The sequence below is a fragment of the Phalacrocorax carbo genome, chromosome 10 (assembly GCF_963921805.1).
Source record: "Phalacrocorax carbo chromosome 10, bPhaCar2.1, whole genome shotgun sequence".
Classification (NCBI taxonomy): Eukaryota; Metazoa; Chordata; class Aves; order Suliformes; family Phalacrocoracidae; genus Phalacrocorax; species Phalacrocorax carbo.
Genome location: NC_087522.1, coordinates 12762476 through 13038893, shown reverse-complemented (window position 1 = coordinate 13038893; position 276418 = coordinate 12762476). Strand labels below are relative to the sequence as shown.

Genomic DNA, 276418 nt, shown 5'->3' with positions numbered 1-276418 from the left:
CCCAGTGTAGAACATCATTTCATTCGTCACCTTAAAAATCACTGAGGCACATCAAGGTTCTCACAGCTTTGTCCCACTTTATCTTCCCCTCTTCAGGTGTCAGAGGGTTCTTTGCTCCCTGAGAGCCCTGGTATACTTATAAAAAGTGTCTCAGATCTTTACAAACCTTAGTGTGTCCTTGGTAAACAACTTTACTCCCATACCCACTCCCACTCCAGCCTTGGGAACATTTCCTCCTCCCTCTCAAAGGAACATGAGGAGATTAAGTAAAAGCAGCCGCTTCCCAATAATCCTTAACTCCTTGAGAACTGAATTTCTCATTTAGGCTTGCTGAGCCTAGAGCAAGGAGATTGGAAGGGGTTCTGACAATCTTATGAAACCTTGAGAGATCTGAAAATATTTCCTTTTTCTCATTCCCCACTTCCATCTTGGTTGGCGTTCTTCTCCACTGCCTCTTATCCCACTGTCATCCTCCAAGCCAAAAGATGCACAAGTCCAAAAAATATTCCTGAAAATGAACGCCTTTAGTTAGCTGCAGTAAGGCTTTGCTGAAACAAGTGAGAGACTTGGGCATAAACAGCACAACATGTCAGGGTGCTATGTTCCACAGTTTAAACAGCAAGCATGTATGGAATATAACACTTGAAATTTTTGTTTAGCATGCTGATCTGCAGGACCTGCAAATGTGTGGAGATGACATTCAATGAAAAGGAAGAGCTTACCCTTCCTTTCTTCCCCACTCTTGTGTCTTCCCCACTCTTGTGTGTTCTCTTGGAAAATGCTCTTTTTTGTATTTATGTTGTAATTACTTTAAGAACACCAATAAAAATTTCTGGAAAAAACTAGCCAAGACAAACTGTAGTGCTGCCCCTGGAAATGTTATTACTGGATCAGACAAAGCTGTTTGCCAATACAATGATCTCATTATGAGAACTTCTTTAAAACAGTATTTCAGAAAAAGGTTGCGGATGATGGTAGTAAAAGCATGGAGTCCAGGGGCTTTTAAGTCAGGAAGGTATTTTGATGCTGTTGGTTATTGGGTCATGTCTCTTTCACACATTTGCAGAGTTCTTCCATTTAGTCAAAAGTTGCATGGACAATGGTAAATGAAAAATTAGCTCTGTAACTGGATCTAGCTATTAAAATTCTTTAACGTTAGGATTTGACAACCCTAGCTTTGTTTGGAAAATGAAAGGAAGTAAATTGGCAAGGACTAAAGGCAAGCTGCAACAAAAAAAAAATTGTGGAGCCTCTGAAGTACAGTACAGTATGTCAAGGACTTAATACATTACAAATAAACCTGTACAATGCTTACCATCCTGCCAAAACAATTGCAATAGCAAACCAACCCTCTAAACATATAGCTTTACAAATCAAATACATAAGAAAACAACTTACAACCAGTCACTCTGCTAGAGATATGAATACAGGAGACTAAATCTTGTTATTAAAGAGGGGAAATAAGGACTTGGCCACAGAATACTTACCATTGTTTGAAATCTGCAGGAGTGTGTGGTTAAAATGGCAGGACTAGGATTTCATTGTACAAACAAAATCCAAAACAAGGTCAAAGTGCCCTACAAGAAGACGCTATTTTGAAAAATAGCCACTTGTACTGCTTAGAGGAAGAATGTATTTTGTCACTTTTGGTTGCTGACCTTGTCATCCAAAAAACTACAAATCTTTAATCACTCACAAATCATTAAGAGTTCATTAGAAAATATGCCTGTTTGCTCCCCGAAAAGAACTGCTCACTCTCAGCACATTCCAAAGAACATCAAATATTTAGAATGTAAGGAATGAATAAATCACATTTTCATCTGATCTGTAAAGTAAAATAAGCTAATTAGCATTTTAATTTCTTATTAGTGTCCAAACATACAAGAAGACTTACCCATTTGCAGCAAAAGGTGACTGACAAACAGCTCCACCAGTGAGGACGCTATCTTTCTGTATGAATCTGTTTTGCAAAACACACGTGTAAATAAACAGCTCCAGATTCTGACCCATCTATAAGATGGTTCCGCTGCCCTCCCCATGGAGCAAACCACAGCATTCCTGCAGCTTTCTCACTTAAACAGCAAGCCTGCTGTGCAGATACACTTCTTTCCTTATAAATTTGAGCACACGTACACATGTACACTTCCAAATATGTACACATAAAATTTCAAATCCAGGAACGGGGTCATCTGAAAATAATTTTTGGATTAGTGTGTTTTCTGAGGACTAGCACACACTACAAAGGCTCTTATTCTGTACACCGTTTGGAAATTCATAATCTTTGTTTATTATGATGACATGTCTCCATACAAGTAAATATTAGCTCCTTCTAAGACCATCTGTTTGAACACAGTATTGTTATTCCTACTGAATTCTTATGTAAGTTTAGGTATTTTAATGATCACTTGACTAAATCACACAGGAGAAGCAGTACAGAAAAGGGAGAGAACTCAGCCTCTACAGATTTTAACACTTGCTGAAGTCACTGGAATACATATTTAACTCTTCATGGGAGCATCAGGGCACTGCATGAGACATGGACATGGCAATGAACCAGGTTCTGCTTGCAGATATGCATTTTTTAATCTCATTGACTTAAGTGGATGTTGCCACAGGCAGATTTTGGATGTGTGTACTCTTAAAGTGGAAATTGTTTTCATAGTGATTCCAAGTATTAATACTAAATGGGCACAGCATAAGCCCTATCATTAATAAAAGCTAAGTTTTTAGTGAATTACATGCACTTTTAATAAAAAAAACCCATAAATTAGAAGTATTAACATTTTACAAATTTTACTTTTTTAACTCCTACTATGTAAACAGTGCATAGGGGTATCAGGAAACAGCAGTGTGTTGTAACTCTTGCAACATTATTAGGGGTCTCAAGGCATTTAGTGTTTTCTCAAAGACAGACACAGGAATACGAGAAAACTTTTACCCTGATATTAAAAAAAAAAAAGGAAGAAAACATATTTGTCATCTAAAGGAAACCTAAAATTCATTTTTTCAAACCTATCATTTTTTAAGCCAATCATAAAATGTATTGTGACCAGACTCATGGTTTTTGAATGTAGGTACTTGCCAATAGTAAGATGTTGTCATACAGGTCATCATCCAAATAAAAAAAATGTTAATAATTCCACAAAGCAGGTGGAGCGATATTGTAATAGCTGGGACCTGTATACGTACTCTAATTTTAAATAAACTTTGGGAGGGAAATAAATGTTGCAGCATTGCAGCAGACCGTAACAATCAGGTTGATATAAAGTGAATGAACAAGACATGCTGATTAGGTCAAACAAAAAGACTGTTAATGACTGGAAGATTTGAAGCTGAGAAGGAAAGTACTAATGAGAGAGTTCAGTCTGTCTGTACTAGGCTTGCAAACCTGGGTGTGTACAGCCCTCCTCCCTTTTCTCTCTGACCCACTCCCTGTTTCCACAGGAAGGAAATACATACATGTAAGTAAAAAAGAAATCTGTGCTCCACCAGGCTGGTCAGTTGTCCAGGACTGACATCTGCCCTTCACTATAGGTAATGAATTAGTTGGGCAGTTTGAACAGCATCATTGGGAGTAAACTGAACAGTGGTAGGATTTAGGTCAAGGAGCAGAACTTTGTTGAAGGCAGGAGTAGCATTATAAATTTTAGGTAGAAATTATTAAACCTGTATTTTTATATTTAGGTTATAAGAGAGGGTATTATTAGGATGTCCAGGAAGTGACATGAGGCAGATTATGGGAACTGTGCAAATAAGTTTTAGATAACTGAAAGGGTATCAGGTACATGCCTACAAAAGAAGGGGAGAGCAACAGTTAAGGGCATAATCTGCTATTTTGAGTAGAAGCAGAAAGATTTGAGTGAGATTGATTTGCATGACTTGCGCAGTAGCTGTGTTCAGGACTTGGCTTTTCAATCTGATCTGCACACACTTGTGTTAAGAAAGAGGAAGATGTATTTGTCTAACAAAGAGGAAAGCAAACTCAGCTAAGCTGAATTTCACCACTGATGGGAGATGAAGTCTCCTCTGGAACCAAGTGCACTTCTGGGAATATTGTTTCTTTCTCCCTCACGCCTTGTTCCAGGATTTGAACACTTGTAACTGTTCCCTTGCCAGGCAAATGTTGTCCACCACACAGTTGGATCCATTTCTTTGCTTCTTCCATTTATCCTGCAATCAGTCTAGACTTGTCTAGCATTGCTTTGCATTCCTGGCAACGTTAAGGAAACGCATGTCTTCCTGGCTGCATGTGGGCTGCTTGGATTGAGCACGAGCTGTGGCTGGAGTGCCCAGGCTGGCCTGTTTTTGGAAAACCACAGCAGCTTCATCTCTTTTCATTTTAAGAATTCCATCTAAACTGTGTTGTGTTCTTTTCTCCATGGTTAAAATGTCATGTAGGACACTGTTTACAGTACTATGTGTGGAAAAGCATATTGTCATGTAACACCTAGGTTTGCAGTTCTTCCTCTTTCATTTAAACTGAGTGGCTAGTAGGTACTAAGATTCAAGGAGAGGCACTAAGTATTGAAAGAATCTGTATCCTATTTTTGTTTCCTTACAAAACTGTTTTGTAGGAGTATATTAATAAAATTTAATGGCAGATAAAATCCAAAATATTTCAGAAGGAAAGGATAAGAGGAGTTCACGTGAGGTTTTGCAATTTATTTCCACATGAATCCCTTGCTCTGTTTAGCCTATAGAGTAACTAAAGGGGCCAAGTGCATATCTTGAACCTGTCTTGAAGGTAAAAAGCTTGGTAAAAGGGCACTTGCAGCAATGATTAGAAGCCTCAAAATCAGATGACGACGATGATGATGATAATAATTATATTTTGAGATTGGGCAGGTAACCAAACCCCCTTCCTGGAGAGCTCATTGAACTCTGCAGAGGGTTTTGGAGATTGCTTCTTTTTCTGTGGAATATTTTTCTGTTGGCTAGAACACAGGTTCAAGACTGCAGAGCCTTTGCTTGCTTTACTCTTCTCATAATGCTTAGCTGGTGACTTCACTTCTTACCTATGAAATGGACTTTATACATATGTGCCATCCAGACTTGTTAAGAAGCTTAGTCAGCCCATGCATGAAGAATTCTATGAACATTTCAAGACAGTAGCTATGATTATTTCCATAGATCTGATACAGTTCTTATTGTAGTACTTTTGCATTATTTTTTCGTGGTGGTCTGACATTCACTTGTGTCTGAAGAATGATAGAGTCAGAAAAATGTTGGTAGGAAGACTGAGGGAAGCTTGCCTAGCTAAGATTAAAATCCTCCAAGGACAGAAGTCCCACCATCTGTCTGTCAGCCTGTCTCAGTGCTGCACTGCCCTCCTGGTAAAAAAGGTTTTCCTAATATCCAATCTGCACCCTCAGAACTGCAATTTCTGGTCATTGCCCTTGCTATATTGTTTAGCACTATGTAGGCGAGTTTGGCTCTTGTGTCTGCACAAATCCCTTTCAAATAGTTGTAGGCATTTATTAGAATTCCTGTTAGCCTCTTTTTCAGCAGCCTAAACAAATACTCTCTTTGTAGGATATGTGCAAAATTTCCTGCACAGTACAGAATGAAACCAGCAGGGAGAGAATAAGCAGGAAAGCCAGATGAGAATGTGGTGCCACAGCAGCTGTGTCTGGTGAGTAGCACTGTACCACCTACAAGGGAGAGGTGCATGATGCTTTCCTATGCACAGCTCACCAGAGGGAATCAGATATTGAGCATGCCAAGAAGTTTCTTAGCAATGGCTTTTTAAAATGATCTAAGAATATATTTATGTCATTAATTGCCTATTTAGACACAGATAAGTGAATTGCTATATACATATCAGGAAGCCAAAAGTTCGAAAAATGACAGGTATTCATAAAATGTGAATAGTATGTGTCTAACCATTCCCTACTGTTTCTACCTAAATGTGTTCACATGTGCACAGATTACTCTAGGAATAGGGATCTGCCAGCCTGCAGGACCCATGTTCTGGAGACCTCTATGTGAAGAGAAGAATATCCAATATAAAATCTATCTGTCAGGACATATGATAAATTACATTTTTGTATAACCTACAGTTTACCTTAGGAAAGAAGAAACTATGGCCCTCAGTAGCACAAGAGCAATAAGATTATCTGGCTCCCAGTTATGAATCAATTCATCATTTAAAGCTCTTTGTTTCTTTATGTGTGTAATAGTATGCATTTGGAAATTGTTCCCTGTGGCCACAGGGCTGTATGCTCTCATGAACACACTAGAAGAAAGTCACAGATGGTCTGTTTGGCTTGGTGTTTTATTAGCTGAAGCTGTCACTGCATATGGGTGAGAGAATATTTCAGTTTTAGTAAAGTTTACAGGTTTTAATTTATCTTATTTTGTCCCTATGCCAGTATGGTTGGCAATATTATAATTCAGTAAATGGAAGTGTCTACCCTAATCTAACAGGGTTTTGAGAGTAGAGCAAAATGATTTATTTAAACACAGCACAAAGTAAGGAGAATAGAAGTGAGATAGAATACTGGAATTGACCTGAAGACCAGGTGTATATAAATAATATAAACTAATATAAACTGAATAATAATATAAACTAAACTAATATAAACTGTATGTTCTTTTTACAGTATGTTCTAATGATAAATTTACAGAAACAGGTTACCTTTAATGATGATATGGTGTGGAACTGTCTTTACTCTTTGAATCTTACAACATTGAATGTGAAAAAGTGCAATGGGATAAGCAGGGTTCATAAGTACCAGCTGTTTTCATTGGTAAACACTGACAAATCTTTTCCTCTATGCCCTAATAAACTGTCAATCACCAAGAGCATAGTCCTAAATATCATTCAGTAGTTTTGCTCCCTATACCTCCATCATTTTTGACTGAGAACTATCTGTCTGCCATTTTGTTTAAAGAGAAAACAGTGGAGCAGTCTGCAGTGTAGTATGTGTTTAGTTTAAATTCACAGGAAGGGTGTTGAACTTCTTTAGGGTGTCTCATATTCAACCTTTGGTTGATAACTAATCCCTTTTTGAGGAGATTTACTGCTTAGCAAACACCTTTCAGTACATTAATGATCTATAAAGTATGAAGTTACTAAATGCATAGGCAAGATCTCTAGCCACTCACAGTAAGGCTAGTAAGAACTGGACTTTTAGATTAGTATAAAAGTAAGAATGCCTTTGTAAAGAAAAATGTACATGTACATGTTAAGTTTTTAATTGCTTGCAGCGCACGTCCGTGGTAACCTCTGTCGGCCAACAGGTCTGTTCAAGAAGCTCATTATTTATCTGGTGCACCTACTATATTAATGGATTTTTCCTCTCTTCATGCTGGAGGGGTGCATGGAAAAAAGAGCACTGAGATCACACCACAGAGCAGAATTTCTCTCTAGATAGCAAGAGTGCATAATGCCTAGTCTGCTGTTGTGCCTGCCAACTGCTGTCAGACAGACTGCATTGTTGAGCAGAAGTTGGAAAAGATTAGACAATACAGGGAATAAATAATAAAGTGGGACATGGAATAGCTTCTTTTTTTCCCCCCAGTAATTTCCACTTTCTGCCCTTGTACTAAAGAAGTGAACACAGAGAGTGTTTTAGACATCTTACATTGTCCATCTCCTTTATTCCACTCAAGGAGATAAGGCTGGTCTGCATACACAGACTGAAGGGAAGAGTACTGCTGGAAAATCAGACTGTATTGGCATTCATTCTGGTCATTAATAGTAAAATAAATATAAAAAAATAAAATATTTATGTATCGTATAGTAAAATGCCTGATTTTAGCAATGCTATTAATGTACTACCAGCTACACTACAGTTACTACTACATCATTTCATTTAACCTTCAAAAGGCCAAAGTTCTTCCTATTCCAAAGCTGAAGAGGTTATATCACTTTCAAAGCTCTGGCTATTTTGTAATACTTGTTTTAGAAGTATGGATATTGCTATTAATAGAATCATCTCACCCATTTTTCAGTCCAGTGAAGCAATAAACATCAGTGACCTTTTGTGACAGTGAGTCAGCTATGAACTGCTGAAAGGTGTTACTTTTTCCAGCTCTGAATATGTCACCTCTTCTAAAGCAAATATTCAGTATTCATAAAGCAAGAAATGTTTCTGAGGTACATTAACTATGTAATTCGCTAGTTTGCTTACCTCTATTCTGTACCGGCTTATTCATCTTTCAATGAGCTAAAGAGACCCATTCTTTTCAAGCGTCCTTATTCAAGATGTTCCCTGTGCTTTGATTTTTGTTACCTATCTCTACACTTCTTCTTTTAAGAGCTTTCACTAGGTAACAAAATCTGGAGTCAAATGATTGTGTGGAGTCCTTCAGTTTAAAAAAAGGTAATAACTGTAAAAAGATTAGTTGGGTTTTCTTCCTCTCTCCTGAACTAGCAGCAGGTTTTCATGCAGATAAATGTATATCTGATTGAGGCAGGCACTTAATTCAAATAGTTTTTTTTCTTTTTAAATCTTCTAGGTGTTACTTAACAATTCTCTTCTACTTTCCTCCTTAAAACAAACAGAAATGTTTTGCTTGGAAAGTGCATAGTAATAACCACTTTATACATACCTCTGCCAGTTACTGTTGTCTGTGAACCTGCACCTTCTCAATGAACCTACAAGTTACTAACCTTTGTCAAAGATCTTTGGGCACTTTGAGCAGGCACACTGTAGGTAATCAGCATTGGGTCATGCTTTGAGTCTGGATTTCCTGTCACTTGTAGACCATCTCCATGTCCACAGCAGAACCATAGTTCATCAAAGCCATGATCAAAATCATAGATAAGATCAAATCTTATTCTCCATTTTTTCCTAATGCCTTCTCTTTCTAGTTTATAAGCTTACTTTTCAGTAGTGTTGATGTACAAACTGTGGGTGAACGTAACCTGAAATTCACACATTTGCCAGTCTCCACTCTCTATTCAGGAGTATCATAATGTATTTCCCTTTTTATGTGCATTTCAATTTAATCTTATCATTAAGATCTGGATAAGTTTGTTTTTATCATCTCCTTGGAAATGGGTGAAGGCTATTCAAATGGTGTTTTGCAAAAGAGCTGGATATGTTAACTGTAACAGTTTCAAAAGATTAGGGCTGCAATGAAACACCTTTATCCAATCTAGAGTACTAATAGCTACTAATAGAGTACTAATAGCTACTTCGGGTTTTTTGTAATGTTAGTTTTGTTGGGCTGGTGCAATATCTATCTTTCTGATTCTTTTTTCCTCAGTAAGTAATATTAATGCCAACAAGTGGTACTGCAACAAAGGTAGGAACTTCTAGATCTTTTATGAGTGGTGCCTGAAACAGTAAATCTTCTGTAAGCTAGAGGTGGAACTGTAACTTGTATAGCCATGTCTAGGTTAATAACCAGTTAATTGGGGTACAGAAAAGGAAAATCATGATAGCATACAAGATGGGCTATTTAGGTAGCTCTGGACCTGTCTGAGCAGGTGCTGTTCATATGCTATCAGGGTACCCCAGCTGCATAGTATAAATCTATCTGGGCACATTTAGGTGAGCTGCAGGCTGGGGTAGGGGCATGGTGGGAGGAAAAGAATCTCAGTATCTGTAGCCTGAGTTGATCAGAGGAATTTTGGTTAAGTAAATGAGTGGGTAGGTTTGGGGTTTTTTTTATTTGGGTTTTTTTTTTCCTCTCTCTGTTTGCCTTGTATGGTGAATGCTGGGAAAGCAGGGAGGTGATAGTAATGTTCTATTAGATATGAAGCTTGTGTGAAGTGTACTTGCTTATGGGTTCAGAGGTAGAGGTCTCTTTTTCTCTGATTAGGAAAAAGATCACCTTAAGCAAGATGGATGCTTTCCAAACAAGTGATGAAAGAGCCCCATTCAGAAGCTTTTTCATCCATGAAGCCAGTCATCTTCACTTTAGTGATAGCATAGCTGCTTGTTGTATTAATGTTCTACTCATCAGGTAATTCACCTAAGTGGGAAGTTTGACATTTGCCGTAATATCTCAATGTTGGTGATTGACTATGGTATGAAAAAACAGTGGTTTTTTAACAGTTGGGTGAAGTCCCCCAACCCTCCCCTGAAAGAACCCACTTTATAACACAACTAAGATATTAAAAATATAATCTTAGTTTTCCTAGAACATTTATAGGCATATATAATGTTATACTTGCACAGGAATGAAAGGGTGGAGAAAGCTACACTTTGGACAAATGCATGTCATATACTACTAATCTCTGGAGACCTTTGTTGTTGGGCTTGAGGCAGTACAGAACAGTGTCTAAACATGTCCAGAATCCCTGGTATCATTTAGTAGTGTTGGGTATTAGGAAGAATGGTGGCAGGTAATCACCAAAAATATGGTTCTTGGGAAAAATCCCCTTAAAGGAAGAGGCTAGAATATTTTCTGTAAGGTTGTCCCTGAAATTCTGCTTTTTCCAGGATTGGGCTGTTGGTTGGTTGATTCTCTAGCTGAAAGGGAGGGAGGGAATAGTCTTTGCTTTGTTATCCTTCTATTTATTTGAAAGGTAGAAGCTCTCTCCATATTTCTCAGTCCATCTCATTTTTGTCCTCCACACAAGCAGGACAGATTAGCTTGTTTCCTTACTCTTCTGCAACCTTGTACGTCTGCTCTAGTCTCTGCTTTGCAGAAGGTGTTGGAACGTAAAGGTCTTATCCTTAGCAGCTTTTTATGTATGTGGAAGCCATTGTAGCTAGCAGATCAAAACAGACTAGTTGTAGTGAAAATCTGGACCTAATAATGCTTTGTAGGTGCAAATGGTTGTGGGTTTGGTGGGATGTAGCAATGTTCTGTCATCAGCATTAAAATTGCTTGAGTTCAAAAGCTGTATGGGATTTCTTCACATATCCTTTCAGGAACAATTCAGTCTGTTGGGATCAGTCATTTATCCAGTGTGTCTCATCTGAGTTTCCCCATTAGTCTCATCCATTGGTGTTATTTGTCTTGGGTTTCTTCATTCAGTTCAGGATAGTATTGCAGAAGCTCCTAGGGAGTTTTTTACCACATCTCAAGAAAATGTTGCATTGGCTCTCAGTTTGTGAACTTCTGTTTCTAGGTGCATTTCGCTGTTATGCTTTAACAATTTCTGTCTTGTTTGAACACAGTATGAATTGAATGGAGACTGGGTTTTTGTGTGTCAATTCCTTCCAGTGGGCTCCTGGTCAGAGTTGCTTACATCTGTTCTTGGGCATATGGCTCTGATGCTGCCGTACCTGTTCTGCCTGAGAGGCTGCTGTCACAGAGACATCTCTGATCATCATCCCAAAGGGGATCAGTTCCTCTCCCTCTTCACCCACATGTCCTGTTTTGTTAGCCGCATGACCAACTTCTGTTCAAGCTCTGTGGTTTAGGAGGAAGCGAATGCTACTCATTCAGTAAAGAAGCTCTGCTGATTTATTTTTTTTAAGGATCTAATTAGAATTAAATGTAACTGGTAATCTGCTTTCACTATGAACATGTTTGACTCAACCCAGTAAGAGCAGCTTTCTGTTTAAGAGCAGCATTTAAGTTTCTTCATATATTCTCTTTCCTTACATGTTCTAGCTCTCTTTTGAAACAGGCCGTTTCCCTTATGTGATTAAAAGCAGAGTTTATTCTAGTCAATGTGTTAGGAAGAGAGTACTGAAGTTCAAAAAGATCTGGAGTCTTTGAGAACTTTGAGCCTGTTATGTAACTGAAGTTGTCTGAGTGAACCATATCAAGCAGTTTATTTACCTTTCATTGGTTTCTATGAAATATCATAACCTCTTGAATTATAATTGAAAAAATATTCCTGTATTTTTCCTCATTATTCCCATATTAAGCATAAATTTGCTGCCACCACAGTGACTTATTCCATCAATTTATCAGTATGTTTCCAATAATAATACATAGCCATCCTCATTTAATAGCAAGAATACACATTCAGTTCCTCTTCTGTTTAAACTATAACATTTATCTAACTCCCCTTCCTCTCAGGTTTGCATAAGTTAGTTGCTGCCTGCTTGTCCCACTAGTTACAGCCCAGGAGCAAAGTGCTTGATCACAGCTGTTGAAACAGCCTGGATGAATGCCCTGAGACTGGCTCTGTGGAAAGCCCAAGCATCTCCCTGCCTTGTTTGCTCAACTAAGTGCTGAGCTGGCCTTGGCGGCAGCCTCAGGGTAAACAAGGAGTGAAAAGGAACCTGCAGCCCTGAGGTGGATATGAAAGCGCAGGAGACACTGAGTCCGCTGAGGTACACAACACTACTCATTATCTCCAGTGAGGCTTTACTATAAACAAGGAGCTCTACTTGCTAGGACTCTTATTGGAATTTTAAAAATCAGCTTCCTCTTTGGAGTAGCTGCACTTGCTGCTTGCTTGAGGCACTAACTTAATCAAAACGTGTGCAGCAAGAGCTGTTATCTCTTTTTTTGCAAACCATAAGATACTGTACAGTGTCAGTTTAACTTCTTCAGCCCAAAGCATGCTGCTGTGTGTTAGCAAGGTGCACTTGCAAATCATTACTTACACCTGAGAACAAAAATTACTTCAGGTGCCCCAGTAAGACAAAGTACAATACTTAAAAAAAGGGGGGGGGGGGGGAAGAATGCTTTAAAGAAAACATTTTTTTTTTTTTTCCCCCCATAAATAAGAGCCCAGCTATGAGTGCGGGCTGTTGTAGAGTTCTGAATGCAGATTCATGTGCATTCTAAATGCCATAAACTCATCACATTCTGTACAAGATGATTCACTTTTTCCAACCGCTTCAATGTTGCACATATGGAATCTGTTGTATGTTGTCAGCCAGTGCTGCACTACATTTCATCCCCTTGTGTATATAAGCCACGATGAGTCTTTCAGCCTTCTTTTTGCAGTGTTCCTCTCGGGAGAGAGAAGGGAAGGCTTTTTGATACTTTATTTTGTAATCCCAATGTGGGATCTAATAACATATTAAATGTTATTGTAATGGCTACTACAAGGACACAGAATATTACTTGATGCTGTGTTAACTTGGTCAGTCTGGCTTCAGAGTGCTTAGCTTGTGATCCTAAAATTCTGTTTGCTTTTGAGATTGTAAGTTCTGGGTTTTCTTTTTTTTGTCTTAAAAAGATTATGTTTGAGCTTTTTAATCCCCTGCAAGTTTTGACAGTCACATTTGTAGAAGATAAAAGCTGCTTCCTGTGGTGTAAGGCCTTCTCATCTGCCTTAATCTTTCAGTGTTTGGCAAATGGGATTAAAGGTTTTGCTTGCATCAAAACAAAACCTTAAAGAAATCAACTGTCAGTAAACCTGTTGGCAGTTGTTCCAAAATATCCATAATAGTTTATAGATTGCTATGGCTGATGGGCAGTGCTTGCTGAATTCTTCAGGAGGGTGGAATTGGAATCAGACCTAGTGGGTGTGTCATGAGGAATGAGGGGGCCGCATGGATGCACATCTTCTAATTTCTTCTGACATCTAACCCGGAACTACAGCAACTTCTCATTTTTATTCAAACCTTTGGACGTTACAGTCTTCAGGCTGCCGCAGCTTTCAGATTAAGCCTGGTTTTCAAATTTTCCCTGTGACTACCTGTTGCAATCTCCTTCCTTTGGCTTATGTTTCTGACAAATTAAGCACTCCAAACTTCTTGTAGCCTTGTCCAAACAGGGAATTCACAGATATATGCCTTAAATTAAGGCATAGCATAATGAAGCAACTCCTCAAATGTTGAATCACTTGTGCTGAAAACATGGGGGACTGATTGAACTCGTTGAAGAGCCAGTGCTGGAGAGTCGTTCCCTCACCCTCCTCCCTCACATGCACCTAAAACCAGCTTGACAGGTGAGAAACAGGCTTTCTGGTGTGGGGTTTTTTTGCCTGCTTTGATAGTGCCTGCAGCTCTGCCAGGTGCAAGGTGTGGCTGCATGGGAGCTGAACTGCCTTGTGCAGAGTTGTTTATCTTTGCTGGGAAACCTGCGTTTACCAACCTGTGGTAGGGAACTTTGAGCTTAGACATTGTGCTCAAAGAAGACCACCTGTGGTGAACTAAGCCCTGTCTGCTGCAGTGGAGTTGTTTCAGTTAACACTGAAAAATTAATAATGAAAAAATAAGAATTTGTCCTTTGGAATTTCACTTCTTTTTCATTTTCTCCTAATGGCTAAGTGTAAAGATTATAGGCTCCATCGAATCTGAGGGAACAGCACTCTCCACCCCTCCAAAAGCAGAGTTGTTACTTTACGAACTTCCTCTTATCTCACTGTTTTCTGCATATTCAGAATAAGTAGTGTTGTGCTGCTGTTGTGGTTTGGTTTGTTGTTGTTTTTTTTTTTTAAATAATAATCCCACAGTGATAGTCTGCCTCGAAGGCCTCATTTCACAGTCCCATGACCAATAGCACAGCCAGCTGAAAAGCAATTCCACTGTATTAGTACAGGGTTTAAAGTACTGTGGTAGCTTTACTATTGAATGGGATATTTGCATGTGCAGGTAGATATTGGAATGCAAACTCTTATTTCATAAACAAATTCAGTTTTGATATCAACAGGTTTCTGTGTTTTGTTGTGTTAATGGGCTTAAGCACAGCAAACAATTTGTTTTTCTCTTTTGTCATCTGGGGTTATTTGTGTCCCATCCCCCCTGCAGTTCCTCCTTTTCTTATGGAAAGGTAGGATTCCATGAGAATCAAAATTTTCATTTAAGAAAAGGGAAAGAAAAGCAATCTGTTCTGGCTTCTAAGAACCATTAGAAAACTAGTTTTATAGCTTCATCCAGTAGGTAAAGACCTATAAAACACTTTTATAAATTACTTCATGTAATGTAAAGAACTGCAGGGGCCTGTTTCTCTTGAAATCTTGCAGAATGCAATATTGCCTTTCAGATCTTGAATTTGCAGTGGAATACTAATATGAGCTCTTCTGGGGAATTTTCCTAACGGCTCTACCCAAAATGACTGCTTTACATAAAATACATAAGGGAAAATACTGACTTGTCCAAATTCAAATCATTTTGTGGGAACAAATAATTTTCTTAGGGTTTTTGACAGGGAAGGCTTCTCAGTTGAACAAGAGATCTTCTATAGCATGTCCCCCTTTCCACTGAATTTGGCTGTCCTTTAGTCTTTGCTAGCAGTTCTGCTGGCAACCTTGCCTGGTAAATTGTGTCAGGTTTTTATTCTCTCCTATTGAAGTTGTTTCATTTCTTGTCTGTGTAAAATATACTTCAGGACAAAACTGAGACTAAGTATATGTCATCTGCTAGAATCCACTGGTTCAAATTCCTGTGCTGCCATTCCTAGCATATACCAGGTATCTGCCCTGGGAAGTGTTTGACAATCATCTGCTGGTTGAATAGAGACAGGCTGAAGTTAAAGCTCCTGCTCTGAACTGAACAGTCCAATTCATGTTCCATCCTTACCTTTGAGCACCCTGTTTCTGAGGCTGTTCACCCTTCTAGGCTGGATTGGCATATACATGTTTGCTTTTCTGTCCTGTCCTCTGTTTTTAATTAAAAAAAAAAAAGCTTAGTGACACCTGTTTCATCAGCATAGCAAACAGGGTACTCAAATCATGTGGCATCATGGGATGTAAAACCATTTACCTCTCTGAAATGAGCATGATTCCCACCACCACCCCAGTCTTACAGAATTCAGTAGGATGATATCAGAGTTTAATTCTGTACTTTTGGACTCCATCACAGGATCAGAGGCCTGAATATGCAAAATTTTTCTTACAGTGCTAGTTTTCAAGTTCATAAAGGTAATAACAACTCCTGTTTTTCTCTTAATTGAAGTCATGTGGTAGAATATGTTCAATAATTTAAGACTGCCTGATACTTTTTGGCCTTCCAAGAAAGATGCAATCTGTTGGAATAGTTTGACTTGCTGTCAGGAGCACCTGCCAATGAGCTGTTTTATACATTACAACTTTTCCATAAGATGCTGAATTTTTTCCCCCTTTCTTGGATAAATGTAAGTCACACACTTGAAATGAAACCAAAGCTAAAGAATATTAAAAGCTGACTGGATCAGGAATGTCTGCCTTCAGTTTGTTGCTTCCTATTCTGATAATGAAATTTGAATCAAACTTGGTTTAAAGATAACAGCAATCACAAAAATCAGTGTTTGGTGTAGCTAACATTTCTTTGAAGAAGGGACTACTCTAAACTCTGTCTTTTAGGGCTCTTTAGTACAGTGAAGATATCTTGCTTGCCAAGATCATAGTTCTTGTTCTACTTTTTCATTCTTTGATTGATTCAAAACATGAAAAAGTTCTACATAGTTCTCCCTAAAATTCTCAGACTGTTTTCTTTTTTCTGGGGAAAACATGATGAAGATATTAATCTGAAAGAAAAAATTGTGTTCTCCCATACTGAGACTGACTTTTTGATTATACTGAAAAAACAACTTTAAATAAAAAGACCTATTTGTTTAAAACTCTATTGATTTGCTTAGCAAGATTCCTGCACTGTAAAATGTTTGTATTCATAGAAGACTTGGGAGGAGATTCTAAAGAAACGTTGATATTTTTCAGAGAAGAGTAAGAATCCTACAAAACGGTGTTGTTCCCTGCCTTCCTTGCCCTCCAAGTCATAGGAATCTTTCTTGCAGGATCATTTAAAAAAAAAGGTGATTTTGAATTCTGTGATGCTCGGCAAGATAGGAGTATAGCTTTCTAAAGGTATGAGAATAAGATTAAACTTAACATACAGCTCTCTCTAGGTGTATGAGAAGACACTTGACTCAGTAATTCTTCTGTTTCAGGACTTTCTTTGACAATGGATTTAAAAATTCTGAAACTTGGAATGAAAGATTAATTTGGCCATAACAAATTCTACTTTCAGAAACTTAGTACTTCTGCAGGGTAACCTTATGCTTCTATCTAAAAATTAATCTGCTTGCATTTTGGACAACTCTCTGTACTTCTGCTCCTCTCCAATTAAAATGACTAGGAGGAGTTTAACTTGCACTCTTCAACTGTTGCATTTGAACACCTACTGGCTGCAAATCAGAAGTTTTGTAGTGATAACCAAAACCGACTTTATCAAGCCTTTTTTAAGATAACATCTAAATTCATTATTTAGTATCATATAAAGACAACTTTTTTATTGCCTGTCTCTTTAGCCCAGTTGGCTTCTAAAGTACTGTCATCCTTCTGCCATTTGTAGTATTTGATAATATCCAGCTCTTCCAGGTCAAGTTCTCCGTTTTGCCAGACCCAGTGACTGGGGTCTGGTCTGTGTTGCAAAGGCAACGTTTGGTTTAGATTGTGTGTGTGACTGTCAAAGGACTGGCTTAAACAGCAGGTATGCAATTCCTGAAGGAGGTAACAGCGTTATCGTCAGGACTCCTACTGGCTGGTTTCTAGTAGTAACTTCATAGCAACAATTGTCTGTAGTTATAGGAGAGCAAAGAAGGCGCTTCCTTGCTGCTTGCCAAAGTTCCCTCAAAACACTTCCCTTAAACTTAATACAGATATTTGTTCAAAAATTAAGCTTAATTTTAACCCACAGTAAAGCCATGTGTAGCAGTGCCACCTAGTGTAGTCTGTCAGTCCTTGGTTTCCAGGGTTAACAGAATTTTAGTTCTGTTGTGTCTTGAGTCTATAATGGTTTGGGAAAACAAACATTACCTCTTTGTTGTAGAAAGTGTTAAAGGTAATTCTCTTGAAATCTGGGCCAGAATATCTTCTTACATGAAACAAGCTCTTATCTGATGGCTTGTTTCACTCTTTGCAGAATTAATGACAAAATATTTTTAAGTAATCCATGCACAACAGATTATTTCCTTTTTGTCATCTTTAGCTTTTAAAATTAAACAGACAGGTAGAATGGAGCAGTGATTGGATATTACTCTTGCTCAAGAAGTATCAGCTTGATATTGTGGATAGTTATTGAGGATCGATAATATTTTGTAAAATTATTCATGGAATAAAGTAGCATTTATTATGATCAAGACTGGTAGAATTTTACCTGCCAATCTACATAAAAGTTGATTTGCGAATTCTAAGAGTAGAAAAAAGGATTAGATTGCAAACTTCAGACAGTAAATGGTCTATCCTGTGTGAGAATTCTGAAAAGAAATGGGTTTAAACTTGCTGTGGCTCTTAGCAAATTGTTGTAATTTATAACTCTTAGTCTAACAGCTGTTACTGCTGTTAACTTTTGACTTTTAACTGGCTAAGAAAAACCCCCACAAGTCTGAATTATGATGAACACAGCCATGGCATAAGTTTTTATTTTCATTATAATACCTCTAAGGATTGACTAATGAAATCTAGAGAAGTTTATCTGGATTTTCACCAGTTTTAAGAAAACAGATTTAGTTCTGTGTACATCTAACCAAGAGGAAGTTAATCACTGCAGCTGGAGCTGCTGGGAATTGCCTGGGTTTTTATAGATTCCCAAAGGAAACACTGTCAGCCAAAGTTAGAAATGGCAGGAGGACAGAATGTAAAAAGCACAACTGCTGGATTTATACTTACATAGGATTTTTGCTGCTTGGTCTTCTGACTTAGCTGCCAAAACTCTTTTCTGGTTAGAATTCTTTATCTAGCACTGTCTCATGAAGTATTACAGAGAGACACTTCTGAGGCCACCTGTGGAACATGAAAGTCCTGTCTTGAGTTCAGGTGTGCAGGTATGCCTGCTTTGTCTGCTGATTCCAGACATGAGAAGGGGAGAACTCTGCCAACAAGATCTTTGAAGGAAAGATTTATATGAAACTATACTCCTGAGTGGAGAATTTACAGCACATTGTCTCCCAGTATCCTCAGATGTTGTGCTGGATGGACAGCAAACTGATCAAAGATATCCCCAGATAATACTGCCTTTGAGTCCTTTCTTTGAAAGGAAAATGAGATCATGACTACTTCAGTGCCAAGGCCCAACATCACTGATACAGACATGGTGAAAACTAAGTGAGCAAGTATAACCCACACCATCTCAATAAGTGGAGGTTTTGCATGTTTCTCAAGAAAATCCGACTGTGGACTTGGAAAATTTGGGCACCTCCTAGACTACTTTTATTCTTAATAGATACTGAGACAAATATGCTTACAGTACTTCTGTACCCACAAAGATCTTCCCATATTACGAGACCCCATAGTAATTAATCAAGTGAATTAAAACTTAGTCATCTAAAAGATAAGCTAGTATTTCTCTTATCTGTTCTGATAATCAACAGATTTTTTGAGTCCGGTCCCTTACATTTGAGATACAAAGAATTTGCCATCAACAGTGGGAGTAGTACATATAGTTCTTTGCTTCACAACAAAAGGATCAAAAGGTAGTTTAGCAGTTGCTTCAGCTCAGAAGGTAACTAGTCAAAGCATATATTACTACATGAGCATGCTTTGTCAGCAGAAACTGCTGGGATTATTTCACTGCTGGTGAAGAACCCATTGTGTGCTGGAGACTGCAGAACCACCTGTCTGAGAACCATCTTGAAATGTTGCCTCAATAATGCACAAGACTGCGCTGTGTCTCTTTGTCTTGTTTTTTGTGGTTTGGTTTTTTTATGGAAACTTTCCTTAAATACTTGTATGCCATTTCACATTTCTTAAATACTGTAGTCACTGAGCCTTGCAGAGAGTATTAAATGCTGATTATGTAAATTAGATTTCTGCGGGACCCCCCAAATGTTCTCTGTTCCCACAGCATCTTATCTTCCCTTTCCCTGTTACCTAAGACAATGTTTGAAATGTGTGTTACTCCCCATCCTCCACTCTCCGTTCTTCTGAAAAGTCTTTGTGCTGTAACTTGGTCTTGCATGTGCCCCAGTATGATTTTTGTTACTTTGATCTAATTTGGAGCTTTGTTTCTACAGCACTTTGATCAAGAGAGTCCTATCTCCAGAACTGCATCCCTCACCAAAGAGGATCATTGCTTTGGCCATTACCAGTGAAGAGAATGAACAGGGTTCCTGACTGAGCTGGGTTTGGTATTTCACTGACATCTATATAAGGGTTTTTATTATTAGTTCTAATCCAGAATTAATGTAGCATTTTTCGAAGCCCTGGAGTGGAAGCGCATCAAGGTACCTTCATGTTTGTGTAACTTAGGTCACTTTTTAAAAAAAGATATATAACACATATTAAGATATCGGTGGCCCTGTAGCTGGTCGTTCTGAGCAAATGTTATCAATGGCAGGAGTATTTCAGAATGCTTCTTAGCACTGATAAACAACTGATAGCGTTGAAGACCAAGGTCTTCAGGTGGAATCTGAAGCATACAGGAAGAAGGGAGACCTTTGCTGTTGATAAACGTGAATTATCTTCCTCTGATTTTACTCACTAATCTAGTGGGGAGTAATGGTTTATACAGGAAAGCAGGTGATCTAGTTTCTTCCATTTTTCTCTGTTAATACACTCTTATGATGTTTTATCATCATCTAATAGAGGAACATTTCAGGGGACTCCTTGTTAAAATGTTGGTGTTGCATCACAGGCTTTGCCCCCACCCTGACTTATGCAATAAAACTTTTTTTTTGAAAGTGCAGCAGGGGTGGAGAGCCCAATGGCAATGTCTTCCCAACACTATAGTAGCCAACCTGGTTTGTCTGGGTGCTGCAGTCTGCATTAGGTCCTTTTGCAGACCCCTTCAGGGTAGTCTGCTGCAGTCAGCAAAGCCAGCTAGCTTTGGAAGGTGATTGCTTGTAACACCATCTCATAGCTTTGCTTTTATTCTCAAGAGGCAACCACATCAAATGGTAAATGCACTTACATGGCTTTTTCACATCCAGGGTAGATTTGTGGATGCCAGACTGACATATACAGTAAGAAGTATTGGCCCAGGGAGAATCAAAACAAAATTAGCAGCAAGCACAAGATAGGCAGCCTTCCAAGAGAGTCCAAAATCATGACTGGTGCTTTCTATATCTCACTGGCCTTGCATGACCAACAGCAGGACATTGTACAAGTCACTGCAAGGTGGCATTGCACTGAGGGCTACGGTGAATATTTCACCATGCAACTGTGCTGTGGAGGACAACTAAAGGTGGAGTACAACTAAAATACTTATTTTAGTATTTTATAGTATTAAAAAGCCTCCATGGGAGCCAAGGAGGAATCTTGTGATTTTAAAAGTTACCAGGTTGTCAGGTATTCCTGCAAGCTGGAAAAGTTTTTCATTTGCTTCCTTTTGGATGAGCATTCTCTGTCCATTTAATCCCTGCTGGTGGGTTGGGCTTTGTGGTCTTTTTCCTGTTTTTCTGCTGATTTAAGTGAATGCAAAATACGTAATCGTATCAACAGTTGTAGGGCTTGATTACTTTTAAGGTTTTTAAAGGGAAGGTTCAGATAATGTGTAGACACGAAGATGGAGTATGACAGTGCTAGAGCGGAACTGGAATGGCACTGAATCTTTGAGGCAGTGGCAGACTTTAAATAGGGAACCTCGTGGAGCTGGAACTTTGCCACATGCAGTATGCATGGCAGTGTTTTTAAAACAGGCCATCCTTACCAAAGGATTAAGCACTTAAATTCTGACTACAAATAAATGTGTAGGAAAATGAATTGCCTATGCTACTTAACTTGAGTATTTCACAAGCAGATAAGAAATCTGGTCACTTGTAAGAAACTTCCCCTCATGGTCCTCTGTATGAAGTTCAACACTTAGTGTCCAAAAAGCAAAATGAATGGTCCTTTGAGGTTACTCAGTTATTGATTTTATATTTTTATAAACATACATAAAAGTGTTATACATGTTTGTATGTTTCTGGGAAAGAAAAACAACTTTGTTATGCTTTTTCTGAACCAGTTTTTTGCCTTTTGAAAACACTCATTCATGAACTCAGATATGTGGATTAAGGAAGTAAAGGTTTTGATGGACTACTCTTTGTTCTAGTTCAAATATTAAAGAAAACAGTGAGGAAAAAGAGTAGATCACACTGAATAGGAAAGCAACTGTCATACATAGTCTCAAATTAAGTCCCTGTTTGAAATATTTTATTTCCTTTATGAAACTGGGAAGGTGGATTTTCTGGAAGAAAAATGCTTCCCGTTCAAAAAAAAAAAACCCAAAACCAAATCATTCTGCAAACAGCTGTTTTCTTCGTTGTAAAGATGCTGTGAGCTCTACTGTATTTTAAGTAGGTGGCAATTAATGTTGTTCCGTCCATTCTATATTTTATTCTATCATAGTATAATATCTCAAAGCTTCTCTAGGTGGTTAATAAAAAGCATAGACACAACATCCCTTGCACTTTATAAAGCACGTACGGTTTCATACCAAATAAGGCTGGAAAATGTTTTAAGGTGCAGACCAGTTTTTGTTTTTTCACTTGTAAGCAAGACAAATGCAGTGAGAAAACTTGACTAACATGTACAGCAAAAGACAAATATTGTCTGCCTGTCTGCAGCCGAAATGGGCATAAACAAAAGGAGACAGTGCCAGTACCTAGAATGCACCTCTTTCCTTTGGCACATTTGGTTTTTTCCTCTGGCTGATGCTTTGATAAGAAATGGTTATAATAAGACCTCATGCTGACTTCAGAGGGATCTGCCACAGCCTATGTCCTTGGCTGATCTCCTGTTGCTCCAGCTGAGCTGTGAGCTGAACAATTTGATTGTTTAAATTTTTCAGCATGAGCCTAGCTGTGGCATTGATACTAGGACTGTGGATAGACTTAGCTGTGTATTGGCTTGAACATAAGTATTGCCTAGACATAAAAATAAGAGAGCAGAATGAGGTGAAGCTGGATAATTCCTCCTTCTGAGTTGGCACTATTTGCTTTCTATGATACCAGAGTCAGCTTTAAACCACCTAACCTGGGCATGGCTGTGCTTTGATTTTTTTATTTTTTCTTTTTGGCATTACCATATCCTTAGTCACAGCATCTTACTTCGAGATGCTGCTATGCATTCCAATTGGGTGTAATTTAACATTTAGATTTTTAGCTAAACTTAACATCCCTAGAGGCTTTAGAGTTTGAAGACTTTCTTTTAATTAAAGAATTATGATGCCAGGCAAGCAGTACTTTCCCAGGCTGTCTGCTGCTGATGCAAAGTGGCATGCTCGATTTACACATAGCATAGGGTAATGCCCTACTGAAGGAATTGCACAATTCAGTGGTAGAGGCCGAGGAGCACCCTGATTATTAGTCATCTATGTAATGGGAACTATTTGAAATCCTGGCTGCTTGTCCAAGGTATTACTTTTTTAAAAAAAATAATCAAATCATTCCCCCCTGCCAAACACCACCCCCACACAGAGAAACCCGGTTACAATATCGATAGAGCAGACAGGGTGAAAGCATTTTGCCTGCTCTGCCATGAATGGGTAACAGAACTGTGTGTCCACTTTTTTCTAGTTATACAAGCACAGTTGTTTTTATTCTCAAGTATGGAAGGCAACACACTTCAGACTTCTGGAAAACAGTCAAGGTTTTGCATTCTGTGCAAAAGGGTTTAAAACGAAATCTGCTTGTTAAAAGCAGCCTATCCCAGTTCCCTCTAAAGCCAACAGTCCAGAGCAGTGGAAGCCAAGCCAGTATTACTATGAGGGGGAAATCTAAGTAACAGAAATGCATGTGAAGGATTATGTCACATGATACCAATGAGAAAAGTCTGTGAATAAAAGAGAGTTCAATGCAGAGCCTTAATTATTAAGAAATGTTGATGCACAATCCGGCTGTGAAGGAGGTGTTACCTTACATACTGGAAAACAGATGCAGAGTCCAGTCACTGAATAGTATACCAGGTATGGAAAGTAACTCCCACTGTTTATTCTGATATTTTAACCGTAAGCACAGCCTCCTGTCGGTAGAAATTTTTCTGAAAAAGTGCAACTTTGTCAAAATGTGCATAAGATTTGGAATAAAAGGAGAAAAGAAATGGAAAATAATGGGGAAAGTACACAATCACCCCCAAGTATTTGGCTTGTTTTACATGTCTTGACAGTGTACTTGTGCTACCAGAGGGGGATAAATGTAGTTGAGTCTTATGAGACCAGCCATGGTCAGTCCAAAGTTATGACAGCTCTCCTTATATCTTCAGTGGGTCACTTATTTGCCTCTCCTCTTACAGGAGATAGGGAGCATTTCTGTGGGAAGTTAATTTTAATTTTCATGGAAAAAATAGTAGTGTCTGGACTCAAGCTTTCTGCCACAGTGCCAGGGAGCCAGGAAATCAATAGGGTTAGCATTTACAGGAAACGTGAGCAAGGGCAGTGATAGATGTGTGCTCAAGCATGGATGATGTCAGAGATTTTCATATGTTTTGTTTTCTTATCTTACATCATTAAGAACATTGGCAAGATATATCAGAGAATAGGAAGGGGAGTCCTCTTTATGTGTATAACATTTCAGAAATCTTCCCTCAGGTGAAGATATCTGCATTTAAAAAAAGCAAACAAACCTATATAGAAATGTATGTTATAAATGAGATTTTCCTAAATCACAAATAGGATGCATATGTATGTTAATGATGAAAATTAATCCAGTAAAGGTGACTAATTTAGTAGAGTGCTTTCCTAAGGTAGTGAATGCCCTTATTTACCTTTTTGAGTAACTTGTGGAGAAGCAGCAGGAAGATCTTCCACATGTTAGAAAAACGTACAACAGACTAGAGCAGAAAAATTACTCAAGGGGGTTTTACCCTTTTGCCTTGCAATACTTCTGGACGGTGTGACTAGGTAAGTTTGGAGTTTTCACGATTCTTCTGTTCTAAATTATTCAGTTACTGCAGTTCCCCTAACATGATGCTCTTCAAGCTCTGCAGTTTAAAATGCAAGTAGTTCATGGCTTTTAAGAACATACATATGTAAAGCAATAATAAATGCTTCTGTCTTCATGTGTACTTGAGGAAGTAATAGCAAAGTAACTCTGAGGTTTTGAACTTGGACTTTTGTTTCTGTTTATTGTTGTAAGTTGAACAGCCATTGAATAGTTTAAGTTCATTATGCCGATGTATGGCATGGATGAGAAACTCTTGATGTTTTTGAAACTAGGGCCGACTTCTCAAATTTCATCATCACTTTCTAGCAGAGTGGCAAAGAGTTATACAGAAAATTACTGCTATCCTGTTCAACCTGAATGCCTTGGAGTTCGAACACCCCTGATACTCTGGATCTCAATCCATGTTTCTGTTTTATGGCAATGCTGTGACCTGTGCTAGTTATTCTGAGAGTGCTCAGTCTGGGCCAACTGAGATCATTTACAGATCTTAATAGGTAACATGAAACCAATGTTCAGTGTTCAAATGATCTAGGAGGTGGAGGGAAATGAAAGACAAATTAGCAGTAACTAGTCTCCATAGCACAGCAGCCTTGAAAATCAAGGTAGGTTTCGACTGAGGGGATTGATTTTTTTTATTTTTTTCCCCTCTCTCCTCTGGGAGGGGAAGCAGGGGGGACTTACTTTACTTACATCTTAGAAGAATAAAATCTACAGCCAATCAAAAGAAGCAGGTGGCTGGTGTTACAATATTAAGTCTTTTTTTTTTTTCAGTTCATTATTAAGGACTGTACTTGAAACGAGATTTGCATGTTCTGGGAAAGAAAATGTAGGAACTGCAGTACAGCTGCATCTTTACAGTCATAGTTCCAATCTTGCATCTTCATAATTCTGTGTGGTGGGGCTGAGTACTAAAGCCTCAAGCTAAAAGGTTATGTTCCACTTCTGTGTGGGTGTGGAAGGACCTTGACTGGCAAGAAAAATATCTAGGACTTAGTAATGGTGGCTTACAGGGGATCACTAGTAGAACAAAGATGGTACAAATCAGATTCATGCACTCAGGACTGTTTTGCAATCAAGTCATTGCCTGAGCCTTCTCAATTAGGCTAGGAGAGTTTGGCTGGCCTTCATGAAAAATCAGAAACTGTCCCTATTGCCTTGCAAACCCTCGGGAAGACTTTCCTCAAAGACACGCACAATTGGAAGTATGCCAACTAATGAAATGGCAGACTACCTGAAATGGAAACAGGGAGCCTACTGTATATGTGCTCCTATCCAGCAGACTTGTTACCAGAAATACCTACTACAAGAGAGCTTCTGACAAGTCGTCCCTGCTCTTCTTCCCTGGAAGAAGTTTGTCTTTTAACAACTATTTCATGTATAATGTTTGGACGTCCCCCATTTTCCTGCATAAGTAGGAAGATGGAAGCTTATAATACTCCCCATAGGAAATGTCACCAGAAGTGCCACAATTGCTACCAAAGCATGTTTTATCTGATTTAAAGAGGAAATTTAAATACAAATAATGCTATATTTTTTAGCAGAAATAATCTGTGATGGAACTAATAATTTAAAATAAATCCAGTTGCTCACAGTAACTATCCAATAGTATGTATTCTGTGCAAATGCAAAGTCCAGGGCCTGTGGCAACATCTTAGAATATATTGCTTCTGTCACCTAAAATTATCAAACTCTCCCCCCATGCCCTCTTCTCCTAGAAGACTTTGAGAAACTGCTCCTGTTTCTTATTTTTAGCTTTAAACACTCAGTTAAATTAAAAATTAATTTTTAACACAACAGTTACATTCAGGAGCTGAAAAGAGTGGGTGGTTTTGCTTTCATCAGTATAGTAAATTACTTTTTCATTTCTGTATTTCTTTACTTGTCTTTCAGACCTTATAGTTCAAGTAGAATTATTCAATTAATGGAATCAAGGCAGCATATTTAGTATACACTAACTTCTTCCAGAAGATATGTGCTTTAATGAGCTAGTTCATGGTGACCAGTTCCTCTGCCAGATTCCTTTGCCACTGGCTTTCTCTTGCTGTTGTTGAGCAAGAAAAAAAAGGCAGTGGTTTGCATACCAGTCTTCAGAGAATAACAAACGGAGGATGTGTAAGAGTATCCAAGTAAGAACTGAGAGTAGAGGCTAGAGAAAAAGCTCCAAAAGCAACTGAACTAGTAATAGAGAACACAATAAAGCCTTAAATAAACCACTGGTGGCTTGGTACCTAAATGGGACTCTAAACTGCAATTTTTAATAACATAATGCTTTAAACATAGATGTATCAATCTTTGATTGTATTGTCAAAATGAGACATTCATAACTTGCATAATGTAAAGGAAAATTCAACCAATTGCCAGTGAAAACAAATTGCAGTGGTGAGATAAAACCCCTAAACTCAGCACTTCTTCTCATTAAGATTTTTTGGTGGCAACTAATTAACATCAGAGAACAATGTGCCTAGGCTCACTTAGGTCTCAAGGGCACATGGGAAGATTAGTGGCATATATTAAGTGAAATAATTTTCATTGAGAAAGAACTTTCTGTATCAGAACAGTGATCCATCCCTTTCTTTACGTTATCTCTCTAGGTGGACTCTTAAGCAGTTTCCTCCACTAGTCCTGTTCCACCTCCACAAAGGAAATCGTGAGCCTTGTTCCTGCCTCTCCAAGCATGTAGTTTTAGCAGATAGTTCTCATGTTACAGCCAGTAGCTAGATTACGTTTTTCCAATATAAATTTAAAATCCATCCACTAGTGTGCATCCAGTGCTTTTGGACCATCAAAGGTGGAAGCTGCTATGTATCAACAAGAATCCAGTTAATTTCTTAGTATGTAACAAAAGACTTTTTAAAAAATGGTTATAAAATCAATAGATCAAAGTATTGCTTATTCTTCCTGTCTCTTGCCAGGTTCATTCAGTATAAAACTACTGTATTGAACCTGTTCATCCAGATACTTAAGGGAATAAAATGATAAATACTGAAAAACTTCATATTTATGCTTGCCTTCATTAATAAGTAGCTTTAGATATACTCTTCTACCAAGTTGTATGACTACATACCAAAGATATGTGTTTTTCTGCCATCTACATCTGTACACACACAAAAACAAATTTTCATTAGCAGATGGAAGGACTAAGAAACCTCAGTCAAAGTTTGTCTTCTATGAACAGATGACTCCAAGGAACACTTGGCTTCTGTGTACTAGTCTCTGTATTGGCTCCCCTTGAATACAAATCCATACAAGGCCAAAGACCTGCATGATAACCTTCCACAAGGTTAGTCGAAGTGCCCAGTGATGGCTGTGCTCTGCTGAAACTAAGGAACTGCCAGCCATCACAGGGAAATGCTAAGATAAGGAGGGAAGTGACTTTTCCAAGAACAGACTTAACCTGTAAGTAAGGGAAAAGCAACTGGTTGTGTAGTTTTCAATGACAGATCAAAATTTATTTCTTTCACTTTCAAATAGAAGCTTTTTTTGTAGATGCTAATTAAACACAGCAGAACTGCCCCTGCATTTAATAAAAGTTGATAGTGCTACTTTACGTGACAAACATACTTGTTTAACTTCTGTTCCTTTAATACAAGATGTACTGCGAAGAATAGTATTTAGGTTAGTAGGCAACAATACATTTAAATATTGTGGCTGTGTATATTCTATTGTTGTATTCTAAGTGGATTTATTTCCTTTTTTAATTTTAATTTGTTCATGTTGTTCTTGACCTAGCTACTGTTATCTTTGTTCACTAAAACAATCTCTTATTATGTTAATGTTAGTAATGGCTTTTAGATGAATGGAAAAATAAAACAGCTGTACAAAATATTACCAAAAAGCTGTAAATATTTCATGAAAGGAAGATAAGGTTCAACCAGAATTGTTAAGGAGCCACACCATCATAGCTTAAAACATATGCATATGTTCTGGTTAGACAGCACCTGAAGTGTTCAGTTTGTAGGGAGGTGTCCGCTTGCCAGTAGCAGATGTAGAACTGCAATGTGTGCAGTTGGATGGAGTAAGTCATGCTGACTGAAGTGAACTTTGACTTGCTAGATGGGCCTAATTTTTGACCAAGAAAAGAAGAAAAATCTTTCATCTGAATGAAGAACATGCATATTTAGGGGATTAGAGATAGAGGTGGAAAGTACCTGTGCAGGTTATCTGGTCCAATGTCGTATGTGAAGCAGGGCTATTGCTGTCATTAGATCAGCTGTAGCACTCTTGAAAACTCCAAAGATGGAGGTGTTTTTCCTTTCCTTCCAGAGGAGAAAAAATGGCCCTGCCTGAACAGGGCAATTGGACCCTGTGACCTCTAGATGTCCTTTCTAACTTCAGCCGTTCTGTCATAGGGGAAAGTGGAACACACCTTAACTGAAAGCTCCTTCCCTTAAATGTTAGGAAGGGAACGCACAATCACAACCAAGTGTATAATCCGTATGATTAATGTTGTATAGTGAGTGACCTCTCTGAAGATAATGATATACTAAAATGTGTTCAGTTAAAGAGTAGTTATAGTAGTGTTGCTTATGAGATGTGACTTAGTGCTGTATGAGCCGTGAAGAATGTTATTTGTCTTGAAGACCACTGAAGCTAAAAGAATGTCCAAAGACAGACTGTAAAGTCAGAAAATCACCCAGGCAGAGAAAACGCTAGTGTCTTCCAAGCTGGGAACAAAAATAAGGAGGAAGAAATGGATGTTGCATCATTTGGAGCATGGTAGCTTCAGCTCTGAGAGACCTCAGCAGAGCTAACTCTCTCATTCCACAACAACTTGAGGTTATTTCTGAAAGTCAAAACTCAGGATTTGGTACAACTACTTTGCATCTTCTCCCATCCCTGCTCCTGGGACATGACTCAGAGAAGTCTTGAGACAGCTGGGAGAATTGAATTGTTTCAAGTATGTTCTGTGTCTTGTTTTGTTTTTGATAACTTTTTATTTCTTATTTTGTAATCAAGAATGTAACCCTCTGCTCTGCTAGACTAAACTTATTTGCCTTTTTGGATTTGTCTAATGATAGCCTCACACAATTGTGCCAAGTATAAAGCATCTCATCTTTTTCCCAAAATAGCTGTGATTATTATAGTGTAATAGAGATCTCAAAATCCAGAAAAGGCTCAGGAAGCTATTTCAGGTGACTTTCCCACCAAGCTGCAGAGGCTGATTTGATAGCTAACATAACCAAGGGTTGAATATGAGAGAGAAATACCAGCCAGTAAACATTCTTTGACAAGGGCCAGGCAGTTCCTCTGGCTACCATTTCATATATTTCATACAGTGTAATTTCTGCTACATTGTGTAAGCCCCAGGACTGGCAAGGGAGTGCAGAAGTGGGGCAGTTGTTTCTATCTCTTATTTCCAAAGACTTTCCAGGAGATGATGCAGTACCTTCATCTGACCTGAAACAATGTAGACAGGTGAATGTCACACATTTAAGAATAATTAAAGGAGAATTGTCAGGAAAAGCCTTGTTGGAAGGTCTGGAGAAGTAAGAGGTACTGGGTGATCCCATCACTGAGTGAATCAGCCCAGGAAATAATCCTGTTCTATCAGAACTGCATGTCTGTGGGCAAGTGTTTATAACCCTATATAGTGTATTTCCAGTGATGCTTATCATATTAGTCTAGGCAACCAGTTTCATTTTTCCCTCATTAGATTGAAGGTATACTTTCAAAATTAAACATTGGCAGGAATGCAAATCTCTGCTATGTACTGGGGCTCTGGGAGGGATATCATCATGAAGGAAGCCAATGTAGCTAACGCTGCACTGAGTTTCAAAGCATAGAGGAAGCACATGAGAGTCCGAGATGTGGTTGGATGCAATGAATCTTAATTTTTCTGAGGCCAAACCCTTCTATAAGCAGAGATGATTGAGCAAAATATATCAATGGATATAGGAATCTATTCCTAGCTTTCTGGATAAGAATTTTATTCTTCCTTGCAAGCACACCTGATGGTAAAAGTGACAAACTTCTCAGTGTAAAAGAAAAGCCCATGGGCCACAGATTGAAATCCTGAAAGACAGCCTGTCAAAATGGCAATGTAAAAAAAAATAAACCTAGTCATTTTCTTCCCCCCCACCCCTTGTGTTGCACTTCTGTGGGCATATTTACAACAGGAAAAGGACTCACACTCGTGGTATCCTGTAGTATCACTAGATATGTTGTAACATCATTAGCTGTAGCATTTCATGTCTATTACTGTTGATAATGCAAGTTAAGGTTCCTGCTCTTTCCTTCGGAGAAGAAATTTAACCCATTGTATTGAAAGGGAGCACCCGGATCAGGTTAGCCTTGCAGTTACAAGTAACAGTGCAGAATTAGCCTCTACAAAAGGGTATAAAGGAGTTAACACATAACAAATTCTATATCAACAAAGAAGATTCTAAAGCCACAGACAGTATAAGAGGATAAAGTTTACCACAAGTTTTTGGGCCATTGCAATAATTATCAAATTTGCTAAATAAAAATTCAGAATCTTCCCAAGAAGGGATATTTCTTGTGCTGGAGAGCACATCTGTATGTCTCTCTCACATCCCAGCCCAAAGGTCCAGGTCTGTAACCTCAGTGGAACTTGAGGATTTTGTAAGTCCTGTGACTTTCTTTTTTAATCATTAAACAGGGGAATTCTTGACTTGCATTGACCTCTGTATGTTGGGGACCTGTATCTGTTTTGACTGCTTTTTCTTTTTTCAGCTGCAAAAGAAAGAACTGCAGTCTGTAATACTTGCAGCACCTCAGTTTGAGTCCTGGAAACAGCATATTATTCCTGCCAGGTCATGCAACTATAACATCATGGCAATCAGGAACAATACTTCTGTTGTCTCAAGTATGAGGCTTTCAGACTCTTAGGAATGCTGCTGCTGCTTCTTTTAGTTATTTAACACTTTCCTAAGTCTAGAAAAAGCTTACATTTGCTGTATACTAAAATCTAGTTAGAGTAGAGGATATTTATATAGAAAAGTGTCTGGACCTGACATGGTTTTGTAATAAATTTCCAGAGCTGAGTACTATAATGCATGAAAGTGACTGAAATATGAGCTTAGGCACAAACCCAACCAAGCTCACGAACCAGTATTGCTTCCAGACTCTGGAGTTCTAATATGTTCCTAAGCTCATCCCTTACCTGAGAAAGACCTTAATATGCATTAATTCCCTATGTGTATAAATAGATATGCTTTATTTCAGACCACTTTGATTAGTTCAATTGTGAGCCAATTCCCCCCACCCCCCACCCCCACCCCTTGATTTGCTTGAGCTTCTGTAGCTTTTAGAGAAGAGGGTGCTTGTCTTTGGGGAGAGGGGTCATGTGAGGAAAGGGTTTATATGTTTGGGTTAACAAGTTATGGTTCTGTTTGAAATGCCCTTAGGTGCCTGAGACCTGTGCACGGGGTGGATGGATGTTGTGATGGAGGACTTTGGAGATCAGCACCTTTCCGGGATGCACAGTGGGACACCGCACAGAGTAAATGATACTAGGAATATCATGCATAGGCAGCTGAATCCTGATCTTAGTGTTCAGCTTGAATACTGTAAACTCAAAGAAGCATCAAGACAAAGACAGTAGTGTCACTCTGGACATAAAAACAAATGTATTTTAAAATTGCTCTTTACCACTGTCTGCATCGGGCAATGTGTCTGTCATTTTGTAGGTTTCCCTGTAAGTCTTGCATTTGTGATCTCTTAAGTGCTCTTGTTTTATGTGCATAGAGCTTCTTTAAGATTAGAAAGGTACAGTAGACAGCCTGGAGTTGACCCCTGCTCTGCTAGGTTCCTCTTTAGATGTCTGTGGAGATCCTGACTCAATGCTTGTGTTTATCCTTTTCTATTAAAACCAGTTGTCCCTGCACTTTCTCTGCCAACACAAATCCTGATGTACAGGGCGCAGCAGTCAGTAATTTCAAGTATCCAAAGGGAGAAGTTAATATTGCAGAAGGATTAGGTTACAGGATTTGTCAATAAAAGAAGTAGGCCAGTCATCATATCTTGACAGTATAGACTACAGAAGAGGCTTTATTTGGTTATCCAGTGTGTGTATGCCTAATTCTATCATTGATGGTACTATCAGGAGGCTGATTTTGATTCAAGGTTCTTAGAGCAGAAAAGATCTAGGAGGTTGGTTTGCTTGACAGGCTACAGTTAAGTGATGTGCTGTTAGAATTTGCATAGGGGTATATAGGTAACATGTTGATGGAGATTGCTTTGCCTGAAATCTTCTAGTGGTATGTGCTGACTCACTATCTCATCATGCTGTTAGTAAGTGTGCAGGAATTTTAAGGGTATGTCATGTTTCTCACCTAACAATTGCATATCTAGCAAGGGTCAGCTTGCAAGCAGCTTTTATTGAAAGGCATATAGGTAAGAGTAAGTATACTTACAATGGGTGGGTAAACAGGAAGAAGACAACCCTGAGCCAGCCAAGCTGACCCTGAGCCAGCAATATGCCCTTGTGGCCAAGAAGGCCAACAGTATCCTGGGCTGCATTAAAAGCATTGTGGCCAGCAGGTCGAGGGCAGTTACCTTCTACTCTACCCTAGTGAGGCCACATTTGGAGTACTGTGTCCAGCTTTGGGCCCCCCAGGTTAAGAAGGACAGCGAACTGCTTGAGCAAATCCAGTGGAGAGCTACGAGGATGATCAGGGGACTGGGGCATCTCCCTTATGAGGAAAGGCTGAGAGACTTGGGTTTGTTCAGCCTGGAGAAGAGAAGACTGAGGGGGGATCTTATCAATGCTTATAAATATCTAAAGGGTGGGTGTCAGGACGACAGGACTGGACTCTCTTCAGTGGTGCCCAATGACAGGACAAGGGGCAATGGGCACAAGTTGGAACACAGGAAGTTCCACCTCAACATGAGAAAAAACTCCTTTCCTGTGAGGCTGCCAGAGCAGTGGCACAGCCTGCCCAGGGACGTTGTGGAGACTCCTTCCCTGGAGACATCCAAACCCCACCTGGATGCGTTCCTGTGCCCCCTGCTCTGGGTGTGCCTGCTCAAGCAGCGGGGTTGGACGAGATGATCTCCAGAGGTCCCTTCCAACCCCTACCATTCTGTGATTCTGTGACCATTGCTTAAGAAAGGGTAACTTCAGGTATGCCAAGATCTGTGGGGCTTTACACCTGGAAGACACAAGTAGACCCCAAATAGTGCAAGGGGATGAATTTGTGATATCGTTGGTGTGTAAAAATTGTTTTTTAAGCACAATCTAGGGACCATCTGTAATAGTGCTTTGACAAACTGGACGTCTCATTTTAGGGGTATGTGTGTTAGCAAAAAGCAATTCATCTTAAAATATATCTAGATTCAGTCTCACTGCTTCTTCTCCAGGGGGATGTCATCAAACGGGCACAGATATCTACTGCCACTTGGCAAAGAGTCAACATTGACATTTGGGAGAGGGGATGATGCTACAAGCAAATGCAGACCGTGGTCTTGCTTGACCTGGCTGCTGCTGCAGGAGTGCCAACCTGACAGGTTCCTAACCAGGCTCCCTACTGAAGCACAAACCTGTTATCACCCAGGACTCTGCATTTCACCTGTAAGCAGGACACAGTAGCAGTCCTGTGGGCCAGAGCTAGAGGGGAGGCAGGGGACATCACAAGCCCAGGCCTTGGGAGATGTGGAAAGCTGCCAGGTTCTCACTGCTGTTTGCTCACTGGTGATTCATGTCTGGATGTTGTCCTCAGGCTGACAAGGCTGCATGCTGTTCCAGTTTGGTCTGAGGGCAGCCCCAAGTAGAAAACTACTTTAAGGCAGTGACTACTGATTTATTTTTTCCTCTTTATAAGCTTTTAATGCTCCGTGTGTTTGGTGTTTCCTTTTTGTTTTCAGTTCTAGCGTGCTTGGTGTAAGTAAAATACTTATACTCTTCCTGCTTTCCATCTCATAAATTAACCATCAACTTTTGTAACAAAACTAATATCTAGTTATAAATTAAGAGGATACTTGGATAACAGTTAGCAGGAAGAGCACTCTCCTTTCTGAAATTAGTAAAACTTTAGGAGGGATTTTTTGGGGTGTAGAACAAGATCCTAGTTAGTGGAAGGTGTGAAAAGGACAACACTTGTTTTAATCCATTTTGGTTGTGATTGTCTTTCCTAAAAATAACCAGATGTTAATAGGAAATAATATTGGCCAAAACAATAACAGTATACGTGGTGCAACAGTCATAAATTTGAGTCTAACCTCAACACCTTGTCTGAGATTGTGAGTTTTTTGTTGTGGTTTTTTTTTTTTTTTTGTAACCTTAACCATTAATACTTTCAGATTTGTGGGTTAATAGCACCAGAGTCAAAGGAGCCTTAGGACCTAAAAACATATTCTGAAATAAACAGAATTTGGACAGTGTGAACCAGGAAGGGGGAGGAGAGGCTTCAGTTCTTTATGAAATGCTGAGCTGTATTAACTGCTGCAAGGTATAAGGCTCCATGATCTCTAATAAAACTAACAGAAGTAGTAATTAGTTAGATATGTAGCTCCTGCAGAGGAATGCACATATAGCAAACTTAAATAGAATGGATGCTTTTTATTTCTTCAGAGGAATGCTAACTTAAAAATGAGGGGCGGGAAAAAAAGGTGTTAAATAGCAAAATCTAGGTTTAATTTTTTGCTTTTGCTGAAAGCCTTTACCAGAATGCTGGAAAACTTTTGTCTCATGAGGCTGTGATCCACGCTCTAGACTGACTAATGCTGCTAGTGCCTGCTTGTTGTCTTCTAAATTAATAATATGAAGTATCTTTTTTCAGAAGATTTGCATATGTTTTGTAGATGGAACCTTAGCCGGTGCTGCAAAGGGAAAGGCAGAGCAGAAGCCTCCTGGGGTGTCAGGCATGTACATAGGTGCTAAACGGTTAGCATGCAATCTAAGCATGTCATTTCAGGACATTCCAGATCTTAAAACTGAGGCTTAGCTCTCTTTTTATGTTGTTGAAGACAGGATATCATTAACCTGAATGCAACTGCTGCTTTGTTAGCAGAGCTAGCCTTATGGCTGTGCTACCTGAGCAGGTTAGTTTCTTTTCTCCTGTGCTCATGGTAGTGTGAAACAACTTTAAGCACATAGTCACCTCCTTTCACTTTCTAACCCTGTGACATTCATTGTTTTGCATTAAATGAAGCTTGCATTAAGCCTGTGCTCATTCTTTGTGCCTGTCTGCATTAACTCATGATACTGTCACTGAGTTTGGGAAGAGAGCCCGATCACAGAAATAAGGAAGAGATTAGGTATGTGCACACATATAGCTGAAGGCATAGCATAGGATGAGTGTGTATTCTTTCTAAAGAGTACATTCATATTTTCTTTATACTCTTCCTTTGAATGAAGACTAAAGCATACAGTCAGATCACCTTTGTGGCTTAAAATTAGAAATTCTGGAAGAGCGCTATAAAAATCAAATGGAGTGACATGACTTTACTGGTGTATATATGGTGGAATATCTTGTGTCCCCCCAGTCTGAAGCAGAATTAAGTGGCTGAAGTAATAAAAACTTTAAAATCCTCACTGAAACACACATTATACAATGTTTCATTAGAGAAGTGGGATGCTATAACAATTATTAAAAAGTAGATAATACTAATAAAGAATGAGTGAGGGTTGGCAGATGTAATATTCCACTGTATGTTAGCTCGGTCTAAATCCTATAAATATTGATTTTATTCTACTGAAAGAGAATTCTTTGAAAATATGTGTGGGGGTTTTCTCTTTCCCCTAGCCAACAGATGACTAGCAGCTCTTGGAATTTCTCTGTGCAGTGCTAGAAATTTTTCTGTCACTGAATTTTTGCCTAGTTTGCTTAACCTGAAAAAGAACCCAAATCTCACTGTGTAAAAGTAATCTAGGAGCATAGCTGTTGCCGTTTGAAGTTAGGCTCTAATAATAATAGAATGGGGAGATAAAATATGTAGTAAGTAGAAGGAAATCAAATAAAGCAAGCAAAAAAAACAGGTCAGAGAACCTGTTGCACCCCTCTGCATGTAAACCAAATTATTGGGGAGGCAGTGAGACTTTTCCCTGGTATGTGACAGTCAGTCAGAAGTTCATAAGTAATAACGTGGTGTTAGAATGGTAATTCTAATTGCTTTAACTGCTGTCTGTAGGAAGAGAATAGTAGCCATTCATTCAGGAAAAGTAACTTGGTTTTTATTTGTAATTGCTTTTGTTTTTAACTGCTGGTTGCTGTTAATGTCAGTGTCCTCAGGCTCTGAGAGTCCATTAGAGAGAGCTCAGTGGAATGGCTAAAATGGAATTGCAGCTGAGATGAGCATGTGGCAGGACAGTGAGAACTGCCAAACATCATTTAATATCATTAGCACAGGAGCTTCCACAGATCTGGACTGCATGTTAAAATAGACCATTCAAAAAAATTTTAGCCTTCATTATAGATCAGAAGTAGAAATGTGGACAAATGAGAGCTTTTATTTTACTTTCCAGCTGAAAGTATCATCCCAGAAATTCAGTGGCTCATAATATTTAGGGGCTTCTTCATACTTTTTAGTAACGTGACACTCTTTCCTCTTAATAACGTATACTGCATGCTGTACAGCTGAGCTGCATAAGTTTCCAAGTCATGTGAAGTATTAAAGACAGCAATGATGGCCTGTGAAATCCAGTTTGACAGTGCTAAAAACATGAAACTACCTGCAAAAATATACTGATCCTTCCTCACCCATCTCTTCTCAGTTCTGGATTGCAAGACAGCCAAGAAAATATTCCCAAGAGCTCTCCTCAAAGTCCAAATAATTTGCAAACCTGTTTTAATTTTTTTAACAGACTTAAAATAACTCTTGAGACTATGCATCTGCCAAACAATATATTTCAATGATTCATATAATCTGTTTTTTAAAACAAACCAGAGATCAACCTTTTTTTTTTTTAAATCTTGCATGTACATCTTACATATTTGAGGAAGGAGTGAGAAAGCAATACTGTGACCACTTTATATGGGAAGCGGCATTGGAGTACTTGATTTATCATTGCAGGAAAACAAATAATAAGAAAACTAAAAACAGAAAATCAGGATTTTGTTATATACAGGATAGTAGTTAAGCATTTTATGCTGGTTTAGGGTTAAGTTTTCACTCTGAGGGGAATTTGATTCCTGAGGGTACCTGTAAGCACAGAAGGAATTAGGTCCCCAACGGTCTGCTGAATGCTTGAATTCTAATAAACAGTCAACTTCCAACTTTACAATGATTAGCTACTTGAAAAATAATCTTTTCCTAGCAAAGAACCATCCTAAATGTTTCCCACTTAACCTATTATATAAATATTTGGATTTCTTTGATGACGCATGTTCAAATTTACATAGGGCTGTTTTGATTACTTAATGTAATCATGGAATTTACATAAATGTGCATGAAAGGCAGTGCAGCTCATAATTTCCTCCTCTCACTGTGTCTTAGATGCTTTAAATTTATGTACCAGGAGAGGGATGTATAATTTGTAATGCCAGTTAAGGAGGGTATGTTGCCTGGACTTACATGACTTACAGTGTGGAGGCAGGATTTATAGGCTGCTCTTCATCTGTGTTTATATAGATTACTTATTGTTAACCAGCTCCCTGTGTAGAGTGCAATGTACTGATTGATGACTTTGGTGTGCCAGTATTATAATCTCATCATCAAAATGAAATAGCATGAAAACACTTACTTTAAAAAAGCCAAAAACTGAAATGGAAAGTGGTCATCTGAAAGAATGGAACTTGTTATACTATATTTTAGGGAAGAATTGTACTTTCTGGTATTACTATGGCAATTAGGTTATAAAGGATTGGATAAACTGATATTAATATAATTACCCAAAGAAAATTTTTCCCATAGGATGTAATGATTGAAACTTTATTGAAAACTTGAAGTATCTAGGTTGCAACTCAGAAGATATTTCAGGAATATGTTGAACTAGGGAGTGTGATCTGTGTTGATAACTATGCCAGTGGTACAATAAGGGGTAAAATTGTAAATGTTGAATTTCAACAGCTAAGGTTTTGGGTTAATCTCTGAACTTGCACCTCTTTCTCATTGACAGCAAAAGCAGAAAACTCTTCTTTGACTATAGTATATTTAAGCCAAGAACTGTAACTAACCTCTTGAGGCAACTGAGACAGTTTGTACAGTGGTCTAATGGACTAAGGGGCCATTACAAGTGCTACCATACCATAAATAGTTTTTCAGCTACATAAACTTCAGTTTTGACTGAATACAATGGAAAGTGGGAGAATAAGGGTGTAGTTTAATATCGTATGGGATGAATCGGGTCTGGGAGGACTTGCATGTACTTGCATGTGCCTCCTAACCTGCCAGTTTAATGTCTAGCTACAGTGTGTGTATTTATATAGTTTTAATAGAAAAATACTACATTTCATGTTTCTGAAGAGATATCATGCCTCTGACCTCCTTGCTTTAGCCTATGTGAAGATGGAGGTGTGGACTTGTTCCTTTCTATGCAGCTTCCTTGAGAAAACGTGCATGCATGCACACACACATGTATGCTGGCCTTGCTGAGGGGAGGAAGGCAGGACAGTCTGTCTCTCAGAAACCTGGCTCCTGTCTGGTTGGTGTGTGGCATCCACCCCACCCCCACAAAGGCTTTGTAGATAAGTAAGCAACTACATAGTTCCTACTGTTCCTACCTTTACTCCTGATGATTCTAGAAGAGAAAAAAGACTAATTGTACATTGACTACTTTCTATAGTTTGGTTTTTCCTTAGGAAGACTATAGAATGGTCTCAGCTGGTACTTAATCACTGTCCAAGTGACAGTATGTAAGTAATATGCCTACCAGCTTTGTCCGGGCAATGATCATACTGTATAGTGAAGATTCAAAATTATCTAAGGGAGTTAAACTTTGTCACAAAGCCCTGCTTTACATTTGAACGTGGCAACTGTTTTAAAGGGAACTGCAGTCTACTACTGTTCATTAGTTGGGTCACTAGAAACAAGTATGTGGGAGCTGGGGAGTGTGGATCAAGGGAGAGCCCAGCAAATACATACAGAGACAGTTTGGACCCATTTCTGCTCCTTTTCCGTAGGTTCGGTAGCAGTCCAGTGGCCACTTAATGTATCTCAAAGACCTAGGAAGTGTGGTGTAAAGTGAAGAATAAGGTAGTAAATGAGGTTGAGGCAATGGATGTAGTTGATTCTGCATAACCATGTAATGAGCAATAAGCCCAACTGGACTCAAGTAGGCTCCATATATTGGTGTCTACTTGCTGTGCTGCTATTGGGAGGATGATATTGAATCAACATAGCTGGCTCTCTATCCTGCAAGTTTTATTAACCTGGGTTTCATGCAGCCTTACCAGGGAATTTTTGGGGGGGGGTTATTTTGGTTTGGGTTATGGTTTGTTTTTTGTTTTTTGAGAGCGTGGTAGATGATATGCTGTACTCTAATGTTTGCAAAATGGCAATAATATAAAGGGAACATACAATTAGTCCATGGAATGTGTATGCTATACACCTTCCTTCTTAAGCCTGCAAGGACAGATAAAAGGCCTTTCTAAACTATCAGTGGATTTGTTTGCCAGATGCTTTCCAGATGAGTACAGTGAGGGTGGAGAAAGAAGGACTTTTGGCTCAACATAAGTCCTTTGATTCCTTTCATATTTCTTTCAAAACAAGTTTTATTTGTTTTTTAAGGAACAGGAAAAAAAAATCTTGGCAAGTAGAAGGCTTTTTAGAAGGAAGATTAGTTTAAGGAATATTGTATAGAAACATTAGTCTTCTTTAGTCCTAGAGAGGTGGAGGAAGTTCCTCAAGATTTTCAGGAGGATTTTATTTTTAAAATGAATGAGTGTTAGCTTTGCTAATGTTGAGGAATGTTCTGTATGTAAGAAGTCTGAAAATAATAAAATTGGCATTTTAATCACTTGCATCATTTTTTTCCCCTGTGTCTAGTATGTAAGAGGCCACTTGTTCAGTGTACTCTGGAAAGCAAAAATGGAAACAAGCTGCTACTTTGTTTTCTGTTTACACCCTGACATTTCTAAACAAGAGAAGAATGCAGAACACTTGTAGAAGAGATTATTTGCTCCTGGCTTTGCAAGAAATAACAGATGAGAAGTTTGGCTATGATGGTTTTGATTTGGTAATGATATGGTTTATGAGCAATATTGAGAGCAATTAGAAATGCCTAGAGAGTCAGACACTGTAAACCTCTCTACTCAATATAAATTTCTTTCTGAAGAAGTGTCACTCACACTTCTTGTGTGTGACAAACTACTTGAACATTTGGTCTACAGATGAACTATATCATATAAATCATGAAGATTGAAGGGTCCAATGGGTAAAGGAGCAATTAAAGAAGCAATTGACAGTTTATTACTGTCATTACTGAAAGTGGAGCTCCCTTCAACCAACCAACTAACCAAAAACCCCACCCTGTTGCTATATAAGTTTGTTCACAGGCTTGGTGCTGAAGGTCTTTAACAATAATAGAATAGGACTTCCCACCACAAAAATATGCACCTGTAGCTATGGTATTAAAGCCTGTTGCATCCTGAATCAATATTCAGTAGTCAGGAAGACAGACTTCTATAAGCAATGGCTGGTTGGTTGATAACTAACGTCAACAAAACTTGTTTGTTATTCTCACTGATGAGCTATCAGTGTAAATTCCTTCTGCTCACAAGGGAAGGATACATATTTCTTTTTACAAATTGCTCTTTGTACGATTGACAGAATATATTATCCAGATCTTCAGCTTCAATGTGCCTATGGAAGTGCTTTAAAATTAGCATTCAGATGGAATCATGGAACTTATAAGTTTGGTGCAGCCTGATTGTTTTGCTGTGAGGAAGCAGGCAAAAATAATTAAGATGTTGGTTCCCCTTCAACACACTTTCTGTAAGTCTTTCCAAAGGACAGACTAGTTCTTTCTATAGTGGCCTGGGAAAGAACTGTAAAACATCTCAACACAAAGAATCATGGCCTAAGACCACAATCTGCTGCCATTGTACAGAAGCAGGCAAGAGAGGGAACAGGGAGGACATAATAAAGCACATATGGTTTTGCAGTGAGAATGCTTAGCATAACAATATACCACAGACTGAATTGCAAGTCACTCATTGTGAGTGCCTAAGACTGAAAAATCAGTATATTTACACTGTAGCTAATGGTGTTCATTGCAATTCTTTCACTTCATTACTGAGACAAGCTGAAAAGCAAAGGTCACAGTTTGCTTCAGCTGCCATTGCTGACTTCATCAGGCAGGAAGGAAATGCCTTCTGCAAGAAAGAATTTGGATAGTAACTATTACATTCTCTGCTTCACTTCTGTATTAGATAAAATTATGCTGATTCCTGTAAATCCTTCTCTGAACTTCTTCCCCAGTCCCTGTATTGCTGGTGTGCTCCCCTTCCCCATCCCCTTCCTTTATAACTTGTTCCAAATTACTCTTGCCACTTGGTGAGATCTGTTCCTTTCCCACCACTTGTCCTTCAAAGGTAGCAATGTACTGTCATGGTTTTAGCTGGGATAGAGTAAATTTTCTTCACTGTAGCTGGTATAGTGCTGTTTTGGACTTAGTATGAGAAAAATATTGATAACACACTGATGTTTTAGTTGTTGCTGGGTAGTGCTTGTACTAGTCAAGGACTTTTCCAGCCTCTCATGCTCTGCCAGGTACACAAGAAGCCAGGAGGGGAGGGGGCACAGCTAAGAGAGTGGATTCAAACTGGCCAAAGGGATATTCTATATCATGTAACATCATGCCCAGGATATTGACCGGGGGAGTTGGCCAGGGGAAGCAGTGATCGTGGCTCAGGGACCAGCAGCATCCGTCGGCAGGTAGTGAGTGGTTGCAGCACTTGTTTGGATTTTTTCCCTCCTCCTCAGGTTTCACCTCTCTCCCTCTCCCATTATTTTCTTTTTCATTATATTATTATTACTGTTTTACTTTAATTACCAAACTGCTCTTATCTCAAACCACTAGTTTTCTTACTTTGGCCCTTCCAATTCTCTCCCTCATCCCACAGGGATGGGGGGAGTGAGCGAGTGGCTGCGTGGTGCTTAGCTGCTGACTGGGACTAAACCACGACATGCATCCATTTCCTTATATCTTAAAAGCCTTCTCAACACTTCCTATGCTCTGGGTAGCAGTCACTGCTTGTTTTGCCAGGACCACATGCTGAGGAGCAGCAAAGTCAACACATGGCTGCAAGTTAGTGATGGAGAAAAGGTGTGTTTTCCTTGGGTAGGGAAAAAATCTGATCTGTGACTCCAAATATATTATCCCACTGTTAAATAAGTAGGTCTCAGTCTTAGCACCTGAGATAAAATTTGCTTGCAGAAAGAAGCTTGTGAAAAGCTGTGGATGGGCAGTTCAGGTTTTGAGTCCACTTCAATGTCAGTAAGAAAATTGCAACTACTGTTCTTTGGAATAGTAAAATGTTTGGAGTCTAGGAAAAAATAACAAAACCAACACAGCCCATGGCACTTCTTATATGTAACTTTAACAGCATTCTCCTCTACGTTATAAAGACATGTGTTGAGCCAAATAATGTCACCTTTGATAATTTTTCCCAGTCGAGTCAATCTTTCTTCAGGAAAAGGCCAGGCAATGTGATAACAAACACATTTCAGACATCTAAGGTCAATAGCTGTGCCAGTACTGAATTCAGTGGTCATTCAGTGAATCCTGTGCTCTGTAAAAGAAGACAGTAAGTTAGTACTATTCTTGTAGTCTGTATTTGTCTTTTTGTACTACTTTTGAGCTGGAAAGAGATACATATTCCAGTGAAAGGCATCTTAGAGAATGAAGGCTGTGTAACTAAAGTAGAAACTTCCTTTGGCCAGCATTAGTAGTGTGTCTGTGTTGGTGTTTTAGACTTGCACATATCTGCTCCTATTGAATCTTAATGAGAAAGCTTGACAGTTTTAGAGGTATCTAAAGTGTGAAAACTTCATCAGCAAACAAGGGAGACTGATTTCCTGAAATAGTTCAGAATCCAGGCTATAGTGCCCTAACTCAACAAGAGGTTGAATAATCAGTTTCACCTATTTTGGGATGGTCTTCAGTCCTGCTATAAGCAGTTCTTCTAGTATTGGGCAGAAGTCAGTCGGTGTCTGGTCTGTTAAAAATGATTTGTGGCTTAGTGCTTCTCGTTTCAGTACTTAACACAGCTATCTCGTCTAGCTCTATGTGAACGTGTTCCTTATAGAGTTTGATTTCAGAAACTCTAGCGTCTTCATGTTTTTCAAATGAAATAATAAGATTTCCATTCTAAGATTAGTGTTGAAAAATTAAAGTCATCTGAATTTGGAAGGCAAAGGGAAAAAAACCCCACTCATTGCAGAGCTCTAGTTTCTGGCTTATTCTTGGAAAACAATTTTGTATAAACATAGTCTACTGATGCACGATTTTGTTTGTTTCAGTTGACTGCATATTTTATTTGTTGGGTTGGATTTCTTCATTATAAATTATTTTGCAGGGTCTTTTTGTGGTTACTTACAAAGCTAAGAGTGTTATAAAGTAGTTTTCTGACACCCCAAGACGAATGGTGAGAATAGGTGCTCTTCCTGATGCCTGATAGGATCATGGCATGCTTGTTAGGTTATGCTAGAATTACAGTCTTTTCTTGGCTTCTCTAGAGTATCTGCAGCTGGGTCAGGAGTCACTTCGCGGGATAAAGCCTTCTCCCTCACAGTAACCACTAGCAGAGTCTTCCTCTGAGCAGAAGTACAAAACCAAGAACTACCTTCTCTCAGGAGAAACTGAGAAACACCACAAGCTCCATTTCAGGGTTTCTAATGCTTACAATACAGAGCAGGAATGCAGAAAAGCAAAGAGAGCCTAACCCATCAAAACTGATAAAAGCAGATACAAAGGCAGGGCTGGAGCTCTCTTCGGCTACTCAAGCTTTCCTGCTACTTAGTTGATGGAAAATTACCAGGAAATGACTGTTCACTGAAGTTCTTGAAGATTTTTTTTTTCCTGAAGGAGTTCTAAATCAAACAATCTTAGCTCAGAAACAAAGAAACTGTAAGAGTAAAATGCATAGCAGTTCTAAGACAGTTCCAGCATGCACTGGGGAGGGTGCTGGTGGTATGGAGAAGAGGATATATAGCATGATTCTGATAAGTGACTTCTAGGCAGGTACCCAAGCCTGAAAGAATTAATTCCAGAGGATGCATTTGGGCAACTCAGCATTGAGTTATTTGACCAGTTGTTACCACTGCACCATGGTTGGTTGATCGTGTGCCTTTCTTCTGGGCGGGAGAGAAGCCAGATCAATCTTTGCCCAGCAGCTCAACCAAGGAACTAGTGTGAACAGGAAATCAGCAGACACGAGGGAGGAAGAGTACGGCATTTGACTGTAAAACTCTTCATGTTAGCCAGCTCCTTACCTAACCATTCTTGTATTGTTTAATATTGCCTTCAACAGTTAATTCCCCATGAGTTATGAAGTGTTATACCAAAAACCCAGATAGGCTAGATCTACTATATTTCCCTAATATTTTTTTTTTTAAAAAAGTTGCCCTCTCAGGGGAAGAGATAAGGTAAGGTTACTGGATGCCTTCTGCCTGCGGTAAATCTGTACCATTTTGAACTCTTTTCAGTTGCACTCATATCTGTAGCTGGGTTTTTTGTTTGATGTTTTTTTCTTGTTGTTGTTGTTGTTTTTTGGGGTTTTTTTTTTGGAACCTTGTTCTAAAGTTCTGCATATTGCTCAGCTCACAAAAACAAGTCTGTCACTGTCTAATCAGTTGTTCCCCCTTCCCCTCATCTGTGTCTTGAATGTTCCCCACTTAGAGAGCCCTGCCTCTGCTTTGCTCAGGGTATTAAACATCCTTGCCACCAGGTTCAGCACCATTTGCTAGGGGACTCTGCAAGAGTAGGACAGGTCTAAATATGAAGTGATGGCCTTAAGTAGGGAAATCTGGCTCTTTAAACTCTGTTGTAAATGTCATACCAATAATAGTTCTTCTGCTGTTCTTGGAATATGAAAGATAAATGAACATGCTGGAGGTATCTACTGGCAATAAATCACAATGCTTAAATGTTTATGTATAGAGATTCACAGAATCACAGAATCCCAGGTTGGAAGGGACCTCAGGGATCATCTAGTCCAACCTTTCTAGGAAGAGCACAGTCTAAACACGATGGCCCAGCACCCTGTCCAGACGACTCTTGAAGGTGTCCAACATGGCCGAGTCAACCACTTCCCTGGGGAGATTATTCCGATGGTGACTGTCCTCACTGTGAAAAATTTCCCTCTGAAAAAAAAAAGCTCCCTTGTGCAGCTCTCGATTGCAGAGCTATAACTTAACTGCACCCAGGGGGAACCAGGTAGCAGTTCTTTTGCTTAAGTGCTTTCAGCCAAGGTAAAAAAAATAACGTATCACTTAAGGCTGTCTGCTTGGCAAGTCTGTCAACTTTCCTGCACAAATTGCAGATAAGGGAAAAACTAGTATTTTCCCACCCACCCTTGGATGACCTGTTTAGCAGCAAGCCTTGTACATCATTCGCAGGTTAACAAACAGGCCAAACCTGCTCAGCAGTCTCCCCCTGACGCTTAATTTCTCTGCTACACCATATTATTCCTGAGTTTTTCCTTGTATAGATTTGAATTCAGTAAAGTGCCATTGTTTGCTTAGGCACTTATTGTCTGTTCAATGTTCAGGACACAGGAAACCTCAGCTATGCCAAAAATCTTTAATGCAGTATCCAGAGTACATTTTTCAAAGGCATCCTCCATCTAGCTGTAAACCTGTACTCTCTCTGCTCAGCCTAGCAAACATGAGGAGAAATATATGAACTGATATTTTTATTGGGCAAATTGATCCATTCATGCTCAATCCAATGCACAAAACTAATTCTGCATTAAGTAACCTGTACAGATGATCTTTTCCTTTTTTCTAGTAGACTTCAGGAATAAGCTCAGCTGTAAGGTTCTGGAAGAGGGACAAATATTTTTTGATGGGTGGTACTGGGCGTCCATTAGTAGTTAGTCATAAAACTTTCTCAGTTGGGAACATGGGTTATACGTCACTTAATTTCCATAGCACCCCTTAGCCCACATAGCTTGGGGTAGCACGTTCTAGTTACAAAATTCAGCTGGAAAGCTAATTATTTTTTGTGACTTTTTGCAACTTTTTGCAATTTCCCCTCTTCATGGGAGTATGCAGACACTTAGGAGGCTGCATTATGTAAACATTTGTAATACTGGCATCTAACAGCTTTTTTTCTGAGTCTATTTGATATGTATTTTCCTCCATGAAATGGAGACGTGGTGGTGCATATCGGATGGCAAAAGGGAGGGGCCTGGCAATGGTTGTGCTCTCCTGTATATGAGAAAGGTGAAGTGGGGACAGGGAGCCTGGGCAAGCAGGAAGGAGTAACAGCAGGAAGAGAAGTGCTGGTGTGTTGTAGCTCCCAAGGAGAGGAGGGCAGGGTAGGGTACATGGGTAGGAAGCAGCAGTGGCAGACTAAAGCTTGCTAGAGGCAGGTTAGAACAAGCAACTGCAATTTCGGCAGTCAGTTCAACCAAACCAGACTGAACCAGCAAGAGCACAACCCCAGTTCTGTAATGGCTACATGCATAACTGAGCCTTCTCAGTGGCTCCTCATTGTTCAGGTATGACTCTGTGAAACTCAAACATGACAATGTGCACAGCAAGAGTGTGCCCCTCCAAACCCTGCAGAGAAAGCAGTTTCTTGTTTGAAAGAGTCAGAGGTAGGGTGTGTAGCAGTCATCACTAACTCCATTCTCATTTGAAAACCTGTTCCATGAGAGATGCATGTTTGTTTCAGGTACATCGCTGGTGCTGACAATTCAGAGGTGAACAACATTCAAAACAAGTCTCCAACATGGCTGGAACTGTTGACCTGCCAATACTAAAGTGCTTGTCATCGTATCTGAAGTAGCTAACCAAGACAACTGATAACAAAAGTTGTCCCTTTCAGTACTGTCACAGTTCACTCAAATATGTACGCTGCTACGGGAAGATGAAGAGAGGTTTCTTGTTGAAATCCATGCAGATCTGATGCATTATGCAAAAGTTCATGAGCGTGTCTCCAGACTCCAGTAATACCACTGTTCCTGCTTGGAGCCATCAGCAGTAGTGAAGCAAAAATTGCTGTGTTCTTCTAGATGAGATTTTACTGGTGTCTCTTCACCAGCCACTTCTTGTATCTTTGCAAATTCTGCAACAGTGATTAAAGTAGACCTTGTCATAGCTGAATTGTAAAAATTTGGAATAATCAGTGGGGGAACTGGCAGCCACTGCTGTGTGATGCTATGCAATATTAATATTGACAGGCTACTGAAAACTAGGGATCTATAGCTCAGCTTAACGCAAGCTCCAACAGCAGCAAAAAGCACATGCCAAGAAAATTATTTGAGTGTAAAGATATGGGTTTTTAGCCAGTTTGCCAATGCATCCTGCAATCCAGTAAAATGTGTGTAACGCATAAAGGATGCTTGTGGGTAGTTCAGTTTGAATTCCACCTGCTGGGTTTGGCCAACCAGCTATTGTTCAGCCATTGGTAGACCAGCCTGGAGGTCGCTTCCTCTTGTGCTTCCTTAACAAAGGATGTCTTCCTGAGCACTGCAGCTGGTCCTTTCTGTTCCTCAAAGGAGTGGGATTAGGAATGGACCCTGAAACAAGGAATCTGGGGCCAGTGGAAAACAGCAGGACTGCTAGTGCCAGTTACGGGTTAGGATGTTTGACGTCTAGAAAATGCTGATGCTGGAGGAGAGAGTAGACAACAGGACAGGCAGACTGCAACAAAAGCATCCAGGAATACTGCAACTGATGCAGTAGTTAGTAGCATGGAGCTCAGTTTTGGCTGCAAAACACGTACAAAACCCTTAGTTAACATTTAATCACCTCTGCCCATGTGCTGAAGTCACAGCAGCATCTGCAATGCAGAATTATCACAAGCTGCCTGGACACAGGGCTGGATTAGAACTCCCTCAGGACTGAGCAGCAGCACAGTCCTTCCCTGAGAGATTCAGGAATGTCAGCAAGTTTAGATCACTGTGCTTCTCTGCAGTGTACGCAAACGAAGACAATAGATGCAAATAAAACTCCTGAGTCCATTATCATGTTTACCTTGTTTTCCTTTATGGCATGTTTGTAAAAGCTTATTAGTTAAACACAGCTAGTGCTGCATAGGAATATTAGGGGATCACGTACACATTTCTGGCATCATGTCAGGCAGTGGGAGAGCCAGAGCGAGACAGTTATAGGTGGAGCTGTCTGAGATAGCTGCAAGTACAAGTTTCACAGACTTCTGTCAGAACATTGCCTGCAGGGCACAGATGTGATATGAGGGGGTGAATGCACTCTTCTCTTTGTTCCATGTTTGTAATAACATGGCTGTTTTTGTTTCTGAAGCTGAGCTTTTAAAACAATGTTGCTCTTCCTCCTACAGTGCCTTAAGCATGCCGTAGCATACAAAGTGCCTAGATGTTTAGCCTGAGCCCTGCTATACCAGGTGTCTGTTCACTGAACGCTTTTTCTTCTTGCATGCTAAAGCAAAGGACCAAACCTGAATACACAGGCCACAAGGAGCATTTTGCAGGGGTTGTTGCAGGATGCCTGTGACCTAGGCAATTGGTAGTGTGCAGGATGGCTCTCATGTCCGTAACTGTGAAGTGCGGTTCAGTGTGTCAGGCTGCTACTCAGTATCCCGCATTATCACTGTAACTCCCTGGTCTTGCTGTGCCAGCTCTGCTTGGTTGTGAAATAACTGTGATGAGAGGAGGGACCCACTGACGCTCACTGTCCTACCACCTTCCTGACCATCTTTTGCTTGTTGCCCTCTGACCTGGAGATTATTTTCACCACTGTCTTTTGTTTGTTTACAGCCTCATTCTCTGAATGTTTGTTTCACAACATTAAGAAATTTCCCACCAGAAGACAACCTCTGCCTTGTTTAATTAGACATATTTCCCTTCGATTTTTTTCTACTATAAAAATTCCATTCAGTATTGGAAGCTTTGGTAATAGTCATACAATAGTAAATGCCTTAAAAAACAACAACAACAACAACAAAAAAAAAACCACAAAGAAGACAAAACAAACAAAAAAACCCATGGACAACTGATCCGGAGTATCATTTGTATAGCATAGGTCTGCCTTATATCAAATACACCAGATCAGCATAGGTATTTGATATAAACTTGATTTTTTTTGCATTGACAACCAAGGAAGGACCGCTTTTGTGTTTATAAATACTGAGAGAAAATGCAAACAAAAGTTCAAACCACTGTGTTGTCTCCTCTACTTATTTGTCTAATATGGTTACAGGAATGTTATCTGTGTTTTTAAAAATAAAAATGTAAGAGATCAAAAGACATCATAGAAAGACTGGATAAACATTTATGGATTTCAGTTGAAAAAATAACTAAAGCTATAAAGTCCAAATAGTTAGGAGGGTCTTTCCTCCACTAAATAATATTTAGACCAGTCTGACCTGTATCTTATTTTCCTGACTAAGTTTTAATAGAAGGTTTGTTTTATAGCATGGTTTTCAGCAGGCCTGAGGCCAGAGAACAGATCAGAACTGGTAATGCATGTAATAAGGAACCAGTGGTTATTTTACAATTTGAGGAGAGCAAGCAAGTTCTAACATGATGTGGGATCATAGTTCAGTGATACTGAAATGTCTACCATTCTGTATCACTTCAAAGCAATTTGCTTTGGAAGACAGATTTGTTGTTTTACATCCTCTATAAATTTAAATTCTTTATTGAACGGTAAAGCATTATTTATTTACTTGTTATTGGTTATTTTACATTGTTGGAATTGGATGTGCCTTTACTGTAAGAATTCAATCCCTTGGCTTAAAATAAGAAGCCTGTAATCTACTGGGGATGCATTTCCTCCTTTATAAAATAATGTGGGGTGAAGAAATGCAGAAATAAGATAAAAATTTCATGGTAGTTTGTAAACTACTGCTTTGGTGTTAGCATCTAGGTCCAGAGCCATCTGCTTTTGCTTTTGTTTGTCACTAATGTATCTACATCTACACTGCAATTCTCCTGCTCTCATGTAAGTCTTCTATAGAATGTGTTGCCCTGCATGCTTTCCTCACAATGATGAAAGAAAACGAACCAAAACCATTGTGTGTAGTGTCAATCATGTACTATAGCTACTCGTGGGTTAAAAACAATCATCTAACAGAAAATTCTCTATTGGTATTCAGGGAGAGAAAAATCTGAAATTGCGTCTCTGCTGAACATAGTTGAGATGCATGCACTTTGCCATTATTTCCAAAAGCTGTCAGGAGCTGTGTTGTATTAGGGAAACGCATGATCATAATGCTTTAAATTGATGTCTGTAATTTCAGGGATGGGGGTGGGAATCCCAGAAAATCTGTTTTGGTCTGTAGATCTGTTGTATTGACCAAAACAGGCTTGGAGGTCTGTTATGCTGAATTGCTGGATCTGTCTTGAAGATACAGCATATACTCTGAAGAAAAGCATGGAGAATCATGCATAAGAACAAGCTCATGCCACTGCTCCACCAATAAAAAAAGAAAAACTGATCTGAAAAGGAGAGCATGACAGTGGAGAGTTCCCCAAGTTGTTCAACCTTAATGACACCCACCTCTGTTCTTGTGGGGAAAAGGTGAGAATTAGTATCTAAGGAACAGACTTAAATAATGTGTAGGGTTTTTTTTCTGTAGCACTGCCATCAGGAGAGGGTCCTATTTAATTTCAGAGGTTTTACATGAGATATCCAGGTTGTGGATTTTTAAAATTTCCTTCTTTCAAGGAATGTAATTCTGAAGATCAGGCTTGGAAAGGAAACAAGACAAACAGTCAGTCCAGATCTCCTGAACCCTGGGCTTCAGGAGAACAGACTTTGGCCTGCTCAGGGATCCCATGGGATATGGTCCTGGAGAGAAGAGGGGTCACTGAGGTTTTATTGGTTTTTCAAGGATAACCTCCTCTGAGCTTGAGAATGGTCCATTAAAATGGGCAGGAAACAAACATTTGCTTATCTTATTAAGCACAGATAAACAAATTGATGCTGACAAAGCTCATTAAAAAGATGCATATAACAGGTGGAAGCAATGTCAGGTCACCCAGGAGGTGTACCGAGACACTCTCCAAGCACGAGGGCATAGTCAGGAAAGCCAAAATCTCGCAACAGACATGTAGATGCCCTTCTTGTAGCTCTTCAAGTGTATTGGCAAGAAAAGGAAGACTGGGGAAAATGTGCGCCCACTAGGTGGATGGAGCAAGGGACTCGGCAACAGCAATATGGAAAAGACCAAGATACTCAATGCCTTCTTCACCCTTGATCTTTACTGGTAAGATATGTCCTCAGAAATCCCAGGTCCCTGAGACCAGTGGGAAAGTCTGGAGCAAGGAATACTTATGCTTGGTAGAGGAGGATCAGCTGAAAATGCAGGAAACTCTATATTTGAGAAAAAACTTTTTTACTGTTATCAAATACTGGAACAGGCTGCTCAGAGAGGGGTTGTGGAGTCTCCATCCTTAGTAATATTCCATACCTAACTGGGCATGGCACTGAGCAATGTGCTCTGGTTGACTCTGCTCTGAGCAGGAGGATGGCTGGACTAGATGATCTCCAGAGGTCCCTTCTAATGTCAGCTGTTCTATGAAATCAGTGTTGCTGAAGCAGCTACAGAGTGAAGACCTTAAGGTTTGACTCCAACTTCATATCTTCAGATTGAATATTGCAGAGGTCTAAGTCAGTGCATAACCTTACTTAAGACAGTAGTTACTTACCAAACTGTTGGCAGAGATTTTTCATTTGATTTGGGATTTCTTATTAGTGGGCCTGCATGTGTTGTAAGTAAATACAGAACTGGATATTCCTTGACTTTTGGTAAAAGGAAATGCCAAAATGCACTACTAGAAAGAGGAAAAAATTAAAAAAAGAACAGGTGTTGAGAGGCATCTCCCATGCTGTCCCCCTCAATAAAATTAAAATACAGTAATGTTATCAAAAAGTGCAATTGTGCAACTGTATTACTAAATTGTAACAGAATTTAAATGCAAATTCCCAAACTCAGCACTCTCTTGTCTCCACAGTTAATATTCCTTGTCTCTTCTTATTTATACCTTAATATCCTGTGCTTGAAAGCACGTGCTTTCAACCAGGTGAGTAGCTATACTGAAAAGACTTGTCCTACGAGCACCATCATGTATATTGACTGGGGGAATCATCTGTAAATTCTGTGCGGCAACATATTTAATCTGTACATGACAGATTCTGCCTCCCTGCTGTGATTTAAAAAATTAAAATTTTAAAAAAAAAAATTAAAAAATAAAAAAGAGGTCTAAACTGCTAGTAGATTTGAGTAGAACAAGCTACCTCACTACAGTCAGTAACCATGTGGTACTGAACTGGGATTACGGTTAGTGAAGATACTTAGATCTATTGTTTTCTTACTCTGTTTGGAGGTTGAGTCCATAAACTTTTATGAGCTATAGTTTAGATAATGTTAGGAAATATCTTATCTGGAACTAAAATTATCTCATTGTTTGAAACAGGCAGGGATAGGTTTTGGTCTTTTCTGCATTAATCTATCTGCTGTAAAACAGATCTTATCTCTCAAGTATTATGGAACTGCTCATTAAATTTCTGGTTTTATACCTGGAAATAGAGTAGATCTGGTTTCTTGATGTCTGTGGCTGCATGTGAGTACAATAATTAATGACCTAGTTCATAAGAAGAGAGATCTATGGAAAAAAGCTGAAGGAATGTTCTGTTGGAGGTTTTTTAAAGAGATTCTCATGTTTATCTGGGTGAGTATCTTCATGATTGTTAGAAATGTGTTTCCTTTTACATATTCCCATCACAACTGGGATTAACTGCGTTCTGGAGGCTGAAATCATTGGCAGTAAATCATTGGCAGAACAAGACTACAATCCAGGTTTTCACATTATCTATCTACCTTGACCTCAAAGAAGCAAATAGTGACTTATTTCTAGCCTTTTTGGATTTATATAGTTTTATAGCCTAAATCCATGGAAGTGCCCTCCTTTCTGATAGCCTAAAGAAAACTGTTTACTTTTAAAAAGAGGATGTAAGCTATCAGCAAACTGAAATGTGCTGCATGCATGGATGCCACTAATGAAAGACAAGCACCTTCTTTACTGCGGTTTTTTTCCACTAGGATAATATACTTAGTATCTTCTGGTCAGTTATAGTTAGGGAAGATAATTATTTTTGTACAATGTTGTTGTTTTTGCAGTACTTGGTAAAAATTTACTCTTGCTGATGGTAGCTGAATCTCACAGAATTACTGTTATCATGCAAAATGATGCTCTCAAACAGTACTAACTATCATAGATCCATGGGTTTAGGCAGGCGCTCTTAGTAGGAGTTCACACAGTGTTCGAACAAGTTCAGTGTTGTTTGCACTGACAATGTACCAAGTGAGTACTCCACCCAAAAGCAGAGCCGAGGTCTTAGAGAGAATATTGCTGAACAAAGGCACAGTCAGGAAGGAGCTGGAATTTGCAATGTTCAGAACGATTGTTCAGCCCCACTATCTCCATCCCAAAGCCCCCAGATTTTCAAATTCAGGGCTTTGATTCAGTCTGACTTTTCATTGATGTTGATTTTTTTCAGACAAAGATTTTTTCCTCTTTTTTCTCTTCTATCAAGAACTGTTACAAGAATTCAGTTCTGCTATATATTTCTTAATTGAGTTCTTGGCATAAGGAGGGGAGAAACTATTTCTAGCTGTTAGAGTAGCTGTGTGAACTGGGAAAGCCTCCAACTTCTAGAAATGTGTTTAAAGCTTGAAGAAGATCCAAATTTCCAAATAATTTTTACTCCTTTGCTTGGTCAGCTGTCTGTATTTGATAAATAAGGTGGAACTATTGTCAATATTTAACAGCTCAGCACAAATATTATGCTTCATATGTTGTAAAAATAGTATATGAAATGCATATCAAGTGCTTTATTCTATGGTTTGGTAGTAACAGAAGCAAGTGGTAAAATGTCCCTTGCCTCCATAAAAAGGCATAGAGAGGGAGGAAAATGTTACCAGTGGTAACAGTCTTCCCTGCTGGGAAACAAAACAGTGAGATTCCTCACTCCTCCCGTCTAAAGTCATTTCGCAAGGGGGGTTCTGTGATAGAAGTTAGTTGTGAAGTATTCCTGGGTAAGAAACGGCAAGGTATGCCTATTAATTCAAACCTGATTACCAGTGAAGTCTTCAGTAACAGACCTCCTCCCATCTCCAGCGGCACATCACCAGGACCCCCTGAACTGCTCTGCAGGCATATATTGCAATATAAACACAAATTATTTCTGGGACTTTCCCTATATTCATAAAAATTCCTCCCAAAAAGACACCTTTTGTCATCAGCTTGCTGGATGGAGCAGCCTGCCCTATCCATCGTCATGTGCAACATGTCTGTGGCATTATCCTCATGCAGAAAATCAAGATGCAGTATAGTCAACGTGAGGTGGGTTTGATGAGTATCAGAAATAGGTCTGGATGTCATTTCCCAATTGTGTGTTCCAAAATGATTTCCCGTTATTTTAAATCTTTAGAAACATGTAACTATGTAAATGGTCTGACCCAATAGCCAGGAGATACTATTTTTTTAACTGAAGGAGAAAAACTGAGTGTCAAATGGCTCAGCCACAACCACGCTCAGTGAAAACTGAGGTTAACTCGCAAGGAAGTATCGGCACCGCTCAGCTTGGCGCGCCTCAGCAATGTTACTTTTATTGGTAGCTAGATTAAGCCACCGCCCACACAAAACAAAGGATAAGGAACAGCGCCAGTTTATTCAGGAGACTTTCAAATCTAGCATTGTTTTGGATTTGGCTTTGGTCCCGCATAAAATGTTTTTTGGGTGTTCCTAGAGCTGCCCTGTAGAGAGGACCCTGAGGTAGCAGGAGACAGCTCAGTTATTAGAATTCTAGTTTGTGGGTTACTCTGTAAATGAGTGTGAGTAAATCCAGGAAAGAAACACAAATAACAATAAAACATCATTACCCAATTTTGTCCAAAACAGTCAGACTGCTTTATCATTATTTAAAACTAGTTCTTCCTCAAATCCTTTTACCAGGGTTACTGCACTGTTTATGTGTTTCAGCTGTCATCCAGAAAAGTCAGATCTCAAAGCCCATTCCATCCTTCTCCTCTCCACCACCAGAGTAGTGCTCCATTGAGAACTAAAAGCTGAGCAATCTTGACTTACAAACTGAATGACAATTTCAGCGCACTTTAAGCACATCACGTTCATGTACGCTGGTTCCATTCCCACTTTGTCTTAACTTTCTCATTAGTCACGATAGAGCAACAGTACTCTTTGCACATGAAGTCCTTTGAGATCTAATGATAGATAGTACATATTTCTAAATAATTAAGACCTTTCAGACTTGGGCAAATATCACATCAGTCACAAATAGCTCATATAAATAGATAATTTTTCTTCATACTTAATTATATGAAAAATCAAATTAAAAAGAAAAACAAAAAGAGGTACAGATGGCAAGATTCCCTCTCCATGACGGAATGAGCCTCTCAGGCTACATGTGCACTGTAAGTGGTTGCACTGAAATTGCCCTTCAGCTTCTGTAGCTAGTAACTCACATATGTCTTGCAATATTTGTCTGGTTGTTTTCGTATGGTCTGATTTTGTTAAATATATCTATTCTCTTTGAATTAGTAGCAGCTACAGCTGAGAATACAAGGTTGTTCAAGGAAAGAGGCATGATATTCATTTTCATTAGTCTATTTATTTTGGACTTTATTATTTGAGAAAACAGAATAATGATTATTTCCTTCAGGAAATATTTTCAACTTCTCCAGCTTTTATATCATGCACTGTTCAAGTGTAGCCAATGAGCCGTGGGGTGCTGGGGAAGACTTTGCGCATGTCCATACACTTCTTGTCAATGACGAATGAGTTTGCCTTCACAGAAATTTCATGTTCCAGCTTTGATTTGTTGAGGATCAGCATCTGCAGAGTGTCATGGGCTTCTTGCAGACGTTGCTTTAAGGTCTGTAAGGTGTTTTCTATAGTGTAAACTTCAGTGACAAGCCTGAAAAAAGAGAACGGGACAGGTTGCTCACATAACTTTAGCAGCCCCTCACTACATTCCCTTTTTGACAGTGGACAGGTCACACTTTCAGGTAGGATTTGAACAGCTGTCTTGGACTGAATCAATATGAAATCTATTTGCCAAACTAGCTTGCATAGCACCTGTAAGAAGGGATAATTTCTTGCATATGTTGACCTTCAATGGCAGATTCAGCCACTCTGCTTTGATATATCTTTCTAATTGCTATCTTCCTCACTTGCAGCCGCTCATTTGTGTAGCCTCTCTAGGGCTAGCATGGCTTTGTTGAGCACTTACATGTGATCCTGTAGAAAACATTTGGAATGGATGTTACTGGAGAGTGTTGGTGTAGTTCACAATAGCTTAAACTTGTGCAGCAGGATGCACTAAATGGTCTAGATTTGGCACAGAAGCCTGTTAATTGGTACAAGAATCACTTGCCAGAATAACCATTGAATGTGTAGCTCTGAAATCAAGATTTTCTGTGAGTTGATATTAGCCATGTTTCTTCCAAAGGCTTATCAATGGAGATGTGGCAAATCTTCTTGTATAGTTACTGAGCTGGTGAACACTTTACCATCAACTTTGTGTTTTGTCTAATGTTCTACTTATTCCTCAGTGCACTATAGGCTGTAAGAAAGACTGAATTTTTCCAGAACACACTTTAACTTGTTTTGGGTTAGTCCCAGTTGTTTCAGCACAGAAAAACTAGACTTTATTAATTTGTTTTCTGTCTAATTCCTTCAACTACGAAGTTGGCAGCACACACAGAGAGCAACTGCCAACATCAGCACTTCCTTTTAAATAAACAGCAAACTTAGATAACATTACATGTTACAAAGAAGTGGTTCATTTGATATTTTCTTTCCCTGTTACAGTTGAGCTATTGGGCTGAATTCCTTCTTGCTTTAAACCACATGAGAGAAATAACAAATTAGTTAAAAGCAAAAAATCCTTAAAAAGTGAATTAGCAAGTGGTTTTACTTTCTCAGATAGGATTTTGTCTCTACAAAAATACTTTTTATTTGAGATGTGAGCTCAGAAAAAAACGTGATAGAAAAAAGTGCCCAAGTTTCAAATGCCCTGTCAGACTTTCTATTTCTAATTGCAGTTATGATGAACATAACATTCAATATTCTGGGTCAGGTAAAGCATCCAAAATAAACTGGTCTGGATTAGGGAGCTGCAGTAGAGCAAAATTCCTCCATGCATTGGAGGAAGGAGAAGAGTAGATGCTAGTTATCTGTCAATACAACTACATCTAGTAAACAGTGTACTTGTGTAAACATTTTGCTTAAAATATCAGAAATCATATTAGACTGACAGAAAACTTGCATGTATGTTAAGCCTAAAATACTTCCGAATAGCTGTGCAACAGCTTGTGAAGCTCTTATATAACCTACAAGGTAGTAGGAGTTAAATTGACTCAGAACCCCTAAGTACTTTTGTTTTTAAGTATGTCACATAAATGTCCTTTCACTCTAATTGAACAAAATATTCAAAGGCAGTCTGAATTTCCAGTAACTTCAAATCAAGCTTCCAAACTTTTTTAGACAGGACCCTTTGGAACAATATAGCATCACTAGCAATTGTGGGAAGAAGAGGTAGTGTGGCATTCTACTTCAGCACATTTTTGATCCTAAATCAACCAAGTTTTATACCTTGGGTACATGCAATCCTGCTGACTGGACTGATCAATCATAATGCTGCAGACATTTTTGTGGAAGAGGTCTTCAGGGAGGAAGTAGGGAGAGAACAAGGGTCAGAGGGAGTATAAGACTGCAGTTGTGTAAGGAGGTATGAGGCTGAAAAAAGATATATTGCATTGTACGATTTATGGTTTAAGGAGTTAGAAAAAGTGAAAAGATGCCAGTACAATAAACTATGATCTATTGCCCCTTCCTTGTTTGAATAGAAGCTTTTTGAGCTGATAAAACACTGTTTAGGAAAAATAATATAAATACTCATTTTAGGCATTATGTACTTCATAAATCTTATTGTATGTAAAGCTGTTGTATACAGTGGGGGTTTGCTAGAGACAGAAAAAAAGGGAATAGTTTTCTACTTTTCATAAAAATATGCGAAATTCCCTTATTGGACTGTGAAATTCACTTCGCCTATGGGAGGAACCCTGGTGCAGTACTTCTTGAGAACCACCATCCACCCCCTACCCCAAGAATATTTCTAAGACAGTATTTTAAATAGGATATACTCAACAGGGTTCTTTTGGAACACTGATGTGTTCCAACTGGATTGGAGGGAGATAAACGGGGTTAAATTCAGAAGACCCTTCTTCAGTCATTAGGGAAGGAAGGCTAGTATCTCGGACATCTTGTACATCCAGGAAGACACAATAAACACTATACAATGGATCATAGCACAGGGATTGCCAAGCTGATGCCAACATGTGCTGGGAAGCCCCCGCTGCTATGTAATTGAAACGTATGCCAAATGAGCTAACCTGTAGAAAGATAATACTGGAGGCACTATATAGTTGAAAGTAAGTTCAGGCAGTAAGAGATGCTGCCTCATTCTTATTTGCAATTAATTTTTAAGGAGCTTAACTATTAGATAGTTTTTTGCATCAAAAGACAGAATTTTGTCTGGGATAACATGTTTCTAATATTAGGTATGTCCTAAAGTGAAATCTTGTGTTTCACACAGAATGGAATTAAAACCAATTCCTATGTCCCAGCTCAGACATTAGACTGAATCCCAAAAGATATCAGCCACCAACAAGCAATTCAGCTCTTAACTGTCCTGAGAGAGGGACTCTAAAGGCAACTGCATACATTGAACATTAGATGTTTTGGCTCCGTTATTCAATAGCTACTTGGATTTTACTACTTTCTTCCAGAATTTGTACCGCAATGTAATAAATGCAGTTCTAATCTCACCAAACTGATTGACGCTTTCATTAAATTTTGTGTGCCTGAGTGGCTGATGAAGGAAGGGACAGAGTAGCCTGGCCTTTACTTACTGAAACTGAGGTGCATCACGGCAAAGTTCTATATTGGGTCGTTTAGTTCTTCCCTCCAGGCGGGTCTGAGCCACTTTCAGTGGGTACTCCTTTGCCTTTATGGATCTTTCCAGTAACATGATTGTATCTTCTGTCTGGAAGATTTCTTGAAGTACCTGAACAAAGCAGAATGTTTCTGTAAGCCTCACATATGTAAAAATCAGAACTCACCCCTGCTTTTAAACACTCCTATTGGAACTGCTTCCATTCTGGCATGTCATTTTGCTTAATTTAGGGAGGAGATTACTATAAACTCACATCAGTCGGATGTATTTGCATAATATGTTGGCTTGATCTTGCCATTTCTTTAAAAGGACATATAGTAATTAAAGCTCATAGAAGAGCTAGAAGGAGGGGGCCTGTACAATCATACATCAAATGAAGGCATTTAATGAAGATGTTCCTGGAAAAGAGGCGAGCAACTTACACTAAGAAAAGCACATCTCTTTACTATTACAAAATTAAGAAATTTGTAGGCAAATTGGAATATAAGTTTATTACAAGCAGAAGAGAAGCACTGAACTATTGTGATGGGGAAAATTCCAACCTTTTTTTTGGCGATAAAGCCATTTTCATAGAGGCAGTGTTTATAGCTCTGCAGGGACTTGTTTCCATTTTGCTTAATTATCTAAACTTTCTCCTAAAAAATAAAATCAGCTGCTTGATCTATGAACATTTTGCAGAGGTAAAATTCCAATAAATTGCCATTTTCACTTAAACCTTCATTCAATTCTTATTTCTTTTTGCCTCATAAAAACTCAAAAGTAATGAAATATGTCCCCTCTGAAATTGTTTTGTACTCCAAGTGTTTTGGAGACATCTGCTGCAAGAACATGTGAACACAAGTCATATTTTCACACGGAATCTAAATTCTCAAAGTTCTGAAAACTCCACCGGGAGCTGCAGAGGGAAGACCAACTTCCTTTAAAAGCTTAGTTTCTGTAAATGGAGAGGTGAAAAATGGAGTGAAAAATCACCAAAATGGAGAGGCCCATGGTATTAGTGTAACACAGTTTTTAGTTGTACTGCATGTTTCATATAATCATATTATCCCTGAAAATCCTGTAAGTGCTTCCTAAATGTTTTAATCTGTATGAAAAAAATTGAGAGAAATTGCAAGGGAAAAGCTTTGCTCACTCTTAAAAATGAAAGAAGAGAGAAAATGTTTATATTCAGGTAACATTTCCCAGCCAACTGATTATTATGTTACTTTCATTTATCAGGATTCATTACAGCCAACATAGTGAACCCATTCACACTTTTCCTATAGACAGCTTTAAAGTGGAAGAGAACAAACTGACCTAATGTAGTTTCTCAGCCAGTCTACTAAATCAATGCCAGTTAAATTACAACAGCCACTAAAAGTCACATAATGTGACTTCAAATTATGCTGCTATTTAGATCTTGCATACATACTAAGCTGCACCAGCTTTGCTAATGATGTGTGTGGTTTGAAAATTCAATTAGTTCCTGCTGCTGAAAGGTTATTTATAGACAAACCCAAAGAGTTAAGGATGCCAGGAACCTGCACCCCAGTCCAAATCCTTAAGGGCTTGTTGACCTTGTATAGTAGAGCAGTGTGAAAGATCTCCTGGCTAGCACTGTCTGAAACAGTTCAACCCTTAAAGCAATGCAATACTCCAACAGATGAATCATCTTGGACTCTGAAGCAGCAGCGTATGAACATGGCTGTACTGATTTGAAGCCAGGTCTACACACTCTACGGAGCCCTTTGGGTCCAAGGCTGGTTCTCACAGAGCTAGCTTGAGAGCATCTTCACCCAAACAGAAGCTTAAATTGCATAGACTGCAGGGAGAAAAATCTGCGTTGTTAGGAAGGGAACACAGTATGAAAGAAAGCGAAACTAACAGTACTAAATTCTCCCTATAATTTTATTCTGCAGTGGTTCCTTGTTAATTAGGTAATCACTGCAAACTAGCAGTGTTTTACAGGAAATATTTAATAATGCAGTGTGCTTTGGTTGCGATTTGTTTTGCGGAGGAGCTACTTATGATAAGACTGCATTGTTAAATACATCATTTTACATCTTGCATACAATTTTACCAGTTACACATACTTATTTCTATAGATAAAAACCAAGGGCAAGAGACATAATGAAATTAAATATCTTCATTATTCATTGAGCCTACATCCTTCCTTTTCCCTGAAAACACCACGGACTTGGGTCATCTGCTGCTCAGAAGCAGAATTTGGGTAGTTTGTGCTGTTGTCTGAACTTTGCAATTTATAACTTCCCTAAGAGAATCCAGCATGTTTTCATCAGTACATGACAAAGGTGAGGTCCAGCTCTTAGGTAGGCTGCAGGAGATTCAGCAGATGTATATCAGGGAGAGTTTTACAAGCCTGTCAGTCCTATCCTTTGCTCCCACTCTTCACTTTCATTGCTAACCAAAAGCTTCAACCTGTGGGGGACGTACCAAGGTTGTGAGGCAAAGAATACGCAGTGCTTTTAGAGGTCACCCACTGCTTAGCAGGGTCCTCCTTTCCTGTGTTTATGTTATAGTTTCTGTCACTACAGCAGTGTTTCCCATGCTACGCCTTAACTGCATGCAGGCGAGCCAAGTTCACTGTGGCATAGTCCTGTCACCTGCAGTGAGGTATTGTGGGGATGTTGGACTCTTACATTAATTCTGCTTACAGTTTGGAGCAAGCTGTAAGCAGATCTATTTCATCTTAATAAAAAGTGCAATTGAAAGTAAAAGTGATGAAACAAAGCAGCACATAGCCCAGTAAGAATTGTGCAAAGTGAATGTCTCAATTTTAGAAATAATTGAGGCATTTGTTTTCTACTTATGGTGGAACAGAGGACTTGCGCTCTCAGTTCAGATTCTGGGTAGGACCTTTGTGGTTCAGACTTCGAGCTTTATTGGTAATAACACTTTCTCTCTTGGGCAGCAGGTGGAAATGGTGATTCACCTTTGTGGAGCAAATCTATCGATGAAAAGGCGCAATTAAGGCAGTCCAGGGCATGTGGTTAGAAATGAACCACAAGCATGAAACCAGCTCCCGAAAGCAATGCTGCAGTTCACAAATGCACTCATGTTATGCTAAGCATGTCATGTAGTCACTGTGATGATACTTTCCATCCTGTGATAATATGAATCAAAACAATTTAATGTATTCAGTGAGCAGAGTTATGTTACAAGCTCCCTTACACTTAGTTAGTGCTAAATGATCTAGTCAAGTTAGAGACGAGGATGACATTAATATTTTCTGCGATAAATTTTTTTCCTGCCCTCTTTCTATCTCGTGTTTATTGCATACGTGGAAGGAAGGCAGGAGGCCACCAAAGGGGACACATCATGTGCACAGAAACATACTGCAGCAGGCTCTGGAAGCATTACACAAATTTATAAGAGGACCAGGGAAGAAATCTATTAGTGTTCAGTATTTCAGATAACAGTGCCACTCCTCTGCCAAAACCCTTATTACACAAGGATTGCATATAGCAAACCATGGCCACTGCAGTACTATGTGACAATACTTCTGTAATGGTTGAGTGCCCTTTACTCTTTCCCTCTGCTTGTGTGAAAAAATAAATTACACACTGGATGGGTTTTTAAGATGCAGAAGGAACAAGCTGATTCTAGTACAGACAACACGGAATAGATTGTCCATGTATAAACTGTCCTCAGCCTCTTGGAAAGGCCATTTTCATTAAGCTCAGCTAGCAGACAGAACTTTAGAAGAGTGGTTTTCTGAACTCACACTTTTCTCAAATCGTCTTCTGATGCATTCATATGTAGCCACAGGCAAGTACAACCGCCAGACCACAAACCCATGTATTTCAAATTCAGTAGTAACATTTCAAATGCATGAATATTGGTAATCTTCAAACCTGAGGTTTGTTTCTGTTCCTTTGCAGCACTTATTGCCCCCTGTACACATAGCAAATGCATAGGTGTTCCCCTAATGACACAGAAGCAGGAGACTGTATTGTCTTCTCTTTTTACAATACTAAGTCATGTATGCACTTCCCCCATAAATAATGGCATGTAACTGACATAGGACAATAGTAGTCTTGTATCTAGAAGTGACTCAAAGTATTTAAAGCTTGCACAACCCACAAATTCACATAATGTTAATGCTCAGAAAGGGCAAGCTCCGAAGTCTAAATAGAAAATGTTTCTCTTTATTGAGAATCCAGTAGTTCATTAGTCATGAAAAGAGACCTTTCATCTAAAAGTCACTGAAAAATCAGTTTTGTTTCCAACCCTTATAACACTTTGTGTCAGCACAATGTGCATTAACCACACTCTTGTGCCACATGACTTCACTAGGTGCTCTGGTGTCCTGCTTGTAAAGGTAGGAGTAGTCTGCAAGTATATAATGTACAACTAAGGCAATTGATTAGTGCTACTGAGCAAACCCTTTATCATTCACTAAAGAAAAATGTTGTTTAGACCTGCCTGTGAATTCAAAATTCAAACGTGAAATTATGCATCCACCTTTAAGTCCTGCTTGGTTGGACTTGCATTGGACTTGCTTGTAAGTGGATGTGGTTTAGGTTCATTGTATGTTCTCAAATATTTCCTCTTTTTTTTTTTTGTAAAGCACTGTTATTTAAGACATACAAAGGAAAATGGCCTCAGGGGAACCATCTTCAATGCATCGCGGAAGATTTGTACAAACAGTTTTCGATTACTCATTCTAGCCACACATTGGATAAAATGATTTAGATAATTTACTATACATAAAGGGATTGGTGGGGAGGATCACCAGATTGTGTTGCACCAGGCTACGTCATTTCTGGATGACCTCCAAAGGCAGGAAGCAAAAACAACAAATGCTCAGCAGCGTGTTGCTAAGAGAGCATGGTGAGGCATTGGCTTAGGCAGCTGCCCATCCTGAAACTTTCCCTTCCAGGACATGAGTAAAGTTTTGTGCTGCAGCATTCTTAAGGGCTTGTAGAAAACTGTGCTCCCACTGTTCTCTCACTTCACCGAGGCCGAAATTTTTATAGGCTGGATACAGTAAGACCAAGAGAAAGAGCCACTGAAGTCACATATATTTCATCGTGAAATCAGGGTAGTCTTATGTACAACATAAGCATTTTTAAAGTGCTACATTCTGACAGTCATCCTTGTTTCTTTATTTTTTCCACGGTTTGCTCAATGTTTAATATCTGAATGCAAAAAGCAGCAGCCCAGTAATATGCTGGTGGGAATATTCTTGTGCCTCCTCTTTTTGTAAATTTCTTTAATATTTTGCCTCTTAGTTTTTTAAACTTTTTGTCATCCATGTTTCCATATTTCATCCAAATTACTTTGTAAAAGTTATATTTGTTGAGGTTATCATACTTAATTGAATAAATAATGTAATTGTGACTAATTTCACAATTAATTTTAAAGTAAAACTATGATATCTTGCAATCTTTGGTTTACAAGTATAACCCAGATCTCAACTCTTAAGTTAATTTGGACCTGACAGTTTTTACTGTCATGTCACAGACAAATTCTTGATAGAGATTACCATGTCCCTTCCTCTTGTTGTTTCTAGGGTTTGTTCTTTTGAAGCTTAATTGCAGGTCACTGTTTTATGATTTATCAAGCTTTGTTTTGCTTTTAATCAGATAGTGAGGAATAGTCTAGGAATCTTTTTAGAAAAAAAGAAAAACACATTTAAAAGAAAAAAATCACACTCAACAAAATGTGACATCAGCAGATAATGCATTCAGAGAGTTTAACTGTGTTGAAGCAGAGTTAGAATCATTCTGAGCAGTAACTTTCGTATATTTGTTGGGTATACTTATATGGAGTGACTGAGTTTCATAGTTAAGAGAAGGAGCGGTTTAGTTTGCACCCAGGGAAAATATCTTCAAACTGATGCATTGCTCAATTCATCAAGTGTATCAGGAGTGGAGACGTTGGCTCGGATTTGGGAATGTTGCTAGCTTTTATGTATAAAGCTTTTTAACAATATATATACAGTCAACAGATCTGAAAGCTAAAGCTTACTGTAAGTTCTAGGCATGCCAAAGGATACCTACAAAATCCCCAAAATTTTCGTTATAAAACTGTCTTAAACATGACATTTTGACAGAAAAGAAGAAACTATCAGATTGTAAATACTGTATTTTTAAAACAACAAACACTTTAAATATACATCTGGACATTTAATCTGTGTACTTACAGAGATTGCTCAATTCAGCATAGATTGAAACAGGGGACCCTGGGCCTTTCATTAGGTTGGTATAAGAGTTTAGAATCTTACAAAAATCTTCCTTCCACTGAATTTCAGCATGCATTTTTTACTGCAATCTCTGAAAATAATCTAATAAATCTCACATTTATATGCAGTCAGTTTCTAGTTAATTTTTCCACTGGTCCTAAAAATATACAAGATGTTTATTTTAAAACAGCTTTACTAAAATTAAAAGGAGAGAAAAACATGGGATCATTTAACTTTGCCTGGATTTTCTAAAATATTTTCAAAATAACAGAGGAAACAATAACTATACACAAGGGAATGCTTAAGTCTTTGCATATCTCCTCGCTATGCTTTTAACTATCAAAGAACAAGAATAAGCCTCTGATTTCTATTGTATTTGTCCTCCATTTTATACTGTAACATGTTTTCAGATGCTGCAGGACCAGCGATTTTAGAAAGCATCACCATTTAGGAGAACAAAATCAAGTGCTATGTTATTAACATATTTTTGCTAAACCTGCTCGAAAGAACAATAGAACAGGCGATTTGGGCCTTGTGCATGCTCTGTTTTGTCTCAGGTTACCTCATGTTAGAGAAAGGTATACAACCCTTTAATAGAAAGATGTCTCTAGAAAGAGATGGTGCCAGAGAGAAACCACTATGGCTCACACAGCTGTTCTATCGTATTGTTACTTCTCAGAAGTGAGATTCTTTCTAGTCATTAATAAAATTTCAACGTAGTCATGGGAAGCTAAATTTGCCCTGATGATACAGTCAATGCAATGCATTTGTCTCATGACTCTTTGGAGCCTGAAAACGTTTCTTTTCTAGACAAGCTACCACATATGTCCGTCTCTGTTTCCTGCAAGACAGCCCTTTCTGACAATAAGGAACAGTTTTATAAATATGTATGAGCACTGCTGCCTTGAACTAAATCCTGTTTCCTTTGCCAAGTGTATATGAATTGCCTGGGTGCAGATGGGTTGCAGGGGAGGGAGCAGTAATAGTAGCAACCACCTCAGTTTCTCACACGTAAATGTTGTGGCAGAAGGAAGTTATCTTCTATATCAATGCCAGCAAAGTCTGACATCTGTTCAATCCAGGCTGCCTTTACTTAGCAGATGTGTGTCCCTCAGCGTGAGAAGAGATTTCTGGTATTTTGCAAATAAAGACACTTGGATTCATGACAACCTGAACACATCCTGATGTGCAATGCCTGTCACTTGATTATGATAACTCTAGCCTTCCTCATTTCGTGTTCCCCCTAGGCTAATCCATGAAGTGGAGCATTGCTGCATGGCATGCTGAGGAGTCAGGCTTCTCCACGGTTTCTCCGTTTGCCTGTAGTTTGTACTCTGATGTAGTCTATGCAAGTCTTTATGATTTCTTGAGAATCTCTCTTAGGAGAGAGAAATCTGGTTTTGCCTTCAAGTGTAATTTTGCTTGGTTTGTAGGTAAAAGTCTATTCCTAGCTTAAATAACTATTTCCTCTTTCAAACAGGTTTTCCAGGCAAGTTCGTGTTGCCCACACCAACCAGCCCACACCTTCCCAACTGCTTCTGAGTCACTGTTCATTAATAATCTGAAGACTTTATTCTCAAACAGGTTCCAGTATTAAATGATAAGATTAACTGTATACCCAGCCACCATGAACAGGCTTGAGAAACTGTAAATAACTGAGATTTTAAGGCATAAAAAGAGGAAGGGGAAAAAGTGATCAACAAAAATACATTAAAACAGTTATGTGAGGATACATTGGGATCTGACATGAAAGCCTTTGTGGGGCAAATGCCACAGGTAAGGACTCCCTCTGCTATGCACATACACCTTCCCGCAGCTCACAACACTGCTGCACCTCTCCTTCATGCTTCTTGCATGGGCACCGCCCATCATATTTTAGTATTTCTTTATGTTCCTGTTCAGAGGAGCAGGCTGTGCCCTGCTCAAGAGGTGTAGGAGGGCTCCTTTCAGAATTTCTCCGATAAGAAGTTTGAAAACTATTTCAGAGGCTGGCAGGCTGTTTCTGGTTTTATTGCCACTGAGGTTTTCCTGGCTTTAGTTCTATGTTTTATACTTGTTATTAAATTAAGTAGGTTCATCCCTTGAATTAGAAGAAAGTAAATATAAAATGTATTCAATATTTCCTTCTAGCTGCTGTATAAATACACCCAATAGTTACTAAGACAGGAAAGGTTTTTTATTAAATTTATAAATAAATGTAATAAACTTTATTATAAATTAATTTATATGTGTTGATTAATATAATTACCAATTTATAAATAAATTTAATAAAAAAAATAAAAATAAATAAATATAAAATAAAAATAATGTGTGAAGGATGGAAACTCTAAGGCGGCAACTTATTTAAGAGCGTAACTTACTAAAACAAACTTCTGTAGGCTCTTCAGGAATTGAGTAAAAATATGCTAGGCAAAAAGGAAAGTGACATTTAATTTCCATCACATATTGATGTAATATACTGCCTCTTTGCACCCCAGGGATGGGGGAAATAAAACCAAAACCAGAGCTGTTTCTAAAAGTACACGTTCTCAGTGAACTGAGTGGAAATGCTCAGAATCATGGCTACTCGCTTATTGGAGCCGGTGGTTATTTTTTCATGGTTTTACTAAACATGTACCTTTTTTTTCTAGCATCTTTTTGATCCCTGTGCTCCCAGGCAGTGGGACAGCAAGGCTTGCAAGAGGGGTGGTGCTGGGCACTGTGCCTCTGGGCATAGAAATACTTCTGAGCACAATACAGGTGTTGGACCTGGCAGAGATAATCTGCTACTTAGGTGTGGTATAAAGACTGGACTATGTAAATAGGTCACTTGCTGTCTGGTCTGACCGATTCCCAGAGCTAATGTACGTAAACATCCTGCCCTATTGGCTGTTTCCAGGAGAGTGAAGCCAAGGTAACTATTTATGTTAATATTAACTTTTTGGAAAAGAGATGCAAACATATTAATGAGGGCCTGGCACCAAGATTAAAGGTTTCCCTTCTTTTCCTAAAGATTTGTGTACTTTTACACCAGATGTAAAATATATTTACCATAATGTCTCTTGGCGTGAATTTAGTGTTTCTTGAAACATGCTGAAGACAACATACCACCCTCTTCTACATGGAACTGTGTACGCTGTATTTTCTGTTCGCCAGCCTAAAAGATCCAGTCCTAGGGCAGCTCTGAGCCTGACCGGAGTCGTACACTGTGCTTAGACTCACAGAGTATTTGAATCCCCAAATGACCACATGCTCTGTGAGCCCAGTGATGAGGAAACACAGTGGAGCTGTAATACCATCTTTGCTTTGTGATCTAACCCTTGCCGAATATCTAGCTAGGGCTTCTGGGCTTCTTACTCCAGTACCTCATATTTCCAGGGTTCTGATATCCAAATTCTGGATGGACCTTGCATTTTTACAACCAAGATTAATCCCATAATTAAGAAAGATAAATTAATTATAGACTTGTGCAGTTGGGACAGAAATGGAAATGGGACATTTTCAGTCTTAGGGTCGGAAAGAAGTCTTAGTCATGCACTAAGTCCGCTCTGCCTGCAGGTCACTAGTTTATCCTATAGAAACTCCTCTTTGTAAGCCAGCACCTGTAGAGAGAGCAGAGCTTTCACAGAGAACAGTGATCTTGATTTTGAGTTCCTGGTGCTAACGAAGTAATCTATCTGTGGTAAGCTGCTGCAGTGATGAATTCCTTTGCTATGAAAATAAGTGCTTATGTTTTCCATCTAGATTTGTCTGGCTTTTTTCTGGCCACTGATTTTTCTTTTGGTTTTGTCTTTTGAAGAAAAGTGTCCTCTATTATAATTCTTTTTCCTTCTGTATACTTGTGTATTTAGCAAGGTCTCTGCCCCTACTCCAACTGTTATTTGGATAAGCTAAATAAAGCAGTGTCATCTAGTGCTACTATCATCCTTTTCAGCCTGCTACAGAGAAAGTTGAGGAATGTATTCTATCAACTGCTCGCTTTCCAGTCCTTCAATCATCCTTGCATCTGTGATGACTTCAGGCTTTGGAGTTGCAGTAGGAAATGCTTTATACCACACCCTTGCTCACACATACTCAGTTTGATAGCCACTGTAAAGATGGCAAATTCTCTTAGTCCTCTAAAAGAAAATCAAGCAGAAGTGAGTAGGGAATAACTTTACACAGAAGCTCTACAGTGAACTGGACAGGGACACACATAAGACAGGCTTTTATGGACAGCATTTCCCTTCTGCATTCGATAGTTTCCTGTTCAAAACTATACAAAAGCAATTTAATCCTTTTTTACTGTTCCCCTATGCAAATCACTTCCCAGATTTCTGATAGACTTGAGGTTTGCCCGCCTCACCAGCCAGCTTCCCCAAAAGAAGTGGCAGGCAGGAATAGCCAAATAGCAGACAATGAAAATCTGAAGTGAACTCAGACAATTTCCTGAATACATCAATGAAGTAACAGTGAGAGCAGACAGCAGCTGGACTGAGAATGCAGAAAAGCACATGGGAATCCCTGACAACCAAAGCTCTTTGGAAATTTCCCTTGTGTTGACTTGCTTACTCGATCTGAATTTGGAGGCTATTCAGTATTGGGATTCAGACCAAACTCCAAGTAGAATAAAGGGTAAAAACACATCTGATCTGCCCCAAGACAAGACATCTGTAAGTTGCTAAACCATCCTGCTAATGAAATGCAAGTTGTTGTAGGCTTATAGTAAGAAATGTGATGTGACAGGTAAATATATATTATAAAATGATAGCGTGTGAATGTTTTCATTATGTGTGGTGTTTGATGACTAGAAATTGAAGGCATTTTGTCTTGTTTGGACTGTTTTAGACATGAAAAAGAAGTAAGGGCTATGTGCCAAGCAGCTTGAATGTTGGAGTTTGGGAAATTATGTAAGGAGCAAAAATCTGTTTTTTCAAATGTCTACCAGGATATTTGAAAGAGTCTTAGGCACTTATCTTGATTTACCTAGATTGGAAAGTGTGTATAGTTAAACCAAACTAGCTGAAGTCTTTTTCTGAAGACTGTATTTTGTTCATGTGCTTCTAAATATGAAGTGTGAACACTCTATACTGTGAACCTAAGTTAAATTCTATGACAGAACCTCAATCATTTACAACAGGAAAGTTCTTGGAGTCTATTATTCAATTGTATTTCAGTAACTCAAGGTAAATAGTGCAGGAACATGTTAGAAACTGAGGTACAAGTCCAGCAGCAACACTAGAAGCAGACAAAATGCTTATAAAAACAGATGGACTGCTGTACAGTTATTACTCTGAGACTTGTACAGTTTGTAACCTGAAATGGAGACATTATGTCATTGATGGAAAAGGTCATGGCAAAACTCCTGGCATAATGCTTGATAGAAGTAAAACCAGGATAATTTCATCACATAAATACATTCTGTGTATCTTTCGGTATATAGGACATGCTTGTCTAGACATCAAGGAAGAAAATATCCTGGAAGAAAACTAAACAGAATAATAATGGATCACTGTTTTTCTTTATATTTTGTTTATATGAAAAATACAGATTTGGTGGTACTTAGGAGAAGGAAGCGCTGGAAGGACTGCTGTAGATAGTTCATACAGAGACTTCGATAATGTAACTGTTATCAACTAGTATATCAACCCAGCAACCTTCTCCTGAACAGCAGTCCTGTGAAGGGCTGCTGCTGGCAACAGCACCCAGGAAAGGGGGTATGTGATGCAATATGCACAAATGCCTACTAAGGGGCAAATCCTAGCTCTTTAGAAGTAACTGGTATAGTAAACTGCACACGGAATTCCTTAGCTTGCCTGGGTGAATTCAGAACTAACTAAACAAACCTTGTTCATTCCTGTATTTTTATTCCTGTTTATTGTTTTCTAAGCAATAAATTAATAGCACTATGCTCACATAATCCCACATGTGATATAAGGCTGTCGTCAAGAAAGGGAAAGAAAGGCAGGAAGAAAAAGGCCCTGTACCATTTGATTACAGCAATACAAGAACGTTCCAATAGATCGTTAGCAGAGCAATGCCCGTGTTCCTTTTGGAGGTGGATTTCCCTAAACAAGTCTGAAGCAATGACTTTCTTGCACAGAAAGTCAGGACTGTAAATGTGTGGCCATAAAGCCATTACACATATAGGCAGTACAAACTGAATATGAAAACAGTTCAGGCCAGGAGAAACATTTTAAGTACAAATATGACAAACGCTAACCATAACATTCAGCATAATTACCACCACAATATCAATGACAGAAACTAGCAGAGCACACTGGTTCCAGAGTTTAAGTCTAATTAGATGAGTTTTTACAAAAAGCTTAGTTCCAAAGGAAAATTAAATTTTTCCAGGGCCAATAGAGTAAATCTACAATGCAAGACACACTGTTCCACCTGGTGCTCTATGTTTCTAAAGAACATACAGTGGACCACAAGCTGAGGTATTAGGTGTTTGGCTTGTAAATTTAACCAGCCAATCTTTTATGTGCAAGTGACATAAACAGAAGAAAATGTGCTATTTCAACATAGGATTATTTTTAGCTCATCACGATATTCACACTATTTACTCTTTTATGTATTTTTGATTCTTTTTCAGGGTACTGATCTTAGAAACGAATGGCTGCAGGAGGTTCCCTGTAGGGGTTTTTTTTTTTTTGTCTGGAAGAGATTTTGCTGTTTCACAAATCAGAAAAGTATTTTTCATTCCGAAATGGGCTCCAGACCTCATTAAACTAATAGTTTTTCCTGGTTCCAAGATAGCAAATCTTTTCCATGCTCATTTTCCTCTTGTTTTATGGTGCTGGCCTGCATAGCTGAAAAATAATTTGGTAGAGAGGAAGATGTCTCTGGGAGTGGCATTCACTGCTTGAGAAGTCAGTGCAAAAATAGCCCTTGAAAGATTTACTCATTTTTTTAAACACAGAAAATGAAACTGTTGCATTCATTGTCTAATTGTTATTAGATGTGAAGGGAAGAGGAGCTGTAGTAGCTGCATTTGACTATAATCACATCCCAGTGGGAGAACAGAAGTGTGGTAGAATTTAAGAGACAGCCATTGGTGTCTTATTAAAGCATATCCTAGCAATATTTTTTTCTCCAATTATTGCAGACTATACTGCAAGCCTGGAGAAAGAAGAAAGGGTACTCTGTTATCCTTACCTATAGATAACTGTTAAGCGGGTACTCACTCCTTACTCATTTCTGCCCTCACTTGCCTTCTCCTTCCTCCTGTCCTTCTAAGGTATGGTTGTCAGCACGAGAATTAACAGGACTTCTACCATATAACTTCACCCACATCTTAATCAGTAACGGTTCTGCTCGATAAACCCATTGTGTTTTCCTTTCCTTTGACAACACTGACTAGCCTGAATGACTCCTCACCAGCATATGTGGTTTTCTTTTCCTCTAGCATTTTGTTATTCTGATGAAACTACATTACTATGGAGTTTGTGATGAGTAAAGTATCTCTGCTATGTATGTGGTAACTAGTTACTCTGCAGTAACAGCAACATTAGTTCAGAGAGTGCAATCTTATTTGATACTCTTTTATCTGTGTGTACCATACTAATTATGGTACTAATTATTCTTTATATGAATATGATTAGTCAAGTTTCTCCAGATAGCTTATTATTGTTATTTAATGGTATAAGAGTATAGGGACATAAATTGTTTTTCCATTATATACCAGTTGTTAGCAGTTATGTCATAGTATCAGCTGCACTCCATGACAAAATCCGTGCTCATATGTTGATATCTCATTATGCACTTTGTAATTCCATACGTGCACTCTGTGCTACCTTATGCTATTACGTTCTTTCATAAAAGGGGTGCTCAAAAGCGTTAGAAAAGGTCAATGGAAAATGTGAAACAAATGTTCATAGATTTATATCTGTGAGAAACTTAGGTGGATGGCCAATTCAGGGATGAAGTGCTGTAGTTGGCTAGATCATATACAATCTAAACCACACAAAAGCCCACATTCAACATCTTTCATGCTTTATAAGCAGGGGAAAAGAAGACAACATTGATTTATGTGCCGTGACTTCATACATATTTAGCTGGTTAGTTTGCATTTTCCTAAGAGTCCCTAAAAATAAACTATTTTAAACTACTTATGGCAAATAGAATGGCAGGAAAACTCTATTGTTTCCAAATGTGCATTGAAACAAATGAGTGAACATGAGGCTCCTCTATAAGACGAAGTGTCTTAAAGGAAGAACTTACTGAGCTCTGACTGAAGTATGAAAGTAACACAGTGAGTCTTGCTAGCTTAACAAGATTCTATCTGTCAGTACAAAGGCAGTACCTCTTGTTAACTAACTTCAGAATATATGTTTCAAAATTCAACTAATGCGCTTCCAACACATCACTTATTTCAGTGAAAACTTACTGAAAAGGCAATACAGATAGAGATTAATACAGGTCTGTCTCCTTCTGTGCCATTTCTGCTTTGTATAATATGAAGACAAAGGCAGATCAAATATCTGAAAAGTTCACTGTCTGACCCACTCAGAAATATCAGGCTGTCTCCAACCACAACCAGGCCAAAATTCAGGTTAAAGATGCAGATATGTATTTATCAAAAGGGAGAAGAAAACTTGGAACTTAGGTGTCAAAGGAGGACTAATGACTTCCTGTATGTAAACACTTCGACATTTTAGTTAATTCAGGGCTCTTCCCTTGCTGCTGCAAAATGAAAGTGCAAAAACTTAGTCTTCTCCCTCCTCTAAAACAGACAAACGTGCTGCTGTTTATGGGCCTTTTCATTTGCACACATGCTAAGGTTAGTTCACTGTTTAAAAAAAAAAGGAGGGAAAAAAAAAAGAAAAAAGTAATTAATGAAATATTTCTGTATCAGGAAATGGCCAGAGAATATAATCTATAAATATAAAACATAAAAAAATATCTTTCCCCACTTTAAACATCTAAGTTGCAAGGGAAAATAATCAGTGTGTGATTATGGACAGATGTTGCACGGTTCATTGCAAAACCTTGTCATCTTGTCAATCTGAGTGTCTTTGAGCGAGGTCTTCCCAAGCTGTATGTCATTCAAATGCACCATCTGAGGACAGGTAACACAGGTATATTTTCTGAGGAGGTGCTTATTCAGGAAGTACATAAACACTGGAGAAGATTTCTATGCCTTTCAGGTACAACTAAGATAACATGCAGCTGCCAACTCCTAGTGAATTTTACCTTGGCCAGTTGTGCTTGGAGTTTGTTCTTTGCATTAGCTACTTCAGCAACACGGTTGTTGAAAGCCAAGTTGGTACTGATGAAATGATTCCACATCTCCTCAGATGTGCTCTCCAGTCCAACCTCTGCATCCTCTCGGAGCTTGACAGAGTTGGCCCTTGCATGTTGAGAGCACCTGATATTGTCTTCACTGAATTTAGCCCATGTTGCAGGAACTGACACACTTGTAAGAAATTTAAAATAAGAAAATTAAAAAACAAAAGCTTAGGCGAGCTATTTTCCATTCAGTGATAATTACACTAAATTACACTAAGCGTTTATCCATTGAACCATGAAAACTGTGTAATCACATTCATCAGGTGATTGTATGGGTTTCATACCCACTTTTTTTTTTTTCTTTTTTCCTCTACAAACCAAAGATTTGGCAACAACGAGTGAAGATTTTGGAGAGCTGTAGCTTCGATGGAGTTTCTATGGCTTGCTTGAATATTGTAGCTGCTAACTAAAGGCCTTAGTGGCCCTGGCATCAACTTCAAAGTAATTAGGTTTATGTTTTGCTGTATAAAGAATGACCTTTTGCATAGTTTTCTTTAATGATGCTTAAAAATAGTTTTTCAGGATCAGGTATGAATGTCAACAACGCAGCTTCTTCCTGTGACTAATAGATTAGGTGATGGTCTGAGTTCATACCTGCTGTATCTCAGCTGAAATTTGACACATTTCTGTGTCAAGGTTCAGAGTGCACGTGGCCTTAGTGGATTATTAGATTTTTTAGCATGATCTCCTGTATGTTGCACACCATCAAAATAGATTCAAATATTATTTACTTTTGTGAATCCAAACATTTATTCTGGGGAAACCAAGTTGTGTGTCACCAACCAATAGGGAACATGAGAACCCAACCTAGTTTAGGGAAAATGAGCATGAAACAAAAGGAGAAAGGATTGTTACACAGCTCTTCACAGCTGTTACACAGCTGCCATCAGAGCAGCCCTACCTTGTGAGGTATGTATGACCTATATAATAAAGCACGTGGCTCTGACATCATAGTACCCTTCATCATCAGAAAGAATCATAGCAGGAAAATGGGTAAAACACTGACCTAGGTGTAAGGAGAACTGGAATTTTCTCCCAGCCCCAACACTATCCTTCTGTGTCATTTGGATAAATATCTCCATCGTCTTACTTCTATACATTAATACATCCACCTATTAACATGAACTTCTCTGCTTTAATTGTTACAGTTAAATTTAGTAATATCTATGAGACAAGCAGAAATGGCTCTGCTACAGAAAAGCCTATGAATATACAGAGAAAGACAGCGTATAGGGTTCTTGCACTGAAAAATGCCACCCATGAATGTTCCTGCTGCAATGTCCTGTATGTAAACAAACTTTGGGATGCTTGGTTTTGTGTCCAAGCTTCACAGGTAGCCTTCATTATCACAATTAACATAATTATGAACATAAATCCCAGGCTCAGGTCTTTCCAAACTGGAGTCCGTGCGGCTCTAAACTTGCAGCCTGAGCCCCTGGCTTGAAAACTGACACAGCTTAAGCTACTCTCTTTGGAGTTAAATTCACTGCTTTCTTTAATGCATTGCCTAGCCTACTGGGTGAAGGGAGGAGTGACCTGGAAATATTTAGTGTATTTTATAAAAAGGTAGAGATATTTTACTTGCCGAACTGGAACACCGAGACAAACTTCTGTCTTTATTTAGACTTCTTTCTCCACATAAAACTTCCTTTTAAGGATTATGCCTGTACGTTAACTCTGCAGGGACAGATCACTATTTATTTTCACATTTACTTCAGATTTTAATTAAACACTGAGAATAAATATTAAGGGATGCAAAAAGAAGTAGTTAATTTTGTCAGTGCTTGTTTTCGCAGGGCCCTTTTATCATATTTTATGAGGTATTCCTCTCTCTCCAACTGAAGAACTGATCTTCCTAAACAATTTGGAATCCCTCAGTGGCACACATTTATTTAGGTAGTTTCAGGTAACCAACATGATACCATAGTAAAGTGCATAAATCAGTGTACTAAACCTGAGTAGACATTACTTACAGATACTGATCCAGGCAATCTCAGTGTACTTTCTGCAGGGTATTTGGCTTTGGGGTTTTCTCCCCTCTATGGTCTGATGGTTATATTCATATTCTCATCAGAAAATTAATTTTCCAAGTAGGCTTCCAACTCGACTATCTGAAATACTTAGTACTTAATCTGTTCTTTAACATTGTTTTTTTCAGACTGTAATTTATCTGGCTGGCTCTATTGAGATGGAAAACACCTGCTCTCTTCCCCAGTGCTGCAGGTATGTTTCAATCTGCCAAATGGTTTCAGGAAAATGTTAATGAAAAATGGCATTTCTTTGGATAATTGTTGGTGAGAAAGGAAAAGGGCTGTAAAACTTATCCACATGAATCTGCTTTCTACCAGAGCTGACAAAAATAATTTTATCCATTGCTAATCCTAAAAGTAGGTAGTGTTACTAGAGTCAGCAGAATGCCTGCCAAGTTTCCTTCAGATATGCCCTCATTTCAGTAGTGAATGAAGTGATCTTTTAATGAAAAGCAGAACATAAGTAAACAAATAATACTGATTTTTTTTCTCCTTCCAACAAGACATAGTCGTTATCATTTGAAATTGCGGAGTACATTTACCATTCAAATATCACTATGTTAAAGAGTGATAATGGAACTAACAAGTCATTAGCACAAAAACACTGCCCTCTATTGCAAGCTGATTTTCTTCTGCTATTGCTTTTGGATTGCACGCAGGTCTCGATGAGGCCACTACTAATAAACAGTTTTAAAACTGTGTACAATTGGGAAATTTTAGTTCAGTAATTTTAGTTCAGTCTGTAATGCTAAAGCTGAGCCAAATCTTTTTGATCATCCTGTTTAATACATATCGTTGCATAGCTTGATGGCCTAATTTCCAAATAACCCAAGGTATTTTTACAGAAAATATATATAATCCTTGGTGTACATTTGCATGCTCTTTACCAGATAGCACTTAAGTACACACCTTAGCTGAATTTTAATTTGACTGGATGTGGGTTTGAACCCTAAGGCCACAGAACAGTGTAATTCAAAACCAAAGGGAGATGTCTGCAGAAAGGAGTTTGAGGGCAAGGAGTCACCTGCAACACAGCTATAAATGATCATCCTTGCTGAAAAACACAGCTCACTGCACATCAGTGCTGTAGGTGCTGGAGACTGCCAGCTTCTGCCTGACCTCCAACAATGGCAGCTGTTAGGTAGCAGGGAGTAATTCGGGATGATGGAGGGTTCCACACCAAGGAAAGACTGGGCCATTTCTTTCTATATCACTTCTCAAAGATAAAGCTAGGACTTGTGCTGTAATCGGGCTCTTATTTACAGCAGGGAGCAGGGAAAGAGAAGGCTACAACAGCAACTCATACTCACGTCCCATCTGCTTTCTCCACTCCATGGTAAAAGCTGATGCTGTCCGATGTGTTCCTCAGGTTAAAGCACATCTCATCAATAAAATGGGCTGAGTTTTTGTCAGAAAGATCCTTCTCCAGGGCATGCTGTACATCTCTGTTGATGCTGTAAAGAGGAAAGAATTACCTTAACCTGAACCGCCTTTAATGCTGTTGTGCTAAACAGCTAATTGCTTTCATTAGCTTCCTACTGTGCTTCATTTTACAGTTTGTTGGCATTTACAGTGGCTTGAAAATGCTTGGTGCTGTAATTTAGCTAGAGGGAGCTGCTGTAACATTCATCCCTTTTAGGCGCTAGCAAATAGTCCTCACTGCATTTCACTCACTGCATTTAAAAATGTTTGTCATTCTAACAACAGACAACCACAAGGGTGAAAAACAACAGGTAGTTCTGTGGCATGAAGGAAAGACTCAGAGCAAAAGGGAGGACGTTTTCAGTGATAACCTTCATGCTAGCAAAGCTGTGGGACAGAAAAGTGCAGACCAGAGTTGTGGTTTCCCATCTCTCCTGATCTGGGGGATGAGTTCAATTAGCATAATTCAAAATGCACATCACTGGAAGATCCGTTTAAATATTTCTGCATATCTTGATCATGCAGAGTGAATAATTTTGCTCCATCTCTCCTTTCTTAGCCACAAGGAATTCTGAAGTAACTTAATCTTCTTTGGCTTTTCCGAAAGTGGGGGAGGCCTGGCAGACCTTGGGCAGGAATGGGAGTAATATGGATGAAGAAAGAGTCAAAGTCTTGCTTTCCAGTGCATCAGGGAGACAGCAAACATATTGACATTTTTTGCAAATATTGCTGTTTCCATGATGTAATTGTCAACTGGCATTACTATCAGTCTGCCTGATGCGGTGACGGAACTGAGTCAAAGGTAGCCAGAAATGCAGCCTAAAGAGCTAGGCAGAGTTCATGACACAAAATATGAACTCAGCTTTTATCTGATCATATACCCAATATATTACAGTGGTGGGATGAACTGCAGAAATTCATCTAACCTGAGTGATGTGAGTCCTGAGTGCCATTAATAAAAGCAATTATTTCTAAAACCTACCTATGTCTTTTTCCCCTACAATGTATTAATCAAGAACTGTACAATTTTATCTTCCTTGTGAGTACCTGAACTGTTTCTTTTGAGAATCATGTCATGTCATACAAACATGACTTTTAAAATATGTCAGTTCTGTGTAGCTAACAGCACACTGTATTCAGAGTAGTTTTACCTAATTAAATGATAAGACTTAAATATCATTTGCATTTACTAGGATATCTGTGTACTCTCAAAAAAATAAAATAAATTCCAAAGCCTCCCATAATAAAAGCATATATAAATATACATTAAAATAATTTAAGTCCATTCCATCATTCCATAACTCATCTCATACCTTATGGTGTGCTTAGATTCCTGCTTCTTTTGTCAATAATAATTTTCCTTTTATTTCAGTTTTGCAATTAAAAAAACCAACCCTTTGAACTTCACTCCAATGTGCCACATAGCAACAGTGGCACAACTAAGCTATAATTTTGGTGCCGCTAATTTTAATGAAGGGTTTCAGATTAAATATTACTTTGAAAAAATGAGTCACAGTCATCTTTAATTGTAAGTATTGCTCTTCTGCAGTCTAACACACAAATTCTACCATTGGTAAGAATTACAAGTGGAGGGCAATAAGCATCTAACAGGCTAAGTCTCTGATTTTGCTTTTGCTATTTTCAGTCTGTCAGTAGATACTAGCCAACACTGACTTCAGCTTTGCTATCTTTAAAACAGGAATTAAATAGAAAGTCTTACCCCAACTGTTGACTGATTTTCTGTGCAAGTTTGGTCAATATTTCTTGGCAGTCCTTGAATAAATCAACCTCCTACAGTGGAAAATATACAGTGTCAGTGCTTTCATCAAACTTCCTTTGTTTTAGTGAATTTACCTTTTTTATTCAGCATTCTAGATATTGCAACTATCCCACGTCTCAAATGCAGTGTAGGTCAAGAAAGGATGTGTTTTGTACCATCTCTTTTGCAGCGCTACAAACTTGTGTCTTTTGACTCAGTTTTGTATGGCTTTTTATATTATTCAAGCATGTTAGCACATTTTATTGGATGGACTCATTCTAATAAACATAAATTAAAATTTTGCTTGGCATAATGAAAATAATTGAAACATGAACCTTAATCCATTAAACTACCCTCTCTAACTACTGCATTTTTCTAGAATGAGGCAAACACTTTGCCAAGAGTGGGGTAGGTTGAAAATATATCTCATTTCAGAAACAGGCTCCCTAAGGAAGTATATTGTAATACTCTTCACAACTATAAATATTAGTCAAAGAAATTCAAAGCCAGGTTCCACTCAGCTTAAAATAATAAAAAATACTCAAACCAACCACACTGAAAACTCTGCAAACACAGTAATTATGGGCCCTCAGTGTTATGGTGTTCCAGCCTCTCTCCTTTTTAAAAAACTCTGGTTTAGCCCACTCTATGATTCTATGATTTCATCCTACCCTGAATTCTCAGGCTAAATTAAGTGCTGAAATACTTAAGCTAATACATATTAGCTCCTCGATTTGCCATTAAAACTCTCAAACTCCAGGTTGCAGGCTGCAGGCTCTGAACAAGCATCTTGGTTATCCAAGTGGTCTGTACATCCTTCTGTAATCTATTAATCCAGAAAAGTGCTTGAAGCAATGCCATTGTCCTATAATGTTCTTTCCTAGTATTTTTGTTCTCATACACATCCAGTGTAACTTCTTTCAAATATGTTAGCAAAACGTTATTTAATTTTTTTTATTTAAAAGATTTAGCAATCACTGCTATCCATCTCATTTTCTTCGCTCAGAAACACTATATGTACAGCAAGGCAGAAAACCAGCATTTTATACTGTAAGCCCTAAGAACATCTGAGATTTTACAAACCATGGCCCAGAAAACACTCTTGATAAATATTTCTACCTTGTTTCATAGGATCAGGAAATACAGAACTGGACAAGACCTCACAAGGCTTCTAGGCTTCTTCCTTTTGCTTCAGAATGGATGAATGGAACATTAACCATCCCCAATATGTATAGTTTTACCAAATTTCTTCCTCTTTCCTCCCTGCCCCCCCAGGTCTTCCAAATGAATGAAAGGAAGACATTATTGCAATGTTTTTACCCTGATAAATATTTAGTTGGATTTTAGTTTTTTCCACCATCTGAAAAATAAACTAGTAATCCTGATCTTACCTTCATGAGGTTCTTTTCCACATCATCATGAACTAAGTCTATACCCTTCCGCTTCTCACGGTGGTACAAGCATTCTAGAGCAATCTGCAAGCAAACCAAGGAACATTTGCAACAGGCTCAGTACTGCATTGTGGAGTGAAACCTCGAACCTCACTTGAGGGGCCGCTGTGCTGACATGGCAAGTAATGACCATCTGTTGAGGTCTATTATCTGTCTTAAGTGGCTCATTCCTTCTTACCTGTTAATACATACTTTTAAGGATTAGCTGCCACCTTAGCTGCCATTTGATTAGCTGCTTACTAATGTGCAGCAAGACCTACAACTCAACATGCCCAAGCCTGGTTGTAAACTGTGTGGATTAAAACACTGTTGTTCTACATTCACCCATAGCAAAGTCCTTTCATCTCACCTCCCCTCATCCTCCCTTACCCAAAGTCTGGAAGATTCATACCTCTACAAGCGCATGACCGCATAATTACAGTCATTGAACAGGGAATTCTGTTAACCTGCCCCAGCAGGGCAACTTCACTCTTAACATCTCATCCACTTGTTCAGAAATTTACTACTAAATGAAACAGCATTAGCTGGCACAAAGACTCTCATCAGAAAATCTTCCCTGAATAGAAAGCATCCTCAGCCTGCCACTCTGAATCAGTAGAGATACAGATGACTAAAAAAGTCATTATTGAAAATACTGAATTTTGGTTTTCTGTTTAGACTTGCCTAGAAACAGTTCTGATAGACACGGCTTCCATCAGCCGTACTGCAGATGTTTGTGAGAGAACTTTGACTCTGGTTTTTGCATGTTTTAAGTTTTTGCTAACATTGTTCATTGACTCTTACATGACTGTGGCGTTTTCTGTTGCAATTAATTTGCCTTTAAGATTCTGGAGAACTTCAAAAGGTGACACAAACAATATTCCATCTTAAGTGAAAATTTTATTTTCACCAAGTAATAGCAGAAAATTCAAGGCTAGATAAGAATACTGGGATGTTTCAGCTTAGAGGGCCATCTTCGGCTCTCCTGTAATGTACTGAGCTGACCAGCGAGTACCTGAGGGAGACTCAGCCTCCTGGAGGGTCAAGCAGAAAGGAAGAAAAAGAGGGCACAGGAGTGTCTTGATAGGTTCCTTTGCTGACTTTTATATATAAAGCCCATGGTGGCCAGGTTTCCTTCTTACTGAAGGTAATGTTTCACCAAGATGTCTTGATGGTAACAGTAAAATTCATACTAGTATTCAACAGAGATAAAGCAATTTTCTTTATCCATTCCACAGCAGAGTCGTGAAACAAATAGCTATGTCAAACCTACCTTCAGTGGTCCTTGCATTTCATCTGCAGCACATTCGAGACGCTTTTTTGCTGTTTCCAAGGCTTGGGTCTCTTTCAGCAGACACTCCAACTCATAGATGAGCTCAGATCTCCAGAAATCAATGGTAGAGATCCTCTCTCCCAGATTCTTTCTACTGTCTTGTTGCATCTGATAAGTCAGTTGATCCTTATCTTGCATCAGCCTCATTGAATCAGCGTTCAGTCTACCAGCACAGTACCTGGAGGCTTCAGAGCCTTTTAATTGAACCACGTTTGCATGGTGCCAGTCACGAGTGCTGTAGCGAGCATGCAGGGCAGAGCGTGATGGAGGCAGAATAGTGGGCGGCCGCCCAGTGGGAATAAATGGCTTGTCAGAGGTGGAAGGCACAGAAACCACTTTGTGAAGCAGACTGGGCCTCCAGGAGCTGAGGTGGCGGTAGCCTGGTAGGCAGTAGGACTGATAGGTGTCCTTGGTGGTGCTGGTGGGAGCCAGATCCGGGAACACGCAGCTCCTCTTCGTGCCACAGTAACTGGCTACCTGCGTGGTCCCCAGAAACTCCATCCTGCACTGGACTCAGGCAGCCGCCCTCGGGCTGTCCAGCATCTGCAGCTGCTCTGAGCAGCCCCCAGGGCTTCTGCCACCCTTCTCGGGGCTGCGCAGTGCCTTGTGACACGGTGGAGGCGTCACAGAGCTCTGAGGGCTGTTCCACCTCACCACTGGGCTGAAACCCACCTGGGTTCCGGCACCCCAAGGGGCCCTCTGTTCCTACCTCCTGTCCTAGGGCACACTGTTTTTCCCACAAAGCAGCAGTCCTTTCCCCCACAGAGCAGCGCTATGCCTGTTGGGACCCAGAGATCTAGACACCATATGAGACTATTTGGTTATAGGGCAGAGGGATTTGCCGAAGGGTCATTCTAGGTGGGTCTGTAGGTTTGCCTTCAGTGAGCTTACTTTGAGTGAAACGAAATAAAAGTTTTACTTCAGGGAGGTTCATGTATATCAGTCAGTGGCTGGAGGGAAAGGCAGCAATGGAGACAAGCCTTCTGAACTGAAACACAGACTCTGGGAGGCATCTCTAACGATGGCCTAGTGACCTCTGCAGATGGTTTGGTCCAAATGGACAAAAACAGTATAACTATCTTGGGCTTTGCTCTTCCCCTCAACTGTATTCATTCCATAAAAAGTAAAAAAGATGGGAGAGACCTTCCTCTGACAATGATTTTTCTCCTGTTTAAAATGTTGAGTAACTTCTCAGATAACTAACTTTTCTAATTTTTCCTCTCAGCCTTCTGGCCTCTCTGGCAAAAAAAAAAAAAGTTTCTGAAATCCAGTGCTCTAAAATTGCAGTGACACATCTTCTGTGCCAAGAATTTTTAACATAAATAATTCTTTGTAATTAGGCATTGTATTTCACTATCCTAAGAGTCCTTAAATCAGCACAGATTTCTTCTAGGTTGAATGCAAGACAACCGCCATTGTTTCTTCTTCTCCAGATATGCAACTATGAAACAGCTTGTTAACCTTTTTTTCAACCTGGAGAAATAAAATATATATGTATATATATGCATTACATTATAGCATATCTTGTCTCAGAAAGCTAGCATGACATTATACGCCAGCTAAAAAAAGTAGAGGTAATTTTAATTAAATGGTCATTGTAAGTTAAATTTGTCTTCTCATGGTGTTTAAAATATATACAAGCGTAAGTGCTAACTGTCGGGAGGTGAGGTACGGGCAGTGCAGCCACACACAGTGGACAGGCACCAGACTGGGGTGTATAAACAGGATAAGGTTGGTACTGCAAATGCTCACGCACACAAAAAACTTTCCTCTTGCAGTAACTGATGGAACTAATTCTCAGCCGCTGCCCAGGAGGGTAAAGTTACTCCTGAGCATGAGATTGCAAGAGCACCAGCAGAGTCCACCGCTGAGTTCAGCCTGACTCAAACACTATATAAAGCCTATTTTTTGCCCAAATACCCCTGCACAAAGAGCCCTTGCTGGCTCAGAGGAAGGGGGCCACTGAGGAAGAGATCTACTTTTCCTTTTTGGTGCTTTTTGTGGGGAATGTTCTATATAACCTTGGGAACAGGAAATGATCTGTTGGCCCCAAAAGAAAAACATTTGAACACATACCTCAATGTGTCTAAAATGTGGAAAGCCCTGCTGACATCAGTGAATCTAATCCATGTGTTTGAAAGGAAGCACAGACCTGAAGTGCTGTACTGAGCTGTGGTCTAAAACAGAGCCAAACTTTTCTTAGGGAAGGTACGGTATAAATTTCTCAGATACGTCTCACGGACCAGTTCCTCAGATATTCGAATTTGCTTAAACATTTGGATCTATTTCCACATAACATTTTTTTCATTAGTTTCCCATAGAACATAATTCCAGAGCAATAAGCACAGGAGATGTACCGGTATCAAGTGGTGATGAGCATTTACCTGAGGTAAATATACTTGAAATGGAAAATGGGCAATAGCCTATTTATTAATGACCCAAAAAGAGGGACAGAACTCCTCAAATACCTTAACCAAATGCAGTTTAAGATTTTATATTTTTTTTTGTAGGTGGACAGTCAGTTTCTCAAAAGTTTTTGTGGTTCTCTTTTTTTCCCCAGTGTTCTTTCTAAAAAGCTTGCTGTTGTTGAAGTGGAGAGTGGTGGAGAGCGTTCATAAAAAGATAACTTAGCGGTATTTTTCTCTCAAAAAGACAGGTTTAACACTGGGGTGTGCTGGCACCTTTCCAAATACTACCAGATACTCTTTTCTGTATGTTGTGTTAGGAGTACATCTCCTTCAAGTGGCTGGCCGGGTGAGCGGCACAAACCCTGCACGGGTTAGCTCCGGGGAAACGCAGGTGTCACTAACATCCAGGTGTTGGTACTGAAATGGCTTTGTGGCACTACGGACAGTTGCTTCTATCTCATGCAGTTCTAGTGGAGAAATGTCAATGTAGCTGGGCAGTCACCAACCATATGAAGTTTCACAAGGACAAGTGCTGGATTTTGCACCTGGGGCACAACAGCCCTGGATGCACGTACAGACTGGGGAATGAGAGGCTGGAGAGCAGCTCTGCAGAGAGAGACCTGGGGGTTCTGGTCAACGGCAAGCTGAACATGGGCCAGCAGCGTGCCCTGGCAGCCAAGAGGGCCAGCCGTGTCCTGGGGCGCACCAAGCACTGCATTGCAGCCGGTCGAGGGAGGTGATTGTCCCGCTCTGCTCTGGTGCAGCCTCACCTCGAGTGCTGTGCGCAGTTTTGGGCACCACGGTACATTAAGGATATAAAGCTACTAGAGGGGGTCCAGAGGAGGGCCATGAAGTTGGTGAAGGGTTTAGAGGGGAAGCCATATAAGGAGCAGCTAAAGTCACTTGGTTTATTCAGCCTGGAGAAGAGGAGGCTGAGGGTAGACCTCATCATGGTCTGCAGCTTCCTCACAAGGGGAGGAGGAGGGGCAGGTGCTGATCCCTTCTCTCTGGTGACCAATGCCAAGGGAATGGCAGGAAGATGTGCCGGGGAGGTTTAGGTTGGGTATTAGGGAAAGGTTCTTCACCCAGAGGGTGGTGGAGCACTGGAACAGGGACCCCAGGGAGGCAGTCACGGCACCAAGCCTGCTGATATTCAAGAAGCACTTGGACAAGGCCCTCAGAGACATGGTGTGAATTGTGGGGTTGTCCTGTGCAGGGACAGGAGTTGGACGCGATGACCCTTGTGGGTCCCTTCCAGCTCAGGGCATTCTCTGACTCTGTGACTCTTCCCGGACGTGCTGCTGCCAACAACGAATCCCGGCAGCTCGCCGCCCAGAGATCCGTGCGGGTCCCTCCGGTGGGTGGGCGCCGGCTGGGGCGAGGGCCGGTGCTCCCAGCCCGCGGGAGGGCTGTCGGGCGAGCAGGAGCCCCGCGCGGCGGGGTGCCAGCAGGGCCCCGCTCCCCTCCCAGGGCCGGGAGGCGCCTGGCGGGTGCCTGTACCGCAGCGCCCTCAGCGGCCGCCGCCCCCCCCCCCCCCCCCCCCCCTCGGGGCGTCCCCTGGCGGCGGCGGCTGCCGCCGGCCCATGCGCATGAGCGCGCGGCTCCCTCGCCCAGCCCCGCCTCTTCCCCACCCGGCGGAGGTGACGCAGCAGCGGGGCAATGGCGGAGGCGGCGGAGGGGCCGCGGCCGGAGGGTGAGGGGCGCGGAGCGGCCGGGCGGGGCGGCCGGGCGGGCCGCGGCAGCCGCTGGCCCCCGCGCTCCAGCTCTCGTCGTTTGTTGCAGACTGCCCCGGGACCGGCAGCGCCCAGGCGGGCAGGGCCGCCGCCTGCCAGGGGTGCCCCAACCAGAGGCTCTGCGCCGCCGGCGCCGCCGGCCCGGACGCGGGTGAGGGAGGCCCCGAGGGGGCGGGGCGCGCGGAGGCGCGGGGGGCGGGGCCTGCCGGGGCGGGGGCGGGGCCTGCCCGGGGCGGGGGCGGGGCCGGGCGGCGGTTGACGGCAGCCGTATCGCCCCGCAGCGGAGGCGGCGGAGGTGCGGGAGCGGCTGCGCGGGGTGAAGCACACGGTCCTTGTGCTCTCCGGGAAGGGCGGCGTGGGGAAGAGCACCTTCAGCGCCCTCCTGGCTCACGGGCTGGCGGCGGACGAGGCCAAGCAGGTGGGCGGGGCGGGGCGGGGCGGGGCGGGGCGGGGCGGGGCTTCGAAGGCGGGAGGCGGCGGGTCGTGGGGCGGCGGTGCCCGCGGGCACGCCGCGGGTGGGCGCCTGCCCTCTTCCCTCGAGGGTCTGAACTCGCTTCCCGTGCGCGACGTTGGTTTCCTCTCGCTTGGACTTCGGAAACGGCCCTGTGCGAGCCTGACTCCAGCGGGGTGCGTTGCTGCTTTGTTTTCCAGGTTGCTCTGCTGGACATAGATATCTGCGGGCCATCGATCCCAAAAATGATGGGTTTAGAAGGAGAACAGGTAAGTGGATGCTGGAACATGTCGTCTAAAGGATTTCTCCTCAATTTTTCATTAACATATTAGGGTTTTGTAGACTTAAAAGCTTCTAAATGGACAGCTTATTGGGAAACTTGTGTGGCAACAGAAATAAAGGAGGTGAGCTGGAGAAGCGCAGCATAATTTAGTTCATAGAACAGTTCTCTGCTTTTAGGGTGACCAGTTTTGCAAACCAATGTTTGCTGCATATCGGCAACGTATCTGTGACTACTGAAGTAGCGTTAGTGTGATGCCCTGTACCAGCCTTAAAATATTTTATATAACTATAAAGCCATGGGTAAATTTCTTGCAAAAGGGGTTGAACAGTTATCATTCACTTATTAATGGTGATCTGGCCCTCCTGCAGTTTTTAACTCAGCTGCTCTAATAAAGCAGAATTGTACCTATAGGCAGGGTATCACCAGGGTTCACCCACTTTTGACTTATGTTCATATTTTATGTAACATCTGTATTTATTTCTAAGGTACTTCTGAGGTATTTCTAAGGTACTTTTATGTATTGCTTCAATTTTCAGGTTCATCAGAGTGGGTCTGGGTGGTCTCCGGTGGTGAGTTGCCGCAGCTGTTTCAGAAAGTTTGTTGGGTTTGTTTGGGTTGGGTGCTGCCTTCTAAAGCGAAAAATGAGTGAGGCAGGAGCAGGGGGTACTGCTGTGAATTCTTCTAATGATGTGAATATCCATATTCTATAGAATTTATAGATTTTTTTATACTTTATTAATAATTATTATATTGAGTAATGAATATTAGATGATTCTATATAATCTGGATATAGGCTATATAGATCAGAGTGTTAAATATCTTTTGTTAATCATAATAACACTACATTTCTAAAATAGTTTCATTATTTTAAGTATCTCTATTACCAACTTTCCTACTATAGTGTGGGCAAGAAATATGTTACTTGATTTCATTATTCATGGTTATCGTGCAGCTGTACAGTATGTCACCTTTCCTGTGAGAGATAAAAAGTATCTTACACCCAAAAAAAAGCCTCATTAATCTTTAGAAAATGCTGGGAAAATTTTGCAGGAGTGTTGGTTGTATAAAGATCACATTTAGTGTGTACACTGTTAAAAAGACAGCCTGATGCTGAGAGGGAGAGCTGCTTTTATCCTTATGCTGTCTCCAGCAATTCCATAAACCGCTGTAAACCGTACTTTAGCTGGATTTTTTTCAGTCTGAATGTAGTTGGTGAGTGTTGCACAAAAATTGTGGTTTTCAATGCCCTCTGATAGAAGAGAAGCATAAGGTTCTCTGCCTTTATTTTCTTAATATCTTCCCCCTGCCCCAAACTGCTTTTTCTGTAAAACCTGCATTTAGAGTTGGTTTCTCTACACCTTCTTTACCATTCTGTAGCTCTACTGAGTTTCTCTACTTCTCTCTTAGTATGTTGAAGAAAACTTAGGTGTCATGTCTGTGGGCTTCTTGCTTAGTAGTCCTGATGATGCTGTCATCTGGAGAGGACCAAAAAAAAATGGTAGGTATCAAGTGTTTTCAACAACAATTTCTGTACTTGAAAGATCTAGTATTGTGAGCTTGTTTGATTAATAACATCAATATTTTGTAGTAAGCTACAGGAAAAAATGAGTGAACGGTTACTTATTTTCCGTAGCTGACCATATTCATTTGATGAAGCTAGAAGGTCAAATGCTGTATCGGGTTGGTTTGGGTTTTTTGTTTTTGTTTTTAAAGCCCTGGCAAAATCAGCATTTCTGTACCTAGGCTGACAAGTCAGAAGAATCTGCATACCTAGATTACAAAATTTGAAGTAGACCGTAAAATTTGAAATACAGGGAGGTGTTTTTTCTCTTCCACATTCTTATCCTGTCTTCTAGGGTTGATCAAACAATTTCTTCGTGACGTGGACTGGGGCGAAATCGACTACCTGATTGTAGATACACCTCCAGGAACATCAGATGAACACTTGTCTATTGTGCAGTATCTCAGTGCGGCGCACATAGATGGTGCTGTTATAATCACTACCCCTCAGGTATGAGGACTTAGTTTCCATTGATAGAAGCATCGTGGCAATTAAAGCCAATCCTTGGTTTAGAGCCTCCATTTAACTGCAGAGAAATGATGGTACAGAATCTAACTGTGGAGTTCCTTGGTTTGTGCCTACAACTGGCTGGTTTATGAGTTGGGTGCCTCAGTGGAGTAGGGGATCTGAGCAGGTCACTAAACCGCTGAGCAGCTCACAACCAACAGCTGTGCGGTGAAGGGAAATGCAGTATTGCACTTCATTCTTTGAGATTAGTGTTCACATCATTGCAAATTTGTAATTTACTCACCAATGGTGTAATGTTCAGAAGTCAGCAAGAAGTACAGTTTTTAAGCAATAAGATTTGCACTGCCTGACACCACATGAAGTAGCCGGTTGCCTCCAGCAGGCAACTTTGGGCTGTACGTTTTTTTAAAAGAAAAATCAGCCCCTGGAGAGCTGAAACTCCAAATGCATGAAATTCAAACATAGGGTTTAAAGCTTGGTTTGGAAAGGAACAGAAGATCAAACTGCAGAAGACACCTGGTATTTCCACAACAGTGGAAAGTATAAAATGTAAAGTGAAATGTTGAGGGAGGTATCAGACAGGTGGTGAGGGATGGAGAAGGGAACAGGAGAACTGAATGAGGTCAGGCATAGATGGGAAACACCTGAGAGGATGATAAGCTATTTGAAATTTCATGTGAAAAGAGGTAACAAGCCTAAGACCGATGGTTCTTGACCTTGCCAGCTCTACTGAGAATGCCAAGGGTCTTTCTGTAAACTGAAGATGTGAAAAAGTTACATTTAAAGAACTAAAGAGGTCAGATTAGTATAGGAGATAAGACAAATATGGCCGAATCTTTACTAGAGTCAAGTCAGATTTCAAAACAGAACCACACTCAGTAGGCCAGAACTGTCATACCTGTTCTGTTCCTACTCACAGAATTGTCGTTGGAGCACGTAACGCAGGTTTATGTTCTTCCAAATACAAAGAGCGGTAATAATTCATTATGAACTTTCTTTAAAATAGCTGTAAGGGTGTAACTTAATGGGTTCAGCATCAAAGCATTATAGTCAAAATAGCAATGTTTCCTAATATTTGTAGGAAGTATCGCTTCAGGATGTTCGGAAGGAGATCAACTTCTGCCGTAAAGTGAAACTGCCAATCATCGGTGTTGTGGAAAATATGAGTGGCTTTATATGTCCAAAGTGCAAGGTAACACTATATGTATTTTACAGCATTTTTTTTATCTTGACATTGTTTGTATATAAAACACTGCTCCAAAATTCGTTGTTCTCAGAATTGCAGTATTTTAACTCTAATTTTTACGTTGTCCTAGAATGAATCTCAGATCTTTCCCCCAACTACTGGAGGGGCAGAGAAGATGTGCCAGAACTTAGATGTCTCCCTCCTGGGTAAAGTGCCTCTAGATCCTCAAATAGGTAAAGTTAATGCATCGCACTATGTTTAAAAGAAGTTTTTCCTCCAATACTGATGCTATTACTGGAAAACCTGGGTTTGGACACAGGTAAATTAGAACATTAAACATTTTGTTTCTTAGGTAAATATCTACTTTTAGATACAACATTTTTTTGCATCAAAGGTTACTGGAACTGCAGTATAAGTGCAAGGATAATTTCCTTAGTTTGAAACTTAATCTTGATTAAGATTAGATTATGCATCTCTCCAGTTGTACTTTGAATATGATTATACGACGTGTCTTTCTCTTTGGTGTAATCCCCTGGGAGGGCAGACTGAATAAAATCATAACCACTATGCTATGAAGAATAACATCTTGTAAATGTCAAGCATTAAAACTAGTGGTTTAACTTCACTGTTACTGGCACCACCCAAATTCTGTTGTGGATAGTGAGCTGGCTTGGTTCCTTGCACACTAGTTATTAGCAATTAATGCTTGATCTGATTACATCAAGGAACAGGTCAGTTCTTCCAAAATAATGACTGAATGATTCTGCTAATAGTATTCATTTGTAAAACTATAGGCTGTAGTTCTAGCTGTATTTCTGACATAAGGACTTCCTGAAAGGAATAGATGCAAGTGGCTCTTTGGAAGGGTATAACTGGTAGCGGGTTAAGGGTAAAATAAAGAAAAGTTCATCTTTTCCCGTTGCTTTGCTTTCATGTTTTTCCCTGTCATTCAAGGAAAAAGTTGTGACAAAGGCCAGTCTTTCTTGTCTGAAGCACCTGAGTCTCCAGCTACTTCGTCTTATAGGAATATCATTCAAAGTAAGTCTGAAAATGGCTGTGCAAATGAATCTTCTCAGTTCTGAGCACTCTTGCAATATATAAAGGTGCTAAGCAGAATTACATTACTCTGCCACAAATAACAGAAACAGCAGATGTGTATAGCAATTGTGAAAGTAACAGATGCAAATACTAGGTTCGCTTCTTCAGGGCAGTTATGGCAGGCTTTTAAAGTGATAACAAAATTGTATTTAGTAACTGGTTTCAATGTTTGGCTTCAGTCATTAATTTTCAGGAAAGGGGTGTCTGTGTACTTGTTCTCACAGGAGAGGAGTTCTGAGGTTCTCAGGCTGGCCTGGCGAGGGGTGTCCACTGCAGTCGAGTGCAGTACAGGTGGCTAATTATTGCTTCCACTTCTAATTGTAATTGCACGAAAAAACCCATACAAAAAGTACCTAAAGAGCCGGTGGTGTGCAGTTTAAAAATAAACAGCTGCGAAATTCCTAAAGCCATTTTCACTGTGATAAAGGCCCAACTTGTGATGTTTGTGCCAACAGGGTACAGAGTGATGCAGCAATAACTAACTCCCGATGTGCATTGGAAATATTATTTATATTACTTTTTTCCTGTCTTTACAGGGATTCAGGAATACTGTGATCAACGCCATTATCAAGAAGAAAAGATTATTTAATCTATTAATGGAATAAAAATGTAGTTCATGTTTAATTATAGAAAAGTAACTTATGCCTTGATTTAATAGAAGGAATGTATTCTTGTATATTGCAAATAAATTCTTAATATAACTGTTCTTGCCTTAGTTCTCCATAGTTCAGGATTCTTGTAGTTCACAGGTGGTCTCAAAGCTTGCTAGAAAGCTGTAAAACTGAGTCATCTGTGTTACGTAGATGCAGTCTGCATCCCGTGTCATAGTAACCTGATAACCTGAATACGAAATCTCTGAAGGTGCATATACAAAATTTTATTTAGAAAGCTGCATATAAAATATGCTTCACTGACACTGGGGCGTTGTGTCAAATGTACCTACTGTGCACATGTAGTAGCCTTTCTCCTGCCCAATGTGCTAGGATGAATTGTAACGCCTGCTCTCTCTCTCTCTTACTGAATAACTTCATTCAAGAATCCTTCCTTTCAGTGCAAAACATCTATATTTAGAGCAAGTTCATTGTGGTACTGTCTGCTTTTTTTTTGTAATTACCAATTTCAAAAAAAACCTACTAGAGTTTAGGCAAGTTCATTACAGTACAAGTAGAATATTTCATTTATTACAGGTATCTGAATAAGATTAATGTATTTTTACTTACACATAGCTGGCTGCTTCACACAAGTACTGTGTGAATGTGCTACATGACTTTTGTTCTTTCTTCTACCCAGCCCTACGCCTGAACACTAAAAAATAAGGATTCAGTATCTTTAATAAGTAAGAGGCCCTTTGTGATTGTAATTCCTCATTTCAATGAGGAATCAAAGCTTTGAGTAATTAGTGTTGTGTACAAGAGGGAAAGGCAGCTTGATTTTGGTTATTGTAGGTCCAAAATTAAATAAGCATCATCTTTTGATTACATTCTAATGCTTTGTTAAAATAATCCAACAGTTTCAGGTTAGCTGACAGATTTATTTTTTTTCTTAAAGTGTGCTCTGTATAAACCACAAGCATTGGTTTTGTGCCTATACAATCTGCTTTTTGATGAAACTTTTAACTAAGTAACAAAGACACTGAACCTTTCAGAATCTACAGACTCAAACACAAATAAAATCCTTATTATTTCATGCAGGTGTAATTCTAGAAGAGCTTTACTTCACTACTTTCATATGAAGAACAGCTTTCATAAATGAGTATTTTTACTGCTCATCCTTGTACTTCTTCCTTATTTGATTATCTAGCACCTGTCTTCCCATGTTCTTCAGTGCAGTCTTCTGAGATTCTCCTTTTCTGTCCTGTAGAGTGACCAGAGGAAGCGTGGGTGCTAGCATAACCTGCTGTGTAGGAATCTTTTCTAAAATGCAGGGAAGAGCCTGGTGGAAGCCTGAGGGTTGAAGACAGCTCTCACAGCTGTGCCTCAAAAGGCATCCCTCCCAGGGTTTAACTTAAAGGACGTTTTTCATGGGACGTGGAAGCAGCTCAGTTGTGAACCTTCAGCGGGCTTCTGAACTGAGCAAAGTGCCATGGGGCACAGCCCCTCTGAGCGAGTTCCACAAAAGAGGCTTATCGGAGAATCAAGATAGCTCTGCCAGGAGCTGTTTTAGGATCTGAGACCTGGGAAGAGCCAATACCGACAGCGTGAAGCAGGTCAGTATGTGATACTTCATGGGATGTAACTGACAGACCAACTCAGTACTTACTCTTAGGAACATCTGCTGTGACAAAAATCCTCGAAGTAGCTCTGCTGACGCTTCTTTGTCCCCCTAATTTGCAGTGTATGTAGCCATATAAATTAGCAGTCTGAAGGGAGATCCCAGCTATCACAAGAGCCTGTGGACAAACAGAAGTTCAGCTGGGACAAATATGATGCGATATATAGACTGTATGTGTAGAATAAATACACACACATGTGTATATAGGCATGCATGGTACTGAGATATACATACATGCTATAAGAGGGGGATGTTCCCTCCAATAACAAATGACCTTCACAGAGCTTCAGTCATGTCAAACACAATAGTTCCTTTCTACAAAATGCCTCTCCATCAAAACACTAATACAAATGTTGTCTTTCTGTATCTTGAAAGACCCGCTTTCCTAAAACCATTTATTCAAATAAGCACCTCTTCAACAGATTCCATAGTCATTTCACTTTTAAGCGTGAGTTGTATCTCAAAATTTCACATCCAGATACATAGCAAACCTGCAGGCTTGTTTACCTGACAAATACCTTATTATATACAATAAGATCATGTAACTTACAGATTTGCAAAAAGCATTGATAGATACAAATCAATATCTAGCATTAACAAGCAGTGAAAATATCTAGATCCTTTTGTGGCACTCTAGGCTTAGCAGAAGACAGAACCCATCTAAATGACTAATGAAATAACTTACAACAAAATGTTTCTCTCAGCCTCAGAAACAGTTTCCTGGAAGCTACTGCATTTTCATTTGTGTCACTTGCCTTTTACAAGCACCTGAGCAACCTCCCTCCCGTGCTAGGTAGGGTTCCTGCTCCAACCAACTCTTAGTTTAGCAAACAATCTCCAGTTTTCAAAAAGAAAGGTGAGGCTGTGGAGAGATACTGCTGGTTTAATTTTAACTATTTCTTCCTTAGCTATGCCATTTGCAGCACTAGGAAACAGTTAATGATTTGCAATTGATTCGTACCCATACTTGAATTTCCTGTTTTGTTTAATAACAAAATGTAATCTTGGCTGTTAGTGGCTATGTAGCTGTACATGTCCAAGACACTTCCTTTTCAAACCGAATTAAGAAATTTCACTTAGTATGGCTAGGAACTTGACAAAATGAATTCTATGGTGATTATCCAAGCACTTAATGTTTACAGGGGAAAATATGAAGATTTCATAGACAAAAAGATCTTCATGCAATATAATGGGGTAAATTTCCTATTCAGAAAAGTGTGTAATATTTTTCTTCTTTTGTAAAGTGGATGGCTTATAAATACAGTAATTATAAAATACATACTTACAGCTCAATTTACCAAGTTTTTAAGTACTATGATACTGGTTCTTTCAAAAAGGAACGGTACCAGAGATCTAAAATCCTTACTTTTAAGAGCAAGTAACGTTCAAGTCCCAAGGAGATGTGAAAACCAGCATCACTGGTTCATTTTTTGTCCTTTCTTGTTAGTTTTCTTTGACTGAAATAAGTTGGGGTAACATAATTTCCTACAGTTAAAAAGAAGTCCATAATTCTGCCAACCACCTAAAGTTCTCAAGTTAGATGAAGGAATTGATGTCCAATAACCTAGTAGAAGTAGGGCTAAAAATGACTAATCCATTCTAGAGTGCAGGGCTCGAGTGCAGAAAGCTCCTCTGATTTGTTGAAGCTGTTTAGTGGAATTTTTGTACTGTTGGAAAATTTGGTTCAGAGACTGTTGCAAACCTAACAGATCTGGGGTTTCCCTCTACTACTGTTGTCTGTCAGTTGTACCCTGAGACTTACCAGCCATTTCAGCTTCAAGGAGAACAAGGTGCTAAAGAAAAACACTGTCCAAATAACCGGACAGATAATGAGACCAAGCCAAAAGATTCGAGCTTCAGCTTCAGTTGAGGCAGCTATTGTAGGCACCTAGAAGGAAAATTATTGAAACTACTAGTCACAAAGACAAAATCCACAATAAATAACAAATCAGCAGAGGAAGAGGAATGGACAAAATTACTTCTTTACCTAAATTTCACTTCTTATATATATATGGAAGGGAGGCTGAATAAGAAGAGAAGTAGTTTTCTGCCTGCTGCCCTACAGTACATGACAGCCTTTTCTTCTCAAAATGTTCTGGTCTCTGTTCACATGGAAATGAGATAAATATTCCTTTTGTCAATGATAGCTCCCACTAGCACTACAGATGAGTAGTATTTTAAAGTCAAAGTTCTGTTACACTGACAATGCCTTTAAACTTCAGAAACGCTAAGATAACCTTGAAATTAGATGCAGACTTTACCAAGGCCTTAGAGAAGTATGAAACAGAAGACAGTGTTACAAGCAGAACTTCAGTGTGAGTACTTCACTGCCTGTAGTGTAGATTCATCATATGGGCCCTGTTCAGAAATCAAGAGTACAGGGGGAAAAAATCAGTCCAGTGCCTGAAAAGCTATAGTATCTAATGTGGAAACTGCAACGAGCAAACTTTAAAGATCCCCCATAGGGTTTATCAGTTGCTTCCAGCTCAGACAATAATAAAACAGCACCTGTTTTCACACATTTTCCTAAAAGCATGCAGTATCTTAGCTTAACCTAAACCTTGCATGAAGCTTAGTTTTCTATTATGTAAACTTCAATATTGCTTACAAAGTCCACTGATATTCCATAAATTAAGAACTGTGGCTTTGAAAATGCCTCTTCTGTAATACTAGTGTTAGGCTCCCCAGCAACTGCTGGCATCTCTCTGAAAGAGGCATCGTTATTCACGGTCCTCCATTTGTGTTCTTCACAGAGAGCAAAAAACCTCAAAGCAGGCTGCGAAAAGCCCTGGCTGAAGATTGCTTCAGGTCAGCACAACTCACATGTCTCTATCTACACTGAAAAGCTCATTGGTAACTCCCAACACTTAAGAGAAACTAAAGAAAGAGAATTGTTCGGAAGGTTCTGATCTTTTCTAGGAGACCAAGACTCAAAATCTCAGACCATTCAACCACCACTAGTGCTAGCTTCTGAAATACAAGCTTCGCAAGTGGAAAAGAAAACCCTATGGACTCTTCCTCTCTGAAAACTGAAAAGCCTTTTAGTTCATTTTCAGAATCTTGATTTCTCCATGTAAAAATAAGACTCACTCCATCCATCTATTCATCCTGAAGCAGACAATGGCACCCAACTTGTAAATATGGTTCAGTTATTCTAACTTACCTAAGAAAACCCTGCAAGATACAATAACTACAAGGTATCTTTAATTTTTTCATGTACCCCCTAAACTAGTGATGTTGCAGAGGTCCAGATAATAATGTTCAATATCTTCATAATTTAAAAAAAAGCCTGATGTTTTGAGTCAATAAAAGGGTTTAATCACCTGTATCCCAAATTACTGACAAATTACTCAACAATGACATTGTATTAGCACTATTTAGGAGGAAAAAAGTCAATACACCTGAGAACACTGCACCTAAAAGAGGTAGTTAACTTGATGAGCAAGATTACAAAAGGCTGCAGTCATTCCAGAGAAAGGAGGGGGGGGGGGTGTTGTGGTGTTTGGAATGCAAGTGTAAGATTTACTTTTCTTCCAGCAAACCTCAGCAGAAGATAGGATTTCAAGGGTGATCTTCTGTTGCACCAGCAGCACACCAGGAATTAGCTGCTTACTGTTGGTGAGTAACTTAGTATATTTCTAACATACTTGCATAAAGGAAGATATCTTAAAAAACTGCTAGAGGACCGGCAAAGGAAGCAGGGAATACTTGACTCTGGAAAGTCAGGGAATTGTATTTATTCTAGGACCTTGCTATGATAAAGTATTTATCATGGATAAGGCATGACAAAATATGATCTACTCTAATTGCATGTTGCTTCTTGTGGTACTATGATTTTTACATTACTCAAGCTACCCTTTGCCAGAATTTTTGGAAGACTTTGTACTTCTAGGCTAGATTTAATGAACTGCAGTGGGTGAACTAGGCTTGTTTATTTTACAGTAATGTTGAGTCAGGAGGTCATTTTATGGATGACATTTCTTTGAAGTCCTAAAAAAGCTCTTGCTTACTGTCTTAATGAAACTAAGAAACTCTTTGCTTTCATGTAGGCTTGCCTATGTTTTCTCTTTAGGTTTCACTTAGATTACAGGAAGACCGTTAATGTCTGTTGTCTTCTTAATGGTGTGCAACCCCACTCTGCCAGCTGCGCTTCTGCTTGGCTGCGTTCTCATTGCAAACGGCCACGGGGCTGCTAGAGGGCACTCCAGGCCCGCCCAGTCAGAGTATTTTACACGTGGCTCGGTACCCAGGCTGTGTACATGCCTAGATTTGCCTGCAAGTAACGACCTAGTGAGTAGCACTTCAAGTATTGTTCTGCCAGGCTTTTGCCTGAATGGGGCTGTAGGTAGAACGTTAGCAAGTGAAGGCAAAAACTTGCAGTCTTGACTCTGGCAGCGATCCCAAGTGCCATTTTATTGCTTTTTTTGCTCAGAGTGTTTGGGGGAGCACTAACAGTACCAGAATGCTTTGTCATCTGGGTTCTATTCCCCACTATATTCACGAGCATGGTTCCAGGGGAGGGCTATAAAGATGATCTGAAGGGCTGGAGCACCTCTCCTATGAGGAAAGGCTGAGAGAGTTGGGGTTGTTCAGCCTGGAGAAGAGAAGGCTCTGAGGAGACCTTATTGCAACCCCTCAGTACCTGAAGGGGGTCTACACGAAAGAATTTTTTTCTACAAGGGCATGTACTGATAGGACAAGGGGTGATGGCTTTAACCTGCAAGAGGGTAGATTTAGGTTAGCTATAAGGATGAAATTCTTCACTGTGAGGGTGGTGAGGCACTGGAACAGGCTGCCCAGAGAAGCTGTGGATGCCCCATCCCTGGAAGTGTTCAAGGCCAGATTGGATGGGGCTTTGAGTGACCTGGTCTAGTGGAAGGTGTCCAGGCCCATGCCCATGGAACTGGATGATCTTTAAGGTCCCTTCCAACCCAAACCATTCTATGATTCTAAAAGATTCTTTTTTCAAATACTGAATTTGAACTATTCAGCATTGCTTTCAACATAAATCCTTCCTGAAGAGGATTCAGCATTGTGATTAATTATGGGTAGATGTGTTTATTACAGGATATTCTCACCAGAAACATTTCATACCAATAGTACCGTGCTATGAATACTTATTCTGCTGATGCATATGGTGACAATGTTGCGAGACCAGTTTTGTTCTGAATGCTTCCAGGATGTGACAATCTGGTACACTTGCAACTGAATACTTAATTTTCTGTAAATGCTGGATAAAAAGTAACTGTTACAAAGGTGCTCTGTTTGTAACTTTATTTGACTTAGTATCAGCTTTATAGTCTTTTCTATGGATTCAGTTTGTCGTGTGGCTACTTTCATCAGCATATTTACCCTTCTTGCTTCAAATATCCAGTGGCTTTTTCCATCTTCATCAATCTGGTTCCACCAATGCAAACCAACCAAGAGTCTTCCTGTCACGTTCTAGTGACAGAAACAATTGTTTGCGTTAATGAGTTACATAATTCACTGTGAGACTAACATTAAAAAAAGACAAGCGTGTCTGAAAATAATTCTTTTACCAAATATTAAAATTAGTTCTAAAAGCTGTGCCAGATTGAGCCAACAACCATAAGAATTGGATGAGTTACCACAAATTTAGAGGCCTGTTCTCTTCTTCTAATATGATAATTAGCACAATAACATTGATTTAGGTAAAAAATTATAAGATGTATCTTTTCTAAGTCAGTTGGAGAAACCCCTGATAAACAAATTTCCTCAGTAAGAGAGAACTGTGAACAAAAACACACTGAAGAAATGGAAGATTAATTATAGGCAAGTAAGCTGCATGGAATCAAGCAGACAAATTAAGAAAATATTTCTGCATCTGGATGAACACTAGAAGTTCTCAGTATACTGGAGATGCATCAGTGCTTCACTTCTACAAACCAAAAGCCTTGTTCCACATGTGGAGCCCTGGGATTCTGGGCTGGCCAGACCCACCTGCCTGCATGTGATTAGAGCAGCGGTGCTGTAGCTGGGCTCCCAGGAGCCTTCTGCAGCATCTGCATGCTGGGTCTGGGCACAGTACTGCAGCTTTGGGCATCCTTTGGCAGCCATTACTGAAAGCCATTATTAGTTGATTTCTTTTTCTTTTTAAGAGGAAAAGCACACAAACAAATCTACCTATGGCAAGGCAATTTTCTCACCATATTAGTAGCTCCCATCGGCCATAGAGGACATGGTGATAAACAGTAACAGTTACTAAGATATGTAAATGTCTTAATTAAAATGGGCTAGACATTTAATAAGTCAACAGATCACAATGTTTTTGTCACTTTTGCCAGTATACATATTTCTCTTTTTTTGTTTATTCAATGGCAGACAAAATACTTTCAAAAGTAACTACTGTTCAGGGTCATCTTACCTTAACTGACCAAAAGTCAAAGGATAGAAGGAGGAGAATAGTGACAAAACAGGCAACAAAGCTGTTGCTGAACCAGTCACAGAACAAGTAGGTAATAATAGCACTCACTCGGAAAAACAGGTGGAAAAAGGTGGCCAGTGGGTGCCTAGGAAAAAAAAAAGAGCACTTAAGAAGTTATGGGATAAGAAGGAATGTTACAGTATTTGTTAACAATGTATTATAACACAACTGTATCTAGTCTGTCATGGTATTTTGGTTTGTAGCTGCTATTTGATAATGCAGATATACATCAACATATTAGATAGTCAATGGTATTTCCAATAGCCAACCTTCAATCTAAAGCTAAAAGTTGGATTGTACTGTTTGTGTTAAAACTTTCTGAAAAAAAGAACAATATCTATAGTCTTTCACCAGTTTGGTAGTGCGTGAAGGAATTTAGTGGTTGTGTTCAACGTTGTACCCTAAAATCCTCACTGTTTAATGAAATAATCAGCATTGCAAGGCACAAGAGAATTGAGACAGACCTTATGCCTTTCAGAACTGTTCTGAAAACAAGAACAGGAACTCTGAAACTAAAAAAAAAAAAAATAGCTGTTGGGTACGAGACAAAATGAACTTTCATGTGTAATGTCTGAAACCAAACGCTTCCTTTTACAGAGGGAGTACAACTTGGGAATCTAGCGGTTCTCATGAATGTTCATTAACTTTACTAGATATTTGTGCTTTGCTCATCAAACAAAATTTTAACTGTAACAAAACAAGGGGAAATTTCAGTGGAAGAAGTACCTATATGGCACAGAACATTGGTCTGTACAGTAAGACAGGGTTTGGAGAATGCTATAACGAGCACAGTACAATTTTCAGGGTAGTATGCTAAGTACAAAGACTTATTCTGTACAGTTGTGTTTGTGTTAGTTAAAGCAACAATTAACTAGAGGCTATTGCATTTAAATAACTTCTTTCCTTAAAGCTGAGTGACTAAAACTGGTTTTCTGAATAAGATTAAGTCAGTGATTGTCTCATTAAGCTCCTCTGCATCTGTAAACAATTAACAGTAGTATGGCCTAGGTTGTAATTAACTATTCAACTATAAATTTATTATTCTATGATTGTGTAAAATAAAATATATATAATATACACAATTAAAACTGTTAATTATAAACTTAAATTATAATTGGATTTAAATTATAGGTATATTTATATTTTTATTGTAATATTCTATAGCTGTTTAACTGTTCTAGTAATAATCTATTCTATAATGGCAATATTGTGCTTGTGGTACTACACACACAGCTGCAGAAGCAAGAATGATGCACAGCTGTAATTTATATTTACTACTGGTCATGCCCATGCTAACCTCAAACTTTCCAAAAACTACTTCTGACCTAAAACTAAACATGTGACATTTTAAGTGAAAGGAGCTTTTTCTGTCACAAGCAGATAAGTGGGTGGTGTGGAGGGAATATTGTGAAGTGCCAAAAACAGATAGTGTCTTGCTACAAGACTTGATCTTGTTGAAGATGATGTAAGAGTTCATTACATAAGTGGTATTTTGTGTCAAAACAAGCTATTCATAGATCACAACCCTAAAGCACATCAGGGTAGGCCGAGCTTTTATAACTAGTTATAAGTGTGTTTCAAATGTGAAAGTAAACACTACTTTTCCAAAGTTAATATTGGAAGTCACGTGATGGCTTAATATTTCTTTGCTGGATCTGTTCCAATATCAAACCTTGGAGGGCGTTTACTAAAAAAGCACATAAGCGAGAGGCTCATTTATTACAGTGCTAAACACTTTATTGAGACTATGGATCATCAGTCTTCTCACAAGGATATGGCTAGCCAAGCCAAAGATACAGACTACCAGGTTCTTGTCCTCAGGGACAAATATGGAGATATATAAAAACTTGTACCTCATTCTTAGGACAACTCTCTCAATCACAGAAAATGTCCACATATTTATGCTTAAAAATAAAATCCTGAAACTAATGGAATCTAGTAAATAAACTGTTCACTTCCTCACTTAACAGAAGAAATGTGTTTTCTTAACTCACAGCCATCAGATGAAACTTTTAGCTCCTATCATACACAGAATTTTTAATATGGAGATAATCCCAAATTTTCTTTTAAAACCTGAAGTTAAACAATCTGCATCCTTTTCGAAACAAACAAAAAAGCTTAAGTGAATCTTTTTACATTGAATTCAATTGTACTTTATAAATTTAAAACCTAATTTCCAGAATTATGATGTCATTAAGAAATCATTGAATAAACTAACATGATTTCTTGTACTAACAGAAGATAGTCCAGGCTTTACTTACCTTCATTGGATTTGAAAGCAAGAAAAAGTATTTCATATTTTAAAGTTCTGCCGTGGCTCTGCTTGGCATACATTTGCTCCTGAAAGCATAGTAACCCACTTGCTTGGGCTTTTATTTATCCTGTTGCACCTAAACATCCATATAGTATAGAACTGGAGCCTTGAGGCTAAATGATCACTATTTATCTTGTTACAATAACCTCCATTCAGTTTGCAGGCATGATGCCTATTAGGATAGGCCTTGAGCTGTTATGAATTACAGAATGTCCTGAGCTGGAAGGGACCCGCGAGGGTCATCGCGTCCAACTCCTGTCCCTGCACAGGACAACCCCAAAATTCACACCATGTCTCTGAGGGCCTTGTCCAAGTGCTTCTTGAATATCAGCAGGCTTGGTGCCGTGACTGCCGCCCTGGGGTCCCTGTTCCAGTGCTCCACCACCCTCTGGGTGAAGAACCTTTCCCTAATACCCAACCTAAACCTCCCCTGGCACATCTTCCTGCCATTCCCTTGGCATTGGTCACCAGAGAGAAGGGATCAGCACCTGCCCCTCCTCCTCCCCTTGTGAGGAAGCTGCAGACCATGATGAGGTCTACCCTCAGCCTCCTCTTCTCCAGGCTGAATAAACCAAGTGACTTTAGCTGCTCCTTATATGGCTTCCCCTCTAAACCCTTCACCAACTTCATGGCCCTCCTCTGGACCCCCTCTAGTAGCTTTATATCCTTAATGTACCGTGGTGCCCAAAACTGCACACAGCACTCGAGGTGAGGCTGCACCAGAGCAGAGCGGGACAATCACCTCCCTCGACCGGCTGCAATGCAGTGCTTGGTGCGCCCCAGGACACGGCTGGCCCTCTTGGCTGCCAGGGCACGCTGTTGGCTCATGTTCAGCTTGCCGTTGACCAGAACCCCCAGGTCTCTCTCTGCAGAGCTGCTCTCCAGCCTCTCATTCCCCAGTCTGTACGTGCATCCAGGGCTGTTGTGCCCCAGGTGCAAAATCCAGCACTTGTCCTTGTGAAACTTCATATGGTTGGTGACTGCCCAGCTCTCTACATTGTCTAGAGCTCTCTGCTGGGATTTAGCATGATTTTAGTTGCGTCCCATATTAAGGAATCAAATTGGGTTGACCCTAAGGTATACCACTGAACCACAGGAGATTCATTCCCAGCACCTGCTTAGAAGTGCCACGGCAGCACTGCAATTTATACCTCGGTCTGGTACTTCAAATATATCTAGGCAAATTTTGCACAAACAGGCTCTCTGGCTCGATCATCTTGGGTTACTTGACTAATGTGAAAAAAGCTATCATGTGCTCCTAACTGTTTCAGAACAAATGTGATACTGCAAAGAACTGTAAAGATGGTGCAAGTCATCTTTTTCCTAACCTTCTTATGAAAGTAGCCACTAACTAAATCACTATCCACACACCTTTTGCTTTTAAGGAGCACTTGCATATACCTTGGAGTACTACAAAAGCACAACTTGTCATAGGTTATTCAAATTCTAATCAAGTTCAAGATATATGAAATTGGGATAAAGCTAAAGACAAATATTGGAACATGTTGGTATACACCCTCTAATAAGACAACAAAATTTTGTGGTACATGGGTGTGTTCTGGGCTTGTTTGGACAAGATTCTTCAGAAATATAAAAACAAACTTCTGTGTGAACAATGTAAGGAGTTTCATTTCTGTATTCTATAGCAGAAGATTTTTCAGTATAGATTATCTTTTAGTATTGTCACAACGAGGGCAAGATAGACGAGCAGTCTCTAATGAAGTAAGTTCACAAAGTGGATCAATTAATAGTACAGTTTAGTGATATTTTGCCTGTCTGTACTATAGGATAGCGTGAACCAGTAGCAACAGATCTCTACAGTAAAATAACTGGTGCTGTGGACCTCCTACAAACATTTCAGGGTGGTTTCACTTCATTCTACTGGTGTCTAGTCCAGTCATGTAGACTGAATCTGCGGCTCATGCATTCAAGTCACACTCCTAAGCTGTATTTCCCAATTTAGTTTAATTCTTTAGGCTGTGTTCTCCAAGACTGGACGAAAATATAAACCTTCATTTAAAATTTGTGCTCCTGCACAGAAACAAAGTAACTCTGGGAATGTTAATCTTGTGTCATGGCTGACTTCGGTTGCAAAGTCCAATGCACTGGTAGAGCAGATATGCTTCATCAGACACTAGTAAAACAGAGTAATTGTATTGTAAAGCTATGTGATTGCTTATTCATCTGTCTGAGAGAACATCTGTGTTAGGTTTAACATCTCTTATTTTCTTTTGTTTGTGCGTACAAGAAATGTTAACATTGTAACGGACCAGAGTCAATTTGGGCAGGGTGGAAGGGAAGAAAGCAATACAAATCCAAGCTGATTATACACATTATTGATGAATGCATGCATATGTATAATTCCTTTTGACAGTCTTTGACTGCAGAGTCTTCGAAAGCCACTGATGGAACAACAGCTCTGTCACCTGGGACCTCAGTGTGGACAGAGCTGCAGAGTGACACATCTGGTAACATAAAGGTAGACTGCTTAACCTGGCAGATGAGATGGATCAATGGGTTGGGTTTTCTCAGGTAACAGCTACAAGGATAAGATATAGTATACTCCACATAACATCACATCCTGTGGTAAGAAAACATGGCAGTTTTATGGCATATAACTTGCTGTTTCCCTTCAGCCAGGTGTGCAACGCAATGCCAGAGGGCTCTGCTGCACGACTTGTTTTGCTGAAGATCAGAGCTCTCCCTGCTTCAGCTCTTAAAAAAAAAAAAAAAAATACTGTTTGGTTGGGGGTTTGGCGTTGGTGGGGTTTGTTTTGTGGTTTGGTTTGGTTTTTTTTTTGGGGTGTGTGTGTGATATGTTTGCTTTGGGTACGTAAAATCCCAGTTTCCAAGGGCAGGGCGATGCCGAGCCTGCCGAGCAGCCGGGCCCGCAGCGGCCAGAGCTGGCGGCCCAGCACGGAGCACCTCCCGGACGGGGCTCCCGAGCCGCCCCGGGCAGCCTCCTCCAGCGCCTAGCCACCCTCCCTGTAAAAAATGGGAATTAAGTGTTTAAATGGAGCTCCTGGTGTTTCAGTGCGTCGGTGCCGCTGGAGCAGCCCGGGCCGCCCGGGCCCGGTTACCTCAGGCGGGCGCCGAGGCCTCCGCGCAGGGCCGGCCCGCTCCGCCCCGCGCCGGTACCTGATCTTTGCTCCCCGCAGCGCCAGCTCCTCCTCGCTCCCGAAGTCGAGGGACACATCCTCGGTGTCGTCCACCAGCGCCTGCGGCGGGGAGCCCGTCAGCGGGGGGGGACGACCAGGGGAGCCGCGCCGCCGCCCCCCCCCTCCGCCTCTACCTGCTTCATCCTCCGCCGCGGCCTGCCCGGCCGCCCGCCCGCTGCCGCGGCTGGCAGGGCCCGGAGGTGCCTCAGGGAAACGGGTCCGGGCTGCCGCCGGCCCGCGGGCGGCCCACGGCGGGCCCTGCTCTGCCGGGGGCGCTGGAGCGCGGGGCTCCTCCTCGGCCTGAGGCTGCGGCCGGCGGCGCCTCACCCGGGCCGGGCTCGGCGCTGCGCGGCCCCGCTTACACCGGTGCTAGTGCTGGGGCCGGCGGGGAGACCTGCCTCCTCCCTCGCGCCCGCTTCCTTTAGCTGCCGCCCTCCTCCCCATCACGTTTAGGCCCTCGGCGGTTGCCTTTGCCGCGGCCAGGGCGGCCGGACGGGCATTGTCCGTGGGTCGAGCTGCGGGCGTGAGGAGCCACAGACCTCGGTGGAGCCAGAGCCCTTTGTTGAGGATGTCCGCTCAGCTGGCGACGGCTGCTTGCTCGCCGAACACGCCAGCCTGGGCAGGGCTTCTGAGGTCTTGTGCCGAAGATAAACCCCAGTAGGACAAAGTAGTGGAGAGGAAGGCGAAGGTACATGCACGAATGTGATATGCACCTGCATGCCTCGTTTGAGGACTTGAGCCTGTACCAACAGTCTTGTCGTGTCAGGGCTGGGCCGAACCCCGGGTGCTGTCCTGGGCTTCACAGTGGCCCCACTGCAGTGCCGCTCTTGGGGGGCAGTCCAGTGTGACTGCAATACCGTGCATGCACTACTAGTGTAACATAGGTAACTCAGCCCTTTAGTAAAAGATTTCTTTTGATTTTATTTAAATTGAGATGGATTATGCACTGGAGATAAGGAAGTAAGAAAGTGAAATGAGACAACTGTCACAATAATGGGGGGAAGTAGTCCAGTCAACTAATTGTGAAGTGGAGGATCAAGGAAGACCTGATAAATGAGAGTCATTTGTAGATCTCACTAGGTACTAGCATTAAACAAGCCTGCAAAATAACAACTTCCTAGTCTTCTCAAAAATATCAAACTAAACCAGAATGTACCTGCTAAGTACAGAAATTGCTACGGTAAGCATTTCAAAATCACTAATTGGAAAGTAGCTTTGTGTAAGACCTGTTACTAGAGCAAGACAATATGTAATGCATCAGTAGATGAGGGAAATGCTGTGGATGTTGTCTGCCTAGACTTTAGTACTTTGATACTGTCTCTCACAGTATCCTTCTAGAGAAGCTCCTGGCTCATGACTTGGATGGGTGTACTCTTCACTGGGTAAAAAACTGGATGGATGGCCAAGCCCATAGAGTTGTGGAGAACAGAGCCAAATCCAGTTGGTAGCCGGTCACAAGCGGGGTTCCCCAGGGCTCAGTGTTGGGGCCAGTCTTGTTTAATATCTTTATCAGTGATTTGGATGAGGAGATTGAGCACATCCTCAGTAAGTTTGCAGATGACACCAATCTGGGTGGAAGTGTCAATCTGCTGGAGGGTAGGAAGGCCCTACAGAGGGACCTGGACAGGCTGGATCGTTGGGCTGGAGCCAACGGTATGAGATTCAACAAGGCCAAGTGCTGGGTCCTGCACTTCGGTCACAACAGTCCCATGCAACGCTACAGGCTGGGGGAAGAGTGGCTGGAGAGCTGCCTGGTGGAGAAGGACCTGGGGGCATTGGCTGACAGCCGGCTGAACATGAGCCAGCAGTGTGCTCAGGTGGCCGAGAAGGCCAATGGCATCCTGGCTTGTATCAGGAATAGTGCGGCCAGCAGGAGCAGGGAGGTGATCGTGCCCCTGTACTCGGTGCTGGTGAGGCCGCACCTTGAGTACTGTGTTCAGTTTTGGGCCCCTCACTACAAGAAGGACATTGAGGTGCTGGAGCGTGTCCAGAGAAGGGCAACAAAGCTGGTGAAGGGTCTGGAGAGCAGGTCTTATGAGGAGCAGCTGAGGGAGCTGGGCTTGTTTAGTCTGGAGAAGAGGCTGAGGGGAGACCTATATCGCTCTCTACAACTACCTAAAAGGAGGTTGCAGCAAGGTGGGGGTCGGTCTCTTCTCCCTAGTAACAAGCGATAGAACGAGAGGAAACGGCCTCAAGCTGCGCCAGGGGAAGTTTAGGTTGGACATTAGGAAAAACTTCTTCACCAAAAGGGTTGTCAAACATTGGAACAGGCTGCCCAGGGAGGTGGTGGAGTCTCCATCCCTGGAAGTATTTAAAAGATGTGTAGATGTGGCACTAAAGACGTGGCATTGTTTAGGAGACATGGTAATGTTGGGTTGATGGTTAGACTTGATGATCTTAGAGGTCTTTTCCAACCTCTATGATTCTATTCTATGATTCTAGAAAAACCGGTAGTGCTGTTCCTATTAGGATTTGTAATTGTAGGGGGAAAAGGTGTATTTATGACCAATTATGTTAATATCGTCGCTGTCATGTTTTGGCCCTGGTAGTGTTAAAACAGTTTATAGCGTGACAGTAAGTACAGCAGACTTGCACTAAAAAACTGAATATGCAGTCTGTAATTTGATGGGATGGCTCATGATAGCCTACTATACTAAAATATTTAAGTAGGCTTTCACTCCCAAAGAAGATATAAACTCTTTGAGGCCTATCATGAAATACAGTTCTGTGCATACCTGAAGCTGACCTTTTCTTCATTTACTGTATCAATGTGCACTTCTGCTTATGAGCAACATATTGACTGTAAGTCAAGCCGAACCGGCTTCTGACTCAGAAGCAGCTCCTGGAACTGCACTGACAGAAGCATTAAACAATGAAGGGAGGTCTCTCATCTTCTTGACTGCCAGATTATTCATCTCAGCAACTGATTCAGCTCTTATTTCATATCTCAGCACAGTTCTGCCAGCAAATCTGATGGCTTTAATTTAGTAATTCTGTAATGTTGCTTGATTGTCTGAGCTGTTGCGTTTTTGTTCTAAGGCACAAGAAAACAACTGTGCTACATTCCTTATCAGATAAAACATCACTTGCTTCTGTGGGAGAGGTGACAATTAGCCTGCCACAACACTAGGTATCTGTTTTACTGCTCTGGTGCTGCTAACTGATTTCATTAGAGATGAAATGATAAAACGAAAAAAGAAGCAGAACCTGTGTTTTGTTTTGCAGTCTTAGAACAGATGAATGTTTCTTTAATTTTCCCCCCTTCCAGTGGTTGTCTCCATTGATTCACTGTAGGGGTTATCTGTTTTCCTAACAAACTCTGTTAGATAATCCCACAGAAAGCTATCGCTATACCATGCAAATGGTTTTAGTAACATTCTGTAAAAAGCTATGTCAAAATATGTTGTGTGATTATTAAGGTATTGTATGGGTTATTACTTTCTTTTAGAGCAAATTAAGAGCTAGAAAGAATCCTTGGTCTTCATTATGGGATTATTAGAAAAGCATTCTTCCTTGTTTTAAAATAAATACTGTAGGGGATGAATTTGCAAGTAACTTAGCACTGTTTGACACGTTCTTGAGCTGAAGCAACGCGGCAGTAAAAAAAGACAGGAGTGTGGGAATGCCAAGAAAGAATTAAGCAAGCCAAAACAAATGAGGTAGCGCAAATAGAACAGCCTATTAGAATGTAGTATAAGGCGCGTGCTTAGAGCTAGCTGTCGAATAACAGAAACTGTTTGTGCTTGTGATCATGTGGAGAATGTGTCGAAAAGATATATAAGCAGTGAAAAGCTGACAATAAAGGTCTTCTGCAGAACATCTGTCAGGAGTCCGTGACATTCATCCCTGAAAAATACATCCAAGCAAAACCTCATTAGAAGTTTCCAGTGTTTTCTAGGATTTCACAGAACAAACTGTCCTATTTTCAACATTTTTACAGTGTTCTGATTTAACTACGAGTTATTTGAACATTGGAAAGATTAGCAACACCCTAAAGGTAAATCCTCAAATACTGCTTCAACAGCACAAAATGTAAAGATAGTTACACTGAATTTATGAATTGTGGTTTGGTTTTCAGGTTTGTACACAAGAGAACACTGAGCATTCATTAAATGCATTTAGATTTCATTTGGTTGCTGACTGAAACACAGAGCATAAATAGTTCAAAACTGTATCATTTGCTGCTGTGTGCTTGCCGTTGCCTTGCAGGCAATCCCCTCCCCAGAACAAATAGTGGCCTTTCTATCGTACGGCACTATCAATGCCAAAGGCTTGGTATGAATAGCTGAGAAATCTCTCTCAGCCTCTGTTTCAACAATAAATAGAACCTCCTCTAAGACGAATATGGTATTCTATTCACAAGATTAACATGAAGTCAGCTGATTTCTCTTTCTGCTTGGAGAGATGCCCAGAATCTTCTCCTGGCATGGTATCAGAGACCTGCCCTGTAAACTGCACAAGGATATTTTTAAAAACTCAACAGTAGTTCCTCTGATTAAAGTATCTCAGTGGTGTTTACGGTTAAGTATTCTGTTCCTCTGCATATTGAGAAATATTGTTAATCCAAGAATAATTGTTACCTCACTTGCATTAGATACACTTACAGGGTTTGTTGGAGGTTCAATAAAATGTTTACATTTTGAGGAGATGGGCCAAAATAGAGAAGGTACTAAATAGAAATTGTTCTAATAGGTCTCCTCCTAATTACTTTGTGAAAGATGATTTCCTGCTTTGGCCCAGAACCAGTTTCTATGGAATTTTTTGGCTGTACATACCTGAATTGTTGTAATCGGCAGCTCTGTATTAACAGGGGAGAAGCTGCAGCATTTACCTGATAGATCATGGTACTGTCTTTTAGTTGGGTGATACACAGCAATACACTCAGTAGAGATCAAGTTCTGCCATCAAGAAGAAATGGGTAACCAAAAGATATGTCAAAGCTGAAGAGGTTTGGGCCCTAAATATAAATGGAGATTAAAAAAAAAAAAAAGGCTGTATGGTCCTTCATTCAGTTATATCTAAAGAGATGAAAAATAATTTTTGAGTATCTCAAGAGAGAAGTATAAATACCCATTATTGCACAGTAACTGGTTTTGATCCTAAAAAGTGCAGTAGTATCTGTATTCCTTTCAGTTAGGAAAAAAATCAAGAAAACATTACATATTTTTATTAACTATCCATTTTATCCTCTGTATTCACTGTGTGGCTTTAGGCCACTCATGCTGTAGGAATCTCTAGTACAGTTACCCAGGAGACAAAATGCTTTGCAATTATTGAGTTTACTTCAGTATCTTTTTATGTTGAGATTGTGCAGTGGTGACTGAGAAACAGTCAAGACAAAGGCAAACCAAAACAGTCATCAGCTCTGTTCCATCTTTGGGTGCATTTCTCCCCAACATTTGGATGCAGTTGTCTTAGTGTGATTAGCTTTATATATCTCTTGATATGTTCAAAGCTTCATTCATTCTAGGCTGCAGTTCTTGGTACTTGTTACTTCTGCAAATCATCTCTTATTTCTCAACTCCAAAAATAGGAACTTGGGCTGTTTGGACTCCTGTCAACAGTTTGGTTTAAGTGACTTCATAGATCCACTCTGGTAAGAAGGGATAGGATCCATTTCCCAGAGCAACAGTCTTCTGATTTCGCCAAAAGAGGTGCTTGGGGTCCCTTCCCTTCTTTGCTATATGAATTTCAAAGGCCTGTACACACACACACAAGTATTCAATACCTTGCCTGACTTAAGCCAGTCCTCTATAGGCTTGCTGAGGGGAAAAAAAAATTAATGTGAAAGTAATCTAAACCTACTAAATGAAAGACCCTAAGGGTTATCAAACAGTTGAGAAACGTAATACAACAGGAAGTTAATACAAAGTATTGAGTACTGGTGCTCCTACTATTTTGTCTGCAAAAGTAAAAGTTGAAGTTGCTGTAAGGTGCCTATTCCTTAACTTTTTTTTTCCTTGCTGCTAGTAATATCTACATAGTCTTGTTCAGATCCCTGAGGTTCTTGCTGGGCAATTCTTCAACCACTGCTTTTACTGGCCATGTCTACTTCATCTTTTGTTGTGGAGGCTGTGGTTAAGCAGCTTTTGCTACATTTGCTTGCATTAGTTGTTCTTATTTATTCTAAATTGGTTTTAGGGGGGTGGTAAAGGCAATAACTTTCTCAGAAAAAAGTAGGATATAGACAAAACACAAAAAAGAGAAGTAAGAAAGTGTTCCTAATCTGGTGATGCAATGAAGTGAGAAACCGGTACCTACAGTTCTTAATTCTTTTGACCTGCAGATTTTTGTGAACCAGACTGTGGTCCCTACTTCTACAGCATTATTGTTTAACAGTATCTTTCCTTGATTTATTAATATTTATTTTCTAGTTCACTGAATAGCTTCAGCTCCCTAAAATTCCTTGTACTTAGTCACAGAGAACTTGAGGGGTGTCTGAGGAATTAAAATTCACAAAATCCATACTGTTTCTGTAGGCCTGAATGATACAAAGATGTACAGGTGCTCAGGACCGGTCTTTAGGTAGCTGGATCCTCCATAAAAGCCACAGGAACATTAAGTACCTTGGAACGGGGTCCAGCATATTGACTACACGTTCTTTACAAGATATACCAGGTGCTACTGGAGATATCTTGCTCCATATGCAGTATACAGCTCTGAACCTCTCCTGGAGGTAGGGATCCAACCTCTTTTAGCAAAACCAAAAGCAAAGTTCATGTCTGTGGCCTATGAGCCCCTTTTATAATGGAGTCTGTTCTCAGGAAGACACCACAATTCCCTCTGCTGTCTGAAAGGTGACAAGACTCAACCTCCCAGTTTAGAAGAGGAGGGAGCTCTGGCCTTTACTGGAGGCCTCCACAGCTGTTCCCATGAAGGCTGTTCTGCCTGACTCCCCAGCTGGAGGGTGAGGCATTTGTTTCTCCTGTGAATTGGCCTGAATTCATGATCCATACATCTTTAAAATCACCAGTTGAAAATACTGAAATAAACCTTGGAAGAAGGGCAAGGACTCAAACCTGTTTGTTTCTCAGAGAATGCACTGACTGTCTGGCTATCATCCTTTATTGCAGGATAGAGCAGCTTCAGGAAAAGGGTTTGAGGGTTCCCCTTCCCCGTGGCAGGGCAGCCCAGAGACCACACTGCAAGACTCTGGAAACATGGACCTGGGGCTCCTGAAAAAGAAGGCGGTGTGACTGTGTCTATGATACCATGTTCACTGTCTGCAGTTACAAGAGTAACAGCACAGCTACTGGAAAGAAAGTTGTGGTAAGTGCTGGTTTATTCAAGTGACTAAAGGTAAAGCTACTGCGTCTGATGTGGATTTTAGTATCTTTTGTGTCTGGTGTGTGTTTTAGTTGACAAAAATCAGAAATGCTATAGGGAAGCCCCTAAAATATGTGGTTTCTTCAACTGTCAGTGTAGTATTTTTGCCCAGTTTTCTTGCATCCATCATTCTGAAACTCTTGACATAGGCTGTGGTTTTGCATACGTCCTTTTCCTTGTTGCTTTGGGTTTGCATTTGTATTCTGTTTCCCATTCTTGCTCTATTTTATTTCAGTGTAAGGGGAATTACAGAGTTTTTTGTCACATGCTCCAATGCACCAGTATGCACAGGGTTTGTTGGTTTTTTTTTTTGTCACATGCTCTGATGTAGCAGTATCCTGGACTAGTTATATGAAGTCCAGTGGTGGTGACAGAAAGAATACGAATTTCTTTTCTTTCTTTCTTTTTATTTTTAATTGCTCTCAGCTATAGATAAGTAACAAGTCCTTCTGTTAACAAGATGAATACTGTTGTACACTGTCTGTCCCAAAACTACTGCTAAGAGATCTGTGCATTTGTACACTGATCTTCTTGAAAACCAAGGGAAGGGATAAGTGCTTTTCTCAGTGTCTTTTCCTCCATCTGTAGGCCAGGCAGCAGCTGGATGTTGCTGCAGGTCCTGGTGCTCCTGGCGTGCTTGCAGAGCATGCAGCTGCAGCCAGCTGCTAGTGAAAATGCTTCACACTCCATCCTTGGCTTCCTGGCAAAATACCTTCTGCTAGTAAAAATAGTGTAATAAGAGAACAGTGTTCTTATAAATCAGCAGTGTTCTAGCAAAATATTGCTAAACCAGCAGCATTTTGTTAATTTTCAGTTGTTTAAGGCTTTTTTTCCACTGGGAAGTTCCACCATGTACCATAGCACAATCATTCTACTGCCAGTGAAAGTAGTGAATCACTGGTATTCAGGTGAGGAAGAAAGTGGTGGAATTCATAGTTTAAACGTGAGCCTATCAACGCAAAGCTAGTTTAGAAAATATTTGATTCCTTGCTGCTGAAAACAGCTTCATGTCTTTGTCTTCATATATCTGCCTAATTCTCCACAGAGGCTGTGTTGGCTGTGTCCTCTTGGCACAGCAACGAATCTGGACTGCACAAGCTATGCTGGCAAATTGATGTTATGTTGCTTACTATGATTTATGTTACTAAGCTAATAATGCGAGGGCTGTGGGTTTTTTAAACTCTAATATTTTACAGAAACAGAAGAATTCCGTTGACTGTTTATGACAGACTGGCAGCAAACGTGGATATCCCAGCCTAATAAAAGTAGAAACCAAGGTCATTTTGCAGGAATGCCCTTTGAAGTTATTCTAGCAGGACTTTGCAAAGCAGTCATCTAAACAGGTCTTCTGTTGAGCCTGCCTCGCTCCATCAGCCTTCTGAGAATGCTTGTCCAAAGTTCTGTGAGATTCTGAATGACCACAAATATTTGAGGCTCTAATCTTTCTTTGCATCTACTATATTGGAAACTCCCAATCTTTTGAGTTCCTAAAGTCTCTTGAGGAAATGATGTTCTGGGTAAGCTGCCAGTACGACCAGCAGTATTGTAGTGCATTATGTTGGACTCTATGCCATGTCTCACCTGCAGTGTTCATGCTGCGCTACTGAGGCTCATCATAGTGTTTGGGAAGCAATATGGTAGGTGATACTAGAAGTGTAGGCATGGAAGAATGATGAATGACTTCTACGCATCAATGGAAGCACAGCTAGTTTCTGAGGTAAGGAAGCAGGGAAGATTTGATCAGACGGTTTTAAAAACAAACTCTGGGGAAGAAAAAAACAACTCGCAATATAAGACTTTTACGTTCAAAACATCTTCCATAATATCATGCCTTTGCTTTCCTACATAGCTCATAATAGACATAAAAGATTTTACATTCAAGAGCTGTAAACCTTGGCAGAATTACTTAGGAAATCCTGTGTGAGTATGTATGCGCGTCAGAAGACCCAACACTGGTAACCAAAGTCTCCATCCTAAGATTTATCCAAAGTAAGTTCCTGCAGTCCAGCTTTGCAAAATGTAACAAAGTTAGGGGATAGGCTGGTAATTAGATATTCACTAAGGGCAGCATTCTCTAATGCTCAGGGACATTGCTGCAAAGTCCCTATTGATTTCAGCAGGTACTGTATTATGAATGAACTGTACTTCCTTGAAAATTCCTTTCATGTTGTCTGAGCTGTTGGCTGTATCTTCAAGCTCTGGTTTTCCAATCAGCTAGTGTTTTTGGCCTCTCTGGGCATAAATTAGATTCAATACCAGAATTTTTGTCTGGGATTCCTTCTGTCCAGGCTGAAGAGCTTTGATTGTGCTGCTGGTTGAGCAATTTTTCTTGGACTGGAAGGGCTATTTAACAAGTTTCCCTACTTTCCGATTGTAATGACTCAAGCCTGTATAATATATAGGCATCAGCATTTCACTACTTTGCTTCTCAGAAGAATGTATGTATTCAACTGCACAACTCCCCTTCCTGTTCTAAGGATTCTCTTTAACTGACACACAGCTTATGTAGGTAAGAGTGATGTTTCATAGCAGCTGTATCTCTTTTTAAGGATCATCATTGTAGTCTTCCTCTCAAAGTCCAAAGGAAAAGACATGCCTTAGCTGTAGAAAGTGCTAAACAATAGCAACATAAGAAGGAAAAAATAGTAAAAATGTACAGGCTGACTTAGTTCTCTTTTTCACACACATTGTTTGTGCTATGATACATTTTAAAGAGGAAAGTTAGTTAAAAAGGAGAACTCATGCTTTTCATTTCTCTGCACTGAGGGGAAGTATCACTTCTAAGTAAATATGATGCTGCCCAGAGTTTACAGCTAATTTTGAAATCCAGATAGTCTTAGCAAAATCTTAGCAATTAATAAGTTTTTCCTAGGGACAGTGAAGCAGCTGAGAGTGTTCCAACGTAGGCCAGGTTATGTCCTTCAGTACCTGGCACCTGGGTGTGTCATGAGTCTGTAGATTTTATCTAGTGTCAATATAGTAAGATTTTTTTTTTTATTTATACAAATGCAAAAACAAAAGCGGAAATAGAAATCACATTTAATTATTTTTCTCAAAATTGCACATTAGGACTGTAGCAGCATTAGAACTTGAATCAAGTTTTCAAAGCTTAAGCCACTGTAGTCCCTTTTCCCTTATTTTGGCCTTAGCTACAAGTTAATCAGTTCTGAGGTCAAAGGCAGAGTACTTCTAGCAGATTATTGCTTGTTTTGTTTGCCTATAGCCCAGATAAAAAGCTGGGGACAGGTGTATAGGAACCACATTTTCTCCCAGATTATGATCTTGCAGATCTTTTTGGAAAACTCCTCAAGAATCCTCAAAATATGTGGGAATAGTAAAACAGAAATCAGCTTGAAATCTTTATATCTTAACACCTATGCAAAGACAATCCCATTTTTGATCTGTCTCAAATCTAGACATAGTAAAACAAACAATATTGTATTTGGGTTGAAAAGCCTATAATCTCCTATTCATGGTGAACTTTGCCTGGGCACATTTGCAGGTGGAAATTGCTTAAGGTGTGAAACACTTGCAGAAAATCTGCCTTTCTCATGCTTAAGTGGCAATCGTGATTTATCACAAAGTATTTGCTCACTTGCCTGTCTGCTTCTGGAATGAACTATCCTATGGAAGGGAGGTTTTTGCCCACAAAAAGAAATCTACCATTCCCACATCATTATATCCCCTCACAGTCAAACACAGTTATGCCCTGGAGCACGCTTGTTCAGGCTTTCTGTATCTGGCTTTTGCAGAGCTATAGTGCAGCAGGTCAATGAGTTGCAGAAACTGGCTGAGGATTACAGCTTAAATTGAGTTTCTTCTTTTAATACAGAGCTTCTCATGTGGCTTGAACTCTCCACCTTCCGTCAAGGAGACTTCTTAGTCAGGAGGGGCCTTGAATGTCACTAATGATGGTTTCTGAAAACCTCCCTGGCCAAATAATGGAGACAATACTTTTGGTCTTGGTTTTTTTTGCCTTTTTTTTTTTTAAATCTCTTGAACCCATTCAAGAGCACACTGAATGCAGGAGAAGCTGAGATTCAGACCATCTATCTTCCCCAAGCTGTGGTAAACTCATTCAGATATGCTGTGATAGCAGTTCCCAGCCCTAGCTGCCTTCAGCATGTGTTCTGCTCCACAAGATGGTAATGTACAAGTGGAGGCATCTTATTCAGTGCAGTTTTATGTTGATAAAACTAAGGGAAACAGTCCTTTTCATGCAATACCCTGGGAGCAATGCCACTCTGAATGCGTTGGAGCTTATTCCTACTCATATTTCAATAAAACTAGTGTTGTCTCTTCTGTTTTGAATCAATGTAGGCAGCAACTTTAAAGGAAAATATGTTTAAAAGACAAATTCTGAGTGAGATAAGAATATGCATGAAAGATCCAAGTGATTTACTTTTCCATAAGGAAAATAAATTAATCTGCTTTTCTCAGTTGCCATTTTTAAAGTTACAGTAAAACTTGTTACCTACCTGCACCGCAAGTCAAAATCATACTCTTAGATAATGCGATAGCTTATTTTTCCAGCGCTTCAGATGCACTTTCTGATCTTGAACACAAACATGAATGTTTGGAAAAAGCAGCAAACTCTTTTTATTCTACAAAGATATTTTGGATCTTAAGAATTTGCAGTATTATACATAAAAGTTTTTTTAAAGATTTAGTAAGTTTTTCTCAGTGCATTGCTTCTTATCAGGTGGAATTATTGCTTCACTTTCAAATGTGTCGAACGGTGGTAAGAAATCATGGCAATAATCAAGGTAGAAAAACCTAGTAACAAATAAAGAGAAAAATATTTACATTTTATTTGAATACTTATTCCATACTAAGCCTACAGTCTTGTTTAGGCAGCTGTGGCCGGTCACGAGCGGGGTTCCCCAGGGCTCAGTGTTGGGGCCAGTCTTGTTTAATATCTTTATCAATGATCTGGATGAGGAGATTGAGCACATCCTCAGTAAGTTTGCAGATGACGCCAAGTTGGGTGGAAGTGTCAATCTGCTGGAGGGTAGGAAGGCCCTACAGAGGGACCTGGACAGGCTGGATCGTTGGGCTGGAGCCAACGGTATGAGATTCGACAAGGCCAAGTGCTGGGTCCTGCACTTCGGTCACAACAGTCCCATGCAACGCTACAGGCTGGGGGAAGAGTGGCTGGAGAGCTGCCTGGTGGAGAAGGGCCTGGGGGCGTTGGTTGACAGCCGGCTGAACATGAGCCAGCAGTGTGCTCAGGTGGCCGAGAAGGCCAATGGCATCTTGGCTTGTATCAGCAATAGTGTGGCCAGCAGGAGTAGGGAGGTGATTGTGCCCCTGTACTCAGCGCTGGTGAGGCCGCACCTCGAGTACTGTGTTCAGTTTTGGGCCCCTCACTGCAGGAAGGACATTGAGGTGCTGGAGCGTGTCCAGAGAAGGGCAACAAAGCTGGTGAAGGGTCTGGAGAGCAGGTCTTATGAGGAACAGCTGAGGGAGCTGGGCTTGTTTAGTCTGGAGAAGAGGCTGAGGGGAGACCTATATCGCTCTCTACAACTACCTAAAAGGAGGTTGCAGCAAGGTGGGGGTCGGTCTCTTCTCCCTAGTAACAAGCGATAGAACGAGAGGAAACGGCCTCAAGCTGCGCCAGGGGAAGTTTAGGTTGGACATTAGGAAAAACTTCTTCACCAAAAGGGTTGTCAGGCACTGGAACAGGCTGCCCAGGGAGGTGGTGGAGTCTCCATCCCTGGAGGTACTTAAAAGAAGAGTAGATGTGGTGCTTGAGGATATGGTTTAGTGGTGGACTCGGCAGTGATAGGTTAGCGGTTGGACTTGATGATCTTAAGGGTCTTTTCCAACCTTAACGATGCTATGATTCTATGAGTTTAAAGATCCCATCTGTAAGCCCCTAGACAGCCCTAGAAATTTTGCCCCAGTATTTATTTCAAGGCTGTAGGTCCTGCTATAACAATTAGATATGTAAAACAAAGTAGAAAAAAACTATAGTGTAAACTAAATTATTAGTAGTTGGTAACTGTTTATTTAGCCACTACCATCTTTATAATGCTGTTGCTTCTATTCTAAAAAACTTAACTACTCGTCCCCAAACAGTTACAATGCCTAAACACAAGCCACTGCAAAACATTGTACAGATCATTAAGTAGAAAGTTTTAAATAGGCATAAAGAAAATAAATCAGCATTAGAAAGCACCGTATAGAATCTCTTTAATTTTAGATATTCATTTTTATATATTTGAGCCTCATAAAACACATTTTCATGATCAAAGATCTGGAAATGTAAAACATTGCCTTTAAAATGTTGTATAAATGAGAAAATTAGTTTAATTTACAGTATTTACAGCAAATGTAGCTACTATGAATAAGAACCGTGTTAATAGAATCTAATTAACCCAGCTCATAAGTTGTATACCTTGTTTTTGCTTACAACAAGACTGATGTTCACGTTTGGCTCAGAGGGGCTTATGTTAAACACATTAATGTTCTGGTAACTAATGACATTCTCCCTTTTGATGTTGGCTCTGTAGATTTATTCTGTGTTGTGCAGGCAGTCACCATATACAATGGTTAATAATCTTTGCACTTTTACCAAGAAAAAAATACTCGTACTTTTTACTGTACTCTTTACTGTATACTTGTAGTATACATTTTACTCATCTGATCACGATAATTTTCTGTGTTCCTTTTACTCTGTTCTTGCTGAACACTTCGGGGTTTTCATTTTTACATTATCCAGCCTGAAGACACCCATTCTTTGATATACTCCCTATTAGAAATGTTCTTATGACAAAGGTAAGACACTATTGATTGCATTTAGAAGTATTTGAAGTGCCGTAATTAGACATTGCCTATTCTTGAGCTCTGGAACAGAAGAGCAAGAAATGACTCAAGAAGGCAATATTTAAAAAAGACTTCTTAATAATTTTGAGCTGAATTGAGGGCCCAGTTTATAGTATGTTTGGAGCTGTATTTTTTGGTGGTATGGAAGATTTGCTACTTATTTAAATTGGAGACTTGGAAACTCCTGGGTTTAAGGAATTTAACTTAAAGAGTCTGCCCCTTGGAATACAAGTATGTTAACTTTGAATAAGAATATACGGAAGTTGTGTCCAACTTGTTTCCTAGTCATGTTTCTTCCTAATAACTTCAGATTCAGCAGAAACCAGAGCAAGATTTGAGATAATTTTTTTACCCCAGAATTTTTGCTGTGGTTCTAACCCATTTGACTTTCATGAAAGCAGAATTTATTTACAATCTTATCCCTAATCTTACATTGGAGTCTCTAAGTTTTAAACCAATCCCTCTTGCAGAGGATGTGTTTTGTGCTGAAGCTTTTGGTACTGTTCTGATTCAGCAATGACCTTGCTGGGCCCACTAATTGGCCCACACTCCACCTTGGCCAGGATACAAAGACCACCTATAGCAATCCTTCTTTAATGGGATAAATATTTTTTTTTAATTTTTTTGGGGGGTGACCATGTTGCTGATTGGAAAATTGTGTTTTATGAATGCTTGGAAGAATTGTGCTGTTGTATCATTTCATCAGGAATTTATTTGTTGTTGGAAATGTTATTTAAAGGCTTAATCAAATGAGGAAATATCTCTGCTATTGCAGGCCAAAGTGTCTTAACTTTTTTTTTTCACTTCATCTTTTTGATACTGAGTGGATTTTTTTTATTTTTTTGTTTTTATTGAAACAGTTCAGATTTTGCTCAGACCTCCTTCAAACGTCTTCAGATGCAGGTATGAATCTCTTTAAGGAGATCCTGCCTAGAGTAAGGAAGATTCTTTCAACTGCTACAACTTCTGATGACCATGCATTGCTTAACCTCATGCTGAAAGAAGATGTGATATCCAAGGAGTACCATCAAGCCTTGCTCCACGAAAAAGACAGGGAGGACCTTGCAAGGAAGATATCTCTGACATTTGTGGAAAAATGGGACCTGTACTTGAACACCTTGGTTCCCCTCTGTTGTCTAAACCTCTATGGCAGTAAGCCTCAAAACATGGCAGATAAGGAGCCAACAGGAAGCAAGTACATTTCTGGTAAATCAGCTTCTTTTTCTTTTTTGTTTAGTTAAAGATTTACTTTTGTTTATTGAATTTTGAGATTGCATTGTGGCATAGTGCAAAGTGCATCAGTGGAGAGCAGGTGGGGAAGAGAAGAAAGCAGAATGTAATGCAAGAGCAGCTAAAAAGACATCCACCCATTCAGGGTAGCTACCGGATACTCATTTTCATAGCAAGGCCATAATAAAACTTGTTCTTTACCACCTTTTGCAGACCAGAAGTGCAGAGTGGATAAAGAGACCATGCAAAGATCAGGTTTTTCTCAACTGACATACCAACCATTTATAGTCTGAGTAGCATTTGTTCATGGCACATGCTGGCAATTCGGGTAGGGAAATCTCTTATGTTTTTCAATCACATATGGGAGGAATGCCCTCCGCTTTAAATTCCAGATGTCTATAAGCAACAAAATTGCACTGTTTACAAGAGACTGATGCAAATTTGAGGGGAAGTACTTAATGACTTATGAGGCTGGATTCAAGAGTTCTGAGTTTTTTAGTGGGCAGCAGGAGAGATAAAAATGCAGACAACTTATAATTCTGAGGCAGTAAACTCATGTTTTAGTCTGACTCACCTGAAGATTAATGTATATGTTGGAGAACAGGGATATTTCTGGGACAATCCTAACATTGTCTCTCCTATGTAAAATGAGAAAACCCTAGCCTAAATTATAGCATTCAGAATTATTTTTACAAAAACAAGCAGCTGTAAAGGAGAATAAAGCATACTTAATATTGGGGTAGTCCTGTAAAACTGATGGAAGGACGTTGGGCTGCAACATAGAGAGAGGTATATGGTTTTTCTGCTCCTAAAATACGGTATTGGACATCAACTCTCAAGGCATGGATGAAAGTACAAGGGGAAATGTTGGGGGAAAAGAATTAAGATAGTTCATGAAAGGGCAAAATACTGGCCTGGAAGATTTTAGCTCTATTATTACCAGTTTCAAATTAATGCCAAGAATTCATATTTTAAACGTAGAATATCATAGCAAGTGGCCTAGTGTCACTTAGGCTGGGAGTATTTATAGTCTGGTTTCTAATTTTAATTAAATCCCTGAAGTGCTTGGAATAATACCTGCTCCTTCTCATGTTTGTAATGGTAGCACCTAAAATCTCCATTCAAACATTTTGATCCTGTCATGCCTGGCTCTGTATCTCTGTCACAAAGCCTGCGTTTATTTGAGACATGACCGAGGGAAGCTGAGGTGCATCAGAAGAAGCATTAGTCTTCATTCATCACATGTTCAACCATTGTCACTGTCCTCTATATTTTGTAGTAGAGATAGGCTTTAAAAAAGTGGTTTCAAAGACATTAGTTCACCAGGATATGAGTCAAATTGTTCTAGAGACCTCAGCTTCTTTTGCAGCAAATTCTTTTTTTACTTTCTTTTTGAAATTCGTTAATTTTTCAGCCTTATGTTCAATATGTTTCACTCTGAAGAGGCCTTGCACAGAAAACTTGGGTCAGGAACAGATTGGTATCAGCAGGTTTCTCACTAACTATTTAATGGTTTTGCAACTATTTCTTCTACCACAAAACATATCTTTAAAATTTCTGGACAAAAAAGTCCCAGCTTTCCCCGTCTTGCGAAGTGCACTCTTGACATCCATTTTGCAGTGCTTCCAATACTAATCAATATGTTCTGTTCCCTCCTTTTGCAGTAGGGCAGTGTATCAGCAAACATTGAAGCAAAGAAGCTGATGGTCACCTGAGAAGCTTAGGCAGTTCTCAGCTGTCACAGCCTCTTGTTTTGCAGTTTGCTTTTCCCTCTGTAGCTAAGACCATCTTTATAGATTAGTCCTCTAGATGAACCAGTACCCTGATTTGCTCCAGCAATTCCTTTCTGCTGTTTCTAAGCAGCTATGAGTGTTGTGCAGAAACACTTGAAGAACAAGAACCAGCCTTTGCTGCAGTTATGAACTAGAATCACAGTAAACAACTGAACTCTCTTGTTCTTGAAGTATATAGATTGCTTCATGGGATTACAGCCTCAGAAGCTGGTAAGGAAATCTGCCTGCAGGGCTAGTGAAGGAGCTTGTAGCTTGTGGGGTTGTGCTGCACATTAGAATAGGGCTAAAAAATTTTCTAGGGATTTCTCATGTAGTGATTGAATTATTGTCCCCCATCAAAACAGAGCACTAAAATCTGTATTTGTGCAGCTTTTCATTATTTTTTGCTCTGAATCCTGTTATACTGAGATGTTGCTTTTTTCCTAATGTGCATAGAGAATTCCAAGAACACAGCTGCCTGGTGGGTTAGAGAGCCCGAAGAGGCTAGTGCTCTGCCTAGTGCAGGCTGAGCCCTGTATCTCTGTAAATACTGGGAACAGATCGGCTGCTCCCAGGAAGGAAGCAGCTTTTTCTCTTCTCAGTGAGCATGTTCCATGGAACCTGGTGGAAATGGATCTCCTCTGCAAAGGGAAAAGGCATACACAAGTCATCAGCTGCTTTGCTTATAGGACCTGCTGCCTTATGCAGAAGCCGTTTGTTACCGAGCAGCTGATTAAAAACTTGCCTTACTGAAGGAAGAAGTCCTGCATGTCGTTGGCTTCATCAAATCCCACTTTCTTCCTTTCCCCTTCAGACTCTGGTGGAACTTTTGTTGTAAGCTACAGCCAATGCAATAATACTACAAAAAGTAATTGCTCACTTGAGAATACATTCTCTTTCATAATTAACTTCTAATCTGTGTAGGTCTATGCATGATAAAAGATAGAAAAATAGATAAATAAGCTTGCAGAGCTACACAGAAGCTGCTATAGGCATTGTGATAGGAACGCTCATGAATGAAGCTGGTCTTGAAAAGGTTGTCTTATTATGCCAGGTAGACGCTGGTAGCGTAAGCAATGATTAGATGAATAAACATTCTGTCAGCTGCTGCTACAAGCAAACCCTGAACACCATCCGTAAGCCAGACAAGATTTATGAGCTCCTGTTTTGTAGAACATACCACTTGTCATTTTGGGCCAGTGGCAAGAGACACTTGCGCAAGATACCAAGCTGATTTTCTATTAGTAGAGTCTGTGAACATGTGAAAGGAATACTTTCACTTTTGTTATACCAAATGGAGCTACAAGGTAAGACTGTCCACATGCTGCTTGCTTGATTCTTAATGATGGACTGTTTAACAGCTTGACTTTGGGACAGATTTGAACTGGAATAAAAAAGGAGAAAAAGGATTCTGGGGAACACTGGAAATCGTTACCAATTCATTACCAATCTGGGTTTGCTAGAAGGGAGGTTCCTCTTAAATTTCCTCTCTGGAATTTCCCCTGAGCCTTTAACTTTCCCGCAGTGACAGCTCTGGCTCATTTCCTCCTTTCTGATGTTACTTTCTATAAGCCTTGGGCAGTGATAGCAGCTCTCCTTGTTTTTTGGTGCTGAATCCAGAGTGAAAGAACAGGAACTGTCCAGTTTCCTAAGGTAAGTTTTTCCTCAACTCTTGAATGCGGTGCTCTTGTCATGGTAAAATAATCTCGTCTTACCTTTTGTAGATATTGGTAGCTACAGTGTGTCAGTATCTGGACTTGTATTGCTTGAAATATTAGTAGGATGAAGTCTGAATGCAGGTGAAATTTTGGAGAATTTTTAGCAATTCGATTTGTGGCTAGCCTTGTTCCTTGCTCAAAAGGTTGCTGTAGTTTGTTTTAGATTTTGTTAAAAATACGTTTGGTTTTTTTTGTATGGATGGTGTTCCTACAGAAACCAAAAGTAAGGATCACTGAAAGAAACTGGCTTATTTTCATTTTTTTGACAGATCTGGCAAGACAACGTAGAGTTTTACTTTCCCATTCAGCAGGGCTGACATTCTGTCTTGAAGAAAGTCTCTGAGTGCAAATGTACTTTTTCTGCCAAAAAACCTTATAGACAAGGTGTCTGCTGTGCCACTTTATTTCATCTTGCTGCTGGGATGGGAGAACTGGGCACAGCTGTGACACACAAACTGATTTGGGATATGAAAAGGCAAATTCTGCTCTCAAAACACAACTCTGACACCTGCAGGACAGTGTATTATTAGTCTGCCTGAACTCGACTGTCTCTGGTGCAAGGCCAGTAACATTTCTTTTATCTGTTGTGTTGGTCACTGTAGAGCTAAGTTCACTGAAAGGCAGAAGCTCCTTTTACCTGATATTTATACTTTTTCTAACTTATTTAAACTCTTCTTTAAAGGAGACAAAGGATATGGAGCAGCTTTTTTCCAGTGTCATCTCTGTTCTTCCTTTTTAGACTATAAAGCCCATGGAAAGTAACACACCACTCCATTGGCAAGATAAAGACTGTCGGTAATAGTAGTATCTTTTGTTAAATTGGGTAATACAACAGGAAAAGTTAAAATGGCTTTCAGTTATGTAGGCCTTCCATAGATTGGGAATAGAAACTAAAAACTTCAAAGCTAAATATAAATTGAGCACCATTACTTGCAGTTTATGAATAATCGGGCCATCTCTGAAATGAAAATCTGTTTAGTATCTGTAGAGCAGAGCAATTATTAGTGATGGATCTGGGGAGACAAAAAGGAGGCAGATGACTGTAGCACGGAGGGGACTTCGTCCCTCTTTGCTGCTGGCTTGCCTGCCTCCCAAAGAGCATTGCCCCAAAACACTGCCTGCAACAAAAACCGGGAAACACATCCCTGCCCTCTGGGGTGTGTATTGTATACAGTGATGTAGCCTTTCGGGCATTCAGAGAAAGACAGAAGATTTTCTAAAGTTGTTAAAAAAAAAAGGCTGTAAAATTGTGGCTGATGATACTGAGCTTTTAGCTCAAAGTACGAGTGTTTCACTGGACTAGTTATTTGGAGTTTGATACAACCTGGGTTTTGTCAGCTTCCTTCACTCAGATTCATGTGTAGCATTTAATGAGTGTGGGGTACTGCAAGAAAATAATATTTCTTCACCAAAAGGTGAAGAAGAAACAAGAGGTTGATTAATTTTTCAACCTCTTATCAACAGCAGTCCTTCTCTCCTATTTTTCTGTAATCTAAGACTTGGAGCTGTAATGTTATGTCACCCTTTGGTTAAGAAATGTGTGATTTGCATGGCATTACTACTCTTTTCTATGAATTATCCTCAGCTCCCTAAACTGGTACAAAAATTAAAACACGGAGAGGGTTTCCTCTGTTCCTGAAATGACTTTACATATTTTCATTTTCTTAACCTTCATACTCATGTGGGAGATTATTTTGTTGCCTGTCAGTTCAGATGTCAACAGAGTTTTGGGAATGAACCCCCCTAACAAATCTCAGAAGCATCCACCTTATTTTTGGAGTAAATGTTACATTATCATCTGTATAATCCTTCTCCATTCTCTTAGATGCCATTTGATTTTAGTTAGTAGCAGACCCCATTGCCTGGAGTCTTTAACATTTTGATCCTTTAAAATATAAGACATGGTTAAATCAAATTATTGGGGCAAAATGGTAAATCACAACCACCTCCCTTATCTTTAGAAAGCTAAATGCCCCATCTAACTCTTAAGACTTGTATGTGATTTAAGTGAACACCTAATCCTTTAACTAAATTCTTGGTCCTGGTACAGTGATATTCACTACTTCTTTTACTACTTTTCCAGCATTTTTAATTCATGTGGCATCACTTGGGCTCTAAAAGAGCACTGAAAAAAACATTGAGGGTCTAAGAATTGAATCATATTGTTGTTCTGTATATTGAGAATACAGTGCTAAAACAAATGCACCCTGGGTAGAAACCTTGCTGCAGCAGGTACGCGCTGATTCGTCGCAGAGATAATACAAAGGGAACACAGGTCTACCAAATATAGCAATGCAGCTGGAGTATATAGGCTGCTGGAGAAAGAAAGTGTTATTTAAAGATTTAAAGAAAAAAAAAATCTGTCTTAACCAGTGTCCAAACAACAAAGGATTGAACTTCCTGAATGGCACGGGAATACATTTAGAAGTACTCCTTGTCTTCCTCCTGTCCACCACATGCACTTTGTGCATGGAGGCCTGCCAGAAAGTAGAGCACAGGCATTGCTGGGGACTAAAGTCCTTTGCCTTGCAGGTCCATGCAGGGTCTGTCTTACTCTCACTGAGAGCTGGCTCTAGCATTCACAGCCCCAACGCAGAAATTATTATGAAATTTTTTAGGCCTCTGATGTGAATATGCACCAAATGCCCATTTTGGCAGTACTGTATGAGACCCCAGAAGAAATGTATTATCAGTAAACTGAGTTAAAGTCATGTATGAAACAACAGAGGAAGTGCTGATTAGTACAGAGCTTATTCATCTTTGGTCTCAGATGGAAGACTGCTGGGATACTATGAGAAAAAAGGGGAAGCCCTGGCAAAGGAAATGCTGTTGTGAACAAGCTTGGTAATGCCTGGTTTCATTTTGTGTGCTCCAGTTAAAGCATGCAGCAAAACACTTGCTGTCCCTGAGACGTAATTCTCCTTGCCTCTGGCTCTCTCAGTGTAGAAATTTTCATCTTTCAAAAACTCACTTGTTTTTTCCTGCACACTTGGATAGAGTGCCTTCCATGGTGGCACCATGATTTTAATAGAGCAAAGCACAGCCACTATTAAGAATTTGTTGGTTCAGCTACAGAAAGAAGTAGCAGTATTCCAAATCCAGTTTAGTCAATAGAAAGACAGCTGTGTATAGATTGTCATAACCGAGGTAATGAACAAAAAAGAGGGTAAGCTGAGGGCCATTCAGACTGGTGAAACAAAAAAGACAAGTGATCAAGTTTTTAATTCTTCATTCTTCCCAAGGTAGAAGGCTACGTTTCTCTCACTCCTGTGCTCCCGGGTTATAGCACCTTTTATGTTCCAATTTTCAGCTCTCTAGCTGGACTTGGCACTGGCAAGACTTCCTTTTGGTTCCTTCCTGACTTCCTGACCGTTGTAGCTGAAAACTTTTTGCATTACTTAGGTATTTATCCATGGGGAAATGCTATTGAATGAAAGGTTTAAAATAACAAAAGCTCTTATGACTCTGACTTAATTAAAGCTTAGCACTTCCATAAAGATTAAGTAGGCCTACTTAGTCTCTTTCTGTAGGACTTGCTCTTTTCTTTGTCTGCTGCAATCAAGCCATTTACCAATCACTGAACTGGGAGTGATGCACTTGCCTGTCTTGCATTCCTTTTATGGCTTCTGCCCAATTATTTCTCTGTCTCTAACCCCAAAATTATATTGACTCAGAGATAATGCTTCAACAGCATTATTCACAAAGTCCAGCAACCTGGCATTCTGAAAGGCCCAACTCTAGATTTTATATTAATGCAACAAAGGAAGGGGCAAAGCAAAGTGTTGCAACAAACTGAAAAGTTAATCTGGTATGTTCTTGGTTCTCATGCAGGTTTGTCAACTTCTGGTTTTTATTTATAGCATGGCATGCAATAATATCAAATTTTGGTAATCTTGGTAGCATAATGATGCCACACAACATGAAAAAGGAGAATTATCTGACTGTAGGTTATTCCTACTTGTTGGGACCGCACTGTGCCTGCCCACTTTTCTGAGTTCTGCCTGTAGATTCTGGTGTCTACTGCAGCAGAATGCAGAGAGGTCCATTTCCAATCTGTTCAAAGGGACAACCCTGTAGAGTGGTAAGAGGAATGATGATTAGTTTATAACAAAGCAGCATGTGGTAGCGTGTGAATAGGTTTTCTTTGCCTTCTTTCATCAGAGCTGCAGTGTTAGCTGTATTTCTCTTTTTTCATGTTGCAGGTAGACTTCATGGTGCAGCAGGTTGCTCCACATTTGCACATCTCAGGAAAGTAGACATGTGCAACCAAGGACATCAATGGCATTCTGCTAAAGGCAGAATATTTGAGAGCTGTATTATAGCTACCCTTCATTGCAAAATATGGTGCTTGATGCCAAGCTGAAACATTTCATGGCTGTGGTGTGTGGACACCTATTTTAACAGGATATGGTCTGTAAATTTTTCTGGTTGTTCATTTCATGCTGGCATCCCAATATAATGATCTGTAAACACCTTCCCTGTTAGCCAGAACTGCTGAAAATGATGGAGAGTGGCTTGGCAAGCTCCTCTGCTAGCTCCCTCAGTACTCTCGGGTGGATCCCATTCGGTCCCATAGACTTGTGAGTGTGCAGGTGGCATATTATAATCTGTAAACACTGAAGAGCCAGTATCTGGTTTTGGAATAGTTTAATAAAGATGATGAATAACCAACAAGTAGTGTTATTACACTAGCTGTGGAATATCCAGGAGGAATGTCTGAGCTTATCCTAGTGCCTGCTGCAGTAACTGGAAGGAAATAGAAGGGCTTTAAAATGAGGTGGAGGAAGAGAGAAACTTTATCAAGAAATGTAGCTGCAGCAGTCTAAGCAGTTCCCATATAAACATGGGTGACTGGAGCAGGGAGCACCTAAGATCAGTCAGATTTGTCTGGATACTGTACGGCACTCTGTTTGAAAGGCTAGAGCAATTCCCAGCTCATGAGCAGGTTCACATGTGAGTTCTGAGGGGGGGAAGAAAATTGATTAAAAAATAACTGTGATAGATTCCAAAATGCTGGTGAGTGCCCTGTTACCAGAAGCTAATTCTGAAGGTGACCATGTCATTCTGTACACAACCGTCTGGTTTGGGTAAGAATTATATAAAATAAGCATTCTACCTTTCACTCTTCCTTGTGCTGAAGGGATGTCTCCTAGTGCCATCTCCAGGGCTTAGGAACTGGGTGTAGCATCCCAGCCAGAAGCTTCCCCTGAGAAGAAATTGCTGTGACAGTAAAGAATGTGGTGGTTCTTCTGTCCTCTTTACTGCATTCTCATTTCCCCGATACCTGCTGGATCTGTGCTTGTACCATTTATATCCTGATAAAGATACAACAGTTGCAACTTATTCAATACCTGTCACTTTTGGTCCAGGTGGCCAGACTGCAGTATCCCACTCCCCTGACTGGAGCAAAAAATAGATAGCTCTCATTACAAGCTGTATCTGTAAGTTTAAGTAGCTCAGGGTTATAACTCAACGCAAGACTTGGTAAGCAATGCCAGTTCCACAGCCTTAAGACCTCAGTGTCTTTTCAACAGAAAGCCACAGTGCAGGACTTGTAGTTTTGGTTGGCAAAAGCTGTGGTTTTGTCATAGCTAACTGTTTTGCAATTTGATTTCAGACAGCAAGAGACAAATCATGGATTCAGCATTTGTGTCTGAAAATGGCTATCTTGATTTGCTGCACAGTGATATCGATCCATTGCATCTGTATACTCTTCTTGATCCTAAATCATCTGGAAATGAAGAAGGTGACTTCTCTGCAGGTTAGTAAAACACTAAAAAATGGTTGATTAGTTTAGTTATCGTGCTATAAGTTATTACTGTCTCCTCTCAGTTATGTAGCCATCTAATGGCAGTTTGTCATGGTGGCTGGACTAAATTCAACAGATGCTTGGTCTTAGGATATGATAACTTTGTCTGTATCTGTATATAAAATAGTGACTGCTTCCAGAAAATATCAAGTTTTTAAAACTCTACGTATTTACAGCTTCCTGCTCAGTGAGTCTAACAAAACATTCTATGCATGTCACTCATCAAGGTGTAAGACTAATATCTTTGGTTTGGATATCATTCCTGTAAGTAGTTTATTTGCAAATGTTCTTATCATAAGCTGGTCGAGTGTAATTGTCAACACTTTTGTAGTTTCAAGTCAAAAGCTTTGCAAAACAGAGACTTTTAGATGAGTTTGTGATGAAGCCAGTCTGCAAGCAAACTAGCATTTCTTTTCCTTCTGAGATTCTAAGGCACCAACAAAATGGACTTTCTTTACCAGATGGCATTTTACAGCTTTTGGGGGCACAGACCAGTGATTCTATGATTCCATGATAGAAAGCAGAAGGGCCAGGGTCTTAAGATGATAGTTCCTTGCACTTAAGTTCCTAGAGGTAATCATATTAGGAGGTTGCCCTGGCAGTCAAACTTTCTGCTCCTGAATTTTGTGGAGCTTGTGGAACATTCTGCTCTCCCTGAGTTTGCTGGCATAAAAGTATGAAAGTGTATCTGTGCTGCTGACTGGGCTGGGGAGCAATAGCAGAGCTTATTTTAAACAAATGAGCTGGAGTGTGGGTTGAGAGTGGCAAAGAAAGAAGAACAGATGTGTGCCAGATATGAAGTCCTATAGCTCTGTGCCCAATAGGTATAAAACGTTACCAAATTGTAGGATACCACCTCGCATCCTTGTTGCTTTCATGAGTAACCAGTGTCAGCAGGTGCATGAGCAAATCAGTGGAGGACTGAGCACCAGAATCTGGAGTCATCTTTGTGATTAATTATTTCCCAGATTGACCTTTGCTTTCTCAACTTCTGACTGTTAATAACACCTGTAGGAGTGTTTCTTCACTCCCACGGCCTCACTTGCTCAGGGACTGAAAGTAGGATGAATTTGGGATCAAGGACTGACTCTTATTATATCAGAGATGTTTCACTGATTTGAATGCTTTTGAGCCTTAGCAATGTCTGAGATGATATAGATAAAGCGAACATTGTCAGGTTATGGTGCCAGTTATTGCAAGATGGACGTCTCTGCTATGAAGATATTTGCATGGTCCCTGGCACGTTTTTGGCCTTGGCCAACTAGCAGCTTCACAGGCAATTTGTAGTTCAGGGGTTAGCATGGACCCAGCATTGTTCTGAACAGGGAATTTGAATGGTACCACCATATCCTGAAGAATAAGAAGGTTTAATAGTATGGATGAGTCCGGGCCATGTGTGTAGACCTTAATGTCATAGAACAGATTGATTCTGGAACTGGGTTTTTTTGCTAGGAGAGATGAAGTCTCAGAGATTAGCAAAAGAAAAGTGTTGATTTCTGGGTGATTATAAATTACTGAGAGTTCAGTTCTGTTCCCACTTAGCCAACGTACAATGAAGAGCCAAAGCCTTATGCTGAAGTAACACATCTGCCTTTTCTGCATGTCCAGCGCTCTGTTTTTTTACTCCTTGGTTAGGATATTCATTGATCCAATGCGTACTCCTTTTTAATTCTAGATCCTGAAGTTGATATCAGCAACTGTGATCAGTTTAATAATATGGATTTCCTGTATACGATGGAAAATGGTGAAAATGGGGATGAATTGTATTTCTGTTCCAACACCATAGAAGCTTATGCTAGAATAGGTATGGAAGCAATTTTTGTTTTTTAAATCATTATTATCCAGTCACTTGCTATAGCTATTTCTTACAAATTCTATTTTCAATCTAAAACAGTGGTGTATGCTCAAGTGGCCTGTCCCTCATGCATGGTAGATCTACCCAGGGTACCTAAACCTGTGCCTTGCGGGGAAACAGATGAACAGTAGCTTGTGGTTGTTAGGGGAAAATCTCTCTATTAATAGTTCCTTCTGCTCAGTACTTCCTGTCTCAACTTCTTCTTTCTTGTTTTCTTTATTTCCTGAGCAACAATTTACAAGAAAAACCTAATTTAACTCTTCAACTTCACTTATAGTGCAGAATTCTCTCAGTCAGGGTAAGGTTACAAGAGTTTATTGTGAAATCTACTGTATCATTACTGTGTTCCTTTTTTTCTCCTTCTTGCTAGCTGAATTAGCAGACTATGTGCTCAAAGATCAGCAGGAGAAGCAGGTGGAAGACACTTTTGGTAAGATATATGAGGCAAAGATTAATTTTCTCCATGACAGTGTTCTGGCTAACATCTGCACAGTACTTCATCCCCACAATTTGAACACTAGTAAGGTTTCTATACAGCTGGTATCCTCTTCTTTCCCCCTGCAAACCACCCCCCAGGATTTTCTTGGCAAACTTTGAGGGTCTTCTATATTTTTGCAGGGCTTTCTCAAAGATGGCAGTTTTATCTCTGACCAAGTGGCTGATCACATGACCATGGCCATAGTGTATGCACAACTTAACTGCCTAGTGCAGTATATGCCCTCAGTTAGCATCAGACTTATTCTGAGCACAAGACAGATGATATACATAAGTTCATTAAACCTGACCCCCCAGAGGACTTAGCATGTGTATAAATGCAGTTCATGCATGCATATTTCTGTCCAGGATACACAGAGCTGCTTGAGGAAGTGTGTCAAATTTTACTTCTCTCCCTGTTCAATGCAGCAATGTTATAATATACATCTAGTAAATGATTCCTTCATTCAGTGCTTGACCAGGGACAATTGCTTGCCTTCTGGTACAAAATCGTTGTTTTGGTAGTGGCACAAATGCAGCTGTTTACTATTTCAGAATATATATATATTAATATGTGGCTGTTGGGAAAGGTTCACAGAATATCTGTGTATTCACAGAATATCTGTATCCTGTTTTATGTTTGAGCAAAGGAATTTGGAGTAACTTACCAAAGGTCAGTCCTTCCCTAGGACAATTCTGGCTACAGGAAGCTCATTTGACTTTTTAAATGCTTTTTACTGCTCCCTGGTGTGTTTAGAATTTGGGGGGTTTTGCACCTAATGGCAAAATTTAGATTGTTTTTAGAGGAAACGAGATACAGTGTTAGTACTTGAGTATTTGCCAGTAGAAGAGTGGTATGGATAACTTCACAGTTCTTACAACAAAAATATAAAATCTCCTCAGAACTCTTTACTCTGTCTCTTAAAGAATCTAATCTTTTTCATATATGGAATGATTAACTTTACTAGTACTGAGATCTCACTGTTATACAGCTATGAAGTTTTATCCTTTGCTCATCCTTAGAGCATTGAGAAGTATTTATGGTTTTTAGCCACTGAATTTGTGGCAGTAGATTAATAATTTGCAGTTCAGAAACTAACACAGGGTGACAAAATCTGTACTCAGATCCCTGTGGGCTTTCTAAATCATATCGATCCGGATATGTGTTTTATCATGTGATTTGGTTTTTATCTTTTATTTGGAGCATATTTCATCTTTGCTGCCTGTTGGTGTGTTTCACTTGCTTTTACCTCTTTCTATGATTTTTCTAGGAGAACAAAGGTTGACATTTGGCAATATTTGATGTTTTTAGCAGGGAACCTTATTTTGGATGAAATGGCTGCTGAAAACACTGAGAAATTTACTGACATAAAGATGCAGAAATGTCACAAACGAAGTAAGTGAAAAACAGTGAGAGTTTGAAAGGCTGTAGTGTTTTAATTCTAAATTTGCATTATGGTACTTTGGTTTTAACACAGACTCAATGCATCTCTCATGTAGTTCTTCACTGATACAACCAGATGCGCTTTCTCTGCCTTTGCTCATCCTGTGTTGGCTGGAAGTGAAAAACAGCTTCCCCAGGCACATTCATTACAATTCACAGAATTTGTTGTCCTGTAACATGGCATTAAGCATGTTATATTTCTTCCATTTTTTTAATAATCTGGGTGACAGTGGTAACTGTTTTCAGTGTATCTATAGCTTAGCGAGTATTAGCTGAATGATTTATTCCCTCTTAATAGCAAGAACAACAGCAAAAATCTTTGATTACTAGCACAAAAATCTGCAGCCTGTTTGAAGCCTCATAGTCAGAGGAAAATAAGAAGAGGCTTTTCACATTCATGTTTTATACACTGGACCTGTACAGTTCTGAAATAGCTGAATTGAAACTAATAACACCTCCTTCTACTTTAAAAAGTTAAAGTAAGTTTTCATGGTGGAAACCTAAAATTACCCAATTGATTCAATTTTTGTCGCTTACTATCACCTTTCTTTCTTTCAGCCTTCTTAGGCTGTGCAGAGAGTTGCTCTGATGCTTCAGAACCCAAGTACAAGAAAATTGGTAAGTTATTGGCTGAGTAGGAAAAGATTACTGAACATATATTGTCTCATGTTCCAAAGTCTCATCCTCTGTTAGGTATTGTAACTGTACCTTCTAGGAAACGTTTGCTCTCATAGGTTTGATGATACAGCATCGTCATGCATTTTCATGTTTCTACTTCCAGCAGAGCAGAAATCACTGTAGAATCACATTCTTATACACCTCTGACTAATTAATGATGCATAAAATCTATGCTTTCTTATCAGTAGCTATTAAACTGTGCATCTTAGGACCAACTACGTGGTAGTCTGGGAACAGCTGGATTCTTATGCCTCAAAAGAATCCAGCTGTTCCTGCCAGGTGGTAGAAAAATTACTTCCTTAGCATCAGCAAAGGCACTGTTGAACTTTCCTAAATCCATCTGAGAGAAGAAAGCAAAACAGTGGAGAATTGGGCCAGTGCCAATTTTTGTAACTTTTGTCACATACGCCATTTGTGTATGATGGGTAATGTGACTCAGGCCATAGTTTGGCATTTCCTGGGTTTGATCCTCTTTGTTCTAAGCGTGACACCTTCCAAAAATCCAGTGAAGCATCCTACTGAAAATAACTGTGAAAAGATGGCTTCTTGGCCTAGCCCATGCTATAACGTCCTTTAAACCAAAGTAAGAATGGGAGAAAGGGAAATTTCTAGGTGTTGCATGCTGTTAAGACCATCTACAAGGCAGTACCTGTGGCCAGCAGGCAAGCTGTAACTTGTTCCCTAGGTGCAAAGTGGTGCTAAAGTTCTTACCCAGCTGTAGCCTAAATGGGTGTCTCAGGCATAGCTAAACCAGCAAAATAGTCTCCCAAAATCCATGTGAGAACAATCACCTTTGGATGAATGTATTATACTGTGTTTTGAAGTGACATATACATTAGTGTGTGCTAGTACCCTTCCCGAGACTCATAAGGGGAACTCTGACTCTACCAAACCCCATGGGCTGTGTACATGTCAGGGTGGGGAGCCAAAACCAGCGTGTAACCTAGAGAGCCATCCAGAGAGTGCTTGGATCATGGGACTGCAAAGTTCAGGCCAGCAATTGCTAAGGAACTGTCACAGTCTGGATGAAAGTCACAGAGGGCACACACATGCACTGTGCCTGTGACCCAAACTGGTCTTCCAATATTCGTGTGGACTTCTGGGAGGAGAATTGAGCAGAATGAGCTGTGAAAAAAAATATATTTGTTGGATCTGGAAAGGTAATTGGAGTTCCTACTGAACTGGTACCTGCCAGTTGTAGTTATTCAGACACGTGAAGTTCCTGGCAGTTAGTACCCTTTGAAGGTGGATTGCCTTCTATCTGCTTAAATTCATTCATAGATTTGGTGCTTTTTAAAACCTCTGTTTATGCCACACTAACAATGAGAGTTTTCAATAAGGAAATGGCACATGAGTTCCTGATTTAAAAAAAAAAAAACTAAACCAAAAGAGTAAAAATGCCTTATGCTGCAGAACTTGCATTCCAGTCTACAGTATCATCACAGAGCTGACAGATGCTTTGTAAGCTGCACCTATCCTTTTCTGGAAAGTGCTCAGAATATTATCACTCTCTCTACCTTCTGTGTGTGTAAGGCAGTATACGTACCGGGTACAAAAAAGCTAATTGACAGAAAGATGAACTACAGGACAAAATCAGGAATTTATTTAACCTGTCATAAAATGAGTGTCACAGTATGATCCTGCAAAGGCAAATGCATCTTCAGAAGTGTAAGACTATCCTCAGGAAAGACGATAATGAGTACTGAAGTTCAGAGTGGTAAGCCAAGGATGAGATTCTTTCAAACAGTTGAATGAAATTAAACTTTAGATTTGCCCAACTGTTTGTGGCTACCTATAACAGTACCTGATCTTACCTGACCGTAGCAATGCAACAGTCCTTGAATAGGAAATTACCTTGATGATTTACACACAAGCTGATCACATGCAGATTTACACACAAGCTGAAAAACACTTTTTAAAGTCTGGTTTTATACCACAGTAAAAATGAAAGATTTCTATAACAAAATAATACATCAGTTCCTGATAAAAACCTAAACACAGCCCATCCTAAAGAGCTTGACAGTGTACACTATAGTGGCACAAAACCTACACAGGTTTGTAGCTCCTGATAACACGTTAGACCACAGAAAGCGATGAAATAGAGAATTAATTGTTACTGCTAGACAGGAGGGGGAAAGAAAAGCAAAATGAACTCTGAGAATAAGGGTGTGGCAAACCCAATGAAACTGGCACACTAGTTCAAAATAAGCAAGTCTATCTTACTTGATTTATAAGAAACTTTCGGTATGCAAATGAAATCATACCATGCACAGGAGTCTCCCTCCCCATTTGTTGTCTTCTTGAAAAAGCAAGTGCTGCAGGCAAGTTGCATCTTTTAAAACTCAGGTGTTTGTGACTATTCTTTGGGAAACCCTCTTAACACAGACCAGTTATCCTTACAAGCACTGTAGTGTCTAAGTTGAAAGTCAAGGTCCTCAATTTATTGTACTTGGGCCTCTCTAATCTTGTGCAATATTAAGGTAACAAACCATTCTTGGGAAATTTAGTACAGCCAGGGTAAGACCGTGTTATGTCTTCTCTGTCAATCATCCGTGTGTAAGATCATTTACATCTAAACACATCTGAAGGTTTCTAGAAAGAAGACAGGCCAGGCAAGATGAGGAAAAAGAAAATTAAGAGAGTGAAATACTGGAAAAAAGTGATCTACTACAGAATTTCATAAATACATTTTAGACTTTGAGATCTGAGTAAGTTTCGGAAAGCTATTGTGAATTGTTCTTGCTTTTGGAAAATCACAACAGAACTGATCAGAATCGAGTGGTTTATGATATCTATTGAAACCTCTTCTTTGGCGCCCTTAACTTCTAGGAATGAAATAACTTTTCCTTTTGTTTTGCCTTTTTTTCAAGTGGAAGTCCCTGCAGTGTCTTCAGGGAATGGCAGTTTCTTAGCTATGCCTCTCAACAGCCATCCAGCTAACTCCACCTCATTAATTAACCAGCACATGTCCTTTTCTGTTCCTGCTACCAATGCATTGGAAAGAAGTTTTGTAATTCCTGGTATGTACGGTACAGCTATAGGTGTGCATTTGTACACAGGTTGATTTTTACAAGGGGAAAACTCTCTTATAAATCTGGTCATTGCCACGAACAATGGCAGGGAAAACAAGTATGGCAGCTGTTTCAATCAAGCACCTGAAAGTGTGGCACTCACTAAAAGAATGAAAAATATTCAAGGGAAATTAAAAGTGCATTGCCCTTAATGAAAAAGAACAAGCCTTTCATTTAATTGGTGAAGTGCAGGTTAATAGGTAAGAGAACAGAATTATTTACTATAGTTTAAATAATTACTAGTCTTAAGAACAGGAAATCACAAAATTTTCATTAATAAACTTTGGTTTAGTTCCAATTTCTTTTTCATCCAGAGGTTTATAAAGGACTGTGGGGTAATTATATTTGCAATAGTAGAACAAAATCTAGGTTGGGATTTTGTTCACAAAAACTGAGTACTAATCCAAGTGATGAGCTGTGTAGCCACTCATGGTACACTGCCAAGTGCTAATGACAAAGACACAATTCAGCACCTTTCACTGTTAAATCTATGCTGGAAAGGAACCAAAAAGCGGTGGATAAGTTAGAAAACTTGAAGTATCTGATGATAGCTGAAACAGCACAAAGTAGCAGAAGAAATTGTGTCATACCTACAGAAACGCAGAGCTATGGCTGATTAAATTGCAAGCACTGCATCATCAAAAAAATTTCCCAGTGAGGGTTCTGAGGGAGGATGGTTGCTAGCTGCTTGTACAAGCTGCATGAAGTCCAATTTTGTGGCAAAGATGTAGTGCAATGGATGGTAAAATTAATTCAGATACATAATATTTATACATTTTCTGTCTTCTGGATCTCTGGTCCATACATGTACAGACTTTGCCTTAAGAATTTTTCCTTACGTTAATAGAATTTATCTTTAGGCTATAACAAACCAGTGGTCACTAAAAGCTGGGTAATGCCTTGTATTTCACATTCATTGTACCTTTTAAGAGTTTTTGGTTTAATGGATTCTGTGGGCCTCATGTGATCCTATGAATTCTGGTTCGTAAACTTTCCACTGGGAATATTTGCCCAGAAGCTGCCAGAAAGGGTAAGTAGCTTTTAGAAAGCTTTTTCTTCCTTAGAAACCTTTAGAAACCAGGAGCCTTTAAAAACAGAAGAGTAATTATTCTGCACTCATTTCAGGATCTTCAGCACCTTTGATTCCAGAGTGTCTACCTGTTGGCATGAAAGGGAGCCAAGAGAATACAGGCTTTGCAGATCCTCCTCAGCAGATCCTTAACTTTGTTCTTGGAAATGGCACATCTGATGTTATTATATATCCAGGTAGGAGCAATAACCTTTTATCCACATAAATAGACAGAAAGTACTAGATAATCAATGCTGTCAACAAAATACTAAGTTCCCTCATTTCAGTTACTGATAGCTATGATAGGCTGAAAACTATCATTTGTTTCTTTCCAGTGTTGACTTCTTCCGTGGAATCATTGATATCCCCAAGTTTTCCAGTTGGTTTATGTGGTAAGTAGAAAATGAGGTTTTGTACATACGGTACTTTGGATTGGGAGAGAGAGTGTATTGCCTCTACCCAAAGCCAATTCTCCCCTCCAGGCTTTACTCATTTTGATCTTATTGAGGAAAATAAAAATTAATGGCATTTCCTTCTTTGCATTGATCATTGGCTGCTTAGTCTAGTCCAAAATACAAAGCAGATAAGGAGTTGTAGAGCTACAGGTTCAGCTATATATTAGCAGCCAATCCACTGGGTTTGCTATGAAGTCCAGTTTCTGGAAGAAGTCTTTTTGTCTAGTTAAAACAATACTAAAGCCCAGTGTGCTTGAGCAGAAATGGAAGTTCCACTCATACTAGCGTGGCCTGAGCTGCTCGGTGCTGGAAGCCAAACTGCAGTCAGCTCACATGGAAGCCCCCAAACCAAAATTATGACGACTTATTTAACTAAACATTACAGAAGCCTAATATACAGAAAGGCTTATAAAGCAATCAGAGCCTTGATCCAGGGTATAGCAGTCCCACCTGTGGTAGCAAACTTTCCACAGACATTTTTCATCCAGCCCTCAGAGAGCAGTTAGAAGAGGGAGTTTGATATCAGTGGTTATTTAGTTTCTGATCTCTGTGTACCCTGGTGATGAGAGCTGCTTGCAGTTTAGTACAAGTGTTTTGTTGCCCTCTGGTGGCTACCACCACCAAAATAGCAAAATTTTAAAGTGGGGATTAATAGGCGACTACCCCTAGGTTTGGGAAGTATTTCTAAATTGTATATACTATTTATGTGAATACACAATACTAAAAATTCCAACTGATTTACAGTAGCACAATGTATGTACATCGCAAACCTCAAATCTCCAAATGCAGCAGAAAAATTAGCATGTAAGCTAGAAAGCCAGTCTCTTTTCCTTTTTAAAACATTAAAACCTAATTGATTTGACCAGTGCTGCTTCCCATCTAAATGTCTCATTACAGCTTTTCTTGGTTTTCCATTCTGTTGTTTTTATTTAATAGAATAAATAGTAAACTAAAAAGGGATGCCTTAAAACAGGCTTGTCCCCTCTTTATTTAATAATTTAAGTTGATTTTTCTTCTACAAGGAGGAGGGCTATCTCTACATCAAATGTATTCTTTCACTGGAAAAAGGACTTGCTTATTAGAAGTCTGTGGGTGCTTCTCTGCTAGAAGCAACTCTGAACTCTAACCATCCTACCTGTTGCTGGCATGCAGGGTAGGAATAGATTCCCAGACCTCTGAAACTTTAAGGTTTGTCTTTTTTTTCAAACCACATTCTACATCAAGATGAACCAAATATTATGGTAATAAATTAATTTGTACAAATCTAGGGAGATTAACCTGTTTTGGTTGGATTCTTTTTCTCACATCTCTGCTGAGTGTAGGTACCATAAGTCTATTGATGAGGTTGGGTTTGTTACAGTCTCTATCAATTTAAATTCCGTCCTGCATCTGCAGGCTTTTCCTACCAAAAGTTTTGTCAAAACTAATACTCTGTCAGTACCAGTCTGTAAAAAATATGCTTTCTCTGAAAAATTCCCAATTTCTTTGTATATGGCAGACACCGCTTATCTGCCCAAGTGTGAAGGTCTGCAGTAGTTTGAAAACAAAAAGGCAAAAAGAAAGAAAATTGGACAGTGACAGTACTTTGTCAGGAAGAGCAATGGGAAAATTATGCTACCAATAGTCACTTCTCCATGACTTTCATCTTTCATACTTGGTTGCAAGGTGTAGAATAACAAAAGGAAGATCTTGCTTTTAATGGCATAAAGAAGGTCCTATGTGTGAACATGAATTTATGCAAAACACTGACATTTAAAAGAACAGTGTTGGAAAAGAACAACTGTCGGAACAGCTGTCATCTTGTTTCGTGTCATATGAAACAAGAAACTGCCTGCAACAGTTCATGTCAACTGAATTGTACTTCTGTGAGGATATTTTTCCTTTCCCCTGTAAAATAAACAAAACATCTCTTTCTCCGGATGTTACGTAATGTATTAGCAATGAACTTGAAAATTTGCATTAGTCTTATTGTTAAAATTAGTAAAGCTGAATCAATGACTTGAGGATGTCTTCCTCAAGTATATTGGGTTTTCTTTCCAGGTTTAGAAATGTTCAAAGAACTCCGAGTTCCCGTCATCCCCCCTGAAGAACCTCTCAAAAGACCAAGTGAGTTTAGATCTCTTGAACTTAAAACTTCCAGTATTTCTCGGCTAATTTTTCTGTGTTTCTCTCCATACAGAAAAGCTACGTGTTGTAGGAATTGTTATTCAATAATTTGTGAAGCCATTCCAAGTGTCAGAGCATGATTTCTGTTTTTAAGATATTAGACCTCTCTACATTTAGATATCTAGTACCTACTTAGGAGGTCAGGGTACTTAGCTGGTTTTATCATATACATAGATACCTCCAAGATTATTCAGTTCATAGGTCTAAAAGTGTCTATTGTGCCTGCACTCCTAATTTAAGTGCCTGTAGTTGCATTGGATAAATGCAGACCTACATGCTTTATGGGAACTGATGTATTTTGACCATAATACAGCTATGTAGTTAAACCACCCTGAAGCAATGTTGTAATTTGTGGACTGGTTTCTTCAGTTCGTGTGTGCTTTTTATTCCTCTAGAGCCAGTGGAAGCTTTCTGTACATCACTTATGGATTATTTCCGAGACGTGTGCAAATCAGTGGCCATGGAGCGTGAAGTAGCTCTTGATCACCTGTTTATTGATGGGACACTTGTTCAAAGCCAAATTGAAACCAAGACTGGGAAAAATAGTGTAAAAGCAATGGAAAAGGGGCTGGTAACTTGCAGTCTGCAAGGGAAGGAAAAGGCAACCCTTAAAAGAAGTCAAATATTTCAAGTCCTGGGAGGTAAAGACTTAGAGACTAAAGTGATTGTGGTGCTAGGAAAAGCAGGAATGGGCAAAAGCATTCTTGTTCAGAAGATCTGCCAGGACTGGTCCAATGGAGAGTTCTCTCAATTTGAATTTGTATTTTGGTATGACTGCAAACAAATAAGCTTGCCTGAGAAGCGATACAGCTTGAAGGAACTGCTTCTTGATTTTTTTGTGAAACCTCAAGAAGGAAGCAAAGACATCTTTGAGTATATATTGCAAAATCCTGCTAAAGTCCTTCTGGTTTTTGATGGTTTTGAAGGGTTGCACGATCATGAGAATTTTCCTCGTTGCTCGGCCAGGCAGCCTGAAAAAGACTTGTGTAGTATAAAGGAGCTGCTTTCAGGACTCATCCAAAGAAAGATACTCAATGGCTGTACTTTATTACTTACAGCAAGACCAAAAGACAAGATGTACCAGTATGTGTCCAAAGTGGATAAGACTATTGAAATAGTAGGATTTTCTCATCAGCAGAGAGAATTGTACATAACCAAATACTTCGAAGGATTACCCTACTGTGATAATGCACTGAAATTAATCAGAGAGTGTGAGTACTTGTTCAGTCATTGTTACAGCCCTCTTATGTGTAGATTTGTTTGTTTTCTCTGTGAGACGGTACTTGAAATGGGAGACAAAAGCCTTCCTTCAACTCTTACTACAGTCTTCCTGAAATTTGTTCGGCAAAAGATAATACCTATGCAAACAGATGTTACAGCCATGCAAAATCAAGAGTGTCTTGCTATGCTAGCCCGTATAGCCTGGTATCTTGGAGAAAAGCACCAAAGTGCCATGAAAAGTGATCATCTTCCTTCTAAGGAAGTTAAAGAATTTGCTTTGAAATATGGATTTTTCCTGCCATTTGCATTTCCCAGACCTTCAGATAGTGGAGAAGAGGAATTTGGGAGCACATTCTCTGATTTTGTCATTCAGAATTTTTTGGGTGCGCTTCACCTTATGTTAGCAGAAGACATCAAGGATAAAAGTCTAACAAAGTACCTGTCTTTTCCATCCAAGAAGAAAAAACCTTATAACTGGTCAGATTTAGTGCCTCGATTTCTAGCTGGATTGTTGTTCCTCCAGGATGACTCCTACTTCTGCTCCCTTTCAAATAAGGATGTAAAACAATCCATGAAGAAACAGAAAACACTCTTGAAATATTTTAAAAGGCTTCAAATAAATGAGCTCTGTCCAGAGAGGTTACTCGAGCTTTTGCATTGTATTTATGAAACACAAAGCAATTATCTTTTGCAGCATGTGGCCTTAAGGCTCAAGCCAGATCTGTCTTTTCTGGGCATACTTCTCACACCACCTGATGTCCATGTACTGCACTCTATTTTAAAAAGGTCAAGAAAAGAGTTTTCCTTGGATTTGAGAAACAGCAGCATTGACATGCAAGGGCTAAAAGACTTGGTTGGCCTAAAGAATGTGGCATCGTTCAGGTTGGTCAATCTTTGCAGATAGTAGTGACATTCATAGGATAGTATGTAGATGACACTTTCATGCAACAACAGCAGTCCTATCTGTTGATTTCACATGTTTTGTCACTTCACAGGGCCTCCCTCAGTGATACAGTCAGGCTCTGGAAATCTTTAGAACAAACAAAAGACTACGAACTGCTGAGAGCATCAACTGAGAAATTTGTTCTTGATCCCTTTAAGGCAAAGACAATGAAGGATGTCAGTGACCTTTCAGACCTTGTAGAGATGCAGGAGAAGATGATCAGCTGGTAGGCTCATTTATGATCAAAAGTCCTCTTAATATACTAGCGAATTAAGAAAATGGGGGCTCACAGACGGTCCTGGAGAATGGAGTCCTCTGCTTGTCCAAAAAGTAACTAAGGCAATGCAAGCTCTTGTATCATCTCAGAGCATTCTCCTACCCCGATGCGTGGTGGTTGTCATGGGAGGGAGAAGCAATGCAGAGTATTTATCAAAAGTGCCAATATAAAAGCCACCTGTCATTTTTTTCTTCAGATTCCTTTTTAATCTCTGAGTATGCTATCTTCCAGCTGCTTTCAGTTACATAACTTGGGATAACTGATTTTTGCCCCCTGTAGCACCTGGGCCATAAATGAAGGCTTGTTTTGCACCAGTCACAAATGACCTGAGTCAGTCCTTTAGCTCAGGAGGTAAATAAAAGCTTTTGTTATGTGAATTATAACCCTGTGTTTTATCCCTGCTCGTGATGTGGCTAGGGGATTGGTTGCAATTAAAAGCATGCATAAATAAAGTATTTTGGTTGGGTTTTTTAAAATAAAAATGGTAACTTCCATTTTATCATGGGCAGAGTATTTTGATTAAAATATACACAAAATAAGTTTTGTGTCTGACAGAAAATACTTGGTTTAGAAGGATGTATTTTTGAGTTTTATTGGAAAAAGAGCAAACAACTGCACTATGAAAGGCAATTACCAGATTGAAATGAATTGAATGAAGAAAGGTTGGAGAAGTTATTCTGAAGTTTCCTGGATCTGCAGTTAATGCAGCAGTAGTTTATTTCCTTAAAAGTTTAATAAGAAAATGTTTTTAAAGCACTGTTTTGGTTGCTAGAATATTTCTCATACTCTGGTTCTACTGTTACTTATTTAGTGTGCAAGATGCATCTGGTTGTGGCAACTATGAAATTCCTGCTATCAAAAACCTCAGAAAACTAGAATTTGCGTAAGTGATACACCTCTCTGTTGATTGATATATGATTACATTTAACACCGAGGAGGGTCACGGGTATTGGCTACAGTCATTGAATTAATGGGTGCTTAGTTTCTGTTAAAGCATTAAGTAAACACCATTTATTTCTATTTTGCTTTTCTCAACTAGATTTGTTAAATTATGGCCAAAACTCAAACAACGTAATTTCTGGCTCATGCAGTGATACCGGTCAACATGTTGTGTCAGTTTTGTTTGATTTTACTGCAGGTTAGCTCCGTATCACCAGATGTAGATCATGTGCCACGGGATATAAAATATCTTGATTGTGATCCAACTACCTGGGAAATATTTTTTCCCCCAGAAATGCTCAACTTTCTATCTGAGTCTTTTGATGTAATTTTATGCCCTATCAGAGCTTAGGCCATGAGGCAATAACGTCAGAAAATGCCTCCCAAAGAAAATATTTAGCACTGTTTTCCTGGGAGAAGGAAGATTGACTTAGAAACACTGACTTTAAAAATGAGGTGTTTCGTTTCCCCCCTAAACTGTAAGCAGCCTCCAAGGTTATTCTATTGCTTAAAATATCCTACCATAGCGTGTGAATTAATCTGGGCAGAAATCACACCAGTGCAATGGAGAACTCTCATCAGGTCTTCATCTGTTTCCTGCTCTTCACATCTGACCCAGTCTAGAACTGCTATGCTTGGCCTCACTTCTGATTTTATGCTGTTTTCTCTTCTCATTTCCTCTCCTACTTTCCCTTATTTTAAATTTTTTGTTAAAATTCCGATCCTTTTAACTAGGCTGAACTTGTTCTGATACCAAGGAAACTCCAAATAAGAGATTAGGATCTGAAGGACAAATGCTTGGAGCTGAAATATTAATGCTCAATTTATGCTTTAAGCTGCAGTAAAATGTTGATCTTAAGTTAGTTTGAATTGCCAATAGTTGGGCAGGGAAGATATCTTTTTCATCTCTGTTATCAAGATTATAATATGTAAATGAAAAACCTGAAGAAACAGAAAAAGAACAGAAATACAGGAATCTAAAACAAGTGAGGTGAATCTTGCGAAGAGTAACAAAAAAGTAGCAAATGCATGTACTGCTGCTTCTGCCCAAGCAGCTCTGCTCTGTCTGACCGTAGCCTTGTGGGGTCATCATCTGGAGGCTTCAAAGCAGAAATCTTGCTGCAGATTGTAGAGAATGGCTGCTTCTAAGGAGTGTAAACTAGCTTGCATTTGAGGCTGCAGGGGAAGAACTTAAAAATTCATAACTTCTGCTGTTTCTGAGTGTGTGGAAGAACTGCTGCATGTCTGTATTTTCTTCCAGTCTGGGTCCAGTATGTGGCCTACAGGGATTCCAAAAACTCGTGGAAATCCTTGCAGCATTTCCTTCACTTCAGCATTTAGAGTGAGTAATGCTAAAGATTAACTTAGCTAATGTTCCTTCTCAGCAGCCCTTGATGATGGGGGAGCTCGTGTACCCAGAAACATTTTATTTGCCAACAGGACTACTTGCTTTGATTAACAAAGTGAAAACCAAAAGCATTCAGAGAATATAACTGCAGACTAAAAGCTAGCACTCCTCATGTCCCTTAAGATACTTGGCAGTGGTTCATTCAATACCCCTTCAGTCACTTCCCCTATGTTCCTCAGTGGTTAAAAGCTTGTGGGAAAGATTTAGTACAGAGCCCTGCGTGGTGCTCCCCCTTCCTGCCATGGCACTGATCAACACTGCCTGCAGATTACTTATTTCTTCATTCAAGCTCCATAACATGCCTGAGCGCCGGGCTCCCTCGTGGTGAGGTTTCTGCGGGACTCATGGTCGTATCTGCCCCAGGAGAGAACAGGCTCCCTCCTGACCCAGCAGCAGTGTTAAGTTTGGGAGTTAACTTCGGTATTTGTGCCGGTGCTGTGCACCTTCTGGTGTCAATGAACATCCTGAACTTCTAGCAGAACCTGTCAGAGATTGAGCTTTGTGGATTTGATTCATATAAAAGATATTTAAAAAGCCATATTCAGCTAGTATCTGGTTTTGTCCTGCCCACGTATTTTTACACAGTCTTTGTCCCTTCCTTTGCCAGGAGCAGTGTTAGAAATAGAGTTTTAAGAACTCCAGTTACTATTTATTCTCTTGTGTCCATGACAAACCATCTGTCTCTAAAATTTTAAGCTTCTTTACACTAGAAACAATTGTAGCAACAATAGTCAATATTCTGCCATCAACTCTGTGGGAAGATTACTGGGTTTTGAGAGGGCCTTTGGCCTTACCAGCCCAGCCCATTGGCCATTTGTCTGTATTGTATCTGACCTTTTCGTTATATTTTGGGAAAAAAATAAAGCTCTAAAATTGGAATGAGTCCAATGTATCCCAGCATTGCCTGTCAGATTAGAAGTGGATCCAGTATCTAAAATTGTGACTACCTAAAACTCTTTCCATCTGGATACCTGAATGAGGAAAAACTTCATTTCTAATACTCCCTACCTGGAGAAGGAGCTTTTTAGGCAGGGATTTACAGCATCTGATGGATTTTGTCAGTTTTGTATTTCTGTGTGCACAGGAAATTTCGTTTCAGCATAGCTGGAACACAGATATTTCATAAGCATTTTAATAATCTTCAGTGTATGGTGGAAGCAAGGCATTAAGTGCAACCATTTGCATATCAAAGGAAATGGGACAAACTGTTCAACTACTAGTAAGAAAAATTCTTACACTGTAAATTTGGGAAGCAGAAAGCTGCTTATTAGAGAAGCTGTAATCTGTGTGATACTTGCTGATTGAGGCTACTGCAGAGGAGCTTCTCAAGATATATACAGTGGTCTGTGAGGTGAATAAACTACAAAAAATTAGATTAAAACAGAAGCTAATTCTCTCTTTGCTGTCACCCAGCCTTGATGCTCTGAGTGAAAATGGCATAGGAGATGAAGGAGCAAAGAGTCTATCTGAAGTCTTTCCAACACTGACATCACTGGAAACATTAAAGTAAGTGCAAGGTTAACAGTTCTGAAAAAAATTGAAAAGAAATAGATTAAACCTAGAGCCTTAAGGGACTGTGTATTAACAATTATGGGCACAACTAACCTGTGGGCATATAACACCAATGAGTCTATGGACATACTTAATCTGTACATTCATTAGAGAAATAGGTCGATCCTATGGCAATTCCTTATTTCTCTTCAAGGGCTGTAATTTGTCTTTTTCCTTGCATTTGGTCTAAACAGACTGTCCAAATTATGTAAAAAAGACACAGAAATGAATTTTCCACACATCGTAATAATTTAGAATAAATGTACTCAACTAACAAAGCGATCTCTCTTACTGTAGCTTATCACAGAATAAGATAACAGATGTGGGTGCGGAGAAACTAGCTACAGCTCTTCCTTCCTTGTCTTCGTTAAAGACACTAAGGTAAGTAGTTGCATCCTGTTCAGTTTTTTATACAACATACCTTGCTATCTCTGTCAGAAATTACTGAACATGGAACAAATACATACAGTGTGCAGCAGCCAAGCATTTTAATTCATTCTTGCATAAAGTCTTTAGAGAGAAGGGAAGAGGAGAGAAATGTATGGCCAAGCACAGACATACAGAAGGATATCTCAGGAATATAATGAGGACTGCACTGATTTTCAAATCCAATCCATAATACCTGCTTATGAATAATAACCTGTACAAATGTGCACACAGGGCCATGATCGACTGCAAGTTTATGTGGAGCTTGCTAAGTGCAGTGCTAAGTCCTAAGCCAGCAACATGGTGGTGTGTGTTTGCTGATATGGGACCAATGGTCCATCCCACTTCATTAAAATGTCTGGCTTAGGCCTGAATGAAGTGTCTCAATAGGGAATGCAAGAAACCATGGTGTGCAAATCTGGAATAATTTGCTCACATGGAAATCTTGTGAATGCTGTGCATTCTTTTCTTTGAGTATTATTTTCTTGCAGATTTTTAATTTGATCTATTGTAGACAGAAATGTTCTCATTATTCATTAGGAATCTAGACTTATTTTTGCAGTAGCTGTGCTAGCTGAAGAAGGGACGTGACCATTTGCCTTACTTGATACAGAAGATATGAAACTGTGTTTTAAATATTAACTGCAAATAGATAGGATAAGTTGGAAGTTAAGATGTACCAACCATACCTGAATTTCCTTGATCTAATATACAATCTGTTTACATTATCCATTATTCAATTGTGACTATACTGGTTTGGTTTTCTGCAGCTTATACAATAATAGCATTTGTGATTTTGGAGCAGAAAATCTTGCAAAAGTTCTTCCTGCGATGGCATCTTTAAGAGTGCTAGAGTGAGTATGACATCTTTTGAGATGGCCCAGGAAAGCTTACTTGCTTGGATATGGAAAATTCAAATCTTCCATGCTTGGGGTAGAGGAGACAGCAATTGAGGAAGAAAATTTCAGGGAAATTTTACATGGAAAATGTGCTTATGCAGAGTCCAGATAATCAGTGGTTAGAAAGGATTAAGGAGCGGTTCACCATAAAAACAACAAAAAAATCCATTTTAAGGTGGGAGAATAGGGTCATGGGGAGTTGGAGAAGGACCTTGGGTACATAGAATAAGGAATCCCTCAGATGAACTGACTTAATGAAGTTCCAGTTTGACCTTTTGAGTATTTTATTATAGGTTTTTTGAATCAAGGATTTATTTGGGGTTTTTTTTCTTTCTTCCCTCATCTGCAGATAAGCCCATGTACTATTTTTGATTTTGAATGAAATGTTTGTTTATACTGCTATATGATGTGATCTTCATTACTAAAGTTTTCCCCCCACCCCCCCAGTGTTCAGTATAACAAAATAACTGGTGTTGGAGCCCAGCAGCTGACTGACAGCCTACGAAAATGTCCCCATATAAAGAACTTGGTGTAAGTCTCCTGATATGCTGTTTGCTGTATCTTCGTTCTGTAAATTGGGTTAGAATTCATGCTAAAGCTGTGTTCCATATTTGTCAGATTTATAAGAGGCACAGGAAAAGACATCCCCAAAATAAAAAGCTGTCACAGAAGTGTTAAAAATGTTGTCTCTGGTTTCAATTGCACTAATTCCTGATCATCCCAGGCAAGCAAGCTTGTCCTGCTTTAAGCATAGTTTATATTGAGCTCTACCCTCCCAGAGTACCTGACCTAGTCTGTGCTGCAGGACTCGTATTCAAAGGATAAACAATGAGCAGCCGTCATTGGGGGTTAAATAGACTGAAGCTGTCAGTACACATTCAGGGGAAGGGCATTTGACAGAAAGCTAAAGAACAGTTATGGACACAGGACTGTAGTGTGCCCTATAACCAGAGTCAGCCAGGTTATGGAGGAGTGAACTGCTTTCTTCTAAATGAAAATGCATTTTCATTTGTTCCATAGCTTAAATACTTTCATAGAATAATACTCAAAAGGGAAAGGCAATTTAAAAAAAAAAAACAAAAAAACCCCAAAAAACCCACAAACCAAAACACAAACATACAAAACACACCAAAAAAACCTGTGAAGCAAATTACACTTAAAATCTCTTTCCTTTCTGAATTTGCCCTTACAGGATGTGGAATCCCACCATTCCCTATGGAGTTCTCGAACACCTTCAGCAGCTGGACTCTAGGATCAGTGTGTAGATTAAGATGATCCCATAAAGGTAACATAAACCCTGGCTTCCTGAGACAAGAAAGTTTGTTTCTGTGGCAGCTGTTGATTCTGTTCTCACTGGCAGCAGGCACAGTAACAGCATCAATGCTAAGTGAAGAGATGCTGCCCTAAAGTAGCACAGATCAATATCCCATCAGGCCCCCTTTCCCCCCACTCACCTTGCATCCCTTATCTCCCTGGCACCAGCACTAGCAGACTGCAAGAGCTGCACCAACAAGAATGGACTTCTTCTAGGACTCCTAGTTCAGCCCAGTTCAGTGACTGGCAGCTCACTACCTTCTGTTTTGTGGTGTGGAAAACTAAATAGCTGTGTCCTTCTCATGTTTATAGATTAGTTCTGTACTTAGAGATTGTTTTGTGTTGATTTTTAGTAAGTCGTTTAAATTTTCCTTTGTTTAATACAAATCCTCAATAGCTCCTTGTCTCACTATGAAGCTGTCCCTATACTGTACTCAGAGCAAACCATTGGTTCCTACATTCCTTGTTCTCAGCCTGTTTCGTGTGGTTTAGCCACTGGCAGCCACTTCTACTTCATTGATTCTGCCTGCACAGTTTCAAGGATCCTTGAAATAAATGCATCATTACCAATTTGCTAACAGTTTGCTGAAGATCACCAGGATCTGACTGCCTTGGTGCTCCTGGACTGAAGGAGCTGTAGCAGGCATGGAAAGTTAGGGTTTTATGTAGGATTTCTGCTCCCAGTTTTCTGCCATGTGCTGCTTCTTGCTCTTAAAAAAACTGATGCAGGATGCATCAGTGAAATGATCCCAGTGAAGAATGAGAAGCCAGAGTCAAGCCAGATGCCAGATGTTCTCCAGCTTTCTTTCACATGGCAAAAAACCCCCAACATTGCAGAGTGATTGCCAGCTGCTTGAGCTGTGGTTTGAATGGTCCTGGCAGCAGTTGCAGTTGCCAGTGGCTCCCTAAACCATGCAGTGAGCCAAGCTTTTGCATGATTCTTGCACTCAGTGCACTAATCACCAGATGTAGCCTGGGCTATATATGTGGCACTGATCAGGTTACAGGTTGTGGAAGAGTCAGGTGCCATACCAGCTTCACAGACTAGCTTTATACAGCAGCAGTGAAAAACTAGTGATCCTTACTAGCCTACAGTACAACTAACTCTTTGCCTTGTTGAATAAAAATACCTACTTGGGAAAGAAGACATTAGGGATATGAACACTTCCAGGAAACCTTACAAGAGCAAAGCTTTCTCTAGCCTTCTGTGTCTGTTGTTCAAGGGGAGCATGCGATAAGGGTCTCTGAATATGTAGATCAGCTCCCAAATGACCTCGGTTTTCCTCTGGACACAGAGCAATGGCAGTCAGTGGCAGAGAACTCCGCTCTGTGAAAGTCAGTGATTCTTGGACACTGGTCAGCTTTCACACCAAGCAAAAGATCTGTTTAATGCAGCTGTACATAAACAACCCTTTGCATCTCCCTCCACTGCTGTTCTCTCCAATTTGCAGCACATGCCTGTGGCACCAGTTACCACATCAGTACAGTATCTGAGTACGTCAGGAAACATTCGTCTTCCTAAGCACTGAGGATTAGTAGCAGCAGGAAGCCTGGATTCTGTCTCACAAACTTGAAACATCCAGCATCTACCAGCCACTGTTGTCTCTTTTCAGAGCACATCATATATATGGTTTTGGTGGTGTTGATGGTGATTAAGCTGATGGGCATACATCTAATATTCTCTTTGCATCATTTCACAGGTAACATAAAAAAGAGAGGAAGGCATCCTCTGTATCTTCCTATCCTCTTGCTCCTTTATGAATTGGTGGCTGATGTTCACGACAGTGGCAAAATGAAAAGAGTCGCATTTAAGCTTGAGCAATGCTTGAAGTGGGTGAATGATGGAGTTCAATTTTTTTAAGGGCTATCTAAAAAATTTAAAAATGCTATTCAAGGACCCAGTTGTGTTTCTACTGAAGTGATGAAGAGTTAAGCAGCATCAAGTTTCAAAGATGAAAAGAGCATCTGGATATTGTGATCACCGTTAAAGATGACCAGGAATTACCAGGATATTGACATTATAAAATTCCATCATCGATTCATCAAGTAGACTGCAAGCTGCTGGACCTGCAACATCTGAAACAGTGACAGGTCAAACCTAATTGTTTCATGGTAACAGTGGTGACTGCAATCAAATTTGGTTTGATGATTTTGGACTTCCAAACCTCAACGTTACAGATTTTACCCATCTGTCTGGACTGATTTGAAGCATTAGGATCAGGAGCATAAATAAGAATGATCAGTCTTAGAAAACAGTCTCACAGTATCAGACTATCAACGAGAATGCAGAAGTGGCTCTTTCCTTGATGCTAATCACCAATGCTGTCTTAAGGGATGGAAAGATATTTGCTATCACTTGTTATAGAATCTTTCAAAAAGATTAGGAAAAAAGAAGTAAAGACAAGAAATTAATTAAAACTAGAAAACTATTAAGGATTTTTTTCTGACATTATTGAAGAAATCCAAATGCATACAAAGAGCTTCAGTTAATTGCACAAAAATCCTTGAAGTGACAATCTTCAAAGCTTTTGAAGCTCCTGTCTCAAATGAGAACTTTAAACTTTTTTTCTTCATTCATATACCTGCATTGTGATTTAGTTTCTCACTTGCAGGTGGCAGCATAAATGTACAAGCGTCCTTTTTATACTTGACAGTGAAATCACTACTGTGTGTGGTTTATGTGGCCTTCTATTACAGAGTTGTAAAAAACTAGGCAATGACACACTGTAACATTTTTCAAAGTGCTATCGTGTGTCTGCGCTGCTGGCCTCAGTGATATGTGGGCCAAATACCAGTCCTGTTGACTGCAATAGCAAAACTATCATATCCTTTATGCTTTTTTCTCTTTTCTTCTTCTATTTCAGCTCTGTGAACATGGAGGGAACTTAAAATCATACCAAGACAATTGTCAGGACTAGCATTCTGGCTCCCTGGCCAGATACAGTCTGGAGACAGAAAACCAAAAAGGGATGGAAAAAGCTTGGAATATTTGACATGCCACAAATTGGGAAGGGAGGTCTCTACTTCATGGTTAGCTCAGGGTTAACTCAACAACCTCCTTGAAATTTCTTCTGCGAGGAAGCACTGACAGTACTGACCCAAGCATCTATGCAAACTAGTGTCTTCAACAAACCTCTCAAATGCTCTGCTACTTGGTTTTTAAAAAGTCCCCAATTTAAAGAGCTCAAAGCCCCAATCTTTACGTTCTTTCCAGCAAATTATACTTCTCTGCTGAAGTTTCAGTGCCTGCAGAATCTTGACAGCAGGGTGGAGGGTGGACAAACTGAAGAAAGAAAGAAGGTCAGGTTTGTTGTTTCTGTTAATCAAAGGAGAGCAGGGAACCATACCTAGTATTTTAGGGTAATAGTACAAGAGAGTAAGGTAGAAAAACACCATGGAGAATATGATTGTTACTAGAAAGTGGTATGTTTCTTAACTATCTGCATGGTTCTCTCTAGCCAAACTCTAGCCAGAGTAACGGGGGAAAAAAAAAATCTCATTTACATTCCTGTCTTTCAGCTGCCTGAAAGGGAGGTAATTTGAGCCAAATCCTGTGTGATGTTCCCATCAGCCTGCAGCACTCCAGCCATGCAGATCTATGGTGAGCCCTTGGCTTGCCTTCCCTTAACTAAGCTTTGGATGACAACTGCCCCTTTATGGATATATTCTGCAGCTACACTTCACTATGACTGAATCTGAGGATGTGTTAAGTATTACACAGCCGATGGTTACAGGACCCAGTCTGGATTTATCAGTCCATGTTGGGTATACTGCTGCCCTCTTGCTCTGAGTTAGTAAGAGATGTAGTTTATAATGTACAGATTGTAAATTGTGATACAGTGTTTTGCTTGTCTTTATAGATCTTTTTAAAGTATTAATAAAAGTATTACTTTTTACAGTAGCTTGTAGTACCTGTATTTTGATTTTTCTCTTGGAAAGGCGATGAAACCTCTGCTGCCTTCTCAACATAACAACATGCTCAGGGCTTCATATTGTAGGTTATTGGAAAGCACTGCGTGTAAGGGAGACAGGTTGGTCCTGCTGGCACTTACCAGTTTGGTGGTCTGGAAAGGGAGAAATAATTCTTTCTTAACAGACAATGGGATCCTGCAATGTGTTGTGGTTTAGCCCCAGTTGGCAACTAAACACTGTGCAGCTGCCTGCTCTCTTCCTGTGGGCTGGGGGAGAGAATTGGAAGAGCAAAAGCAAGAAAACTCATGGGTTGAGATGAGAACAGTTTAATAATTAAAATAAAATAGTAATCGTAATAATGGTAATGATAATAATTATTATGATGATAATAACATAATAAAAAGGAAAATAACAAGAAAGAGAAATGAAGCCTGGAAAAAAAAATACAAGTGATGCAACTGCTCACCACTCATTGACCGATGCTGCTGGTCCCTGAGCCGTGATTGCTGCCTGTCCCCGGCCAGCTCCCCCCAGTTAACATACTGGGCATGACATCATATAATATGGAATATCCCTTTGGCAAGTTTGGATCCGCTGTCTTAGCTGTGCCCCCTCCCCTCCTGACTCCTTGTGCACCCGGCAGAGCATGGGAAGCTAGAAGAGTCCTTGACTACTATAAGCACTACCCAGCAACAACCAAAACATCAGCATGTTATCAACGTTGTTTTCATACTAAGTCCAAAGCACAGCACTATGCCAGTGAAGAAAATTAACTCTATTCCAGCTAAAACCATGACACAATGCCACCTGACAGACTCTAAGTCTAGAATTAGAAGATATAAAAGTCCTGACTGAAGCTGCCTGGTTATAACAGCAAAATGTTGTTGTCATCCTGTCAGACTTTCTGCAGTTCTAAAATTCATCAGGGTTCAAAGTCTGGATACTGGCACAAAGCTTATCCAAAATGCTTTTGACAAATGAGTGCCTTTTCTATAGAGGACTGAATTCACTGGCTACCTTGAAAAAGCTGTTCAGATCAAATCTGTGTTCTAAAAAATCTTTTAGGATGAGAAAAATGCTACTGTCTTCACGTCCATCCTCTTTTTGTTGTCAAAGAAGCCCTGTTAAAGTGCTATGGCTTGTGTTATGATGGTAGTCAGATCCTGTAATCTGAGTACTCCCCCCATCCTTTAAATGTATGAAGCTGAGCTGTTCTGAGAAATCAGCATCTTAATCTAAGATGCAGAATCTCCACAGTGAATTAACTGGTGGAATTTGTATTGCTTGATCTGTGTATCATGTGGTGTCCACTGCAGTGAAATGATACAAACTAGCAGATGCTGCAATAAGTACCTATAATGGCAAACTGAACCATGTTCTTAAAACGGCATACATGTGACCCTGAAAAGTTAGTGTGAGCCATCTCTGTGAACAGTATGAATTTCTAACTATATAGGCAGAAGGAATGCCACCTTCAGTAGCAAAATCCAGCCTGTCTTGTGATAGTTCCAAATGGGCATATGAGCACAAGCTCAACAAGTTTGTAAGCTTGGCTATTCTTTATATAGGTGCCTAAATGGAGATTTAGTTCCCTAAGTGTATCGTTATGTGTTAGAATATTGTGTCCTAAGTGACACCATCCCTGAATTGCAGGCCACGGATTGTATGGAACAAAGCACTTGTCAGTGTTTTAAGGCCCCAGACTGTATCTGACGGAACCTATCTTGGAGAAAAGCTATTTAGTTCAATGACAGTGCTCCACCTTTTGCAGGAGCAGCTGAAAACTGTATTTAGGGCACAGAATGTTGGGGACAGGGAGCTAACTTCTACTGCACCAGGAGTTAAAAAATGCCATTTGAGTGCAACACACTGAGAGTATTAGGGAACAAGAGTTTGATATGCAAGTTTCTTTGTCACCCTCTGGTCCCTCATACTGGCTGTCAAGAGACTCTCATGACACCATCTGTCTGTATCTGAAAGCCTGAGCTAGGAGCAGATGGTAGAGACACAGACTGCAGAGGACAGACATAATGCATGGACAGAGTTCAGGAGAAATGTTTTCAGTTCTGCTTTATCTGAAATGTTCTTGGTATATCAACTTGGCTTAACAACTGCACAGTTACAAAAAATTTCTAAAAAATATGAGAATAAGACAAAACCAGCACAACACCTGCCCTCAGTAACATGTGGGTTCCTCCCCCACCCCCACGGTGTGCAGTTCCTGGTGTTTTAGTTCAGGTCTGAATTTTTAAGCAGTTGTTCACGAAAAGGATTTCTTACGTGCTGGCCATGGCCACAATCTGGAACTACTTGTAGGTACGTGTAGGAAAACTGGAATTTCCTGGAAAGCATAATTCAATTATTTTCAACTGAATTAGCACAACTGAAGAACAAATTGAAAAAGAACAACTCCAACAAATGACTGCTTACTTTTTCATGGAAAAGGTCAGTCTTTATTGTATTGCTTTCACATCTGTACATAGGAACATGAGCTTAAACAATCTGCAAAGTATCTTGTGTGAGATAATGAATCTACCTGACTTATATAAAATTCACTCTCTGATCTATTTCAAAACACACAATTTGAATAAAATATCTTACTAGCACGGTTCTTGCCGTAATACTGCCCTGAACAGAATCTCCTTGCAGTCACTCCTGCATATTTTCCCCTGAGAGAGCACTGTCTTTGAACTACTGGCTGGTAAAGTTTTCAATGTGTGATTGTAAAACTTGCTTAAGCAGTATGTAGAGCGTGTCCATTCAAGTGACATGGTATTTATTCAGAAGTTTATCAAATCTGCGTAACATCATGATTTGCTGTTACAATAGAACATAGCTTATATTATTTGTCCATACAGTCCATCCCAGAATTACCTATGGAAGCCCAGTATGGTGCATGAATCACTGCAGTTAGTGCACACCCAAGAGGCAATGAGCATGGAGAAAAGTCACAACTCACAAGATCTCGTGACAACTCTTCTTCTTATCCCCTTGTCTTTCTTTTCATCTCCACATTTCGGAGTATAGTTTCTTTCCGTGACTTGATCCATTAACCTGGTTATAATCCATTTCAAGTGTTTAATAAATCTGTTTAAAAGAAAACACAAAAATACAGAGTAACTCTCTAGACCCAAAATGAACAGCAAAGTCATGAGCTTTACCTTTCTGATTCTCTCCTCCGTCCCACCGGTGGGGGAGTGAGCAAGCGACTCTGTGAGGCTGAGTTGCCGGCTAAACCACGACAGTACATTAGATATAGCACCAGGCCATTGACTTCTTTAAAAAAAAAGAATTAAAAAATCAAAACTTTTTGTGACTGTGGGTAATAATTCTTTGAGAAGTAAAGGCCTGAACAACCTTTCAGAGAAATCAATGTAACAGTTTCTGTTAATGTCAAAGGTCGCTAGTCCTTGGTATAATTTTAACAGAGGCATGATGATATTGGTGTGAGGGGTATGAGATAAAGCTGTTGACCACGGTCTATCAGGTCAGTTAGTAAGGGTTGCTCTTAAGAGTACAACCAGTACATACAGTGGGATAGCCTGTTTTATGCTAGGTTTGATATCATTAGTCCTACCTATTAGAACTGAGTTTTGAACTGGCTACATTTTCTTAAGCACATACTGTTCATTAGAATGTTTAGGGTTTTTTTTTTTTATAATTCTTTTAATTATGTATTGCCTACATTTGACGTAGCCTCTGATTTTGGTCACTTTCTCTTTTTTTTTCTTTAGAGTTATTTTGTTCAAATCATTTTGGATCCACTGGAGAGTAGTTACTGAGTTAAATAACATGTTGGGGTAACTTCTTGGTCTTACTGACATCAACAAATTAATATTATGTTGTTTTATCCCAGCTTATCTGATTTGCCTTGACTGGATCAAAGTATCCGACAGCTATTAAGAGGTGATTTTTTTTTTACTATTATCAGATGTAAACACAAGGCCTGAAAAGCCTTCTTCAAGAGGAACCAGAGCTGTGGATTATGAGGGTGCTGGGCACTAGTGACTGTATCCATTTGGTCTTGTGATCTTAAAGATGACTAACATACTGTAGACTGGTGCAGCTCTGAGAGGGGATGATTGTCTGGGGATGAATCTGTGTCGAAGAAGAGCTGAAGTACAGAGGACCATGAGCAGGTCCACAGGCTGCCTGCAGCTCAGGAGACCCCCCTCACTGTGTGGAGCAAGTCTCTGGAAAGACAGCTCTTCCCTCCTCCCCCTCTATAGGTATTAGAGGCCCCCTGTGCAGCGCAGAAAGGCTCTACATAGTAGAGGTGCTAATCCAGTTGTACGATGGGAAGGGAGTCTGTGATACAGACCTGCTAACAGATCTGCTCTAAGCATGGAGCTCTATGAAAAGGCTCTTGCTGGGCTGCAGGGAAATACACAGCCTCTCTCCTGTTCTTCACTTTCAGTGTTTGGAGCGGAGGCTCAGCAGACCGTATGTCAGGTTGTCTGGCACACGACGTCCTGAAGCAGGAGGGCTGCCACCATTTCAGGTGCAGAAGGCATAACAGAATCTACAAGGAGTATGAATGAAGTATAAAATGCAATGGTCACATGTTCTACATGAGCATGGACAGACTAAGGAATATGGTATCATTAACAAAGGTGTTACAGGAAGCCGAAAGCAAACAGGTTGACAGGGAAAGGTTCTTCTATGGACTGAAAGCAGATCAAAAGATTGGAAGCAAAGAATAAGGCCTGGTAGTAAAGTCAGAAGCAGGGTATACCAGGGACCAATTTTTATTCAACATCACCATTAGTGACCCAGAGAAGAGAGTGAACAGAGACATCTTCAAGACTGCAGAAAATAAGCTCTTTCAGGTATTCAGATGCTGTACTGATAGCAAGTAAATCCAGGAGGATTTCATAATATTGAGTAGGCAAAAGGTGGCGGGTTTGGAAAACACTTGCTAAAAGGCTGGACAGCAATGTGCCCGCTAACATCCTTCATTCTACCCTTGTGGATTCTGGAAAGTACAAAGAGAACAGACTGCAGATTTTGGTAAGGGTCATGTGCTCTCCCAGAGAGCACCCCCTGCCCCTGTCCAAAGCAGAACACACAGGGCTGGGTGATCATGGTCTGACTCAGCAGGACATTTCGTATGTTCTTGTGTGCCGCTTACTGTAGATGCTAGGTCGGAAACAAGAAGCACTTTTGTGTCCAGTGAGGTATTTCTGTCAAACATCTATCAGCTACACTACCCTGCTAACAGTAATCACAGGCTTAAAATCCTGTCTCTGAAACTAACAAGAAAAGGGGCAACAGCAGCTCTAACAGGTTACTCATTTGGTGTTTATCTCATTGCTTTCCAAGTCAAAGGGAGATTGCCAATACTCTGCATTGTAAACCATGTCCTAGGCTGACTTAAAAATAGCACAGCAAAATGTATTGGGGCTCCAAAGTAAAGTATAAAGCTGTCTAATGGAAATTTCAAATATTGCTATAGGGCTGCTAGTCCAAGACTATAATTTGTAGTAGCAGATATTAAATGGGTTGTGAATGATAAAATTGGCCAGGATATTTCATCTTGCCTTTCTATTCAGCTGATTAAAAGCCTGCCCTTCAAATTTCATGTGAACCTAATTTTAACAGAAAATTTCAAGAATTTCAAAAAACAATGGAAAATGAAAAGGTAGCACATATTTTTAAAGTCTCAGAGCTACAGTCTCCCAATAGCCTAAATGATACCCATAAACATTTAACATTATGGCTATTACAGCATAACTCTAGCACTATAAGAAACTCAGTCATGATATTTTTGTTAATTCTGTCTGTGAAGTTACTGTTCTTCACAATTCAGCCTGGACCAAAGGAAACATAGTGACTCAGTTTCATATCCTGACATTGTCTGCTTTCTGTTTCCTGACCTTCTGCAAGAGTGTGTTTCAGATCTCATGGTCTATTTGGGTTCTACTGTGTGAGCGAGCCTCAGGTCTTTTTTTCTGGCCCTCTAAAGAGTACATAGCCTTAATTCTATTAACTGAAGAAGAGCTTTACCCAGCAATAGATCCTTTGGTGCACATCATCATTTTCCATCATACCGTTATTTTCTGCATATGGCTGCTATGAGTCTTTACCCTTTTTATCACATACATTAGAAACATGTTTGTGTCCTCAGAGAGCATCATTCAAACTATTCAGCTAGTTTTTTTCCCCAGTCTGTGGCCAAACTACCAAAACTGAGCTGGGAAAAGAAAGACAGTTTGACAGTTTCCCTGCAGGAATGGAAAGATTTAGCCACTTCTGTGTACTGTTTAATTCTTTGGGACAATTGTACTCCATATAATCTAGAATCACTACGAGGGGACAAATGCAAAGAATTGGACTGGCTAAATATACAAACTAGATGCCTCTAAACAAATTATTCTTTTCTTCTAGTTTAGGATTGCTAGTTGCTAGCTGAACTACAGTGTCACTTTGCCCCTCCTCCAGAGGAAACAAACATGAAGAATTAAATTGGATTTTTTTCTTCATTCCTTGGACAGCTTAAAACTAATAATTGGCTCTTGTCACCTATTGAAGCAAGTTGATAACAGTAAGTTTCGTTTTTGTAGGGAAGAACGACAGAATTTTTTTTTTAATTAGTCTTTAAGATCACTTGTGACTGGGGCTTTTAGCACATGAAATACTCAGGCCTGAACTATTTCTATCCTAAATTGAATGTCTCTTTAGTTTCTATGCCTCATTTTAATTCATGTTATTAACAGCAGCTTCTGGAAAACTTTTTAAGAATCTGCCTCTTCTCTTTGAATTATACAAATGAATGTATTTGGTAGAAAATCCATGACTGTGATTGATGAGTCTGCATGCACAGTTCATCAGTTAACTATGATTTTGTCCTCCTTCCATCTAGGATGTAATTCCTGTTAAGAAGAGTCAAAGCACAGAAGCCTCTTTAAAGCAGAGATATCAGATGAGTTTGAGCACTCAACTTCTAATTTTAATAACATCTAAGAATTCAAAACACGGTTCTAAAAATCACAGCTATTGCTTTTCATCCTGTTGTTACTATAACTCATATAGAATAGCCGACTAGTCTGTATCATGGAGTCAACAAGCCGCTTTTTTTTTTTTTTTACATAGAGATTTCTACAAACAAGCAAAGAGCATAGTGAAAAATGGCAAGGTGAAGTAAGTAACGGATCACGGCGCTCCTTGTTTTTATGATTCAAAATCTGAAAAGGAAGAAGTCAGGAGGTGGGTTCTGATGTGTTCATGTGTATCCTGACACTGCTAGTGATAACATTCTCCTGATCTGTTACTTTACATGGCATCTCTGTTTCAGAGAGATGGAACAGAGGCACAAATCAGTTAAGCTCACAGAAGACATCAGTGGCAGACACAGGAAGGAGTCCGGGATGCTTATTTCCCTCTCCACTGGGCCATGCTGTCTCTCATACACACTGAGCCCACATTTCTAACTGGCACTATATTGAGCTACTGAGTAAAGCTATTTCTTTGAGTCAGGATTTAGATGCTGGCATTCAGCAGAAGTGCTGAGTCACAAGTTTTTGAGTGCTGGATTCTGCTCACTGAAGACATTCATCATAATTCACGTTGAAGAAAAAATATAGGGAATGCTTAGACTGTAAGATTAAATAAACCCATTATTTCCGATTCAGTTTTCATTATTGATTACTTTTGCTCATTTTCTTTCTGATTAGAGTACTTTGTGATGAGTCACATCTGATTTTAAGAAAGTACAAGGAGAACAGTCATATCACCTTATTCCAGGGGACTTCAAATGTAATAAAGAACCTGGCACACTCACACTAAAACAGTAGATTACATGAGCAAACTCAATTCTGCTCAGTTTACACAGATGGATTTCTCCATTTGAATAGGATAGGAAGCTTCTTTGAGCTGCTTAGTTGCCTACCTTCAATCTCTGTCACCAGTTATGCTCAGAAACCTGGACATCATTTTACTCCTATCTAGTTTATTCAAGTTGGGGGGTTGCTGCAAGAGAGAAGACAGCTTTTCTGATCCACATGCTCTTTTATTTTTAAGTCTAAACTAGCGTTTCCACATTTCGCGGAACTGCCTCTTGGGATTTCCCCCTTTGTTTCCCTGTCTTGCGTGCCGCTCATCTCCTGGGTGCAAGGCATCGCTTTCTAAATGCAGGGAGCACACTGCAGAGTTTCAGCTAAGGCTAATCATAGGTTTTTAGTTGCTTTCAGTCATCACTGGTGAGTCACAGGAAGAACACTCCTCTTGGATTTAATGCAAAGAGTATGCCCATGTATTTTTCAACTCTGCTGGTAAAACTGAGACCCATTCTGCCTGCAGTGTCTTATGAACCCTCAGTGCTTCTGGGTCTAAGTGAGCAGGGCGGGTGGGGAGCCATCCAAGGCCTATGGAGAGTGCGGGTTAACACTCATACAGGACTGGGGTCACTGCAGGCTAGGCACCAAAGGGATCTAAATCTTCCCTTTCAGTGCCTGACTTCTGCTCCCAAAGCAGAAAACCCAGCTCTGAATTAGGGCCCTGCCTGCCTTGCTAGGGAACTGGTGAGGAGGAATGGCACAGAACAGTGAAGAAACCTGTAACCAGGATATTAACACAAATTCCTTTTCATGGTGACATGCTGAGTCTTTGCCCGGTAGCTAAGTAATTATGCAATTTGTGGCCTGGTTGCTGCACATAAAAATACAATTTTATATATAAATAGATGAAGCACAGTAATAGCATAGGTTTTGCTCTTTAATAATTGATCTGACTTTAGGGATTTGTGACTTGATTTTCAGTGGAAACCACCATCTAACAGGACAACTACCAAATTAAAGGATCAAGGCTGGAGCTGGTACCTGTGCAGAGCTCCATTACCTCAAAGGTAGATATAGACTGAGACTTATTTCTGAGTTTTGTGAAGACCTCTGCATTTTGATTCCTACATGGTGGTGACATGGTTTTATGGTTAGAATATCACAAAGTTTGCAGAGCTACTTATCCTATTAATATGAAGGAAATTTTAAGCCCATTTATGTACACTGAACAGAACTGTGCTCACGCCCTATGCTCTATCAAACTATGTGTTCATGTAGTAGGAAAAATCCACTGAGGAAAATTATGTCTGTTATTCTCCTTAGGTCTTCCTGAAAACTCAGTGCAACTCATCATGACAAATCCTAGTCAGCAAAAAAGTGATTAAAAAGTTATTTTTAATCCCTGTATTAGACAGTGTTGGAGTAATAGGATTTGGGGTTTGGGGAAAGGTATTTTGGGGAAGAAAATGGGTAGGGCTATTTGCATGAAAGATTTTGCTTCAATTTCCGTTACTTTTTATTAATTCCTTTCCTGGAATACAGAGCATGTGTGTTTTCTGCCCAGCTGAAAAGGGAGAGGAGACAGGCACAAAAGTAGCCCACAGTATTCTGTGGGGAGTTTAGTTCTGTTCCAGACCTTCTGTTCTAGCAGAAGTTATTCTAATCCAACAGCCTGGGGTAGACTACCAAACACTGGCAAGGACACTTTCATTTGCAGTAACTATATGCAGTGGAATTTCTTCAGCAGCAGCAAAGATCTGTTCTTCCCGCCACACACACTTGTTATGCTCCCATGTGCCTTTGACCAAGCTTTGTTCAGCTGTGTAAGTGCAATCAGCGTTACTCCCACATCAAAAATTTCCATAGTTTTCCTTCTAAACTGTTGATCAAAATCAGCTACTATTGCTTTACATGAAATCTGAATAGAAGTATTTAGCAGAAAGTTTAAACCTGTATGAAGGACAACACCACAGGAAAGGTTTTTTTTTTTAATTAAAAGACTGATTAAAATAGGTTGATGCTAAATGGTATTTGCATAAAATGGTCACCAAGGTTATGTTTGTAACCTTACACCAGAATTTCCTATTTCAAAAAGAAAATAAAAAGGTATCCTGAACTGGTTTTCAAATTTACAGACAGTATATTGCTGTAAATTCCACTGGCAGATTTGCTAACTCATTTTTAATTTAATCTGTGAATGTTTTCATTAACATACATTTGGCACAGAAAGTCCTAGCTAGAAATAGTGATTTTCTTCCCAATTGCATGTCAGTGTCTTAAAAAGCTAAATCTTTACAACATTTCCAGAGTTTTAGTATCGCTCAAAACTACAATACATTGATGGAGCAAACCCTTGTGCTACGATTAACATAAGAAGAACAGTGAGCTGGGTAGGTTTCTTATTACCCAAGATAGAAGTTTTAAAGGGCATCCGATTAAGACGTATTTCTGGCTCAAGTATGGTCTCTGAATTTTAGTAAATATTAGCCTCGGTGTTCGCTTACGTTCAGAGCTGCTTTCAAGACCGGATTAGAAAAGTTGTTGACCACCCGCAAACGTAACACCCAGCGTAACAGCTGCAGTGGCTCAGAACTGCGATAACCCGCCCTCGGGGAAGGCCGTTCTCCTCGCCGCGCACCGGAGGGCAGGGCGCGGGGCCCCGGCCGCGGCCCTCTGCCCGCAACCCTCGGCGCCGCGAGAGGCTGCGGCGGTGCGCGCGTCCCCGGCGCGGTGCCCGGCCCCGGCCCCGCCGCCGCCCCCGCCGCTCGGCACGGCGGCCGGCAGGGGGTGGGCGGGGGAGCGGCGCCCCGCTGCCCCGCAGAAATGACCGCCCGCGGCAATGACTTACTTCCCGTGCGAGCGCTCTGCGTGTCCGCGGCCCGGCCCGGCGGCAGCGCGCCCCGGCCCCGCTCGCCCCTGCGCACCGGGGAGGGCGGGGGGCCGTTGGGCAGGGAGGGTGCTGCGCAGAAGGAGCCGAGACGCAGCGGGGACGCCCCGGGGCCGCGGCGGCCCCCGAGCTACGACCATGCCGGGACAGCCGGTCCCAGCCCCGGGCCGGGCTGCGTCACCCCGCAGTGGCTTCGGAGCGCCCCGGGGCGTCACTCCAGGTACCCATCAAAGACATCCAGCTCGCTGTCCGTCTCGTAGAGCACAGAGCCGGGGTCGGAGAGCACCCCCAGATCCACCAGAGCCTGGTCCATATCCTCGGGCAGGAAGACGATGCCTACATTGAGAACGATATACTCCATCAGGAAGGCATAGTACAGGATCAGCACGTTGACAAAGAACAAGCCCACGTAAAACATATAGGGCAGCACCAGCAGCGCATGGAAGGCCCAGGACTCCAGCGAATCCAGACGTGCCGAGACCGCGGCGGGCATGCAGCCGTGCGGGGCTGCGGCGGGGGCAGCAGGCACCGACCCGCCCGGCCGGCGCGGGGGAGCGGGCGGGAGAGGCGGAGCCGGGAGCGGGGCACGCAGGACCGCGCTCCGCAGCCCCGGTGGCAGGAAAGGACAAAACCCCAGAGCCGGACTCCGGGAAGAGGCGAGCCCCGCAGGGGTGCGGCGGCCGGCCGGCTCGCTCCCTTCCTTCCCCGGAGGAAGAGGCGCCCCGGCGGGCGGGCGGGCAGGCGGGCGGCCAGCGCGGGCTTCAGCGGCGCTGCCGCAGCCCCGCCGTTGGCAGGAGGCTCCTCAGGGGCATTTCCAGCCCGGCTGCTGCAGTCCCGCCGCGGCTCCCCTCCTCCTCCCGCCCGCAAACTTTACGGAAGGAGCCCGCAGGCGCGTTGCCGCGGTCGGCGCGGAGCACCTGCCGCCGTCAGCGCGCCCGCCAGCCCCGGCCTGCGCGGCAGGACCCCCGCGCCGCCCCCTCGCCGCGGCCCCGCGCAGCGCCGCCCGTCCCTGCCGGCGCCTCTGCCGCCTTCACCGGCAGGTGGGTCCGGCTCCGCCGGCCCCAGGGCCGGCCGCCTCGGGCTGCGGGGCCAGGACGGGTCTTGCGATGGCCGGCCCTCGCCTCCCTCGGGCACCTCAGCGCCCCGTGGCAGCCCGGGGGGTCGGCGCGGGCAGGGCTCGCCTGTCGCCTCACCTGTGGGGGTCGGTTCCTGTTCTCCCGTTGCTGGGCAGGGCCCGCCTGCAGCAGCCGTGCGGGCCCGGGCTCCTTTTGGCTTCAGCGGGGGCTTTTCTTTGCTGACCAAGGTTTTACCTGTATCTAAGTATTATCCAAGGCGTGATTTTAAACTTGGGGGGCTTTTTGACACTGGCTGCCAAACTCTTCGGCTTTTACTTTATTTATATGGTTAAAGAAAAAAAAAAATCTAAATCCAGGTCAAGACAGTCATTAATAGTCCTGTTCTCTTTGTTGTGCTTTAACTAAGTTAGTTTTTAAGCCGATTCAAAGCTAGTTGTGCAATTCTTATTGGAAAAACCTTAGCAAGAGGAATGTCGGCAGCCGAACTGCTGTCCCTGCATCTTGCGGCGTGCTGTTCCCCGGTCGGTCAGAATCGACCCCACCAGAACTGCTGCATTTTGAGTTATGGAAGGTGGACAAGAAGTGGCAGGGTCCAAATATTATCTCAAATTACAATGTATTTGGAAGGTATATGCACACGTCAAAAGGCTATTCTTTGTTTAGACTAAATTTAGTCTTTTCTATTCCACCAACCTAACAGTCCTCTCACGACCCGGCAAGCTCTAACTCCTAACTGCCAAAGGGAGGGAAGGAATCAAATAAAAAACCGCGCCAAGTCCTCCAGCCCTCGGAGGTGCGGGCGGCCGTCGGGGCCCGCCGTGCTCAGCCGCGGCGCTCCCGGGGGGCTGGGCGCCTGCCGGGCAGCGTCGCTCGGTTTGCTCCGAGGAAAAGGGCCGAAGCGCGGCCCTCGGAGGAGGAAGGCGTGGGGGGCCTGTCTCCGCCTGTCTGCGGAGCTCCTGACAGGACAGCCGAGAACTCCGGGCTCCCCGGGGACTCTCCCGTTTCCCCGCCGGTGGCGGGCCATGCCAGGCATCGGGCGGTGGCGGGCGGCGGTAGATACCTCCGCAAACCGGGGTCTCCTGAGAACTAAGAGGCGCCCGCCGCTGCCGGCCTCAGGAGCGAAGGCGGGGCCTCCAGGGGCTCGGGTCCCGCCCCGCCCCGCCCCGCCCCGCCGCCTGCTGGGACTCGCAGTCCGCGCGGCGCTGCCGGGGCAGGACGCGGGACGGCGCTTCCCAGCGTGCCCCGCCGGCGCATGCGCCTTGGCGCTGGTGTGCGCCGCCGGCCGCCGCTGTCGGGGCGCCTTCCCGATCGGTGCCCGGCCGGCCGCCCTTCCCCGCGGAGCTATGAGGCCCTAGGGCCCCACCGGCCGTAGCAAGACCTTCTTCGCCAGAATGTTCGGCCGCTCCCGCAGCTGGGTGGGCGGCGGGCACGGGAAGGCCGCCCGCAGTATCCATTCCTTGGACCATCTCAAGTAAGTGCGGCGCCGGCCGCAGGCTCGGGGGCGACCGCGAGGGGAAGGAGAGCCGGGGGGCTGTCGCGGGGAGCTGTGCTGCGGTCGGCGCTCCGCGGCTGTGAGGGGACTCGGCCCGTGGGAGCCGGCGCGGGGGCCCGTGGGCGGACGGGCTCGGCCTGCGGAGCCGCTCGGCAGGGTTTTGCCTCGGAGCGGCGCCGGGGCGGCTCGGAGGCGTCCCGGAGGAGAGGGTGCGCGGAGGGAGGCGGCTCGGCAGGCGAGGCTCCCCGGCCGCTCGCTCTCCCCGCGGCGGTGCGCTCTGACACAGCTCCCCCCAGCCGAAGGCTCCCGCAGGAATTCACCAGCGGCGAAGGAGGCTCTCTGTGCGGCGGGGCTTGGTGTCTTTTTCTTACGGAAATCAGCCTCTTCGTCCCAAAATGTTTTCAGGGCAGACGCGGTTCCGTGATGTCATGTCACCCTCGTGGCATGCGATACGTGTTTGTTTGATTTTTAATAATGTCACAGGGTCATTCATAGGAGTGGAGTGTAAGAGGTGATAAATACAAGAAGTATCACGTTCCTCTTGAGGGACAACTTTGTTTCCTGGTAGTGGCCGAGACGGGGAAGTGAGGAGCCTGGTCCCAGCCTGTAAACAATACAGACCTTCTGAGGTGTGTGCGTGGGGATCGTGGTAGTCAGCAGTGATTCGTGGTAGTCGGGATGGTGGTTTTGCAGGTCGAGGGGATGTACCCTGGTTAGAGGACTCAGCAGCTGGCACAGTAAAGCTGTTAAGCTTGAGAATTGTAACGTTAGTCCCTGGAGTCTGACATCTTGCATTCCTGCAGACTGCAGAAGGTGGAATAGTTCTTTCTAGCTTTGCCACTGGACAGTTGGAATGACGGCAAAGGATAAAACAATTTTAAATTCTCTGTTCCATTTTAAGCATTATGCTATTGCGAGAAAAATGACATCCACTGTTACAGCTTCTCTTTCTACTGAACAAGGAAAAGAGGTCATTAAGAAGGGAAGCATATTCTAAATAAAATCTCTGTGAATACATAGTTCGTTGAGAAATAAGTGGCTGGTAGTTTTCAATGATTAGTCACATTACAAGGAGGGCATGAATGGGGTCTGACAGTAGTGAGCAGGATGTACCTGTACAAGATTTAGATCTTGCAATTACTTTATCAAGATGACTTACAGATTCTGGTCCTTGTCTCCAAACTGGAAAAATGTTCAAAATCAGCAAGACTAATTGAAATGTATTATTTTTTATCAAAGATAGGGAAATCAAGTCCATAAGTACAAAAGTGATGAGGCAGTAGCACTGCAGAAAGGAATTTTGAAAGCATGGTAGGTTGGACTAGTAAGTCACCATGATGTGGCATTGCAGGAAAAGGGGAGAAGTCATGCTCAGATATAATCATTGCAATGTTCTACTTAACATACAAGGGGTAGTCACTGGGTACAACTCAGCGCTAGTGGAGCTTTAGATCTATCCGGTTTTGATATTATACTTGAAGATAGAGCAACAATGCTGAGGCATAATGGAATTTGAAGAAATTGAATTTAAGTTCAGAAAAAGTAGGCTAGTGAGGGGGAGACTGTAGGATGTTAGAATCTTTTAGGCAAGAAAAATGCGATCACATGCTGTCTTGAGGCCACAGAGGGTAGAAGAAGTGATACCCTGTTTGATTTGCAGCAAAAGGCAATTAGCCCATAAGTGTTGTGGCTTGTGCTTGACTTAACTGAGAATTGAAGCATATAGTTCTCTACTAAAATACTAGCTTTGGTTTGTTTGCTTTTTTTCATGTGATTTCTTTAATTATAAAATCTAAAATGGTAATATGTAAAGGACAGCCAAGACCTTCGATTGGTTTAGACTATGTGTATTTTAAGTGTTTTAGCCAGGCTGTATGAATTTCAGTTTCTAGCTAGATGTCAACAGCAAAGGTAGCTACCCAGTGGTAAAGTGAAATTTAGGGCTTTTCTAAGGTAGCAGTTGAAGCAGGTAAAGCAACAGAGTGAAAGAGGGCAAAGAACCTTCATTTTGGGGTCATGAAATAAAGTTGGTCTTGATGAGCTCACTATCTTCTGAGCTGTCTGCATTGCATCTTTTCAATTCATCAAAAACCCACATTGCGTTCCATGTGAATGAGTTGAGTAGAACACACCAACCTTGCTACTACCGGTTAGCTTAGCCTATAAAAGGTGTATTATGCTATGTTACAAGGGTGAAATTAGCCTGGGCTATCCTTATGGGAATATTTTTATTTTTTAATATGCATAATATATAGTTAGACTAAGTTGTAGGCCATACACCTGTTTAGTAATACCGAGAGAGTTACTGCTTTTTGTCAGTAAATGTTGGATCTGGAACTTCCTTCCCCATCAGCTTTAATACAGTTTCTTTGAGTCTTGCTTTTGAATTTCTGCTATTCAGTCTTTCTGCAAACGTGCCACAGAATGAATTGGCTAAAGGAAAATCCTGAGTCTGTCTGTATTTAGTGTTTTGATACAGTCTCTTGGTCTGGTGAAAACAGTTATAGTTTAATCCAGCCTTATAATACCTCACTGAATTGGTATCTGGAGAGGCTATGAAACAGTGCTATGCATTGCCTGACTGCTTCTGACTTATTTTTCAGAGAACTTGATATTTTAGCGCCCTTTGTTTAGTAATTGAGTGAATGTCAATTACTTAATAAATGGGGAAAGCCTAAATATTCTGGAACAATGTTAGTGATTGCTTGTGAAAATGGTCTGACTTATTTATTATTACATGAGATTGTGTCTGAAACAAGGCCAAAATCCACTTCTTAAAGGTGGCATCCAGCAGTTTAAAATAATACTTTTTTTCCCTACCTTTCAATAGTCCTCTGCTCTGTTATATGCCTCCAGTTCTAAAAGCAAACACATCAAGGCTGTTTTAGGGAAGCCTGCCTTACTACACAAACTTGAAGTAGTTGCTGCTTTCTCATGAGCTGCATGTTCTTCCTGCTCTTGTGGCCTACTTTTGTGCGTAAGCCAGGTGTCGTTGTTGGTCGGGGTTTCTTACAGTTTTCTCCAGCTGCTGACTGTGATAGTCACTGTACTCTGTTTCTGCAGCTACTTACCTTAGGAGCTGTGACCTATGGTTAAAGCACCAAAAAGTCTTTCATATTGCCCAGTTGAGGATAGTCTAACCTTAGCAGATGCACAGTCAGATCTCCTTGAGAGCATAACTGTATTTTCTTTCCCCATCTGTCTACAAACATTGACTTTGCATTGGAATGGATGGAGAGGATTTATGTCATTCTTCTCAGTATTAAAGTGGTGATATCTTAACCATTTCTGAAGAGTTCATCTGATATCATCTCTGTTTTTCCTGCTAAAGTGAGTCTTCGGAACTTAAGCTTAGTATCTTTGTTTTTAGATGCAATTTTTTTATCATACTTTTCTAAGAGGTATTTTACATAGCCCTGGTGTTACCTTCAAGTATGTTTCCCATTGTTGCTTCTACACTTGGTATTTTAATTGCATACTGATTGCACAAAAGGTTTTATACCATTAGTGTTGGGTGTTGAACATTTATCATGACTTGGTCAGCTGTAGTGTCCATAAATATGTATGGTTGAAGACTTGATCACAGCTGATTCATTTCCCGAAGTACTGTTCATGCTATACATCAAGCTTCCTCTGTGAGAACAATTTGTAATTACATGGTTACAGGCAGCATGAAGAAGGATGTGTGTTATGGTTAAGTGTGGGGTTTTAAAATTTGAGTCTTTGACTTCCTAAACTCTTCTATGTTTTAGTGTGTTCTTGTAAGTAATAAGTAGGAACATCATTAATACACACTTTCTATATTAATGAGTTATGTTATCCCTTTGAGTGTGGTTTCTTACCAGAAGAATGTTAAGAATTTTGTTTCTCTCGTGAAGTTGCTGGCAAAATCTCCCACTGGTTTTGATGGTATCAGGTGCTCTGATGCTTCCTGCATTGTGGGGTTTTGTTAGGTTTTTGCTGGAACCCAGTCTTCAGACACAGAGAGAGAGATGACAAAAACCTCCTCTTGGAGCGTTTAGCATTTTGGATAGCAAACTTGACCCTTTTTGTAATGAGCATTTAAAGATAGGCTTTAAGGATTTATGTAAATGTAAAAATACTGATTTTGTGTGGTATTTTATATTTTCATGATATGGTATGTTGCATGTCTGGTAAGAGAAACAGGTATGTGCATGCTTTCTTGTTCATTTTCAAGTAAGTAGATAAAGGAATAGCTTGACAGTGAAATCCAGGTTTTCTCTAAGTGTGTCAGTGTGTTAGCAAATCAAGGAACTTTGCAGTAATGTTGCTATTAAGTGAATTGATTTGGAGTTAATGTATTCCTGACTGTTAAATATTTCTTGCTTTTTGATTCTGTAATGCTCTATGTTCCACAGACTCCTGAGGTGAGGTAATAGCAGTTCTTTGCACTGCTTCCCTTTCCCAGAATTCTGCTGTTGGACTAAATTTTATTCCCAAGTTTGCATATAACTTATTAATGAGGAATATATGTTCAACAGATGCAGTAATTTATACGTGACTTCAAATAAATAGGTTAAAATACGTGAAGTAGCATAGTATTAGTTACTCTCAGGAAAAATACTTACTATACAGATTGCTGTGGAATGAACTGTTCTGATTTAATTCCCTTCTCTCTTCAGCTGTTCACTGTTCCATTAACTGATGCACGGTCAGAGCAGTGGCTTAGTTTTTGCTCTGTCTTTTGATTCCCTGTCCTGATAATACATATAGTGCTATAATGGGAAGTTTTTGCAGGGCTTGTGTGCTGTATGCTCTTTTAGAAAGCCCTGGGAATTCTAATAGGTGGACAGGCTTAAACACTCCCATCTTCACTGTGAGCCATCATGCTGTCAGTTTCCATAGAAGGAATCTTGAACTGTGATCCTCAGATTAGTTGAAGAGGATTTGCAGGTGCTCTTTGACTTGCTGTTAGTGACTTCTGTTATAGTACAGCACGTGACCAGGTAGTTGTGACTGTAGGAGATAGCTATTAATCAACTTTCCCTAGAATGGTTTCAGTCTGAGCAGTTTCTCTTCCGGATTTGGAAAATGAGTATTGATTATGAGAGTTAAAAAACAGTGGGAAGAGGGAGAAAAAATCTATTACTTAAGAGAGAGGGTATGGAAATCCAACTCTTTTCACCCCTTCTGCCATCTCTTCCCTCTTTGTTCCTCTTTCAGCTGCTGCCTGGTAGGTTAACCTTGATATGATGCAGGCTTTATCACATCGCTGATGTTGGCAGGGAGGGAAGGGAGCATGCGGTATATCAAGTTTGTTAAAACTGTGAACCTCAGAGTTGTTTACCTCTTGGTGTCCTTGTGCAGTGCTCAACGCAGTGACATCAGAGTTATTTGATTAAGCAATATCAAGATCAACAAGCATATAGTATTTTACTGCAACGACATAATAAACTTCTCTGAAATAGCTTCTGCTTCCTGTGTGGCTTGTGAGGATGGATTATTGTCTCGTAACAAGTCCTGTGACACTCTGGCCAGCTAAGTAGCAGCGCAGTCATTGAAGAAGGTTCTCCAAACAAACTTTTGCAAATTTTAAGTAAACTGCAAATATGATCAAACCTTTTCCTTACTTGAATTCAATTAAAAAAAAAAGTTCTGAAACTAGGTAATATCTTGGTTTGTCTTCCTAAGTCTGATAAATAATTGGAGCAGCCCGATATATGTGTTCAGTTAAATGGTATTGTAGTCTCCAGCTGCGTGTTTGCCCTCTGTAGTGATTCAGTTTCTTACTATAGATAAAATCGATGGGAATACTGTTTTTTTTGAAATGTGATTTCATGTCTGGTTTTGGCCTAAACTTCTGAAACTTACTTTAAACTAGACACCCCAAAATTTTGTTTTAAAACACACCATGTTTCCTGGAATCCCACAGCAGCTTGGTAAAATTGGTATTTTTATCTTTTATATAATAGCTGCTCAAGGTCTTTGGGTCTGTTGCTTAAAAATTGGCTTCTTGAACTTCTAAACTCCTGCACCATACTAAAATTTCAACCTCAATCACTGAACAAACTTCCGTGGAATCCTAAATGATAATGATGGGCTGCCCCAGAGTCAGGACCTGCAGGCTGTGTTCCCAAAAATAGATCCTGGGAGTTTTGATTAACTCCACTTTTCATGGGAAGGTTGATAGTATGGAAAAATATGTCTTCCTTCCCAAACACTTGGTGAGTATATTGCACAGACCATCCTGAATGCTCAGGTGTTACTCCTGGTTTTCAATAGATTGCAGTGTAGCAATATATGATCTGTGTTTAGTAATCTAAACTCTTGCAGTTTTAAAATGACATTAAATTTTTCTGATTATATTTTTTATTTAACTACTTCCATAATTGTGCATCTTTCTTTCACCCATCCTTTTTCTTTATTACTATATAACAGCAATAAAAAAAACAACCCTAAACCAAAAAGAGGGAGAAAAGCAGTGGTGATTCTTGTGCTTTTATTAGAATTTGCCCCCCTACTTCCCCCCCCCCCCTTTTTTTTTTTTTAGGACAAAGGAAAGTAATCTTTGATGTAACATCTTATTTGAGGAAAAAAAGAGAAGTGTGCTTCCTTGACTGAGTAAAATTCTGGGACTTAGAGTACAAGCCTTTCAAATGTTATTTAGTTTTCTGTCACCTGTGTAATATAGGTACATTTTTTTTTAAAAAAAAAACTTCACTAGACACACTCTTGCCCTTTGATATAGTAAAGCTGGAAACTGCCACCTTTGTGATCAGTATTTCTATGCTTGAAGGGCCAGAGACCTGATGATTTAAGATTTGCTGAGATGAGTGGTCTTTGAGAGTCCTGATTTTGAAGCATCAAACTGACATGAGCCTGTAAAATGTATCTGCAGACAAGAGAAGGGGTCTAACTTTTCTAGTTAGATCTGCATGTACCTCTTTCCAGAATTGCACTTCCCCATATCAGCTACCTGCTTCTCTATTTCTCATCACGCCTTTAACATACTTCCGAAGAAATTGACTAGGTTGTCGTAAGAAGCACCATGGGACAAGTGTTACAAAATTTCTAGTCCTATGTTAACATACATATAAGCATTCATAACTCACCTGGCTAGTTTTGGATTTGTTTTGTTTGTCACATATTTTGTTTAACAATTACTTTTCTCTCTGTGTCAATATTAAAACGAAATTTTAGGATTTTAAAATTGTACAGTGATTGGACATAGTGTGTGTCTACATTGTTTCAGTGGCTAAAGACAAACATGATACATGTAAAAGTGGCAGGATAGTGTATTACTTGAAATTATTTTTTCTTGTAGGTACATGTATCATGTTTTGACTAAAAATACAACAGTAACAGATCACAACCGCAACCTGCTGGTGGAGACTATTCGTTCTATAACAGAGATCCTTATATGGGGGGATCAGAATGACAGCTCAGTATTTGAGTAAGTACTTCTAAGCATTTTTGGCTCTGGTTTTGTTTTTGGAGAATGATTAGAATTGCAGAGATATCTAGTTCAAAAGGTTAACTCTTCCAAGACTGTATTTCATGAATGTAGGTAGAAAGCTGTGTCCTGTAGTAGGTGGGTAAGCAGGTTCATATTCTTGTCATACAAGGAAACAGAGAATTTGCTTCTGTTAACAAAAAACGTGTTCTAAGTCCAGAGCCCCTTTCAGCCACTGCTTTTGCTTGACTCTCAAATCTTTGATATAAATACAAAATCTAACCTATTTTAGGGCCCAGATCTACTCAGTACCTCTATTAATATCATATTATTTTAATTTGTTCAATTTATATAAGATGCTACAAATATATATCTTATCTAGCTGTGATATTTAGAATTCTTGTCCTGATGTTATTTTAATCCTCATAAAATAGCATGATAGACAAATGAACTTCAAAACCAATATTCGCAGTTGCAAGTCTGACTGTATTAATGCCCATGGTTTGGCTTCAAGTCACTCGCTCTCTTATAAAGGCAATTTGTCATTCAGTTAAGGAAAGCTAAGGTGTTTTGGTTTTTAATTACTTACTTAGGGAGTGGTTGGTTTTATTTTTACAAGATTTCACCACGATTGGGCTATTGGGTGTGGACTAAGGAAATTAACTTATTCTGATTATTCATATCTGTACTGTAACTCCATCATACTCCTGTCTTCTCTGCATTGGAGAATTTTAGGAATGAGGAGGGGTTTTTCTGCAGTTAATGTAAAAAAATTTTCATAATATGTACTTGTGATGTCTTGGTAAGAAAGAGTCCACACTGTTCTCTCTAAATTGCATGTATTTCTGGTTTAAAAACACTGCAAGCATTCACTTCTGTTTGAATTGTACAATAAAGCTTGAAATGCTTGCTTCTGGTATGGAAAAAAAATAACTGAAGTGGATCAAAAATAAGGTCTACAGTGTTGAAGACAAAAAGTGTGTTAGCTTAAAAGGGGCAAGTGAACAAAATATAACCTTTGTTTAGAGACTTTCCCCTTCAAAATCATGATTGCAAGGTAGGGAAGCTGCCTGATAAAATAAATATACTAAAAATAAAATAAAAAATGCCCTGATTTCTTGACATCCCTTTTCTGCATAATTTGTATGTTTAAGCACCCTTGTTGGTATTTAAGGCTTTTGGAAGATACTCTTCTGTTATACAGATAAAACTTTGCAAAATAATTCTTCATAGATGTAGAAAATGCTGTTTGACAAACTTGCCTAGAATTGCCCCTGATCCTAGTAATTGATGTGCCTGCTTAAGTCACTTCCTGTATTTGACACCTCTACTTTATTTCAGCTTTTTCTTGGAGAAGAATATGTTTGTTTTCTTCTTGAACATCTTGCGTCAGAAATCTGGTCGTTACGTGTGTGTACAGCTTCTGCAGACTCTGAACATCCTTTTCGAGAACATCAGTCATGAAACATCACTGTGTAAGGGCACACTTTTAAACTGTTTAGGATTAAGTAATCAAGTTTTGATTGAATTCCCTTTCTTTTAATGAAATTTAGTCTTAGTGCCCCTTCACAGAAGAACTATATGAATTCCTAACTCTCTTTAGTTGAACAGTACTGAAAATACAGTGAAAATACAGTATTAAAATACCTTTTAATATAAATTTTCAGTAGGACATAAGTAGTTGTTTGGTACTATTGAAACACTTAGCACAATTCAAGGGGTTCTTTAAGTCAGCAGATTAGTTGTGTTTTGAAATGTTCACCTTCCTACCACAGATTATGTGGTGGAACCTTAATTTGTACTGGAACTGTTCTGACACCATTGGGGCTGGCATTCAGCCACTTGCATTTACTTCAAGGTTTTTAGAAACATATAAAGAGGACAGAGAATTAGTAGTTTAAAGTAATCCACAGCTATCATGAAGAAAAAGTCATATACACACCTTTTAGGAGTTTGACTTTGGGAGGAAAAGAGAGTTAGTTTAAGTGTTATTAGCTGCAAAGCCTGCATAAATTGAGGAAGGTGATGTATATTCTCAATTGTCGTCTTCTTGGGAGCAAAGACCTTTGTAGGGAACAACTTCCTTATATTACTGCTTGAAGCCATCAATTGAGTTGTTTGGCTAAAAATTGGGATTTTCAGGCATCAGGTGGTTTGTTGCTAGCTGGTACTTTAAATACAGCCAGTTAGCATAATGATTTATTTCTTTCTGTTAACCTGTGTAATGTCATTTATTTTTCAGACTACCTGCTCTCCAATAACTATGTAAATTCTATTATTGTCCACAAATTTGACTTCTCTGATGAGGAGATCATGGCATATTACATATCATTTTTGAAAACACTTTCTCTGAAACTCAACAATCATACTGTACATTTCTTTTATAATGAGGTAAGTGAAGAAAGAGTTGCAGTATAACCATAAGGGGACTTTAATTAGAAGTTGATAGCAATTTGGCAAATATTCTATCTAGTCTCTTGTTTCAGCATGTCCTGCATTTATTTTTGTAACGGTGATATCAGTGATTGAGAATTCATTTGTGGGGATCTCTGCAAAAGCATGATAAAGAAGGTCTTTGTCCTCATACTACTATAATAAAATCAAAATCTGGAAGTTAGTGTTATATTGGACTGTTTCAGTAGTTCTGAAGTCTACTCCCCTGAGAATTCAGCTTGTTTATGCATTGTTTTCTTGTGCTTTTATAAACAGGATCTTTTCTGTTGCACCACTTGGTTCTAAGAGGCTTAGTCAATGTCTAAAAAGCTGGAGTAATCAAAGGCCAAAATGTAAATGCATTTTTCCTCACTCCATTCCACTTTTGCCAGTAGAGGGCATTAAAGCACTGAATATGTGCAGAGTTAACATGGAATGCTCTAAACGTTTAAAGCAGTTTATTCTGACACAGAGCTACAAATGCAGCTGTCTCTGCATTGTAAAAAATCATTCCAATTACTTAAGTAGAAGGTAAAAATTTAGAGTAATACATGGAAAAATTTTTCATGCAGAATCCCAACAAATATTCTGTATGTGTCTTGCTCAATTCATAAATACTTTCTTTGCTTTTGTTACAGCACACTAATGACTTCGCTTTGTACACTGAAGCTATTAAATTTTTTAACCACCCAGAGAGCATGGTCAGGATTGCTGTTAGGACTATCACTTTAAATGTCTACAAAGGTATGCTTTTTATATGTTAAAAAAGGCATGTGTACAAAAAGGCTTGTTTCATTGTAGTTTAATTTTGTTATTTACATTTAAGGGTTTTCCACCTGTATTATGAGCTTGAAAAGCTTAGTATGTTGACATGCTTCAGATACACATTTTGCTTTTTATGAAACAGAACCCCAAACCTACAGTATGTACTTGTAAATAGTATTGTTTCGTTACAGATGAAACTGGTTTAAAAAAAAACAAACAAACAAACACAAGAGTATCAAGCATACATGAGGAACTTTAGCTTCCCTCCCAACACAGATCAGAATGTGACTGTATTTAAAAAGCAAACAAACGAACCAACCCCAAACACAGGGTGCTCTAAGAATATCAAGTATTTTTTACTTGTGAACTTGAGCTTTATAATGTAAGAAGCAGTAACCTGGCTACATCACTTCCTTTTGGATTTGAAGTGCATTACAATATGATTGTAGAGCTCCTAGATGCTGCAGTCACTCCAATCTAAAGAAGAGTTAGACCATTCCCAGAGGTGCCCAGTGAAGCCCAGGAGGCTGCAGCTGCAAATTCCTCTACTCAACATTCCAGTAGGACATAAGGGAAAAAAACCACAAAGTTTCACCATGAGAATAGTTAAGCACTGCAACAGGTTTTCCAGAGAAACTGAGGAATCTGTACTGTTTAAAATCTTCAGAACTCAACAAGGCCCTTAGCAACCTGGTTCAACTTTGAAGTTAATGCTACTTTGAGAAAGGGTGTGGACTCGAAAATGTCCAAAAGTCACTTCCCCCTAAATTTTTCTTGGGGGTCTATAAAATCTGCAATAGACTGAAAATATCAGTGTGATCTCTGTAGAAAAATTGATGTGTATTCAGAACTTCTACGTCTGAAATCAGCGTGCAGTAAGGTAATATTTATTATGGAATATGTTCATGCAGGTCTTCCTATTCTTTAATCCATTCCAAATTAAATTACATTTTGAATTAACAGAACTTCCTATCAATTAAGAGAAGTAGCGATTTCATGAGTCTTTGTCATAGAAGAATATATCATCTTTTTTAAAGCAATGAACAACTGGGTCTGCAAATAAATGGATGGCTGGCATAGCAGATAAGTTCTTCATAGTGTTGACTGCAAGGGTCAAAATGTCTTCCTTTTGTATGTTGAGAAATGGGTATTTGCTAGTTGTTTTCTGCTTGAAGGAGCTGTAAAACCCAAAAATGAGCTCACAAAAAGAGCCAAGTGCAGGCTTTGTATCCTATTAGTTATATATTTATGTAACTAAATATTTTTATGGTAAAAAAATGTACTTATCTAGAATTTTCATTGAATGTTGTAGTGATATAAAGGTTAGAGTTGAAAAAACACAGCTCAGGTTTCATAATTTTCTGACTATCCATTTGCATATATTCAGATCTAATACCTACCCTGTATCTTTTAGTTTAGATGCTTTGTGCTTTAGCTTTTTAAACCCTTCTAGAGGATGTCACTATCCCAGTTCCTAATCCTGTTAATTGTTGTCTGTTTCTTTTGCCCTTCCTTCACTGATGATTCCTGTGTTCCTTAATGCAGTGTCATGTAAGTCTAACTAGCTTGACTTTCAGCATTACTGCTTTATTCTTAAGCTTTCTTCTCTCTTCTTTTTAATAAAGAATGTGCTAAAAAAACCTGCCTGAATTCCACTAAATTTGTTTATCTTCAGACTTATGTAAATATATCTATTAGGCTCATTCAAGCCAATTAAGAATTGATATGATGCTTTTGTAGATGTCCATTTCATGCATAAGATCATGTCAGGTATATACTTGTATGAAAAGCTAGCATGTAATTAAAATTCAGAGATACTTTGTATTTCTTATCAATTTTTTTAAAATTAATTTTTAACTGGTTTCTTTTTAACAATTTTTCTTCAGTGGACAACCAACCTATGCTGCATTACATTAGAGATAAAACTGCTGTCCCTTATTTCTCCAACCTCGTTTGGTTTATTGGAAGCCACGTGATAGAACTGGATAACTGTGTGCAGACTGATGAAGAGTAAGCTTTTACAAATGCTGGGTATTGAAGGGAAATGCTTTTCCCAGATGTTGATACTCTCCTTATTTTGTCTGTAGTAGTCCAGTTAACTTAGTTTCTGAATATGTTCCCTTGTAGATAGTTCAAGGTTTTAATTCTTGCAAAGTTTTTTAGTGATTCTTTGAATTAATAGTGCTGTGTGCCCTATCTGTGTTAATATCTGTACAAGTAAGCTAGTGTTTGGCAACGTGCTTTTTCTTCATCTTTGTTTTAAGTCTGCTAAATTTAGTAGATATCCAGAAGACACAAAAGGTATTTTGTGCTTCTCAGTCTTGCTAACTTTCTTTTAAATGTTCCTTTCCTGTGTATCATCTCAGAGGAACAGCCTTCTGAAAAGTTTCTAGGGAAAAAAATTTAAACTGGGAAGGTGAACTTTATTTAATACGTGAACCGTCAGACCTGAAATATCTGTGTAATATTCTTCTAGCAGCTACAGAAATATTTTGTTGATTCAGGCTATTTTTGGTTTGCCTTCCCACCCCCACCTTAGAATGGGTGGCTGTTTCTTGCTTACTTAAAGTGAAGAGGTAGATGTTAAATATATCATAGATGTCTTTTATTTTTGGAGACAAATCTTACAATTTTTTATGGTTGGCTTGTGAAATGACTCTGGCAGTGGAAAGCTAAGTTTTGTAAAAACTGCTTCTGAAAACATGGGGAAAATCTTGGTGTGTACATCCTAAAGCACGTATAAGCCTGAATACTGTTTGCTAGCTGCATTAATTGACTTCACTGAAAACATCTTCTTTAGGCAGTCAGTCTGCACAAGGTGATCTGTGGAAGGGATGCACATTAATTCTTTAATTTTTAAGATTTTGATTAATATACCTGAGACTTTCTTTCTGCTCTCTTTCAGGCACAGAAATAGGGGCAAACTGAGTGACCTGGTAGCAGAACATCTTGATCATTTACATTACCTTAATGATATCCTTATCATTAATTGTGAATTTTTAAATGATGTGCTGACAGACCACTTACTTAATAGGCTCTTTCTTCCCCTCTATGTGTATTCATTAGTAAATCAAGATAAGGTAAGCTAATACCTGCAAACAATTACGTCTGAAAGGTATTACTTGCTTTCAGTATGCATAATGATTTGTTCAGCAGGTTTATTCTGTAGTAGGGTTAATACTGTAAATATCTATGTTTGTGTGTTATACATGAAACAGCTTAAATAAGGTGATTGTAGGCGTAATACCCTGAGACTGAATTTATCGGCAGAATAGCCCTGAAATTTTGTTCACCAAACAAATACTGTTTTGGAGATGATATGGTTGTTAAATGCTAACAACGGTGGAGACAGGAAGAGCTGTAAATTTGGAACTGGGTTTTAATTTCTCTGATGCTGGGAGATATGTGATTTCCTTTTTTGATATGGTAACTTGTCTCCTGGCAAAAGCAGATTATAATACCTTTTCCTAGTATACATGCAAATTTTCCATGGTGTAAAAATGTACTCCATGTAGAAAATATAAACTCTTGGTTTTGATACTTCTATTTGCAGATAAGCTGTGTTTGAATGTGATATAGTTGAATTTATTTTTAAAGCATAGCCTTTAAATTTAGTGGAAAGCTAATTTTTAATGAAATAGACTGTTTTTTCAAAACCTGTACAGGTTCCTGTACTCACTTGTCTTTTAAAAAAATCAAATACCTTCACTGTTAGGTTTATTTCTGTTTCGGGTTTTTGGTTTGGGTTTTTCTCTTTTTTCCCTCCCTTCCCCCTTCTTAATCTTCTGTAGTGGTGTTTGTTCTTAAGATACACAATGCTTAATTTCAGCATGCTTTCATTAACCAAAGGTCAGGTTTCTTGCAAGTTAATGAATTCAGTATATTGCATGTGCAGTGAAGGTTGAATAACAATCAGCTTCTTGTTTCGCCATTGAAATAGGGTAAAGCAGACTTCCTGACTTTTACTTTCTTTTCAGCTCTTCTAAATCTTTCCATTCACACATGGACAAAAATCTGCTTGTCCTCCTGTTCTCAGGCAGATGTGTCTATTACCATGAGGTCAGAGATACCTGCAATCATAAAATTGGGCTGTTCTTACCTCTTGAGATAATCGATGAATTTATTTGGTGATAGTTTTTAATGTATCATTAATCTATTTTTAGAAACATTTTCATTACTACTGCTATATAAATTTAGCACTGTTATGCTCAAGTTATACTTCCAATATTTTTGTCCAATTACTTGATTTAGAGGAGTGTCTGTCAAGAATGTGGTTTTATTATATGGGTAATATTTCATTGTTTCTGAGTAGCTAATTTTTAGAGCAGACTTCAATGAATGTTAACTGAGAAGTACTTTTTGAAGGAATAGTAGCATAGTGAAAACCAACATGCTGCTCAGACACTCATCTGTTAAGTTACCAAAATGAATATGAAAGGTAGTAATCTACAGTGATTTTTTTTAAGCATGTAGAGTAAGGGAAATGCTTATTTGGAGAGTCTTCATTTGAAACAGTTTACAAGAAGTGAATGTTAAAGCATGATGTTTTCTGAATGTTCTGTAGCAGAACGTGGAACAATACCATATTAAAAGTTTTGTTTTAAATAAGTATTAAGCAGAGTAAATGCTTTAACTTTGTATAAATAAATCAGCATTTTTCATAATTTTTTTTTCCATAGGGTGGAGAACGTCCAAAAATAAGTCTCCAAGTTTCTCTTTATCTTCTTTCTCAAGTAAGTATTTTAAGTATTTTGTCCTATTTCAGAACATGTTTTGCAGTAGTGTTATGATTTATAAATTACAGTATTTTTGTCTATTTTGGCATAGCCCTTAAAGACAATTGGGCAAATGAAGATTTAAACCTATTGGTTTCCATAAAAAAAAAAAAGAGGCAAGATCACGTGTCTTTTGTAGACAGACTAAGAGCTGCTTACCTGAGTTAATATCATTCTTCTGAGGATTCCATAGCACGGGGTAGCCTTTAGAGCATTCAGTGATTATAGTTTATGTACACCACCTGACGAATGGTGCATAATAAAGCCGTGCAATGTGCTAGGACAGAATTTAGTAAAACTGTAGGTGAAATTTAGATAGATGCCATATTACACTTTGAATCTGCCTAAGCAATGGAGGATTCCAGGTTTGAATTTTCCTCTTTGAAAAATAGAGGGAGCAATGATCTCATGGGAGTTTCTGGGTTGTTTTGGTTTTTTTAAACAAATAAAAAAAAAAAAAAAAACCACAAAAAAAACCCAACCAAAAAACAACCAAACAAACCAACCCCCAAAACCCCCCACCATAACCAAAACCTCAAACTTTCTCACAATTTGAATTTCATTATGCCTCTGACTTAAACCTCTAAGTACTTCATATTCCTTATTCTTAGCAGTCCCATCTCCTTTTCTTTCTGGAACTTGTTTTCAAATGAAGAGAGTTTTACAGTGGATTTTTCTTTTTTATTGTGGAGAAAAATAATATTTTCTCCCTGTACTATTTGGTGCATTGCTATGAGACTAGTTTTCTTAAATTACATTCTCTGAAAATAGTTTTGACTTTTATTCATAGAATTTATACTTGTTTTTTTTCTTTGAACTTATGATTTTACAGTAGTCACTTTATTAGCCCATAATTTCATAATCTTTTTTTAAGAACTCTTCTGAAAAATATGGGGTTTTTTTTCAGGATAACATAATTTGATACTTCTTAATTTAAACTTAAAAAATTGTGATGTTTTGTGAGTTATTTACCACAGATAAAACCTTGGGAGCAGTAGCTTCTTGTCACTAAGGTGGTCTGTGTCGTAAGATTGTAAATGCTGACTTCTTCTAATGTCTTTGATTTCAGTGGGAATATTGGCTAGGTATCACTTCAAGTTTTGCATGTGTATGTTGTTTTTTAATAGAGAAAATGGAACTTTTTTCCTAACCATAAAGAAGTTGGAACAAATTTACATATTAGAATGGGATGTGATGTAGAAAATCAAGCTACTTTTTCTCTAACTGGCAGAAATGCCTATTTTTCCACCTCTTTTTAACTTAGACTCTCTTTGATGGAGTGGCATCTGAAAGTATACACTGAGTATCTGAAAAACCTTCTTAGTAATTTCTGTTATTGACATCAGGCATTCACTTTAGCCATTACTCATATATTAGAGCCAAGTGCTTGAGAGATACATACTAGTAGATGATTTTCATCCACTGGTCACAAAGTGAACACATAATATACTTAAACTAAAAAATGCCTCTGTATAGTCAAGCTATGTTTTCTGAATTAGAAGAAGCTTGAGTGATTTGCAAGGTTGCTCAAAGTATTTGGGAAGTTGCAACATACTTCAAAAAGTTTTACATAGGTCGTCACCACATGCTAATAATCACTTTACTTTTGAAGGTCTAGCATGGTTCTGACTTTAATCAGAAAACCTGTGGAGATCATGTTTAGCTAAATACTGTCCAAACAATGGTTACGTTTACTGATTTAGGAATTATTTGGGTATTTTCCAGCTAGAATCACTGTTTAGGAATCCAGCTTTGATATTACTGCAAAGAGAATGGTTATAAGCTGACATAAGGCTATTGTGGCAGGACCCGAGCCATTTCTATCCAAAAGCCAATTGTTTGCTGGTCCAACCTTGTAAGCCTTGCCTCAAACTAGAGTGGTTAGTGTAAACAGAGAACTCTAATAGAGCACCCAAGCATTTCTGGATAAATGCTTTAAGGTATAGACAGTGTGGCCCTTATTCCTGTGTGTTATAGCTGCTTTGTGGCTAGACCATAACTCATTGAGATTTCATAGCCAGAAAGGCTGCTTCTGATCCACTTCAGCCCATTGAATGACATTTATTTGTGAATTGCTGCCAAGTAATTGTGTGCATAACGCAGAACTTACTGGAGTCCTGCCAGTTGCTGGCATACAAGAAGGCCAGTGGATGCTGTGTACCATAATCAGTTTTTGTAGTTTCTAAAAAAAAAAAAAAAAAAAAAAAGAAATAAAATATGCACAGCCCCCACCAAACACAGCAATTTTCTGGAGCAGTTTTAATTTTGATTCCTTGCTAGAACAACTTTCATCTCAAAGCTGATGAGAAGAAAGAATTTACTTTTCTCAGAAGGAGGGAAGAGTATGAAGAATTATTAAAACTAGGTAGCTTAAAATGCAGAGAAAGGTCAAATAGCTGTAGGAGATGATTATGGTCTCCTGTGTTTTGAAGTAGATGTTGTGAACTATCGGTGTTACCGACTACTATATATGTAAACTTAAGATAGCAGCTTAACAAGGTCAGAGAAGTATGTTCAGTGACTGAAATTGTGAAACTGTATGTGTTGCGTAATATATGTCTGATATTTCTTTCCATCCTTCTTTTAATAGGTTTTTCTAATTATACATTACGCCCCTTTGGTGAACTCATTGGCTGAAGTTATACTTAATGGTGACCTCTCAGTGTTTTCTTCTAAAGTTGAGCAAGATATACAGAAAAACTCAGTAAGTAGCCAACTAATATTCAATATTTTTTTTAGAGACAAAGAAAATATTTGAAAACCAAAATCAGCTATCTGAAATCTGATAAACTAAGGTGATTGTGTTTAGGAGAGAAGAGCAGCAATAGGAGATTTCAGCTTTTGTTGTTGGGTATGATAGCAGAAAAAATGCTCTGTGTGACTTACAGTATTATGTTCTTGTTGAAGTTGCAATATTTTTGTGCATGTATATATATTTCAGGTAGTAGTATAAGAATGTGTTGAGGGATAAAATTAGAATACTTAGATGCTTCTGCAGGTATCAGACACTGCAAAGGCTTCCATCATCTTGATGGGACACTTATGTTACCCAGTCTTCTGTGTTCAGTTGTGGTTATCAGCTCTTTGGTAGTGAAATAGAAATAAGTCATCACAACTTTCCTGGAAATTATTTCCTTGCGCAACTTGTAGTAGAAAGGAGAGACTTAGAAAAAATACCTGGCCTTATGGTAAATCCTTTAGATGTAGAAGGAAATGAAGATTTTAATCTGAATATTCCCAGTGTTTTAGCAGTGGGATCAGTTTTACACTGATCATCTCTGAAAGTGTGCATAAGAGAATACAGACCAGACACAAACAGATGGGAGTGCTGTCACTTTGTCACTGCCCTTGTACCTTCAGATTTAATCCTGTGTAGATGTTGCTAGATGCTGCTGTTAGTGTTTTTCTAAGTGTGACATGTGTATGATTTTTTTCCCTTTTGTTGAGGGTTTCACAGTGTGTGAAATGATTGTCCGTTACTTTTTAAAGGCCTGTTTGGGGATGGTAATAAGAAGGGGGTATGACTTGACTTTGGCTAAGAGGCTTCTGACTGTAGTTCTGTCTAAAGATTGAACATGTCCCCTAATTTCTGACTGGTCAGCAAAGAGTTACTGATGGAATGTTTAATTTATAACAAGCAGTAGATTGGTTCTTATGCACATTCTTTCCCAGCAGTGGCTATAGGTCTGAGAGTTTCAAGGGGGAGATATGCTTCAACTCTTCCATGATACAAGTCAACTTTTCCAAATTTCCCCCTACTGTCTACTGTGCAGTGGAAGCTGTGTGGGCTGATATTAGCCAGTAGCTGTTGGGTGCTGGTATTTTGTACTGTTGACCTTAATATTTAGAATCTAAATTTTTTTTTAGAAAAAACTACAGTGGAATGGTAGAGCTGACTGAACACTTTAAGGTAAAGCAAGCCCTTGTGTTAGCAAACGTCTGACCTTCTGCTAGCTGTGTACTGAATGTCGTGTGCGTTACTTGTGCAGAACCAGCTTTGTTACTAGGAAATTTGTGGTGAGAGGGTGGGGCTCCAGTTGTTGCAGAAGTGAAATTTTCTTTTCCTGTCATAGTTACTGTACAGAGTTGCAAAATATCTGTTTGTGTGTAGGCACTAATGTTAGGAATATTAGAGGTTTCCTATAAACTTCTGTTCATCTGTTCTTTTATGTTTGTAACGGTATTTAGGTTGCTGCTTCTTACTGGTCTTAAAGATGTGTGCTCATGACATGTAAACTGGGAGTTCTGTCATACCTGAACAGGTAGTAAACAGGACAGGTATTGGCTTTCTAGGATAGACACTTAGTGAAACTACTAGAGGTAGAGCTTTGTTACAGGGAGAGCAGAGTGGTGGCACTTCTGGTGGATGAGGAAAAAACTTCCATGGAAGAAATGTCAATTTTTAGTAAATTCAACTGTATTCTTAAATGAGACCTTCGAGGAGAAAACCTGTATTGTCAGAAAGCCTGCTGGTGGAGGTTGGTTATTTGCAGAAAGAGTGGGGAGTAATCTTCAGCAGAAAAACTCTATGCGTACTTCCAATGAGGGGAGATATCAAGTGAGCTGCTCTCAGTTGATGAGTATGAACAACTAAGGCGTAATTTGCATGGTGTTTTCTGCTGATGTACAACTAACTCAGTGCAGTGAGGCTTAAGTCAGCTGTAGATCTGGAGACACAGGCAACTTAAGTAAAGGCAAGGCAGTTTCTTGTTGCTCTGTGATAGGACTGCTTAGAGCAGAAGGTTGATTTTTTGAGCAATGTTAACCATTTCAAGGGCTGTTCTTTGGACTATAAGGTGTTTCAGGATCATTGCAAAGGTATTACTGTGGTGTATTCTCTTGCGAAAAAAATGACAAACTTCTGTTGAATAATGGAAGCTATTTCAGAAGCCACTTCACAATTTCTTCTTCTGGGTTTAGCAGAGAAAAGTGATGAGCAAGCCTTTTCATTTACTTTTTGACTGAGTGTCACGGTTTAACCCCAGCCGGCAACTAAGCACCACCCAGCCGCTCGCTCGCTCCCCCCTGGTGGGTGGGGGAGAGAATCAGAAGAGTAAATGTGAGAAAACTCTTGGGTTGAAATAAAGACAGTCTAACAGGTAAAGCAAAAGCCACGAGCACAAACAAAGCAAAACAAGGAATCTATCCACTACTTCCCATTGGCAGGCAGGTGTTCAGCCATCTCCAGGAGAGATGTATAATGGTTCGTTGAGAAGCCAAATGCTATCACTCTGTGAACATCTCTTCCTTCCTTCTTCAGCTTTATATGCTGGGCATGACACCGTATGGTGTGGGACATCCCTGGGGTCAGTTTGGGTCAGCTGTCCCGGCTGTGTCCCCTCCCAACATATTGTGCACCCCCAGCCCCCTTGCTGGGGTGGGGTGAGAAGCAGAAAAGGCCTTGACTCTGTGCAAGCACTGCTCAGCAATGATGAAAACATCCCTGTGTTATCAACACCTAACACTGATCATCTCTTGTAGCTGAGATGTCTTGATATATTTAAAACAAAGTGTCAGTTTCTAACTAACATGTAGTTTCGAAAACCTATAGTAGAAGCTTATGTCTATATTCATCTTCCTAATGAGATGAATTAAAGTGGATTGAGGTGTAGACAGTATGGACTGAGATTACCAGAAGCAGGGTCAGGTGTCCTCATGATAGGAAACTAAATAAGTAAAGAATACTTAACAAAAATAAAAGCTGAGAAGGATTGCAGTTGCTGTGTATAAATGCAACATATCCAGAGTTATTCAGGGCAAAAGAGTAGCAGCAGTTATCACAACAGGAACAAATAGTACTTTTAACTGGAAATCAATTTGTGGAAAACATCACCAGCAGGTCTAACTGCTGATACCTTATGAATTGGCAATAACCTGCCCATGGAGACCTGCTGAATTTTGTAGGGCAGTAATGATTGCCCAGCCTCCATTGAACAGGTTCTCCACCTCAAAGTATAGCAAATTAAGATACACTTTTCTTTCCATATTTTTTTTCTGTATTTCTGTTTCTAGCTGGCATCAGAAGAAATAGCAACTCTTATCTCATGAAGGGAGTTGAATACGCGTAGCCAACAGAATGTATTTAAACCTGTTAGCAATCATCATACTAAGGTTTACCTTGTTTCCTGTGAGATCTGTTTGCCTGCATAATTCGGATGTGGGCCAGTTCTACCTATTTCATGTTTCTTGGTTTCTTGTTTAACCTACTTTCTCCTTCCCGTAAAAGTTCTTACTCGTGCTGCCTTATTTTACCAGCACACATTGCACAAGATAAAACATAATTGAAAATATGGTTGAAAGACATTTTAAAAGTATAAAATAGAGTATCTCAAACTGTATAATCAACTTAGATAAACCATATACTCTGTCAATTAATTTTAAGTCTGACTTCACAATGTTTTAAATATATAACCTTGTTATAGTTAGCAGAACAGAATATATATGTTGACTTTTTCTCAGCATTCTTTCTTGAGATGGGCCATACCATGGTTCAGGGATTATGAGCATACTGCTGTCTACTGGTCTCCTGTTACTTTGCTTATATGGCTAATGCCATGTTAGAAATGGAAGGATGTTAAGTAGCTACATGATTCTAGGAAGCAATTGTAAGAAGTGAATGCAAGAAAGAGAAAATGCATTATGCAACTTGCGTGCTACCTTTCTTAACCCACCCCCCACCCCCCACCCCATCCCCACCCCGAAAAAATAGGACTTAATATGTTCTTCCCTTATGACTATTTTGACCAGAAGCCATCAATAAAAAGTAATCTGGTTGTAACTCTGGTTGTTTTATAACCTGCCTATGTTGCAGTTTGATCAGACTAAAAATATATCAGATAGATTACTGGGGGACATAAGCGTGGTAAATTTAACATTGTGGGGGTTTTTTTGTATTGTGAAAGATTCCTCCTACTATACAGGCTTTTTCAGTGCCAAGTGTAAGGTGACTTATGCGAGATTTCTGTAATAGCTTTCTAAAAAGTCAGAAGATTGAGAAACATTTTGGCCTTTTGAGTCACAGAAGGCTTCTACCCAGATCTCTTCCTGTTCTCCTGTTTTTTATGTATAGGTGTGTTCCTTATTAAGTGAAGGGAAGGATTTTTCCAAACTCTTTCTCTGAGATCTCTTTGATGCACTCATCTTCAATGCTTACTGTACTTGAATCACCTAGGGCAAGGAATGGAATCGGTTTTGTATGTACTCTAGTCTTACTACTTTTCTCTTGTTTGCCCTTAAATTTTTAACCCTTTAGCCAGCATCAGCTAAATGTGATAGAGGTATTGAGGTCTGAAAGGTAATTAAGTTTCTGTAGCAGTCTTGTTCAACATAAACCTGTACTGGTAAGAAGCCCCCAGACCATGTGTTCCACTTCTCAGTAACAGAGAGGTTTTGGCTGATCAGTTTATAGCTTTGGGTGAGAAAGAGGGTGTACTCTGGTAATCCAGCTTGCCTGCCTAACAAGTGAGAAGGGACCTTAAAGCAACACAGCCCAGAAACAATCTGCAAAATTGTAGGAAACCAAGTTTAGTTAGTCCTGCTAGTTGCAGAACTTCTTGTAGTGTCTTGTGTCTTTCTGTAAGAATACATTGTTTGCTGCTGTTAGGATGGCACAGACTCTTGGAAATACTTCTTTCCTCTGGGAGAAATTTGTCATCTAAATTTATTTTCTTGCTCTCTAAATTAATAATCAGGAAAATCAAGTATTAATTGAATACTCTTTGCTGCCTTGTCCAAAACCAGTGTTTTGACCTGGAAGACAAACTTCTGATATCTTTGGGTAGAAGACAAATATATTAAAGTCTAACGAATTAAGTGGTGTTGGTTTTCCAGACTTAGTAAGTCAATGTCTGGAGGCCCTAAAAAAGGTTGGTGTCAGTGCCGTTTGTTCCTAGTTGACGCAAGGACTAGTGTGCTGCTGAGGGAAGCTTAAGATTCAAAAAAGACTTGTGGCATAGAGCACTGGTTTTTGGCCTTGCTACTGCCAAAGACATTTAAAGACTGTATTTCATATTAATATGTTGCTGTCAGCACACACTTCGGATTTTGCAGCATTTATCCTTTTTGCAAAGGGCCTCTTAATTTTGTATGTACTAGCTGTTAAAGTTTAAAGAAGGGGGAAGAAAGTTAATAAACTTCTGTTGGTGAAATAGGTAGTTCTAGATCTTCCTGTCTCAAGATGGCATACTTTTTAATGGTAGGTCTTTAGAACATGTTACTTTGGAGATAATTGTTTTACTGATGATTCGATACAACTTGAGGTCTGCTTTCTTGTATTTAAAAATGGATTTGGGATTTATAAGTGGTATGCTAATTTACATTCTAAACCCCCCTCTTTTATATGAATTGAAGTTTATTTACCAGAGTTAAAACGTCTTGCTGTACTCAGCGTAAACTTCAACTTTACAGGCAAAATCAAGTATCAGATGTTTCATAAAACCAACAGAAACACTTGAGAGGTCTCTTGAAATTAACAAACAGAAGGGGAAGAAGAGGGTGCAGAAAAGACCCAACTATAAAAATGTTGGTGAAGAAGACGAAGAGGAGAGAGGATCTGAAGATAACCAAGATGACTTAGATAAAAATAAAGGTACAGAAGCGAGTTCAAAAGGCATCAGAACAAGCAGTGAAAATGAAGGTGAGTATACTAGCAAATAAAAATTATGCTTACAGTTTGGATACTTTATTTACTGTATGGACCTGGTTGTGATCTCTTACTTGACTTGTTCTCTTGTTGCACTGGGTAAACGTGGTACTATTAAATTTGTTTCAGTCTTTGGATGTATTTTTTTCATGTTAAATTATTCCATCAGAATAGGTACTCCTAATCTGATTTTAAAAATGAAAGTGTTTTCATATATTCCTGTAGTTCGGCCCTTATCACAAATGCATGCCTTGTACCTAGGTGTACATGATTATGGGGCACTTTGTAAGTAGACTTCACAACTTTGTAACTTTTCCTTCTGTGGTGAGGCAAACAGTGTAGCCACTTTACCTTTGTAAGATGGTTGGGAGTATTTTCTGCATGTTACAATGATAAAATTCAACAAGTATGCTAAAAGTGACAGTACGTGGTAGAAGATGATATTAAAAAATGTTTCCTTAAGTTTTGAACTATTAACTTTTAGATTTTTTTAATTGCATGTTTTCAGGATTTTTGACATGATGCTAACCTTAAGCAGAATTGGTTTTATAGTATGAGTGGTCTTACAGCATATTGTAACTGTTTATTTTACTAATTAGTAACTGTTAGAAGGATGTACCTCAGAAACTAGTCTTTACTTTAGACCTAAATTGAGAAAAGTGTGGCAGAATTGCATGCAAGCAATTGAAAACAAGTCCTGTATGCTTTGATAGCCCTCTCCAAACATAGTCCACTTTTGATTTAGGTAAACAGCCTGTTTGAGAAGGATTTCCTTAAATCATGTCAAATAAATGACGATGTATTGTCTACCATGATTTGAAGAAAATACGACATGCTCTGTTTAAGCTAGTGCATTTTGTACTGTCATCTTTGTCCAAATTATTGTGAAGCAAAAGCTAGATTTGGTCCCACTACTTCTGCTTAAAGGCAATAGGTATGAAGCACTTGGGACTGGGTATCCAGTTTGCTTTAATTGTAGAGACCCATTTAGACTCTGTGGAACTTGATGTCCACCCATGCCCCAGTCTCACCAGCATTTTCACAAAGAAAATTTTTTCCAGGAAGAGGTTCTATGTTTTTGTCTTCTGTGATTTGGAGGGGAGGAGAATTACTGTTGCTTGTTTATTTGCCAAAATAATCTGTGTGTTTTCTTTACATATAGTATGTATATGTATAATTTTTCTCATAGCAGTTAAATTCCTTAAAAAAATGGAAGCAAACTTCTTTTATTGAGAAGAAAATTTGCATACATCCATTCACTAACCTTTCTGAGGTTGTGGTTATGCCCCATATATGTAGTTGCATGAGTCACATTTAATGCAGAACAGGAAATAAAAAAGAGCTTGCCGTAACTGTGTGTTAAAAATACCAAATTTTGGTGGGTTTTGTTTTGTTTTGTTAGAAATAGAGATGGTAATCATGGAGAGATGTAAGCTGTCAGAATTGTCTATCTCTACTGTGACAGAACAGAATACAACAGATGAAGAAAAGAGTGCGGCTGCTTCTGGGAGTGAGATAATGAACTGGAACAGGTATACAGGAACTGTAATATATTTTGCTGAATTACTTCCTTACTTGCCATCCCATTAACTCTCTCACTTCTCTTAAGGAATGCTTCAAACCTGCCTCCAGTTAAAATTACTGGGGTTCTTGTAGATCACAGATAACTGAGGCAACAGAAAAAATGGGATATGGCCTATCTACTGATCAGTTTTGGGTTTTCAGAAGTCATCTTGTCCCTTTATGGCAGTTGTGATGCCTTAAGTTGGTAAAGTTAAATTACAGAATATTAACACAATAAACCCAGAATATAAATATTTTTTTCCAGAATTTTCTAAACCTCTAAATTAAGTAAGAAGAAATTTTCTTTATTATATTTATGGTCACATCTGTCAATTTTGTATACACCTATAGGGGGGAAAAAAAAGGAAAATTCTTCAGTTCAGGGCTGAATTTTGCAGAGTTTTAGTCGCAGCTACAAATAAACTCTACTAACCTATGTACAGTTTCCAAGGTCTTTTAGTATATCCTAGGGTTATTGAAAACTTCTCTTGGAAATGCATTTTTAAGTGTTTCTGGGAGCAGAGATAGCCCTGACTTCTGCAAAATTTAAACTTGGATATATTAAATCACATAAGACACTTTCTCAGGAGGAACTTGGCATTCTTGTTATTAGAATGCTAAAGAAAAGAAAGTGAACGTGGTATCTCTGACACAGAAGTAAGTACAGATGTGTCCCTTGGGGAAATGCACATGCTTAATAGGATTTCAAATTTATTATTAAACTTGGAAAATACTGCCTGGTATTCCCAGAATTTCATTCTATCTCCATTATAGTTTTGATGTAGCTTAGATTACGTTACTTAATAAAGATAGCGTTTAATTTCATTGTAAAAGTGAAATTGAACCTTGACTTGAACTGGCTTTAAAATACATTGTCCTAGATTATTGATATTTTGACTAAAATATGTGCCAAATGGCTTTTAGAAAGAAAATGGCAATGACTGCACTGAATACTAAAGCAACTAGGATGCTCAGGTCTTGAAAAGTGCAAAATACATACATGTGAGATCCCAATGCATTTGGTAAATGTCTGCATTTCAGGACTATTGATCTGCAGATATGCAGGACGCTGTCAGATCATCTTTCTGAACAGCATCAAAGAATGTGCAGAGCTAAAAAATATTTTAAGGATAGACCCTTATGCAGGGCATTTCTGACCTTAGTTTTGTACATGAATTTTTGGAAATATAGGTGGATACACTGCTATAGCGTAAGATTTTCTGTTATTCTATATGCCAGATGTAACATTTGAAACAGTAGCTAAACATCTACAGAAATCTACTCAGGTGTGTATAGGCTCTTTCCTACAGTGATTGGAATTACTGAATCTTGTGGATAAGGTGAGCCATGTGGTAGTGGAAAATGCAGTGATCTTTTATTCCATGCTTGAAGTGGGAGAAACTTCCATGACTGGAATAATGATTGTGATGACAGTGATTCCTAATGTGTTGCAGTCTTCAATTGTGGACACATTCCACAAGAGTTAATAATTTAAAGGATACTGCTATGGCATTTGATTTGAGGCTTCTATCAAGTCACGAGTAAAGGCTAGTAAAGGAAGAAAATGCTTACAGAGATAAGAAATGCATTTGAAAATACTTGCCATGTACACTTTAATATTAAAAGTGGTTTTTAAAAATCCTTCAATAGTTGTTGAAAAATAAATGGAAAATAGCACAGTTTGCAGTTAAAAATCCTGTAGCCGTAAAAGGTAAGTCAAGTTTTCAATTTCCCTTAGCCCTTTTAGTGTTGTGAAGAACGTAAAAGAGAAAGTTTATGTATTTTTGTTGTAATTTTATTTTGCGCCTCACTGCTGGAAAGTTTAAGCCTAAATGCTGTGCAGCATTTCATAAAAGGAAGTTAATTTAAAACAAGCCAAGTGTTTTCCAGAATGTGAAGCCATCATGCTACATTGTGCATCCTGTTGCTACTTCATTACAGCTAAAGTTTTTCTGGCTCTGTCCTGTCGTTAGTCAATGTGAGGCCCTGTTGATGAGTGGGATTTCTAGAAGTTGGTCTGGCTTCAGATTATTGCGATTGAGACTTTGATAATAGAGATAGATAGATGCCGTGAAAAAGCATCTGGAATGAAAATTATTTCATTCACTGCTGTAACCATATTTTTTACAGTTATGCAGCTTCACAAATCTAAGTAGTATGTGGGGGGAAAAAAGAAAAATGATTAGATTACAGAAGTTGTTTAATACCGTGCAATATTGGTGTTAATGGAATAGCTACTGATATTTCTGCAGCTTTGGCCTCCTAAAACGTTGGCTTTAATAAAATTAAAATAAATATTACTTTTACATTGTAGGTCAGTTTTTAAGGTAATTGCCATATATTGTTGGTCTGACAACATGTATAGTGTTACCTAGCATTTAAGTATTTTAATAATCTTGAACCTGGATATCTTGGTGCTCTTTCTTCTTTAGGCCTTGAAGCTGCACCCACTTCACTATGTGTAAAAGCACTCCGTTTCAGGATGTCATGAGGCTTGTTTAATGCTTAGGAAGACTGAAGGCACTCTTGTTTTATTTTCAACATTGCTAATTCTTTAAGCTGTTTTTGCTTGAATAGTTATGTTCTTTTGAGATTTACAACGGGAACATCATGTGGGAAATTTGGCTTAGGTACATGCAGCAATGTTGAACTCAGGAAAAGAGGGGCGATGACTCAGTGGCATTTAAGTATATTGTAGAGGATGCCTGTAATCCAGCTTCAGAAAGATACAAACATATGACTGCAATGCCATGAACAGAGGAACAGTGTCTTCTATTGTTCTTGTCATAGCCTTGTTTCAGTAAAAGAGAGCATGTTGCTGAAATGTGCATGGAGCTGGCAGGAAGTGTCAAATACATTGTTATGACTTCAGTTGAGTGACCATGAGGGCGCCACAGGTCTGGAATAGGTATGGAAGTATGTTGTGTTCTGATCTTTTGATAGTCCTGACCCATAGCTAACCACAGCAATGGGTTTGTAGTGGATGCTTCTTGTCTGCTGGATCTGAAGATAGGAAAATGGATTTATCTTTGTCTTTGGATGTTATTTTAGTGTATTTTACTTGGATGTAATTTAGGTAGTATAAGGATTTCTGTTTTTCTTCCACTGTTAAAAAAATACTTTGAGAGGTAGGAATTACCTCTTCTCAGTCAAGGTTCTAAACTCTTTTTGTCTGGTGAGTCTGACACTTCCCTGGTTTGTGGTTTTTTTTAATTATTTTGTCTGTACCACCTGTGAAAATTAGTTTAATTTCTACTTGTGCACTGAACTGATTGGATGCAAGCCAGCTTAAGACAAGAAGCCAAGTTGCCTTGCCACCAGGCTTGTGCTAATATCAACTGACTCTCAGCCATTATCTTATCTGTGCAAACGGCTTCTGGGTTAAATTGGCTTTTCTGATCTGTTCAGAGTACAGGTGAAGTGTGAATGTCACGCTGTAGCTTCCTGAGTATGTGTTGTAGGTCACGCATGCTTAAAGCCAGGAAAACAGAGCTCATCTGCAGTCCAAAGCTTTCTTTTTTTTCATTCAAATATTTCCTCCTTGTTAAGTTTTCTTTCCTGTAACTGTTTGACAGTAAAGTTTTTAACTGATTGCTTTATAATAACCTAGCTTTCTCCAAACTTTTGGTAAACACTGCTTTCTTGTAATAGTAAAAACTTTTCAAATCCATTTAGTATGTGAGTTTTAAGGCAGTCTTTTTATGCAGCGGTGACACCAGTTCCTTGAAGTTACTTCTGTATACGCTTAAAACAAGCTGTACAATGCTTCTGCATACATACTAAGTGTGCTACAAACAACACAGTAAATGTGCGAGCAATCAGGTCTTGGGAAAGTGTTATGTAACAAATCCTGTTAAAACATCAGAATTAATGTCAGAATGTAAATACAAGGCATGGCTATAATCTGGGTACTCTTAAACAGGTTAGTGTTTGTTTAGTGTTTGAAAATATGCATTACTGTAAACTTGCCTTTTCTGTTAGCTACATGTAGAACAAGATAGTTACTGATTTTTCTGTAGATATGGTCTCTTTCTTAACTGTTTCAAAATTACTCTTTTCCACAGACCTTTTCTTGATATGGTCTATAATGCACTGGACTGTGCTGAAGATGATTATTATGCCCTCTTTGTGCTCTGTCTTCTATATGCAATGTCACACAACAAAGGTAAGCAATTTTGCTTGTGGTTTTAGACAGGCACAATCTATTTGTAACTTATGTTTATGCATGCCTTAAAAAACGGGAAATTCTTTACATGAGCAAGGCAGAAATAAGTATGCTGTAAGTAAAAACAGTTGCTAAGGATCACATTTTTAAGAGTGATTGGGTGAAAAGCTTTGGGAACATGAGAACTTTTCTTCAATAGGTTTCTTGAAATTGGAATAGGTTTACTGTGTTTTATTTTTAATCTCTTAATTTCAGCTGAAGCCCACTATATTTGACCTACATATATATGGGTTCCAATTCTTTCCTACTTTGCACGTACTGTGATTGCTACATGTAAGCCAAGTGTAAAATAATGTAAAACTTGTCCCCGTATATTAAAATTAAATCTTTGTATACTTTAAACTTATAGATAATGCACACGGCCTGAGAATCAGATGTGATTGTGGAAGACATGTATTACCTGTTTCTATCCAGCTTTGACAGTCCTTCAGTAGTTCTTTTTGTACTGTGCAATTCCTCAACATCCTTCTCATCCATTGTACCGTAATTGATTGAACTTTTAAGTTGTCAGTGCTCTGTGCCTTAATAAATCTTGCAAGTCTCCCAAGGAGCCTGGACTATTTTATAAACTGGCAAAACTATGTTAAATATGTATTTCATTATAATTCAGACAGTATGAAAATATGTAACCTTTTCTAAGGGATGATTATGGTTAGCTTTTTTACTGTTTATCTTTGTGTGCATTTTAAATAGATTCCTTATGGAGCAATAATCTCATATGTGAATAATCATGTGTTTCAGTAACTGAGAGCTGAATTTAAGTTGTTTTCTGTTTATGAGGATAGTTTCTGTAAAATACTAGTAACTTAAATGAATCAACTGCTACAGTAAACTGAGCATAAGAGCATCAGGTGTGATGGCATGCTTAAAATCAAGGTACCTCTGATGGGCAAGTAGAGTGGGAGTGAAAGTCTTGAGGGAACTAGCTAAGCTGAGCTCCTCCTGTTCTCCTCCATCCTTTTGATGGCTTTATCTTTTTTCCAGGAATGAAGGAATGCTTTTCTGAGATCATGATTTGCAGACAGTTTCAGGGCTTTCAGAGTCTCTTATGACAAGAGATAATAATGCAACTAATATCACCAAAGACAGCACCACAGCCTTGCCATGCTCTAGCCCTTTCTGACTTGCATCTCTGATTTCCCACACTCCCCTGCAACCAGTATACTTCTTCCAGAAAATGTCTTTCCCTGGGGGAATTTTGAGCATTGCTGTGCTAGAAAACCTTGATGTCAGAGATGGATTCTGTTCTTAAAATTGATCAGTTCAAGCTGTGAATAGCCAGAATCGTTAGTTGTAATTGTCGCAGCTTCAGAGAGTCCCCAGAAGTCTTTCAACATCATTGTAAAGGAGTAAGCCTGCACTCTAGGGTTGTATTTCTTAAGAATTCTTCTATTTAAGGCCATAGTCCTTCAGCCCACTGTATTTGCTTTCAGAGTAATTAGTCATTCTTCAATATCCTGTTCCCAGAAAAAAGAAGTCTGATATCCTCTCTTGTTTCAGAGATAATTTGCTTACATCTATAGTATTGCTGTAAAAAGTGAGTAATGCAGCAGATGCAGTCTCTTGCTGCCTGGTTTCAGCAGTCTCTGTGCTATTTATTTTTTTACCCAATATCCACGGTTACCAAAAGAAATACAACAGGAGGTGAAATACCTACCTTTTAATAGACTAAAAGTATCCTGCCCTTAAAACTGGAGATACCTTTTATTGCATTTAAGGGGTCAAAATCTATACTTCATTCTTTGGTGGTCACATCAGCCCTCTCAATGAAAAATTCTTTAGGCTATACTCATTGGCTTTCCTTGTCAACAATTTACATGAGCCTGTTCCTCTGGATGCTATCTTCCTTTCTACCCCTATCCTTGACCCTAGATCTTACGTGCTAGACAGACAATGACATCCAGTTTTGGTCTTCACTGTCTTTCACCAACCCACTCCTTTTGTGCCCTCTATTAGAGTACTTTCAGCCTTGGGGCACAGAATCAGTGCCTCTGTTTCACGAAGTGGAGGGATTTTACAAGCTGCTGATTTGGTGCACCTGTTTGAGGCAAGAGCGGAATGTTGTTTTTTTAAAAACTCAGGAGCTGTACAGCTGCTCCTTTCTACACCAAATTCAGTGTCAGTCATGGAAGGTGCCTCAGGATTGAGCCTGAGTCAATGTTTGTATCTGAATTCAGTATAATGCAAGAGATCTGCCTGCTTACAGACTTTCTCACGGTATGGATCGATGTTCCTTTTCTTTTACAAAAGGCCATGAAGGTCTCTCTCCAAACAAGTTGTTTCCCCAGCGTCAGGAAGTAATAAATCTCCAGGAGTCATGTATGTAGGATCTGATTATCTATTTATTGTCTATCTGACAGAGGCGGTAAATGCTTTAGTGAACACTTGAATCAGTTCAAACAAACAGGTAATGAATGGGAAATCTAGGGTGATTTCTTGTGACAGAATGCAACACAAGCTTTTTTTTTTTCCTACGCCACAGGAAAATGAGTCGCAGTTTTCTATTTCAGTATATGGGCTGTTTCAGATATGTTTCTGATTCTCTAGCTGGTCAGTTTGAATTTCACATTTCCCCTCCATCCTACTCATACTGGCACAATGGAGAAGGCTACAACAGAACATGTTCAAAAAAACCCTGAATTGCCCTAGCTTAACCAAGAACTTTGGTTTCAGGCCTTGCTTCTAAGGGAGCAGCCTCCTCAGACTCTGTCACTAAATGTAGACACCCTTTTGAGGCTTTTAATCATGACTACTTCCATTTGGGTATTGAGTCTGCATTTTGCACCATGTTCTTGAATGAGTTTAAACAAAATGTGCTGCTTTTTTACCAGCAAGAAATATCTGTGTGAACAGGAAGAAAGAATCCCAAGAGGTACACACATGCAGCTAAATAGATTTGTTGCACATTGTATGCAAGAGATCTGTAATCCCAGAAGGAGCCCTTCATATGTATTGCTGGAGCACATACTGTATCTCAAGGATGCAGAACTCTGCATCCTTGGCAGGCAGACAACCAAATGAAAAACGCTTAACATGAATTCTTTCACCATGATTTTAATTTGGCCACTTTGTTGAACACCTGTCTGGTCCTGCCTCATTCCTCCCCCATGTTTTCTTAGTCTCGTTAATGGTTTTCTGCTGGTTGATGACTGTGTCCTTCTCTGAGAGCTGCAGGTAGATGTTATCTAAGAAATGCTACTCATAAGCAGCTTTCCTTTCCAGAAGGGAGGCTGTAGCTCTTTAATAAAATTTAGATTGTTGTGAACACTAATACTCTGATTGCCATGGTTCCTTAAATGTTTCCTTTCCCCCCACCCCTTTCTTCAGTCTTATCATGGCAGAGAACATTTGTATCACTGTCATTAATCTTCAAACAGAGCTTTATTAATTGTTCCAAATACATATACTTAGTGAAGAAATAAATCAGATGTCACAAATGACACTGTTATATATTAACTGCAAGTTCAGGGCTGGAAGAAACTATAAACCGCAATACAGTAATCTTCTCTTTTATGGGGTTGTTTATTACCATCCTTTAGAAGAAGGACAGGGAGATGCTAAGCAATCCATAGCTATGTTTTGTTCTAAGAGGTCTTACAGTAACCAGTCTAATCTGAGAAATAACTTTGCTATTTTAGAGGAAAAGGTTGAAGAAAGATGGGTTTACTTTCCATATACAACAAGTGGGTGAGAATCTATGACTTGCGTTGGGGAGGGTACTAAATAAGAGGCTGCTAGTTACAAGATAAAATTCCTATTTTTTAAAAACATATATGAACCAATCACTAAAGAAGCCAAAATTAAAATCAGACTTTCATCTTTTCCCCTTTAGCCTTTATGCTCTTCAGATGTATGGCTTGGCTTTGATTTGATTTAAATGCAAGGAAATAGTCTGAGAATTCCAGATGCAGTAAAAAATGGTTTGGATGTCACCAACCACTTTGGGATTTGAGTGTCTTCAGCTAGTAGGCTTCATTCAAGGCTGAGATTTTTTGGTGATATATAAGTGTGTATAGTCTTTCTGTTGTTCCTCCTTTCCTTGTAATAGAAATTCAAAATTAACTTGCCCTGTTTTGTATTGCTAATTAGGCCCTTCTAAGAAAACTCCTATGGTCTATTACCTCTGGGCATACTCCTGTTTTCTAATTTAACTTTCTTTATCCCTCACAAAAGGCATTGACCCAGTCAAGCTGGAGAGAATTCAACTTCCAGCTCAACATGCTGAAGAGAGAAATTCATATAATCATGTACTTGCAGAAGGGCTCATAAGGATAATGAATTATGCTGCACAACCAGGTATCGCTTTCTCAATATTTGTTTTCTTGCCAAGTTGAAATTCTTGAAGATGGAAAAAAAAAATGCTACCTAGCCTCTTGTCTTTGAGGGGGTAGTGTCTGTTTAGCATGCTCTTTGATGAACAATAAATTAGATATGGTCTGTGAAAGACAACTATCAGGTTTTCCTTGGTTTTTGAGGAACTAGAAACTCTGGATTTCTGCTGAATAATTGTTTTTATACTCAGAACTATACAGGGATCTATGTTCTTAATTCCTACTTTCTGTGTTTTTGAAGAAGCAAAAATGATGAGATGTATAGTGATTTCAGCTTAATGTAGGATTTCATCCTGAAAGTATGGTCTGTGGCACCTTTGCTTGTAAAAGTAATTCCTGTGGAGAAGACATCTTGAAAACTATATGGTACCTCTTGTTTATAGCAATCCTTTCTCTCTAGAGCTGACAGTAAAATTTGCTGTGTTTAACTGCAGATTGTATTTTCAGTTCTGAACTTTTGTAGAAAACATGGGGTTTTTTTTGCTGACTTAACTTTTTTGTGAAATGAGGGATACAAGGCTCAGTGAATTATTCCATGGAAACAGGGTTTTTGTTCAAGCCACAGCTCTTCTCCCTGTACTTCCTCTCCTAAAACTTCAAATGAGTAGAAGTGGTTTTCCCCTGAAACTGACACACTATCAAATTGCTGATTGTCTGCAGAATAAAAATCTAATGCTTGTTTGACTTGCAAGACTGATCTACAGAGTATTAACTTGTTATGCTGATGTGCCAGTCACAGATTAAAAGCATGTTTGTGTAGAAAGAGTTTGTATGTACTGCAGAAGAAAAGAGTGCAAGATGAGGAAATGCATTTATTTAAACAAAAGCTTCTGGGGAGGACTGGAAATCAGGTCTTATTAGGCTTGCTAAATGCTGTGTAGAACATCTCCTTTCCTCTCCTTTTTTGGGGGTACTGGCCTTTGTATCTTTTGTTTGTGGCAGTGTAGTGCTAACTTGTAAAACAGTAGATGGGAGTTGGGGTCAGAAGCTAAGATGTCTGTCTGGCTCTTAGCAATATTGTCTTTGTATTGATCACTGAGCTCAGACTGTACATTTCTAATATATATTTTTTTTAATCCTTCTGAATCTATAAGCTTAACAGCTCCATGCGTTCTTTCACTCTGACTTATCTAGATTCTCACATCCAGGCTGTATCTGAAAAGCCATGCCTTATTAGTATGCTATATACAAAACTTCTTTCATCTTATAATTTTATCCATGCCAAACATCTGTGATTCATTTGCAATTTTAATGCAATTCAGCCTGTGCTTCAGATTGATAAAGGCATTGGTTTTGGCTTCTTTTCTAATAGTATTCATCTTTATTGCCTTCATATTGCATGGCTCTGCTTTAGATTTTCTTCTGCTTTGAATTAGTCTTCCAGTTTTTGGTTAGGTTTTTTGTAGCCATTAGCACTCCTCCTTGTCAGACAGGGTGTGTAGGACAGGAGCAAAGTTTATGACAATTGCAAAGAAGAGTAGAAACATTGGGTAATGAGATGAACAATGCTTAAACTGCTACTACTTTGTATATTGAAATTTTCTTTTCATAGATGGAAAAATCCGCTTGGCAACTTTAGAACTTGGCTGCCTGTTGCTTAAGCAGCTTGTGTTTTCTAAAAATGGCAGCATCATAAAAGATGTTCATCTTGCTTGCCTTGAGGTAAGTGTTTTCTTTCAAATTACTAGTCACAACATTACTTGGTTTTGAGTCTTGTAGTATACTTGAATAAATGTTTCATTTCTGATTGCAGTAAGCCTAAATGTGAAATCTGAGCTTCTAGAACATCTTTCCATTGGTGGCTCTGTGCAGTAAACATAAAGAATCAGTATTCTATGTTCTGTTCTCAGCTTTACTGATACCTTGCTATTTACATTCTAACTTAAGCAGGATTTTGTTTAATTTTTCTCTCTGTATTTGTATGTCGTCCATCTCAACAACGTAAAGAGAAGTGCTTCTGAAACCAACAAGCTCACATAAGCTGTATTTTCATAAGTGCAAGACCTGTGTTCTGTCAGATTCTGGGCTGAAGACTATGAGTATGGGGATATTAATAGACAGTCTCTTCTGTATGAGTTCTTGGGTGTGGGTTTTTTTTTTTAAATGTGACTTTTGAGTAAATGGTGTATTTAGTCCCTGAAACAGTTATTTTATCTTTTCTAGGGTGCAAGGGAAGAAAGTGTTCATCTTCTTCGTCGTTTCTATAAGGTATATATGCAAAATGCTGTAAGAAAAAAATCCTTTACATAATGTGGAATTAGAAGCAAGTCTGCAGCCCAGTCTCTACATAGTGTCCAAGGCAGCACTTTTCTTAAGATGGAAGCTCCATATTTCTGATAGAGAAGGAAGTGTCTCGTTTGAGGATTCCTCTCTATTCCTGCCCTTCCTGTACCACCCTGACATATGTCACAAAAAGGCTGTTAGAAGTTTCACAGGGTTTGTACTGGAGGTTGTTAGCAGTCATGCTTTTGTTGCAACTGCTATTTATTTCATGGAACAGAGCCACGCTATTAAACATTTCTGGGATTTTATCATTGACACTACTATGGAATGTGTTTCTTTTTGGCATTACTTTTTATGTGTGTCTTATCTGAAATGATGATCTAAAGTTTTACTTAATTTTTTTCCTTATTGGAGACCTCTGCAACTTTTTTTGGGTATTGTAAACGGTGAGAGAAATAAAATTTTTAGCTCTAGGTATGAACTTCTATATAAGGAGTATTAAATCCGTGACAGATTTCAAGTGTCTAAGATATCTTCCTATTTTTGTTAGAATTCTCTCAAAGAACATTTTCTTAATGTGGCTTACAAAAAGTAAATAACTTGTGGTGCATTGACCTTGGCTGGCTGCTAGACTTCCACCCAGCTGTTCTCTCACTCCCTCTCCTCAGCAGGATGGAGGGAGAATATAAGATGAAAAAAAATCTTGTGGCTGAGATAAAGACAGGGAGATCACTTACCAATTACCATCATGGGCAAAACAGACCCAACCTGGTGAAAATCAATCTATTGCCAATTAACATAAATTTAGATAGTGAGAACAAAGACAAGTTAAAACAACACCTTGCCCCCACTTCTCCCTTTTCCCAGTTTCAACTTCCTGACTCTTCTGCCTTGTACACCCCTGATAAGTTGTGCAGGGGGGATGGGAAATGGGCGTTTGGGATCAGTCCATAACAGTTTGTCTCTGCTATGTCCTTCTCCTCACACTTTTCCCCTGCCCCAGTATGGGTCCTGTCCTCCATGGGCTGCAGTCCTGCAGGAAAAAACTCTGCTTCAGTGCGGGGTCCTCCACAGACTGCAGGTCCTTCAGGGCCTATCTACCTGCTCTGACCCTGCAATGTGGATATATGCTCCACCACGGCCCTCTCCATGGGCTGCAGAGGACTCTCTCTCCCTTTCTTAAATGTTTTACCAGAGGTGCCATCAGTATTGCTGAAGGGCTCAGCTGTGTCCTGCAGTGGAGCCGGAACCATCTGTGTCTGGCACTGGGCAGCCCCAGCCTCTCCTCACAGAGGCCCCTGCAGTGTGGCGGCCAGCTCCTGGACAGGGTCATCGGTACATAATTAAACAAAAACAAGCAAGCATGGCTCCGTAGCTGTAAGGATTTGTAATATGTCCATATTCCCTTTTTCGAAAGGGAGAAGAAATTTTTCTGGATATGTTTGAAGATGAATACCGGAGTATGACAGTAAGTGACGCCCCTTCCACCCTGCCAAATCCTCAAACCCAGATACAATACAGGAGCAAGAACAAGTACTTACTGATAAGTACTGTGTACACTGGTATCTTTATTTCTGGGAGTAGAATAACAAAATGTGGTTGGCTTTTTTGCCTGAGTTGTGTCCACTCTTATATAAATCATTTATGCAAAAATTTCACAGCTCTTTTGTTAAATAAAAGCCTATTATTTTCTGAAATTGAGTATACAACAATTACTTATCCTGGCAAATGAGTCAATGGATTAATTTTATTTTTTCTAGTTATTAAACAATATGAAAATCTTTCTATATCTCTTTGAAGCCCAGCAAGATTTCAGTTCTGAGCAGTGCCACTTGCCAGGAGAGAACAAGGTTCTAGCGAGCAAGTATCAGGGCCTTTGTCTTATCTAGGAGAGGTACTGCCTGTGCTGCATTACTGACTGTGAAACTTTCTGAGATTAAGCTTAGCATTCCGTTAAAAGTTTTACATTTAACTTGTAAACATATTTTAAAACTAATTACGTGTTTCAATTCTTTGGCTAGAATTTGGAAAAAATACTTTGTGTAGTGAGTTACAGATTTTTTCCACAGTGGTACAGAGATTTAATGAGCAGCCACTGGTTGGCTTTTTGAAAAAGCACAAACTACAGTTGGTGTGTTGCAAAATAAGTCTTTTAATTTGAGAAGTATGTTGCATGTATCCTACCAGACTAAATAATAGAAGTATTTAGTATCACTGTACTTTTAGTTTGAGAAGTGGCACTGATACTAGCATCACCTTTATGTTGCAAGTTCAGTATGCATGTAGGTTTTTCTGTTGTATCTCTATTTCTGAGACTGCTTTTTTCTTTTTCTGTTGTCTATAAAAGACAGAGCTACACCATGGAGCTTGAACTTTGTTTCCCTTAAAGCATGTTTGTTTGCCTAGCTAGCAAATGACTTGCTGGGTGGGCTGGTGATGTCTTGTCAGATGAGTTGTGTAAATAACATGGTACAGAGCTTCTATGAAGGTGGAAGTATACTTGCTATGTCTGAATGACAAAGAAAGGAAAAAGTTGTGTCTTCATTAATGATAGTGTTCAGAGGAGAAAGTAAACTGAACACTGTAGTCCTTAGTATTTTTGCTTTCAGCAATGAGTTTCCTTTCGTAACATTCTTTACCTTTATGATATAAAATTCTGTTCAAACTAATGTACGCTCATGTGAATTGCATCTGAAGTAGTTATTTACTTGTTTGAAATTTTAGTTCTGTTCTCATTGTCTATGTAGATTCCTATATCTTTGTGCACATTAATTGAATCTGTTAATCCAGTGTTTTACACAATGAAGATGAATTGTTCTGAGATCAGAAAAATTGGCTAAACACTATTTTTGAGTTTGTATGTGTGCAAAGCAGCAGTTCAAGACTGCACTGTGAAAATTCTGGCCCTTGTTTCAGTCTGCTTCTTTTATGGTATCTGACCATGGCAAAGTGGCCAAGGGTGCTTCCAGTTGCAGTTGGCTATTTTGGAATGCCCACGTGACTGCATTTTCCTTCTGTGCAGAATATTGTACAGGCTGTGGGAAGGGCCTTTATATGTTTTAGCCATTGCAGCTGGCTTTCTGGCAAAAAGAAACTCATGTCTCCAGTACATGTGCATATAACAGAACTTGGATGAAACTGCCCAAAGGTACAAAGGGGCAGATATTTCAGACATTATTTATTCATGAAAATAAGCAACCATGTAAGGGAGAGACTCTGTTAGTGGCAAAACTGAAGGGTATTGTCTAGTGTGAAAGTTGTTGCATTATTAGAGACTAGAGAGTTGTTTTCGGGGAGAAAAAAACATGGGAAACTTTTCGTGTGATTGAAGTAATTACAAATGCGAGTCAAAACTTAAAATCACACCTGATAGGCTTTGGTTTTTAGTACCCATGAAATAGCTTTTTCTCCTATAATCTTTCAGAGTTTTTCCCTGTATTTTTTCAGTATGAAAACTTCAAGAGTGTGTTAGGGAATGATGAGCAAATATAAAATAGAAAGGGCATGTAAGGAGCTTAAAATAAGGCGGATGGTATAAAAATTTCTCAGAAATCTATAACGATTCCTTCCTTTTAAAATATGCAACCATTAGTTGTATTTGAAAGTAATGATGCAAATGCTTATTGTTCTGTATAGTAATCAATATTAAAATATTTTTATAGATTAAACCCATGAATGTAGAGTACTTGATGATGGATGCCTCAATCTTGTTGCCTCCAACGGGGACACCACTGACTGGTATTGATTTTGTGAAAAGATTGCCTTGTGGAGATGTGGAAAGAACACGAAGAGTGAGTAAGACTATTTTTCTTATGCTTATTCATGACAGAATGATACCAGAGGCTTTGAACAATTCTAGAAAAAGAAATGTTTTTCTGTGAAAACGGCTTGATTGGAAGCTTCATCCATAAAAACATGAAGACTTGAAGAAAACAGACCTGTGTGTGTTACCTGTCCCACTGAAGACGCTTTTTCTTTGCTTTCTTGTTTCTAGTCAATTCATTATGTTCTTGCACTGGGGTTTTAATTTTTTTAGACAGTGGAGACATCTACTTAAAAAGGCATTTTGATGACACTCACTAATACATTGTCAGTTTCCTTTTGTGATCTGATATCACAGTCCATCTTTGATTATATTCCTATAGTAAAAATCTCCACTGGAAGGCTGGCTGGCTTCATATTGCTTGTGTTTATGGATATAGCAAAGAATATAATTCTAATCAGGAGTGTTCATCTTGCCAAAGTAGTTCGCAATAGAAGTCTTGAGAGTGAGGAGAAAAATAGCAAAATACCTATTTTTATAACTGACACAATCTGTAGAGGTGATACTGACCTGAATAACATCATTATCAGCATTCTTGGGATAATCAGTTCTTGGCCCTTATCTGGCAGTGTCCTATAAGCCTTGCAGGGCCAGTAAGTCTTAAATATATCACTGCATAACATTATTATTACTTGAAAAGTGCTGTTTTCAGGTAGCTTTGCATTTATGTAAGTGTATATGTAAGTATATTCAAGTACTCTTGAAGAAAAAACATATTTCCAGGAATCTTCTGAAAGCTTTTGTTTTCATTACTATAAGCCACACAACTTTTGTTATCACAGCAACTTAATTATGATAATGTACAGTGAATTGTCGTGGAAAGTATTGTTCTTAGAAAGCAAAAATGCTTCCTAGAATTCTCTCTGAGGCATTTAACAGAATGATACTTAGAAATGCATGTTAATGGAAACTGACTGCTCCATGGTTTTTCATGTGCTAAAAAAAGAATAGCTTAACTTCTGTTGGTGGAATTCCAAAAATCAGTACATATTCCTGTAAATTCTTTGGGATTGAAGAGTCTTTCTCATCAGCAAGAACTCCTAGAATGCTTCCTTGTTGGTCCTCCTTCCCCCAATTGTATTGCTGTAGAAGTTCTAGAATTTCTTAGAATTTCTGTGCTACTTTCTTTCAGCTAGGCTGCCTCTCTTAGGCTGAAATGCCATAACAATATGCTGAACTATAGGTGTATCTTGTGACGTTGCTGCTGCTGCTTAATCTGCTGGAGGTCCTTTTTGCCAACTCTTTCAAATGGATAGTGATTCAATTCTAAGCACTCCATGGCATGATTTTAAAAAAGTTCTCAAGTTTTATTTCACTAAAAAGTGAAAAAGTCTTGTACTGTGATTATATCATGAGTTCTTAGCTGTTACAGATCAAATCTCTTTAGGCTTTCACTTCTTCTTTTGCTATAGAAAGCCCCTCTAGGTGGTAATTCTTTCAACAACTTTAGGATGAACTCTCAGAAATCAGATATCTCTTGAGTTATCAAAAGCGCACATTGCCAAAGTCCAGACAGCCAACCTCCTGACTTAAAACATTAAAATGACCAGAAGTTGTTAGGCTGCTTTCTGAACTCGGCTACTACTGCTTGATCAAGCCTTCTGCTCAGAACCAGATGCTCTTTTGAATTTTGTATAGTCCAGTTACTGTTTGTCTTCCTTCTGATGTCTGGAGTCCTAAAGATGGTACTGCTTACCAGTCTCCTAGAATAATGTAAACTCATTTATGTGCTTATTTGGGAAGTAGTGAGCAGTACGGCTCTTGAACTCTGCACCTTGGAGTACATGGCAAGCAAAGACATTGAGAGAAGGTTTTGAACCACCTATGAGAATACATTCCCATGAAACAGCAATAAGATTCCATGCAAATTGCTATTTCTTTGCACATGGTATGTATATATAAATGAAGGAATCAACTCAAAGTATACATAATCATCATAATGAATAGTTCTTTAATGTAGATAGCAATTTGTATTAGTTCCTACTTACCCAAGAAAACAGAAGTCAGCCAAAAAAAATCGAGGCCACTGAACTGCTCTGCTGCTTTATTGAGTTCTAATAAAATGTTATAGGAAGTCACCAAGCACATGCTTTGGGGTTTATATTGCTATTGCTAGCAAACCAAGGGCTATCAGTATTGTAGGAAGCACAGTGTAGTTCCCTTTTCATCTGATGTTTGTTTTTTTTTTTCTTGCAAAGGCTAAATTTCTAATATTCTTTCCTATTCCTGTAGACTATTCTGCAGTAAATGTGATTACATGTTTGGGGGTGAGTGACATTAGTTTTATAGGGAGTGTATGTGAGGAAAATTAATGCTCTGTCTAGGAGGGAAAAAGGATTGAGGGGAAAATAAGTGAAAGCAGGCTGTGTGATGGCTGCCCTCTGAATTTTTTTTTAAAAAGGCAAACAACCCTATTGAGTTTGACTTTTGGGTTACAAAAAATGCAAGGATGTTGCTGTTCTTGAATGAATCTGGAAACTTTTAAACCCAATACCATGAATTCTTCTTGAAGCATCTGGCAGTAAAACTGCTTTATAGTAATCCTATTGAATTTCTGTAAATCCACAATGCACGCGGTCTGCCTGAATGGGAGAGATAATCTCCCATTATAAAGTGACTCTGCTCTTATTCATAAGGTAGTGTTAATATAATATTTTTGTTAGATACCCTTGACATTCTTTGCTCTGAATAATCATATTGCCCTATTAAATTTTAACAGCATGCAGAATTCATCTGCTCTTGTGTCAGTTCATGGAACAGTCAGATACATGGCTTCCCCCTCTTCGTCCCTCTTCTGCCATAAGTTTCTGAAAGCACCACCAGTATGATAGCTGGCCAAGCACTCACACTTCTGGTTCATGGGAGCCACAGTTCTGTTGACTTTAAAAATAGAGGGGTGAAGGGGTTTGCTGTAAAGCAGTTTAGATTTGTTTTTCCTCATACTTCCTGCAATCTGGGAGTTCCTGGGCACTGCAGCTGTTCCATGAATTAGCTGCTGTTACTGTAAGGCAGCAGTTAATTTACAGTATGCCACAGAACTACTATGTAGGAAGCTGTTTTGAAATAACAAAAGACCGGAAGTAATAAAAAATTATTTTTCATTTGCTATACTGAAAATATAGTTCCTATAGTGGAAGAGGCTAATGTTGCTAATAAATGACAAATGTTCTTTTGGCACTTAATCTAGTCTTTGCATACCATATGTCATTAATTTCTAAATCAAAACAAGAATATTGCTTTCACAGAGCAGCTGTTGAAAGTTTCTTGGGACTGGTGCAGCTTTCAGAATACTTTGCCCTTATGTAGACCTTCTGAGAATATAAATGAAGTTCTTGGAGAATGCTGTATTGCACGTGGTTAGTTTTGATGAACGCAGCAAATTAAAACTCAAAAATCCCCACCGCTTTCTCTCAAACTTGTAGATATCTTAGCTAGACTCAGCTAGAAAAGTGTTTACTGATTTAAGTTCAAAATGTGAGAGTCTCTGAACATTGGTTGTGCAGTTGTCTGTAACATACAGGTGTTGTAAATACAATCAGTCTTGAAATAATGATTAAAAAAATTTCAATATTGTTTTTGCTTAAACAGCTCCTGTAATCATTTGCCTGTCAGTCACAGTCTGTGGAAGTGTGCCGGTGGGATAAAAGCTCTGCTGGTTCTACTTCACTGAAAATAAATAGCATGTTTCAACTTCTTCTATATCCTTTCTAACTTCGAAATTACATTTTACTTTCTCAATTTAAAAAGTAGATTTACTGCATGACAACATTACATCAGGGGTTGTAAAAGCAAGTATATATTTCTCAGATTCTGTTAAAATATGCAGTACTGAATGCAGCAATATTTTAATATTCTTTTTGTAATTTCTCAAGGCAATCAGAGTTTTCTTTATGCTCCGTTCACTATCACTGCACTTGCGAGATGAGCCAGAAACTCAGTTACCACTCACAAGGGAGGAAGATCTGATAAAGACAGATGATGTTCTTGACTTGAGTAAGTAGTCCTGAATTTCCCAGATATCTATGACATGGAAAAATTGCCCCTTTTTTTTTTTTTTCTTTCTTTCCTCCCCAGCACCCTGGACTTCTTTTCCTTTACATCTTTTCTGTCATTTTAAAGTTGTTGTATGGAAGCTTTTACTCCCATAGTTGAACAGGATACTGAGCTATTCCCAAGGGGAATCGGCCTCTAATGTCCAGAATGACCTTGTGATATTAAGGAGTACTTACTAGGAAGTAAAGGCAAAGTACCTGCTTTCTGCAATATCACAGAATACTACTGTACTCTCCATACTGAAGAAACAAAAACATTGGAAGGAATAGAATTATGAACTATGCTATTTGTCTGCAAATTAAATATACCTGCGTTCATTTAACGTCACAATATATATCTCTAGATGACCTTATATTTTACTAAAAAGTACAGCTTCTAGAGTAACTCTGGCCTAAACCACTAAGCTGTAGTTTTACTGTCTCCAGCACTGACAATGTTTAAGAAACAGTAACTTACTGTGTTTTAAGTTGATCTTAATATGGTGTGAGGCATTTTTGTTTAAAGGTTTAAAATATGCAGAGAAGTGTGCTTTTTAGTCTAGAATTGAAAAGAAAATGCATGATAATACAAATACTATTCCATTTCTTGTAATCAAGACCTAGAAGAATTTGATATATTGATTAGCTGACAAGTAGTTAACTTTTGTTCAGGCAGTTGTCTTATTGAGAACTTGCAGACACCATTGATAGCTTTAGAGGGCAGGTGATTGCTAAAATAGTGTGTGTATTTACTAGGTTTTAATTTTTGAAGTTTCTTGTCCTACAAAAGAAGGAAAAAAAATGCTTGATGTTTCAGACGTTAATTTTTTTGATTCTGTGTTTAAGTGCTTGTTGATCTTACGCCAGCGGGGAAAAAAACAGTTGCCCTAGTTCCCTTACTAGATGTTATGGAATTACATCTAGTATCTGAGACCTTTCTGTGCATCAAGTGAGCTAAGCGAAAGTTCTGTGATACCACATCTGCTGGGCAGTCACTTAAAGGATGAAATCCAGTTTAAGCCTTAAATAAATTATATTTCAAAATCATTATTAAAAATGTGTTAATTTTTAGAGAATAGTTGTCTGCAATACTGAAAATGTCAGAGGACACTCCCTCTAGCATAAAGTCCAAGCCATACACCTTAGAGTAGTGAAAGGTTTTGAGAATAAAATGATTTATCTGTAAATGTGGAAAGCAAGCTATCAAAGCAGTTAAATGAACTTGTAAAATTGTACAAGCTGTAAGATGTGAACAGGCTTTTACCTAGTAAATATAAGCATTACGCTACAACAGATCAGAAGATATCAAGATATCAGTCCGGCGTTTGCATTTTTAGTATCTATGTGGCTGATGGTGTGGAAGGCTGGCAGTTGAGTCGTCTTAATTCCCATTTGTTGAATTTCTGTATTATTTAGAAGATATTGACCATGTACAGGGAAAATAATTCTTAAAATGTGTTCTTCAAAATTGTATTCTGTCCCCTTCCTTCTGGTATTGTTCTGGCGTGGTCAATTAAGCAGAATGAGCTAATGCAAACTCATCACTTTTGGTCTTTCCCAAAAAAGTTTCCAAAAGTGAATGAACAGCACAATATGTTGTTAATTAAATTATGCAGCTATTAGTTGTCAGGTAAAAAATGGTGTCCAGAATTTAGTTACTGTTGACTTGCTAAAGGATTAGTAATACAGAATTAACTCAGTTTCCTGTTTCAAATGAGTGAAGTATTTATTGTAGTGTTGGCTCTTTTCGGAGGGTGAGATGAAATAATGAATCAGCTTCTACAGAAAAAGTGTGTTTTTTCTTAAATTAACTGGAAATGTGATTATGAAGTAGATCTTAGTTTTTGAAGAACATACTGAACAAAAAGTAGATCTGATTGAAATACTGTTTCCAAAGGTTATCTGTTCTTCCTCTCCACCCCCCAAAAAAAAAAAAGAAAAAGAACACCTTTTGTGCTTGCATTTCTGTTAGTCTAGAGAAATGTTGATCACTCTCATTATAAAATTTAGTGGACTGCACCGCAGGTAATGTGCAGTTCATTGCAGGTGTGTATTTATTTATGACTTTTCATTTCTAAGTCAGTTGCTTTTACAATATAAGGTATCCTTTTCTTGGAAGATGTAGTTTAGACTATAGATTATTAATACTTCACTCTGTTATGTGTAATTGTAATTTTTATTATATGTCCGTAATGCCAAATTAATTGATAAAGTAGTGGTCCATACTCTGTATATTTAATGGTGTCCAAGTTTGTTTCCTTCTTCCAGTGTGGGATGCTGGATATAAATGGTTATAAAAGTCTGTATATAGAAAGGATGGGGAGGGGGAACCCAAGACCCAAAAAACCCTTAACTATTAGCCTGAAAGTTATTTGCTGCAATTTCAATACAGTGGTCTAAAACTTAAAGTTGTAATGTCTACTATAAAAAGGTTTTTTAAGAAGCTGCAATAAATTAAAATTGTACTGTTGATTTTAAACTCATTTGCTCTTTTAAGGCATATCATAGTCCTTAACTGTACAGTCATTAACTTAAAATACAAATTCATACTGACCAATATGAACTAAGCAGACAGTGGTGCTGAACTGCTTGCCATGTGGTACTTGTGTGCATGTACACGAAGCTAGCTATTAATACAAATTCATATGTGTTTGCACACATGTGTATAATAAGTAAAAAAGAAAAATAGGTTCCATTGCACTACGCATGGAACCTATGTGTTGGTGCTCTAGAGACCCTTATACTGAGACAAAAGCTTTATAAGAATCTTTTTCTATAATTTATCTGATAACTCACATCTTAATTTTTAGACAACCTTATCCTTTCCACTCCAATAAATATAAACTCAAGTTTAAAACAAAATAACATAATAAAGTTAAAGCATTTTTTTTTAAGTAGGAAGGTTTGAATTCTCCTCTGAGTCAGCATTAAGCTGTTCGAGAAGGTAAATGGTAGTATTTCAAACACTGACCAACACTGGGTCTGAATACTTATTTAGCTTTGATTCATTTAAAGGGCTGGAGGTGCTTTTTCTTTGAGTGACTACTTACCTGTGCTTTTCCACCCTTTAATGGAAGGCAGCAGAGGTGCCCACATGACCATAGTACGTCCCAGGGGAGAATTGAAATAGTTTCATATGGATTTACCTGTGTTGTTTTATTCCTGAAGTATTGCCTGATAGTCCTTCCAACACCTTTGCTAAGTTGTACTTTCCCAGTGCTCTTTTTTAGAAAAGCTCAAGGATTTCTACTTAGTGATTTCTAGCTTGCCTTTTTAATCTGCAGACTATTCTACAATGAATATTTTATTGCTATCAACATTATGATAGTAACAATGTGGAATTCTTAATTACATTGTTTAGCACCTGATGTGTTAGGAAAGCATTCAGGAAGTCTCACAATTGCAGTATAAAAGCAGAAAGGCTTAAAAGTGTGGAATAGTGCTTAGAAGTCATCTTGTAGATAAGAATCTGCCAGGCTATACTCACTTTAATTTTTTTGGTAATACAGTTTGAATTAAGCATATTGCCGTATGTTGGTAGCTCTTTGATTACAAAACCAGGAAGTCACTGAAAATAGCTAGCAATTACAATTTATTACACACAGTTTGGGACAGCAGATCCATCCTTCTTTGGAGGAGAGAACCAAATTCTCGTTAGTGTAGACTTCAGCATAAACTGAGTTTATCTTTACAAAAGAAACCTCTCTAAACTGCTGCTTCTGGTAGGGGACATATCACTCAAAACTAGATAATGTGTTATGTATCCCTGCCTTTTATTGTATATTACTGATATTGGAATGTTTGAAAAGAGGATTTTTCCCCCAGATAATCTATTTTAGAAATTTAGCAGTTAACTTGAACTGATTTTTTTAAACTAACATTTTTAATTAATAATTAAGATCACCGCTTTTTTTACCAACTAGGTGCTAACCAGTTTTCAGTATGACACAAATCAGAAGACAGAAGGATTGATACATGACTGTCAAAATGTCTGAATGCACAAATATCTGTGTTTACGTTCTGTGGACAGGCGGGAATCTGTTAAACCTGACCCTTTTGCAGAGATGTTTTTGGTACACTCCTGAGGTACTGTTTAGTAAACAACTAGTGTGGATAATAGACTTTATATCAGTATGAAGAGTATTACAGTTGTATCTATTCCTTATGTGTGCTGCTGTTAGATATTTAGGTTTAAATGCAGAGTATCCATATTATTATGGCAGTTCTGTGCCTTAGTGTATTCAATGCTTTCTGATCTTCTCACAGAAGGTTTTAGTCTTTATTTTGGGACCACAATACGTAATTACAGCCCTAGATTTTTTCAAAGCGTGACTCTCCATAGATTTCCAGCATTTATTAGTAAGCAAAAATTTTTCTACAGCTGGCAGAGTTATAGAAGTTCAGTTAAACGCATCGCTTACCCCACTATTGGTGAAAACAGCTGATATCTAAAGAGGGAGTGAGTCAGTCAGTCTGGGATCTCAAAATTTTGAACAGAGTTCTAGCCTATTTCCAAAAACTGAAATAAACTGAAGACGACTGTAAAAAGTCCTTCCTGGTGAGTTTTCTCATATCCTGTCTTTGAGTCAGAATCTGTCTTCAACAATCAGTGCCTGATGTGGAGTTTCATACGTTGGCTTCAAAAGACACTTCCTGGTTAGCTAGAAAGGCATAGACTTATTTCATCTTCAGACCAAGGTGACAGGTGTTAGACCTGTTCCAAAGAAGTGGCACTGGTATCTGTGTCCACAAAACATGACCACATTTTAAGTGTTTCCTTGGGAGGAGCTTTTCATGTCAGTAAACTGCTAAAATAATACTGTGTGGCACAGGTACAGATATATGGATCTAATCCTTACAGCAAATAGAGGTACTGTTTGATTTTAGAAGTTGCTTGCTGACTATCCATGATAATGGGGTTGGTGTTAGCTGTTTCTTCATGGAATCATAGAAAAGCTGATGGTGGAAGTGACCTCAAAAGATCATCTGGTCCAACCTTTAGAAAAGGTTGAAAGACGACAAAAGAAAAAATCTCGTTTTTTAAAAATGTGTAATAAAACAGTATTTCCACATCTGATTCAGAATCATCCACACTTTATTTCGAAAGCATTAGAAAATGATGACATTATTAAAAATAGAAAAAAATAATTAAGTATGCAACTGAAATTATACTTTCCCTGTTTTCTTCTGTTGTTTTGGGTTTTTGTAACCTTTTCCTTGGGACATTTATCTTTTTCCCTCCATTGCTTTTTCCCATCTGCAACACTGCATACTCTTTTTTTCAAAGTCATCAGAGTTGGTTTGTGATTTTTATTTTTAATTTTAATATTTTTAAGGCTACTAGCAAGCAAATACTCTGTATTCATTGGGACCTTTGAGTAAAGTTCCCCATTCATATGTGCATCAGTTTATGTATTTTGGTTGGTAATGCTTTCTAAACTGCTCATTACTGCTATTGTTACTTAAGCTACCTGAACTGAGGTAATACAGTCATGAAGTGTGTGTGTTAGCATAAAGACGTAGTTTCCAGTTCAAATCTTTTCATTGCCCAAGGAAGAGAGACAAGAGAATGTCAGCATTTCAGCATAAAGCATACGGGATATATGCTGTTGCATAGGTGCCATATCTTGGGAGGAGACTTAGCAGTTGGCAAAATGTGACCCCAAAAATTATAGTTGTGTGCCTTTCTTTAATTATCACCTTGGAGGTATTCTTGATCTAACAAGTTTTCCTCCATCTATATTATTACAAGGCTTTTTAAATTTTTCTGAACATTGAGATGCCGCCCGTGGTTATGCTCATCCATATACATATAGTATCAAGAAGGAGTAGATGTTAACAAGATCCAGTAGTTATTTCAGCTACTGTTTTAATTTTGAAAAATGCTGCAAAATTCACCTTATCAAAATGGCTTTTTTTAGCCTGCATACAATGCTGATGTTCTGTGGGAGCTTGCTGAGAAAGGTTAAAGTTTCTTGTAAAGAAACATTTTAGTATTTTGATGCACATATGTTCATTGTAAACCTTTGAGTGTAGTTGCAAGGTTGTCAGCACTATATATGACTGTACGTTTAGAAATGAGTCAGGTATTCCACAGAAGGTTCATTCTATGTTGCTGGTTATGCTGCCACCAGAATGATATATACTGTTAATTTTCACTATTGTTTTTTACTGTAAGTAGTTTTGAGGCACACATGTATTGTGATAACTGCCTGCCTTAAACTGCATTTGAGTTCGTAGGTGTCTCATGTAGGTGGCTGCTTTAATCTTGTTCAGCAGGTCACTGTGTGAAGTTCACTGGCGGTTCAAATTAACAACCTGGGTGCTTGATTTCAGGCTGCTGATTCTGTTAGTGACAACATGTTAAATGCCATGGCCAAGAGGCAAATTATGATACATTTAAAGCCCTTATTTTTTTGCTAAAACTGAAAAAAGGAACATAGTTAAGTCTTCTTGTTTACTCTGACTCTACCAAATATACAGGCTTTATAAAGGCCATCAGAGTGAACATTTTTTTAGAAGATTTGAGGAAAATGTATCATAGAATAAATGAGGTTAGAAGGAACCTCAGGAGGTCATCTAGTCTAACCCCACTGCTCAAAACGGTCAGCTAGAGCAAGTTGCCCAGGGCCCTCACCAGTCAGGTTTTGCATATTGTCAAGGATGGAGATTTCACAGCATAGCTGGACAACCTGTTTCAATGTTTGACCACCTTCACAATAAAAAACGTTTGTGGGTTGTTTTTGGTTCCGCCCTCCAATGTTTTAATGGAATTTCCTGTATTTCAATTTGTGCTCAGTGCTTCTCATCATCTTATTGGTTTACCAGTGGCTGCTGCTTCTTTTCTCCCCCCACAAACAGGTATTTGCAGATGTTGATAAGAGGTTTTATCATATCATATCATATAAAATTTCTTTCTCTTAAGTTATTTCTTGGAAGATATTTATCTATTGAGTCCTTATCCAGTTACTTTGCAGTTCTGTTCAGTGAACGTAGACAGTACACTGTGGTCAGGAAAATGAAACTTAGTTCAATTCATTTGCGTAAGTAGCGTTTAATTTGAACATAAACTGCCTAGGCAAACAAAAGCTTCCTTCTACAGTGTAGTAAGAGACTGTACTGTGGGTCGATAACACTACATTTTTTATTAATTTTTATTAATTCTTATGAATATTTTTAAATAACTTAATTTCAGTATTATTTTAAATATGCTTAGATACTTTTGTTTCATTTTCTGTCCAGAGTACTGATGCTTGGGGTTTGTCTGTCATTCCTAAATAGGTTGTCACATTTGAGGAAAAAAGAATAAGCCAAAATGTAGTGCAGCTGTATGACCAGAGACACGTCCTCTAATTGCAACTAAATGTACTTTGTGGGAACGCCTAGGTAGATGCTTGATTTGTTCCATTCTTGATGCAAATGCTTCTGCATAGTCTTTCAGTCTATGAAGGGTAATGCTGTTTAAGAGGTTCCCCTGATTTCCTAAATAATAATGACACTTCTGTGGGTGAAATACCAGGATTTTCCAAGTTTAATAGATGCTTTGGAGGTTTTGGAGTGTATAGTTACTAAGCTTTCTTTACAGGCGAATGAGTGGCATCTCCTTCTCACTTTAAAAGTGAGGTATTGTCTTAAGGGATTACTTCAGAGCAAGACAAGCATACTTTTCCTGATAAAAAATTTAACTGTTCCCAGGCTACTATCCTGTTATGAAGACCTGCATGTAAAACAAAGTCTTTGTCATTCTTCATGCTTCTGCAGATACTTTCAGAAAAGTTTTCTCCCCAGAAATTTTACTGATTTGCTCTCTGGATTGTCATTCAGAAATTCATTACAGATTCTGTCCAGCTGAGAGATGTGGCAAGTGTGATTATTTTCTCACAGAGCCTTTCCCTCGGGTGTCTGAGTACAGTAACAGTGAAATAAAATAATCAGTCTAGCGCTTGTCCAATTCAATGTTGTCATCCCTCAGACACTGAAGTTTATATACAGCTTAATAAACAACACAATTCAATTTTTTCTCTCTGTAATGTCACAGCTAGATGCTTTCTGTATCAAGTTGTTTAACTTTTGACTGCTTTGCCATTATGGAAAAAAAAATCAGTGTACTGGTTTTATTGATTTGAAATCTGATCTGTCTGAACCTTATGCCAGTGTTAAAATCCAGATACTCATTACAAGCTGAAAACAAAGCTTTTATCAGTTCTCATTTGCTGCAGGATCATGTGGTTTTTGATAAATTGAAATGACAGCTTATTTTCCTGTATACTTCTCTAATATTTTCATCATGCATTCAAGAGTCCAAAATATCTTTTTAAAGACATCGGTTTTACACGTGCACAGACCCATACACAAAAGAATTACATATACACTTATGTTAAAAAAAAAAACACAGTTTGAGCAAAAATAGCTAGTCATTTTAGGTTTACGCTTTGCAGAAGAAAATATCATGTCTGGTTTTGTCTTCCAGCATCACTGTAGGTTCTAGTAAACACTAGTCTTGAGAATTTTCCAGATGGTCATGAAACACTGCGATGAGTGCAAAGGTTTCATGGTATTCTGACAACTAAATTTTTTCACTAGCGTACACTAGTAAATTGGTGAGTACTAGCACACATGGCACAAGAAAATGGATTGTGTTCAGTATGCTTGAAACTTCATAAATGTCTGAGAGGAAATCACATCTTTAGTAAGAAATTCCAATAGATACTCCTTTTAAATGCCAACATCAGGAGGCAAGATTTTTTTTTGGACTTAGTGACATAACTCATCTGTAGTATGTATAATGTTCAAATCTTACATCTGTTGGTGGTTATGTGAAAGAACTTAAATGGACTGTTTTGTTTGCTAATAGTTAATCATTTAATGTTGTACTTGTGATAGTGATCTTTTCTCTGTTAGATTTACAAATATTGGTTTGAAATATTTTTAAAATACACCTGCCAGGCAGGAGCAAATGCTAGATTTGTATTTAACAACTTGGTATCCGTTTTAAAAAAATAAGATCAAGGTACTTAAATAATGTAAAAAATAACATTGCCAGAAGTGCAGCATGACAGTCTGGAGACAACTGAAGAAAATGATGCTGCAATACAGAGCCCCTCTGCCTGGTAATGAGTAGTCTTGTGTTTACAAGAAAACAAGTTTTAGGAGCAAGCGTGCTTCTGCTTGGTTGCAGTACCCAGTCTGTGATTCACATTTAAATGTTGTCCCTTATTTTCAGTTATTTGGAGGTGTACAAAAATAAAACTTCAGGGGAAAAAAATTACCAAGGACAGCAATGGGCAAAAGATGTGCTCTTAAAATTCTGTGGTGGCTACTAGAGTAAATGTTATTTTTGTAGATGTATTTGTTAGCTACTTTCTTCCGCTAGATCTGTGTTTGAGTATATTCAAACCATCTGATTATTTTTTCCCCACATTTACAGTATACATACTTCATAAGAGTTTTTAAAGTGATTTTTAAAAATATTCTTCATATTTTTATCTCGCATTGCCGGGGGGAAGGGAACCCACAAACCAAAGTGTCTTTAACATGTCTTATCCTATGGTTTACATTCTGAAATGTGTGCCCTGGGTTTCTCCTCAATTTATCTTGCCTTCTCAATTCATGTGTATACAGTTCAGTAGTTTTCCTCTTTCCAAAGTCATCTTATACCTCCTTGCCTTTTCCCTGAATTTTGCTGTTTGTTCAGTAAATCTTGACATAGTCTTTTTCTTTTATAAAAAGTCTTTAGCCTTAAAACTGTCTTTGAGACCTATTTCTTTATCTGAAACAGGTGGTAAGAAATTAATTAAAGAAGAATTCTTCTTTTTAAGTGGCTAGTATTTCTTGCAAGAACAGAGATTTCAAGTCACTCTTAGCAGTTATTCTTGCTCTTTTCCGCTGTTCCTGATGGGAACAGTGTTCCCCTGCTCAAGAAGGGCGGTGGCATCCTGTCCTGACCAAGAGGAGGGACTAATATGTGAACTGAGATTCTGACTTTGTACTGGACGAGAGAGAGATGGTAGCTATAGTGAGAAAGTAATTCTGATCCCCTCTGAAAGAGGGCTGTTTATTGTGAAGAGTAATAGAAGTAATGATTTTTAAACTGTTCAACAAACGGTCAAAACATAGGTTGTCAAAAACATTCTGGGTACAGTGTGGTGCAGATAATTGTTTCACATAAAATTTGAAATGGCGTAAACTCATGAGTATATTTAGGGAATATGTCGTAGTTCTCTCAAGGATCACATATTCCTCTATAAACTCATTTAATCAAAGTGCAAAACTTCAGAGTTAAAGTTCTTTGCAATTAAAGACTGTCATAGTAAGTAGTAAAGAACAACATTGTACCAAATTGGCTACATGCTGTTGGAAAAAGTTCTGTTGTAGAGTGGGAGGTGGTGTATTAACTATCTGCAGCCTAATGCTTATTATCTTGGGCTGCCAGCTATGCACACAAAGTGCTAAAAGTTTTCTGTAACAGCTTTTAATGTCTGCAGATGAGTTCTTGAATGGTGATGACTGTAAATTATAAAATCATTAAAGATCAAAAGATTAAAGATTAAAGACCTTAGGCAGGTCAGGCATATTTAGACCATCTCCTAAAGTAGCTGTTACATTCATAAAGTAGTTGCCTGTGTTCATGCAATATTTTCACCTAATTTAAATCTTTGCTGCAGGCATCTGAAGTCTTTGAACTCTCCGTCCTAGGCTGTATGTTCTAAAAGTTGTATTTTTCTCGGAGGAAGTCCAGAGACATCTTGGATCCATGTCTTGGAGGTGTACTGTCCAAACTGGTTACAAACTTCATTTCGCATGAGGAAAAATTATGCATTGCTATTAATCTCAGAAATTATACTATACTTTTTTGCAGCTGTGTCACATCAGTGAGCCATTCAGTCTGTTGTTCTCTTTAATCCCCAGATCAAATCTCAGTTGTACTGAAGTTTACTGGGCTTGAAATTCTTACATCTAAATGTGGTTAGGTATCTGTACTGTTTTATAGCATATAGCTGTTAAGTATTCTTAGGTCAGTTCACTGGAAATGTGTTTAACCACACTTTCTCTTCTGTTTTTGTCATAAAGGATGACTCGCTTAGGACCCTTCAGCAGCTGTGAACTAGAAACAGTCATGTAAATGGGGTGCATTCAGTTGTATAAACTGAAAAGATTCCTGTAACAGTTGCCTAATAAATGAGTAATTTTCCTTTCTGTTCTTTGATAAACTATTATAGTAATGCTTTGCTTCAAGTTTTTGTCAGATCTAAAATGAAAACTTTCTGCTCTGGAAAAAAACTTCTACCCTTTAGGTTCTTTACCTTAGGTGCTGCATTTTTATAGTCAGGCAGTTGAAGTTGTACAGCAGTAATTCCAAGTATTTTAATCTTCTTGCCATTGCACTGAAAACTGTATAAATACTGGGCAAAACCAAGTATTGGAGAAATTCACAAGTCTGGTGTTGTGGCCAATATGTTGAGAATCTCACAATAGATTATCCACAAAATTCAGCAACCTCACATTATGTATTTGGAGGGGTCCAAATCCAGTTACTTCAGCTCTTCAGGTAAAAATAGGGCTGTTCCAGGAATTTGTATCAGCTGAAATAAATATGTTGATGGGCTAATTGGATTAAAGGCTGAAAGAGGCAACAAATAAAGGGTCCCAAGTTAAGAAGTAACCAGAAATGTTCCAGAGTCCTGTTTTGGAACACATTGGTAATTGTTGAAAACCTTAACACTGATAACACTTTATGCTTGCTATTGAAACTGCTTCAAAAAAGGTATCAGCTCTAATAGTTTATGCAATGTAGAGGATAGGCCATATAGTAAGCTCATCCTTGCTTAGTCATACCAACTGTCTGAGAATTAATTCCTTCTCAGTTAATAGCTATATTCATAGGGATTTTCCTGTTTAATTCTTTTTCTATGGCTTGGAAGAAAAAAAAATCACATATATCCTGGCTGTTACATAGCTAGTTCTGTTTGAACCAAACTGTATTCCTAGAAAAACATTAGTTCTTGTTTAGAAACTTTGTCCTGTGAAGGGGCAGGCTACCAATTGTGTAATTTCATCAATCAATTATTTTCACCATGGAACTGCTGCCATTTGTAGCTTTTGGCTGTTAGACTTGGCCCTGTATAAAATTTCTTATCCATTTGTACCATTTATGTATGGATTAAAATCTTCCTGCCTCCTAGGTATTCTTTAAGCTAAGCTGAATTATTAACCTCTTTGCTTTTTTTAAAAAAAACCCTAGTTTTCATGTCAGTTTTTGTTGTGGTAGTCTTTCAAATTTCTTTCAGCCTGCTTCTTTAAAACTCTACTTCGGTTGCCACAGTGTTACAGTAATACACCAGTGTAAATCCATTGTGTACAGTCAAAGATCATGCCTGTCATTTTATTGTAGAAATAGATTCACTTTATCAGCTGTAATTCCAAGTCTCTTTCAGAGAAGTTAAATCCTGGGTACAATCCTTCCTGCTAGAAGCCTTCTGTTTTTCATTCCCAGTTGTACATAACACTACACATTTCAAAATAATCAAATATATTTGGGTATCTTATGCCTAAATTCACAGGCCAGTTCAGAATAAATGACACTTATATTATTCTTGTTTTCCCATGACTTAGGAACATTGATAATAACTTCAAGCTTTCCAGTTATAAATGAAAAGGTGGAATAATTTAGGTATTAAAAAGTAATTTCTGGAGGAATGTATTAGATCTGTATGTATAAAATATATACGAATACAAATATACTTTTGGATCAAAAATTTAGGTAGAGCTTTTGATACATTTAATATATACTGTTATTTTTTATTATTCAGATTATTAGAATGTCATTGGTACAATAACATTGGAGTAGGATTCTGTAGGCTCAACATAGTCTACGTTGCCATTTTAGATCTGCTGTGATTTTCTGCCTGGTGTCTCAGCTGCTTCTCTAAAAAGAGATAAATCTTCCATAGGCTCCTGTAGTTGCCAATCCAGTATGGATTTCTTGAGCCTTCTAGGGTATAGGAGAAGGTTATAGCAATCAATCCTCATGTAACTGAATCACATCCTGCATGTATTGCAGAAAAGTAGCAGTATTGTATTTATTGATTAAAGTTGTTCTCTCAAATTTCAAAGGCTCACACTCAATTCACACTGCAATTGCATTAATTGTCCTCTTTTAATTGTATTAGTGTTCTATATTTCCTCCCTTTCTCCCCTACCACCCAATCAAATGGACCCTGCTGGTAAAGGGTAGTTGGTAGAATAATGTGTTAGAAATGTTAGTTGGAAGGGGGGACCTCTCAGTTTTGGTGTGGGGGGTTTCACAGAGGGACAGTAGGATGGTTTTGGGACAAGTGTTTGTTTTGTTTTTTTGAAACCTGAAAAGCTTTGGTGATAGAAATTCTACAACCTTTCTGGGTAACCTCCTGTGCTGATTTATGCAAAAAATAATTTCCTCTACCTCCCAAGCTGTAATTCATGGCTGTTGTCCCTAGTTGTATGATCTGCCACTGCAAAGAGTTGTGTGCTTCCATTTATAGCTTTTATCTATCCCACAGATGTAACTAGTGTGAAGTATGGTGCTAACTAGTTGTGCAGATGTTTGCATAAGTAGATTTATGTTTTACTGTTTTGTATAACCTGCAGCCTCATTTCTATCCATTAGCTAATTCTTCTAGTTTCATTTTTAGTTTGGTTTGGTTTTTTTTTCCCATCGGAAACTGAAGAAGAGAAAAACAGTAGTCAGATATTTTTTCCATGGTTTTATTTCAGATGCTGAACATAGAGTTGAACTTCAGCAGACTTAATTTTAATGCATTGTGTAAATACCATGAAAAAATGCTACAGCTGAGTTTCAGGTGCAAGAGCACCTAATGCCAGTGTTCAGTATGGAGATGCTGCTATAAGTATTAGATACACGTTTAATTCTGTGTGTCAGAATAGCTCCCTTCAGGTAGATATAAAAAATCTGAATAAGAAAGCAGCCTTTTTGAAAGATACTTACCTTACTATAAATGATACCATTTATCAAACTGATTACAGTGTATAGGCACAGGTCTAGAAATACAGCATCCTTAAAAGTAGTATGTGTATGTTGAATAGGAGGGGAAAAAGCCTTGTATGTCTTAACAGCAATTGATGCCCATAGCACTGAACCCTCATTTTAGGAAAGGCTATTTGAACAAATAACTCCAAACTGCTGGATCTATCAATGCCTTAGCAATCCTAAGGAATGAGAGCACTAAGGAGAATGAGTGTGTTGAAAAACTATGGCTAAGGTAGAAGCAAAATATAGAACTCATTACTTTCAGGTTGGATGGTTTCTATCCTAAAATAAACCAAATCAAAACTATTGCAGGAAAGAGTTAAATGCTCCAAGTTAGCTGGCTAAATCCATCAAATTATATGGAGTACCATCTAGAATTGCAAAGATGATGAACTCGGTAGGACAGCATGCACGGTCATAGAATCTTTTACTTATTATAAATTGTACTAGATGAGAGAGGAAAATGGCCCGTGCATATTAAGTATGTGAGTGAAAGTATCGATTGCTCTCTACAGCTACCAGAAAGGAGGTTGTGGTGAAGTGGGTGTTGGTCTCTTCTCCCAAGTTACTAGCGATAGGATGAGAGGAGCTGGCCTTTCATCACGGGAGGTTTAGGTTGGATATTAGGAAAAATTTCTTTACTGCAAGAGTGGTCAGGCATTGGAACAGGCTGCCCAGAGAGGTGGTGGAGTCACCATCCCTGGAGGTGTTCAAAAGATGTGTAGACGCGGCAGTTCAGGGCATGGTTTAGGAGACATGGTAGTGTTGGGTTGATGGTTGGACTTGGATGATCCTAGAGGTCTTTTCCAACCTTCATGATTCTATGATTTGAAGCAAAGGAAAAAGCAATTCTAGTAAGATTAGCAAAGGTCAGCTAGGAGTTGTCAGTGATGGTTTGTGAGGTGCTCAGTAGACTTCAGCTGGTGTAAAGAAAGTAATTTAGTTACTTTTCAAGACTGATGGGTTTGAACTGGAACAGGTGCAGTGAGGAGATGGAGGAGGATCAGGGAATGGTGCATTTACTTCTTGAGATCTCTATTTTGGGGCTTGTTTGAGGGGTCCTAGAGTAATGGTTAAAAAATTATATGTTTATTCAGTATAAATTAATAAAGCGGGTGGGTAAAGGGAAAAATGTCACTTCATTTAACAAATGTTGGCAAAAACCTGATACAATTTACCTGGAGGGTCCGTATGGTCCTGAAGATGAATAACTTTAAACGTGTCATAAAGATGACTATGCTTTTATATATTAACGTTTTGTTACATAAACCAAGCAAAACCCAGAATCCTTAACTTCAGTAGCTATGTAACTTTTTTCCTTCCTTTCTTTAGATAACAGTGATCTAATTGCTTGTACAGTCATAACAAAGGACGGGGGTCAAGTTCAAAGATTCCTGGCTGTGGATATTTACCAGATGAGCTTGGTTGAGCCAGATGTTGCCAGACTTGGATGGGGAGTAGTTAAGTTTGCAGGCCTTTTGCAGGTAAGAGGAGTTTTAATCTGGGTGCTTACTTTTCCTCATCTGAAAATCTACATTTATGTTGGATAAATAGTAACATCGATATTAGCTTATGTATTTAAGCTCTGTACATGCTTACTTGTTTCTTCTGTTACTAGTCTTTTTTCTAGTTCCTGCCTAGTTTTCTGGTTTTCCAGAGAAGTTTATATAGCTAAATAGAGGCACACCTGAAGATGAGGTAAACTTCCCCAATATATATTGGGCTGTGTTCATCTGAACAGTGAAATCATATAAGATTGAGTCCTGGGCTCTTTCCTTAAGTGGGACAGTAATGAACTGTCCTAGAGTTCTTATCTTCCTACATGGGTAGGGAAGGTAACAGGTTGTAGCTTCAAAGTGATCTGTGCTTATCTAATCGATTTCAAAAGCTCTAAGAAGTTTCTCTCATTTATGTCTCTTTCTTGCCCTTTACCCACTGCTGTTTATATTTTCTGAAAGTTTGCTGTGCTTAAATAACTTAATTGAATTTTAAACTGATTTAATCTTTACAAGTATCAGTTTCTGAAGAACTAAATCCAAGGTTGTACAACTTGCATAGCCTTCTTTTTTAAACACAGGAACTGTTTTTTGGGGAGCTTTAGTGGAGCATTCATAGGGTTTTCTTTCAATTTTGATATTTCATCTATAGTTTTAAAAAGCTAACTTTTTCATTAGCTACTTGCCTTCTGTTTCTTTTTAGGATATGCAAGTGACAGGAGTAGAGGATGACAGTAGAGCTCTGAACATAATAATTCATAAGCCTGCCTCAAGTCCTCATTCTAAGCCCTTCCCCATCCTTCAAGCTACATTTATTTTTTCTGACCACATTCGCTGCATTATTGCAAAGCAACGTCTTGCAAAAGGCCGTATTCAGGCTCGGCGTATGAAAATGCAGAGAATAGCAGGTGAATGGTTATTTTGAAATTATTCTGAGAAACAATACTTGTATGTCACAGCAAGTAACTGTTACATCAAGGTATGTGAGAAAAAAATCTAAGTGGTGTGCCATGGAAAACTGTAAACATAGGTTTCTGGTTTCTAAGCAATAGATCTTACTGGAGTAAAATATGTTTTCGTATTCAATGATAGACACATCAAGGAAAGGATGAAAAAGGAATCCTGTCTTGTTATCACTAGCTGCCAGTCATTTCACAAAAGTCAGCATTTCTCTTTAAATGTGATTCAGTGATTCAAAATCCAAATGCCTTACTTAAAAAGCAGATGTTCTACTGCCTTAGGACTAAATTGGACCTCAGCCTGCCTGAGGCCTGAGTTGGATGGTGTCATGATAGTCTTGATGATAGTTCTTAATGCTTGGATGTGGTGAAGATGAGCAATTCAAAATGTTAAGTTGGAGTATCAGCAGCTAGATTTCTGTGTTTGGAGGAAATGTATGCGAAGAGATGAAGGAAAGGATTAATTGGAGTAAATAGCAAAGAGTGATTAAAATACTACTTGAATATTTGGTAAGTGAAGAATAAATTTAAGCTTACCAGCAAACTAAATGAATGGGTGAGTATAGAAAAGGAAACTCTGAAATACAGGCAGGAAAAGAGGTGGGCAAATGAAAAAGGACACCAGCTGTTTCAGTTACTTGGATTGTCCAAGAGCAATAATGAACTATAATCAGACCTGTGAAAAACAGAGTCATAGCTGGTATTAAAATTACTGAATTGGCCAGAGAATTTTTCTGATTATAGATGGTTTAAGATTATTTTAGTGTATTATGGTTCTATAGGAAGCTAACAAAAAGGAGGTTTATGCTTTGGGTTTACAAAACAGATATGTTACACTTCTATTGCTTGCTTCATGTTAAAAAATTTAAAGCAAGTTTGAGGTTAATAGAGGTCTATTTTGATATTAAAATTTTAGGTTGAATGGTAATGCAAAGGCAATTTTTTTGCCAGTTCAAAGCATATTATCTCTTCAAATTATTTCTGCAGTGTCCAACTGTAGCCAATGAATAATTTTATTTGTACAGGGAAAAACAGGAGTTGTTTGTGTTTGTTTTTTTTAAATAACTCCTATGCCTTGTTTAATGCAAGGAGCTTACTGTATTCCTTTTCTTCTCCACTGTATTCTGAGGGTTCCTTAGTGTGAATACAGTGTGGACAACAACGGTAGAAAAGGTTGCCAGAAATATCATCTCTCTTCTTTTCCGATGCAATTGTAACCATAATTAAGAGGTAAACGTAGGCAAATTATGTTAAATAGTCTGTGGTTTAGTCTTAAGATGCTGAGCAAACTATAATTTTATTTTCACCTACTCTTCCTTTTATGTGTGTTCGAGTAACAAAAATTATTAAATGTGATTAAACATAGCTCTCCTGGATCTTCCTGTTCATCCTTCAACTGAAGTTGTTATGGGTTTTGGACACAGCTCTGCAACTACAGCCCAGCACCTTCCATTTAGATTTTATGATCAGTCACGACGTGGTAGCAGTGATCCTACAGTGCAACGCTCTGTTTTTGCATCTGTTGACAAAGTTCCAGGTAAGATTAGCATTCATTATCAAGCAGCTTTTGCTTTGTGATTTGTATCTGCAAAAGCTGAACTGTAACTTGTATAAGCAATGAAAAGCTTACTGTGATATGTTTCTGAGCACACAACTCCAGGATGAGGCTTATGCAAAAAATTACTCCTAGAGAAACAAGTTATACCTGGGTGTGTATCCCAGGTACGTGGTGAGCAATGCATCCATGGCAGTTTCTCCAAACACACTGGAATTGTCTTAATACTTTGCCTTCCTTTACAAATGGAGTTCACTTAAATCATGTTTTGCATGTTCAGTATTTATCATCTGTCAATCTTGCATAGTTCTGCCTTTAAATTGGTTACGATCTTTTTCTTGCCAGTCTGTATAAATAGCTGGGATACTGTACGTTGCTTCATTGACCTTAGAGCTAGCAAGACAGAAAAGGGCTATGCTATTCCTAAAATACTAGCTTGGAATTGGGATTAAAGGAATGTTTCTAAAACAGTGAGCTCTTTGCTCTTTTGTCTCTGTATTGTCTATGCCACAAATTTCTCTGCGGAGTTTTTTTCCAGGTGGTGAACTTTTCTCATTTTGGATTAAATAATTTTAACATTGAATCTCATACTGCTTGAAAGTACTCAATTTTGCTGTATTACACACAAAGATGCAGTCTTGTTACTACTAGCTGCCAATCATTTCAGAAAACTCACCATTTCTTTTTAAATGTGATTCAGTGATTCAAAATTCAAATGCCCTACTTAAAAAGCGTATGTCCTGATTCAACATTCAAAATCCTTACTTGAAAAGCAGATGCTCTGCTGCCTTAGGACTAAATTGGAGGTCAGCCTGCCTGAGTCCTGAGTCTGGGGAACAGAAGTCATAAAAGCATTTTTCAGGTTTTTCAAAAGACAAGTGTGTGTTGTATGATGGGAATGTATTTCCTTATTTGACATGACTTCCATGGAAAAGGTGTGGTTGAAAACATGCCAGTGTCACTGTTTCAGAATCAACCTTCTCTAAGAATGTGCTTGTTGTGTTCATAAAAAGTGACTTAATCTACTAATTCTGTGTTTTGGTGTGGTGAGAGGGAGGTTTTGGGGGTGGTGCAACATGGTAGTTTGTTCAAACAACCACGTACTTTGAATTCCAGGAAATGGAGAATTCCACTGTATGCACGTGTAAATCCAGAGCAAAAAGTATTTTGAAGCTTTTATTTGATACCAACTATGAGAAACCAGGCACAGAACATGAAGTATTTAAAATGCTGCATTTTTGAAACTTATTTTATGCTAGCCCGTAATATAGTAGAAATGGATTAGTATATTGCTTTGCATCTGACTACAAAGTACATATCAAATGCCTTTGCCTTTTCCCCTTATCTTCACTAATGAATGAATGAGGTTTCTTAGTTCCGAGTGATTTTCATAGGAATCTTTGTGTTTATCCCTTAATCAGGCTTGGAGTGATTTTTACTTTAAGAGAATCTGTGCCTTTTTAAAAAATTCTGGAACAAGTTGTGGTTAAATTTATTTCTTAATGCTACAGCTTTTAAGTGGTGTTTGAGTTCTGCAAAGCTCCTGTACTCTGATAATATAATTGTATTTGTAAGAAACAAGTTATTCTTTCCCTTGATGATGGTGTTTTTTGTTGATGTAAAGGGGAGCTATGCTTTTGGCAGTATTTTTAAAAATTAATAACTTTTTTTTTAGTTAGCTGTCAGTGCTGTACATCCAGCATGGTTTTTAATAAATTCACAATATGAAAATGTTTTCAGCCCTCCTGCAAATTTCACTCTGGAGAATTTTAGTACAACTGTTGAATCAGTTCCCTAATCTCTCTTCTCAATGAATTCAGAATTTTAAAGAACACTTACTTCAGTCTGGGCTGGTTCAATTTCTATTGTGCATACGTAAAACACTACATATTTCACTAGAGAGCATGCAATTTCCTTATTGTACTCAAACTGTGCTTCACTTTGGTTTACTGTTTCGTGGTCCAAAGTTAAAATCTGTTTTGAAAAGCACTTCTTGATAAGCAGGGGGAAGAGTATGAGGGCTGTTATAGCTTAAAACCAGATTTCGTGCAAGATGGTTGAAAGGTGACAAGAATATAACAGACCATGCTTCAGAAGATCCCTGTTAATACTCTTTATAAAAAGTACAAGTTTTGTAAATATAGCAAGATGATGTAATCGTACCAGATGACTGACCTGATAATTTCATCAGAGAAGAACAGAAGCAAAATCCTTCACTTAGTCTATCATTATGAAGTCATGTCCATGAATATACTTCAGGGTCTATTTTAGGTTAATGGACTTTGCCAGAATGTTAGAGCATTTTAGGGATAGTTTGGTTGGCTGGACTCTTCACCATCTTACATATTAGCTATGTATTCATATGATGCTTTTGAAGCATGCTCTGTGTAAATGAAGAATTACATTGTTTTCAAAGAAACAAGCAGATTTGGTAGGTGTCCTGTGAACATAGGTCTTATACTGAAAGTAGAAATAACTTTCTCTCCAAGCAAACTCAAATACTAATTTCAAATACCAGCTGTATACTGAGATTTATATGCTCAGCGTGTCTTAAGGGAAATCGTAAGAGTTTCCTGCAAAGTGTACATCTAAATATTTAAAAAGTGTGGTTGGTTTTCCTACGGAGAAATTTATTTTGGAAAGCAAAATTAATCAGTAGATCTCTCATTGTTTTCACCACTGTTAACACCTTAGTACATGATGACAATAATAAGATTTTGAGGGGAAAAGTTGGAAAAAAACTTCTTGCTAATATTAGCCATTACAAGTATAGCCATCTTAATTCTAAAATCTGAAGGGAAAAACAGTGGTCTTTTACAGCTTTGTAACCTTTCAAATTTAAAAGAATGTAGGTAAGAGGGGGAGGGGACCAAAGTTGCAATGCTAATGCCATCACATACAACAGGGGAATAAGATAGGTCGACCAGAGCAGTGACAAAGGTGCCTTAGCTGCCTCATGAGATGACAGCCAGGAGACCAACCACCTCAAGGGTGTGCATGGCTATAGTGGATCCTTCTACACCTCTCCAGGGAAACCTTTATGCTCAACTATCTCTCTGAAATGCCATACACCAAGGCACGCAGCATGGGGAGTAAACAGGAGGAACCAGACATCTATGTGCAGTCGCAGGGCAATGATCTGATTGCAATCACAGAGACATGATGGGATGGCTCACATGACTGGAATGTGGTCATGGATGGCTGCAGGCTTTTCAGGAAAGACAGACCAGCAAGGCAAGGTGGGGGAGTTGCTCTTTATGTGAGGGAGCAACTGGAATGCATCAAGCTCTGCCTCAGAGTGGAAGGAGAACAAGTCGAGAGCTTGTGGGTAAAAATTAAGACACAGCAAATATGGGGGGCACTGTTGTGGGCGTTTACTACAGGCCACCTGATCAAGAAGAGGTCGTTGATGAAGACTTCTACAGACAGCTGGAAGTAGCCTCACAGTCGCAGGCCCTGGTCCTCATGGGACACTTCAACCACCCTGATATTTGTTGGAAAAGCAACATGGTGGGCCATGCACACAATCCAGAAGGTTCCTGCAGAGCATCGAGGACAACTTTTTGATGCAAGTGGTGGAGGAGCTGATGAGGCGAGATGTGCTACTCGACCTTATCCTAATGAAAAAGGAAGGGCTGGCTGAGGATGTGAGAGTTGGGGGTAGCCTTGGCTGCAGTGACCATGAGATGGTTGAGTTCAGGATTCTGCATCATAGAAGGGCAACAAGTTGGATCACAACCTTGGACTTTGAGAGGGCCAACTTTGGCCTCTTCAAAGGTCTGCTAGGAGGAATCCCATGGGCTAGGGCTCTGGAAGGCAGGGGGGCTTCCAAGAGAGCTGGACAGTATTCAAGGACCACTTCCTCCGGGCTTAAGATCAATGCATCCCCAGGAGGAAGAAGTCAGGCAGAGGAGCCAGGAGACCTGCATGGATGAGCAAAGAGCTTCTAAAGAAACTCAAATGGAAGAGGGAGGTTCACAGTATGTGGAAAAAGGGACTGACCACTTGGGAAGAGTATAGGATCAGGGTATGAAGAGATGCGATGAGGAAGGACACGGCCCATTTGAAACAAAATCTGGTGAGGGATGTCAAAGATAACAAGATGAGCTTCTTCAAATATATCAGCAGTAAAAGGAAGACTGGGGATGCAGTGGGCCCACTGCTGAACGATGAAGGGGACCTGGCGATGCAGGATGCGGAGAAGGCAGAGTTAACTGAATGCCGCCTTTGCTTCCGTCTTTACTGCTAAGGCTGATCCCTAGGCATCTCAGCCCCCAGAGGAGGGAGAGCAAATCTGGAGAAGGGAGGACTTCCCCTTGGTTGAGGAGAATTGGGTCAGAGATCACTTCTGCAAACTGGATCCTCACAAATCCATGGGCCCCGATGGGAGGCACCCGCAAGTGCTGAAGGAGCGGTTGGATATTCTTGCTAAGCCACTCTCATTTTTGAAAGGTCGTGGAGGACAGGAGAGGTGCCCGAGGACTGGAGGAAAGCAAATGTAACTCCCATCTTCAAAAAGGGCAAGAAGGAGGACCTGGGAAACTATAGGCCAGTCAGCCTCATCTCCGTCCCTGGAATGGTGATGGAGCAGTTCATCCTGCAGGTCATCTCCAGGCATGTAGAGGACAAGGAGGTTGTCAGAAACAGTCAATGTGGATTCACCAAGGGAAGATCATGCTTGGCCAACCTGATAGCCTTCTGTGATGGTGTGACTGGCTGGGTCGATGAAGGGAGAGCAGTGGATGTTGTCTATCTTGACTTCAGTAAGACATTTGACACTACTCCGATAGCATCCTCATAGACAAGCTAAGGAATGGTGTGTTGGATGAGTGGACAGTGAGGTGGACAGAGAACTGGCTCAACAACAGAACTCAGAGGGTGATGATCAATGGGGCAGAGTCTGGTTGGGGGCCTGTAACTAGCGGTGTTCCCCAGGGGTCTGTGCTGGGTCCAGTCCTGATCAATATATTCATCAGTGATCTGGATGATGGGATAGAGCATAACCTCAGCAAGTTCTCTGATGATACCAAGCTGGGAGGAGTGGCTGATACACCAGAAGGCTGTGCTGCCATCCAGCGAGACCTGCACAAGCTGGAGAGCTGGGCTGAGGGGAACCTGGTGAGATTCAACAAAAGCAAGTGCAAGGTCCTGCACCTGGGGAGGAACAACCCCATGCACTGGTACAGGCTGGGGGCTGAACTACTGGAAAGCAGCTCTGTTGAGAAGGTCCTGGGAGTGTGGGGGGACAGCAGGTTGACCATGAGCCAGCAATGTGCCCTTGTGGCCAAGAAGGCCAAACGGTATCCTGGGCTGCATTAGAAGAAGTGTGGCCAGCAGGTCAAGGGCAGTTATCCTCCCCTTCTACTCTGTCCTAGTGAGACCACATTTGGAGTACTGTGTCTGGTTCTGGGCCCCCCAGGTTAAGAAGGACAGGGAACTGCTTGAGCAAGTCCAGTGGAGAGCTGTGAAGATGGTCAGGGGCTAGAGCACCTCCCTTATGAGGAAAGGCTGAGAGACTTGGGTTTGTTCAGCTTGGAGAAGAGAAGACTGAGGGGAGATTTCATCAATACCTATAAATATCTAAAGGGTGGGTGTCTGGACGATGGGACTAGACTTTTTTCAGTGGTGCCCAATGACAGGACAAGGGGCAACGGCCACAAGTTGGAACACAGGAAGTTCCACCTCAACATGAGAAAAAACTTCTTTCCTGTGCGGGTGCCAGAGCAGGGGCACAGGCTGCCCAGGGAGGCTGTGGAGACTCCTTCCCTGGAGACATTCAAACCCCACCTGGATGCATTCCTGTGCCCCCTGCTCTGGGTGTCCCTGCTCAAGCAGGGGGGTTGGACAAGATGATCTCCAGAGGTCCCTTCCAGCCCCTACCATTCTGTGATTCTGTGAATTCTCTATAAAGTTTGCATCTGTTCTTGGGAAAAGGGAAACTTTGTATAAAGCCCAATAATTGTTTAAGCAGTGTTTGAGATTGTTCAGATCTATGTGAAGAAAATTTACTTCAGTTTTGTCAAATATTATTCACTCTAAAAGCATATTATACACTGTAAAAATGATGTGCCCTTCTTTATGCCCACCTGTGGTTACCTGCTAAAATAATAGATTTTTAAAAAATTAATAATATGAATGCATTCTTGAAATTTGTATAACATTTTGTAGTTTAATTACCTTCTCCATCCACAGTAAGAAAATTGATCCTTTTGATTAAAGTATTGATGAGGAGCTTGATATTCACAGCTGATAAGCACCTGCACTTGTTACTGATTTTTATGAGGTTAGATTGCTCAGCACATTTGAATGTCATGTACAAGTTATTTTGGAACTGTACTGTGGGACTCTGGTCAACCGTTTCATGTTCATCATCAACCACAACTACCATAGCAACTTCCAGCTGGGATAGTTTACTTAAGTAGTACTAAGTTACTTCCAGTGTGAGGTGGTTGAAGTGTCCAATGCTCCATAATTCTAGGATGCAATTGTTTTTATAACATATAAATATATTTAAGGTATTTTTTGATTCGTTTGTTCTGTGCAAGAATAGTGAAGACAACTGCTAACTTATTTTATCATCTCAGTTTGTTTTTTCTAATTAATATTCTCTGAACCATTCCAAGTTTAATATTTAGTTATGACTACTGCTTCTAAAGACCCAACTTTGCTGCCTGTTTTTATATCTATTTATACTGCCTGGTCATCAGAATTGTGGGGTATGAACTAGATACTAATCTTCCTGTCATCATTAGAATGATGTAGAACTAAATCACTTCTGTGCAGAGATATTCAAGCAGAAGTCGCTAATTAAAGTAGTGTGACAGCACTAACATTACACAAGATAAAACTAATTTGATTTATGTAATATGAATTACTGCTTGTGTGCAAGAAATGAAGGATGCCATTGAAATTGAGTTAAATATGCGGGACTGCTGGTTAAATTTTTTTGTTTGTTTGCAAACCTGTTTCTTATTTAAAAATTTTTTTTATTCTTACCATTTGGGGAGTTTACTGTTTACAAGGATTATTTTCAGTAAAAAAGCAGCACTTCAAAATAGCATGTTCTGAGACTGAGAATTCTCAAGTCTTGTGTTTTAGTACTGATATATGCTTTAGCTGTCTCCATGCCGGTTGAATTCACAGAATCACTGAATCCCAGGTTGGAAGGGACCTCAGGGATCATCTAGTCCAACCTTTCTAGGAAGAGCACAGTTTAGACAAGATGGCCCAGCACCCTGTCCAGACGGCTCTTGAAGGTGTCCAACCTGGCCGAGTCAAGCACTTCCCTGGGGAGATTATTCCAATGGTGACTGTCCTCACTGTGAAAAATTTTACTCTTTTGTCTAATCAGAACCTCCCCAAGAGCAACTTGTGTCCATCCCCCTTTGTCCTCTCCATGGGACTCCTTGTAAAAAGGGAACCTCCATCTTCTTTGTAGCTACATGGTGATGAGATCCCCTCTAAGCCTCCTTTTCTCAAGGCTGGACAAAGTCAGTTCTCCCAGCCTATCCTCACATGGCAGGCTTCCCAGTCCTCTGATCATCTTGGTGGCCCTTCTCTGGACCCCTTCCAGCCTGTCCACATCCTTTTTGTATAGTGGGGACCAGAACTGTACACAGTACTCCAGGTGTGGCCTGACAAGCGCTGAGTAGAGCAGGATGATGACTTCTTTATCTCTGCTGGTGATGCCCTTTTTCATGCAACCCAGCAACCAGTTGGCCTTCTTGGCCACAGCAGCACACTGTTCGCTCATGTTGAGCTTTCTGTCCACCAGGACCCTTGGGTCCCTTTCCGCAGAGCTGCTCTCCAGCCAGGTGGATCCCAGTCTGTGCTGCACTCCTGGATTGTTTTCCCAGGTGCATGACCTTACACTTGTCCTTGTTGAACTTCACATGGTTCTTGTTAACCCACTCTTCCAGCCTATCCAGGTTAAAGTAACTATTTTAATTTTTCAGCTTGTCAAAGGGACTTCTGGTTCATGGAAGAAGTTGTGGCATACTTTAATATTAGGGTTCCTTTGTGCATTAAAGGGCAGTCAAAATGCTGTCTCAACAAAGTATCACTCATAAGGATGTGCTGGCAAATCATAGAATCAGCCGTGGCAAAGAATTAAGTCCTCTGATCACTGGACTTGAAACTAGTCTGTTAAGTATACTAAATTGATGAGATGAACTGTGAGTAAAGCTGCAGTAATCATATATTGGAATTGCATAGCAAATGTGGAGACTAAAAATTCCAGTTAATCCATTTATTAATGCTGGTTGAAGTTGCAGCAGCTACTGGGAACAGAGCTACAAGTGACTGATATGTTTTGTTTGTGGTTTTTTTCTTGGTAGCAAAACAATTTTGTGCATTTAAACAGTTATTCTTCAATTTTATGAGGTTGTAACAGAGTTTCTTAAATGTAGACAATGAGTTGAAATTTTTTAAAAGTGAATCAGGTTTTCTGAGGCAGAATAACACTTTGCAAAAATGCTAAATAACTAGTGAAAGAAATAATTCTCAGGCATGTAAGAGTTTGGTGGCTTGTTGTTTGTTTTGTTTTCTTCCATTCATACTTGCAGAAAACTCAAGTTCAGCATTGTCTTGATTTGACTAGGGACCAATAAGTGGAAAGCCATGAGAATTTTTTAGAACCCTACTTGTAAGAACAAAATAGAAAGAAATGGGAATACCAAAAAAAAAGTAATCCAGATATGGCCTACAATGAGAAAATACTTTCTCCTTTCTTGGCCAAGGTTTTGTTTCTATTTCTCAGGCTTTTTCTTTTTTGTCTTGCTTGTCTTGTTCTCTGATACCATCACCTCTCCCCCTTCTCACCTTCAAATGTTATTCATAGGACATCTTAGAGTTCAGGCTGTCTTTCACATGAAATCATTTATGAGAATGTAGGAAGGTTTTCTCCCAATTTAGAAGAAATATTTGCATTAATTGCTTAAGAAGAAGTTCCTTTAAAGGAAAGCTAAGAAGCTATTTCAGGTTTTGGCACGAAATTTTGCTGCTGTTATGTAAAACACGGCAAAAGGATAAATGTAGATACATAGTTTATGAAAGAAACATAGCCTTATGAAACATCATGATTGTGGAAATAAGGTCTTCTCCAAGAAACTGGGAATATCTTTATAGTAATACCTTACTGAGTCTTAAATGGAAAGTTATGTTGAAGCAGAGTCATGACTACAGGGAAGGAAATATTTGTGTTTGTGACTAATGTCTGTCACAACTTGAGAGTCATAAAGTAGTAACAAAGGTACCTCTAAAACCTTTTGAGTGTTATTTTATTTCCCATACTGATGGTTATTTCTGGTCACCTTTTCTTTGCAGATATTTCCTGAAGGAGTTTCCTGGTTAGAATATTTCTGCTTGGTCAGTAGTTTCCCAATTACAGTATTTTGAATTATTTAGACTTGCCTTTCCCTCCTATCTAGATTACCTTTCTGTAGCACACTTAGAATCCTTCCTCTGCCATTGTATTGGGAGAGAAAATAAGATCATTTGCAAGCAAATGTTCCAGTGTAGGGATGTGCATCCATGAGCACTGTTCTGCAGAACCTCTAGGCAGGCAATCTTGCTGAATCAGGCCAGCTTTTGCTATGATAGTCACAAGTCACCTTGTTTACTTTTTCTACTATTTCTACTATTTTGATGAGATGGAAGATTTCTTCTCCCTTGAAGTGCAAACCTTTTGTGAATATATAATGCCTTGTATGGGTACAACTTTTTCCAACACTGTAAGGGAAATAATACATATTAACGTAAGCCGTTCTATACCAATGGCTTTAGTAACTGTTCCAAAAGAGTTTCGTTCACTTTAACAGATGGCTTTCCCTCACTTCTGTGGTCATAAGTCCATTGATTATGCCTTGTTTCCTATCCTACATGGTATTTTGAAATATGAAGTATGTATGAGAAACCTAATGCACATTTGCTATTTTAAAAACTGTATGTATCAATGGCCCTGAGTGCTATAGAAGTCTTTCACATTTGAGGTCGTTTAGTTTGTGGTTAACTTTTTGCAGACTATCAGGCGTCACTGTGTGTAACCTCAGTTCAACTTATCTAAATAATTGTACATGATCAATCAGTTTGGTTTCTGAAATAGAATATGTGGATTTATTTACATTTATGGAATAATTAGCTGCTTACCAAACTATTTTGTTTTTAACTAAAATAGATGTCTCCTGCCATGGTGGTTATTCAGTTCTTTCAAGTTGGTGTTCATCTTGGACATAATGAATTGTAACTTAAAACAAGAGAAAAACTTGGTAAAAATGACATTCACCCATCTAAAACCATGATGCAAGTGCTACAGCAGTTCAGATAGCAAAGTGGTTTTGAGTCGAGTTCTTGAGTATAATCATGGGAGGTAGAGGGTAAGAGGTGGGACTGGAGATTAAGTCAGATTATTAACAGGACTGATGTTTGTTAGCTTTTTTCCACTGTCTTCCTTTCTTCATCCATTCTGGTTTTTCACCTGTAATGCAACCTGCCTACAGCATTTTCCTGCCTTCTTGTGTCTGCCTTTTAAAGCATTCATATGCTTCTTGTAACAAGCCCATTTAAATTGAGTTTTGACTGGCTGCCTGCTGCATGGCACCAGCAGATTCCTAATATAGGAGATTCTCTGTGGATGGATGATTCACTCAGTGCCATGGGAGATTCCCCATATAAAAGAATAAAGAATCGTGTGGTGCATTTGCTTTCTCTCGTACCTGATTCAGATACTTTCCTTTTCAACATTCACTATGCAGTGAGGGCAACAAGTAGTATACTGCTAGGTGTTTCATAGTGCACATTGTGGCTACTTTCAATAATTCAGGGGTCTGACAATAAAAAGGAAAGTTTTGCATTAATACTTTCCCATGGGAGAGTGAGGAGGGCTGCAGAAGCAACTCAGTCGTGTACATCACCTGACATACAGCTCATATTGAAGATCATTGTTTTGCTGTAAGAAGTGGTTCAACTTCTGAAAAGGTGCTTGCTATCAAAACCATGACAGATGACTAAAGGCTTGCAAGTATTAAAGGAATGTCTGCCAAAGGAAAGCCTTACTAATAAAATTGAGGAGTTGCTATAGGCATGTCATTGTGAGGAAATTTGTGGAGAACCATGAGAATAGTGTAATCTTCGAAAGAAAGAAAGAGATCAAGGAAATATGAACAATGCAGTGGTAATTGACTTCACTGGACTTGTGTGGGAAAGGCAGTTCATTAACTTTCCTTTCAGAGCATGTGGTAAGTTCTAGCAGGTAACTCCATAGCATTCTAATGGTAGAATGCTACTATGCTAGTATATGCAAGACCTTTTAAGGTTTTGATTCTTCTGCATTTTTATAATACCAATGAGGTTCAAGACCAAATTACTGGCTTCTGTAACAATAAAATACAAAAACTGTAAGTTAAAAATTCAGCTGAAAAATCAGAGCAAAGGGGGGGAACAACTGCTAATTGAAAGATACAGTAAAGGGCAATTGAAAGACACAGTAAAGGACAACTTACTGGGATTAATTTTACAGTAGGTATCCTAACTTGTTCAGACAGTCTAATCACAAGTGAGTTAGCAGGTCATCCCAAAGGGGGAGTCTTCAACATATGGGGATCAACAGAGTGTGTGAAAATAATTTATGAAGTTTTTCAGAACTGGAGTGTTTTCACTGCAAGTCTTGGTATTGGACACTATGGGTTTTATGCAAAAGCAAACTTGTTGTCAAGCCTGGACCTTTTATAGTGTCACTGAACAACTTTTTTTTTGATAATCTTATAGAAGGTTGGTGCAAGAGTTAAGTGCTCTGACTTTCTTGATCCAAAGTCTGCTGAAAGCCAGAGCATGCTTACTTGCTTTTGTCCCAATAACGATAAACTCATTTTGTTGTTAAATGAAAATATAAGCCTTAAGAAGGTCTTAACAATTGCTGGAAAAAACAAGATGTCCTAAACAACAAACACATACGTATTTGTCAGATATAATCGAACATGACTACTTAGGAAAAAGAAAATTTGTTAACGTAACATGCTTTTGAAACACCAAATGATTTTGAATAATTGTTTACTTCTACTAAATGTTCAGCATGTGTTTGCAGTGCTGCTGGGCTTACTGGAGACACCTTTGCGGGCACTTATTTCAGTATATGACTGATTGGGAACATAATACAGTGACCAGTAACCTAAAGAATAAATTTTATTTGTCTTTGGCTCATAGGATGCTTCTGCAAAAAAATATTTTGCACAACATACATGGAATAACTATTGTTTACTTCCTGAATCAGTGTAGTCTTATGCAATGAATGCATGCATTATGTAGACGCCGTGTACTCATGGCTTCTCATCTTGACTAAATCACAGAAATTAAGTATTGCAAAGTACCTCATTCTCAGGTTATTCAGTTCTGAAACATTGGGTTTGAGAAACCAGGGTTTTTAATTCCTTCCTTGCAGTTCTTTCCCAAATTGCATACTTCCAATGGATTTCCCTGTGCTGCAGGTCCTCAATACTTTCTGAAATTGCATCTTGAAAGAGAAAGTGCGTGCATCGTCGTGTGTGTGGAGGGAAGGAGCTAAAATGAGGATTTTTTTAAGGCATGTCAAAGACTGAAGCAGGGGGTTGCAGAGGAAGAAGAAAGGCATGGATGCCAGATTATGTTAGGAAAGAAGAGGATGCTACAACTTGAGGAAATATTAGACTGAAAGCCAGAAGAAGATTTTAAAAGTACTGTCAGACAATGTATGACCCTTTCCAGTCTTCAGACTAGGAAAAGTTTGACTTGTGAGAAGGTGGATGAAATCCAGTACCAGCATTAGATTTCGTTGATTAAATTTTTCTGAAGTTATCTCTGCAATAAAAAATGCAGTGCAGGCCTTCTGTCCGAAAGGGATTTTTGTTCACTTTTGGCTTAACCGTTTTCCTCATCACATTAAGGTCTATGACCATGAATTTATAGAATATATCAAAAACTGAAGAGTTTTGACTGTGTAAGCTCTAAGTTTTAAAATGTTTTGAATACCTGTTACTGGGTTTGCATGACAGGGTTTGGTAGCAGGGGGACTACGGGGGGCTTCTGTGAGGGGCTGCCAGAAGCTTCCCCTCTGTCTGACAGAACCAGTGCCAGCTGGCTCCAAGACAAACCCACCACAGGCCAAGGCCGAGCCTGTCAGTGACAGTGGTTAAACCTCTGTGATAACATATTTAAGAAGGGGGGGTGGGGGTGGGGAAACTGTGCAACTGCAGCCAGAGAGAGGAATAAGAATATGTGAGAGAAACAACCTGCAGACACCAAGGTCAGTGAAGGAAGAGGGGGAGGAGGTGCTCCAGGAGAAGGAGCAGAGATGCCTCTGCAGCCCACAGTGAAGACCACAGTAAGGCTGTCAAAAGTGGAGCAGATATCCACCTGCAGTCCCTGGAGAATCCCACGCTGGAGCGGGTGGATGACTGAAGGAGGCTGTGATCCCATGGGAAGCCTGCGCTGGAGCAGGCTTCTTGCAAGGCCTGTGACCCTGTGGAGAGAGGAGCTCACACTGGAGCAGGTTTGCTGGTACAACTTGTGACCCCGTGGGGGACCCGCACTGGAGCAAGCTGTTCCTGAAGGACTGCACGTGGTGGCAGCGACCCACGCTGCAGCAGTTCTTGAAGAACTGTAGCCCATGGGAAGGACTAACATTGGAGAAGTTCATGGAGGCCTGTCTCCCATGGGAGGGGCCCCACGCTGGAGCAGGGGAAGAGTGTGAGGAGTCCTACCTCTGAGGATGAAGGAGAGGCAGAGACAATGTGTGATGAACTGACCACAACCCCCATTCCCCATCTGCCTGCATTGCTTGGGGTGGGGGGATGAGGTAGAGAACTCGGGAGTAAAGTTAAGCCCAAGAAGAAGGGGGGGAAGGTGTGTTAAGATTTCATTTTTATTTTCTCATTATCTTATTCTGATTTGATTTGCAATAAACTAAACAAATTTCCGCAAGTCGACTCTGTTTTGCCCATGATGGTAACTGCTGAGTGATCTCTCCCTATTCTTATCTCAAGCCACAAGCCTTTCGTTGTATTTATCTCCTCCCTGTCCAACTGAGGGGGAGTGATAGAGTGGCTTTGGTGGGCACGTGGCATCCAGCCAGGGTCAACTCACCACAATCCCTTAACCTACTTTCTTGTTCGTTGATCAGTATTTGTAGCATGTTTTCAGTAAGATGCATTCAAATTTTCAGGCTTCCGAGATGAAGGTGAGAGAGGGTGTGTCCTCTGAGTCACTACAAAAAATTAACACTACTTTGATGCAATGTTTGCTCTTACCTTTTCTCAATTTGTTCACATACTTTAACTCTTTCAAGCTAGTTATTAACTTGTAAACTTCATTGTCCTGTTTTGCAGGCTTTGCCGTAGCCCAGTGTATAAACCAGCACAATCCATCACCACTCTCATCACCATCCAGTGGCAGTGGGAGTACCGGGCGCTGTGATTCAGTGACTGCAAGCTCAACATCCACTCCTTCTGCTGCACAGAGCCCATCAGGTATTAAATCACGATTTTCAGCCTAGGCACTAAGGGAGGTAGAGTAGTTTATTGTAAAATTAAGTTACTATGTCACTGGATTAAAAGCAGTAGGGCTTTATGTTTTTTAGACACTAAAATCATTCAATTAAACCAGTTACAAGTAAATTGTGGTGCAAATTTTAATGATCTCTTCAGTTTTGTGGAACTCTCAGAAATACTTGGCATCTTTCAGCAGTGATTTTAAGTACTGGTGAAATAATGCCCAGTTTGCTGACTTGTCTCCTAGAACATACAATTTAAAATGTTGGTTTGGGTTGGTTTTCTTTTCTTTAAAACTTAAGTATTGCCTTCCATAAACCTGTAATGTAAACCGTTAGCCTTCCACCGTAGAGGATAAGTTGATCTGCACATGAAGCTTTTTTTAACTGGGTGACATTTTTTGTATGTTAATTTGTAACAGTGGGCCAAATATGAGATATCTGAAAATAGTTACTTAGGATGCTAATTTGTAAAGCTTTTGCAAGAACACTATTCTGGCTGAATACTACCACATTTGAGCAGGCTGTTTCATTGGTGCAGAAGAAGCTGCCGTATAAATAGCCTGACAGTAAAACTTTCACAAATGTGTTTGTGTTGGTCAGTATATTTAGTGGGTATGTTTATACTGGGACTTCTTGTTGCATTGGAATGCCTTCGTTCCTCCTTTTTTTTGTGTAGTATTTGTAAGGAATCTTGCCATGGTGTTCTGAGTGCAGATTATGTGTGAGGTAAAGCTTCAAGCTGGAGACTAAACAAGAAGTAAATCCTAAAGGGTGCATACTGAAATGCTTTCATGCTAGAACTGACTTACTCTACTTCATTTTGGTTATAAAACAATAGAGGTAACTTGATTCTCAAGACCTTTTCCAACTGCCGCTTCATTTTAACTGTCACTTCCAACGTTGATCACTGCTTGAAGAGGTTGTTCTGGTCCCCCCTTTTGAGACCCACCATTTTGCTGTTATTTGGAAGCCTCCTGTAGATCTAAAATTTTTTTTTTGCAGTCCTACAGGAACGATACAATCTTTGTTAAGCATTTAGTGTTTTGTAGGTTTCACTGAACAGTGTCAGGAGATCAATGTAAATTATATGTCCAAAGTAACTAACCCTGCAATAAATATTGCTGAAATGGGTAAGCAAAGGCTGCTTATGAAGTTTATGAATGATTCGTAAAGCATTCTAGTACTCAGGCTGTAGATTAAAAAGCATCTATTACTGTGAGAGACTAACATATAGCAAAAATAATCCTGCAATATGTGTAATTGCAGAATAAAATTTGGAATATTTTTCTATATGCAATCTATTCAAAATTTTGGAAGGACCTGGTTTTATTTTCTCTGTTGGTAAGGTGATTGCTGTTATTCAGTCTCTTAATATGTGTAATATGGGTGATTACGCAGAGAAGTGGTATCATTTGTCTCAGTATGGATTGACAGTACAAGAAACATTTGTTTAACTACACGTTTCTCCTCAGCAGTGTGAAAAGGGTCATCTGCAATGTCCTTTGCTGTATTTGAATCCTCTTTGATCAGGAAGTGAAATGTAACTACAAGTTCTTGGCAATAGTGGCTAAGATAAAACTGTGGTAAAGGAAATTAAAATAAGAAACCACTTTTTTTTTGGTTTTTTTTTGCTATAAGCAATACACTAATTCACAAAAATATCAAGGAAGACTATACTACATGTTTCAAACTGAGGTCTTTCAAGCGCATATAATCTGACTTCTGTAAAAAAACTGAGTAGATCTAGAGCACGTATTTTCTCATCTAGCATAAAAAGATAGTGTCTTATTGAAGAATAATCATAGACTGTAGTCAAGAAAATAAAGTCTACTTATGCAGTATGTTGGCATTTGTAAACACAAAATCCTGTTTATTTTTCCTTCAATTTAAAAAGCCTGATGACAGGAGGCTGCTCATTGGTTTAAAAAAAAAAAAAAAAAAAAACCAAAACCAAAAGATAAATAAAACCAACCAAAAAAAACCCCAAACAAATTCTACCCCACCCCCCCCAAAAAAAACCCACAAAAAACCAAAACACCACACCACAAAACAGAGGAAAGGGGATTTTTTAATGCTTGTTTTCAGTCTGTAGTTTACCAGTTAGGGTGCATGAACCGTCTACACTTAGTATGACCTTCATTGTTCAAAATGCCATGTGTCATGCAGGAAGAGTCTTTGGGTGGGTTTTGGTTTTTGCACAGGATCTAGGCACACTGATGTAGATTCTTTAGCAAATACAGTTGTGAGGATACAATTCTGTGCCCTACCACTATAAGCATAGTAACCTTCAGCAAAGTCAGTGGAAATTAATGTGAGTATCTGCATCAGCTACTTCAGTCCCAAGTCAGCAGCTCTTATTAACCTGTGGCAGGGATGACTTTTGAGCTCAACTCCTGGATTTTGTTCTGCTAACTCTACTCCGAGAGCAGTAACAAAGAGAAAGACAGTGACTGTATGTGCAAGAGCAGGTAATTTGGTGCAATAGGACAATGAACAGTTGGTGCTGAGGTACATGCATCTGATCTGCATGTGGCTTAGGGATTTTGCTGTGGACCATACTTACCCTGACCTTTAGGACCAAGCATCCCTGCAATGTATGCGATTGTCTGAAGGACCAACTATTAGTTCAGTTGTTTGTTGCTGTTAATATTTGATGTGTATTTGGTGCATAGTTGCAGTGTATTTTATAGTTTGGTTTCCTTGTGAAAGAATCTCATAAATGGACAGAACCTGTTCCTAAAGTCAGACCAAAGCAGTACCCATGCATAATCCTTCAAAGCTGCTCTATTGGTCTGAACCAAACTGCTAATGTAGTTGCAGCCAATAATGAACAAGTCATGTTTTAAATAGTTATAGCTGAGTGGCTGATGGTGTCTCAAGGTCATTATTATTGACTAAAGAGGATTCTGAAATCCCTGGAGCTGGGTCTTTGGGGGGCCTGGAGAGGGTTTTCTCCAACCTAGGGAGCTGCTTTGACAGTTGTTCTAATTTTCAGTGTCAGATCAATACTATTGTCTATTCATGGGAACAAGTTTCTGCATTAACTGATTTGACCGGTTTACTGCAAGTTTGTAATGAATGGTCTCATGAATGTTTTTCCTATTTATATGCTATTGTGATCTATACTGGAAGCCGTTGCCAGGAGCATGACCATGAAAGGGATTATCGGTTTGGTACATCCAGATAGCTGTTCCATGGGCTTCTGCATGAACAGAAGTAAACTACCGAAATAAGCAATAGTGCCTTAACCACTGTCTGTGTTATATTAGGTCTTACTGACTGACTACTCAGCAGAGTTATGGAAACAATTGCTGATACTCACCCACTTCAGTGTAAAACAATGTGATTTTTTTCCCCCTAACCTGTTGAGAACAATTGAAACTAAACTGCCTTACTCTGCTCTGAAGGAGAGGAGGAGGCTTGCATGATCTGAAGTGGCTCCTTTGAGGAGGAAGTAACAAGTAGCTGATGAACAGAAAGCAGTTACCAAGATCTCTTTTTATGCCCCAAGGCAGTACTTGAATGCCGCCACCATCTCTCACATTTGAATCTCCCTTGTCATTTCCCATTCCATTTTAAACACACTCACGAGAGCACACAAGCGTGCTCTTTGTCCTCCCTCCTTCCCTGCTACCGTGTTTGTTCTGGCAGCTGCTCGAGTTGATGACCATGAAGAACATGCTAGGTTGCTCAGGAACTTCAGTCAAGAAATCCAGACAAGATAAACGGGAGATGTGTATGTGGACTTCAAGGAAACTACCTCAACTACCTTCTTTAAGAGCAACATCTTCAACCATGACAGCTCTTTCTACTGTAAACTTGTGATTATAGTGTCCTAAGCTACTGTCTATTGACAGATTTAAACTGTTAAGAGTTTGATATATTTGAGATGGTACTTGTAATCTTCACAGAGTTGTTTCAGGAAATAAGGTTTGGAACATACACGTTGACTTTTACATAAAACAGCAATAGATGAGAAAAAAATAAAGACAAGTTGCATAATTTTAGTTGAGAGAAACCAGTGTTACAAAATAGAGCATATATTAACAGTTAAACAGTAAGGGTTTTCAAAAATGTATCATAGGGAGAAAAAATTAAGTTTAATTTGGTGTTTTGTAAAAATACTTGCTACCGCTCCTACCTGCATCAATCAATCACACAGTATCTTAATGTGAGGAGAAAGGTTAACTGAACTTACATAAAATTATATGACTGCTTTGCATGTTTCAGTCATTGTAAGAGCACAATAGTTAAATTAACTGCTTTGTCATGAGTAAAATAAACTCATGATTCCTGAGTTTATCAGCTATCCTTCCTAAAAATTGTCACACTTAAGTCATGGGACAGATATTTTAAAGCCTAGCATCTCCTCCATTTGCAGTATTTGGGAATTAAGCTTAGCCCTTTACAAGATCTTTGTTCCTTAAAATTGAAAAAGTGGAAGTCATCCCTTAAAGAAAGCAGAATCCCTAGCAAGACAGTAAAAGCAGTATCAGGTTCTGCAAATGCTGTTATCAGGTTGGGTTTTTTTCCTTTGTATTTACATGATTTTTTGAAATTAACATGTCCGTTTGAAATGTTCCTATGCATAAGATAAAAATGTTTTCTTGCTAGGCAGATTTTAATCATCAAGCTTTTCAGCTCAGAATGCAGTCTCTTGGCTACACTTGCTGGAACTGTGCACTTCTTTAAAGTGCTTGCTCTTTTATATGCCAAGGATTAAGATAAAGATGCTCTCTTACAGTAAAAGTTAGCAGTCTTCCAGAATTATGTATGTGTAATGTCATCTACGCTGCGTTTTATCACTTTTTAAGTTGTCTTAAGCTTTAAAATGCAGTTGGCTTCAATACTTAAGAAAATGTTTACATTGGAGCAATGGCTATTGATGACTTCAGAAGACATTGATCTTCTATGCCACTTATGCTGTATTTCACACTTCTGGCAGATATTGATGGTAAAAGGTCTAAAATAAGTACAAAGAGCTGTCCCTTGTTGCAGAGAATACATTGGATTCTAGTCTGTAAAATAAAATTTACATGTCATGGAGAGGATGATTAATCAAGCATGGAGTGCCTGTAAGAGCATTGCCTGCCATTTTACTAAAAGCATCCCTGTCTCTTCCCTCTATAATCAGTAATGTAAATGTGGTTTGATCTCTTCTGTTCTATGATGCTAGTAATTTTCTAACTAAGTGAGGAAGTACTTTTATTTCTAGAAAGTTTATTTTCTGAAAACTTTCTATGCACCAGGCATCATCATCTGAACTGCTGCTATCTTTTAAAACACTCTGGCTTTATTATAAACCAAACCTAGTACTTCAGTTTCATATCATAGAATAGTAGGACTGAATGGTCTGAAGTAGTGGCACCTACACAGTAGTGCACCTCTTAAAATTTATGGCCAGTGGAAACCAGAATAATTCTATGTCACCAGATTTTGTGCTAAGTAGCTTCTCTCAAGATTTCTAGAGCACGTGAGTAGATTGTAATGCAAATGCCTGCCAGTCCCTCCATAGTGTAAGTGCCGTTGGTATTGCCAGACATAGCCCAAACCGTATTATGAATGTTTCCAGATAGGTAAGCAAAAAACTTAAGTTCAGTTAAACTTGCTTATTTCTGAAGAATGAATACTTCCAGCTTCAGAAGTGTTTCCCAAACTTATAAGACTCTTGGTGTGGTGTCAAATTGTATTCAAGATACCAGCAGTTACGGATGTGTCCTTGTCACTTTTTCTTGTTGCTACTCTAACATTTATCCTTTGTCTTCATTCCAGTTTCCCTTCCTTGTTTCATTGTTAAAGCCTTCGTATGATATATCACTGTGTTTTCCTCTAGTAAGGTCTGGCAGGAAAGGACGTCGGCGGGTGTTTAGTCTGTCGGAGGCTGACAGTCACGGTGGACACTGGGTTTAGGTCTTCAAGCAGCAGCTGCAACAGAAACTCGCGCAATATCAATTCAGGCAGGTTCCTCTATAAGCTTTCAAAAGCCCGTAACAGTTAATAGAACATATTTGGTTTCCATGCTGACAGCAATGACAGTGAGGTAGGAAACTGAAGAAAGCATCACAAATATTTGTCTCAACTGTTTTTTGCAGGAGAATTGCAAAGCACTAATTAGCTGTTTCTGATAGCCTTACCTGCAGTTTCTCCCGTGCTTCTTGGCACTCTTGCCAAAGATAGAAATTCTGCTATCAAGCCTCCAGCTTCAAAGCAGCTATGTCTTCATTTGCACAGGGGCAGCCATGGCTGTAGTGGAATTTAGTAAGCACAGGTTTCTGAATGGACAGTAATGCAGGTACTTGGCTAGCAGCAATAAATCTATTTGTAACACGGGTAAAATGGACAAGCATTCAGCATAAGATTGTCCTTGGACTGTGATGGCACAAGTTTAATATTTCTATGATCATCAAACTCAGGCAGATGGCTTTATGGACTGTTTAATTGCCTGAGGAGGTGAGGAGGGGAAGCAGATGCAAAAAAGATGGAAACACGCTTCAGACTACCTTCGTACATATATAACCTGTTTTAATTTGTATCTAATTAAATTCTTTTCTTTTATTGTCATGGCATGAAGATATTTTACTCTGTTAATATTAACTAAACACCCTTTTTCATCTTTATAGATTTACTTTGCATCTTTTCACTTAATGTCATGTTTTTTATATTTTTGTTATCCTTTCAGAGTGTGTCGCTGTACAGCTTAGGACACTTCTCTGTAGATGATATTCATTCTTTCCTTTTCCTGTTCTTTTCTGTCTTTTTTCACTAATAATCATCCTTAACATAAGTTAATATAATCAAAGTTAAGTGATTTGGCTTGGGTTTTTTGCTGAAATTATAATCTCAGTAGCATTATATAAGTGCTGAAAAACATCTAAGGTTGCTGAAGCCACTGCAAACAGAGAATGCTAATAATACCCAAAAACTTGCAAAATGACACCCTGTTTTCAAATCTTGTTTGGTACTTAATTTTGGGGGTATGTGGGGGGGTGTTTGTTAGAACTAAGTGTTAACATCACAACTGTTTTAAGAAACTGACTTCACTCTCCCTGGTTTTGTTGCAGATCTGGCTTATATTTTTTTGCCAGAACACTCTTGCTTAAATACATGGGGGTTGAGGAGAGATAAATAGAAATGCCGTTTTCCCGTATTAGATGGTAACTTTTTGATATTTAAAAGTAGAGCATATCTTAGTGAATGGTGAAGTTATACAGGTAAAAATGACAAATATTTTTACTCTTTCTATCCAAAAGTCAAACCGGAACCAAATGTTAGGAATTTGGGTTTTTTCAAAGCCTGTTAGTACTTTTGTTTGCAATATAGACAGAAGTTCCAGATAATGGGTAGAGATCTTAATCTCTAAACATACTGGGTGCCTTCAAACTCTTTGGAATCAAGAGCTTGGTACCCGTCTTTAGATTTGAGAGATAGACATTCTTGTAATAATCCCTTCCTCAGCTTTTTTTTTTTCAGTTAGGGTGCATCTTTTACCAATTGTTTTTTTCCAGTTTCAGAGACTTTAGGAATTCAGATCATACATAAACATATATTTATCTACTTGGGTCCTTCTCTGAATTGAGTATGACTTCAAAAGGCTTTGAAATTTTGAGTCTCAAAGGTTTTCTCATTAGCAATTATTGTCCGGAAGCCATGTATTCAATTAGCTGGGAGGTGTTATATGTGAAAACTTTTTACATCAAGAGGGTGGTCTGATTTTTCGTTGTAATGCCTCTTATATTCCAAATTTTTGTTCCAAGATGTTGGATCTCTATTCTATTTTCTATTTAGTTTCCTTCATCTGCAGTCTAGGATTGTTTTCCTCTATCCATGTATTCAAAAGATATGGGAGGTGATCATGCTTAAAAAGTTACTTAGCACAAGCTAAGCATAAACCTCAAGTGGCCTATGGATTTGAGAGCTTAGTCACAACTATGTTAGTACCACTCTCACAGCCACAGTTTATAGCTGTGACTGAATAGTAAGATTTTTAGCTAAGTATTTGTTCGAAAGGGATAATATATTGCAGAATAGTAGAGAGAGCTGTTGATCTTTTCTAGACAATGTTAAAAATCCTCCCTTCCCCACCCCTTCATGTACTGATATCTGCTGTCTGCCCTTGCAGGGACTAGTGGCAGTTTGCGAATATCTCGCTGTTTTGGCAGTAATGCGAAGCAGGGTTACAGAAATTTGTCACTGCTACCCTTAAATACAGTAACAGTAAATCTCTGACAGTGACTAATCATAGAATGCCCTGAGCTGGAAGGGACCCACAAGGATCAAGTCCAACTCCTGTCCCTGCACAGGACAACCCCACAATTCACACCATGTCTCTGAGGGCCTTGTCCAAGTGCTTCTTGAATAGCGTCAGGCTTGGTGCCGTGACTGCCTCCCTGGGGCCCCTGTTCCAGTGCTCCACCACCCTCTGGGTGAAGAACCTTTCCCTAATACCCAACCTAAACCTCCCCTGGCACATCTTCCTGCCATTCCCTTGGGTCCTGTCATTGGTCACCAGAGAGAAGGGATCAGCACCTGCCCCTCCTCCTCCCCTTGTGAGGAAGCTGCAGACCGCAATCAGGTCTGCCCTCACTCTCCTCTTCTCCAGGCTGAACAAACCAAGTGACTTTAGCCGCTCCTCGGTGAAATATTGAAAGTAGGAGAGAAAGAGTTACTTCTATCAGTAGTAAATAAAAGCAGGAGGGAAGCATAGAAGAGGTCTAATTTTGTACTCTCTATACATTCTACAGCTAAAATACTGGACTGAGTATGTTCTGCTGAAATTTGTAAATATTTTTATCTTTTTTCTGAATGGTGGTTTTTTCAGACTTTTGGATAGAAAATTTGGACTTATTGACTCAGATACTTTTTTTTTTTTAATGGAACATTTTTTCAAAAACTTTGTGGCATTAAGAAGATAGTCACTTTAGCATTAATTTAGGTCCTACATGGAAGGATTTGGGGACAATACAGCATAACAAAAGAATCTGTATGTCTGTCATGATTTCAGTAAATTTGAAGTATTGAGAAAATAATATTTTGTTGGGAGAGGGGGAGGAATGATTTGAGAAATTAACTGCAGAATCAGAAATGAAATGGCAGAACTGCAATGTGGTGTATTCCTGAGGAGAATGCTATTGATGGATAATACTTTATTTACCAGAATGCCTCAGGTTTCCGCATCCCAAATTTTGGATTATTCATACTATAATTAAGATAAAAAATAATCTTGGCAAAGAATGTTTTATATTCTTCTAAGATGTTATAAATTCAGAAGGTAAAATCACTGCAAAGAGACTCCCTGTTTTCTGCATTCTTAAATGTTAGTATTTATCTTGGAATTCAGAGAAATGAGACTTTATTTCAGTGTTTTTAGCAGTTCATTTTCCATGCAAGTCTTCCATCACTTCCTCTGTTATCAATCGCTACATTCTCACTAAAGCTTCTTGACAGCTAAAAAGAAGAATTTGCAGAGTTACTTTGGATCTGTCCTTATTTTTCAGAAATAACCAGTGATGTCCCTTTTATTTAAACGGAGACTTTACAATCTATAAAACTTGTTTTAATTAAAGCGAGAAGCTTTAGCCACTGATTCAGCAAAAAGTAAAATTGAGTGATTTTCTGAAGTGAGAATATGCCATTGTTTGGGGTTATTTTACCAGAAAGGTAAAAAACCCAATAATCTTAACTGTTATTCCACTGATACTTTACTGATATCCATTCCATTCTCAGCTTTGTTTTTCTTTTTTTTTTTTTTTGCCTTATGTTCGTGCTTTCTGTTCTTTTACAGGATTAATTGGAATCATATTGAAACGGAAATATTTTTAAGGTCATTATATATTAAAAACAGAACCTAATTCTTAGCTTCTGTATTCACTACATTGCCTTGTAGACTTTTCTGCAGATGCCTGTACACTTGAATACATGCTGTTTCTTACAAAAGCTCTAAAAATGGTCTGTCTTGAAGCTGGATACCTGTTACTTTAATGGCATATATTACTCTAGTCTGAAAAGAAGAAAACCCTGAATTTTTCTGGGCATACTTGCTCATATAAGGCTGTATCACCTCATCCCCTCTGTTCACTATCCATCTGAGCCAAATGAGCAGTTTACTTGATAGCTAGCTAGGGTTTTAAAGGGGAAAAGGACAGTACGGATAGCTGTTAATGTTTTGGGTTTTTTTTTCATTGCGTGGGAAGGTGTAGCATAACAGTTTTCTGTGGTACATAATGCTTATTCCCAGTTTTATCTGTGTTTTATGCTCCATGCTTAGGAGCACAAAAAAAAACCATATAACACAAGCCTGTCTAAAAACAGGCCTATTTTGCAGCACCTTTCAGTTACAGTAAGCACATTATTCTCCTTCCTGTTCTTCCATAGTTCTGCTTTCTGTGGTTGAGGTGTCACTTAAATGTTCATGTGGAGAATGAAATGAGAGAATGACTTCCCAATTTTTGTAAGAAACAAGCCACCTCTTTTTGCAGAACTAGTTATATGGGGTTGTTTTGTGTGGGTTTTGTTTGTTTGTTTTTCTTTCTAAAGAGCTTCCTGGTATGGGGTGGCTATTAATTTTAGTCTATACTAAATACTGGAGAGGCTTCCTTATTTTTCCCCTCAATTTCTTCTCTCTAGGAATATTTCTGATATTGCTGCATATTCTGATACTAAATGTGTAAAGTTTTCTGGTTCCTAGTTTGAACAGATTCCTGCTGGCATTTTATGTTATGCCTTCCTAATATTTTGTTTTATTTCTAATTACTAAAATGTGAGTGTGTAAGCAGAGTGCTTCACAGAACTGTATTTTTCACCCAATTATTCTTAAATTTTCATACATAATAGTATACTCTTAGGCTTAATGTACATACAGAGTTGAATGTTGATTGTTTCTTGGTGTTTTCTTTTATTAGATGGTGGTTCAGCTCCAGAGCAGCCTCAGATGACCATTTCTGGTCAGATGATCATTTCTGGTCAGATGGTGTTGACTGATGAAACTCTTTCAGCTGTCTCAAAGTCTAGCAAGAATGCTGTAAAAAACAGTGACATAGAAACAGCAAACCTGTCTCCTAGCTTGATTCCTGCACAGCAGCCCACAATATCATTAATAACAGATGACAATACAGATGCGCTAAGTGTAGAGTCACTTACACTGGTGCCACCAGTTGATCCGCACAGCATTCGAACATTCAGCTGCATTCCTCAGTCCTCTTTGCAATCTGAAGTTGAAGTTTGCAAGGTAAAGGAGGTAAAGGAAGAATGTTCTGACTAAAGCCAGCCTGCAGACTGTGATAAACAGCGAAGCAAATACAACCAAATTCTTCACTGTTTTTGCTTTGGGAGGGCAGATACTTCTTGAAGCCTGAGGGGCCATCTGGTCCACAAGAAGGAACCCACTGATGAAAGAGAATGTGGGCAGCTTTTAGAGTAAACATCAGATGCTCAGCATATTTAAACTGGAGAAGAAAAAAAGAAAAAGAAAAAACAACTTTGGAATCTGGACTGGTTGTTTCCTACCAATTTCTGTTATACAAGAACATGAAAGTCTTTCAGAGCACCTACTTTCTTCCTATTATAGAGTTCCAGCTGCAGGAACTAAGTTAATTGTAAAAGGTCTACAGTATTATGGCAAAGTGAAGGCATTTTTAGATACCTGGCTTCAGGATATTGCATCATTACTTCTCTGAAACTGGAGACATACCATTGACCAGAAAAAACCTAGATATTGTAGTACAGACTTAACATTTCCATTTGAGACGTGGTGTGTTTTTCAGTTTGTTGTTGTTTAGGTTTGGTTGGTTTGGGGGCTTTGTTTGTTTTTGGTTGGGGTTTTTTGTTTGTTTTTTAAATCCTGATCTTATTCATCTTTTGGAGGTCTGTGTGATACCAGCACGTTTGGCCACTTTCAGTGTTGTCTTCGTAGGACTCCAGACTTCAGTATTTTTTTGCCATGTGTAATATTTATTTCAAGGTATGATTCAAAGCAAGATATTAAACAATTTTTTAAAAGGTAAAAGCTTGAAATTTAATGACAAATGCTTATTCAGATTAACATAAGGGACTTCTGGGACTACTTTAGTCTTTGCTTAATCAGCTGCAGAGGAACGTGAAATATTTTGAGATTGCTATAGCTTGCTTGCATCTGACAGTCAAATTGCTACCCCTCTGAGGGATGATTATATACTTTCTACTGAAGGACAACTTCTTGAAGCAGACGGAAGCAGTTTTATTCTAAAAAGGTTTTTTAAATTATTTCATCTTCATGTAGGAAGAAGGTCACCATATCTAACTGATAATTCCTTTGCAAGCCTGAAACTTGAAAAGTATTATGCAGGGTGGTTTTTTTTCTATATGGGATAGTATCACAGTTAAACTCAGATTATGTAGCAACGTTGTTTATGCTTGCCTTACTTTGCTTCCTACATCGTGATACCAAGTTGACAGAAAGTAGTGGAAAAGTGTTGGTTATAGTTTGGAATCTTTTTTGCTGATTTGATATGTAATTTAACATAAATGGAATTTAAGATTTCTCATCAATTTCCATGTGTGTTAATTTAACAGTAAAATGAGCAGATTGTCCTTATTGGTCTGCTCATAACATTGAGTGCTTTCTGGCTCTCAGAGATTGAAGGCTACTTGGTATCGTGATTTCAGTCATCAGTGCAATCTGCTTCCTCATTCTGTCTCTGCTAACATTAATTTCACATCAAGTAGATGAATCTGAAAAGTTTTTACCTACTTCCCAGTCTCTTGTTGTACCTCTTCCTGGCTGTCAGATGGAATACTTGAAGTTATTTTAAATGTTATATTTATATATGAGGTTGACTAATGCACAAGTATTACTTTGCTCGCTTTACCCATCTTTTCCTTCGTGTAGTAACTTAATCTTTATAAAACATATATACAAGGTGTCTGCTATTGAATGCAAGCAGTATTTTTTTTTGTTCCCTTATTAGCTTTTGCATTCAGTCTTGTTATTTCTAGTTTTCTGTGACTTCTACTTTGCCTCAAATTGAATTAACCAATATTCTGACCATTCCAGGGTGGCCCAAACTCTAAATGAATTCTGAGAGTTAGGTGTCCTCAGCACTACTATGGAAATAGGATGAGAATTTGGCATTGCTGGAGTAAGAGCCTGCCTTTTTTTTTGGTTAGGGTGAGTTTACATTGCATATGCTTAGGGTGAGTTTACACTGCAGTCACTGTTGCAGCTAATGCAGATGCACCTGAGCAAGCCTAGACATCAGTAGCAATTTGGGCACAAGGACCACATAAGTTTTTATTTGCTGAACTGATTGCAGTCTAGACTTCTAGTAAGTTGCAGCATTACAATGTAGCCCAATAATATTCTGAAGATCATTATAAAAATGATGCCTTACTTAATTTGAAAGCATTTTATGTTGGTTCTTAACTTAACTCTTGACCTAGACTACACAAAATACCACTGTGCAGGCTGAGTTCCCTTAAATAGAATTAATTTTAGACAGGAAAACCTTGATCTTTATTTATCTAATTTCAAATTCAGTTCTAGCAAGATTAGGACCACATACAAAGAGTCTTTTTAATGGGTATGCATAATCTCACCCATGAGCAGTACTGCACAAAAAGTGGGACAGAGGGAAAGAAAGCTGACTTTGTGCTTTTCATTGCTTTTGAGTGGCTTTTCAATCTGATGACCAGTTGGCTACTGAGAGCTTCACAGGAAATTACTGAGATAGATACTGTTATTAGGAAAATAGGAGACTAGGTCTACTGTCTAATCTCCTGGCAGAGCCTTGCTGGTCAAGGGCTGGTAAGGTGGGATATCTTTTAGCAGTTCTATCAGAAACTCTCTGCAAAGATGGATTTACATTGGGAAAGCTCTGACTGCACCAGTTCTACTAATGTTGTGTTGTTATATGAATGCTACAACTGGTGCAGACCAACTGAAATCTCTGAATGGTTATGCCACAGAAGCAATTGGTTTTTTACTTATTTGCTTCTGTTAAAGCTTTGACAATGCTTCATGCCACGTTAGAAGACTTTAGAATGTAAATGTTCTGGAGATGCTGAAATAATCTGTCATCAGTAATCTTTATCTCTGCAAGTATGGTGTTACTCATCTACAATTCCTTGAAGAGTAGTATCTCTCTCTCTCTTATCAGAAAATCTCAAGGGCTGTTTCCTTATCCCCCTTTCACTGTAAAAAGGAAACTCGACCAAGAAACCATTAGCACATTAGCCACAAATGTAGCTTCTTTCTAAACAAAAGTTGATTTGAGTCAGTGTAACATCACTCTCTCTAACCAAATACAAATACCAAGTTGCAAATGAGAGCAGCAGCTGAACAGCTGACTGTTCAAATGGGTCACTATTTCAGTGTAATACTGCAGAGGGAGATGAAAGCACTCTAAAATAAATATAGCAACGTTCCAGAGCAAAATGCCAAAATGTTGGAGAGATGCTAAATTCTCAGTGTGTGTTTGTAGAGGCTATGCCTATCTTCAGCCATATTCTGTTAACATAAAATAGTTTTACTGTTCTCTTCCTTTGGAGAAGAGAAGCCAAAGAAACCAAGGCATACTGAATGTTACTTTGCTATTTTATGGTCTGTGTGTCTTGTTTCAGCAAATTTTACCAAGATATTACTTGTTTAGCAGAGCTATGTGTTGCCTTCACTGTTAGGTCTCGCTGCCTCTTGCTGGTCCCCTTTGCTTTTCTGTCATCCAGTGTACAACAAAGAACAAGACTCAAGCTTTTCATTTGCGAAGAGAGTAATGGCAGCATACACTTTGTAATTTGGTAAAGAAGGGGAGGGAGGAAACATTAGTGCCCAGTTCTACCGTCTGCTTCACTATGGAAGTAATGCAATGCTTGCAGTGTGAAACTTGTGTGCAAAAACTGTTTTGCAGAAGTTCTTTGATATGGAAAGAAACCAAAGTTTAAGCTTCCTCAACTTCACTTTACAAGCTGTGTAGATTAATCCAAATTCATTAGAAATGTGGTCACATATATTAATACTAAAAGCTGTATCTTGTGTGTAAAGTCATGAATTATTTACAGTATAAGGACTGAGCTCATTTGTATTCTCCACTGCTAGTTCACAGTAAACTAAAATTCTGGCTTCTTTTCCATAAATTAAGTTGAGCTTGAAAACAAAAGGTATGCAATTACACCTGTTAAAGAAGCTTCACAATGTTCTTTGCTTTACAATGCAGTTGGAATTTTCCTTGAAGTCATTTGGTGAGTTAAAATGGGAACTATCTTCCAGAATTCATTTATTCTTTTGCAGTATTGTTGCTAAAGGACAGGCATGTGACATTTAGAAATTCTTCTCCCATACCCAGCATTAAAGGCTCCAGTCTAGATCGGTACTCAGAGTTTAAGTCAATGTCCAGTGATTCATACAAACCCTCTGCCCAGTAGAGACAGAATACGGGGGAAAGTAACGTTCCTTTGTGGATTTGAAGTATTCTCGTGTGTAGAATTTAAAAACTGATGGTTAAAATAGTTTTTTTATATAGCAAGATCAGCAATCTTTAGGATTGCAATTACTGTGATTTTTTTTTTTCTAATTAAGCAGTAAGACATGAGTGACTATAATTTCCACACTTACTGCAAACAGCCTGAGATGATTACTTTAAGCAATCTAGGAATTCAATAATTACCTTGCAATTGTGTGTTATTTTACTAGTGGTAAATTAATCTTAAAACTGTATGCTTGAAGACATAGGTAAGCTATCAGACAAGCAGGTCATAAGTATGAAGCCACTTCATAAAAGTAAACACTTCAATCACATGGTGCTGTCAGTGCTCTAGTTTAATCAGTCACTCTTTTTGCTGCATGTGTTACAGGTAAATAACTGCAGAAGAGCCTAATGAATAGTTTCACTAACCCGCATGTAGTACTTTTCAAAAAAACCCCACCATGCTAAATATTCTGATGTCTTCACTTATCAGCTAAAGTTAAATGGGGAGTTGTTTTTATAAGAACATTGCACAGGCAGCTGTTGTCTAGGAAACTAAGTGTTTTAGTCCTATAGCTGAATGACAGATTTGCAAAGAGGCATCAGATGGGGGAATCAGTGAGATATAGGCATTTTGCCTCAGAGATAATGAGTCTCCTTGATGAGTCTCCTACTTATTTTCAGGCAACCTAATGTCAGGCATCTAAATGTGTTGAAAATTCTCTTCCTAACTGTTGCTGTCATTCTTCTTGAAAGAGTTTTTTGGTATGTCACTGTTTAACTATCACTGGCCTACCCTAGGACATCACGAACCTGGGCACTGCACTTCTATTATTTAGAAGCCTTTGGAGTGGTTCTGCTGTGCTTGCCTGCTCTGTTGCTCTCACCTTTCCTAATGTGTGCAGCATGAATTAGAAACAAGTATCATAACTCTTGCTGTCTCCTGATAATAACCCTTACTGTCTCCTAATGGCTTCTGAAAAGCAGGTGATGATCTAAGCACGGTGTGCTAGGGTGGGATGTTTTTAGGGGGTGGGAGGGAGGAAGTGCTTGGGGTTTTTTCCTGCTGCTCAGGATTTTGTGAGCAGCAACAAAAACATGGGAAACGCAGTTCTGGACTGAGTCTCAAACAGAAGGTTCTTTCATATGGAAACGTATTTTTATATTACATTTGTACAGAATTTTCCCTATTTTGATCTCCCAAAATTTTTAGATTTGCGCATTGCTCAGATATGATTTCTTTTGCAAGCTGTTATTAAATATGTATTTTATGTTTGTTAATGTATTACAAATGTAAAGCCAAATTTTGCTTGTCTAATAAATGTGCACTGTGGCAGTATCTTGTTTTATTATTTTACTAACTTGAATTCATTTGTTCTTAATGCAAAAAGGAAAAACTTGAGTCATTATTGTGACTGTCTTGTTAGCATAAATAAACGTGTGAAGTGTGTTAATGTAAAAAATAACTAAAAAGGGCTTAAGAAGCAGGTAATGACTAAGGATACTTGTCGACGACTAAAGTTAAATAAGTTAAATAAGGTTCAGACTAGTATATAGTGTTCCCAGGATTCTTTTAAGATCGCAATCTTATTTATCTTGTTCTCCATTACTTTTGGTTATGGGTACTCATCCTAAAGTGAGTTTAAGACATAGTAATTGCAATCTGATAACTTAAGTACGTTTGAGGAGATGAGAAGGCCTGAGGTTTTGTGTTTGGGTGTATTTTAAGGACTAACTGCAGCAGAAATATTTACAATGAACATGGAGATAATTTTGAAAAGGATTGAGAATAGATTCAAGTGTGCAAGTTTATAGACTGTTAAAATTTCAAGGAGCCTCATTTCACTCAGCGGTAGCACTGAATAATACGTTGTTAGAACTCTAGGGGACCTGCTTGGAAGCATTTTAAACTTTAGGGGATAACTTTAGGCATCTCCACTTGTGAATAGGTGTGTTGATACTTTTGTTGCAAACTTTTTACTTCATTTTGAGCTGTTTTGTAAGTTTGATTGTTGTAAGTGCAAAAAGAGGGAAATGTATTTTTCTAGAAGAATGAATGTACCTGGGATTTAAACACTACATAAAGCAGTTAATGAACATGAAAGACTGTTCTCCGATGAAATATATTTCAAGAAAGTTGTGTCTGAAATGTACTTCATTTTGGGGGAGAAGAAGGAAAAAGTCCTGAGCATATACTTACATGGAAAAAAGCCCAAACATGGGGTGAATCAAATTCTGAAATGTCTTTCTACAGGCAATAAGTATTAATTATTTAATGTAAGTTATGTTAGACATTTGCAGTAAATGTGACAACATATTAATTTAAAGAAAAATGTATATAAGTGTCTGGGAAGGGAGTGAAATTACAAAATATTGGTGTATGTTTCTGAAATCTAGATTTCTATAGCTGAATCTGTATTTGCTGCATTAATTATGTGTCATGGCTATTGAAACCCTGGACAAGAATGAACAATAGACCTTTCTTTGTAAATGGAACTTGGCAATAAAAATGGTGTTACTAAGAAAACTTCCTTCCCTTTCATGTTCTTTTGCTGGATTTGATGCACAAGGACATTCAATGACAGAGGAATGCAAAATTTGTAGAAGCTGGCTTGTGTTAAGAATCATGGTGTGCATATGTGAATGTCAGGCATTTTAATCTGTAAGCTGAAAACTGGAATAGCCAGGGTGTTTTTGCATGGTGTGTGCAGGAAAGACATAGCCTGATAGAGAGGGCAGAAAAGAAGCCTGTGGAGGTGATGGAAAGTAGATGAGACCAAGGGTTAAGCATGGCTGGGCAACATTTAAAGTGTCGGTAAACCACTTTGAAAGTGCCGTCATGTGTGATTTCTTCCCCAGATATATCCTTGCACCCTCTGCCTCTTTCTCTGTTGTGTGTTGCCAGTTCAGTATATGGATCAAATCCAACAGAGTTATTAGTTGGATTCTTGTTAATTAGCCTCTCCATCTGCATCCATGCTCTATAGGAGTTAATTACAGTCAATATACATTCCTTGTGAAATGTTATTTCTCGAACTAGGCATTGCTCCAGAAGCTTTCTTAGGAAGGAATTAAATCACATGTACTGTGAAATAAGCAAGCTAGGTATCATAGGTAGGAGACAACACTGTGGTATACCATAAGACGTAAATATTAAAACATGGTATATTGGGGAAAATGAGCTTAAATCTGCTCCTGGCAGTCGGACCTTCTACATCCTGCCAGTAATATTGCTGTAAGGATACAAATTTTATAATTTGTGGCCAGGAAGTTCCCTTCTATTTGAAACTGTTTTGTGGTTCCTGTATCATTTGATGCCTCAGAACTTCTGCAGCCTTTTGCCTTGTCACTTTTTTTCTGTTTCTGTACAAGATCTTTTTAGACTTGGACATTGAGTCAGGTTCACCATCTTGCACTGTGTTACTAATGGTCGGAGATGGAATGAAAGCACAGCCTCAAGCCCTCTTCCATTCTGACAGGGATGAAGATGAACTTGACAGGACTTGACTTTTCTTAGTCCCTGTGAATATATAAGTGCAGCCCCTTGAACAGTCCTTTAATAGGTAAATCCATGTCTTTATCAGTAAGATAATTAATTCCAGCATAGTTATATAAATGAGAAAGTGAAACTGTTTATATCTTTATCAAAGTAACTCTTGTCTAAGTAAAGATGCACCATTTGGAGATAGATATCTTTATTCTTCGATGCCTAAACTGCTTGATTTGTTTCTATATCAAGGCAAAAGTTTGCTGGGATTGCATGGATGCAGCTATTTGGTAGGGAGAAGAAATTGCATCCCTAACTGCATTTTTATGCCACCATGTTAGAGCTTGTGTGAAGACAAAAGCTGTATTGGCACTTAGTGGTGATCTTTTTGAATAGGTGCTGCATGCAGCTAGCAATGTAAGCTCCCTGTTTATGCAAGTGGACTCCCTGAAAATTCAGTTGAATTTTAAGCTGATACCTTTTACCTCTCAAATAAGGAGAGGTGATGAAAGTTGTAACTCTCCACTGGCAAAATTGGAAGAAAGGTTTCAGGCAAGTGTTCACACACAGTTTAGGCAGTTGAGCTGGTGGGGAGAAAGTCAGTTGGTCTGGTTGGATGGTGTTCAGTTGTGTCTGTTTTTAGCTCAAGGGTTCTACTAACAGCTTTTCTGCAAACATGTCCAGGTTTTAAAGTTATTGTTGTTTTTGGATGCCAGTTCTCAAAAATTTCACCTCTTAATCCATTTAAAGATTATCAAGTGCCTTATTATTCAGGCTTAAATTATGAGATATTTTGAGATATGTTGAAAGCTTTTTGTCTGTCCTCAGAGACTCGTTCTACAAAGTTGGGAAATGTTGTGCTTGTTGAATGGAAAATACTGATATCATCATTCCATCCTCACTGTCTTGCCCCCAAATAAAGGTTTATATTTCACATAGGCCACAGCTTAAATTGGTTTTTTGCTTGTTTGGATGACCGATAAGGACAGATGAATACTTGGGCTCTGTTTCCTTGTTGCACGTCATTTTTCTCGGCTTCAGTATGCAATAAACATTGTGACACAGCATGGGAAAACAAGCTGTTGTTTTACTGCAGAAATAAATTCTGACTCTAAGTTAATTGGATGAAGACATGTTTGTGTAAATTTGTCCTCATTTTTGGATTATTTATTTGAAGTAGGTTTAGGTTGCTAAGAAGCTTAGAAAAATGTCTAAAACTACAAGGTACACTTAAAACTTATGTAGACTAAATGAGTTCTATGAACAGTTGTGTGAGCTAAGCTGGTTGTATGAGTTAATGTTGTTGGCACAGAAACTAAGAGTGGTAATATATTCTAGCCTCTTACCAGAAAACTTACTAAAACAATTGTTACAAAATTTGGATGGAAGGTTTGTTTCAGTACAGTTGTTAGTAGTAGGGTGTTTCCTGAGGCTTCCTAGCTCTGCTGCTCTTCCGAAATGGGTCACTTGTTCCCACGAAACATTTGGCTCTTTACTTCGACATTGCTCTTGTCAATGATATAAATAGCTTTTTGATGAAGTTGAAACAAGTCTGCACAAAACTAAGAAGTTACACTGAGGTAGCTCAGAATTCAGTTATGTACCAGCATCAGCATCCCCACAAGCTCTTCTTGGAAAGCTGTAGTTGTTGCAGTAATATGTCAAATATATCAACTTCACCCTGTCACTAAAGGGCTAGGAAGTGTCATGCTGATCTGGTGGTACTACCAAACTGGGGGTTATGGAAAAGTTCAGGACACAGTTATGCTAACTTGCTCTTTATTTGCAGCTGCTGTTTGAAATTGCATGTTGGTGGACAAGTGGGTCGAGGAAGGCAGCTAGTCAGACTCTATCGCCACTACAGAGATAGTCAGAGCTTGCTCTCCCTCAACAGCTAGAGCTACCAGAAATACAAAAGGGAGTTTCTGAAGGGAGAGAGAGGCAAAACCACCATAACGTCTTAGAGAAAAGAATTTCAAGTCAGCAGAGGAAGGCAGGGCCTACAAAGGACAAAAGTAGTCTCTCTCTTCCTAAGAGAACCTGGTTGTAATGATGTGTGTGCACACTTCTGTCTTGAATAACAGTGAAAACACTGTCCAGCCTCTAATATTGAGGGGAAATTGCTTGTATCTGTCCTTTCTTAGACAAAAGCAGTGAAGAAGCTCATAGACTCTGCAATAACAATCAGGCTCACACCTGGCGGTCACCTGTGAACTGAAATAACTGTACTCACGTTTATTCCACATGCTTACTCCTCTGATGCATCCTGATAGACTACTAATTAGTACTGTAAAATTGTTAATATACTATTAAGGCTAGTATATATGGTCTTTGAAAGTACATATTGCTGAGAAGGGGAAGAAAGAAGCCAAGGGCATCTTAGTGGAGGATGACAGGTACTTCTGTCAAATGTTGATAGTTCAGTGACAGAAGTTGTTTGCAGGTGAGTATGCCTTACCACCAAATGCAGCATTTTGCTCCCCCCTCACCCTGCACCCACCAGGGCTCTTGATGTGCCAGTTCAGGTTGAGGGAGGTGGAAAGGATGATTCCGCAGTGTCTGATCAGTGAGGATATCCCTCACAGCAGCATGAATTCACTCAGAGATTGTAGAGTCCTTTGTACAGATGCTCTTTTGTGTGAGGATTTCAATTTTTGGTTTGGTGTTTCTGGATCCTTGTTTTTCTGACCTGTCACAAAGGCTAGAAATGTTTTTATTCAGTAAGAGATTAGGTTCTCATGTAATACTGTTGCAATATTAGGATTCTAAGAACCTCTTCATAATTAGAAGACTCAATAAAATCACAAGAGTTGGCAAGACTACATATCCTGTTAGCGATCCTTTGACTCTGTTTTGCATCTTGTCTTACATTAGGTGTAGGAAGGATGCAACTGTGTATTACTTTTTCATTGCAACAGATTTTACACACTTGGTAAAGCAGAGTTCCTGTTGCAATTTTTGTCACACATCAGGGTGAGATGAGTAATAACGTGCACAGGAAATTCTACTCAGTAGCATGTACCAAACAGTGAGCTTTGGAGGTGGATTCCTCAGCAGGGAGATGGCATGCTTAGGACAAGCTGTTTGAGTAGCAGGTAGGACCAGTGAATTATGGAGATAAGGCCTGCTTTTTGAGTATGCAACAGTGGGTGTATTCACTGGGGGTTTTCTGGTGGCTGGCATTCAGTGTTTCAGTTTCAACAACTGTCCTTCCTAAAACTTCTTACAATCAGAAGGTGGAAGGACAGTCTCTTCAGAATGGTCAAAGCGGAAATAATAGAAAACTCTCTGTCAGCTTCTCTTGTCTAGTCTCCTAGACTTTAAGGAAACCAATTCCGAAGTTAAGAAACTAGAAGTCCTTTCTAGTTTCTTAAAGGGAGTCACTTAAACTTCTAATTGCCCTTCTCCTCTCTGCTTTTATGTAATTCTTTTTAGGATGTGGAAAGGAAGCTTGATTGTTGTGGGGTTGTTTTTTTTGTTTTGTTTTGATTAAGGCTTTGGAAGAATCACAGCAAGATGGGAATCCTTCCATGTAGGCAGGTGAAATTGAGAAGAGCAGAGTCTTGATCCTCTGATATTTAAAACATTTCTCACATAAAGCATAATAGGGACTGTCTGTTATATTAAACCATGTAGTTCAGAAGAGCTGATTTTTCATATTCTTTTTCTACCAAAACACTTCATTCTCTGAGTTAATTTATAGGAAAACTTTAGGCCTTTCTCAGCTTGTTTAAACTACAGAGAAACTACTAAAAAAGAGAAAATATGACAAGAAGCTAATAAAAAAAATAATAACCTGCAAGAGGTGGTGGGGTTTTTTAGATACCTGAAAATGGCTTTGCAAAATTTTCCTACAAATTCTGGGCCCTAGTAAATGGATCGGGTTTGCATAGTTTTGCTTTAGGATAATATTCTGAAGGTGGAAATTCAATTTTGGGTGACTAAATGTGAACAAATACCTAATAGTTCTGTCACAAGCGGGAGGTGGGAAGGAATATATCCTAATTTGAAAGTACTAATTGGGAAATCATGGTTAAGGTGAGACCTTCAACAGTGTTTGGAAATATCCAGTGATGAGTAAATTTACCCTCTGCTTTTATGATGTATAAGAGGTTTTTTTGCTGGGTAATTTTAAAAAAAAAAAAAAAACAAACACCAAACCAGACCCCCCCCCAAAAAAAATCAAGAAATTACCAGTGCAGTTGAGCAGTTGATCTTTGTACAAAAAAGCCACTGTTTCCCATACTTATTTCTTTGCATAACTTTTATTGGCCACGCTAAATAGAGGATTTTTTTTTCTTTGCAATGTTGCTTCATTCTCTGGTCTGTTAGTCAAAGTCTGGGCGTGTTGTGACTCACTGTTGATTCAGTGTGCGAAATGGTTTGGCGTTTTCTTTTGTTACTGGTTTCTATTTAAGATCTTTATCCTTTTTTTTTCCGGGGGCTGAGTGTGCAGCATCACAAATACAGGTAACTATATTGTTCAGGTGCGCCTTGACTGGCATGCTGTTCAGTGGAGCAGGTTAACTGTCTTTTAGGTCTGCATCCATCGTGGGGCAGGAGAAATCGCACAGTGGTTGTTGTAGCACATCTGGTGAGGGGAGGTTGGCGATGAGTAAGAACAAAAATATGAAGAAAAAAGACTACAAAGTAGATTCAAAATTGTGCTGGACTGCCACTGGAATGTTTCAGATTTGGTGGGACTGCTGGTTTTCTAACCCTAAGGGGGGAGGCTTAGGATCAGATAAAGAAGCGGTTCCTTCTCTAACCTGCCCATGTGTTTACAGGGAACGGTGCTGGGGAGCCTTGAAGTAGTTTGTGATATAAATTACTTCAGAAAACTAGTAGAGTTATTCTCCAAAAAAGAGTAGAGAATGCTGCTTTTAGAGTTTTAGGTTACTGTACAGATCTGCTCTGATTGTGTGGTCTGATAGGACCCGCTGCATCTGGTCACTGCTGAAGCCGTCTGCAGCTTGATCTCTCTTGTCCTTGTAAGAGTTTACAAAGCATCGAAACAATCATGCGTGGTTTAAAATAAACTTTAATGCCCCATTCAGGGGAGGATTTCCAAGTTAAGACTGTAATTAGATTTTAATTTAATTTACTTTTATCTATCGGCATCCATGTGGAGATGGAATAAAATAAAAATAACAAAAACAAAACACCATAAATAAAAAAATCTAGCCAGCCAGTAATCATCTAGCCTGTGTTTCCAGTATTTGTTACCCTATTTGATACGGCTGTTAATCTATATGAATACACTTTGGGATAGGTTACAATTTGGGAATACTTCTGATGCACATCTTGGGATTTCTGTCTGATATTCTAAAGTTAAATGAGATTAATGTGTTATAGAGGGGCTGTCTTTGAATGTGAGATTCACCTGCTGCTTGTTAGCCAACATATCAGTTCCCAGCCAGCCCACCCAATGGCAGTGGAAATAGTAACCGTTGGTAAGAATTACAACACCTTAGGCACTCATGGGTGCATCCCATCAGGGCCCATGGAGCTTTTGAAGCTTTTGGAGAGAAGACTTCTAAGTCATATAAAGAACAGAAATATCATCTAATTTGACAGGACAGTCCAAGAGAAAAGAAACATCAGTATATAGCATTTTATATGTAATCTTGACCTCTACTCAGGATATCAGTTACTTAACTAATACTATAAAAACCATGTCATCTGTAAGAACATCAGGTTTAACTGTCCGCAGCCACACTTGCATTTGTCATACTCTTTCTACACCACATGCATATTATCCTATGCAAACTCTGTTGCTGATATGCGAAGGGTGTAACGTAATTCCAAAGTTCTTGGGAACAAGATGTGAGCGGCTTTGCTTCTCCATCGTGCAGTTCACTTGAATTTGCTTATCACACTTTATCAGCTTCAAGGCTTTCCTATGACCGCTGTCTTCTAGATAACTTGTAATTCTTGCATAGCTGCTTTGGAGGGAAATAGTCTTGCTTGGCTCAGCTAAATTTCAGTTAAAATAGATCTTGCAAGCTTCTTTGTGAATTTCTGAGCAGATCTTCGTATTATATGTTTTGTAGCAGAGGGAAACATCAAATTTTTTAAAACCACAGATCTCTGAACCAGAGATCTTGGACCTAAGCTTCCTTTGTTTTTATTTTGAATCTGAAAAGAAAATCAGACCTGTTATGAGAGGAAGTCAGACCTGACTTTTCTACAGCTGCATTTAGATCAGTTCACATTCTGTGCACAGTGTGTGTTACCCTGGCATCAGCTGGCTTCACCTTTGCTTTAGCTTAATAGGACTTTGGACAGGTTGTCAGCCTGTCTGTTCCTTAGTGCACCCTTTTCAAATATTTATATCAAACAATTGATGGTGTTCTTGTGAAGCTGAGTTCATGTTTGTAAAGTGCTTTGATGTTGATGTTAAGCATTAATCCTTTTAAGTCCTTGTCATAAAAGCACATTGTTAATATTATCGTTCCAGTCTTATTGCTTGCACCAGGTAATGTAGTTCCTGGTAAGTACCTGTAACTTTGAAAGTCACCACAAAAAAACTTTTGTTTTTTTCATTTGCACCATAACTCTTAGTCATCTGAACAACTTCCAAATGTTAAGAAAAAATGTCTTCCTCCTAGCTTGTAGGATTGTTTAAGTTTTGGTCATCATTTGCAATGGTTAACTATTGTCCAGTCTGATTAGTTTCATGGTAAGAGTTTTGATGTTTGAAAATAAGCCTGGCTTTTTAATTAAAAAAAAAAAAAGTAAAATAAAAAAAATCTATTTCTAGAATCTTTTTCATCCTTTCTGCTTTATACTAATGATAGTAAGGAAATTATTTAGCCTCTAAGAAGTCAAACTGAATGTGTGAGTCAGTCTTAATGTTGAAACTTCTTTAAGAGTCTGTATATAGGTTAAATCAAGTATGAAACTTAAGAAAGAAAAATTCATAAGAACAGCAAGAAAACTGTGAAAAGTTTGCCTTAAATTCAGCCATAGCAGTAGCATATACAGGCCATCTCTGCAAAAGCCTCAGGTATTAGTTGCACAATTATTTTGAAAAAAAAAAAAAAATTTTCAAAAAATGACAGAGTTTACGACATTACAGTACAAAACCAGAGTCACTAGAAAGGAAGATTTGAACACTTTTCATCTGCTTCAGTAGCAGTCAGATGTCTTAGCTGAACTGATGGGAAATATATTTTTAGTCATGTGGAAGGGTTGGTGTAGGTGAGTTGTTCTTGGACATTCCCTTTTGCTGTCTCTGAGTTGGAACAGTGGCAAACTTCCTCTAACAGGGCAAAGGAGGAAAGTTTTAAGTGTTGGTGAGCGTCACAAAATCTTTAACTGCTTGACCTTGATCAGTAATGTACTGAAAAATATGGCATCCATGAGCATAAGGACCCAAAACAAAGGTCAAATACAATATATAAGTATTCATGAGAATTACTCTGAACAAACCCACTTGATCAGTCTGTTGCACACAGTTTCTGTCAAAGACCAGAGAAAGCTTAGTTTCTGTACAGTTTTTTTCCATGTGGAGCCTTGTCTTTTAGAAAAAGATTTTTCAGGAAGCATCTGAGAACAACTGGAATGGGAATAGAAAGACTGTATACAGAAAGAAATAGAGAATTCCTTGTAAAACTTTTTTAGGTATTCCAGAATGAAGAACCAGAAGCGGCCATCTGTCCAGGTCCTATAAGGCACTATTAGCAATGAGTCTTAACCAAGACTCACTCATTATGTATCTCTTAGAACAATAATTTAAACATTGTTCTGAGTGAATGAAGTGAATGTATCTGAGGGAAACTAGTCTGTTTATTTTCAGTATTTTCAAGAAAACAAACACAGAAGTCACCATAGCCTGGTGTTAGAATGTACCCCTGCCTGTTGGTAGGATTTCCTTAGCTCCCTGGTTCATAATGTACCATTCATTCTGGAGGCTCAGATTTCTGGACAGTCCCATGACTAACTTTATTAATGTGAAATACTTAATGCTGTATTCTTTCTTAATTACATATGACTCTGAACTGAATGACCAGAAGCTGATTCAAGAACTTCTCATTCTCCACCGCTGTATTGCACAGATGTCCCTGATCGCACTGAAATGGAAATTGTGTTGTACTAGGTGCTGTACAGGCATTAAGTAAGATTCAAACCCTGTTACAAAAACTTTACAGGCTGCAGTGATGACTTGTATGTAGGACAGGGTATGTGACTTGAGTGTAAGGTAGTGGCATCATTTCTGTATTAAAGATGAGGAAAGCATATCACAGGCTGATTGCTCGAAATTGTACGTAAAATCTGTGGATGACTCAAGAACTGAACCCAAAGCAACGGCCTTTACTGATCACTGCTTTGTATTTCCAGTTGTAAGAGAGATTATGTGTAATATCTGATGTTAAAATACATCTTCTAGACAACTTTTTTTTCCTAGTATGTATGAGGAAACTTTTCCATATTATGATGAGTAAATAGATGTTTTAAGAAAAGTAATAGGACAAACCCAGAATGATTGTTCAGCCAGTCTGGATGAGGATCGTCTGGAATGCTGCCTTAGCTGCCAGCAAGAGCTGATTGAAGAGCAGTTTCCCATCTCCTTTGTAATCTGAGAAGTTTAGGAAAATATTAATGTTGACACAAATTGGTGATCCCTAATCAGTCCAACTACACTTCTGCAGAGCCTCATGGGAATAGCAGCTGAGAAGTCTTCATACCTTTATGATTATTTATGTCTCTCCTGTGCAGACTATGTATTTCATGTCATGCAGTGTTACACGCAGGGAACAGTGCTGTGCCTAAAGAGGCCTATAGGTAAGTTTCAAAAGTGACTCACAGTTTGGTTACATATGAAGTATCTAAACCAAAACATTTTAGGGGACCCTAGATGAACAAAATCTATGATTTCAAGCTTTTTGATGGAGAAAATGGATATTTTAAGTTTTTTAATGAGACAGTATTTCATTCCAAGTGTATTAAGCAACTTTGATGCAAGCCTTCCTTAGCCAAAATTACTCTCCTAGAAGTCTCACAAGAAGTTAGTTCTTCTGTCCAACCGTACCAGAGGAACAAGGTGTCTTTCAGATTTCAGTAGGATACGCTTTTCCTCTGAAGAGAGCCATCGGGGAAAGAGAGTCAACGGGGAAAGGCAGGCAGACAGACAGATTTAGTTCTGGCTAGGGACATGTCATTGTTAGCTCTTGTTGTTCTGTTTTACACAAGGAGATGTCATGTCTCCTAATTGCTTCTAGATTAGGGAAACAATAGGAAAGAAAACCACAGTATTTCTCAACTCTGAGAATTAAAGTATAGTTAGTTCTGCAGGTGGGCAATTTTCAGACATTGCAGTACAAACACCAAAAAACGCTACCAGTGACATTTTGAGATACAGCTCAGGCTTGAGTTCTAGGCCAGTTACTAGTTTACTGTTGTAATTTAAATTTTTTTTTTGTTTCATTGGTTTTGTTTCAGTATAAGAAAGAAAAATGAAAAACATCATTCACCTCACCTGAAACCAGAAAGCTGGGATGTACTTCCGCAAGCTCTGAGCTGGGCCTTTGTAAAGATACACTTGTGTGCTTGCACTGGGATTTAGTTCGGTGGCTGAATCCGGCTTCAGTCCACCCAGAGAAGTAAACTTGTACCTCTTCACTCAGACACTCCTTTGACTGTGAGAGAGCACCAGCCTTTCAGGTGCATTTGGCTCACAGTGTGGAGGGATTGTTTTGGAGCAATTCCAGATCTATCTGCACAGCAGCATGTTCCTGTGAGACGTTTTATTTTTAGGTGGCAGATCCAACAATCACTTCTGTATAGTGAACCAAGAGGATGTCTAGCGACTCTAACCTGGCAAGCAAGAAGGAGGAGCTGCACCTGGTTTTGTTAGTTTTCCTCGTCCATTCCAGGAGACCTGGGAGGATGGATCCTCAGCCTAATGTGCAGTGTGAAACCCTGTTCTTTATATTAACGCCTGTAGTGAAGAAACAGGGTAAAGTAGGAATCTGTAATTCAACCTGCTTGAGCCAAGATAGAAAAACAAACCCTGTATGTACAAGGCATAAAATAAGTATGTAACCCTCAATGAACTTTGCAGTCTTGGAGCAAACAAAACTTGCTGCTCCATGCTGCTTCCAGAGTCAGTCTGGAGCATGCAGTAGTGGGAAGGGCTTGGGAGCTGTGCACTCTGAACAGCATGCCCTGGAGATGGTTTGCAAAACGAGGGGATGATCTCCCTGTGCAGGAGTATCATAGTGCTGAGCAGCACTGCAGCGAGGCAGAGGCATCCTGAATTGTACTATCTACTATGCCAGGAAACTCCTGGACTGTACTGCTGTGTCTTAGGCTTTGACTCAGCAGAGTATCCTAGCTGTGGTTAACAGATAAGCTTGTGTATAGCCCTGCTGCTACCTAAGTAGGTAAGTATTGCTGTCTCTTTCATTTACAGGACCTAAGTGTGTAAAAAGTATTTTGCAACCTTTTTCATTCACTGAGGGTTTGTTGCCTGTCACAGAGGAGCATATTTATAGTGGTCCAGCCATACTAGAACTGCAGAACCACATTCCAGCTTCCAAATATGCTTGCTGGCCTGTAATGTTAAGATCCAGGTGTAAGATTTATGTAGGGACACTAATCTCAACATTTTTATTAATAGAGGCTATTTATTTGTGTTTATATTAGTGTACTAACTTTTTTTTGCTTCGGGGTAGTGTATCATTTGGTGTACAAGATTACAGCTTGCAGTGAAATCTGCACAGCATATTAAAGTAAAAATACTGGGGTTTTTTAAGAAGTAGACTAATAAGGATGTTCATAAGGACATGTGTACATACAGACTCAGGAATGTTCTCTCTGTATCTCTCACTTCATGTAAGTCAACAAGAGCTAAAGCAGAAAGCCAAGTGAGAAAGAGCATTACCTGTTTTAGGCATTTGGTACAGAGCAATGCTTGCTTCAGTGGAATGGTTCTAATTCTTACTGCAGAAGGGAGACCTGCTGGACTCATCAATGAGCCTGTTCTGCCTGGACAGATACTCTGGAGTCTGTTTTGTTTCCCTTTTTTCTCTTCCAGCTCCTTGAGGATGTGGTTAATTCTACAATGTTGCAGTGCGGCTATAGGGGCAATTATTGTTCGTGTGAAACTGGAGAGAAATGGGTGGTTAAACCTGCTTCAGATGTAATTAAGTCTGAAATGTCTCAGCGGTCACATTAGAGGCACTTATTTCAAGCTTTCTTATTGGTTTAGGCCATAGCCATTTGTTATATAAAAAAGGCGAAGAGGTTTTCTTGTCCTTCAAATGATTTTCTGTGGGAACATGAAAAAAAGTGTTCTTCAAAGCATCAAGACAGTAATACCCACTACAGACTCCTTGTCCTGCAAAAACAAATTAGTTAAGAAACCCCAAACCATTTTTTTAATGGAAAACTATCTAATAATCCTTTTTTTGTCCATCAGTGAAACAAACCATGCCTGCAAGTTCATCTTATAGGTGACTATTTCACTATTTCTATTCCAGAGATGGACTTTTAATGTCGAGTTAATCGTGCAGAACCTCAAGTTTAAATTACACTCAGGAGTGTGCCATTTCAATATATTTTTCCTTGCAGAAAATGGTTTAAGAAGCCATTTGTTCCTGCCTTTACTTCGCAAGTTTCCATACCCCTGTATATACTGATGCAACTTTTTTTGGGTTGTGTCTTGCAACCAGATTTTGACTAAATAAGATGGATTTGAAAGTATAAAAATGTAAAATATACTAGCTGGGGGAGAAGAAAAAGTGGAAGTAGCTTGTGGGGGATTGTTGGTAAGAATATTTTTGCCATGCTTGATCCATGAGTATGAACAAATGAAAAACCAGACACAAAGTTTACCTTATAAATGGAACTGCGTCCAAAACTAAAATACCAGAACTTCTGTATTTTGAAGTAGCCGGAGCAGGGAAGAAGTCTGTTTTATGCTATCCCTGCCTGTGACCTTTGGACACGGTGCTTATGTCATGGGAGTTGGCTGGTTCCCATCACAAAATATGTTTTGGGCTGTTTCAGCAAAGTGCAGAATGTGTATAAAGACATTTAAAACCGACCCACTGCACTGAACAATTGCCATGAAGTAATGGCCTTACACCTGCTGGCCTGTTGCAAACAAGAATAGGTGCGGGAGGTCAATGCCCTTGCTTTTCTTGAGGAACCTGGGAATGTTTGTGGAAATGTTTAAGAATCCTTCAGTTTGGAAACATTCCTCATTGGAGTGCAGGAAACCTAAGGGTGAAGAGACTATTGCTGAGAAATAGAAACTGACCTCCTCCCTCAGCAATGTACGCAACAGC

At 39.3% G+C, this 276418-nt stretch overlaps 6 protein-coding genes across 12 annotated transcripts; 3 read left to right on the top strand and 3 right to left on the bottom strand.

Moving 5' to 3' along the window:
• Window positions 1–56284: 56284 nt before the first annotated feature.
• On the bottom strand, window positions 56285–83536 carry TEKT5 (tektin 5). Its single transcript, XM_064461935.1, has 7 exons — window positions 82976–83536; window positions 81664–81747; window positions 80234–80304; window positions 78402–78545; window positions 74966–75188; window positions 59576–59730; window positions 56285–56577 (listed from the first exon to the last, which is right to left on the bottom strand). Exons 1-7 carry the CDS (start codon window positions 83534–83536, stop codon window positions 56364–56366), a joined length of 1452 nt encoding a protein of 483 aa, XP_064318005.1. The 3' UTR covers window positions 56285–56363.
• Window positions 83537–87033: 3497 nt separating this feature from the next.
• On the top strand, window positions 87034–92927 carry NUBP1 (NUBP iron-sulfur cluster assembly factor 1, cytosolic). Its single transcript, XM_064461936.1, has 11 exons — window positions 87034–87136; window positions 87226–87327; window positions 87458–87594; window positions 87828–87896; window positions 88447–88479; window positions 89318–89408; window positions 89767–89921; window positions 91021–91131; window positions 91256–91358; window positions 92080–92163; window positions 92760–92927. Exons 1-11 carry the CDS (start codon window positions 87103–87105, stop codon window positions 92810–92812), a joined length of 972 nt encoding a protein of 323 aa, XP_064318006.1. The 5' UTR covers window positions 87034–87102; the 3' UTR covers window positions 92813–92927.
• Window positions 92928–93733: 806 nt separating this feature from the next.
• On the bottom strand, window positions 93734–106780 carry TVP23A (trans-golgi network vesicle protein 23 homolog A; the record flags this gene model as incomplete). Its single annotated transcript, XM_064462124.1, has 6 exons — window positions 93734–94077; window positions 94483–94612; window positions 96257–96382; window positions 99847–99936; window positions 100988–101024; window positions 106392–106780. Coding segments are annotated over 6 exons (834 nt in total), but the record flags the coding sequence as incomplete, so codon positions are not given.
• Window positions 106781–120953: 14173 nt separating this feature from the next.
• Window positions 120954–155185, top strand: CIITA (class II major histocompatibility complex transactivator). Of its 4 annotated transcripts, none has more exons than XM_064461910.1 (20): window positions 120954–121771; window positions 130903–131046; window positions 132770–132898; window positions 133320–133379; window positions 134736–134819; window positions 135426–135485; window positions 138416–138569; window positions 139719–139882; window positions 140021–140077; window positions 142181–142246; window positions 142702–144409; window positions 144523–144696; window positions 145559–145630; window positions 146948–147028; window positions 148508–148600; window positions 148943–149026; window positions 149842–149925; window positions 150418–150501; window positions 151163–151255; window positions 152985–155185. In XM_064461910.1, the coding sequence occupies exons 1-19, from the start codon at window positions 121315–121317 to the stop codon at window positions 151233–151235; spliced, it is 3828 nt and encodes a 1275-aa protein (XP_064317980.1). In that variant the 5' UTR covers window positions 120954–121314; the 3' UTR covers window positions 151236–151255; window positions 152985–155185. The 4 variants fall into 4 exon arrangements, with proteins under 4 accessions (XP_064317980.1, XP_064317978.1, XP_064317976.1 ...); XM_064461908.1 differs by lacking the exon at window positions 120954–121771 and adding an exon at window positions 124586–125220 and having other exon boundaries at window positions 138416–138565; window positions 139742–139882; XM_064461906.1 differs by lacking the exon at window positions 120954–121771 and adding an exon at window positions 126801–129695 and having other exon boundaries at window positions 138416–138565; window positions 139742–139882.
• A 2377-nt stretch (window positions 155186–157562) lies between these two features.
• Window positions 157563–166659, bottom strand: DEXI (Dexi homolog). The gene is made up of 2 exons (XM_064461905.1): window positions 165820–166659; window positions 157563–158283 (listed from the first exon to the last, which is right to left on the bottom strand). Exon 1 carries the CDS (start codon window positions 166349–166351, stop codon window positions 166070–166072), a length of 282 nt encoding a protein of 93 aa, XP_064317975.1. The 5' UTR covers window positions 166352–166659; the 3' UTR covers window positions 157563–158283; window positions 165820–166069.
• A 1519-nt stretch (window positions 166660–168178) lies between these two features.
• CLEC16A (C-type lectin domain containing 16A) lies at window positions 168179–263162 on the top strand. 4 transcript variants are annotated; one of them, XM_064461901.1, is made up of 24 exons: window positions 168179–168405; window positions 175712–175840; window positions 177182–177315; window positions 178083–178231; window positions 178912–179017; window positions 180925–181048; window positions 181944–182118; window positions 183718–183771; window positions 186404–186517; window positions 192220–192448; window positions 193857–193986; window positions 198082–198182; window positions 202416–202538; window positions 204126–204235; window positions 204737–204781; window positions 206214–206264; window positions 208459–208587; window positions 212492–212612; window positions 228009–228160; window positions 228876–229080; window positions 230498–230668; window positions 245041–245181; window positions 251042–251161; window positions 256103–263162. In XM_064461901.1, exons 1-24 carry the CDS (start codon window positions 168326–168328, stop codon window positions 256459–256461), a joined length of 3252 nt encoding a protein of 1083 aa, XP_064317971.1. In that variant the 5' UTR covers window positions 168179–168325; the 3' UTR covers window positions 256462–263162. The 4 variants fall into 4 exon arrangements, with proteins under 4 accessions (XP_064317971.1, XP_064317974.1, XP_064317973.1 ...); XM_064461904.1 differs by lacking the exon at window positions 251042–251161 and adding an exon at window positions 254986–255024 and having other exon boundaries at window positions 168180–168405; window positions 256103–256239; XM_064461903.1 differs by having other exon boundaries at window positions 168180–168405; window positions 251038–251161; window positions 256103–256236.
• The last annotated feature ends 13256 nt before the right edge of the window (window positions 263163–276418 follow it).

What these genes read in the sequence shown, in the direction of transcription:
- TEKT5 (XM_064461935.1), bottom strand. Translation starts at nt 83,536, where the DNA reads ATGGAGTTTCTGGGGACCACGCAGGTAGCCAGTTACTGTGGCACGAAG. An exon ending in AAATGCAAGGACCACTGAAG is followed by an intron (nt 81,748 to 82,975) that starts GTAGGTTTGACA and finishes GTTTGCTTGCAG; the next exon opens with ATTGCTCTAGAATGCTTGTA. An exon ending in AAAATCAGTCAACAGTTGGG is followed by an intron (nt 78,546 to 80,233) that starts GTAAGACTTTCT and finishes TCCTCTTTACAG; the next exon opens with CATCAACAGAGATGTACAGC.
- NUBP1 (XM_064461936.1), top strand. Translation starts at nt 87,103, where the DNA reads ATGGCGGAGGCGGCGGAGGGGCCGCGGCCGGAGG. An exon ending in GAGAGGACCAAAAAAAAATG is followed by an intron (nt 89,409 to 89,766) that starts GTAGGTATCAAG and finishes CCTGTCTTCTAG; the next exon opens with GGTTGATCAAACAATTTCTT. An exon ending in TTATAGGAATATCATTCAAA is followed by an intron (nt 92,164 to 92,759) that starts GTAAGTCTGAAA and finishes CTGTCTTTACAG; the next exon opens with GGATTCAGGAATACTGTGAT.
- CIITA (XM_064461910.1), top strand. Translation starts at nt 121,315, where the DNA reads ATGAGGAAATATCTCTGCTATTGCAGGCCAAAGTGTCTTAACTTTTTT. An exon ending in AGAAGCTTATGCTAGAATAG is followed by an intron (nt 132,899 to 133,319) that starts GTATGGAAGCAA and finishes CCTTCTTGCTAG; the next exon opens with CTGAATTAGCAGACTATGTG. An exon ending in CCTTCACTTCAGCATTTAGA is followed by an intron (nt 147,029 to 148,507) that starts GTGAGTAATGCT and finishes GCTGTCACCCAG; the next exon opens with CCTTGATGCTCTGAGTGAAA.
- DEXI (XM_064461905.1), bottom strand. Translation starts at nt 166,351, where the DNA reads ATGCCCGCCGCGGTCTCGGCACGTCTGGATTCGCTGGAGTCCTGGGCC.
- CLEC16A (XM_064461901.1), top strand. Translation starts at nt 168,326, where the DNA reads ATGTTCGGCCGCTCCCGCAGCTGGGTGGGCGGCGGGCACGGGAAGGCC. An exon ending in GAGATAATGAACTGGAACAG is followed by an intron (nt 193,987 to 198,081) that starts GTATACAGGAAC and finishes TCTTTTCCACAG; the next exon opens with ACCTTTTCTTGATATGGTCT. An exon ending in AGTTTGCAGGCCTTTTGCAG is followed by an intron (nt 228,161 to 228,875) that starts GTAAGAGGAGTT and finishes GTTTCTTTTTAG; the next exon opens with GATATGCAAGTGACAGGAGT.